At 42.3% G+C, this 288,358-nt stretch overlaps 9 protein-coding genes, 1 long non-coding RNA gene and 4 pseudogenes across 17 annotated transcripts in view; 5 read left to right on the top strand and 9 right to left on the bottom strand.

The window, feature by feature from the left end:
- Positions 1–426, bottom strand: part of MRM1 (mitochondrial rRNA methyltransferase 1) — a 4,655-nt gene extending 4,229 nt beyond the window's left edge. Inside the window, exon 1 of the mRNA XM_045836812.1 lies at positions 1–426. This exon is cut by the window's left edge and continues 356 nt beyond it. Coding sequence (XP_045692768.1) covers positions 1–225 — 225 coding nt within the window. The 5' untranslated portion in view covers positions 226–426.
- Positions 427–1,245: 819 nt separating this feature from the next.
- On the bottom strand, positions 1,246–8,985 carry DHRS11 (dehydrogenase/reductase 11). The gene is made up of 7 exons (XM_045836803.1): positions 8,652–8,985; positions 5,682–5,891; positions 3,849–3,943; positions 3,057–3,186; positions 2,299–2,391; positions 2,028–2,093; positions 1,246–1,902 (listed from the first exon to the last, which is right to left on the bottom strand). Exons 1-7 carry the CDS (start codon positions 8,781–8,783, stop codon positions 1,861–1,863), a joined length of 768 nt encoding a protein of 255 aa, XP_045692759.1. The 5' UTR covers positions 8,784–8,985; the 3' UTR covers positions 1,246–1,860.
- Positions 8,986–10,972: 1,987 nt separating this feature from the next.
- On the bottom strand, positions 10,973–47,774 carry GGNBP2 (gametogenetin binding protein 2). 5 transcript variants are annotated; one of them, XM_045837173.1, is made up of 14 exons: positions 47,590–47,774; positions 46,887–47,085; positions 40,029–40,109; positions 38,345–38,598; positions 34,914–35,012; positions 28,651–28,764; positions 21,356–21,565; positions 20,159–20,333; positions 18,632–18,826; positions 16,470–16,617; positions 14,073–14,198; positions 13,842–13,990; positions 13,108–13,356; positions 10,973–11,618 (listed from the first exon to the last, which is right to left on the bottom strand). In XM_045837173.1, exons 2-14 carry the CDS (start codon positions 46,977–46,979, stop codon positions 11,415–11,417), a joined length of 2,097 nt encoding a protein of 698 aa, XP_045693129.1. In that variant the 5' UTR covers positions 46,980–47,085; positions 47,590–47,774; the 3' UTR covers positions 10,973–11,414. The 5 variants fall into 5 exon arrangements, with proteins under 5 accessions (XP_045693129.1, XP_045693133.1, XP_045693132.1 ...); XM_045837177.1 differs by having other exon boundaries at positions 18,647–18,826; XM_045837176.1 differs by having other exon boundaries at positions 21,362–21,565.
- Positions 26,556–27,254, bottom strand: LOC123817474 (annotated as a pseudogene).
- A 6,330-nt stretch (positions 47,775–54,104) lies between the features above and the next one.
- Positions 54,105–58,358, bottom strand: PIGW (phosphatidylinositol glycan anchor biosynthesis class W). Of its 3 annotated transcripts, none has more exons than XM_045837523.1 (2): positions 58,231–58,358; positions 54,105–55,995 (listed from the first exon to the last, which is right to left on the bottom strand). In XM_045837523.1, exon 2 carries the CDS (start codon positions 55,983–55,985, stop codon positions 54,477–54,479), a length of 1,509 nt encoding a protein of 502 aa, XP_045693479.1. In that variant the 5' UTR covers positions 55,986–55,995; positions 58,231–58,358; the 3' UTR covers positions 54,105–54,476. The 3 variants fall into 3 exon arrangements, with proteins under 3 accessions (XP_045693479.1, XP_045693477.1, XP_045693478.1); XM_045837521.1 differs by lacking the exon at positions 58,231–58,358 and adding an exon at positions 57,369–57,514; XM_045837522.1 differs by lacking the exon at positions 58,231–58,358 and adding an exon at positions 56,843–57,327.
- MYO19 (myosin XIX) lies at positions 57,531–89,781 on the top strand. The gene is made up of 25 exons (XM_045837520.1): positions 57,531–57,680; positions 60,254–60,405; positions 63,190–63,316; positions 63,659–63,807; positions 65,594–65,707; positions 71,344–71,476; positions 71,907–71,976; positions 72,543–72,645; positions 74,687–74,783; positions 74,904–74,980; positions 76,440–76,530; positions 76,973–77,144; positions 78,556–78,629; positions 79,314–79,435; positions 79,612–79,725; positions 79,990–80,166; positions 80,501–80,653; positions 81,675–81,782; positions 82,688–82,758; positions 84,370–84,473; positions 85,989–86,155; positions 86,282–86,411; positions 87,234–87,319; positions 87,779–88,081; positions 88,982–89,781. Exons 2-25 carry the CDS (start codon positions 60,394–60,396, stop codon positions 89,108–89,110), a joined length of 2,883 nt encoding a protein of 960 aa, XP_045693476.1. The 5' UTR covers positions 57,531–57,680; positions 60,254–60,393; the 3' UTR covers positions 89,111–89,781.
- ZNHIT3 (zinc finger HIT-type containing 3) lies at positions 89,592–95,284 on the bottom strand. The gene is made up of 5 exons (XM_045837525.1): positions 95,117–95,284; positions 94,959–94,990; positions 92,725–92,811; positions 91,646–91,729; positions 89,592–90,180 (listed from the first exon to the last, which is right to left on the bottom strand). The coding sequence occupies exons 1-5, from the start codon at positions 95,200–95,202 to the stop codon at positions 89,999–90,001; spliced, it is 471 nt and encodes a 156-aa protein (XP_045693481.1). The 5' UTR covers positions 95,203–95,284; the 3' UTR covers positions 89,592–89,998.
- Positions 95,285–113,022: 17,738 nt separating this feature from the next.
- Positions 113,023–122,424, top strand: CA4 (carbonic anhydrase 4). Its single transcript, XM_045837524.1, has 8 exons — positions 113,023–113,150; positions 117,595–117,645; positions 118,865–119,020; positions 119,700–119,845; positions 119,962–120,045; positions 120,312–120,375; positions 120,541–120,707; positions 121,635–122,424. Exons 1-8 carry the CDS (start codon positions 113,093–113,095, stop codon positions 121,827–121,829), a joined length of 921 nt encoding a protein of 306 aa, XP_045693480.1. The 5' UTR covers positions 113,023–113,092; the 3' UTR covers positions 121,830–122,424.
- A 4,162-nt stretch (positions 122,425–126,586) lies between these two features.
- On the top strand, positions 126,587–128,184 carry LOC123817755. Its single transcript, XR_006785484.1, has 2 exons — positions 126,587–126,980; positions 127,614–128,184. It is a non-coding gene; the product is annotated as an uncharacterized LOC123817755 (long non-coding RNA).
- Positions 128,185–141,398: 13,214 nt separating this feature from the next.
- USP32 (ubiquitin specific peptidase 32) lies at positions 141,399–279,702 on the bottom strand. 2 transcript variants are annotated; one of them, XM_045836165.1, is made up of 34 exons: positions 279,461–279,702; positions 240,583–240,710; positions 232,231–232,336; positions 226,914–227,032; positions 220,861–221,020; positions 208,300–208,431; positions 206,899–207,006; positions 202,297–202,412; positions 201,871–201,933; positions 194,931–195,014; positions 187,187–187,248; positions 185,930–186,032; positions 177,831–178,026; positions 175,621–175,796; positions 174,931–175,071; positions 173,850–174,009; positions 170,805–170,959; positions 169,363–169,444; positions 168,472–168,546; positions 166,538–166,676; positions 166,163–166,268; positions 164,827–165,000; positions 164,006–164,180; positions 163,400–163,551; positions 162,424–162,535; positions 160,601–160,812; positions 156,599–156,783; positions 153,002–153,088; positions 152,007–152,127; positions 147,343–147,534; positions 146,008–146,296; positions 144,539–144,963; positions 144,083–144,175; positions 141,399–143,619 (listed from the first exon to the last, which is right to left on the bottom strand). In XM_045836165.1, the coding sequence occupies exons 1-34, from the start codon at positions 279,516–279,518 to the stop codon at positions 143,446–143,448; spliced, it is 4,860 nt and encodes a 1,619-aa protein (XP_045692121.1). In that variant the 5' UTR covers positions 279,519–279,702; the 3' UTR covers positions 141,399–143,445. The 2 variants fall into 2 exon arrangements, with proteins under 2 accessions (XP_045692121.1, XP_045692122.1); XM_045836166.1 differs by having other exon boundaries at positions 173,892–174,009.
- Positions 192,649–192,770, bottom strand: LOC123817823 (annotated as a pseudogene).
- Positions 195,794–196,612, bottom strand: LOC123816926 (annotated as a pseudogene).
- Positions 207,086–207,789, top strand: LOC123816789 (40S ribosomal protein S28-like). The gene is given in 2 exon segments (XM_045835983.1): positions 207,086–207,130; positions 207,583–207,789. Coding segments are annotated over 2 exon segments (252 nt in total).
- LOC123816788 lies at positions 254,148–258,026 on the top strand (annotated as a pseudogene).
- Positions 279,703–288,358: the final 8,656 nt, after the last annotated feature.

Below are 288,358 nucleotides of genomic sequence, written 5' to 3'. Positions count from 1 at the left end.
CAGAGCCAGAAGACACGGGGACAGGCCAAACAGAAGTTCCAGACCGCTGGAGGACCGCGGGGTAGGCGCCAGGTCATCCAGCAGCAGGCGCCGTAGTTCCTCTCCACCCGGCCTCTCCCCACGCCAAGTCGTTTGGGAGAAATGACGTGCGAGGTGACCGGAGCAACGCCAGGTCGTGCCCCCAAGCGCCGACAGCAGCGCCATGGTCGATAACCGCTGCAGCATTCTCAGGAGCTGTCACTCCAGACCAGGCCTGCGGCCAGGCCCGATCACAGGTTAAGGGGCCTCCATGGTTGCACCTACCCCGCCTCCTCAGACAGAGAAACGAACAGCCCAGTCTCCTAGCTCAAAAATTGTCCAAAACCAAGTAGCCCAACCGAGACAGCCCCCTCCCGTCTCCCCACGTGGGGTACTCCGCTTCCGGGTTCGTGCGACCCCGCCCCCTGCCCAGTGATGCACTGCGCACGCTCGGCTGCCAGGCCGTCTCTACAGCACCACCTGCAGGGCGGGTTAAGCAGCGACCTCCACCACACTGCGGCCGGAGGAAGGCAATGATCAGCGCCTAGCTGACCATGCTACAGGATCCATTCTGCGCCCTTAGAGGTCCCGGGAGGCTGAAGCGTGGCATTTACCCAGGCACCAGCAAAGAACATTTGAAGGGGAGGTGTTCCACCAGGTCAGTCGTGGTGCTTTCCTCCCCACTGGAAGCTGGTGGTTTTCCTCAGAAGCTTCTCCTGCATCCAGGCCCTCCTCTGCACTTCCACTGCCTTCTCAAATCCTCAACACCAGTTATCAGGACCCAGCAATAACTTCCTATCCTGTGGCGGCTGGTTCTCTAAGTGACAGCTCTGTGCCTGTCCGGCACCTGCTGACAAGCCAATGGATGTCCTTGGCCCACAGGTAATGGCCAAACTCCCTTGTCAGCACCCAAACCCCCAGGGATCCAAGCTTCCCAGCCCCACCTCTCTCCCACACCAAGTTCTGTTCCCACAGAAGAGTTTCCACAACACTGCATGCTCTTTCAGGCCTCTGGGCCTTGCATATCTCCTCTCCTTTCCTGGCTGGCAAACTCCTACCCATTTTCAAGACTCAACCCAAAACCATACCTGCTACCTAAGGTAATCCATACTCCAGGAGTGAGGCTCTAAATTCACCCACTTTCCACTTACTTGGAAGAAAGTGAGACACAACCACCCCTGATCACAGAGAAAGGGGAAGAACAGAAAGACACCCATGAAGCCAAGGTCGGTTGTTGCAGTTTTTCCTTTTTAATTATCACACTGAAATCTACTTGGGAGGCAGGTCCTGGTACTGTGCGGCAGCAGAGTAAGTGATGACACCCCCACCCCCAGGGGCCAAGAAGCCACAACCAGGCTGGAGAACTGGGACAGGGAAGGGAAGGAATGGTGGGGGCAGTGGAGTAGGGAGAGGAGGAAGTGGGAGCCCTCGATAACCACTCAGATAAAAGGTGAGGGGTTCTCTCTGCTGCCTCATCCCTGAGTGACAGCGGGTGGAGTGCAAGAAGAGAGGGGGAAGCCACCCTTTGGCCAAAGTCCCTTCCCCAGGTCAAAGAGAAAAGACCATGGACAGCAAACAAAGGCCAAGGAGGCCAGGAAGGGGACCAAGAATGAGTTAACAGGTAAAACAGTTAGGGACACCACCTCCTCTCCCCAGCCCACTTTTCACATTTGTGGTAGAAACAATCTGACAAGATAAAAAAGACCTCAAACAAAATTTCAAATCCCTGGTTGGGGTGGAGAGAGGAAGTTGAATCCAGGAATCCAGGAATGAACACCTATAATCCAGAGGCTGGAACCAAGGGCGAGAGTTGGGAGGGAAGGAGGAGATCCCCACAGGAAACTAGGTCACCTGCTCTGTGGGCCTCATCTGGATGTCTCCGATCTGCAGAAGGCACAAAGGCTTGAGGCAGCCAGGACACGCTGCCCGGCCCTTTAAGGCTTCCCTGCTCGCCTCCTCTGGGGATGGCTGGGCTTCTCCATGGGGTGGACAGCCAAGGCCAGACTTACCTGGACATGTGGGGGCGTGCTGAGGACATAGAGGACAGCCTCGGCCACATCTTCGGGTTTGAGACACTGAGAGCACCGGGGGAAGGGGAGTTGAGATGAGGACAGAATGGGTGCAAGCTCCCTCCCACCACTGAGGTCCTCTCCAGCACCCACATCCCACCCCAACCCCCCAGGAAGGGCGACAGGCCAGAGAGAAGGATGGGGTCTGAAGGCCAGGGTTCCCGTCCTTCTGCCTTCACTCAGAGTGGCTGCGCCCGGAGGCAGGCCCCACCTTCATGTGTTCATAGGTGGCAGCTGCCTTCTCAGGGTCCTTGTCATGGAGTCTGAAGGCGAACTGTGTCTCCACCACTCCTGGAGAGATGCACTGGGCCGACAGAGAGGGCTCAGGAGCTGAGCTTTGCCCCGCCCCCACCCTAATCAGAGGTCAGGCCTTGGGGAGGTTGGAGGGAAAGGATGGAAGCCACTGGGACCCAGCTTCACAGGGATGGCTGTCCCATGTCCAGCAGCTGCCTCCTCTCTCCAAAGCTGCCACTGGTGATGATCATAATGATATTTACCATCTACAGAGCCCTTGCTATGAGCCAGGCAAATGTTTTACAAAATGTTGTCTCTTAAAAAACCTCATAACCTGATAGATTATCATCATATCTTTTACAAATGAGAAGACTGAGGCTTGGACTGGTTGAGTAAGTTGCCCAAGGTCATTTGGCCTTTAATGGAAGAGTCCAGAGCTCTGGTTTCTAGCCACAGTACACCTGGTTTCCCACAATCCCTTGCTTTCCTTCAGTCTCATCCTACAGAGTTCCATTCAGGCCAGTCCCCTCCCACCTCGAAGTCAGTGAAAGGGGGAAACTCAAGCACTGAGTGGGGCCATGCAAGCAGCAGCAGAGCCCAGGAGCTCTGTGCCCAGCGTGCTCGCAGGGATTCTAAGCAGCACACCCTGAAATATGCCCCCTGTCCAGTATGTGTGGTGGGGTGGAGAGGGCCTGTGCCTATCCCATTCCCACCAGGGCCAGGCCACACCCTCACCGTGGCTCGGATGTGGGTCTGGGCCTCCCGAAGCTCTTGCCTCAGTCCCTCTGTCAGCGCAGTGACGGCATACTTGGTAGCACTATAGAAGTGGGTCACAGACTGGGGTACCACTCGGTGGCCAGACATGCTGGGTAGAGGGAGAGAAGGAGAAAGAAGAGAGTGACGCTCCCGAGAGACCAGCAGTGTCCCCTGATGTCCAGTCAACCTCACCACCTGGATGCTGCAGGGAGGTCTTCTAAAGGGGGCCTCTGGGGGCCATCCTTGCAGCCCACGAATCTAGCTTCTATTATTCAAGCGCCTCCTGAAACCCTACTCTTCTAGAAGTCTTCCCCACACTGACCCCAGAATCCACTCTCTTGGTCATGCAACTGTCAAAAATCTCTCCATTTCATCTGCGCATTCACTGATACGGTTCTATTGGAAGATCTCTGGGGGCGGAGGCCAGGTCTCCCCGCTCAGAGTGGGGCTCCTCGATGATGCTGTGTCGCCTTTGTACCACGAGATGGGATTCATTCCAGGGCCTGAGGAATGGACAACCTCAGTACCGGGAGAGCCCCGAGGCTTCAGCTGCGAAGACAAGGGGCTGAGCGACCCATTCCAGCCGAGTGGGGGCTGGTACTTGACGTACACTACTCCTCCCCTCACTATAACCATGCTAGTGTTAACTGAGTATTAAGTCCCCATTTTATCAAAGAAACAGGTCCAAGGAGGTCAAATGAGCTGCAGCAGATCGCCCAGCTTGGAGGGCGGGCGGTGGTCTGCACTCTAGCCCTCGGCCACCTGTCTCACCTGTTGATGTTAATGATGTGCCCATCATCCACCTTCCGCTCCTGCATGGACTGGTAGGCTTCCCGTGTGCAGATGCTGAGGGCCAGCACGTTCACCTGCAGGCCAGGGAGGGCAATGGAGTGTCTCCAGCTTGGGCCCACCTGAGCAGGTGATGAAGCCAGAGAACCCCTGGGGAATTCCAAAACTGGGTCTAGGTCCTACCAGAAACCAACAGTGGGCCCAGGGTACCTTGCCTTAGGTATCTCTCCCCTAAAGCCACCAGCCCCAGCTGACAGCAGAGGTAGCTTCTCTCCCTGGGTGACCCCCAAGTTCCTGCAAGTGGGAATGGAAGTCCCAGGAACCCTCTGTGCCTTGGCCAGCTCCTCTCGACACAGTAGAACCTCTGCCTTAGAGAACCACCTCCTTTTCTTCCCCTAATACCCTACTCTTCTCTGGGACCGTGCCCCTGGTCTGGCTTTCTCTTAAATAGCCTAAAACAGCTTTTAAAATCTCTCTCCTCAAGCAGATGGTAGCCCCTACCCACCTCACCCAGCTGTTCTCCTCTCCTTTCCTGCCCCCTCCCTTGAGACTACCAGTGAAGAAGGCCTGACCCTCCTCCCTTAAACCTCCGTTCCATCTATAGGACTAGGCACAGAGACTCTTAAGAGGGTGGGGTAACTTGGCACAGGAAGGCAGGGGACCTCCCAAGGGCACAGGCATCCTGCCTTCCTTGGCCCCTCCCCGCCCACTCCAGCAGAGGTGACTGCAAGTACCCACCCTTCAAGGGACAGAGACCTGAAGAAGTGGCTCTGCTCAAAAGCTCCTGCCCAGCTCCACCCCTTAGCTTTCCCCAGGGGAAACAGCAGAGATAAAGCCTTCAGCAGGTCCTCGGGTCTCGCCTCTCCAGAAGAGAGGGGCCCAGCTGGGAGATCAGATGCTTCTCTTTATCAGGTGTCAGAGCCAGGCATCAGGACAGAACACTCTTGGAGTGAGCCTGCCTCTGCATTCACGAGGACATCGGAGGCTTTCAGCCCTGTTTCTGGCCCTTTTAGTAATGTGGGTTGGTGGGGCAGAGAACTCAGCTGCTAAGGACAGAAGAAGTTGGAGAAACAGATCCCTTGGGGTCAGGGGAGTCAATCTCCTATTCCTGGGGGTTTGGGGGAGCGGAGAAGATGCCTCAGGGATGATCCTAATAGAATTCCCAGCTGAAAGGGGCCTTAGGGATTTAATACAAGTCCCTCGCTTTGTAGATGGGCAAGCTGAGATCCTGCTGCAAGTGAGGATCACAACTCCAATCTCCCAGAAAGCTGTGTGCAGGCAGGAAGACTGCTCTCTTTCCGCTTTCATTGTTTCAATGTTCACTGTTCATTTTCGGGCCCAAGCACCCATTAGGTACTGAAGCTACCGTGAGCAGATATGAAAAGAATTGTGGGGGAAAAGACACATCCCATTTACACACTGCTGTCAACTTCTCGGAATACTCTCATACCCCAACTTGCCCCCTAATTAAGAGTATAGAAGTTGAAAACCCATGTCCTGCAGGCTGTGTTTGGGCCACATGTCGTTTTAAAGCATTTTAAATTCATTTCCAACATGCATTGGAACATGTAAAGCCTAGGCTTTAAGAACTACTATGCCCAGGGGCTCAAAGGAAAGAAGAATGGAAAAGATATGGCCATTCACCCACTCACTATCCCTGCGGTAGGGAAAGAAGCAAGGATTCAGTCACGGTGCCCCAGGTAGAGACCCAAAGCTCCCTCTTGCCAGATGTCCCATCCAGAGCAGTGCTCTGGTCCATGAACCCCTGGCTCCCTGCTGTCCTCCCAGCCCCCATGCCAGGTCCTCAGCCCTTACGTTGAACATGTCCTTCCAACCGCTGGTGCTGCCTGAGAGCAGGGTGTCGGGCCGGGCCAAGCCAGCATTGTTGATGCAGATGTCCACGCCCTTGTGCTGAGAGCGGACAGCCGAGAACATGGAGAGGATGTCCTCTTCATTTGACAGGTCGCATCTGTAGGGGATCAAAGTCCCGGGGTAGCCTGCACTCTTACATTCAGCAGCCAGCTCCTATGAAACCCAACAGGGATCTAACTGGGGTGGGCTGCTCACTCCCACACCCCCCAGCCAGAGACAACCTCCCTCTGCTGTCACCAGTGATGCAACTCCCTCCTTTGGGGGGTCACCTTTTGATCGCATTGATGTTGGGACTGCCCCATCCCCACAGCTTGTTTTCTTTGGTCAAAGTCCAGGGGATGAGAGCACCCCCCAAGTGAGGGAGGGGAAAGCTGAGATCATCAATGGAGGAACTTCACTGATAAACCAATAAATTGGAGTCTTCAATTCTAAGGAGAAAGAAGGGCTGGAACTCTGAGGGGGCCAAAGAAGGGAGCCGAGGATCCTGGGAGTGGAGTGAGATTTCTTTTCTGCCTCTCCCTCCATAGGAAAACCTCCTCTGCTCATAGGTAAGATGCACCTCGCACCCCACCCCATTCTTCTGGCGCCACTGAGAGCCACTGCACTGGTGATGCCAGGGCTTCAGTCTCTGCTCTCCCATCACCTCATCCAGAAGGGCTTATATCTGAACCATCACCTACCCCCCACAAATTGCATCCAGTGGCTCAGAGTTCTCTCTCTCTCACACACACGCACACACACACTTCAATTGAGCCCAGTTGCCAATTTCCCTTTGCCCTACCTACAGGAAATGTCAGGAAGTCAGAACAGATTCTTTCTGTCCCATGGGGCATCACCTCCACCCCAGAGTTTCTCTGGAGACTGTGAGGCAGGTGGCAGGTGACACTGGCACCCCTGTGCACTGCCAGGCCCCTTGACACACTGAGAAGCCCTGAGAGAGAGAAAGACGTGAGAAAGCAGAGCCGCTGAGAGATGGCTGTGAGGAGAGCTGACATTCAGAAGCAGGAAGAAACAAGCTATGTGGCCTTGGAGGCCAGTGACTGAGCACCTGAGTCTCCTGAAGGTGATTATGTGCAAGTATGAGAGGGAGGGGGGTGTAGGGCATGGGATGTGGGGTGCCCTAGAGGGAAGCCAGCTTGGCCAGCTGCTCTGGCCTGCAGTGTCCCTCCCCTCGAACCAAGCTGGGAATAAATGGCTGGATCAGGTGAGCTAGGAAATTCTTTTCTGCTTCAACTTTCCAAGTTTAAAATGTATAGTCAGTCCTCTGGGACTCAGAAGCGCCCCCTTCACCCAGTTTTACCTACTCACGACCACCTCAGGAAACAGGGCTTCTCTCTATAGGAGGCCAGAACTCAGAGCTGTTTTAATATCAACCAGTCCATCAATAAAAGCAGACTGTGGGCAAGGAAACCTGGAATTCTCCCCACATGGCTGACAACTTATCCCTTCCTCCTACAGATTCAAAGTCCCTACAGGAAAGCCAAAACAGAGGGCCTGAGAGTATATTTCTCCCTGTCACTGCCTTCTCATTGTCTCACCCATCCTCCTCATCGGTCCTCAAAAATGACCTCACATCATGTCAGTGCCCTCACAACGAAGGCATTCTCCCCTCATTAAAGGAGTCATCATGTGGCTAAGTGATGAGCTTGGGGATTCTCCTTGGAGCTCAGGGACCCCCTTTCCTGGTTAGTTCGGGGCGGGGGAGTAGGAAGAGAAGGTGAGAGTATCTTTAGAATTAGGGAATCCAGCCATCTTATCCCTGACCCAGTCCTCTAGGCTCCAAGGCTCCTGAGCTCCAGGAGGAAGGGAGGGGCAGAGTGGGGTAGTGGTATGACCAGGTGACCTTGAGACTATCTAGGAGGCAAAAAAGTACACCTGCAGTCAGCAGCAGGGGAGGGGATGGCCCTCCTTCTTGTACACCTTCTCCCTCTGCCCCTACACAAGACCTCTTTACCCCTTCCCTGCCTGGGGCATTGAGCAACCGTGGAGATAATGCTGGGCAGCCAGGCACTAGCCCAAACCCTGAGAGTGATCTTGCTGGGCAAATCCAATGAACTGAGTGAAATTTCTCCTCTTCTTCATCCATGCTCCAACATGGCCAGTTTCATTTCATTTGTCTCTGAGCTCCTGTTGTTCGCAACTCTGCTCCCAACCCCACCTTCTTTAACAGAAAAACCAGGATTCCCAGTCGCTCTGTCCCCTCAAGGGCTCACATGATCAGTGCCTTACTTCACCTACCCAGTCCCACCCAGGACAGTGCAGCTGGAGAAAGGTCTACCTGTGAATATCCCATTGTCAGTCCTTTGTGCCCATTGGGCAGAGTTAAATCTCAGGTTTGGGGGAGGAAGGTAGCCATTTCCCCCCCAGAAAAGCTCTACTCCTACCTCAACCCCAACCTCAAACCAGGGTGAAAAATGACCACCAAAACCTCTGGCTCGTGCTCATCTGGCTGGCCTGCCACTTCGCTTGGCTTTGTTGGCTGTCTGGAGTCCAGAGGAAGCAATCCAGTAGCTAACAGCTACTGAGACCAGAAAGCGTTCTTTCCGTCTCCCTGGCTGCCTAGCTAGCCCCTGATCTCTGGTTCCCCTTTCCTCAGCCTACCTGAGCAGGCAGGTGGGAGACAGAAAGAAGCCAGAGCCAGAGACTTGGTACAATGAGGTAGGGGCTGTCAGGAGAAAAGGCTCCTTAAAACATGAGACTTGAAAAAGCGAAGCTAGAGGCCTCCCCTACTATGCATTCACACCTCCGATCTCTAATCCCGTTGTAAATGGCCCTGGGGTGGCTGTCTAGCAAGGGCAGCGGCACTGCCTGACTCAGTCCACTCCCCGTTCCTCACTCCTCCGTCTGGGCCCTACCCCGACGGAAACGACGGCTCCCGCCTACCAGAGCGGCCAGCTCTCGGCCAGGCCTTACCTCTATGTTGTCCACGGTGCGGGCACAACCCACCACCTTCAGTCCCTGCTGGACCAGGGCCCGAGCCACGGCCGCACCGATGCCCGCTGAGGCCCCTGTCACGAGCGCCAGCCGATCACGCCACCGCTCCATGCCGGCTCTGGCCACGGTCCCGAGACGCCCGCCCGCCTCGCTCCTCGAGCTGGGCACTAGGATAGCGGAGCTCCGACCCAGGTCGCAGGGGCTTGGCCGCTCTCTCACCGCCCTGGCAGCCTCCGCCGCCCGGCCCCCTTCGGAGCCGCGCCTGGGCCCGCCTCCAACCTGGCCGGCCTGCGGCCGAGACTCCACCCTCCTATCCTCGGTGAGCCGCGACATCCTGCCGGAGGGCGGTGGCAGGCAGGCAGTCCCGCCCACTGCGCCGGCTACGCGCACATGCCCCGCCCCTTCCGGCTCCGCCTCGCCCCCCGGGGCGGAGGAACTGTTCTTTCAGTGCTGTCAGGCGGCGCCGGAGGGTCCTGGGGACTTGGGGTCCTCCTTCCTTAGTAAACTCTTCCCTTTGGGGCAGGAACTCGGTGTTTAGGAGGGGTTTGTTTCAGGGCCGAGGGTGGACGTACCTTCGCCTTTTGCTCAGTAGCCCTTTCCTGTTCCTGACCCAAGGCTAGGAAGGGAAATTAAGGGCACTTAAGGTGACTCCAACGCCCTCCTAAACCAACTGATGGCTGACGGGAAGGATTCAGCCCAAAGACTGGTGTGACCTTGGGACCGAAGGTAGAGGTCTGCCCTACTAGGCATCCACAACCTCCTGCCCTTACCAGGAAGTGATGGTTAAAAATTGAGACACCTATAAGTACACGTGTAGTGGGGGGGGGGGGGGATTCTATTCCAGTGTACCGCCTCCAACTGCACTAGAGCCTCACTCTCTTTGCAGCAAATATTTCACGATGTATATACCAAAGATGAAAGCAATCGCTAACATTTATTGAGCACTTACAGCACACTTTTAAGCACTTTAAATATATTAATATGCAGAACAGTCCGGTGAGATAGTACCCATTAATACCTTCATTTTATAGATAACTAAGAAAGGGTTTGTATAGCATGGTTTGGACCACAAGCAGTTCAGGCTCAGGCCAGGGGATGTGCTCCTAAAATGCCTTCACTCCATTCTCCCTTTTGCCTCTTCATGGGTTGTTGGTTTTGCTCCCTTTTCTCTAACCACTTAGGATGTATTTAATCAAAGCACTGAAACCTTCACTTCTACATTCTTAGTGTAGCCATCCTTCCAAAGAAAAAATCTCTCTGTATAACTACTGGAATCCTTCCAATGCAAGCAATAAACAGTAAATGTGGCTTATTCATTCAACAAGCACTCAAGTTTGGTCCTAAAGGCAAAGATTTAAAAAACAAACAAACCAGCCCTTGCTTTCAGGGATCTCAAGAGAAAACTTGACCGGAACAGGTGGTGGAGAGGGGCTTGAGCTCCAATAAGGTCCTTGGTCAATTTTTATGGATTCCAAGATGAAAGCAACAAAGGTAGAGAGGAATCCCTATACAACACTTAAGATTTAAAAAGACAACTCAAGAAGTGGATCAAAGAAATGCCACCAACTACATAAATTAAATCTCACTAAGCTTCTGATGTTACCCACTTGAAGTCTGGTTAGGCATCAGAGAAAGCCCATAAAATTCACATCTCCACTTCTACTGAGATACTGACACTTCCACTACCTGTCTGTTGCCCACCAAGTATTATCAACATGCAGACACAAAGCTCTAAGCATATGTGTTTATCAAACTATTGACTCAACCATTTAAATGTCAACCAAATGCTACCCCTAGGGGATTCTCTCCTTCAGTCCTCATAGCTTGAGAACGCAGTACACTGGAATGCCACAGTGACTTTATTGTTGGAAAGCAGGTAAGAACATGCCCTTCCCCAGACCCCAATGTGGTTAGCACTCAGTGCAGCCTCCCAGTTCTACCCACTAATTACTTATCAGGCAACCCTTGAGATTCTGCCAAGTTTTGTTTTTACTCTTCTAAGTTCAATACGAACCTCTCAATTTAAGGAGCCTTCAATAATAACAATTAAATGAGAAAGATGCTAGCCAGTATTTAATGGTATTGCAGCAAATTTATTCTATCAAACCAAAAGACTGGAAACTTCTTTTCTTGGCTGTCAGGTCTGATCAAGGTAAGATTTTTGTCTTCGACAATCTGTATCTGCATCCTCATTTGCTCTTTCTTCATCCTCTCGAACATCAACACTGGCCAAGTACCAAGTCCACAAGTGCCAAATATTAAAATACTGCCATACATGAAGTAGAAACATGTACACCAAATTTTACTGTGCATATTAATAAATATTCTTTATTTAAATTTTGCACATTGCGCTTTTAACATTACATCCAAACATTTCGCAAGTGGATGTCTACTTCGTAAAACCATATATTCAGCTCATTGTCATTTCTGTACAGAAGTATAAGTACAACATTACTTTTTGCCACTAAGTTGCTTTAGTAAGTCTCACAGGAAGAGAAACATTTAATGAAAAGAGATGGCTTAAATCATATGGCAGGCCTGCGTAGCCACGCAACTAAAGACACAAGCCTGAAGAAAGAACAAACTAATGAGGTTACCTCCACCATCTCCCAAAACAAGAAAGAATCACATTGATTTAAGATAAAAATTTGCCATAAGTCACTAAATTAAGAGGTTTTTTGAAATAGAAGGCGCAGTAGTCATCTTGAGTGTTTCATTGAAAGACAGAGCTATTTTATTTACTTAATTTGCTCCAGCTGTTGTCAACCAGCCACTACAAATGGGCCTCTTGTGATCATTTAAGCGGCAGTATTTATTAAACTTCTCCTTCAGATGCTGTCGGTATTGTTCTCTATTGCTGTAGAAAGACTGGTTATTAGCCATAAATGACTGTATTTCATCTTGTGAGATAAAGATTTCCTCATCTGAAGTACATTCAGACTCATCCTGCAAATTAAAGCAAAAGTTAAGACTATGACTTAAATTAAGAATGGAAAATGCTACACTAATGGAGGACAGCTAAATAATAAGGCGGTCTAGCTTTTTAGTTTCAATTCAGTAAAATAAAGTCTTTAATTGAGATGTTTACAGAATAAGCATAATATCCTATATTAGAAAGTACTAAATGAGAATAAAATCCAGCTCAACTCGGTTTGAAACTCTGGATCTATCATTTGTCCCAGAAACTTATGAGCCTAGCTGATGCTAACATACTTTCTTTCTGCCTTAAAAGATGAAGAACTAGAGATGGTTACAAATAGTTACCAAATTTTAAATAACTAGATTTATCTCCAGCCGATCCTCGGTGAAACTTTTGTTTCTACAAATTAAGTAAAATATAACTTTTTTAACTTACAAGTTACACAACATCATTTAACTTTATAACAATATAAAAAAAGACTAGTATTCTAAAGAATGTGGTTCCAGTAGAATCCTCATTACTATAGAAAAGACACCGTCCTTCTTCCTTCCCCCTTCTCCAAACCTCACACCAATAATGCACTGGACCACTTAGAATCAGGTATATATACTTCATCTCCAGTATCAACAACTGGAATCAACTATGAAAGGTTTTCCAAGTTCAGTTACACTTTTATCCTACATGACACCTAAAGGAAGTAACCTAGAAAGTGGGCTCTACTTCAGATTCTATATTTTTGCCTTTTCTGGAAGGGTGGTTACTATAAACTGCCAATCAGAAAGGCAGTTTGTGCTGGCCTGGTGGCTCAGTTGGTTGGAGCATTGTCCTGATACACCAAGGTTGTGGGTTCAATCTCCAGTTGGGGCATAAATAAGAAGCAAACAATGAATGTATAAATAAGTAGAACAACAAATTAATGTTTCTCTCTCTCTCTCTCTCTCTCTCAAATCAATCATTTTTTAAAAAAGATTTTATTTATTTACTCTTAGAGAGAGGGGAAGGGAGGGAGAAAGAGAAGAAAAGAAACAGCAATGTGCAAGAGACACACTGATCACTTGCCTCTCACACGCCCCCATCCAGGGACCTGGCCCACAACCCAGGTATGTGCCCTGACTGGGAATCAAACCGACGACCTTTGGGTTTGCAGGCCGGCACTCAATCCACTGAGCCACACCAGCCAGGGCTAAAATCTATAAATAAATCTTCAAAAAAATAGGTGGTTTACTTACAATAACCCTCCTCTTCAAGGAGGCAGATTCCTAGACATAATGCTAATTCTACCCCCATCTCCCAACTAGTTTCTTCTACCTTTGAGACAAAAGAGGACAAAATATACTCTAGAGTAGCTGCAAAAACAGAATGCAGTCACCAAAAAAGTAATAAAACAATGCCCTTGATTTCTTAAGAGCCGCCTTCTCCTACTCTCAACTTAAAACCCTCAAAAATACTGTCCCATTCCACATCTAACCCATGAGCAATTAGTTATCCACAATTAAGACATCATGGCTTACTTACAAGAAGTTCAACTAAGCTCTTGGCACCTTTTCCAGAATCAGGACCAAATGATATTTCTGTAGGTTCTGCAAACTGTGGTACATTTTTCCTATGCTCAAACCAAGGCAGTGGCTGACCACTCTTTTCAGAGCTACAGCAGCTTTCAGGATGTGCATCTTTGGTCTTATCACGGTGAAACACTGTGTGCACAGTATTTCCTGAGGTCTCTCGAGTACCTGGATCTGTAATACAGCTTCCCAGCTTCTGGATCTAAAACCATAGCAAAGGATTTTCCAGGTAAAAAGGCAGGAATTAAAAAATGCCAACAGTATATTAAAAATTTTAAAAGAATGCTAAATAAAAAGAGCAGCTGAAATGTATTAGACACTACATACCACATACTATGCTAACCCATCAACATAATCTCATTTCATCTTCACAGAACCTAATCAGTAGGGACCTTTATCTTCATTTTACAGATGGGAAAACTAAGACCAAGCTAACTGCTAATACATTTCAAAGAATTATGAAAAGAATGAACTGATTTATGATTCTCATGGATTGTGGACAAATGTCCACATCAGACACACAGACAAATCACAAGATAAGCAACCAGTGGAAACTGCATAAGGTGCTGATTCTTCAAAACAATAAATAAATCCTAGCAGCTACACTGCACACTTGCCATTGTAAGGAAAATAGGTCGTTCTTCCCTCTACAGCAAAGGCTTAAGAACTGCGAGTTATGACACTTACATGTTCATCACATTTCAACATCTTGCTTTTCTTTTTCTTCTTTTTATTTTTTCCTTTGGTGGTGTTCTCTTCAGAATTTGCCCAACATTCAACACAACTATCACCATCATCTTCTTTGTCTTCGCAGTGATGAACACACGAGTCGTCACCTGCAGGAATCGATCATCTCTTATTTATGTGCTTCAATCAGCTATGTAGCAGGAATGATTGGGAAGCTTAATCTGAACCTACCGTGTTCATCATGATTACAAATGCCTTCAGTGCAGGCAACGTCTGAACCCTCCCGAGAACCTGTTTCACTGCCTTCCATGCTAGATGAATATCCACAGTCACTACCATTACAGTGTGGAGATAAGCCTAAGAATAAATTAGGTAACAGTTACAATCAATATACCAATAAATATGTCAAGACAAGAATGAACCAACTAAGGACCATGGAAAAAGTTTTAAGTTGATGGTTTATTAAAAGTAGAAAGTAAATTAAATAATGCAAATATGATTAGGGATTTACAGTTTCTTTGTTTTTGTCAAATACTAACAAATCAAACATCATTAAAAAAAGGAAATATTAAGTGTCTGACTAAAGGATATCCTAGGTGCTACAAAGTAATTCCTAAATTCTAGGTTACAGCATCTTTAAAGCTCTCACATTTAAAAGAAAAAAATCTTAAGAGTTAATTTTAAAAAGAAACAGCATGGACTTCTGGCCAAGATGGAGGCATAGGTAGACACACTGTGCCTCCTCGCACAACCAAGATAGGGACAAAAACAATTAAGAAACAGAGTAACAACCAAAACTGACAGAAAACTGAACTGTATGGAAGTCGGACAACCAAGGAGTTAAACTAGACCCGTTCTTCTAGACCGGTAGGAGGGGTGAAGTCAGGCAGATGGGCACAGGTTGCGGCGCAGAGAGCATTGGGACCAGGCCCTTAAGGCATCTGGGGCCTGGAAGACCGCAGTGGGTGGACCCTGGGCGCAAAAGCAGCAGCTGACAGACCCTGGCCGAGGACAACCTACAGACCCAGCGAGGTGACGACTGTGAAGCAAGGCACTGCGCTGGGAAATAGAGCCTTAGGGCACTGACTAAAAACACCTGTGGGGGTTGAGGCACAGGGAGAGACTCCCAGCCTCACAGGAGAGGTTGTTGGAAAGTCCCACAGGGTGCACAAGCCCACCCACACAGGAATTGGCACCAGAGGGGCCCAGTTTGCTCAGGGGAAGCAGCGGAAGGGACTGAAGTCCAACTGAGAGCAAACCAAGCGCCATTGCTCTCTCTCTGACCCCGCCCCCACATACAGCATCACAACCCAGAGACTGGGGTGCCCCGCCCTGGTGAACACCTAAAGCTCCGCCCCTCGTACGTAACAGGAGAGACCAGACCAAACGGGGAAAAAAAAGATGGCTCAAACAGAAGAACAAATGAAAACCCCACAAACAGTACTTTTAAGCGACCGAGAGACAGCCAACTTATCAGATGCACAGTTCAAAGCACCGGTGATCAGGATGCTCACAGACTTGGCTGACTTTGGTTGCAAATTAGATGAAAAAATGAAGGCTACAATAATTGAAATGAAGAAAAATGCACAGGGAACCAATAGTGATGGAAAGAAAGCTGGGTCTCACATCAATGGAGTGGACCAGAAGGAAGAAAACAACATACAATCAGAAAAGAATGAAAAAACAAGAATTCACATCTTTAAACGTTCCAACATCCGAATTATAGGGGTACCAGAAGGAGAAGAGGAAGAGCAACAGATTGAAAACTTATTTGAACAAATAACAAAGGAGCACTTCCCTAATCTGGCAAAGGAAATAGACTTCCAGAAAGTCCAGGAAGCTCAGAGAGTCCCAAAGAAGTGGGACCCAAGAAGGAACACACCAAGGCACATCATAATTACATTAGCCATGGTAAAAATGAAGGAGAGAATCTTAAAAGCATCAAGAGAAAAGGAGACAGTAACCTACAAAGGAGTTCCCATCAGACTGTCAGCTGATTTCTCCAAAGAGACCTTGCAGGCAAGAAGGTGCTGGAAAGAAGTATTCCAAGTCACGAAAGGCAAGGACCTACATCCCAGATTACTCTATCCAGCAAAGCTCTCATTTAGAATGGAAGGGCAGATAAGGTGCTTCTCACATAAGGTCAAGTTAAAGGAGTTCATCATCACCAAGCCCTTATTTTATGAAATATTAAAGGGACTTATCTAAGAAAAAGAAGATAAAAAAACATGTATAGTGAAATGATAGCAAACTCACAATTCTTAACAACCACACCTAAAACAAAAACAAAAACAAACTAAGCAAACAACTAGAACAGGAATACAACCACAGAAATGGAGATCACATGGAGGGCTAGCAACAGGGAGTGGGAGGAGGAGAGAGGGAGAAAAGGTACAGAGAATAAGTAGCATAGATGGTAGGTAGAAAATAGACAGGGGGAGGGCAAGAATAGTATGGGAAGTGGAGAAGCTAAAGAACTTATGACACATGGACATGAACTAAAGGGGGGGATGTGTGTGGGAGAGGGTGTGCAGAGTGGAGGGGAGTGAAGGGGGGGTAATGGGACAACTGCAATAGCATAATCAATAAAATATATTAAAAAAAGAAAAAGAAACAGCATTTACTTACCTTTCTTTATTTTAGGGGACCCCAAAAGACTGCCACTGCTAGGACAGGTACATGATGTATTCTCATTGGTAACAATTACTTCTACACAATTATTACCATCTTCAGTGCTGCCACAGGCTTTGCAGCTGCTTTCTATGAAGTCTGTTTCCTTTAAGCATCAACATTAAGAAACAGTTTTAAAAAGCTTTATCTCCATAATGGCTTCACTTTAATTTCTTTAATATTAACCAATTATATATGAGTTATGAGATTAACAATAAAAAAACTATCATGAAAAATTAATAATTCACTTCAGGACTATGAACCAACTAAAAGTAAGTTAAGAGTTAATGGTATCAGGGAAGTCTAGGATAGCAGTTCTCCAAGTGTGGCCTGCTGACCCCAGGGTTCCTTAAATCAAAACTATTTTTAATCATAATACTAAGATGTGATTTGCCTTTTTCACTGTATTGACACTTACACTAATGGTACAAAAGCAACAGTGGGAAAGGTTCCATGTGCTTTAGCATAAATCAAGGTAGTGGCAATCAAAGTGTACTAATAATCACTGTATTCTTCACTTGTCAAGCACTCTCAGGAGATAGATGGATGATAGATATTTCACTAATATGAATGTCTTTGAAGTAGTAAAAGTATTAATTTTATTAAAAATCAACCCATGAGTAGATGCCTTTTTAATAGCCTATGTGACAAATGGGAAGTATGCTTAAAGCACTTTTGCTGAATACCAAAGAACAATCATTGTCTTAAGGAAAAGTACTTGTGCAATTGTGAGTTGCAAGCTGAACTACCTGCTATTTTCCCTGGAACACCAATTTCACTTGAAAGAAAGAATAAGAGACTGGATGTTTAAAAAACATTTTCTCAAAAATGAATGAAGCCAGCCTGTCACTTCAAAGAAAGCAATGGACAGTATTTGTTGTCAATGATAAAATTCAATCTCTCAGACTACAATCACAATTTTGAAAACTTGTATATGCAAGCGCAACGAGTTTGAAGCTTCCCAATAATTAAAAAACCTCTCTGATGAGGTCAGTAGTGGTTTTCACCTGATGATCTGATATTATATAATGAAATGTCAATATCTAGGAAGATACTCAGTGAACCAGAATCTTCCCAATAACCCATGCATTATGTTACCAAATCATGCATGAATGAAAGATCTATTCAAGTGCAAGGCAGACCAATGGATTTTAAATAACAGAGTATGAAAAGGTCACTGATAAGGTGTCAGGGTCCACACTGCAAATAATCTTTAAGAAACTACCATTTGTTGAGTTGTAATGCCAAAGAAGAATACCGAGCAACTATCCAAAAAAGTTTATATCAGAATACTCATCCCTTATCCTACCATTTACGTTTGTGAGACTTTCTTTGTGCTTCAACCAAGCAAACAGTATCGGAAAACAGGCTGAATGCAGAGGCAGATATGAGAATCTACCTGATTCCTTTTAAGCTAAATATTAAAAGAGATTGACGAAAATACAAAATAATACCACCCTTCTCACCTTGTCTTCTGAAAATAGCTTTTTAGCCCTGGCTGGTGTGACTCAGTGGACTGAGTGCCTGCCTGTGAACCACAGGGTTGCCAGTTTGATTCCCAGTCAGGACACATGCCTGAGTTGCAGGCCAGGTCCCAGTAGGGGTCGTTCAAGAGGCAACCACACATTGATATTTCTCTACCTCCCTCCTTCCCTCCCCATCTCTCTAAAAATAAATAAATAAAGTCTTAAAAAAAAGGAAACAGCTTTTTAAAAAAGTTATTCATGTTAATATATAATAAGACTATTATTTTTAAAAGAATTAATACTTTTCAATTTCCCCATTTTAATTTCTAATACACTAAATGTTGACAAGTATTAATCTACATAAACAAAAGTTCATGGGCACCTTAATTTTTAAGAATGCACAGGGGTCCTGAGACCAAAAAGTTGAGAACTTTCCACATTTGGATTTTGATTTAACAGCATACTGAGGTTGGGGGAAAAGATAACTATCCAACACTGTCTTTATAAAACACGTGACAATAAAACTTTTGCCTTATACAGATTATAGTAGGAAAAAAGGCAGGAGCCCACATTCTGGAAAAGGCACAGTAAAAATGCCAAAATCTAGCAAACAGCAATATTATCTATTCATGAGTCAGTATTAAAGAATACTACCTTCTCTTGGCTTACTTCCTTCTCATCTGCTGTTTGTAGGGGAGTTGGAATGTCACATACACATTTATTTTTTCGTCTGTTCTTCCGTTTTTGGCGTTTCTTTTCTTGCTTGAGTTCTCGTACTCGTTCCTCCTCTGAAAATTCTTCACACAGTTGTTCCAATCGGCTAATACCTTGTACTTTTTCCACAGTCATCTATTACAGAAACAAAGTTGAGAGTGAATTAGTCAAAACTTCCTTTACTTTCCATAAAAATTCTCATCTTTAATTTTAAATTAAACCACAAACACAGAAACTGGTATTTCATGCTGCAGTTCTGTCTAATAGTCTCCACAAAGAATCTCAAATTTTCCTAACTTGAGTGATTAACAGTCTTAAAATCTACTCAGGAAGTGAATATATAACTAATCCGTATGGAAAAGCAGACTTATATACACTCCTCCAGCACATTCTAATTTGAAAATTTCAGAATTTTAGCACAGCAAAGTAAACATTCATTTCTTCACACAATGAAATTATTTAACCTGATTAGATGATATAGTTTCTGAAGACAGAAACATACAAAGAGAAAAGGGATAGGAAATCTGTTCAGCAAGAACTAGTACAAATCTCAGACTCCCCAGAACAGTGCTTTAAATTCACATCAGGCTTCGGCAGGGGGGGAGGGGGGTTGCTGGGGGGGAAGGCTTGTAGCTTTCAGACCATTCTCAAAAGGGACTGGTGAACAAGGTAAAGGATTACAACCATATCCTAGAATATAATGAAATATTCACTAGCCAAGAATTTATGCTGTACAGGGTGTAACTGAAAAAACGGTTACGAAGTCACAAACACTAAACCCAACACCAATATTATTATGGAAAGCCTTCAGTGTCCTTGTAAGTTCTTTTTTAAAAAATTGTATTTATTGATTTGAGGGGGGAAAGGAGGAAAGGGGGAAAGGAGGAAAGGAGGAAGAGAAAGAGAGACAGAAACATCAATTTGTTGTTCCATTTGGTTATGCATTCACTGGTTGATTCTTGTATGAGCCCTGACAGGGGACTGAACCCACAACCTTGGCATATTGGGATGATGCTCTAACCAACTGAGCTACCTGTCCAGGGCCAGAGTAGTTCTTACATCATGGCATTTTGACAGCATTTACTTCACATTATTGGACATTAGCAAGCAAACTGGGGCTCATTACCAGTTTCTAATTTTGTTGCTTATTTTTGGACTGCTCTTAACTTTTCATTAGTTATGTTTCATCACAGCATCTTGTTAAATAATCACCAACTTCAGTTTTCTGAAAGTCTAAAAAGCCAAGGCTTATAGAGTAACACGACAAAAAAAAAATCCACAAACTACTTCTAAGTTCCAGTTCCCCACAAAAACCCCTCCCCAACCTCCCCAAACTCCCCAAAAGCCATGACACTGTATCAGTGGATTGCAGCCCTGAGGCGAGGTGAGACCGGTAGTTTATATAAAGATTCAGTCCAATAATTTGACTCAGCAATCTCGGACACCAAAGGAGCCCATTGTTCTTACCTCAAAACTCTTACGTAAAGCATCAACACCAAGATAAAAAAGCATCTGCCATGTCTGCTCCTCTGCTCTCAGTTTTTGCCAGATCCGATGTAGTCTTTCATAAAGATGAATGCCCAAGCAGGTCAGAACTTCTTCTTGGGCTATATCTATTGTCTTAGCATGCCTTTCTCTTCGCCTATAAAGGAGAATAAATCACACAAAATTCCTAATAACTTCAAATGGAACAGTAAAAAATGGATAACACAATCTTCATACATACCTATTAACAACCTGATAACAAGACAGTTATACATTCAAACTCAATTAATGTATAGATAAATACACAAGCACACATGTTTATAACCAATGAGAAATACACATGCAGGCAGAACTCAGTTCTAATATTGTTAAAAATAACGTAATTCAGGAACTGGCCCTAAACAGATGTATTTTTGAGTACAGAAATCACACACAAATGTCCAGCTTGCAGCTGGCACGACAGTTCCTTTAACCTTCCAATTATGGCAAATGTCTCCTTGGTTTTGTTTCTTCTTTTTGAGGGTAAGTGGAGAAAGGCAATGCCGAACTGATTTAATCATGGGCAAAGCCTTCTAGGCCAGTCTTTAGAAGTGTCCACAGCACTTCAGGAGTAAAATAAGTCTTGGTATTCTAAATGCCTAGCAGAAAGTACACACTCAAATGAGAGTTGGTACACAAAACACAAAGGGAAATGGGTTCCATTTATTTTATAAACAACCTTTTCTAGTATTTTCACAACAAAGCCAGAGATAAAATTTTAGGTTCCTAATTTAATTATATACACAGTTCATGAATTACATTAATAAAGTATATTTTAACCCACTTCCTATGCGGAAACCATCATTATGAACAAAATTTAAATATGGAAATGAATGGATGGAGGAGGAAAAAAATTCCTTCTAATCATTTTCAAATGAAAATGATAATCTGTAACAATGAAAGTCAAAAAAGCCTTCCTACTTCAAGCAACAAGGAGCAGAGGACTGAACCAAATGCCACAGAACACTTTCTCCCTGTTTTTAGTCAATTAAGAAACGCAAATTTTAAAGAAAGCAAAAATTTTACAGGCACATTTTTATTTATACATATATCATATGAACTGAGGCAGGTGATGGAAATAAACTTTTAGTAATAAAATGAAGCAAAGCGCTAGATAGCCCATTCTAGCAAATTACATACTCATACCCTCCTGCGAACTCTGGCTCAGCACGACCCAAAAGATGTGCAATGAAGTCTGTTTCACAGCAAACATGTATGTGTCGTTCATGTGGACAGCACCGTAAGCCTTCATAAAGTGCAGCACAGTAGCCCTTTTCTTTGCTGCAATCAAGTTCACCAATAAGGATGTTGTATGCTCGGAGGACTTTATTTTTGCAATCAGTGCAAAACCTGTTGAAAAGAAAAACCACAAAATTAAAAACTGGATGTGTAAGTATTTCATGACAGATATAATGGTGCACTAGACAATGAGACTGCCTTCTCATGTACAGCATTTAACAAAAAGCCTCTATACACAATGGAAAATATATACAAGGTAAATACAAATTTAGGGATTACAGGACTATAGATAGATCTCCATTTGCAAATTTTAAACTTGAGAAGCACAGGGGTCAAAAGAACAAGGCAGTTATGTACTTGTTAGTTCACAGAACGCATGACCAGAAAATATTAGTTGCCAAAGACAAGTATACCTCCACTTCAAAAGCTATTTGCACAGGTCAGAAATGAAACAACAGAGGCTCCAAGCCAATGACTTGTACGACCCTTTTCTTTTCACCCTCTGAAAACGGTATCTTCAACCAGTAAACCTTGATTCAGGTTTTTACTACATTTTATTTTAGTTCATCACTAGCTAAGCATTTGGGGTCTGGAAGCAACAATACAGTTATAGACAACATTTACATAGCACTGTGCTTTAAACTTAAGTGTATATAATGTAGCAAAAGTATAGAAGAGCATGTGAATGTAGAGGATGACAAAATTTTAAGAAATCAAACATTACTCAACAAGTAAGATAAAAAGAGCCCTGGCTGGTGTGGCTCAGTGTACTGAGTGACAGCCTGTGAACCAAGAGGTCACTGGTTTGATTTCCAGTCCAGGCACAGACCTGGGTTGTAAGGTCTGGTTGCAGTGTGCAAGAGGGAACCAACGATGTTTCTCTCTCACACTGATGTTTCTGTCCCTTTCTTTCTCCCTCCCTTTTCCAATCAATCAAAATATATTTTAAAAGTCTAAAAAAAAATGGAAGCCTGGTTCCTTTATCTTTAAATTTCTAAAACAAGAAGAGCTTGGTCTAGTGAAAAAGCCTAGCTCATAATATTAATAACTGCTTTTCTTCAGCTGTGGTAGAACCAGGAATTTTTTTTTAAATCCTCACCCAAGAATATGTTCATTGATTTTAGAAAAAGAGAAAGGGATAGAGTAAAAGATGTGAGAGAAACACTGATCAGCTGCCATCCATATGTGCCCAGAATAGTAATCAAATCTGCAACCTAGATATGTGCCCTGACCAGGGATCGAACCCACAATCTTTTGGTGCACAGGGCGATGCTCCAACCAACTGACTCACCTGGCCAGGGCTAGAACCAGGAAATTTTTATCTCTTTGATTTAAATTCATTACTAGGTGAGCTCATCTGTTCTCGTGGCTTCAGATAACATGTCTGATTCTCAACTCTACAGCTCTGTTCAAGTCCCTGCCTGCCCTTGCCTAGGGGCCAGACCCATACTGAAAAATGAGAAACATCACAGATATCCAATAGCCAACATGTTAAACTCACTGTCCAAAACCAAAGGTAACACTGTTCCCTCCCTATGTCCCCTTCCATTCCTGTTAAGAACATCATCATTCACACAATTGCCCAGGATGAAAATCTCAGTTAATTCCAGTTTCTCCTTAGGTCCCCCATTGAGGGGTAGAGCCAATTGGTATCAATTCTTTTCTTACCTCTGTGTAGGTCACTTCTTTCAACTCTCTCTTGTATTTTAAGTCACCTACACAATTTTTAAAAATATTTTATTTATTTATTTTTGGAGAGGGAAGGGAGGGAGAAAGAGAGAGAGAGAGAAACATCAATGTGCAGTTGCTAGGGGTCGTGGCCTGCAACCCAGGCATGTGCCCTGACTAAGAATCAAACCTGCGATGCGTTGGTTCGCAGCCTGTGCTCAATCCACTGAGCTACGCCAGCTGGGCACCTACACAACTTTTTAAAAAGCTTCTTAACTGGTTTCTTTTTTTCCCCCTTATTTATTTACTTACTTACTTACTTATTTATTATTTTAGTTGTTGTTGCAGTACAATTTTCTATCTTTTACTCCCATCCCAACCCACCCACCCTTAACTGGTTTCTGCTTCCACTTTTCGAGCCCTAATGCATCTCTCATACCAAAATGATTTTTAAATAAAAATCTGATTATCTCCCTCTCAGCTTAAAAACCTCCTGTTAGTGCGGGCTGTGAACCAAAGTGTCGCAGGTTCAATTCCCAGTCAGGCCACATACCTGGGTTGCAGGCCACGGCCCCCAGCCATCACACATTGATGTTTCTCTCTCTCTTTCTCCCTCCCTTTCCTCTCTAAAAAATAAATAAATAAAATCTTAAAAAAAAAAAAACCCTCCTGTCTACAAATAAAATTCAAACTTTTTAAGACATTCAGTGACTTCTTCTTTTACCCAACCTACTATTTCTAGCCACACTTCCCAAGGTTCACCTCTCCCTTCATGGTCCTACCCGCTCTACCCTGCCTGGTACACACACCATATATATAATGGATTACTCTGCATAAAATTCATGTGTCTCTACCCCAAAGTCTTTTTTCTTCTGCTTCCTTCCCACACGTCTCCACATCCTTTATCATTTGCTTAAGTCACGCCCATCCTTAAAAAAGTCTTCTGTAATTCCTATAACTAAAATTCAACCTTTCCCTGTGTTCCACTTACTGGCTTACACTTCTTACTATATTATTTACCCTTATGCTGCCACACATTAGTTTGATACATCATCTTTCCAGCCCAACAGTAGATAACTGTGTTTCTTGAAATGAATGTGTACTAAATTAGAGGCTCTAAGCCCACTTGGTAAACAGAGGTAATAATGTTGACAAAGAAAATTTTAAAGCTCAAATGGGTTAAAGACCTAAACATGAAGACCCGAAACTCTAAAACTCCTAGAAGAAAGGAAAACACAGGGCAGAAAAACTTCATGACCCTGGAAGAGGTGATAATTTCTGAGATATAACATCAAAAGCACAGGGAACTGCCCTTGCTTGTGTGGCTCAGTGGTTGAGTGCTGTCCTGCGAACCAAAGGGTTGCCAGTTCAATTCCTGGTCTAGAGGGTGTGTGAGAAGCAACCACACATTGATGTTTCTCTCCCTTTCTATGTCCCACCCTTCCCTTCTCTCTAGAAATAAAATCTTAAAAAGCACAGGGAACAAAAGAATAAACAAATGTAACAACATCAATCTTAAAAACTTCTGTGTAGCAAAGGAAACAATCAACACAATGAAAAGCAACCTATGGAATATTTGTGAACAGATAAGAGGTTAATATACAAAACATATAAAGAACTACAACTCACTAACAAAAACATCCAATTAAAAGGTAGGCAAAGGACATAAACAGATACTTCTCCAAAGATATACAAATGGCTAACAAGCACATGAAAAGATGCTCAATATCAAAAGTCATCAGGGGAATATGCAAATCAAAACCATACAATATCAACTCATACACTAGTACGGCCACTATAAAAAAAAACACAGAAAATAACAAGTGTTGGCAAGGATGTAGAAAAATTAAAACCTTTGTGGGATTATAAAACAGTACTGCAAATATGGGATTTCCTCAAAAAATTTAAAATAGAACTACCATTATGATCCAGCAATCCACTGCTGGGTACCTAAAGAACTGAAAACAGGCTCTCAAAGAGATATTTGCACTCATGTTCACTGTTGGATTTTTCACAACAGTTAAGGAAATGTACATTGATATGTGAACATAGTATATGCATACAATGGAATATTATTCAGCTGTAAAAATTAAGGAAATTCTGTCATGTTACAAAATGGATGAACCTTGAGGACATTATGCTAATGAAAATAAGCCGATCACAAAAAAGACCAATACAGTACTGCATGATTTCACCTATATTAAATTACCTAATCAAATTCATAGTAACAGAAAATAGAATGGTGGTTGCCAGGGGATGGGGCCAAGGGTAAAAAGGGGAGTGGTTCATTGGGTATAGTTTCAGTCATGTAAGATGAAAAGAATTCTAGCATTCTGTTGCATAACAATGTGCACATAGTTAACAACACTGTAATATATACCTGAAAATTGTTAAGAGGAATAATTTATATTATATGGTTTTCTTTTACCACAATTTTTTTAAAAAGTCCTTCCCTTAGAGAAATGGACAAGGACATAGAATTAACAAATCCTACCATCCTTTCAGGTTATAAATAGTTAAGTTTACATTTTCTGGTAAATAAATGGTTAAATATCATACAGTACCGATGATAAAACTTGAAATATTTCCCCCATATTGTACTGCTTTAAATCCTCAGAGTAGTTTAATATGTTTGATTATACATAATCATAAATAACATAAGCATAAGCAAACAGTGATTTAAAAATACACCCTGGCTGGCGTAGCTCAGTGGATTGAGTGTGGGCTGTGAACCAGGCATTGCAGGTTTGATTCCCAATCAGGGCACATGCCTGGGTTGCAGACCATGACCCCCAGCAACCGTACATTGATGTTTCTCTCTCTCTCTCTCTTTCTCCCTCCCTTCCCTCTCTAAAAAAATAAGTAAATAAAATCTTTAAAAAAACATAAAAATAAAAATACAACAGCCATACAAATGAAAGTGATTTTTTTCCAAAAATAACCTTGCACATAAACTTTAAAAACATTTTTTTTAAGATTTCATTTATTTATTTTTTAGAAAGGGGAAAGGAGAGAGAAAGAGAGGGAGAGAAACATCAGTGTGTGGCTGCCTCTTGCATGTGTCCCCTACTGGGGACCTGGCCCCGTAACGCAGGCATGTGCCATAGACCAGGAATCAAACAGGCGACCTTTTGATTCACAGGCAGCACTCAACCACTGAGCCACACCAGCCAGGGATAAAAACATATTCGAACGCAGAGATTTCACAGTCTCCTAAGACCTCAGTTTTAATACAGTAATATACTACCTTACTACTTAACTGGCTAAATAGTGTCACCAAATTTTATTATTAAGTGCTCAAAGAAGTCCACTAACAAAAGTAATGACAAAAAAGTACTTTAGACATTTAAAAATCACTTTCGCCCTGTTTTCTTGTGGAGATATTAAAAAAAAAAGAGAGAGACTTCTAACACTGGGCTCCAGCTGCCCTTTCTCACAGGTTGTCATCCTCATCCGAGAGAACAGTGGTCTGAGCAACCTTCAGACCATGCTCGTATTGTCTTGCCAAGGCTGGGTCTGTGACAACCTCTGGTGGGGCAAGAGCAGGCACAGCCACAAACTCCAAGTAAGGTCTCTAATTAGTTTTCTAGCTAGGCTGAGGAAGGGCCTTTCAAGCTGTAGATACTTCTGGCAGAAATGTCACAGTACTGAAGATTTCTCTTCTGGTGGAAGACAACTGATTATGCCTTAACTTTCCTGTCCTTAATTTCCACTTTGTTACCACCTATCACAATGGGAATGTTTCCACACACTCCTACCAGATCTCTATGCCAGTTAGGCACACTCTTGTAAGTAACTCTAGAAGTTACATCAAACATTGTAATGGCACACCATTCTTGGGTGTAATGGCTGTCTCTCAATCCCCTGAACCTCTCCTGGCCAGCTGTATCCCACACACTGAACTTATAATAGCTCCTTTGTTGGTGTGGAACATGAGGGGATGGACCTCAGCACACAAGATGGCTAAATACTTCTTAAATTCACCAGTCAGATGACGTTTCATGAAGGTTCTCTTCCCAGTCCCACCATCACCAACCAATATAAGTTTGAACTGAACCTGGGGTTCTCCTTGGGCAGCCATGATGATGTTACTTCCAGAAGCATCCCTTGAGCCCATCTGATTCCAGTACAATTTCTCTTACTCCCTTCTCTTAATCACACTGCTTCCTACCCTTAAGATATTTACAAAATGGACCCCACCTTCTTATAAATAAAAAATATTGCCCCCAATACATAAAATATCCACAATTATTATAGGAAACTCCAAAATATTAGCTCTAGTAACTAGTAATTTACCACCAAAAAAAGAAAAGCTGTCTTTTGATAGACCAGTTCATACTGAATACAAAGATCAATTCCTATTAAAAGAAGAAGGAATCTATAAGTAGATTCTAAATAATCAGTACATTCTATACTGTCTTGGGTATAATAAACCACGTTTGTAATTGAAAAAAAAGAAAAACACAGCCCTGGCTGGTGTGGCTCAGTGGACTGAGTGCCGGCCTGTGAACTGAAAGGTCACCAGTTCAATTCCTGGTCAGGGCAAATGCCTGGGTTACAGGCCAGGTCCCCAGCTGAGGGCGTGCAAGAGGCACCTGATATATGTTTGTCTCTCACATCAACGTGTCTTTTCCTTTCCCTCCCCTCTCTCTAAATAAATAAATAAGATCTTCATATATATATTAGAAAAACACCTAATAAACTTAGTATGCAGGGTACAGGGTTAGGTCATTCAGCTCATTGCCATATACACACCAATCTTGATAATGCCAGTTTTTATCATTAATTTTTGTTTTCTAGAAGCATCTCCTAAGTAACTATATATTTATCCCAAAGTCAAAGAACACACAACCAAAAATCCAACCCGTAACAAATTCAATTAAAACAGTACAACTCCCCACAAGAACAGCATCTCCTGATGGCTCCCTTACCAGTTTCCTACTGCACTATCCCATCCCTATAAATTTCCAAATGTAAGTGACACTTAGGAAATTCCTTTGTAAAGTAGTACTCTAAAAAATAAAAATCTGAAGTTACTTTTTAGTACATGAAGCATATAGGTCCCAACTCTATTTTAGGTTTTGACAAATATATATATATATATATATATATAGAAGACATACTATTACTATATGGAAGAAAAAAATAAAAATATTACTAAGTGAAAGCTGCTAACTTTAATTTTGAAAATAACACCATGAAATGCTTCTATCATAATAACAAAGAGTACTAGAGTTTCCAAAATTAAGTACATTTTAGTCAATTTAGCCATTCTGTGTTTCTTGAAAGGCTAACGTGGAAACCAACAGATAAAAATTTAAAAAAAAAAGAGAAAGAGAGAGATGCTGGCTCAACACAAAGGCTGACACTGAGAGTCATCCCACACAGGAACTACCTACTTAACACTACACTGGGTCCAGTGCCAGGTACTGATGGAAAGCCTGTCACTGAAGGAAGTCAGGACGGGTTACTCCGGATAACCTAAGCTAAGCACCTTTCGACTACACCATGATGACCTTTACACTTACCTGTGTTTTCGCAGATATGTTTCTAGTGTTTCTAAAAGACAACTAGAGTCAATTAAAACAACTTCATCCCTGCATTCTTGGGACATTAGTTCCCATACATCCATCCAACAACCTCTGCAGAAAGAAAGAAATATTAGTAAGAAGGAGAAATACATAAGGGTAAAAGCACTTTAAAAAGCGGAGTAAAGGATTGCTTGATTTTACCTGGCTGGTCCCTGGAAAGGTCCATAATGCAAAATGATCCTACACTTGCTGTCCTTCCTGTGGTCTTCACTACTTCTCTTATCTGTACTTAACTTCTCTGAACTGACACTGCTACTGCTCCCTTCACTGTAGTATAGTACAGTACAAAGCTTAGTGACATCGAGATCTGAAGGAATAATTTCTATAGTCTATATTAAAATCATGAACTCTTTATTACATTAAAATATTAGTATGTTAGCAAATTGTATATATATATATATATAATTACATGCACTTTAAGCATATTAAAATGCTACTTAAACATGCTCATATATTTATATAAAAACCTGCTCAACTATTAAGTTTACCTCATACAATTGAACAGCATTTATATTTATCAAGATAGCAACCGGTTAATATACTAAGCATTTTATGAGCAAATGTACTTGGAATGTTTTAAGGCCAAAAGGGCTGAAAAAATTGTATTTTCACCCATAAATGTGACCCGATATTCAGAAAATTGAAAATTATAACAACTTTTGATCTACTCGATGTGATCTTATAGCTAGTCCATGGCCACAAAATTCATATCTGCCTTTACGTTCACAAGTTAACTGGGAAAGTCACAGATGAATCTTATGGTAAATAAATTTTCATATATACTAAAATAAAAATAGGATACTAAGATGAATACTTTATACAGCCTAAATTAGTAATAAGTACTATACAAATTTTTTAAAACTTACTAAAAACCTCCCAGGCCCTCCCTTGCCCACAGGTTTCAATGTGGCGCTGGTCACGTGTTTTGTTTTATTGAAGTGTTCACTCCCAGAGAAATCTGTGTCTATATTCCATTCAGTGATTCTTCTTAATTTTGCACAATTCTGAACTACTGGCTCCTGCCTGTTCTTCTGCAGGTCTCACTACAGTACCAGAAATTCACTATCCTTGGATGCATGAAATGGAAAAAGCCTCTGAATCTTTACTTAATCTACTCTATATAGTTAAGTATTTCTCAACCCCCTACCCACCATGTAACATTAGTCTCTCACACACACACACACACACACACACACACGCACACTTATTTCAGTTCCCTATTCCCTCTAATAAGGGTTCAAGGACCAGCGCTCTTTATTTTTTTTAAACAAAACCTCAACTCCTGCTCTGCCTTCCATGTTATATCCTTCTCTCAGCTCCCATATTTCCTCTTTTTCTAATTATGTTTGAGTGATCTTTATCTCCCAAAAGTCTCAAACTCAAGTTCTCATAACTGAGACAAAGGTTTATGAAATCAGAGCTGGGGAATGATTATTCCACATCGAGATACAAAAGAATTACCCTAAAAAAGCTTTTTAAAAATATATATATTTTATTGATTATGCTATTAGAGTTGTCCCATTACCCCCCTTCACTCCCCTCCACCCTGCACACCCCCTCCCACCCACATGCCCCCCCCTTCAGTTCATGTCCATGTGTCATAAGTTCTTTAGCTTCTACATTTCCCATACTATTCTTGCCCTCCCCGTCTATTTTCTACCTACCATCTATGCTACCTGTTCTCTGTACCTTCCCCCCCACTCTTCCTCCCACTCCCCTGTTGCTATCCCTCCATGTGATCTCCATTTCTGTGGTTCTGTTCCTGTTCTACTTGTTTGCTTAGTTTGTTTTTGTTTTAGGTGTGGTTGTTAAGAATTGTGAGTTTGCTGTCATTTTACTGTGCATGTTTTCTACCTTCTTTTTCTTAGGTAAGTCCCTTTAGCATTTCATAAAATAAGGGCTTGGTGATGACGAACTCCTTTAGCTTGACCTTATGTGAGAAGCACCTTATCTGCCCTTCCATTCTAAATGAAAGTTTAGCTGGATAGAGCAATCTTGGATGTAGGTCCTTGCCTTTCATGACTTAGAATATTTCTTTCCAGCCCCTTCTTGCCTGCAAGGTCTCTTTGGAGAAATCAGCTGACAGTCTGATGGGAACTCCTTTGTAGGTGAATGTCTCCTTATCTCTTGCTGCTTCTAGGATTCTCTCCTTCATTTTTACCTTGGCTTATGTAATTATGACGTGCCTTGGTGTGTTCCTTCTTGGGTCCCACTTCTTTGGGACTCTCTGAGCTTCCTGGACTTTCTGGAAGTCTATTTCCTTTGCCAGATTGGGGAAGTTCTCCTTTGTTATTTGTTCAAATAAGTTTTCCACTTGTTGCTCTTTCTCTTCTCCTTCTGGTACCCCTATAATTCAGATGTTGGAACGTTTAAAGATGTCCTGGAGGTTCCTAAGCCTCTCCTCATTTTCTTGAATTCTTGTTTCTTTATTCTTTTCTGATTGTATGTTGTTTCCTTCCTTCTGGTCCACTCCATTGATGTGAGACCCAGCTTTCTTTCCATCACTATTGGTTCCCTGTGCATTTTTCTTCATTTCAATTATTGTAGCCTTCATTTTTTCATATAATTTGCGACCAAAGTCAACCAAGTCTATGAGCATCCTGATCACCAGTGCTTTGAACTGTGCACCTGATAGGTTGGCTATCTCTCGGTCGCTTAAAAGTATTGGTTCTGAGGCTTTGGTTTGTTCTTCCATTTGAGCCATTTTTCTTAGGGGGTCTGGTGGCACCTGTTACGTAGTGAGGGGCGGAGCTTTAGGTGTTCACCAGGGCGGGGCACCCCAGTCGCTGGGTTGTGATGCTGTATGTGAGGGCGGAATCTGAGAGGGAACAATGGCGTTTGCTCTGCTGTCAGCTTTTGGTCCCCTCTGCCACTTCCCACAAGCAAATCGGGCCCTTCTGGTGCTGGTTTCCAGGTGGGTGGGCTTGTGTGCATTCTAGGACCGTGTGGGTCTCTTCAACAAACTCTCCTGTGAGATTGGGAGTATCTTCCAGCACCTCAACTCCCACAGGTGTTTTCAATCAGTGCTTTTAGGGTTTATTTCCCGGTGCTGGGGCCCTGGCTTTCGAGGTCTGTCTCGCTGCCCATTTTCACCTGGTTTATCTGTGCACAAATGTGTGACTGTGGACAACCAGCTGCCTTGCGCACCTCACTGGATCTGCTCATTGCCTCCTCTCGCCCATGCCTGGGGCCTACCACTGGGGTCTGCTATCCGCCACCTGTGCCCTGTGCACCCAGGTCTGCCAGCCAATGCTTTTTCCTGCTGCGACACCTCTCCACCGGCCAACTCTGCCCCTCTCACCGGTCCGGATGAATGGTTGTCAGGACTTCTGTACAGTTCAATTTTCTGTCTATTCTGGTTGTTTTTTTGTTTCTAAATTTTTGTTGTCCTTAATTTTGGTTGTGCGAGGAGGCAGTGTGTCCACCTATGCCTCCATCTTGGCTGGAAGTCCCTAAAAAAGCTTTTGAAAAATATATTCTACACCTCAAATCAAGATCTTATCCATAATCTCTCTACACCAAATGTTTTTATATTACTCCTTCCATTCAAGATGAACTTTTTGAAAAAGAAATCTCTCCACTTCCTTGTTCTACGTCCATACTTTCCACTCACAGCTTAATCCATTACAACCTTACACTGCATTCACCTATCCACTGCGATCTGGATTCAGCTTCCACTCAACCCACAGAGCTGCTCATCAAGATCACCAACTGTGTCAGCTTTGCTACAGCTAAGAGGCACTTTTAGGTCATTGCTGACCCAAGCAGTAGTCAATACAGCTGACCAGACCCTCCTAAAAATACTGTTTTCCCTTGGTTTCCTCCTCTCTGGCCACTCTTTTTCAAGTTTCTTTACTGAGTTCTACTATTATACCATTACATTGAATCCCTTGGCATTCTTCTGTTTAAGTCTACTCTTCCTCTTGGTGGTCCTATGTATCATTCTCTAAGGTAATCTCGAACCATCGGCTACTGGCCTAGACCTTTCTTTCAATCTCAAACTTACTCCCAGACAAAAAAAAAACAAACAAAAAAAAACTTGGGTTTACTTGCATGGACATAAGAATACTCTCAGGAATTGTTGCAATTGGCTGAAACCTAATCAACTGGACTATACTTTCCCTGGATAAAGTCTAAACAGAAAAAGGGGGAACAGTGGAAACATATAAAAGGGAGAATCACAGTAGCATACAATGGCAGTGACTATCCAAAGTGGAAGAGAGGGAGCCTTGGCTAGCCAACTATACTCCCTGGTCTGTTCTCCATATAGCATGTGGGAATAACCAAAGCTACCTCAGGAGACATTGCTTAAAATCAACTAACTCCATCCATACTATTTCATAACTCAGCAAACAACCTTCTAAAACATTTACATTCCATGTGGTAGTGCTGTAGCTGCAGGGAGATGTGAAGTCTGTGGAGGTTTATTTAGTTTTAAGCTGAGACATCAGAAAACACAACTGTATGTTGATTCAATGAAAGTAGAAAACTAATGATGAAAATTCATTGAGAATGAGGGGAGACAGAATCCAAAGGGAAGAATTGGTGTTTGAACGAGGGTGGCAACAAGTACAGATATGTAAGATGCTAGAGTACCTGTTACTTTTTAGTTCCTCGATGAAGAATATGCACAACAACAACAAAAAAACAGAAGGCAGGCTTTTTATTGTACCATACTATTCTGTCGGTTTAGCCAACAGGTCAGTAAAGGTTACTGTCTTATGAGAAAATCCAACTAGATTTTGCATTCACAAACTCAGGAATTCTCTAAAGATACTTAATATTAAATCAAGTAATATGTGAAATAATCATTATCCTTAGATAACCATTTTACATTATGTAGAGCTTTTACTGGATTCAGAGTACTCTCACATTTAGAAACCATGTAATATGTGGTTTTTGTTTGGATCCTAATTCTAACAAATCAATGTAAAAAGACACTTTATGAGACAGTTGAAAAAATCTGACTACAAACTGGATATTAGATTATTATAGTTAACTCTGTTAGATGTTGTAATGGCAGACGTTGTAATGAAAGAAAATGTCCATATATTTAGAGATACAAGTGGGAACATGCAGGAATACAACATGATGCCCAAGACTTGCTTGAAAATGCTGCAGCAAAAAAAGGGTGGATAAGCAAAGCCAATGTGCCAAATCTCAGTAACTGCTACTGAATCTTGGCGAAGGCATTTGGGGAAGGGGGATCCTTGTATCTACTTTTCTCTGTGTTTGACAGTTTTCATAATAAAAATTTTTAAAAATATTTGTTTCTGATTACAGAAAAAAAATAAACCTTATTAATAGATAACTAACATACAACCACCTGGTCGTCAAGGTCTTTTTATCAGGGAGATAAACATCTATACATACAACAATGCTGTCAACATTTTCAAGGAGATACTGAAAACTAATTTTTGAAACTAATTCATAAGTATAATTTTCCAGTATCCCTTTCTCTCCAAAACAAGAGTTATTTCTCAGAAACTCCCTTCAAATTCCATGGCTTCTCCTTACCACCCACAACCCCAAGCAACTCTGTAGGGGCAACTGTGATATTGTGCTGGGAGATGAGGGCAGAAGCAACCTTGGGCATTGTAGCACCTAACCAAGAAGAAAACTTCGAATTAGTTACATAAATAAACATTACTATAACTGATTAAGCCTTTTCTTAATCTTTTAGAAAGATCTACAAATAAGACAAGAAATATAAGCTACATATTAATATAATTAGTATATATATTAATATATCACTTAATATGTTAATGTATTTAACATATTAGTATCATTTAATGTGTTAGATATTTAAATATCATTTGACGATTAAGTGTGAATATTTAATTGTCTATGTAATTATTATATTAATATATTTATTAATATTGTTAATATATAAATACTAAGTAAATTAAAAATGATATTACTATGAAAAACTTATATTGGCTACATAAATTTCCACAAACATCTCTACCTCTTTCCTCTGAAATACATTTCATATAAGAAACCTTTTTGAAAAACTCAAACCTATACTGAGAATCTGTATAGTATCAGAAAGGCCTACATAAGTAGGAGATACTTATTTTGACCTTTGTTATAATGTAACCAATTAAAGAAATAAGACTAGCAGTGTTTTCGTTCTTTTTACTAAACATAATCAACATTTGTAATTTTAACAAAGTATCTTGGTAGTCAATTCTACTTACCCCAAAGGTTTTGGTTTGTGCGTATCTAAGGAGTGCAACTGACATCTCTTGTTCTTTTTACTTTTTGGAATAGCATCTATCATGTCATTTAATTTGGACCTAATTAAAAATAAACCATTAAAGATTTTATTAATATATATTTTCTTCAACATTTTTGAAATATTTACTGGCTTTTAGTGAGAGTATATTTGAAGTATTAGAGACACAGCACTTACTTTGAAAATTTCTCAGCAAATTCTAACCCAAAAGAGACTGTATATTAGTCTTCCTATTCTATTCTCAGTCTGTCAAAATGTTAAGAGACCTGCTCTATCAATACACTCCTTCCCCCAGACTGCATCTGTCTCATTCATCCCTGCATCTGCACTTAATCTAGCACTGTGCCTAGCACTCTGTAACTGACTGCTACCTGGCTCTTAGCCACCTTCCCTTGTCCAAACATTATCGGAACCTACTATATCCTTGATGAGGAGTCATCAACAGAAATTTTATGCAAATACAGAAATATGTACAGCTAATATCCACACCCCACACCCTAACTTTTATGTATATCCAGAAACAAATCACTTCTCATCACCTCCACCATGACGACCTTTGCCCTATTCTCTGTAGTTTAGTAAAGTGCAACAGCTGGCTTCCCAAATGGTCTCCTTGCTACCACCCTTTGCTTTTACATTCCAAAGTTTCACTTAGCAGCTGGAGTGATCTTTTCAAAATAAAAATCCCATTATGTTTTTTCTGTGTTAAAAACCCTCTAAAGTTTCTTTTCTCAGGCAGAATAAAAATCCAAAGTCTCTACCATCACATCTAAATAGGAAAGCCCAGGATTTGGTCTTCAGACCTCTTCTCTTTTTCTGTGCACATGCTCTTTGATGATCATATCTCACCTCATGTGTTTAAACGTTATATGTATGTGTGTGTACAATATTTCCATATATATATTTACATACAATATATGTGGTTTAAATACTGTATTTATAGTTTAAATATTATATATGAGGGGGAACCAAAAAAACAAAATTTATTTATAAAAACTGTGTATTTATTCCTATATGTTTAAACTTTAGTCACCTTCAAAGTACTCCCCATTTGATGCAATACACCTATTGAGACACTTTTTTCCACTGCTCAAAAACAGTTATTGAACTCATCAATTTTGTTGCCTTTTAGTGCATCTGCCGTTTTTTGTTTCACCTCTTTCACATTGGAAAAATTTTGCCCTTTGAGAATTTTTTCATCCGGGGAAACCAAAAAAAAAGGTCACTTGGGGCAAGATCAGGTGAATAGGGAGGGTGGGGGTCATGCTGTTTTTGGTCAAAAACTGTTGAACACTCAGCACAGTGTGGGCAGGTGTGCTCATAAATCACCTATCATGAAATGGGCAAATGTTTTTAAAGAGTGTTCAAAAAAAGGTCACTGAAGCCCAAAGCAGCCTCTCACAATGAAGCCAGCTGGCACACTGACATAAATGAGTTCCTCCAACACTCACCTAGAGGCAGAAGCCTATATTACCAAAGGACCATTCTCCAGAAGATAATTACAGGTTTTTGGGGGGTCCCCTCATATATGTGTGTCTGTGTATGCAGTATGTATATATACAGGGACCACATACACAAAACATATGGAATATTATATACACACACAAATACATATACATATATACCCATGAGGTGAGAGAAAAAAATATCGATAGGTGTATTGCATCAAATGGAAAGTACTTTGAAGGTGACCGAAGTTTAAACATGTAAGAATACACAATTTTTATAAATGATTTGTTTTTTGGTTCCCTCCTCGTATATAGTATTTAAACTATAATATAGTATTTAAACTGCATATATAGTATATGAATACATGTGGAATATTATATACACACACACATTTAAACCCATGAGGTGAGATATGATCATCAAAGAGTGTGTGCACAGAAAAAGAGAAGAGGTCTGAAGACCAAATCGTGGGGCTTTCCTATTTAGAGGTGAAGGTAGGGTCTGGCACAAATAACAGCCCTTGTTTATTATAAAATCTTTTATTACAAAATCAAAAGCATGTAACTCTGTAACATAACAGTATCACACGCGAGTACCCCATTTGACATTTTAGGTGAAATGTTCGAATTGCTGTCCATCTCATGCGGACACTCACATACCCTGCCAGCCACACTCAAGCAAGCCTTACTTCTGCCGGACCCCGTATATTGTAGTGCGTATGTGTGTGCGCATGTGCGTGTGTGTATTCATGCTGACAAACAAAAATTTACATCTCTAGGCCAGAGCTGTAACTCTACTTGGATGTCCAATTAGTATCGCAAACTCAACACGCCCAGTAGTGAACTCTGCAAAATTCTGCCTCCCACTCTTATCCATGTTAGTAGAAGAAAACCATTTGTCCTACTCTTTAGACCTCAAATCTGAAGAATCATCCTTGATGTCTTCTTCCATGTCCAAACTATCCAAAAGTCCTGTTGGCTCATTCCTGAAATTATATCCAGGATTTTTTTCTTTTTTTCTTTTTTTTTTAAGATTTTATTTACTTACTTTTAGAGAGAAGGAAAGGAAGGGAGAAAGGGAAACACTGATGTGGGAGAGATTCATTGATGGGTTGCCTCTCATACCCCCAACTGGGGACCTGGCCTACAAACCAGGAATGTGCCCTGAGAAACCAGCGACCCTGGGCTTCACAGGACAGCTGGCACTCAATCCACTGAGCCACACCAGCCAGGGCAATCCAACTATTTCTCATTACTTCCGTGGCCACCATACTGTTACATCTCACATGGATTACTGAACAGCCTGTTTTTCTGAACTTCTTCCACCTTTCCATTTATTCTCAACAGAGGTCAAAATAAGTCAAACTTCAAGTCAGACATGTCACTCTGGTCAAAACCTTCCCAAATCTTCCCATGTCACTCAGAGTTTAAAAAAAGAAAACCCTCAGGATGGCACTCTATAATTGGGCTTTTTATTATTCCTCTGACCTTATTTTTTATTACTCTCCCCTTCAACCATCTGACTCCAGCCACAGTGGCTTCCTTGCTGTTCTTCAAATGTACCAGGAAAACCCCAACATCTGAAGCTTTACACTGCTGCTCCTTCTCTGCCTTCCCTCAGCTATCCCCACAGTTCACTCTGTTAAAGTCCATACTCAATGTTATTTTATCAGAGGCCTTCCCTAACCATCCTTCATATTAATTCTGCCTACTCATTCTCTATCTTCCTTATTGATTTTCTCTGTAATATCATACCTGACAAATTACATATGTGCTTATATCCTGCCTCTCCCCATAGGAAAACAGAAATTTTTAGTCATGGGCACATATAAAAGTACTGAACATGAAATCAAGCTTTGTCCCAACCAAATTTAGAATAAAATCTCCTGCTATCACTGAGTTTAAAAATTTAACAAACCATTTTTTCCTAATTGATTATACTTACCCATGTACATAAAATAAAGTATAAAGCTTCTTGGCATCAGTCATACAGCTTCGAGTTACAGACAGGACTCCCTTGGGCCCTATTGTCAAGGGTTCAAGGGCAGGATTTCCAGATTCTACAAGCTGGGAAAAGAGGCGCTCCACACTACGACGACAACCAACACATGGGACGAGCTGAGAAAGTGCACTCAAGACTTCACGTGATGTCACCACCATGGCAATACTTAGATCTTGTTGCTTAAGCATACTATGTCGCTGAGAGAAAGAGAGAGAAAAATGAAGAGGAGTCCTCAAGCAATACATAAAATTATTTTTCCACTACTACTTCTGGTTCCTATCCTTGTGCATTTAGTACAACCTCGAAAAGCCTTGCCATCTCTATCTGCAACTGAGTCAGAAAGGCAACGTAGATGGCTTTGTCCACACTGCACTGCGTTTGCTGCAGAAATCCCACTCTACAATCTAGGGTATAAAAGGCTGTTTAGGATATGCCTCAGCACAGCAAAAAGAAGCCCTGCATCTGGAAATTTAGTGCTTATTCAGTGCATATGAAACTTAGTACTCCTGCTTCAAATTTAAAAAATAAAAATTAATAAAGACACAATACAGATTTGCCATGTCTTCTGAACTTTTAACAACACACTATGTTTAACTACAGGAGTCAAGTTGGGATGGTGATCAGGTAGAGCAGCAAATTCTCAACCTGGAGATATGGACAGGTGTGCTATGGATTAGCAGGCAGTAACAATGCCTATCTTACCTATGTAGGAGAAGCCTGCAATGAATAACTAATATGCTGGTGCATGTGTATGCTATCTGTTGGTTATGACAAGGCAGAAAAATGACTGAGAACCACAGCTGTAGAGATATGGGCAAAACACTAGTAAATAACTTCTACCTGGATAGAGTTACAGTTACACTACAAGTAATGCCCCCAGCTTTACTAAAAACAGGTAACACCCAAAATAGATTTTTCTCACATTTATTAACCATCCGTTGACAGTTTTCTCCAAAAGTAAAAACAAAATTCTGAAATAAAAATTTATCCTCCATTATCTTAATTATATATAGTATATTATAAAGTACCATACACAAAAATGAGAAAGGTCACAATGCAAGATTAGTTTTTTTTTACTTGAATAAAACAATTACTACAGAAGAAAACCAACAAATTCTTAATGAAAAGTTGTATACCTTATCTTTAAAAAATAGTAAAGAACCCTGGCTGGTGTGGCTCAGTGGATTAAGGGCCAGTCTGTGAACCAAAGGGTGGCTGGTTGGATTCCCAGTCAGGGCACATGCCTGGGTTGCGGGCCAGGTCCCCAGTAGGGGGAGCAAGAGGAAACCATACATTGACGTTTCTCTCCCTCTCTCTCCCCCTTCCCCTCTCTAAAAATAAATAAATAAAATCTTAAAACAAAATAGGAAAGATGACTTGGTGAAATTAAAAGTCTTATAGACATGTAAAATGACAACACGTCACAACCAAATCTCTTTCACATAACAGGTACATAAATATATTCACAGGTGCAACAATAAAATAAAGCAACTTCAGTGTAATCTTAAGACCTAGAGAGCCCTAGGCAAAACAAAATTAATACTTATGGCTAAAATTTTAAATGACCCTTTAAACTACACACACACAAACACACACAATTTAAAATACCGAGTTTTAAAACTATTACCTGAATGAACTGCTTCAGTTGTGTACTATTATTTTGATGCCCATCAAGATTTAACACATTGTCAGGAAATTCCATCACCATCTTAATATGCAAAAGAATAAAAATCAATTATTTTATCTTATTTGAACACATGCTACAGACTATGTTACAAATACTTAGGACAGAAATAGACCCCCAAATCCAGATTCTCCCACTTGCCAAAAAAAGTTAAAAAAAAAAAAAATCCAAGCCACACGAGTTTTCTAAAGCCAGAAGCAGTATAGGCATTAGGGGCAAGAACACTGAAGGTAGGCAGACATGAGTTCAAGCCCCAGCTCTGTCACTTATAATCTGTCAGTTGATTCTCAGCTTCTTCATTTATAAAATGAGATTACATAATAATTTTTAGTATCTCTCACATAGTAGGTTGTAAGGATTAAATGATATTTAAAAGTATTTGTTGTAGTGGCCAATAGTAGCATTTACTAAACAAAATAACCTGATACTTTACGTTAAATACCCTAACATTTTAAATTGTTCCTCCTAACTATGGAATACAGTCTATGTTAAAGTTGCAAATGACCCTATATATGATACACATCACATATAAATGAGAAGTACTCAGATCAGTACTTTGGCACATAGTAGATGTCTGTTCTAATTATAAACTAAAAAGATACACTGAGATATTTATTCAATTACCAAAATTCACTACCAGAGGACGAGAAATATAAAAAAGCTTAAGGATGTTTCAGGATGTCAGATAATGGGGAACTAGTAATTAACACATTTCACAGCACTGATATTAAGAAGTACCATAGTTATGCACCACTAGAAAAGACCTATTATAACTAGGATATCACCAAATGAAAGCCGCAACCCAACTTCAGAGATGTTAAAAATAAGAAAAAAGTTTCCCTTTAAAACAATGAAATAAAGTAACACATTTGTATCTTAACACACTGTTAAAGGTATCAAACACACTGTGCTAGAACAAACTTCTACTTCCTGATAACAAGGTCCACAAACTCCTACAGACCCAAAGAGTACTTTCAGGTTTAAAGAGACCCATTTGAGGCAAAAACAAAACAGTAAAAAACCCACTTGAATGTGATCTTAAAAAGATTCCTTCCTTCAGCAACCAACACCACAAAGATCTGATTCTTTAATGGAGCTGACCACTCTTTTCCCTCCACATTAGAAAAGAGCCTTAAAAATTGCTTGTTCTAACAATAAACTGAGGACTGAACAACTGAGACAAGTGTAAGCAATACACATAATATCTTTTCTTGATTTGATAAGGTGGAAATACTGGATATGTGAAGTAGAGACACAAAGCTGATGCTAAGGATAGAAAATGATGCAGATAATTCAGAGGACTTGGCTGTAATTTCAAAGAACTAGAACGCTGGATCTATGATCCAAATGTTTGTGTGTGTATACTTTCTTACAGAAAAAGGCAAGTAAGTAATATATCAAATGTGACTATCTCTAGGCAGTGAGAAGGTAGATGATTTTTTTTATGTGTTTACATCTTTCTGAAACTTAATACAATGCACATATACTACAATACTCACTATCCAGGGGGGAAAGTTAAGTGTTCCTTGCTCCCAATTCTATATACATTACACCATATTGAAACATATGCTTTCATCTCAATAGATTTTACTGTTCTGGAAGTCTCTTCTTCCATACATACAAGCTATACGTTCAAATCTCAATTTAAAATCAACTGTCCAACCTTCAAGTTTATCAACTTCTCTGTAGTTTTCCCTCTCATAGGCTTCTTATAAATATTTTCAAAGAGTGATGATAATAATAAAGATACTTAATGTAGCTTCATATATACAAGGCACATATATACAAGGCTTCATATATACAAGGCATTGTTCTAAGTATTTTCATGTCTAAACTTTACCAGCAGTACAAAGTAAAACTGGCCACTAGTCCATCTTAATAACGTAGGTCTAAATGAACTGGTGAGGATGACTGAAATAAATGGGCATCTATGATGTATCTAATGATCCATACTGCCCATGGTGATTACCGTATTTAACTCAAATTAAAACACACACACACACACACACACACACACACACAGTAATTCTGGTAAAACCTGATTTAGGGGTAATCCTAAATTCTGACTCTGTAGAAGTGAACAACTATGTTTCACTTTTTTAATAATTAAAGCCGAAGTCAAAAAACACACCTATCACATCGAGACCTGCTAGTTGACCTTTAAAATATGTATTTATATTTTCGCTCTTTGGTTTTGGCAGTGGCCAAAGAGAGATGTCAAAGGGGATGTGGACATCATCGTTCAGCAAGCACCAAACATGCTGTGCCACCACTGTGGCTTGAAGGCCTACCACCTTCAGAAGTCCACCTGCAGCAAGTGGAGATACCCCGTCAAGCAGAAGAGGAAGTATAACGGGAGCGCCAAGGCTAACCAATGGAACACCACTGGGTCTGGTCATATGAGGAACCTAAAAATTGTATACCACAGATTCAGGCATGGATTACATGAAGGAATACCACCTAAACCCAAGAGCCCAAGAGGGCAGCTGGTTGCAGCGTCTCATTCATCTTAAGGATTTCAGTGATTAGTCATTCAATAAAATACAAAATATATTTAAATGTGTACACAACACACATAACATAGTAAATAATACCTGCTTTAGGAATCCTTTTTAAATAATCAACAAGGGTTAAAATTTTAAAAAAGAAAACCCTCATTTCAGATTTCATTTTCACCTAACTAGTACTGATAGATGTCAAAATCAGGTCTGTTTCTGTGTCTTTCCTCAGTTTTCACTGGCATGGATAATACTAAATTTTCTCTTGTACTTACTCTGCATTCACAATAGATACTCTGCCCTTGCTTTTCAAACATTTAGGACAATAGATTTTTTTTACCTTGCAGTTTGCTGGCCAATCACTATATGCTCAACACCGAGAGATGACAATAAGAAAAAGAAAGTAAAGGGAAACAAAGAGAATAGGTATTCTACTTTTTTCTCCATTCTTTAAAACCACTTCCTTGACTTAACCTTCATGTACAAAAAACAGTCATGTACGGTATTTCAGGGATGGTTTCCCAGAGGATCCCTTAGTGTCAGGCTTCATGATGAGGCTGCCTATCCTCACCTAGCCAAAAATACCTGGAACAAGTCACTGTCCTGCAATTATTGCTTTATAAACTTTAATTGAATGCATTACTCACTTTCACTCTTAAGTATCTGTCCTGGTTTCTCCTGACCACAGATAATCTGGTTTTTTTAGAGCACTCTCATAAGCTGTAAACAACAATATCGTTTGTATTTATTAAAAATCATTGTTACTTTAGTTTTCACTTCTTTGTCCTCACAGCTATTTGTAACATCACCTTTAGTAAATTTTACAATCAAGAGCTGAAAGAAAACACTAAACTTTTAACAAATGCTAAACACCTAATCCCCAAGTGGACATGCTACTATTATCATCTTTTTAAAGTCTCAGTTAAAAATGCTCACAAGAGTTTCTAGCTCATTCAGGTTGGTCTGAATTAGAAGGATAATCTGCATTCCACGAGTATTGCAGCAATTTGACACTATGTGTTCAGAATGTTTAAAAAGGTTCTTATCCTTTGATTCAATAATTGTACTTACAAAAGCCCGAGAAAAATAATACAAATGTTTATGCATTATTTATATTCTTATATTATTTACAGAAAAAACTAGAGCTATCCCTATGTCCAACAAGGAATGATTAAATTATGGCATCTGACAACAAAATATTACATGGCCATTAAAGCTGTTTAACAAGAGAAAAATGTTCTCAATGTTACATTTAGTGAAAAAAAAAAAGCAAGATACAAAGTGTTGAGAATAGATCTCAACCGTGGATCTCTGTGTGTATCTATGACTGGAATTACATCAAATGCTGCTACTATATCCTTAGTTATCTCTGATTAAAAATAATTTGTTTTCTTTGTCGTGTGGTTATTTTTCAAGATAATCATACAAATAATATTTTTTTCACTGTATTATTTTTTTAAAGAACCTAAAATTGTCATTAAAGATATCTCCGAACTAGAATCTGTTTTCACCTACCTGCTACTTTATAATTCTATTAACACAGAAAAGCATTTGGCCACACAGCATGCCACTTTCCTAAATATTCCTCCAGTTTACTTATTTAGGGTTTTTTCAAATACACCTACATAAGCATTGTACTCAAGTACTCAAACCCACCAAACTACCACAAGTCTTTTAAATGTGGACACAACATATCATATAAAGGAGGAGGCTACTTCCACACATACAAGCTTCTTAATTGTGTTTTACAAATACAATTTAAAATAACCAGTCTTAACGGGAAAAAAAAAGAATCAAAAAGAAAAACAAAAACAAAAACAAAAAACACCCACAAACATAAAATAGCCAGTTTAAGGCTAGAGGTTTCAGCTTCTCTTACTAAAACAATAAACATTTGTAACTGACTAAATATCACTAGACTTAACACCTAGGAGCTAACAAGATTCTAACACTCCTGGAAATACAGATAACAATGTTTTCTCCATGCCTTACCTATGGACCCTAGGAACAAAGTCCAAACCAAATGTTAACTTTAGGGATACATTGCTGACAAACTACCAATGGACCAGGGCAGAGCAAAACCTCTGTTTTTCCTTCGCTCTTCTCCAACAAGTGCTTGCTTTGCATTCTTCCTTTAAGTAGTATTTGGTAGAATGGTTCTGAAAGAAACTTGTTTCCCTAAATATAATACATTGTTGACAAGAATTTTCACTAACCAGCATTCAATGATGTGCAGAAGTTCCAAGACAAAACAATAAATAGTCCTACTCATTCCCTATGCATTCAAACCCTTCCAAAGCAAAGAAAAACTGATTTTCCTAAATGAAATGCTATTTTAAGATATTTAAATTAAGTAAGCCTAAATATTATTTGCCTTGGTCAGAAACCCACAGTGCAATAAAAGCAAAACTCAAAGCAAAAGCAAAACACCAAGTTCAGTTCAATCCCAACTTCTCTGGAGAGATAAGTACAATAATACATCACAGTGCAAGACCACATCTTTTTCTATAGAAAATTTTGGAAACTAGTATCATTGTACACAGAGTAGAGTATAAAAACACCCCGGAAGTTGGCTATTTTAATGTACTATGTAACAGATATATCCATGCTGCATTAAAGGTGGCTGTGTGGTCATGAGGAGAGAAGTTAGTGTCTATTAAAATTTTATAAGTACTCAAATTTATGTGAATTTCCTCTATGCTTTGATATTATACATTCAATAGTAAACTTATGTCCAAACCCAAAGGATTAAAAAAAAAAAAAACTTCAAAGGCATTCTGCAACAATAAACATAAAAGGTTGATATATGCTCCAAAAAAGTGTGTTGGAGGGGGTTCAGAGAAGAAGGAAAATGTGGACAGATGAACTCATATAAGGTGTTTTCAAATTGAGAAATGCAGCATTTAATTCGATCAGAGTGCTAATTTTTTTAACTGCTTAAAACACAAGTCCAATATACTTTTAATACAAAAAATGCAAATATCATAACCAAGGCATACGAGTATCTTCTAATGCTTCAACACAAATTCTCTTTACCTTATTTATAAGAGGCCAAATCATTCTACCTTTTTCCAAGGGTAAAAAAATTATCTTAAGTTATTACAGATGCTTTCACTTAAAAAGTTCTAACAAATTAAGTCATTCAATAGATCTTCCAATCCTTTTAAAAGTACTGCAGCTCAATCAAGTCTTAATTGAGACTGGTAGACAGAAAGGCACAGACTGGCATCTCTACAATGACTTGCATTTTATGTAAAATTTGGAAAAAAGTAGATATTTGCAAAAAAAAAAAATCAGGAACAAAACAGATCAGCTACCTTAAGAAAACCAAAAAGGAGAAAATGAAGAGACTTAGTTACACCTTTTCAAAATAGGCAAATAGACTTCAGCACCATCAAAACAGATTTCAAAAGATATTATGAATAGGTTCATTTCATTTCTTAGGAAATAGTGGCAACAACTGCACTCATTTCCTGTTCAGATTCGATTCAAATTTCTGCCATTTCCTTTTAAAGGAAATACTACAGCAGTACAGAGCAGAGGGTCGTAATGCTGTACCACCATCAAATCTAATAAGGAAAACTACCAAGAATTGGGTTTTGACATTCAAGATGAACAATCAGTTTTTTACAATGCTCTTAACATTCAATAATTTTGCTTCCTTAAAAACAAATGTCTACCAGTGAACTAAAGAACAACTAATGCCAAGAAAGCCCATTCTGAAGAGTCATGGCCTAGCAGTAAAATCATTCCTATGAGTTTTAATGTACTAGACAATTCGAGACTATTTACAACGAAATCAAATCATTTTAGTGGAATTTTAACTGTGCAAGAGCATGTCACTGTGCCCTCAATAATGTAGTGGGAGCTGTAGTGAGAGCTGTAGTATTAAGATGGACAATATACTGATAGCAGTGTAGCTGCGACACTTCCAGATAATTAAGGCTCCCCGAGGGTAGGTGGTTTCTGTAAGGCATAGGCCCTAAACACCCAAGATCCTTCAACCCTCTCCGAAGCGCGTGCTTTGGCAAAAGCAGCGTCCCCTAAAGGGAAAAGGGAAAGGAAAAACGGTTCAAAAAGGAAGGATAGCTTAGGGAGAGGGGCTCAAAGTCCGCACGGAGCACCAGGGGCCCTGCAGAGGTTACCGAGCGACCCACTGCAAAGGCGAGTTTGTGGGGCCTGCCGGAGAAAAGGCCTCGCCTAGGAGTTGCAACACACTCTTTCTCCAGTGCGCAGCGCTCGGCCTGGGGGAGGGGGAGGAGGGAAACAGCTGCCAGGGGAGCGGCGAGCCCGGCCCGCTCACCGTGAGGGTGTCGTCTATGAAGAGAGGAATCTGCCTCCTCTCGAAGGGGAACTCCTCTTCCCCGTCCCTGCACACTGCCACCAGTCGCGCCATCGTCCCCGACGCTGCCGTTGCCACCGTCACCACCTCCTCCCAGCTGCTGCTGCCGCTGCTGCCGACGCTGCTGCTCCTGCTGCTGCCGCCTCCTCCCAACTCCTGCCTGCAACAGCCAAACGCCGCGAGCTTCAGCACCCGCTGCCGCGCAGCACATTCGCCACGGGGGGGAGGGAGAGAAGCAGGAGGGGACCCAAGAGTCGAGCTGCGTTTCCCATCACCCGATTCCACACACGCTCAGCCAATCAGCGCCGAGCGGTGACGGGACCCGCCCCCTCGCGCCGCTTTCCCTCCCCACCCCCCTCCGCGGCCGGTGTCCACTCAGGGTCCAGAGGAGAGGCGGAAGGGACTCGGTGGCCCCGGGGCTTCCCCAGCCCGTCACTGGAGTCTCAGCTCCAGGACCTCACCCCAGGCCACAGCTCCACAACCCACTGCCCGCTTCCCGCCGCCGGGGACCCCACAGCTGACCCCTTTCTCCCCCTTTCTTAGAGCGCCCCGCCCAGTCAGTCCCCTGGGCTGCAGTTGCTCAGCGCGACCCCGCCCCTGGGAGGGGTCGACCCCGCCTCGGCTCTGCGGAGGCCAAGTGGGGAGGCTCAGACCCTTTCCTCACCGTTCTCAAGGAGACCTCTCGGCTCTAACCTCCGTTTTCGTGGTCGCCTCCCTGACCCCCACCTTTGCTCCCCGTTACCGGCTGACGAGGCCCGCGTCAGGACCGGCCTGGGCGGGAGAGCGGCGCCGAATGCCGTTTCCTCTCCGGGATCAGCCGCTCGCGCCACGGGGAGTGGGGGAGGGAGGGCGGTGGACTTGGGGAGGGTGGGGCAGGGAGGGGCGGAGAACGTCGGGCGGGGCTCCGCCTCCTCTCGCGAGACTGTAGAACGCCCCTGCCAGGTCGCTTTCAAAACCGTAGCGGCGGGGGTGGGGTTCCCCGGGTTCCCCTCACGTCCCCTGGAACCAGGTGATCGGCACCCTACCCGGAGTCTAGCTACTCGAATAAATTAAAAACAGGACTGCTGAGAATGACTGAGTAGACCTAAACCTCAGGCCCCTAACGCGCGGGCCTGGAAATCGCTCTCCCGAGGGCCGAGAGGCGAAGGGAAACCAAGCCGAGCTGAGTCAGGGCCCAACAGAGGGTTGAGGCCCAGTGAGGACCTGGGTAAGTGGGAAGGAGCTGAGGCTTTGGAAGTCAGTGACAGCCAAAGGCTGGAATAAGGGAAAGGGAGACGGGCATCTACGGGGTAAGAAACAAACTCTGGACTTGGTTTCCTGGTACTGGACGTCGCTTTCCCAGACACTCTAACCAGGAGCCAGCCGCACCACTGCTTCCCAGACTGAGACTGCGTTGAGATACCGCCAAGGAGGCAATTCTCAAGTGCTGACAGTTTTGTTGTTGGTGTTGTTGTTACACTTAGAGGCAAGACTTTGTGTAGAGCGGCTTGTGTATAGGCCCTAACCAGCAAAACTTCTTGGGCCGGGTTAATGTTAACTTAGGGACTCAGATAGGACACTAGTTCCCTTGGGCAAAGTACTGATACTGGCCAAAGGCCCTTCCCTCTCACCCTCTCCTAAGAAGCGGAGCTGGTCTAAAGATGATTCACTTATACATGCGTGCCACCATGTACTCAGTTCCTACCTTGAAGGCTTTGAAAGCCTGTTGTAAAGCCAGAATAATTGTCAGGAAGTATTTTGCCTAGGGAAAGTATGCCGATTTTAAGGATAAATCCATTTACTGCTCTTAAACTACCTAATCCTGATAACAAATCTGTGTTTCCTGGGAGATTAGGCTAGAGCTGAGATAATGACCTTTGAAAAATACTTTGGTTGCCCAGGCCAGGTCGCTAAGTTGGTGGGAGCGTCGTCCCTATGCGCCAGGGTTGCAGGTTCAACCTCTGATCAGGGCACATGTAGGAAACAACCAATGGTAGGTCAATGTTTCTTCTCTCCCTCTCTCTATCTCCTTCTCTGGCCCTCTCCCCATACCTCTCTAAAAAAATTTTTAATTAAAAATATTTTGGTCATTACATATAGTCTTAGAGATTCAGTGATAGTGCATCCTTAGCCATGTTGACTAAAGATGGTGTGGTTACTGTTAGGATGGAAGAACCATTGTTAAGTCCCAAAGTGTGATTATCCAGTAAGTATTTGTGTCTTGTGGCCATGTTGGTAGAGCAAAACAGTGTGGTTGTTAGCTTAAATCCAGTGAGCATCTAGGACGTGCATGCAGCTTCTGACAAGTTAGACTACATGGCCAACATTTGGACATTTTGAGAGGATCTTGTGTTTATGTGAAAACATTCTGAAGGAAAAAAAGAATACTGTGGTTTTTAAGATCTAAAGGTGCTCCTATGAAGACTTGATTAATGTGACTACTTTATACCTTTTAAAGATTTTTATTTATTGATTTGAGAGAGAGAAACATCAATTTGTTCTTCCACTTGTTTGTGCACCCATTGGTTGATTCTTGTATGTGCCCTGACCTGTAATGAAAGCCGTAACCTTGCCATATTGGGACGACGCTCTAACCAACTTGAGACCCAGCCAAGGCTACCTTTTAAACTTTCTTTGGATTATGGTTAATAAAGGACATTGAAAGTAGCAAGCTCAATATATAGGTGCTAATTTTAATAGCTTTTGTGACTGAGTACATACCAGTACTAGCAAAGAACAGAATATTTAAATGGGGATTTAAATCTAACTTATAAAAGGCTTTAAAATTCAAATATAAAACATAAGGAAACTACAACCATCTCTTTCCATCTGAGTTTACTATACCTGATTTGATATTTTTTTTATGTCTACTGACATAAAAATACTTATTGAGCACAATGCTTACTATCTTTGGACAATGTTTCACATACTATAGGTATTCAGTAAATATTTTTATAAAACTAAAAAGGTGGATAATTTGTCAGACTACTTAGAGGTTAAGGAGAGAGCCTGGGTGCTACCAATATGAATATTGAGGGAAAATGTTTAGAAAATTATTTCATTGCAAAACAATTCCAAGAAGTTTTATTTATCTTAGTTTTACAATAGGCACTCTTTTTCATTTTTTAATATTTTAAGATTTTATTTATTTTTAGAGACGGGAAGAGAGGAAGAGAAACGTCAATTAGTTGTACCTTGCTCACCCCCAACCTGGGCCCTGGCCTACAACCCAGAGATGTACCCTGACTGGGGATTGAGCAGTGACCCTTTGGTTCACAGGACAATGCTCAGCCCACTGAGCCACACCAGTCAGGGCTCATTTTTATTGATATTTTCAGTTTGTCTATCTTCAGCTATAAGCAGTAGCGCTGCAGCAGATACTTCATGACTAAATACATGCCTTTAGAGAGTTTACCTCTAACTGACAAAATAAGTCATTACTATATAAAAAAGCCAGTTGCTTATTTTTAAATTTCAATGTTGGCATTGTGAAGGTCAAGGTGGAAGGATTTGAAATGTCAGGAAGGAGAAAGCAATCACAGTGGAGGACACTGTAATAGTTACCTAATAAAGAACACTTGAAGTGATAGAGATGTGATAAATAATCCGCAAAATGCCATTTTTCTTCTTATGCAGGTCCCCAATGTGTGAGAGCCAACTACAAAAATCAGGTATAAATGACATATGACTATTTTCCAAGCTACCTAGGTTTAAAAGAAATGAAGAGTATTGATTTATTCCTTATTATTTATCTTCATAGACTATACATAAACTCCTAGGGAGCAAAGTATGTTTTTGTATGATTTATACAACATTGATGTACAATAAAAATAAAACTGGTTGTCATCTTCTAAACAAACTTATTCATGTATATGAGGTGGATATTGCCTGTTTGTAATTGTGTAAAATGAAAGTCACTTTCAGAAGCTCATAGGATAAGGTCTTGGACCAGATTAAACGTATTCTTTTTTCTTCTCTTTCCCTCTCCCTTTTCTGTCCTCAAATATTGATACTTGAAAAGAAAGTTGAGAGCTCTGGCTGGCATAGCTCAGTAGATTGAGCGTGGGCTGTGAACCAAAATGTCGCAGGTTCGATTCCCAGTCAGGGTACATGCCTGGTTGCAGGCCATGACCCCCAGCAACTGCACATTGATGTTTCTCTCTCTCTCTATCTCCCTCCCTTCCCTTTCTAAAAATAAATAAATAAAATCTTTTTTTAAAAAAACCCTAAATGTGTGAATGCCCTTCTCAACAGAATATAATACATTAAAAAAAAAAGTTGAGTTAATCATAATCGTCACTATATTAACCATGTTGCTTTACATGGTAAAATTAACAACAGAGGCCCTGGCTGGTGTAGCTCAGTGGATTGAGTACTGGCCTGCAAACCAAAGGGTCACTGATTCGATTCCCAGTCAGGTCACATGCCTGGGTTGCAGGCCAGGTCCCCAGTTGGGGGCGCACCAGAAGCAACCACACAGTGTTGTTTCTCTCCCTCTCTTTCTCCTTCCCTTCTCCTTTCTCTGAAAATAAATAAATAAAATTTAAAAAAGTATATTAACAGAATGCTATTTAAATTACCATGGTTGTCCAAATCTGTAAATTGAGTTTTCTTTTTCATGAGTTAACAGTGGGAAATTGTTGTGTATCAAAAATAGACACATTTTCCCACTTACATTTTTTCTTAAAGATTTTATTTATTCTTAGAGGGGAAGGAAGGAGAAAATAGGAGAGAAATAGCAATATGACAGAGATACACCAGTTGCCTCTTATATACCCCCAAATGGAGACCCGGCCCACAGCTCTGGCATGTGCTCTGACTGGAAATCACACCAATAACCCTTCAGTTCACAGGCAGGCATTCAGTCCACTGAGCCACACTAGCCAGGGCCCCACTTACATTTTTTTAAAGGGAAAATAATGTCCACAAGTTAAAATGTAAGCCCCTTGAAGGTGGGACCTTTGTCTTACTTTCTGTTGTTTCCCTGGACCGACCTGGACCTGGCACACTGGAGCTCAATAAATCCTTGTTGGATGGTCTCTGTCTCTCTTCTGAAGGCAGAATCAAGTCAAGAAGGTTCAAGTCAAGAAGGATCTTTTTTTACTAATTCTGGTTATGAACGCTATTTCATTAGTTTTCTCTTACATGAGTATCATAATTGGAGGTGGAAAACACATAATTCACTTTGTTCTTTTAAGTTATGGTTCAGTACGTGTAACTGTGAGACATACACTTCCCAAGATACTGATGACCTAGAAAAGGATGAAGGAGCGGTTACTGACAAGCAGCAGTAGACAACATATTCATTAAGACACCCAATTACCTAATTTAAACTACCTTTATTTAAATTACCTACTTTAAATTACCTTTATTTAAAGGAGGGCTGAGAACATGGAGGGCCTCGCAGCCCTCCTTGGAAGGCCCTAAACAGACAATGGTGGCGGATGAGCACTGTGACACAGCGGGCAGGCCAGTCAGTCACCTGTCCTGGCCATGCTTCGTTCACATACTTCTATTAAATCCCGAAAGTCTTCTCATTGAAAATGAAATCTAATTTTTGTTCTTAGAACTATATAACCATTCAGTATACTGATTTGAGGGGAAAATTCCTTTCATGAATAGATTCCCTCCAAATATAATACGTTGTAGTTAGCAGATACAAAATGGCACATAAATACTAAACTAGCCGTCATCAATGTAACAAGTAAATTAGTAGAATAGTCATCTAACAAATCAGGGACTAAAATTAATTTTGAACTAATTTAGAGGCAACTAAAACTAAGAGCAAATCTACAATTTAATGTTAGAGGAGGTTCTTCCTATGAACAATCCAGACTGTTTACCAAATATAAAATTAATTCGAACATCTCCTTGTCGCTGCAATAATCAGATTTTTACTTGAAAACAGAATGGACTACAGAAAGGCAGATTTTAATCTTTTTCTTGTTTTTCTTTTTAATTTTTTCAATTAGTTTACATTTAGTATTGTTTTGTATTAGTTTCAGGTGTACAGCATAGTTTGGCTTTTTTTCCACCCACTTTTTTTTTAAACAATATACAAGGAACATTAGAATTGGAAAGGGAAATTTTTGTTTCGCTCTGGCCAGGCAGCTCCGGTTGTTCAAGCGTCACTCCGATACCCCAAGGTTGCCAGTTTGACCCCCGGTCATGGCAGCAGGAATCAGTGAATGCATTAGTAAGTGGAACAACACATCAATGTTTCTCTCTCTCCCTACAATCAATATTTTAATTTATGTTTTAAATCTTAGATTTCAAACAGCAGCTTCAAAGTTCTTAAGTCTTTAAAAGACTCAAGCTCTGTAGGACATTAAAACTTCTTATAGCTATGGTTTTTAAAAGAATTTTTTGTTATTGATTTTGCATAGAGGGAGGGGAGAGAAACATCAATTGGTTGTTTCACTTATTTATGCATTCGTCTGTTGATTCTTGTATGTGCCCTGACCAGGGATTGAACCCACAACCTTGGTGTATCAGGACAATGCTTCAACCAACTGAGCTACCAGGCCAGGGCCTATATAGCTATAGTTTTGTTGTTAGACTAGGTATTTGATGATTTTCTCACTGGTTCTTTTTCCCCTTAACATGGTAGATAAGGCATGCCTGATTTGGCCCCTGCCTGCCTCCCTAGCTCATTACTCCTTTTCTGAGCTCATGCCTTCTTTAATTTCCACCATGTGTGAGGTGCTCTCCGAACTCAGGACCTTTGCTGAGGGATTCATACTCCTAGTTGCTGTTATTTACCCCTTCTCTTACCAGCACTTGGCCCCCCACACCTTGGACACACAAACAACAATTCATCCTACCCATCAGCTGTGGCTCAAAATAAATACCATCTCTGGGGAAAATATTCTTGACTTTGCTAGTTCAGTTCTTGACTTGCCATTTGACAACCTGTATTTCATGACAACACAATTTATAAAAGTTGTTTAATGTGCTTCTCCCACAAGATTGCAAGCTCCAAGATACCAGGAGCTTTCGTATTTAGTAGGCTAAAAAACAAAAGCAAAAACATGAATTAGTCCCAAGTTAACCATGTTAACTATATCACATAATTCTGTCTATTCTTTGAAGCATTTTACTGTTTTCTGACTTTAATAGTATATGTGTATTTGATTTTAAACACTTGCTTTCTCATACTTAGGCTTTTTTAAAAGATTAAAATTGAGCAGTAAAGAATTGTTGACATTTCCACAACTCACAGTTTTAATGTAAACGTTATAAAATACATACAATAAAAAATATAGAATGGTATAAGGTGATGTAAGAGAGTAAAAAACCTTTCTCCACCCTCCAATCTTCCAGTGTCACAACTACAATTCCTTTAAAATACTGAAATTTAACATTCTAACAAGACACAACACTTTGTTTCTTTTCTATTAGCTTGTTTTACATAGTGCAGAGATACATGAAGATATTAAGCCTATTATTATAGAGGATTGAAACTCAGTTTAATAAAATCTAGTTAACACTGGATTGCCCAAAACCCCCTTTCTTCACATTTAATTTTCTCCCTCATTAATAGCTCAAACACACACATCCACTGCCTTTTGATCACCAAAATTTTATAGTCTTATCTTGCAAGTGTAGAGTGTATATAATTAAACAGTTGGTAAACATATAGAGGCAGAGCACAAACAAGCCCCACAAGGTACTGCTGTGCAATGTATCTACCAACAGGTTGATTAGGCCAGTTGTTATATTTGACAGCAAGAAAAAAATCAACTGGTTTCTGTTTATAGCTGTGATTAAACAAAGACTGGGTTTCTTTCTTTCAGCTTCAGAGACCAGAGCTTCTAAATGCTTTTTATTTGTAGCTGGAGACTGGATAAGTTTCCAAGAACATGGTACTACAGCCCCTTGAATTAGAAATTTGGCAAAACTCAAAATTATGTCACCCAGTAATAAACTACTAAGAAGGATTAGGCTAGAAGCAACTATCCAAATACAAAAGGCTAAATTGGCCATTCTTCGAGATACTTTTTCTACATTTACCTGAACTATGTAAAGAGATACAAAGAGGCTAACAGCTGTCAGTAGAATACAACATGCTACTTTTATCCAGTCTTTGATGTGTGATCTTTTTTTAAGCACATATGACCCTGTTTGTACACCAGCCATGTGTATTGCCACGTACCCCAAGGTAGACATTATTCCTTCTCGGTTGGCATTGAAGAAACCAGCCCTTGTGCCTCTGCCATCAGTGCCATACAAAATTACCCTTTTCAGTGGGGTTAAGTCGAGGGCTAACTGGTATAATACAGCAATACTGACAGCTACAACCCAAGATTTATTTGGGGGAAAGAAAGTCAAAAGCAGTGATGTTATCAATTTCACAACTATTAAGGTAAAGAAAAAGTTCCAGTGAACTCCATACTCAGTTAAATGTTCCTGGTAGCCTATGGATTTTATGATGATTAATCGTCCCATTCCTAGAAAGACCAATGGCCAAACAGAGTACAATGACTTTGTAAAAGAATAAAATTTGGACCCTTCCATACATTTTTTCCTAATCTCTGGACAAACCATTGCAGTCCCAAAAACAAAGCCTCCTACACCAAAATCCATTGCTCCTGTGCCATAGAGCTCAGCTTTGGCAAATCTTCTGGGAAAAAGTGGGAAGTCCACAGCCAAAATGGCAACAGCAGTAAATGCGCTGTTGATTACACGGAAACAGGAGATGGCTGGAATGTATTCTGATTCTAGACTAATTTTTGAGAACTTTTCAAGGATTTTCTGGACAGGCATTCTGGCATAGCAAGTTCTCCGGTGGTATATTTGGTAGAATAGCCCTGCCCCAAAGATAATTACAGTGAGGTGCTCGAGGTAGATAAATGAAGACAAAATGGTCAGAGTGGTCACCAGGGGAACTATGAGGAAAACGAAGTCAATGAAGAACCGAGCTCTCCAGGTGTGTGAAGAACGCGAGAGCTGTGAGAGAATGACCAGGAGCCCTCTGCACAGGATACAGAGCACAGGCAAGCACAAGCCCTGGGTGACTTCTAGCACGCTGGTTCCATTGTGGTTACTGACAAAAGCTTCCTTCATCTGCTTCTGAGACATTTTTTTCTTCCTGTGGAAATGAGAGCAAAGAAATACATTTGTGGAAAGCAGTGTTCTTGTGGAATTGGCATATATATATGTACCTGACTTAATTTTACTCTTACTCTTAGATTTTAGAGTAGCACCTAGGACTTGTGGGAAGAAGCCTCACACTAACACATTAGGATAAAAATGTCACACTAATAGCATGAAATTATTGGTTGAAAAGTTTTAGCTATTTTCAGGACATATAAGGCAGATACACAAAGAAAGTGCATTTGGGATATAAACTCTGAGAATGGAATCACAGCCTCAAAGAAATTCCTATTACAACACAGTGTGTCATTAAGATTGTGTAATGAAAATTGAATACTCATAAACTAATGACCTTTAAGTGAAACCTGAAAGATGGGAAGAGGGACAGGGGCAGAGAAGGTATCCAACACATTGGAGTTGGGGCCTTGGTTTCAGTTCAGAGACTCTGAAATTACTGCCTCTAGTGCAACAATTTGAGTCCCGCTGTGACCTCCTGAGCCCCAGGCTGCTGCTTACATTTACAGAGAGCCAAATTTCATGTTAGGTATAGCTAGGAAGAATGGATGCGAATGGGGGGTGGGGTAAGGGGGAGGGGAGTGTATAGCGCATACTAGTGTTAGTTGTTAATTTCAAAGGGTATAAAACGCCTCTCTGCCACCTATCAACGTCTGGAAAATGGCACACACGAAAAACACATCTGTTGACCAAACAAGAAGTACGTTGAACAAATGAATGCATGGATGACCTGTCTGGGCCAAGGAACAATATACTTCACGGTAACAAATCGATCGTCTGGCCTTTTAATAAGAACCCTTTTCCACCACCGCCTCGGCACCTTATACCTTCCATGCACTGGCTGGTCTCTGCGCCCCTCGGCAGAGGGCGGTCTACACTGGTCGGGCAGCCAGGCTGTCGGGCCACCGGGCGGACGGAGACCCGCGGGGCAACGCGGCAGCAAGCAGCTTCCGCCTCTCAAGACGCGCTTCCGGCCAACGCGGGGTGGCCTGCGCTTCCGGGCCGGCGGATTCCGCGCGCGTCCGACCCAGGGTGTAGCTGGTTTCCCACGCCCCACCGGCTCCCCACGCCATCTCTAGCATGGGGCTGCTCAGCCCAGGTCCAACCGGGTCGTGGCCGTGGGCCGGCCCATCAGAGGAGCAAGGAATGGAAAAGGCACGTCACGCGCAGTACCACTGCTCAGACCTCACGGCGAGGCCTATCAGAGGGATGGGGTCAGAGAGCCGGGCGCGAGATTCCACCTTGGCGGCCCCTACCGAAAGACTCCACAGCCCAGTAAATGGCCGAGGAAACACTGCTTTTCGCGCCTCTCCCACCAGAATACCAGGGGCCTCCCCTGCATTCCCATCTTACCCCAGGCGCTCAAAATTTTGTGCCGGTGGAACCCCCAACTGGGGATCCCCGCATCCCAGGCCGACCACGTGCGCCGCGCGCCGGGTACGCTGGTACCGCCCTCGGGGAGGAGCCGGCCAGCCCCCGCCACTTAGTTTAGAGCGGCTGCGGCCGGGTGCGAGCCCGCAGTCTCGGCTTTCTCTCCCGGGTTCGCTCCTGCCCCTCCTCTTCCTTGCGCTCCAAGGGCTCTTCCCGCCGCCCCACCCGACCCGCCCGCCTTTCCAGTCGGGCCCAACGGGGACCTCACGCTCGGCGGCTCAGGCTGTGGGATCGGTGAGTGCTACCCCCAGCCCCGGTCCGAAGCCCTTCAGTGACCCCAAAGGGGCAGCAGAGGCCGGTTTGCCTCCGGAGCGCTGGAGGGGGGGAAAGTGGGCGTATTCCCTGCTCTCTCTCTCGTTCGCTCGCTCTTTTTGGATCCTCTCATAGCCCCGGACGAGGTAGCCTGGCTCCTGGCCTTTACCAGGACCTTTCATGAACAAGATGAACAAGGACCTTTCACGGTCACCCTCCACATTTCCACCTTGCCTGCAGCTGGCGACCCGCAGTGGGGGAAAAGTCCCGGTTGGCAGGCTGGGTCCCTGCCCCTGGTCCTCTCCTGGCCCTACAAAGGGACCAGTGAAGGGGTGCCTGGCTCCGGGAGGCGTCGGGGAAGCCGCGCCCTTGGCTGGGGTCATGTCCAGCTTGCCGGGAAGGACATACTCTCCCCGTGCCAGGTGTTTCAAGGAGTGGCATCCCAGTCCTGGCCCCGGCGGGCACTTCACCTACACCCCGAGTCCCCGGTCCCCTCCCCCCCCCACCTCTGGACCGTGTCGGCTAGGCTTACCTGGACCCTTCCCTGGCTCTTCTCGTCTTCCCTCCCACTGTCCTCCGAGGCTGGGGAGGAGGAGAAGCTGGTGATCAGGTTGGCGCTTGTCTTGCCTTGACTTGGTGTTTCATCTATTCATTACCGGCTCCCTCCTGCCCACAGTGGTCACACCCTTTCCAGAACTCCTTGGCTTGTAACCGGGAAGCTGATTGGGAGCAAGGGCTGGGAGGACTGGGGGAAACCCGCTCTAACCTGACTTGACTCTGGCTGGGAGCTGACGTTTCATGTTATAACCAACATTTGCAAGTAGCTCTCACAGGTACTATCAGCCCATTTGGTCGTGAGCTCTGCCCTGTGAGGTCTGGATATTATTGTTCTTTTTTTGCACACTGCAGAAGTTTGGGGTGAGGCCACACATCTTCTAGTTCTGTGTGATGTGGAGGATGAAGACCCTGGGAGACAGAGAAGCCTGGTGCTCCATCCTCTCCATTAGACAGAAACATCCTATTGTAGGATAGCCAGTAGTTGACGGAGTGGGGGGCTGAGGACAGCTAGATGCTCCAGGAGGAGAAAGCACAGCTCAGTCGTTCACAGGTAAGTCACATCACCTTCCTGGCCCAGTTTGATTCCTCATCTTGCAAATGGGGGTACTAAAATCTGCCTCACAAGGAGTTGCTGTGAAGGTTAAAAATGAGAAAATAAAGCTTAAGGAGCTCTAGTGATCTGCATCCAAGGGGGGCATGGGCTTTGGGTTCTAACCTCACAACCTCTTGTGCTTCATCTGTGGTGCTCTCTAAGATGAGCTTCCAGTTGAGGGAGTTTTGTTCCTGAGTTTTCCGGAGCCCTTTGCGTAGGAGGCCCTTGGCGGAGATACAGTCGGTGTTCAGGGTGAATGTGTCCACCGCAGTACTGATTCCCTTCTCTGCCCAAATTGTTCATTTTCCGGGTTCCATGAAAGCTCCTATTCCTAAGTTGTTTCAAAGACTAGATGGATTTAGAGCCTCGAGAAAGTCTCCACCACCTTGGCTGGTGTGGCTCGAGTGGAGTGCGTGTCGGCCTGTGAACCAAAAGGTCACCAGTTTGATTCCCAGTAAGGGCACATGCCTGGGTTGCGGGCCAGGTCCCCAGCTGGGGGCATGCGAGATATCTCTCTCACATCGATGTTTCTCTCCCTCTCTTTCTCCCTTCTTTCCCCTCTAAAAATAAATTTTAAAAACTCTTTTAAAGAAATGTTTTAAGAAAAGGAAGTCTCTACCAAGGTTAATCCATTGCAGACATCCCTCAACCTCAACTCGCCTTGCTGGGGCAGCCTGTAGCCTGGGAAATTCTGAGCCTGAGGGTCACTTACAGGTTTTCAGAGATTGGCCTACACCCAGCCTCACAACACCCTCTCTCAGATGGATTCCCCTCCTCTGAAAGTCTCATCTTCAAGTTGACACTGGAGTGTTCCACCTGATCAGCGCCCCCAAGTATTGTCCATTGTGAATATTCAGATTTGTACTTTGTGCGGTGCTTTCGATCCATGACCTGACTTTCACAGCGACTCCTTGTGAGGCAGATTTTAGTACCCCCATTTGCAAGGTGAGTAATCGAACTGGGCCAGGAAGGTGATGTGGCTTACCTGTGAATGACTGAGCTGCGCTTTCTCTTCCTGGAGCATCTAGTTGTCTTCAGCCCCCCACCCCAGCAACTACTGGCTATCCTACAATAGGATGTTTCTGTCTAGTGGAGAGGATGGAGTACCAGGCTTCTCTGTCTCCCAGAGTCTTCATCTTCCACATCACACTGACCCAGAAGACGTGCGGCCCCACCCCAAACCCCTGTAGTAAAACTAGCCCTGGAGAAGCCCAGGGAGCCTCCAAAAGCCCTTGTAAAAGTTTCCGCTGTTCCCCTGGTTGGCAGGAAACAGAAAAGACCCTCCCTGTCTGCCCACTCTCGCTCTGGTTCTCATTTTGGTCCCTCTGCTTAGTGACAGCAGGAGTGAGTCACCTGGAGAAGCCCTCACCTGTGTGTGGCCCTTGTCTTCTCTCTCATGCCATAGGCTCTGGAGCAACTCATCTGAGATTCCTCCAGAACTGAGCCCTTTGCTGGACCCATGTCCCAGTCTGTGTCCTCATGACTAGGTGGATAGCGCTCCTCGTGCCTGCGACCCAGAACCCTGGCTGACCACGCTGAAGCAGGATGCTCCAGCAGGTAAAACCTCACCCTTCAATAACCCAGGCCCTAAAGCACCTAAAGCACTTTCCTGTCTTCCCCTTTTCTGAATGAGGTTTCAGTGCCCTGACCAGCAGGTAGAAAGAGACCCTTTAAAAGGTCTTTCTTCTTTTCTCTTTTCAAATAGTTATTCCGGTGCCTTTTACCTGGTGTTAAGAGCTTCTTCCTGATACCTAATTTGAATTTCTCCTGTTGTAGTTTTTAGCTCTTTTCCCTGGGGTGGTTAAGGGAATTCTGAGGGTGCTTTGATGACCTTGCAAGCCTGACTCAGTAAGGAAGTCCAGAGAGCCTCACTGCAAGCGTCAATTGCTGAGGCGCAGTGGAAGCCTGGGGCTTCCCAGAGGAGGTGAAGCTGAGAGATGTCCTGAAAAATGTCTGCTTGGAGCCGAGCCTTAAAGAATGAGTAGGAATTAGCCAAGAGGGGAAGGAAAATAGCAGCCCGGACAAGAAGGTCAGTCTGCAAAAATGTGGGAGAAGATGACCAATGTGGAAATACAGAAGGATTCTGATGAACACATCACAGGGCACATGAGGGATAGCTGTTGGGATGCAAACCGGCCGGATCCCACCTCACCCTTCACTGTGGAGTCTTGATGCACACCCAGAGCATCCTTCACGTGCAGCTCTCAGTCTGGAGGGAATGCCTGTAGATAATTGCTGAATTTTTATTTACTAAGTGGTGCCAGGCACTGGACTGAGGAGGATGTTTTAGATGATATCTGCTCTCAAGAAGTTCATGGTCTAAGGGAGTCCTAGGCAGGGAAGTGCCTGAGACTCAGCACAATGACTGAGTGTGAGGCCAGCCAGCCTTAAGGGGGCCATGGTGGACACTGCCCCTTGGCCTTCTCCCAGCCTTTCAGCTCATGAAACAGGCTTGAAGGCTGGAGAGAAGCAGGCAGGACAGCTGTCTTCCCTGAACTCTTTATGGTCTGTAAAGTTTATTATAATCATAGTAGCAGCTACTCGACATTGAGCCCTAGCTGTGTAGTAGGCACTATGGTAAGGAGTTTACACGTACAACTTTGTTTAGTCCCCGAGAAAGATACAGTATGCACAGTGCTATCGTGTCCTTATTCTGGGTATAAGGCTAGAGATATTAAGCAACTTACTCAAGGTCATATTCATTATAAGCAATGTGGAACATATAGATAAGCAAAGAGAACATTAGAATTACCCATAATTGTACTATCAACCAACATTTTAGAGAATATCCTAGATTTTTTTCACCTAAGTATATTTTTTAAAAGCATTTAAAGGTATCATATTTTTTTGCGACCTTTATTACATTGTAAGGATGTACTATAAACCATCTACTATTTGGAAATTCAGGTTGCTTTCCATTTTTACAGTTGTAAATGGCTCATATATATACAGAACATTTTTATGGCCTTTTATATAGGATCACTTTCTACAAACAGAATTGCAGGCTTAAGGGACATGTGTAGTTTTAAGGCCCTTGATATATTATTGCCCAATTAGAAGACGTGCTTTTAAAAGAGTAATACTAGCTAGTTGGGGGCGGGGCATATACCTGGTGCCTTTTTAAAATACTTTATGTGCTTATTAGTATCTACAATAAGATACTAATTATAGTGGGTGCTACCACCATTCCCATTTTACAGACGAGAATGGAGGTGCAAAGAGATAAAGAAATTTATGTGAGATTTTGCAACTAGTAAATGGTAGAACCAGCATTCAAACCCAGAGATCAGAGCTGTTCAGGAATGGGCTGGGTTTGGGAGTGAGTCTTACCCACTAAAGCAGGGGGATTTACATGGATGCAGCCGTGCCCAGACCTCAGCACTTGTTCTGGAGGCCAGCACTCTGCCATGTGCATCAGGGTGGGCCCAAGTCCCAAGCAGAGGCAATGTCTCTGGAAAGAAACTTGTTACTGGGTCTCTCTGATGACACCTGCCACCTGGGCTTCAGGAGTTTGAACTTGTCGGGTTCACTAGTCTCATTGGCAACCCACACGTCTTATCACAGACCCCTTCCTCTGAAAGCAGATTTCAGCCAGGTTACTGCGTCCACCTATTCCCCACCCCACCTTCCCTACGGCCCCAGGGAGACAAGAGGAGAAATGGGGAGAAGAAACACATGGGGAGTGTTGGCATCACACATGGGCAAGGAGAAGGAGAAAGGGCCTGTTCCTCTTCGTGCCCATTCTCGACCTCATCTGACTTCTGGGCCTCTTAAGTAGACCCAGGGCAGAGGGAACTAATTATGTAATTAGCCAGACTAAATTTAATCCCCAAGAGGCAGGTAGTGAAGCTATGAGGCTACCTCACAGCTAATTTTTCATGTTAAGTTGGATGGTTTTTTTCCAAAAAAGGCCCAAAACACGGTTCTCTTCCTTTGTAATACTCCTATGCTGGCCCCCGACCACGGCCCCCACCCCTGCTGGACCCAGTAAGACTAGTAGCCTAGAAGCTGGAGCTCATGGCATTGGAGAGGGAATAGCTTTTATTGATTTACTGACTATATCCTTTGTGCCAAGGACTGCATGCTTTGTATAGCACTTTTTTTCCCAATAACCCTGTGAACTGGTTTTCTTTTTCTTTTATTTACAAATAAACTGTGGCTCAGAGAGGTTAAGTAAGTTACCCAGGCTCACAAGCCTAAGGAATGGCAGAACTGAAACTTGAACCCAACCAGACTGTGATACTGGAGGCCAGTTCTCTTGCCATTGGACAGGCCTTCACCCCTACAGAGCCTCCAGCTGGTCCGGGTCCCAGCTCTCCTGGCCCTGTTACTCCCTCCCAGGTGAATGGCCACAGATCAGGCCCTGATGCCCATGGCAGAGAAGACCTGCATGAGTTCCTGGGCCAGGAGGCCCCACTGCACCTGCTGGATGACCTCACCAAGGTGAATCCTGTGACGCTGGAGACAGGTATGGGCCTCCCTTTCCTCCCAAGTTCTGTCTCCAGGAGGGAGGAGGTTTGGTGTGGGCATTCGCACAGCTTCCCCTGGCCAGATCGAGGCAGGCAGGACTCCTGACCGGGAGCCAGATAAGCTGCTTCAGACCTGCCTGGCAGCTGCACCTGGGCTCCCCAGCGCAGACTTTGCTCCAGATTTGGCACTCATCTTAATTAGATCTTGTACCTATTCATCAGGGAGCTGCTGGGATCGAATGGCTCTTGGCTAATTGCAGAGGGAGCCTTGTTAGGCGGATGTCTGTGTGTGCTCGTGTCTGCATTTGAGCCAGGGTTTGCTAAAAGCACCTCTGCCTCAGTCCTGAGGTGTTTGCAGGCCCGGTACGTGGCAGACACCTTCTACACCAATGCTGGCTGCACCCTGGTGGCTCTGAACCCGTTCAAGCCCATCCCTCAGCTCTACTCACCAGAGCTGATGCAAGAGTACCACGCTGCTCCTCAGCCGCAGGTAAGACTCAGCCACTTGCAGGCCCTCAGGGTTCCCCTCACTCCCCTTAGGCCTCCTTTCAGCTCCCCTGCCCTCATCCATCTATTCACCAGCCTTGAGGTCGTTTCAGGTCTGCTGGTGCCTCGGCACTGCCCACCGGGAGCTCAGGGAAGTTTGGGCAAGTGACAGTGCTGCAAACTGGATGATAAACAAACATTTGTGTACTGAGTCTGAATCATAAAACAGACATAGGGCAAAGTATTCTTTTCTTGTGTATGAATTTATTAATAGGAAAAGACTTACAAAGGTACATTTGTGTATTTAACACACCACTATGTAGGAAAAGGAAAACATTACATGCAATAAGGATTGCCCTAGAAAATTCAGCACCAGTTCATCTTTACCAAGAGGAATAAATCCATATGGGGTTAGGGGTGGGGCAGCGCAGGCAGGGAACAGATGAGTCTGTGCTAAACCGCACCATGTGTTCAGGGAGAGGCGAGAGCAGACTTGCTGGCAGGCAGGGGCTGTGGGGGAGAGGCGGCGGATGAGGTGGGAAGAGAGACGGTCCGAGCCTGGTGGTGAGGGGTCTGAGGCCCCACAGCAGGCAGGGAGCAGGCACAAAGCCACTTCATCAGGGTGGAGGTGGGGCTGAGCGGAGCCCACCGTGGGGATAATTTCCCTGGAAGTTGGGGGAGTTGTGTTGAAGAAGGTGAGACAGAAGGCGGGGAGAACAGTTGGAGACTTTGTAAACAGTCCAGGTGAGAAATGACTGGGGCAAGAACGGGAGAGAGGGACAGCTCTGTCACCGTCTAGAGCTGTGCCTTCTCCCTTCAGGAAGCTCTGGGTAGGCGATCATCGTGGGTCGGGCAGCGCTGGGCAGGCTAGGCATTGCGCAGGCGTGCTGGCCTCCAGAACCTCATGCGTGGTTAAGTGTCCACGTGGAATCCTTGTGCAGTCTGTCCTGAGAGCCCATATATCACACTCTCTCCCTCCTCAAAGGAAAAGGCCATGTCACAGTCCCCTCCGTTTCCCCAGTGCCCACCTCAACACTTAGCACATTGAAGACAGTTAATACTCAGTGGTGAGGAGGAGAACAGTGGTTTGGGGTGCAATCAGGTGGCTGCATTTACTTGCTGAGTGGCCTTGGGAAGGTTATTTAACCCCCTGAACATCAGATTTCTCATCTATGAAACAGGGCTAGCTATCCAACTAATGGGGACTTCTTCGGTGATAACTTGAAAGAAATTCTTTGCAAACTGCAAAGTACAGTAACAGATACTAAAAAGCACAACAAGACTATTAAAATAAAATGGGGACCCTGACTGGTGTGGCTCAGTGGTTTGGGCAACCCAAAGGTCACTGGTTCTATTCCCAGTCAGGGCACATACCTGAGTTGTAGGCCAGGTCCCCAGTGGAGGGGGTGTGAGAAACATTCAACCGATGTTTCTCTTGCACATTGCTGTTTCTCTCCCTCCCTTTTTCCCTCTCTCCCAGCCTCTAAGTTAAATTTAAAAAAAAAAAAAGATAAAATAGGAGGAAAAAGTAAAAGTACTCTTTAAAAAAAAAGGCAAACGGGAGGATGAAATGTTCAAGGCTAGCAGTGCCTCCAGACTGAGAGAAGGTGAGTGGGCAAAGCCACCCGGGAGCCCACAGTTGGGCCTGACGCTGGTACAGCTGGGAAATTGTTGCAGGGGAAGCCTCTAGGCCCGGCTGTTGGCAGGCGCCTCGTCTCAGCCATCACTGGATCAGCCGTCCCTTGAATCAGGCCTTCTCTCACATGACCTTTCACCCCTTGACGTTTCAGAAACTGAAGCCCCACATCTTCGCTGTGGGTGAGCAGACCTACAGGAATGTCAAGAGCCTGACCGAGCCAGTCAACCAGTCTATCATTGTCAGTGGAGAGAGTGGTGCCGGAAAGGTAGGAGAACCTTTTGCCCCACCTGTCAGCTTCACGACGGTCTGGGTGGGCAGAGAGGTGAGCATCGTTCCCTGTGGGGTGTTTGCTGCCACGGCACTCCCAGACAGGCTGGCGTAAGCAGGGAGCCAGTGCGTAGTGGCGGGCAAGCCGGAACAGAAATTAGGGGGCAGGACTCCAGGCCAGGCTCTTCCACCAGCTCTGATGTAACTCCGGGTGTGACTCTTCCCCACACACCTTCATTTTCTCATCGCGGGTCTCCCAGCTCTGACACCGATGGAGACAAAAGTCAGCTGTTGGGGACTCCAGTAGGGTTCAGGGAGCATCAGAAAGGGATGTAGCTTCTGCACACCTCAGCTCTTTCACCTCTGGAGTGGCGAGGAGGGGAAGACCAACGTGTAATTCGTGGGACTTCCGTGAGAGTTCAGGGAACCAGTGCACACAGACACTAGAGGGAGCTGGGGATCCTCGTGGGAAGGGGGTTGTGGAGTAGCCCACCTGCATCCGCTGTGTTGCCCAAGGTGGCAGGCGCAGTGCCTTGGGCCAGAAGCTCCTGGTGTGGTCGTGTGGCTCCCTGGGTGGCAGAACTGTGACAAGTGAGAACGGAGGTTGCACAAGGACGGGCGAGGAGTTACACAGCTGGTCGGAGAGGCTACTGGCCCAGGCCTCGCTACCTCCTTGCCGAGTCTCACCCAGCCACCCTGCCCTTTCCACAAAACTCACCCTCACAAGGGGTTCTGTGGACCATGAACCCCTCCGTCTACCCTCGCATATGAGAAAATTGCTGAGCTCAGAGCACCTGCGAGATTCCAGGCCCTGGGCTAGCCACTGGGGGCCGGGGGGAGGGCTGTTAGTCCACCAGGGAAGATAGACAAGGACACAGGCGAAGACAGTAGGCTGCAGAGATGAGGACTTGCACTTGGGTGTGGAGGGGATCTTCAGAGCTGTACCGAGGTGGCCAGTTGGGGGGCAGATGTGCAGCTCCTGCGCAAAGCCCAAGGCTGACCTGGCTCCAGGCTCACGCAGCCATAGCGCAGTGACCCGTTACTGAGCAGCCTCTGTGGTCAGGGCCTGGGCCTGGGCCTGGTGTGCTCTTTAAATTTACTTTTAACAAGTAGCATAATCGCACATTCAAACCTAAGCAACACTACAGGGCTGGCAAAGAAAAACTACAAAGCAACCCTGCCTCGTATCTCTCAGCCCTCTCTGGCCGCTTTCACACGCTCTTATCATATTTCCAAACGGTGTGCTTATATTGTTAGTCACCGGTGTTTCTTCAGTTTTGGACCTAATCTTTTCATTTCCTACTTTGATGAGGGTTTAGTCCTATTTCCCTACCTCAAACACATATGTAATTTTATCATGGTTTCTAATTAACTTAATGTGCAATATTTATATATTTATATTATAATCATGTATATTATTGTTCACAGCAGAATCACGTAATCTATTTCCTTTCTTGTGTAGTTTTTACTTTCCTTCACTTAATTACCCCATTTTTTCACTGATTTAGTTTTTATATGTCTGTTATTAAATTATCACCAAACTTCTCACCAGAGCTTTTCCAGCCTGGTCAACCAGCAAGTACATCAGGTTCTTTTTTTTTTTCCTTCGAGATGCCCGTCCTAGAGCTCTCAGGTCCGCTCCCCTCTGCGCTGGTGGCTGCCGAGGGCTCCCGCCTCCCTCTGGGGTCCCAGCAGCCTCTGTGCTGTGGTGAACCCCCTGCTGCTGGAATCCATGGCTTCCCTCCTTCCTGACCGCCTTGTTTTCAGGGAGAACATTCTTCAGTGGCTTCCTGAAAAAAGTGGTTAAGTGGACAACAAGTTTCTGAGTTGCCCATCTGAAAATGTTTATTCTGCCTCAAACTGGGTATGTTGGCTGGGTTTTATAAATTTAGGTTAGGAATCATTTTCTTTTCAAACTTAGAAGGGTTTTTCTTTCCTTATATATTCTTTGGAGTATTACTTGGGAGAATCCCAATCATAAATGGTGATGTGTTTTGTTCTTTCCAAAAGCTTTTAGGATCTTCTCTTTTATCCATGGGTATTAAAACTCACGCTGGTGTTATCGCGGCGTGTTTTTGTTTTGTTTTGTTTTGTTTTTTTACTTTCTATGCTGGATACTTTATAGGGGTCTTTTTAACTTAGGAACTCATGTTTTTTGTTTGGGGAAATGTTTTTGTAGTATATCTAATAATTTAGTCCCCTCTATTAGTAAGTTTCATTAATTGTCTAATATTCTTATTTTTCTCACCTATTCTTCATTCTCTTAACATTTTGTTCTATCTTCTGAAATATATTTCCTACTTTACCTTTCTAGTTTTTTTTTCTTTTTCAAAATACCTCTGAAGTCTTTTGAATGCTGAATTTTTGTTAAACATTTTAGCTCTGAGGACGCTCTCTTGTTCTCTGGATGTTATTTCCCCCAGTATCCCGGTCTCGCTTCATAGGGTTAGCATCTTCTCTGTCACTGAGGATATGTCATGATTTTACTCGTCTTCTTGCAGTGACTCTGTTTCCTTCTTGTTCCTTTTTCTCCTTTTCTTGTTATATTTGTCATTCATATAAAAGAACTTTGTCAAATAGTTAATGATCCTCGAATTTCTGTTCATACTTCAGAAGAAAGCATGAAGCACCTGATTAGACGCTCTCTGTTCACCAACAGGAGGCCTCACTATAGACAGCTTTCTAAACTCTTGGGAACACAGATATTTATAATTTTTCTCATGGGCCTGTCTCTGTCTCCAGAAAAGATTTTTCTCAGCTCTTCATCAGAGAGAGATGGAAACTATAAAGAGTTCAAAGGAGATGATAAAAATGTGAAACATGATGAACAGTTTCTTTATGCTTATCAGCAGATATGCAAAAGAATACACCAGTGAACTTGACAGTAGGTCAGTAGAAATAATCCAAATTGAAAAACCAAAAGGCACGTCCCAGAACTGTGATACGGTACCAGGCAGTTTACCATACTTGTAATCAGTGTCTCAGGAGGAGAGGACAGACATGAGCCAGAACTCCTTATAAAACTAACAACAGGTGGCAAGCACAGGTCCTAGAAGTTCAGGAAACACTAAGTAGGATGAAAGAAAGAAATCACACCTGGACATATTATGGTCAGATTGCCGCAAACCAAACATAAGGAGAAAATTTAAAGGAAGCCAGGAAAGTAAATGTTACATAAAGAGGAACAAAGAATGACAACAGGCATCTTGTCAGAAGCTGCAAGTCCAAAGACAATAGAATGGCATCTTTGAAACTGATGAAAGAAAATACCCGTCAATGTAGAATTCTATTACTTGCAAAAATATCTTTCAAAACTGAAAGTGAAGTAAAGTTGAGGAAGTTCATTGCCAGCGGATCTGTACTACATGAAATATTAAAGGAAGTTCTTTAGGCCAAAGGAATATGAATCCAGGTGAAAATTTGGATTGATGCAATAAAGAGCATTGGAGATGTGACATCTTACTATTTTCTCTTTAAAAGATACGTTACTATAAGGCAAAAATAGTAACAGTTTATTGTGGAGATACAATAGAATCATACAATTACTAAATTCAGTGGTAAGCAATAAAAGAAGAAAAAAGTAACAAAGATCACATAGAACAAATTGAAAAGAAATACCAAGATGGTGGATTGAAACCCATCCATAGTGTTTATTAAATTAAATGTAATGGACTGAACACTCCAGTTAAAAGACAGCGAATGTCAGATTGGATGTTTTTGAAGCAAGACTCAAATTATATGATTTCTTCAAGAAATCCAATATAATTATAAAGAGATAGATTCGAAGTAAAAATATGAAAAGATATACCATTCCAACGGTAGTCAAAGGAAAACTACAATAGTCATATTGATATAAAACAAAGTAGATTTTAAAACAAGGAATGTTACTAAGGATGAGACATTTCATGACGATAAATTGGTGAGAGAAAATAACATGCAGCATTTCTGAACCACAAAACAAATCTCAGTTTGAAAAGATTAAAGTCATACAAACCATGTTCTCTGTCCTGAGTAGAACTGAACTGGAAATAAACAGACACCTGAAAAATCTCAAAGCATTTGGAAATCAAAAGCATCCTTCTAAATGTCCTATGGGACATTTGATGAAATCACAGGGATATTAGAAAATACTTTAAACTGAATGAAAATGAAAGTACAACATGTGAAAATCTATCCTTTTTTTTACAATAGCAGTGCCTAGAGGGAAACTTGAAGTGTTAAATGCTTATTTTAGAAAAGGCTAAGCTCCAGTCAAGGATCTGAGCTTCCACCTTAAGAAACCAGGCGGGGAAAGAATAAGGTGAACCCAAAGTACACAAAGAAGAAATTAAAGCGAAAAGTTGATAAAATAGTAAACAGAAAAATAATAGGGAAAATAAGTAAAATCAAAGGCTAGTTTTTGAAAAGATTAATAAAACATAACCCTCTAGGCAAACTTAAAGACAGAAGAAGAAATTGCCAATGTCAGAAATAAAAGAATTGACATCATAGATATCAATCTATAAATAAAGATCTTACAGATTGATAAGAGATGATGATAAACAACTTTATTCCAAATAAATTCTACAATTTACATGAAATAGAAGAGTATTTTGAAATACACAAACTAGGGGAGCTCACACACACAGAAAGACATAACCTGAATTATCTATATGAAATAAATAGAAGTCATATTTTAAAACCTTTCCACTGTGACTTCACTTGTAAATTCTACAAAGTATTTAAGGAAGTAACGTTACTGATTCTGCACAGTTCTTTCCGAAAATAGGAAAGGGGGAACATCTCCCACCTCATAAACTTAAGAGAATTCACCAGAAAAGCCACTGTAGCTGAAATGTTGCAGTGAGGTAGAAAGAGTTTAGCGAGGTGACAGGTACAGGCACAATATACAAAAACCAGTAGGCCCTGCCAGCGGGCTGGTCAGTTGGGTTGCGGGTTCCATCCTGGTCGGGGCATGCACGGGAGGCAACCTCCCCCGCCTCTCTGCACCACCCCCCCATCCTTTCTCATCAATGAACATATCCTAGAATGAAGTTTTTTTTTTAAAGTTACTGTATTTCTATGTTCCACCAACAAATAATTAGAAATTAAAATGAAAGTATATCTCATTTCAGCTGATTGAAAACAAAACAGTAAGAATTTTATCATTAGATTGCCTGGGTATAAATCGGAGCCTCATCATTTACTAGATACGTGATCTTCAATAAAACCTAAAATAGGGATATGGCTCGTTTCATCATTTTGAAGACAGGTGTAATGGCATCTGCATCTGTAGGATCGGGGTGGGGGGATGCATGGGAAGTCTCCTTAGCTCAGAGTAATCAGTCATCAGTGAGTCCTCGGAGACACAGCAGCATGCCGAGGTCAGGGTTGGTGGTCGCATCTCTGCCCCAGGCCTCCTCTTCCCTTAAGTGCATCCTCTGGAGCGAGGAGGAGCAGAAGTGAGCACCTCCCTGCCTCACGTTTCCCTGAGGGGGAAGTGCCTTGCCCAAGATCACAGTTGAATTCAGCATTCACCCATCAGGTTAGTGCCCGCATGGTGGTGAAGACTGCCAGTGGGCACCGCCTCCTCTGGCAGGCTCAGAAGTGGGAGGGAACTTGGGCCCGGCTCCCACGGGGCTGTTTCTGCCGCAGACGTGGACGTCCCGTTGCCTGATGAAGTTCTACGCTGTGGTGGCTGCCTCACCTACATCCCAGGAGAGCCACAAGACTGCAGAGAGGATCGAGCAGCGGATCTTGAACTCCAACCCTGTCATGGAAGCTTTCGGTGAGCTCAGTGTTATCTGCACAGTGCCTCTGGCCCATTTCCTCTGCGGTTTGCCACCTCCCAGGGACAGGAGCAGGGAGGCCCTCTCTGGGGGCTGGAGGATGAGTGTATCAGTCACTGCCTTCGCCTCCCGGCCTCCTGCCGGGTCCCTTAGCCTCTTTCCAGCGGAGGAGGCGCGCCATCCTTCCGCCACCACCCCTCTAGCCTCGGCAGAGTGACCGTGGTGCTGGAGTTCTTCTGAGTTCCTAGTCACACTTGCTGAAGCCCCAGCGCCCTTTCCTTCGTCCTGTGTCCCTGTGGCACGGAAACCAAAAGGGGGCCTTTAGACGACTGGAGGGCAGAAACAGGCCCCCAGCAGCCTGGCGCCACCTGGGCCCCTGAGGACTCTGAACTCGGGGGAGCCCCGTGTAACCGGAGGTGTGATCTGCAGGGAACGCCTGCACGCTGAGGAATAACAACAGCAGTCGCTTCGGGAAGTTCATCCAGCTCCAACTGAACAGGTAATCGCGCTGCCACCTGGCCGATGGGATTGGGACAGGGAGTTCGCAAGGGGCTGGAGTAGTCTGTAGCCCCGACCGCCCAGTGGGCAGAACCCTGCTCCTCCTGGCAGGCATGTGTGTGGGATTCATTAGAGTCAGTGAACCCTAAGGGTGACCTTTGATCTAGAGAACTATAGCTGCTCTGGTGCTAGGGACCCTGAGGCAGTGTGCTTGTCACGCCCGTATGTCCCTTCTGGCTTCTGCCCTTGCTTGGGAACTTCTAGTTAAAGGGCCACCTGTGTGGGCCCCACCCCTGAACCTGAAGCTGGGGCGTCTGCTCCTGCCTTGGGATGGGGCATGACGACTGACGGAGGCCTCGGCCCTGTCCATCTCGGCGCTGGTTGCAGGAGGAGGCCCCTCCCAGACCACGGAAGGACCTGCTGAGTAGTCCCTCATGCTCCTGGCCCCGTTAGCTAGGTGGAAGGGCTTGGCGTTGGGCGGGGGGGGTTGCAAGGTTGCAGTCTGGCACACAGTAAATGCCTATGGAATGAACGGGCAGCTAATGGACACTGACCATGCTTGCCCAGGGCCCAGCAGATGACCGGAGCTGCAGTCCAGACCTACCTCCTGGAGAAAACTCGAGTGGCCTGCCAGGCCTCCAGCGAGAGGAACTTCCACATCTTCTACCAGGTCTGTGCCAGGCAGGTCCCACAGCTGCCCAGACACAGGGTGGAAATGGGCCTGTGACTCTCGCCCCTCCCTGCCCCATGCCTGCCTCTTCGCCTGCTCTCAGCGACGCCCACTTGCTGAGGTCCAGCCGCAGCTAGGTCCAGGGTTTCCTGAAAGGTGGGTAAGGCGTCGGCGATGGGAGACAGACGACAACACGCCTCAGAGGACAGTGATGCTCTGTTCTGTTTATTGCAAGTACAAGCAGGTGTTTATACTTTCATTTTTAGCGGAGATTGACATTTGCGATTAGGTAAAGCAGAAAAAAATTAATACAAAGGTAACCAGGAAAAATACAAAAATTCCCACAGATTCAGTTATATTAAACAAAGATTATTTTAACCAGGAGAGCCATAAATCAGACAATTAGAAATAGCTGTACGTATAGAATTTGAATGTCTTATTGTTTATTAAAGTTCCCAGAATTTGTCATGGGGCAAAAGGATACGCTAAATTGAATAGAGGTTATAGGAAATTTATTATAAGGCCTTTGTGATATCTAACTTACCTATTTACCTTTTCTGTCTAAAATATTTCTCTATGTACCATGGACTTTAACTCCCTGGTAACTGTTTCTATGTGCTTAATTTATAATAGTTAACCAGCTTTTCTTATTTCTTTGTCTGTCTAATTCTACTTGATATATATTCCTATTCAAGGTGAAGGCGGGGCTGTTACTCCAACAACTTTTAGACATTCAGGGGCTATTTCATTAGAGGGGATTTTATTCTCTGGTCAAGAAATTATTTTATACAACTTCATTGGAATTATGCAAATCAATAAACCTGAGATACAGATATCTGACAATCCCACCACCTTTTAATCTCCAAAACAAACATATGAGGAGAGATAAACAGGAAATTCAGCTACAATAAACTCTTTTTATTTCTTAATTAATGAACACCAGGGAGGTCTGCTTCGAGCTAGCCTTTCCATGAAATTTAGACTATTATAAGGCACTTGGACTTCATCCTTATTGACCATTCTAATGTCACCCTCATTATATGCTCCTGTAGAAGGCAATGGGGCATCTGGAACCCTCTGGAGACCATTAGCTCCTTTTGGGGGATACCATAATTTGCCAATAATTTAATATGCTACCCAGGAGTATCCCTGGGCTGTGGGTAAGGGTCTATATAGTTTTTTCTTGTTTTCTTGAAAGACTCTTTGTATCTATGGGTAAGGAACAGGCATGGGAAAGTCCGCCAATAATTCAACCTATTGTAACTGATTTATGAATTCTTTTGTGGGAACAATCGGGGATAATTTCTTACTCAGATTTATAAACACTTTATTTAAAACAATCTGGGCATGATTCAATAGTCTAGGGAGAACTAGTTGTCCCTTCAGAATTTCCCTCAAAATCAATCATTGACTCTTTTCGAGCCTCTTTCTTTTCATGGCCTGTACTTATGGGAATCAGGGTACAAAATAAGACCATGATTAATATTAGCAGGGAAATTATTAAAAGCAATCCCCAGAAAAATTACCGCCCCCCTTTGTATGCCACGCTCTCTTCCAGGAAGATGGATTCCTTGAATGCCCTCTTTCCATGTTCAGACCTTGTCAAAAAACATGGTTGGAAGAGGGCATGGCACCCACTCACTCCAGCAAACTTTCTGCAGCACTGCCTCACACCGGGCCTTGGCTCCCGGGGCGGTGTCAGCACGGGCACGTGTGTTCCCTCCTCTGTCAGACCAGAAGGTGCTGCGGACTCTCCAGAGCTGTGCCCCTTTCATGAGACGGGTGGTCCCCCAAAGCATGGATAGTGTGCTGTCCCGCGCAGACCGCAGGCCTCCCCGGCAGGGCGTCGCACACCGGGTTGGAGACGTGCACGACTGTTTGCTGCTGCTTTTGCTCCTCGGCTGCCCTGGGTGCTCTAGGGCGACCTCTCAGTCTTGTGATGTCACTGTCGTGTCTCGCTCCTTTCATCTCAGCCCCGGGGCTCTGCAGGCCTGGGCCTCCCGCACACCCCCAGCTCAGCCACCTGTCCCCGCTCCCGCAGATCTGCAAAGGAGCCAGTGCACACGAGAGGCTCCAGTGGCACCTACCCGAGGGAGCTGCCTTCTGCTGGCTGCCCAACCCGGAGAGGACCTTGGAAGGTAGGGGGAGTCTTCCCCAGCACCCAGCCACCCCCTGCTCATGGCCTGCCTCCCTCACCCCTCACCGCCCCTGCTGACCTCTGACCCTGACCCTGGACTATGACTTGGATTTCTTTTCAGAGGATTGTTTCGAGGTGACCAGAGAGGCCATGCTTCATCTAGGCATCAACACCCCCACCCAGAACAACATCTTTAAGGTCAGAAGAAAAGCCACTGCACTTGTATGTAACAGGGGTAACAGGCAGCCCCTTCTCTGAACTTAGGAGTCTCCCCCTGGGGATCAGAGACTTTGGGCCCCGCTGGGCAGCCTCCCAGAAGCCGACCGCTCGTCCATGCCACTGAGCCTGGACACGGTGCCAGGAGGGAAGGGCGAGGAGCACACAGGCCTGGGGTAGAAAGCGGCATGGGGGTGGGCAGACCTCAGGGCGCAAGGAGCCCGGCTCAGCTGTTACCGCAATGACCGGAATGGGGAAGCGTTGCTGCTACACGTTTGTCTAGTGTGTAGGAATTTTAAAATCATGTTTACACCTATTACTTAGCTCACTTGGTTTTTCAACAGTCCTGTGTATATGGACATTATTCCTATTTCAGGCTTGAGAAAACTAGAGGGTAACGTGACCTGCCCAAGGCAGACACCGCTGATACAGGTAGAGCTTGTGCTGGGCATAGCAGTTCCAGCTTCCCACTTCCTTCCCCCTCCTGGGCCATGCTGGCCCCGGTGAGCCGGGCTCCTCTCACCCCCACTGGTGGCCTCCCTTCTCCCATCTGTCTCTGCTGACAGGGCCAACTACCTCACCGCCCCCTCACCTCCTCGCCCCCCAGAGCAGTGGGAGGCGGTGGACCGGAGAGGCTGGCAGCAGAGACAGGGAAGCCACTCCAGGGAGATGGCAGTGCAGTGAGAAGTGACCTTCACCTCCAGATGGGGTCTGCTCGGTCAGGAAGGGGGTCATGGCCAGTGTGGGCACCACTGGGCTAGCACTTGGCCAGAGGGACAGCAGGAGTGCGCAACACTAGGAATCCAGACAGGAGTGCTGGCTGGGGGGGTGGCTCAACCCTTTGCCCCAGCCACATGGCCCATTGGGTACCACATCCTTCTCCCTACAGCCCCTGGGGGCTCATCCCCGGGGATCACTGAGCATAGAGGCAGGAGGTCCCCACTGTACAGAGAGCAAAGTCACAGATCCTCCCACAGGCCAGCTGGGCAGGAGCCCAGCTGCTGAGAAGGGGCCGAAGGGAGTCTCAGACCAAGCCCCGCCGCACAGAAGCAAGCCTGCTCCGGACGTAACGGAGCGGCGTCCCACAGTCTGCTCCTGGGGAGGCAGGGGACAGAGGGACTGACGGTGGGTGCCAGGGGAGCCCCACTGGCTGTCCTGGAGGCTTCTGAAGTCAGACTGCCAGAGCTCTCACTTAACCCCTCCCCTTCTCTCCTCTGTCATGGGCATCGTTGCAGCACTTGCCTCACTGACTCTGATAGATTAGCCAAGACGACGCCTGTAACGTGCATAGAGTCCTGCCTAGCAGAGCCGTGTAGTAAGTGGCAGTACTCGAGAGCTGCTGTTACTCTGTTAGGATCATATTCAGCAGAAGAGAGGCCCTTCCCAGGCGAGCTCCAGCCCTTGACGAGGTGCCCCCCTCGTGTCTCCTCCTGCCCCTCAGGTCCTAGCTGGACTCCTGCACCTCGGCAACGTCCGGTTTGCCGACTCCGAGGATGAAGCCCAGCCCTGCCAGCTGATGGACGGTGCCCAGTGTGAGAGCAGGGGTGGAGGGGGGCTGGGCCTCAGGCTTTGGTCCCACACCCAGGGAGCAGGGCAGGTCCTGCCCAGAAAAGAGTCAGTATTGGTGAGGTTGGGTAGGAGGTCAGAGGGTGGTGCCCTTGGTTAACCCGTCAGCTGTAGGGCCCTGCCCTGGATGAGGTACTCCTCACCCCATCTCTGAAGCAGGCAGCACTGTCTCCGTTTTCCAGATGAGCAAATGAGAGTCAGAGGGTTTGTACAGTCATCTGTCCCACATGTGGCAGCATGGACTGGGGCACAGAGGTTCTGGGTTCAAATCCTGCCTCTGCCTTCAGCAGGTCTCTTCGCCCCCCCAGAGAGGTTTCCTCCATGCACTTGGGGGGGTCATGGTTCCACTGCAGTGACTTCGCTGCCTTATGAAGAGGGCTGTTTGGACGGAAGGTTTGTCCCTCCCAGGCTCTGTCAGGACATCAGCCTCACTGCTGCAGCTCCCGGAAGGCCCACTGCTGGAGGCGCTGCGGGTCAGGACCATCAGGGCGGGGCGGCCGCAGCAGGTGTTCCTCAAGCCCTGCCCCCGGGCCGAGTGCGACACCCGCAGAGACTGTCTGGCCAAACTGGTCTACGCAAGGTGAGCGCTCCAGGCCCTGGCCTCCTCCCAGATTCTCCCCCTCTGGATCTGAACCAGAGGCTGCCGTGCTGTAGGCCCAGGCCCGGGGGAGGGCTGCCAGACAAAGCAGTCGGGTTTCTCTCCCTGCTCCCCAGATCCTTGGGGATAGCAGTGAGTAGCTCCTGGGACTTCCCCTGAGCAAGGTCATTAGCCTCAATTTCAGAGTGCTCTGTGCAGGGAAGTTGCCACAGCCTGGCCTAGATTCAGCTCATTATTACGTACAGCAACCTGCCTTGACCTTGCCAATAGGTGAGGAAAGCCTGCCTCGCTCTCCACTGGCAGGCAGGCCCCAGAGGTTCCAGGTGCAGACCGTGGCTGAGTAGGCTCCCTTTCTCCACGGGCCCTTGTGTTTCAGCTCTTTGTAGTCACCCGGGGAACCTGATAGATGTGGCAGAGCCAGAAGCTCAGGCCAGAGGCTTGGGCCACACAGTGAGCAGTGAGTGGGAGCCCAGAACAGGGTAGGGTGAGGGTCCTAGCCATTCCCAGGGGGTTATATGGGCGTATCCACCACATTCTGGCCTTGTGGTTAAGGGTGGTTTCTCACTCTGCGTTTTGAGAGCCTTTGGGGTGCCATGTATGGGTGTCAAGGGGCCCAGAACCCTTTGAAATTAGGGGACAGAACATGTGTATATGCATGAGCATGTGCTGTGGGAACTTGGGTGTTTGGGGAGAGGGTCCGCCTGCTTTTACGAACTTCCCAAAGAACCAAGAGCCTGAGAAGCACTGCTGAGGGAGTAAGACCCTCTGAGCTGAAAATGGCCAGGGCAGCGGGGCCCAGCCTGAACCCGGTTCACAGAAGACTCCATTCCACTGCCTCCAGGCTAATTTCGTGTCACATTTTGAGGCCAAAGACTTTTAAAACCTTTGCATCAAGTGACTGCAAAATGAGCAGATAAAGGACGACCCGCTTGTGGGGGACTGAGTGGGCGGACCCGACGGGGCCCTGAGCTCTGGGTACCACAGGTTGAGTTCTGCAGGGGAGTCCAGTTAACTCGCTTCTTTACGAACCCCACCCAGGCCTGCTCGTCAGCCCCTTCTAGTCAAGACACCAGCTGGGTGTCAGGATGACACTGAGGTAGCCCACTCCCTGCCTAGCCGCTGAGTCTAGTTGGCCCCCTGCTCAGTCTTGCTGGACAGCTCTGTCTGTGCCTGGGAATGTGCACGGCCGTAGCCGGCACTTGTTGTCAGTCAAGATGGGCCGGGTGGGAAACCCAGAGAGGGTTAGCCCTCAGTCTGTCGGGGGGCTCAGAACACAGGCGCTCCAGGGTGTGGCACCCCGGCTGGAGGAGCAACTCTGCCTCCCCTCAGGCCCTGCCTGACCCTCTCTCACCAGGATCCACCCTTTCCCCCCTCACCCCCCTCCCTGTAACAGGCTGTTTGACTGGCTGGTATCGGTGATCAACAGCAGCATCTGGGCAGACCCCGGCTCCTGGACCACTTTCATAGGTAGCAGCGTCCCCGCTTCCCACCCACGGGAGGCAGGCATTCAATAAAAAGAACAGGGTGCCCCGGGCCCACTGTGCTAACTCTGGGCAGCTCCTTTCCCATCCCTGCATCCCCGCCTCCTCATCCGTCCACCAGCGTTTGGGCAAGGACACCTCAGCTTTCCCCAAGGCCCGCATCTGACTGGTCCCTAGCTCCCCAGCAGGCTCAGAGGGCGGGCGCCTTGTCTCCCCAGAGACCCAGCTGCACTCTCAGGAGAGGCTTGGGGATGAGGGAAGGATGGCAGCAGTGGAGCAAGGGTGGGGCAGTCAGGCAGGGGAGGAAGTAAAGCTCAGAGGCTCCTTTGAGGTCCATAGAATGATGGAATTCCAGACACAAGCTGGGCTGGGGAGGCCCGGGCCCCCACACTGGATTGGGTGCAGAAAACCTTCCCTGGGGCCTGGTTCCCTCATGGAGGGCCCTATTGCCGGTATCCTGGGCTGCCCCTCACCCCTCCCACGGCCTCCCTGCTCTGAGTTCTGAGAGGGTGTGTGGTGGAGATGGGAACTCTGGCGTGGGGCAGGGTGCTCTGCCCACTCCGCCTCACCCCTGGGCTGCCAGGGATGTGGCTTCCGCCTGAGCCACCCTGGGCTCCTATAGTCCCCCCACCCTGCAGTAGCCCCACGGGTTCTCCCCTCATCCTCCCAGGCCTGCTGGATGTGTACGGGTTCGAGTCATTTCCCGAGAACAGCCTAGAACAGTTGTGCATCAACTACGCCAACGAGAAGCTGCAACAGCACTTTGTGGCTCACTACCTAAGGGCTCAGCAGGTGAGGGTGTGATGGGGCGGGGCCGTCCCAGTCTTCCTGGCCCCCAGGCCCCAACCTTCAGTTCCCTCTTTGATGCCATTCTGGAATATGCGGTGTTGCTGGGGCCAGCCACAGGGTGGCACTTCTGGGCCTCGGACCATAGCTGCCTCCTTCTGCTTCCCTGTCCCGCCCCCTAGGAGGAATATGCAGCTGAGGGCCTGGCGTGGTCATTTGTCAACTACCAGGACAACCAGACCTGTTTGGATCTCATCGAGGGGAGCCCCATCAGCATCTGCTCCCTCATAAATGAGGTGGGGAGTGTCAGCTAGTGTGCTGAGCACCAGAGTTGGGCTTTGGGCCTTTCTGGGGCCTTGAAGACTATGCTGTGCCCTCTCTGTGCCTCTGTCTCCCCATCTGCCAAACGGGTTTGCGAATCCCTATACTCCTTCACTCTCAGGGACACTGTGATGCCTGTGCGACAACTCTGCTACCATCAGGGTGGCGGGGTGGGGACTGTCGGGGTGTGGTGAGCCCCTCTCACTTTCGTGGCCAACCGCCTGCCCTGCCCCACGCAGGAATGCCGCCTTAACCGGCCAAGCAGTGCGGCCCAGCTCCAGACACGCATCGAGGGTGCCCTGGCAGGCAGCCCCTGCCTGGGCCGAGACAGGCTCAGCCGCGAGCCCAGCTTCATCGTGCTGCACTACGCGGGGCCCGTGCAGTACCACACCGCAGGCCTGGTGGAGAAGAACAAGGTGAGGCGGTGCCGCAGCCCGTGGGGCCTGCGGAGTCATTGCTGCCCACACATGGCCGCCTCCTGTTGTGCATCCTCCCTCCTGAACACATCCCCAGAATCCAGGGTCACCTCCTGGGACTTCTGCCTGAGGTCTCTGCTAATCAGGCATGACCTGCCCAGAAGTGGCCCCAGTCCCACTGGGTCTGCTGGTTCACAGGCGATCAGCTTGCATCTCAGACTCGGGGCCTGCCCTCCCCTGGAAGCTCTTTTTCTGGGGCTGGGTGAGCAGGCTGGCAGGCCCTTGGACGGTACTCCACCTGCCCTCACCCGCTGCCCTTGTCCTTTCCCAATAGGACCCTGTCCCCGCTGAGCTGACCACGCTCCTGCAGCAATCCCAGGACCCCCTGCTCAAGAGGTTGTTTCCTATTGACCCCGAAGAGAAGTTCCAGGAGGAGCCTTCTGGCCAGAGCAGGGCCCCTGTGTTGACCGTGGTGTCCAAGTTCAAGGTGGGTTTGGTGGTGCTGATGTGATATGCTTGGTTCACTCCTCAATCTCAGATGTTTGCTGAGCACTTCCCAGGATTGGTGCTGTGTACTGGGGAGCTTGGATGTGTCAGGTAAAGGAGTTCTGCGTCCGTGCAGTTGACAGTCCCGTGTGGGAGACACAGACAGGGAACAGGCAAATAGACTGTCTATGTAACTGACATGATGGGAAGCCTGAGGGCCTTTGGGTGACACAGTGGGGTCTCTCACCCACGGCTCATGGGAGATGGTGGAAGAGCAGTAACTACATGAACCTCCGTGGCCTGGCCCGTTCCCGTTCTCCAGCTTCCTGCTCCGAGTTGGTCCTTGGCCAGAGCAGATGTGTCACCTCTCGTAACTTACGCTTCCTACTATCTCTGGCACGTTCTGCTCCTCATGGCCCCTCTCTTTAGTTTATTCCTCCTCATCTTTCACACCTCTGCATTATCGTCACCTCCTTGAGAAGCCACCCAGGGAGCCCAGGTTCGATTAGCACTCTCCTGTGCAACCTCAGACACACCACAGAGGGTGCCCGTCCAGTGTCCGTGTGGCTCGTTATACCCTGAGCTCAGGCAGCAGCACGAACTTCAGTGTCCTGCACACAGGAAGGAGTCTGGCTTAATCACAACTGTTGCCTGAATGAATGGCAGGGGGTTCTGAGATTGTTCTCTTCTAGGAAGATTGCTGTTGGGGGTGGGGAGTGGTGGCTGAGACCTGATGCAGATAGGCCAACCAGGTGGAGGGTCACAGGTCAAGAAAGGTCCCTGGAGGCAGAGGTGAGGAGCAGTGGGAGGGGAAGGGAGGAGTGTGCTTTGGTCACAGCCAGTGAGAGCGTCCACTAGTCATCCCAGGGCACGTGAGGATCCTGGTCTCTGTGGTCTCAAGGCTTGGGAGGGCTGCTGGAGGTGTTTGATGCAGTCTCTCACCTGGGCCCAGCTGATGCCCTGGGGCTGCTCCAGGCTCTGCCTGACCCCCCACCCCCACCCCGCTGTCCTCCCCTCTGCAGGCCTCCCTGGAGCAGCTTCTGCAGGTCCTGCACAGCACTACACCCCACTACATTCGCTGCATCAAGCCCAACAGCCAGGGCCGGGTGCAGACCTTCCTCCGGGAGGAGGTAATTCACACGGGGCCAGAGGACTTTGCAGAGAGCCCCACGTGGACAAGGCCCTGGGGGGCTGAAGGACAGGACATTTGCTCCAAATGGAGTGGCCAGAGGGGATCTCTCGGGCTGGGCCTGACGTTGGGGAGGGCTCGTCTCCCCAGTTCCGCAGGGTGGTCATATATGGTGCGAGGTTGGTGCGCTGCACGGTGATCTGGCCCAGGAAGCAAGTAGGAGCTCTAGTGCCTCTCGCTGTCTTCTCACCAACCACATGCCCTGATGAGAGGCTGGAGCCGTGCAAAGGAATGGGCGGTTTTTGTGATTAACTGAAAGTCAGTCTCACCTCACAGTCCAGATTTTTTTTTTAATTTGCACAAAAGCAATGGCAAGCAATTGCCCTCTGTTCAGGGAACCAGTGCCAAGGGGTGTGGACGAGGTGTGAGTGCTGGAGAGAGTCCCACAGTCATCTGGGAGACGTGATCTCAGAGCTTAAACACCAGGACCCTCTGCCCTGTGGTAAAGACTTAGTTCAGGTCCCAGAAGACTCGGCACACAATAACCTCCCATGCCCATCGCTATGCCCCCCTTGGTTGCCCACAAAGAATGAAATAAAAACAGAAACTGCGTTGGGCTGCGTGGGAGGCAGAGAGCCTCTGCACTGCTGGGGGTGTTGAGGCCGAGCCAGAACCAGCACCTGCCTCAGCTGCATCCAAAGCCGTGCATCACATAGGGAGCCTGGGGCCACCGGGACCCTTTCTAGCAGGGACATATTTAATTTCTCACTGCCCCAGAGACTGTGCCTCTACCAGCGGAGCCCCAGGAGACCCTGCAGGTCCACGCTGGCAGGGCTGCAGAAGGAGGCTTGTGTCTGGCCTGCCGGCCCCACTCTCCAGGTGCCACCTTGTCTCCTGCCCTTGCAGGTGCTGAGCCAGCTGGAAGCCTGTGGCCTCGTGGAGACCATCCACATCAGTGCCGCCGGCTTCCCCATCCGGTGAGTAGGGCCATCACTGCAGAGGGCAGGGCCAGCATCAGGGCGGATCTCGGGCTCAGGCCCCACAAGAGCCTACCCAGCCCTGGGCAGGACACAGAGATGGAGGGAGAGTCAGGTCTGCAGGTGTCAACCTGGAACTCAGGGGGCTGTACCCGTCATTTATCCATCCCCTTTCTGTGCCTGATTTTGCACTAGCAGGGTTTTGGGTAAGTGTATCAGTGAATAAGGAGGGGGAGTCTGCCCTCGGGACATACATCCCTGTGGAAACACGAACAAGAGGTATCAAGTTACTTAGTGCTAGGGAAGAAACCAAAAATGCTATTTGGTAGACTAATGGGGAAGGGATCCTTGAGCTGGTCAAGGAGGGGCCCTCTGAGCAGCTTGGGCTTATTGAAGGAAAAGGCCAGCCTGGGAAGACTTGGAGGGTAGGTGGAGAACATTCCAGACTGAGTGAACAGCAACCACAGAGCTCCCAGGTCAGGAACTGAGAGATGCTGAAGTAGTTGGAGCACAGAGAACTGGGAGGAGGCGCAGGAGCCAGACCTGCAGGGCCCTGCAGGCCAGGGGAGGGCTCCGCAGCCTGTGCTGAGCGCAGCAGAAGCTGCTGGGTGTGGCGAGGAAGGTGTGCTCTGCTCTCCTTCACACCCCAAGGCTGCCACGGGAAGGTGGGAGGCAGGGTCAGGAGGGAAGGGAAGAGATGAGCGAAAGGCTGTTGCAGGGGTACAGGCAAGATGGTGTCCCCGATGAGGGTGGCAACAGTGAAAAATGGTGAGAAGTGGGTAAACTCGGGAGTATGGCTTGTGATAGAACGAGGGCTGTGGACTGATTGGCCGAGGGGTATTGGGCAGGGGAGTAGTCAACTTCCAGGCTTCCACCGGAGGCAGATGGATATCGGGGCACAGTTCCCCAGGGTTGGGTAGTTTGAGGAAGGCCCAGATAGGAGAGTGGGAGGGTCAGGCTCGAAGAACTGGAGGAAATCCCAGGTAGAGAGAAGGGGTCAGGGTCATCCCCCGAGGAACGCTCACATTCTGGGAAACCAACAATAACTCGGAAGGAGGAAGCAAGATCATGCCACTGACCACAGGGTTTGGTGGCATAGTGTTTGCTGATGGCTGTGACAAGAGCTACATGGGTGCAGTGTGAGGGACAGAAGCCAAACTCAGAGGAGTAAGTACAGATATCAGATGTTACCAGCTGTTTAGAGAAGTGTTGCCGTGAGGAGGGGCAGCGAAATCAGGAGGAGGTGGAGGCAGCCAGGGGTCAGAGAGGACAGGTGAGAGACGCGGCCGAGCATGAGTGCGAGGTGGCCGTGATCCAGCCGTCCGGGGGAGGCCCGTTCCCCCCTTTGGAAGGAGGCAGGCAGCTAACCCTCTACGGACAGGGTGCAGGGAGAGCAGACGCAGCTCACAATGGTCTCTGTGGGCTTCCTGATGAGTGACCCTCGTAACTCCCCAGAACTACAGCCTCGTCCGTCCAGTGGGGCAATCAGGGCAGCACCGTGCTGGGCCGTTGGGCAGATCAAGTACAGTCACCCCAGCTGTACCCCGAGTGCCGTGCCTGGCTCACAGACGAGGTCACTTCATTCTCTCCTTCCGCCTATTTGGCTTCCAGGGTTTCCCACCGGAACTTTGTGGAACGATACAAACTACTGAGAAGGCTCCGTCCTCGCACAGCCCCTGGCCTCCAGGGCCCATCTCCTAACGAGCGGCCCTCAGGTGAGTGCAGCCCGTTTGTTAGTCATTTGTTCCACTGAGCTCCCACCCTGGGTCATCTCAGGACTAGGGCTGAGGGATCAGAGGTCAGTAAAACTCAGCCCTGCTGTCTTCGTGGTTCTTGGTTCAGTGGGCAACAGACCAAAAAAAAAAAAAAAGACAAGTTAACAGTGGGAAAAGTGGAGTGGCAGAGAGAGGATGCTGTTGGGTGGTGATAGGAAGATGTAAATCAGAGGAGACTTCCTGGAGGAAATGGTGTCTAAGGACAGATGGGATTAACCAAGTGAAGGGCATTCCACATGATAGAAGTAATCTGAACAGAGGCCTGCAAGCAGGGGATGGCATTGTGAAGCACTCCAGGTCATTCAGTGCTGTCGACTCATAAGAGAGCAGAGAATGGTGGGAGGTGAAGCTGGGTGGCAGGTGGGGCCCAGTCACAGAAGCTGGGCTTTAGCCTCTGGGTAGATGGGAGGCACTTCCAGAGAAGGTAGGGATGTCAGCCTCCTGCTTCCTGGAGACCGCTGTGGGTGCCACGTGGCAGGCCATGGATGTCAAGTTGGCTGGAGGAGAGAGAAGCTAGATATGTGGGCACAGTCAGGAAATGCTGGTCAGACTGGGCAAGCACTGGATTAGATGTAGAGGGAGAGGAAGAGAGAAAATTAAAATAATGAAGTACTCCTGGCCTGTGGGGAAAGCACCTGGGGAAGGGGCTGAGCCCTGCCAGGGAACTCAGCAAACTTGGATCTCAAGGGCAAGTTCGGGCCTGTGACCCTGGTGGGCACGTGGCCCCTCCCACCCACAGAGCCTTACCCTGGGGCCCACCAAGGCCAGCTGGGACAATTCTGCTTTGTTTTTCTGTCTTGGGCACAATTTGTCACTTTCCTTTCACCTTTCCCCCCACCTCTTTCTCATCCTCTCTCCACGGCCTGCTCTACTGCTCTGTCTCTTGCCCAAGTCCCCTGGCCCCCGGGTGATTCTGCTGCTGTTTCTCGTCTGCGGAGTCTTCTTTGGCAGCCCCTGTCTCCCGAGAGGCACTGGGCAACTAAAGGTGGTCAGAGCCCTCAGGTAAATCCTTGTCTGCAGGAGCAGCCCTGTGACACAGGGGGACCTGTGCGCCTCCACAGGCCCAGGATCTGAGGTTTCAGGGGAGAGGGGGTGGCCCAGCAGCCCTGTTTGGCCTCAGCATGTTTGGGGCTAGAGACAAATGCTGGCTAGACAGCCTGGGATTCCAGGTTGGAGTCCTTTGCCACCCTGCCCCAGGGGACCCACAGGAGCGGGGGCTGCAGGCCAGTCCAGGGCACAGCCTCAGCGAGATTCCAAGTCTGCTTAGAACACCAGGGGCCTGCAGGGCAATAGAGGGGCTGCCCCTGGTCTCCCCCAGAAAAACGGAGGTAGAAGAGTAGAGGCAAGAACAGACAAGAAGCCTGTGAAGTGGTGGCGAGACCAGCACCAGTTTCTCAGGGCCACAGGAGTGTGTAGATGACGCGGCGTTGATGGAGCCTGTCTTCCATCCCTCAGAATGGTCTCCACACGCCGAGGAGGCCCCGCTGCCCCATCTGCTCCAGGACATCCTCCACACTCTGCCTGCTCTGGCTCGGGCAGCAGCCGCACCCGGCGACCCAGCTGAGGCCACGCCAGCCCCAGTGCACTGTGGCAGGACCAAGGTGTTCATGACTGACACCACGGTAAGCCGTTCCAGATGAGGAGCAGAGATCACACGGACCAGCTGTGTGCTGTCCGCAGGACGGGCTGGGCCCTCCTCAGGGCAGGGGGCAGGGACTGAGGACCTCAGTGGATGCCTCTTCTCCCAGCTGGAGCTCCTGGAGCGCGGGCGTGCCCAGGTGCTGGAGCAGTGTGCCCGCTGCATCCAGGGTGGCTGGAGGCGACACCGGCACCGCAAGCAGGCGAGGCAGAGGCGGGCTGCTGTGCTCATCCAGGCAGGTAGGTCCCGGGCCCTGGGCACACAGCCTCGCTCCGGGCAGCTGTTCTCAGCAAGTGCACACAGGCCCCGCGTGACACTATTTCCTTTGAGACGCCGCTGCCCGAGTCCCCACGCACCAAAGCTGACAGCCTCAAGACGTTCGTGGCCCATCCCCATGGTGCGCTATGATTCCAATCCCTATCCACCTCATCTGGGGCATCTTTCTAGTTCAGTGGAAACCAGGTCACACCACCAATAAGGGTGCTTTATAGGTAGCAGAGGCTAAGAGTCTTGTCTTTAATTCCCTTTTCCCAGACCTAGATAGCTGTTTAACTATCTTTCCCTTTATGACAACTCAAAGCATTACCTGCTGGGCTCCAGGGCTTTCAGTGAGTTTAAGAAGGTAAAAACCTGACAAGATCTGATTCACCAAAGAAGAAATGTACAAACCATGTTACTACCTTTACCAGCATGTGGTGTATGGTGGTGCCATTCATGGACTCATAAAGCGAGCAAGTAGACACAAGGACCTCAGAACTGAACACAAGTAATTCTAAAAGACGCAGGCAGCTCAGACCTTCTAATTCCCGGGGCATTGTCCCGGGCTGAGCCTGACGGGGGGGGGGGGGGGGGTGACCCTGCTCTCAGCTGTCCCTTCAAGGGACACACAGCTCCAAAGCCTGTGGGCATCTGGTCAGTTTCTAACCTGACCAGTGGTGCACGGGTAGCTGCTGACTGAAAAAAAAAACACCTGTTTCAGACCTTTCGAGCAGCTGCACAGCCAGGCCACCCATAGCCGGAATGACCATTTTACTCTTTCCTGTTTCTGGGCCACCCCTTAGCCGCGCGTTCCTGGTTAACTCGGAGACACATCCAGAGGCTGCACGCGGCTGCCACGGTCATCAAGCGCGCGTGGCAGCGGTGGAGAGTGAGTATCGGGCTCCAGGAGTCGGTTTGGTGGCGGGTACTTTGGTATCAGGCGGAGCCGGGTTGGAGTGCCTGGCCCCACCACTGCAACACGGGTGGCCCCGTGCTCTTCACGCGTGAAGCAGGCACGACACCACCGACCCTACAGGGTGGCTGTGACGGCCACAAGTGGCATAAGCAACGGGGAACATGCTAAAAACCATGGGAGTGTATACTTTAAACAGGTGAATTCTGTATCAGTTAGACCTCCATCAGGCTGTCTCTTAAAGCAGCACTAAAGTGCAAGGCCTGAGCCCAGGTGCCTTGGGTATGAAGCTCTGCCTGCCGCAGAGCCAGGCTGGTGGGGGCCCTTCAGTGTGCCTCGACCAGACGAGTTAATAAACACAGTTCTGGTTTCTATTTTCCATTTAGAGCTACTAAATCAAATGCTATAAACTGGTGTTCTTTTTTTTTTTTTAAGATCAAAATGGCCTTCCTTGCTTCTAAAGAGCTGGACGGTGTAGAAGAAAAACACTTGCTCCAAGCTCCCCGTTCCCCAGGCTCCTTCCCGCTGCCCCAGACCCAGACCTGGCTGCTGGGGGCCATCATCCGCCTCTGGCCCCTGGGACTGGTGCTGGCCAACGCGACCGTGGGTGTCCGCGGCTTTCAGAGGAAACTGGTGGTCTGGGCCTGCCTCCAGCTCCCCGCCAGCAGCCCTGGCAGCTCCCCCGTCCGGACAGCACACGAACAGGATGGTGTCACGTCCATCCGAGCACTGCCTCAGGTAAGTGGTGACGGGAGGATGCGACCGATGGCAGCTCACCAGCTGTGGCCGTCCTGCCCAGGACAGCTCAGGCCTCTCCCATCTCACTGTAGAAGGCAAGAGGCAAGACCAGGAATCCTCTGCGGGGGAGCAGGCGGGAGGCCACGAGGACAGCTGTCCTAACCCTGCAGGGCTGGGCGGAGGAGTCAGAGCCTAAGCTTCCCAGCTGGCTGCACTTACACCTCGGGCTTTTCCAGAGCCTTTCCATCACTTTAAAAAATACTGCCTCTAAGTGTTCTAGCATCTCCTTTTCATGGGTCCCACTTGGAGGCAAAAAACTTGGGTCGTGAGGACAGCTTACTCCCTCCAATGGCACTGGATTTGGCACCATGGTTTCCTGAAGTGAGGTTACTGGGTGTATCTCATTTCCCAGCCAGGGAAGCAACAAGCAGGTGAGTCAGTGGTCCAAGTGCTCTGTGGTTTTCTATTATGGACAGTCAGGGGAAAAGCCAGCCAGTGTATAAAAGTGGCTAACAGGCAAGGGTTAAGTGGCACTGACAAGGCAGAGAAAGGGAAGCATGAAGTGCCATCCCAGAGGACTCACTGTGCGCCAGAACCTGGCTAAACCCCCCCTGGACGGCATTTGACAGTCTTAGGGCTGTGCCAGTTGATTGTCTTGGGAGGGGAGAGCTCTCTTCTACTATTCCCTCATCTGTCTCTCACTGAAGGGATGTGAGCTTTTATATTTTAACACTGCTTTAGACTTTGCAACTCTTACAGCAAAAGGAGAAAAAAACGCTGCGACTCCCATGCCAGAGCTTGCCCGTCCACACTCCCTGCATTTCTAGCACATGCTCCGTGAGCTACCTTCTGGGCCCTGGCTCCCCTGGGAGCCGCGGTAACCTGCATCTCTCTCCCTAGGGCTCGATCAAGTTTCACTGCAGAAAGTCTCCACTGCGCTACGCTGACATCTGCCCTGAACCTTCGTCCTACGGTGTTACTGGCTTTAATCAGATTCTGCTGGAAAGACACAGGCCGGGCCACGAGTGATCTCGGCTCACTTTCTCTCTTCACCTGGCTGGGCACTCTGCATGCCTTTGTTTCTGCAACACCTTTTCCTGCCAGCTGCCTTGCCAAAGACATTTAATCAACAGAAAGCTGCCAAACGACTCCCACAGTGACTCCAAGGCCTGTGAGAGTGACACCTCGGCCCGCCCGCGAGCCAGGGCCACAGCGGCCCGCCCACCAGGCAGGCCTGGGGCTCCAGCAGCTGTCTCAGGCACTGACAGGTGTGAGGGTTAGCAGTCACCAAATCCAGGTTAAAAACCATCAGGGCCACAGAGAAGCTCACACCTGCACCACCTTCAGGGTCCAGCTCCAATCCGACGAGCATGCAAGCCGCCTGTCACTACAGTGGTGCGCACCCCGTGCTGATTTCCCACAAACAGAACAGGCAGCTTGGTATTAACTCTAAAATTTTGGCTGGGGAAATTCTGCATTTAGTTTCTTAAAGAGGAACAAAACCTTACTATTTAATGTGCTGTTGACTTATTTAATTTAGATCACAAACCAGGGATGATGAACAGTGCAATGTGCCACAGAACCACATCTTGATTTTACTTAGTAACACTAAGTTTTCACTCAAATGAGTGTGAAACTTGATAAATTATCATTTACAACATCCACCTTAACTGTACCAAAAATAAACAACTTGAAAACAACCACCTGAGTGTCTGCCCCTGGACTGCCCCCATCCACCTGACACCCCAGCCCACAGCACTAGATGCGACGACTTGCAGGACCTACCCCAGGTCAGCCGGCCTGCGTGCTGGAAACCACCGCCCCTGCTCCGGGCCCGGGGAACTGGTCTCCTGCGAGAGGGAGCAAGCAGGCTCCAAGAGTCCATCACAAGCCTGAGCAAGCAGCACGACAGTCCATTTAAGAGTCCTCATTCTGGGATGGTTCCACGATCCTTAAACAGCAGTCGGCAAACTCCACAAACAAGGGCTCCTGCATGCAGGCTCTCATGAGCTTGGCCTTGTCCTCCCCCTGATCAAGGCTGACCATCAACTGTCTGAGGTGTGGGTTGAGCAATAAGCTTCTTACTTCTGCAGACTCCCCTTAAAAACGAAGGAAAGCCAATCTGAGTTGAAATGGCAACAGGTGGAAATAGCTGAAAGCTAAATGCTTTAAATGTAATAAATACTGCATGCCCTTAACCTTTAAATCCACAAATGAACCCCACGTTAAACGTTGTCACAGATTACTGTTCTTGGTATCTTTGTAAATACTTTAACTTTATGCCACTTTGGCTAAGAAAAAATACTTGACTACCACAAATGCAAAGCACAGCATTAACTTGTTGGCAAGGGTCATTACACCAAATGCTCTGAATGACACTTAAGCAGGCGCTCCAGTGGGAAACAGGATCGGCAGCAGGGAACTGGCTCTAGCATGGGCTGCAGCTTTACAGATTACAGAGCAGCTCACACCTTGCGGCAGCTGGCTCCAACCTCAGCCTAATTACTGCCGTGGGGTCCGTGCAAAGCACCACCGGTTAGGCCAGCTCTGTGAAATGGGAATGAAAATAACACCCACCTGTAGGAACTACCCTGGTCCTTTAATTATATAGGCAACAGAATTGCTATGGGGACTGGATGAGCAGTCCCAAAAAATACTAGGCATTATTAACACCTGCGTCCCTCTAAAAAAATCAAGCCCTGGGACTATCCAGCCTGCATGAATGGCTGGACTGCAAATGGAGCACTAGCAACACAGGAATAAAGCAGGTCTCTCCCCATACACTGGTGGGAGGCAAATCACCATGGAATCCGGTGAGTGGGATATTACAAGGCACCACAGGAAGATCAAAAAGTGTCTAATTCTGACAATCAAAAGGTCAAGTTTAAGCGAGGACGGAACACTTGAACAAAGCATGGAAGGAGGGACAGAATTCCGTCAACCCACAAAGCCAGTGTGACTCCAGGCCAAGGGAAGGGTCTTGAAGACAGGCTGGGAGGTATGGAAGCCCTGTGTTGTTTAATTTTTGTTTTAGTTTATTGATTGTAGAGAGAGGAGCGAGAGGGGAAAGAGAGAGACATTGATTTGTTGTTCCCCTTATTCACGCGTTCACTGGTTGCTTCTGTAGGTGCCCTAACTGGGGACTGAAACCCACAACTTTGGCAAATTGGGATGATGCACTAACCAACTGAGCTACCTGGCCAGGGCCAGTCTGGTATTGCATATAGAATTGTGTGGCTGGATGAAGAGCTCTGCACACGACACTAAAGTATTTAATTATTAAGAATCACATTCTATCCCTGGCTGGTGTGGCTCAGTGGATTGAGTGCCAACCTGCAAACCAAAAGGTGGCCAGTTCAATTCCCAGTCAGGGCACACGCCTGGGTTGCAGGCAAGCCTCTGAGCTGGGGGCCTATGAAAGGCAACCAACTGATTTCTCTCCCTCTCTTTCTCCCTCCCTAACCCTCCCTCCAAAAATAAATAATTAAATAATCACATTCTATACAACAGAGTAAATGTATCTCAATGACTGACAAAGAATAAATAAGCACAGCATGGACTTACCTAACTTCTTTAAATTCTGCAGAGAAACCCTGTCCTCTTCCTCATCGCTATTGAGAAAATCAGCTATAGAGTCGTCATCATCATCTAAGGAACACAGAACACAATCAATACTTACGACTATAAAGAAAGCCCAGGTGCCAGATCTTAACAACTTCCCCAAGAGACTAAAAAAAAGTATATGCACACACGTGACAGTAACGTGTATGCAAGCACGTGCAGACAAAACAAACCAAACCCCTTCTCTGGAACTGGTGACTATACCAACACTCCTCTTTTAGGAAAAGGAAGGCAAATGAAAAAACTGGTGACTTTAACAAATGCATCCTAGTGTTCACGCACATAGTCCACGTGTTTCCCTATGTTCATGACACATGGAGGCTGATTTTCATTCTTATCACCCCACCTCGCCTCACCCTGCCTCCAGCCCTATGATGGGCCAATAAACTAGGTGTGCTCCATAAAAACCTGCTAACATGAATCCCCTCAGGAGCAGAAATTGCTGGGATTGCCTGAACCCAACAAGGAAGTTTCTCCAAAGGCAGAAATGAGCCACCCCCTTGTGAATGTTTATTATGTCTTTGGTGGCGCTAGAAGAGGCTGCTTTCAGAGCCTGGCATGGTGCATGACACCCAGAAGGTATTAAAGACTGGCTGGCTGGCTGGGATGACAGCCCACCACCACTGTAAGCTGTGAGAAGCCCCCCACAGCAGCAGGGTGGCCTAGGCCAAAGGCAGCCTCCCACCTAGGCCCAGGTGAACTGACAGTCCCAGCCAGGCCCATGAAGGAAGACTGACGCCTTTACTACAGAAGGCTCCCACCAGCAGGGCCCACCCCTCACCCCCAAACCGCACCTCTGGTCTTTCTCCCCTCTGCCTCTTGCCCCCATCTGTATTGTCCTGAACAATGCCTTCAAGCTGCTCTGTATCATCTGTGCCCGGACTCCTGGCGCTCTGGGCTAAGAAAGTTGCTTCTCCATAAAGAAGACACGGTTCTTGACTCTCTATCCCAGCCCAGGTCTCCTCTTTCAACTTACTCTCTCTGAACTCTCATTCCAGGTTTGTTTGAAGTCAATAACTCACCTTTGTTTTCCACAGGCTTTGCAGTTTTTTCAGTAACAGCTGATCTTAGTTTTTTCTCAATAGGACAAGTTTCAGGACTGCACTGCTCTGAAAAAGACGCAAATCTCAGGAGCACATCACCTCCATTTTAGTGACAAGGCTGCACCTTCCACCAAGCCAGCATCTAGGTGGGGAGCATGTGCACGGAGTAAGGGATGTGGGTGAGGTGGAGATGCATACAGAGGAAGTAAGAGATCAAATAAGGGGCAGTACAATGAAAACAAGCAACCCTGGCAGAAGACCTCAATGACCCCTAGGACCTGTCCAAATCAGCTCTTCCCTCCCCTAATCTCACAGGGCTTTCATTACAATTAAGTAGCACACTGACTTCAATCAGCATCAAACTACTGAGGTCCCTTTTTATTACAAAATCTTTTACTACAAATCATAAGCATGTAATTCTGTAACATAACAATATCACACTCAAGCACACCACATAACGTTTAGGTGAAATGTTCAAATTAAAACTATAAATTATCCCACATGTATTATTACCCTACCAACCACCCTCAAGCAGGCATTACTTCTGCCAGACGCTGCATTTCCTCAGGAGTTTCAGATACCGAATCTGCATCTGCACATGCTATCGGGCATACACAGATGGGAGTCACCAGGTCCACCCCCAGAGGGATTTAGTCTTAAGGTCAATAAAGAGATGGGCAAGAGGCAAAAGGTCTGCTGATCTAAATCACCTGAGAGAGCCGGGAGACAAGACCAAGAGGAGTCTGGGAAGGATGGTCGTTGCCAGGTTAAAGAGCATTTCTGGCACAGGGAAGGTCTATGGCTAGACCTGACCCTTAAAGTAAGGTCAGGCAGGAGAGAGGGCGACAAACAAATGCCACAGACTGGTGGCTAGGGCACAGGTGGAGAAAGCAGGAGCAAGAGAATGCCACACACAGGCCATTTGCCTTCCTTCCCAAGGCAGGTATCTCTCAGCAAGGGTACTGCTGTGTGTGCTGTAAGGTCGTCTCACACACTGCACGATGTTTATTAGAATCAATACCAAGTACCAGAAATAACACCAATCCCTCCTCAGCTACTGTAACAAAGACATTATGATGAGTTATCTCCCTAGGGAGAGCAATACCCAGGTTAAGAACCACTGACCTGCCCTCACTGATGTGGCTCAGTGGATTGAGCGCTGACCTGCCAACCAAAAGGTTACTGGTTGGATTCCCAGCTGGGCACATACCTGGATTGCAGGCCAGGTCTCCAGCTGGGGATGTGCAAGAGACAAATGACCCATGTTTCTAGCACACATTGATGTTTCTCTTTCTCTCCCTTTCTCCCTCCCTTCCCCTGACTCTCTAAAAATAAATAAATAAATAAACCTTTTTTAAAAAAGAATCAACAAGAGAGTGAATTGCTCAAATTTATATTTCAGAAAATTCAGCCCAGTAGCAACACAGTTAGTTAAGAGCTCCTGATTAGGTTCTTAGTGGGGCCTCACAGGGATGCAGGGCCAGAGGGAGGCGTTCCCGCCCAGCTCTCCAACCCTATTTCCAGCAAAGTCGTACTTCTTTTCTATGTATCTTTAGCTGAAAGGTTTCTTTTGAAATGCTCCAGAGATATTAGAAGAAAGAGAGGGTGGGGGTACGGCTTGAAACATACTGCTTGTAAACCAGAGCCTGGAGCAGATGAAAGGAGAGGCAAACAACTAAGAGGAACTTAAACAGAAGAGTCAACCAATAGGGAGATCGTGGGAAAGAGTCCCTGAGGGCTGAGAAGAGGCACAGCACTGGAGAAGAGTTAAAATGTAGACTTGACAACATAAACAGCCGAGGACATCGCTCCTTATTATAAATAAATCTACTTCATTGTTTCTAACAATGAATTATTTAAAAGAAAGAAATTTTCTTGTTAACTTTAGCCAGCGCAGCTTCTGCCAAATAATAAGCGGCGCTGCGTCGGAATACTAAGATGAAATAGCTAGGGTAGACTTCTCCGATCAGAGCCCAAATAAAGAATGACATGTAGAAGAAAAGGCAGAGCAGAATAAAGGGTTTGACTGTTCAGAATCCGGAAACGCATTCACAGGCAGAAGTTCCCCAGGGGATCCGACAGGATCACTCGCGACAAGGCCCGAGAGAGCGCGTCCTGAGGGGTGTCCACGTCCCCAAGACAGCGGAGGGGGGTGGGAGCTGCCCCGGCCGATGAGGGAGGCGGGGCTAAGGCGGGGACGCGGGGGGCCTTACCTTTATGCTTACGGGAACAGGTCAAGGAGCAGCTGTTAACAACAAAACCCAACGGGCACATCAGCCGAGGGCCCGGCGGACCCTCCCTCAGGCCTAGCCCAGCTCCCTGCCCGGCCCAACACTTGCGCTCCCCCTCCCCCACGAACTCCGGCGCTTACTAGGGCACGCGGCAGGTGGGGCAGCGATATTTGGGTTTCTCCAAACAGATCACACAGACGACGGTGCTACCCTTGAGCGACGCCATGATAACTCCGAGAACTATCTCCCATTCCAGGCGCGCGCAGCTCTCCCCACCAGTCCCACGTGCACGCCTTTCCTTCCGTCTCCTTAACAAAAACCAATCAGCGCACAGCACTTACAGCAGGTCAAAAGCAATGGATTGCTCCTGCTCACTGTTCCAGGCCTGATAAGTAGATAGTCGATACACTCGATGTGCATTCAGTAACTGCATCAGAGTTTCCTTGGTTGGTCTACCACACACGTCATTTGGTTACCTCTAGTAAACGAGAAGTCCAGCCACTGGACTTCTTTATAAAGGTTAAATTCTAAAGCCAGCACAAAAGTCAGAAATTACTTTTTCAAACAACCTATAACCTGGAGAAACACCTGCACTTTTAAGAGGCAGCAGGAGCTGAGACTGCCGGATGACCCACGAGCCTCAACTTCCACCCCAGGGTCCGTCCAAGACACTCAGTCAGGGAACGGAGGGGGCCTGGTTTGCCTGCACCTTTTTAAGCTTTTTTTTTTCTGTCTCTCCCTCCCCTTCTTTTTTATTTCTTCTTTATTTCACTTTAGTTTCAGAGCCCTGAGCTGAATGTGTACACAACTTCTTGTCGCTGCAGCTGGGAGCAGGGAAGCATCATGGAGGACCAAGCCCCACCCAATTCCTTGAACTTGTAGTCCATCGGTACACCGCGAGGGGGCAAAGAAAGGGCGGCTTTCGCGGCAGGAATCCAGCATCCTTGAAGAGCTCGTGTCACTCCGGGTTCTGGACAAGGCAGATCGGTGCCGTAGGCTAGGTCCTGTGACACACCACTCCCGGCCTTGCTTCGTGCAGAAACCTGCCCTCCTGCCCTGCTTTCCAGCCCAGGCCATCCTCGCTGAGGAAAGACAAACGAGGCTCGTCCCCTGACAAATAGTTAGGGAGCTTTTACTGTGTGCCCGGCACTGAGCAGGCGCGGGGGCCACGGGAAAAGCCGATCCGGTGCCTTTCCTGGGGGTGGAGGTGGGGAGACTGAGCAGGGCTGAGACCTGCAGAGTGACCTGCAGAGTGACCTCTGCACAAGGGAGTGGGGCCCAGAATAAGTGTTGCCGAGCCAGACCCAGCTTAAGAGGTACTGGATCCCGGAGTCTTGAAGGCGTGGATTGGTCAGAGGTAAATTCCGACAAGTAAGTGCGTTGTGACCTGTCTTGAGAGGCCAGAGTAAGGAGATAGGGCGTTACATACAGACCGAGCCTCACTAACCCAGCCCTGCTCCTTATCCCGGCTCCATAGGAGATCCCAACCTGTAAGGACTCTTGCGCCACGTGCTCTCGTACTCTCAGGGCCGCAAATCGCCACGGTCTCTAAATGAGGCGGAATTCTGGCCGAAAGGAGGGGAGCCGCCCACCCGCCCCGGAGGCGCTGTCCAGCCCGTGGTGCTGAAGCGTCCTGAGCCCCACTGCCAGAGAACAGGGCGCGGTCCTCGCCTGCAGCTGCCATTCCCAACCCGGGGATCATCCAGACTAGCCTAATAATCTCCAGAGATGCTTGTCTGGCTCAGCAGGTATAAACTGGAGTTGCCTCGGAGATCCAAGCTTCCCTAAGGAGGCCCAGGGAATGCCAATGTTTGCCCAGGGGCCACAAGGCTCTGGAGAGTGGACAGTACTCAATTCCTGTACTCCATTCTGGAAGCAGTAGACAGCCACACGCTATGGGCATCTCCAATGCCCTCTCCAGACTTGTCCTATGAGTTGTGTGGGGAAACTTGTGGGGAGGGTCCATTCACTTTCCAGGAACTCAATTCTTCCCACCTGCATCCAACCCACCAGGCCCAGCTACCTGAAAGAGAGTTGAGACAATCCCTGGAATTCCTCCCATACACATTCCTCCCAATAAGGGTGCCTCTTTCTCCACTCTGGGTGACCCCCAATTTCCATGAATGCCCACAACTGCACCCCTCACCCAATGTCCAGGCAGGCAGGGGAGATAAGGTGTCCCCAGTGAAGGCCTCTGCTACTTGGAGTCTAGAATATTGTCCTTGAAGGAGTAAATGGCACAGTTGACCAGTGAGTTAGTTGATCATAATCGTGATGGCAGTGATGTTGAGCAGCATGAAGAAGCTGGGTATAGCTCCTGATGCAGAAACTAGTCTAGAAAGGGGGCTGGTAGGACACCGGAAGGAGCAGCTGGGTGGCTGCACCAGTGCCCAGGACCAAGCCCATACTGGACCTGCCATGTCCTGGCTCCCCCAGAACCTCATTGGCGACAATCCTGGAAGCCCAGGGCCCAGGCATACCTCCTTAGTATCAGTCAAACTCAGTTCAGATTGGGACAGAGATGAGGTACTAGGGGAGGCAAAAAGGGTGCATAGTGAAGGGTGTTGCTTGACTCTTGAGGCCCGCCCCCACTCCTTATCCAGGGCACCTGCCAGTACTCCCTGATTGAGTGTCTGGAGATGGGCAGTGCTGCTCAGCCTGTTAAAGGGACACACCTGTGTGGGATGGGCATGTGCAGTCATGGCCAGATGAAAAGGTCTAGCCCCAACCCACCCCAACAGATGAGCCCCATACTGTGGCCCCCATGGCCATAGATTTATAACTAGTCACGCTGGGCATCACAGTGACCCCAAGAGGCAAAGTGGAGATTAGCAAACTCATTAGGCAGATGGGAAATCAGAGGGTCAGAGAAGGCATAGGAAAGTCACTAAGGCCCAGAGAAAGTCCAAAGACCAACTTCTGGTGTTTGGCTCACTCCAGCATTCTCCTTCCCGTTCCCTGTTTTCCACTTCACTCGTCAAGGAGCTGGTGCTAACTGAAGTCCCTTCTGTCAGACCCAAAGAGCTGATTACCATGGTAATTAACAAACAGTCCTTCCAGGGTCCTCAACAACATAATCCTCCTGAAAGGATGCAGAGGGTCATTATGATGTTAGGGAGAACATGCCACCCTTTGGCTGGCCTGCAGCCATTGCAAGCACATGAAAAACGCCCAGGAAGAAAGGACTGCCCATCAGGCCCTGGGGGAGGGGGAGGGCCTGTAGGAAGTGCTGGGGGCTCCCAAACCTGCTGGGCCTTCAGGCAGCGAGCCAGAAGTGCTGCTTCAGCTTCTCATCACAGAGTTGAGCCACAGCTGTGCCAAGCTGTTCTTCGGGAAGAATGTAAATCTGGACACATCCAGCAGGGCTGGCAGAATGAGGGAAAACTGAGGGGCCACTGCAGGGGCCCCTGGGAGCAGGCCAAGGTAGAAGCCCCCTCACCAAACTAAAAAATTGGAAGCCTGCATGTCTACATATGAGCCAGAAGAAACCCACCAGTCGGGTGCCTGGGGATGAGGTAGGGGAACATGAATGAGCCTTAACAGCCTCCCCTCCATACACATACCCAGGTGGTCCCATCCCCTCCTCTGTGCCCAGAGCAGGCAGGAAGGCCCGATGATGAATGGGGACAGCCAGGGGCACCAAGGGCCATCCAATGGCAGAGACATGAAACACACAAATAGACCATCAGGTGTTACTGATCTCAGGGGATGGTAGGTTACACACAGCGAGGGCCCCTTGCCCACTGCTGGCGGAGCAGTCACTGGGGCGTGTCCGCTATGAGAATCTCCATGATCTGGCCTGTGCCTGCCCTCTCAGTTGCCTCCTGGAACTCTACCTTGAGCCAGAATCATTTGTGACTTTCTCCAATAGCCCACACCCTCTCCTTTTCTCTGAGCCTTTCTGGGCATGTGCTGTTCATCTTCTGGAATGCTCTTCAATCACTGCCCACCCACTCTACCCTCAGTCCCATCCTCCACATCCCTTTCTTAGTTCATCCTTTCTCCTTCTTCTAACCTCAGCTTCATCATCAGCTGCCACAGCAGGACCTCTCAGGACACCGAGGCTCACTCAGCTAGTGCCCTGGCTGTGCTCAGGCATCAGTCCCAGCCATGCCCACAGTGGCCCATTAGACTCTGAGACAGCAGAGATGGCTTCTGTTTCACCCCGACACAGCTTCTGACACACAGAAGAGATTTAATGGCAATAGCTGGTGCCCAAAGGAATGAAAGGGACATCTGGATGTGGCCAGGTCAGAGGTGTCGGGACTGGGACATTTCAGACCAGAGGGCACGTGGGAGTCTGGCTGGGAAGGACGTGCCTGACAGGTGGAACCTGAGGGGACTGAAATGGGCAGGAAGTGGAATCCACAGGGACCGCCTATGGACTGCCACGGCCAGAGATGAGCTGGACAGGTGGGGTGTGATGGACCTTGGATATGAGCTCAGGAGATGAGGTGTTGCCCTGGCTATGAACCAAAAGGTCGCTGGTCCAATTCCCAGTCAGGGCACATGCCTGGGTTGCAGGACAGGTCCCCAGTAGGGAGTGCAAGAGGCAAACAAATGTTGCTCTCCCACTCTTTCTCCCTCCCCTCTCCTCTCTGAAAATGAATAAATAAATAAAGAGATGAGGGGTCGCATACAGATGGAGTCATGTTTAATGGGAGCCCTAGGCGTGTCCTGTCCCAGGGTGGGGGGACCTGCCCAGGGTTCCTGCAACCCCTGCGATGGCCCTCCCAGGGGCCATGAATTGCTGCCCACCTCAGGTGCTCCCCTCTGACTTGGACCACTCAGCCCCGCCGAACCTCCCTCCCCTGCTGCACTCTAAGAGGGACGGCCCACCACCCACCACAGAGGTGCTGGGGAGGGCAGCTGAGGGGAGGCCCTGACTGGGAGGTGGCTGTGTTCCCAGGAGGCACGTAGTCTGAATCCTACAAAGGGCCATTCGCACACCCAGGTTCCTAGAAACAGTCCATAATTTCCCTCACTGTCACCAGGTCAGCACGGGGGAACCATTCTGCCTCCCTCCCCTGAAACAGGCCTCCTCACCTCCATCTCCCCTCAGAGGCGCCCTTCCCTCTCCTCATCACCTGGGGCGGGAGGTGGAGGCTGCAGCCTGGGCCTGCGGTGTCCCCGGATCTGTCAGAAGGAGCCCGGGACCCAGCGACTGCACCGGAATTCCAAGCAAACCGGAAAGAGGCTCCAGGGGCCAGACCCGGACTCCGCCTTCGGCCCCACCCCCACCCCACCCCTCCTCGCAGCGGGCGCACCGGCCTCCCCAGACTAGCTCGGCTCCAGCTCCCTCCCTCCTTCCCCCTCATCCAAGAAACTCTGCGGATTCCCTGAACATGGGTCCCAAGCCCTAAATAGCCTCTGGAGGGTTGAAGCCCGCCAAGAGCTGCTGCCCGGACTGCCCCTTCGCCTTGCTTTCCTCGTTAAATCCTGTGGTGGCAGGGTGGGGCTGTCACCGCCCCTCCTAGGCTCGCCTGCGCCTCAGGTGCTGTCCATCTCGTGGTGCTGAAGCTCCCCTCGACCTCCGCCCGGAGGAATAGTCCTCCCCCGACCCCACCCCCATTGCACCCGGCCTGCAGCCTCCGCTCAGGAGCCCATCCGAACTCCAGGGCACGTTCACACTGGCCCAACAAGCCGCACCGATCATTGTCTGCTTCAACATTTCAGGCCGTCGCTGGTTTGAGCTGGAAGCGTGCAGGAGGTCTGAGCTTGCCTGAGGAAGCACAGAGAACGTCTGTGACCTGCTGGGGCCCAAGGACCGAGGGAGAGGAGGGCAAAACCTGAATCTCATGCTCCATCCTGGCGTTGGCAGGAGCTCGTACATTACGGACGTAGTCCCTGCCCACTGCACACCTGTCCTATAGACTGTGTGGGGCGAGTCGGAAGATTTCCCTCAGTTTCCAGGGACTCGACCCCCTCGTGGCATCCAAGCTGTGCAACACTGCTACCTGTGAACCAGGAGAGAAAAATCCCTAGAATTCCTTTCATGCAGAAAAGATGTCCTCCTTCAACATGGGGCGACCCCCAACTCATATGGATGTCCCAGTCCTGGTCCTGTGCTTCCCAAAGTCTTGGCAAGGAGTAAGGTGCCAGGTGTGTCCGATGCAGAAGAGCACAACTCCAAGTCCACGGTTTTGTCCCTGATGGTGCAGCTGAAGAGGTTGCCCAATGAATTGAGTGTGATCATCATGTGGTGACGCTGGGAAGCATGAAGAAGCCAGACACAGCTCCTCACAGCAGAGACTAATTCAGAAAAGAGGGCCATTGAACGGCCTGAAGGCCACACGTGTGTGCCTCCCCAAGCCCTCTCGCTGCACCTCAGCTCCTGCTCTGCCCCTGCACATTCTTCCAGGGCTGCCACCCAGGGCCTCCTCCTGCCTTCTTACCTTAACCCCGAGGCACAGTGTGGGGCCCAGAGGAAGACCAGATAGTAGAGGCAGAAGTGTGCAGAGTAGGGCTGGCAGGTGCCCCCCAGCATGTTCCAGGTGAGCTGAGCTTGCAGTGAGTGCTGAGTTGCCAGCACCCAGCACTGCCAGACGAGACCCCCAGCCCAGGCTGGCCCAGGTGGCAACAGTGCTTGGGCTGAACCAGGTGCACAACCCCAGGGCCTCAGCAGCCCCTGTGCCAAAGAGCTGGCTGTCAGGCAGCACTGCAAGGAGAGGCCTTGGGAGGCTGGGGAGGGAGCAGTGCACTGCCCTAGGTTTCGAGCAAGGGAGAGTCTCCTGTGAGAAAGCAGAACCTGAGCCAGCCCAGTGCTCTCCAAGGGGCTGCAGGTTCTCAGGTTGTTTTCAGGATCTCCAATGCCTGGGCTGGGCTGGGCCAGCTCTGGGAGGGTGGACAGCCAGCCAGAAGACTGCACTTCGCATGCTCACCCCATATCGGCTACAAGATGAAAAAGCAAGGCCCTTCATTCAAAAATTGTTAAGCATTTCAAGACAGCAACACCAGAACATTAAGCCAAGTGCAGCCCCTCTGAGATACACAAGTTCTACACCATGAAGCCCACGGAATCCCATACAGGCCTCATTCAACCCTGACTATCACACATTCAGGCTTAACCCCGGGATTACTTACTATGGCAAAGCCACTGCCCCCACTTCCTGGTTTGCCAAAATAAGGGAGAAAGCAGGGAAGAATTGACCTTGCCACCCACAGGACCTGCAGAGGGGGGAATGGATTTGCCAAATCTCAGCTTCTTTCTGCAGCTCTGACACTTTCATCCTTCCCAGGGCCTGGGGGAGCCAGGGACACACCTGAAAGAAATAGGTGGGGTCATTAGAGGTCGCATGTGGTAGTAGCATCGGGAAGTCTGGGGAAGCAGGCTAACGTTCCTGGTATCAGGCATGCAGTGGACCTAAAGAGCTGTTTTTCAATTCTCTGAGTGTTATTTTGTTGTCATTAAATGGTGCCCTCCCCACAACTGAAACACTAGGGATGGAAAGATAGGGGGAAGGACTTCCAAACTGTAAAAGGTGCTGAATTGTTGGGAAAGCAGGGACAGCAGAGGGCGCCATTGTGCAAATACAACTGTGGGAGGAGGGCCCACAGGCACTTGCTTTTCTCACAACCTCTCTGAGCAGGTCTGTAAGCCAGGAGAAGGGGAATAGAGAGACTGAGGCAGACAGTTAAAGGGCCAAGCAGTTTACAGACATCAAGTAAATAGCAAAATCTTGTCTTCCCTAACTAAGGACACTTAAGAGTAAACAGTTTACACTTCTCCCCAACCAGAAGGTAAATAGCTTGAATCACCCTACTCAGGGAGATAGGAAACAGAAATTCAATCAGTTTCATTTGTGCCAACCAAACCCAAGGACAGATAAAGTCATGGGGATCATCTCATTTTGGTTCATCAGCATAAAGTTGATGAATATTCTGTTGAGATCCTCCCCTAAGACCTTCCCTAAAATTCCCACCTTTGAGAAGAGTTAAGCCCAGGGAGGGCTCTGTCTGGAGCACAGCCACGCCTTTCTTCCCTCTCAGGTGCACATCATTACTTTTCTCTCTTGAACCTTAAGGGTCTCCAGGAGACTTGCAACCAGGGAAGCAACAGGCAGCAACAGCTCGTCGCAGGATTGCCCCGACTCTGTCTCCAAGGTCCCCTTTGCTCTGCCTTTTCAGTGAGCTGTCAGCAGCCCCACCGTGGCTCACTTCTTTCCCACAACGTTTCTAGGGAGCCAAGGCAGGGCACTGCCCAGGTTCTCTCCTGTTGCTTCTTCTGTCCTAGCAGCCGGCCTTGGCTCACTTCTTTCACTGTGACTTCTACTTCTCAGTGAGTCCATGCAGCCCTGCATGACCCACTTCTTTCCTATAATGCTTCTAAAAAGCCAAAGCAGTGCACCACCTAAACTCTCTTCTGGTGCTTCTTGTACCCTAAGCCCTTCCTTTGTTTCACTGTCTCCAGCCTTAGTAAACATACTCTCGAATTCACCTGCGCTTGGGTTGTGAAATCTTCTCCTGCATGAATTCAAGAACCCACACACCAATGGCCGTCCTGAGGCAGACCCACTCCTGGATGAGTCCCTTTCTCGTAACATCTCTACCCTGCAAATCCACACGGAAACACCATCCTCATCCACCCCCACCCTCACCTCCTCCCCGCCCCCACACATTCCCTGTTTTACAGGCACATCAGAGGTCAAAGAGAACTCCAAGCTTAGATTCTCCAACTGGCCTCTAAGGGCCCCTTGGAGTGGGGTGCCTCACAAATCTTTTGCCTTAATCCTTATCCCACCTCCACAGTATTTTCATGAACTGGTGGTAGTTTTGCTCAGTGAGGAGCTGGGGAACGAAACTGGAACCCTGGTTTCCCTCCCCAGCTTGTGGTCCTGCCCCTCCAGTGGGAAAATGTTCCCTGCAGTGTTATGTACCTTGATAAGTAAGCTGATGACACAACGAGAGAGAGAGAGAGAGAGAGAAGAAGAAGGAGGAGGAGGAGGAGGAGGAGAAGGAGGAGGAGGAGAAGAAAAGGAAGAAGAAGAAAAGAGAAAAAGAAAAGGAAGAAAAGGAAAGAAAGAAAGAGGGAGGGAGGGAGAAAGGGAGGAAGGCAAAATGGAGTCACTTTTGTTCAGCCATATCATTAAGCCAAAACTTAATAACTAACCTCATTCGGTGTCAGCCTCTCCCAGGAGTAGAATTTTAAACCAGTCTGGAATTTCCTGATCAGACCCCCTACCTGAAATAATCCACTCTTAATTTCTTTATCCCACACCTTTCTGTCTACAAAAACCTTCCATTCTGAATCAACAAAACAAACAAAGGAGCAAAATACAACCAGAGACACAGAAATAAAGAACGAACTGACAGTGACCAGAGCAGGGTGGGTGCGGGGGATTAAGGAGGAAAGAAGGGCAAGGGTCAAGGAACACGTACCAAGGACCCGTGGACAAGAACAACGGAGCAGGGGGTGGGGTGGGGAGAATTGAATGTGGTAGGAGGGGTGAGTAGGGTAGGGGAGAGTAATGGGGGGACAATGGAGACAACTGTAATTGAACAATACAAAAATAAATAAATAAATAAAACAATGTTAAAAAATAAAAACCTATTTTGTACCACTCATTGAAGTGCCTTTCTACTTTCTACTGGCTAGATGGGATACTGCCTGCTAAGGAGAAAATCACAGGCCCAAAATGCCATCACTCATGCTAAAAGCCCATGGTAACCATACCTAGATTTATTTATTTATATGAACAATTCTTTATTATTTTATTTGACTTAAAATTTTGACCCTGGCTGGTGTGGCTCAGTGGATTGAGCACCAGCCTGTAAACCAAAAGGTCACTGGTTCGATTACCAGTCAGGGCACATGCCTGAGTTGTGGGCCAGGTCCCTGGTTGGGGGTGTAGAGGCAACCGACTGATACTTCTCTCATACATTGATGTTTCCTGCCCTCTCTTTCTCCCTTCCCCTCTCTATGAAAAATAAATAAATAAAATATTCTTTAAAATAAAATAAATAAACTTTTTTTTTATATTCCATAGCTTGTGTGGCTCAGTGGATTGAGCACCAGCCTGTGAGGTTGTGGGTTCCACTCCCTGTCAGGGCACATGCCTGGGTTGTGGGCTGGGTCCCCCTTTGAGGGCAAACAAGAGGCAACCAACTGATGTTTCTCTCACACATCGATGTTTCTCTCCCCTTCTCCTCTCTCTGAAAATAAATAAATAAAATATTTAAACATTTTTTTGTTTCTAAACAATTGTAAGAAAGGCATAGCCCTGGCTGGTGTAGCTCAGTGGATTGAGCGCGGGCTGCAAACCAAAGTGTCACAGGTTTGATTCCCAGTCAGGGCACATGCCTGGGTTGCAGGCCATGACCCCCAGCAACCTCACATTGATGTTTCTCTCTCTCTCTCTCTCTCTCCCTCACTTCCCTCTCTAAAAATAAATAAATAAAATCTTAAAAAAAAGGCATATGTATAACTAATGTGATCATAAAGCTTAGATTTAAGTCAAGTGAAAATAATACTTCACTGTAATTAAATATAAAATATTACAGGATAGATTCACTTTTCTTTTTTTTTTTTGAGATTTTATTTATTTATTTGTAGACAGCGAGGAAGGGAGGGAAAAAGAGAGGGAGAGAAACATCAATGTGTGGTTGCCTCACACACGCCCCCCACTGGGGACCTGGCCTGCAACCCAGGCATGTGCCCTGCCTGACTGGGAAGGGAACCGGCGACCCCTTGGTTTGCAGGCCAGTGCTCAAAACTCTGGGCCACACCAGCCAGGGCCAATCTGTACTTCTTAATTCCTCATTTTTTCACCCATTCCCCTGGCTCCCTCCCATCTGGCAACCATCAAAAGTTCTCTGTTCTGCTTGTTTGCTTATTTTGAATTTTAGAATCAATTGTTAATAGATAGTATTTATTGCCATTTTACTATTTATATTTTTATCTTCCTTCTGCGTTTCAGTTGTTTTTACCTTTCATGAAATAATAAAGCATAATATGCCAAAAATGACAATTATTTCCTTCCATCTTTAATATTAAAATGGCTACACAAAAATTCACCCATTTTGAAAAGTTTTTTTAAAGGCATGCTGAAGCTCTGGCTGGCGTAGCTCAGTGGATTGAGCGTGGGCTGCGAACCCAAGTGTTGCAGGTTCGATTCCCAGTCAGGGTACATGCCTGGGTTGCAGGCCATGACCCCCAGCAACCGCACATTGATGTTTCTCTCTCTCTCTCTCTCTCTCCCTCCCTTCCCTCTCTAAAAATAAATAAATGAAATCTTTAAAAAAGAAAAGGCACGCTGATATGACAGCTGTCACAATACAATCTAACAAAATTGTTCTGAATGAAGTTAAAACAACTAATCACCACCAGAGCCATTTCACAGAACTCGTTGGCCAGCCCAATATGTACAGTGGGGTAAAGACAGCTCTTTAATGAATGGTATTGGCAAAACTGGACAGACACATGGAAAAAAAATGAAATTGATCACTTGCTTACGCCATATACAATCTCAAAATCTATTAAAGACTTAAATGTTAAGACCTGAAACTGTAAAACTGCTAGAAGAAAACATAGACAGGACACTCTTTGACATTTCTCTTAGTATTACCTTTTGGATATATCTCCTTGACCAAGGGGAACAAAAGAACAAATAAACAAATGGGACCACATCAATCTAAAAACTTTTTGTACTGCAAAGGAAACGAAACGAAAAGACAGCCTACTGAATGGCACAAGATAGTCACAAATGATACAGCTGATAAGGGGTTAACATCCAACTATATATAGAACTCATACAATTTAACACTAAAACAAACAAACAAGCAAACCCTCAAACAACCCAATTTAAAAAATGAGCAGAGGACCTTAATAGGCATTTCTCCCAAAAGGACATACAGATGGCTAATGGACATGTGAAAAGATGTTGAACGTCACTAGCCATCAGGCAAATGAAAATTAAAACCACAAGGAGATATCATGTCACACTGTCTGAATGGCTGGAATCAATAAATCAAGTAACAAGTGCTGGAGAGGATGTTGAGGAAAAGGGAACCCTTCTAATCTGTTAGTGGGTGTGTAAATCAGTGCAGGCACTGTGGAAAACAACACAGGGATTCCTCAGAAATTTAAAAATAGAACTACCATATAATCCAGAAATTATTCTTTTGGGTATTTTTCCAGAGAAAACAACATTAATTCGGAAAGATATTATATACCCCTATATTCACTGCGGCATTACTAGCAATACCCAAGACAGGGAAGCAACCTGGATGGCCATCAATAGATGAATGGATAAAGACGAGGTTGTACATATGAGCATATATGGTGGAATATTATTCAACAATAAAAAAAGAATGAATAAAAAAGAATGAAAAAGAATTGCCATTTGTGACAACACGGATGGAGCTAGAGGGTATGATGCCAAGTGAAATAAGTCAGACAGAGAAAAACAAATACTGTACGATCTCACTTATATGTAGAATCTAAAAATAGGAATAACAAAACAAAAACAGACCCATATATAGAGAACAAGCTGGTGGTTGCCAAAGGGGAGGAGATGGGGGATGGGAATTTTTTTTTAAAGCCCAGTCCATGAATTGCGTAATAAAGCCAATCTGATCTTCAAGTTAACTCTGTTCAATTTTGGTCTTGATATTTTTTTTATTTTTGCCTTTTAACCCTGTGTACCCTGTGAAGCCACAAGACAACAATTGTGAAGACTGTGAGGTTAACACTCATGTTTACAGTAAAATGGCAAAGTTAAAAAACAGGACACACGCTCACTGGCGTAGCTCAGTGGGCTGGGCGTAGCTCAGCAGGTTGAATGTAGCCCAGCAGACCAAAAGGTCGCTGGTTGGGTTCCCCTAGCAGATAGATGTTCCTTTTGCACATCAATATTCCTCTCCCTTCCTCCTTCCCTTCCTCTCTCTCTCAAAATAGATAAAATCTTTTTTAAAAAATACAGGTGCTAAGTTGTTCACTATGTCAATAGTGTTTTGCATGTAAAGAGTAAAAAGAAAGATGGAAAAATTAAACAAATGGATTAAGGTGGGGTGGTTATTTTCTTTAAATTATTTTTCTTCTTTTTAAGGTTTTATTTATTTATTTTTAGAGGGAAAGGAGGGAGAGGGAGAGAAACATCACTGTGTGGTTGCCTCTCATGAGCCCCCTACTGGGGACCTGGCCTGCAGCCCAGGCATGTGCCCTGACTGGGAATTGAAGTGGTGACCCCTTGGTTCACAGGCCAGCACTCAATACACTGAGTCACACTAGCCAGGGCCAAATTTTTTTCTTAAAAATAAGTCAAATTATACAATGGTTCCCTGTAAAAGATAAGGTTATTGGTGACATTTTCCCCCTGGCTTCTTTCCAAATATTCTACACTGAGTAGGTATTATCTGAATAAACAAAGAAAAAATAAATTACAACACCCCCACCCACCCAAAGGTGTTGTTGCCACAGCATTCACGGAGTAGGGACTGTCCCCTTTTCCCCCAAGGCTGCTTTGTGTGGCTTGTTTGTAACCCTCACCCAAGCATATGTTTATTGATTTTAGAGAGAGAGGGAGGAAGAGAGAGAGAAACATCGATGTGAGAGAAGCATCCATCGGTTGTCTCCCCTACACACCCCGACCAGGGATTGAACCCACAACCTAGGTACGTGCCCTGACCGGGAATGGTACCCATACATTCTGATGCACAGGATGATGCTCCAACTAAGTGACCCACCCGGCCTGTGTGGCTCTTCCCTTTCTCTGCACGGCCCCCACCCCATTGCCCTCTTTAGATGTCCTCCCGCTACAAAGCCAGAATGTAAATGAATACGCTTGGAAAACACAAGGAAGCTTGGTCCTGATCTCAGCCTCCTGCTGGCAGGAGCCTGGGCTCCTATGGCTTAGACACTGAGACGCAGGGAGGAGACGGGAGGGGAGAGCCGTGGGGGAGTTTTCCTGAACTCTGCGGGGCAGGAACAGAACATATGTCATTTCCAGGCCTGGATTATCCCGTGCTTCTCACTGGTGGTGTTATTATTTCAAAATGTTCAGGCCCATAAGTTCCTGCCAACTCCTCTAATAAGGAAGCGCCTATCCCGTCCCCATGACAACCCCCAGCGCGCGCTCTCTCTCTCTCTCTCTCTCTCTGTCCCCCTCTTTCTGCTCACCCAGGATTCTCTCTACCCACCAGAGAAAGAGGGTAGATGTGAAGCTGAGGGAAGGACTGCAGCCTCCACAGATGCTGGCAGGAAAGGCGCTTTCTGGTCTGTGCTGGAACATGGCAGAGATCCAGGATGGGAAGTGGCGGGGCTGAGGCTGATGGTTAAACCTTGTTCTGCATGTGGGTGTAATCTCAACATCCAGGGATGCAAAAACTGGAGTCTCCACAGACCTGCTCATCTTCTAGTAAGAGGAGACTCTGCAGAAAGCAAGGGGAGGTGGAGGCTGGGAGTCTCAGTGGGAGGAAGGTGTGTGTGTTTTAGGGAATGAGATGGCGTGGAAGGAGAGCATGGTTTGGGGGTGGGAGATAAGGGTTCAAATCCCAGATCTGCTCTCTCCTTGCTGGGCAACTTAGTTGAGCCACTGCCCTCTCTGAGCCTCAGCTTCCTCTTCTGTAACTCACAGAAATAGGTGAGGATCCCTGCCCTTTTCTTTCTTTCTTTTTTTCTCCCTGTCCGTTTCTACAGCCAGGTGACTGAGGATGTTTCCTGGCCTATAAAATCAGGATCCTGATACCTACACTTCATCGAAGGAAAGGTGAGTCCAGCCTTCTAATCCCAACAGACAAATGCCACCCATATGGGACCACACTCCTCTCCTGCTTCATCTCAGCACTCTCACCTCTCACGGAGGCGCCCACCCACCCACCCCACCGCTGTGCCTTTTCTCATTCCGTTTCCTCTGCCTGGATTCCCCTTTCTTGTTGGGAGTAATCACTTGTCATCTCACCTCCTCCAGGAAACTTTCTTTGATTCCTTGCCAACTGGCTGAGTTAGGTGCCACTCCCCTGGGCTCCAGTATCATGGGCATACGCCGTCGTCGTCTTTGCCCTCAACAGCCAGCAGTTACAGCCAAAGTTTACTGAGCACTTCCTAAGTGCCTGGCCCTCTACCACACCCTCTACCCAGCATGATCAAGTTGAATCCCAAACAGAGCCACGGGAGGCAGGTGCTGTGTTTACCCCCATTTTCCTGATCAGGACACTGAGCCTGAGGGAGGTGAAGGCAAGGGTTGAGGGTGGCGTGTGAACCCAGGGCAGTGTTATTCCAAAGCCCAGTGGAAGATTTGCCGCATGGTCTGTCTGCCCACCTGCCCCGCTGAACACAGGCTTAGTTTTCTGTTTAGAGGTCAGTCTAGGCCTTCCTCGCACCTCACCGATGAACACCTGGAGTGCAGTGCTGAGATGTGAGGCTCCACCCCACGCTGCCAAATCGGAGTCCCAGGAGGGGCAGAATCCGATCGCACATTTTCAGGTCCGTGCAGTCGGGGCTTCCCTCTTGCCCCTCAGCCTTCCTCCACCCTCCCTCGCTCTTGCGAGTGTAGGAGGAGCCAGGACGCCAGGGCCCCTCCCTGGGTGTAGCACATCAATATCTGCCTGGGGTCATGTTTAGTCCAAGTGAAAGGACCTCCACTTAGAGGTCATGGTCATGTGCCCAGCATGGAGCAGCCCTCCTCGGACTTTAGCTCACGGAATTCTCACAGGACCCCGTGAGGAAGACAGGGGTATAACTTCCACTTTACAGATGCGGGAAACTGAGGCTCTGCTGACATCACAGAACAAGGGGGTGGAACCAGAAGTGATCTCAGGGTTGCCTGACCTCGATACCCTCCGGTTTGCCCACTGCCTCCTTCCTGTTGCGGGCAGAGCCTTGCGGGCGCAGATCCCTAGAGGATGAGAACTGTGATTCATCTCTGCACCTGCAGTGGGTCAGTTCGACACCCACGGCACCGTGAGGCCAACTGTGGAAGTCTGGGCTTGCGGCAAGCCCAGAAGCTGTTTATGGGCAGAGATCTGAAGGGCAGATTGTCATCCCCACCTTGCAGATAAGGAAGTTGCAAAAAGTAGGAAAGTTGCCCAAGGTTATCTCTGAGTCAGAGGAAGAGGAGAGGCTTGAATGCAGGGTCTTGGGGAACCTGTGCCAAGGAAGACGGAGGAGGCTGCGGCAGGGCTGGGCTGGCAGCTGGGTGGGCTCTGTCAGGGCCATCTCTGCTCTAATGAGGGCCTTGTCCTCTCCACTGGAGAGAAACAGGAACAGGTGAGTGGTGTAAGGCAGTCCAGGAGGAGGTCCAGGCTGGGAGATAAGGCTGAGGGTGTTCAGACCAGGAGTGGGGGCCTCCTGACCCTGGGTAACCTTGGAGTCCAAGATGGCAGATGGGGCGGGAGCCACTCCCACCTCCTCGGTGTCTGTCATTAGAAGGCATGGTGAGGAGGCGCCCATCTTTAACCTCCTCCCCGGCCCCAGCCTGAGAGGGACCCCTGCACCGGGGCCTGGCTCTCCTTCCCCATCTCGCTGGCCCCCAAACATACCAGGGGTGCACTGACCTGAGAAGAGCAGGATTACCTAGGGGGCAGTCCCCCGCCCCCGCCACATTCCTCCCCCCAAGGGGGGGGGGCGCCCAATGCAATGGACTTTGAAGTGGATCTCAAAGTCAGTGGTCAGTAGCCCCGAACCCCTGGGGTGCAGAATCCCTCCCCTGTCATCGTCCCAGGCTGGTGGCTGAAGTCTGAGCTGTGTGGACAATAGGGCCCCAAGCCTGACAAGGGCGCTCCTGCCTTTGTAAGATCAAAGCTGCAGCCTGGGCTGTGTGATCCCCGGCCAGGAGGTGGGGGCGGAGGGGGGAGTCAGCCAGGACTCTAACGAAGGAGGAAGCCCCTGTACCCAGGCGGCTCTTAGGGAGGCAACCCCTTTTCAGAGGTCCCTAGCCTAGGTTCAAAGGCCGGTGAGGGCTGAGAGGTTGGCAACGGATGGGGAAGCGACTAGACCAGAACGCTGGGGCTTCCTGTTGATGGAGGGGGCCCAGGACCACTGCCGGCTCCCCACCCCTCTTCCTCACCCAAGTCTGAGCTTCCCAAAGTCCCACAGAAGCCCCCACCCCATGTGGGACGTAAGGTACGTAGAGCCGAGAAGGAGTCGAGGCACTGAGGCAGGGGGGCCACAGCTCAGCACCCCTCCTGAGACACCAGGCAGCTCCTGCTCCAAGGTCCGTCACTGCCTGCCCCGCCCCCACCCCGCCCCCTCCGCCAAGCCCCGGCCCGCCGCGTTGCCCCAGATGCCAGGGCCCCCTTCAAGGGAACTTCTTTCCCACTAAACTCGGCTGAAGATCCTGGCTCATGAGAAAACTAGGGGTCCATTCAGACACCGTCTCTTTTCTTCCCATCTCTTCTTAGGGGTGGAGGGGGGCTCAACAGGACCCCACCTCTCCCCTCTGCCCCCACAAGTTTCTCCCTCATGGGCCCCTTTGCAATTCGTTTCTCAGCCCTGGCGCTTCAACCCGCCCTGCTCCGGCCGCCACACAAACACTCACAATAATTTAGGGGCGTCTGCACTCTATGTTGGAAGAAGGGTCTTTGGTCTGCTTCGAAATTAAGTTTGCAGCAGCCTGCGAGAAAAACAGAAAAAAGGAATGAGACAGAGGATCTGCAGCCACCACCTGAATACGAGAAGCAAACCCTCTTTCTGGGGACACCGCGCGCAACGCCGATGCGCGTCCCTCCAGCACTCCGAGGCGGTCTCCGCCGCCCGCCCTCAACCCTAGGCCATCCCAGGGGCCGAGGCGAGCGGGCCGCTCAGTGGTCTGCGCCCAAATGACCCAAAGTCAGGAATCCAGGCGCCCACCGTAGTGGTGTGGCTCAAGCACCTTGCGATGTCGCTAGCCTGTCCCCAAACCAGAGAGCGCGTGGAATCGGGCGGGGCAGAGGGGGAGAGGACGCGGAGTCGGTGAGGGGGGCTCTGGCGTAGAGCGGGGAGGAGGGGGAAGCGGTGTATTTCTGGACCAGGGAAGGGGAGGCTCCGCCAGGGGGAGGAGCCGCTACCCGCGTCCCGCGGCCGGGCCCCCCCCCCGCCCCCCGTCGCGGCTCCGCTATAAAACCCTGGCCGGCATGATCGCAGCACCCCCGGCGGCCTCCTCGGTGTGCGACCCCTGGTTTGGTCTTTGCTTCTGCGCAGGATGCGGCTGCTGCTGGCGCTCCTGGCCCTCGTCGGGTACCGGTCCTCCGCCCGCGCAGGTGAACGCCTGGGCTTCGGCCCCCTGCCCCTCGGGTGGCCGGCTCTGCGCCCCCAGCCCGGCGCCCCCGGCCCAGGGTGCGCCCGCCCGGCACCAGTGCGCGCCGGCTGCGCGCCTGTCCGGGGTTGCGTGTGCGCCCGGGGCGCAGAGGCTGCGGGCGGACTGGGCGAGAGCGATCTCGTGTGCGCACACGAACGGCCACGTGCGGTGCGGGGAAAGCGTGTGCACGCGTGTGCGCGGCGGCCCTAAGGAGACGAGCCTGAGGGTCCATGAGAAGGATGCTTCTCTGACTCTCCCCGACGCACGCCTCCGTTTCTCGTCCTTTCGGCGTCTCAAGCGGCTTTGGTCCTCCCCATTTTGTCCCCCGGTCGCTGTCCGCCTGGCCGGGGCTGGGTGCAGGGTGGTTGCGCTCCTCCGCCCAGAGCAAGGGCAACACATTGGGGGGGGGGGCCTGGCATCCCCGCTCCCACTCTGGGTTCCTTATCACTGGGGGCTGCACCTCCCTTCACCTTCCCGCCAAACCCCCAGCGCTGTGTTGGGAGCCTGGCTGGGGGCACCTGGAGACCCGAGGTCCCGGGTTGAGCCAGTCTTTCCGGCCAGAGTGATTTTCCTTTAAAGATTAATGGTGAGGCGCAGCTCTTAATTATTCTCCTAGGTGGGAGGTAGCAGGAGAGACGTGTTAATGTTTGATAAGGAACTGAAGGTGCTTCCAGCGGCCGGGCACAGGGATCCGGGGCGCACCTTTCCCGAGACCGCAGGAAACTCCCATCTGCCAGCCCCGAGCCCAGCTGCCCTCCCACGGTCCTTCGGGTCCGTCTGACCCAACCGTCTCCAAAGCCACATGCTCCCCGACTGGAGTCATGGAGTGAGCGGCGAGGGGGCCTCGGCAGCAGAGGAGAGAGTGGGTGGCGCCTGCAGGACGGACTGAGCTGGCCGGCGGGGTGCGGGGAGGGCTGGGTGAGGGGTCTGGCCGCACCTCGCGGGAGAGGAGGAGAGAGAAAAGGCAATGAAGGGTTCAGAAGGGTCTCCCCAAGTGTGCCACGTTGGTTTGTGAGTTATTTTGAGCTGAAGGCAATCAAGACTTTTACCTCTCCCTTAAAGAATTTAAACTGGGGACCTTGCCAATCGTAAGAGTTATTGGCATGATTAACTTTTTATGACCTATCTCCCCTCTGAAGCCCCAGGCGCCTCACCTCACCCTTCGCTCAGAATGCCGTATGTCCGTCCTTTTTCCTTCCTGTCCCCGACCCCGCTGCTTGTGGGGTTCCCGCCCACACTCATTAAATGTGGTCGTTTGCTCTTGTGCATCTGCCTCATGTCTGTTTGATTCTTAAGACAGCCAAAAGATCTTAGAAGGGTAGAGGGACGTTTCTCCCTCCCCCACAGTAGGACGTGAAAATGTGTATTTTTCGAGTTGGACGTTTGAAACCTGCGTCAGCGGCTGGGCTGAGTAGAAAGAGAAAAGCCTTGCAATTCGTCCGGCTGGTGTGTCGCTGTGCGGCCTTGGGCACGTCCCGCTCCGGTCTCTCATGGACAGAACAGGGGTCGTAGTGAGCTTCAGGTGCTTCGGGTGCTGTTTTCAGGATCCGCATCAGACAGTGATGTCAGCGCTTCAGTGCGATGTCTCTGTGACACGCGGCAGGCGCTTCATGCGAGGTGGCCCTGACGGCTCTACCGCTGGCCTGGGGCCAGCCAGCCAGGGAAACTGAGGCTGGGGAATGGCCAGGCTGCCCGCTGAGGTCCCTGGAGCATCGGATGCCGTGGAGCGGGGTGGGGAGAGGATACAGGGCTCCTTCTGGCCAGGACTCCCCGAGACTTTGCCCAGGACATATTTGGCTTTTGCTGAGCTGGTTTTCAGGATTTTTTCCTGCCCCTAGAGTGGGAGGGTGGGGTGAGCAAGGTCCATCAGAAAGAAATTCTTCAGTCATGTCTAAAGAGCGGGGGAGGAGAGAAAGCCAGGGTGGGGAGCAGTGGCTGGGGGTCAGCAGTGGCTGTCGGGTCTCACTCCGTTTCTGGCTGGGGCAGGTGGACCCACTGGAGCCGGGAGCCTGGGGCCGGGGCGCTGCTCTCTTTCCCAGGCCCTCAAGGGGGGCGGGGGGCAAGACAGAGGGCTGGCGATCACCTGCGAGGGCAGCCCTCTCTCACGAACAATGACAGGAACCTGAGCTGGTGTGTGACCTGCCACCTCTTGCCTGAGAGCCTGCGCTCTATCCTCAGCCCACAGAGACCTGCCCCCTGGCCTTGGCCTCATCAACACTGTGTTTTCCTGCCTCCTGAAGAGGGTAGTTACAAGAGCATTCGCCCAAGCAGGTCAAAAGTCTCTATGATTATGGCAGTGGATCAGAGGTTACCATTACAAATGCAGGAGCCATCGCTGGCAGGAAAGAGTAAATTCCTGAGAAAAGCTCAGCCTGAACCACATAATCCCTGGGGGAGGCTCGGAGGGTTCCACCCGTCGCAGCTGGCTCCCTCAGACTCGGGTTTAAGTAAGGCTTCCCCTGGAGTGGCCTCCCCTTGCGTCTCCAATCCAGGCTGACCTTGGGGGCCCCTTCTTCCTTCCGGACCTCTGAGAGGGATAGACGCAGGAGGGTTGTAACAAGGAGGCTTTCACGGGAGCAGGGGGCCTCTCGTCCACCATCTCCTCGGACACCACCAGCTCCTTCTGCCTGAGGGAGAAGGTGGGGCTCAGAAAAGGCAGCGACTGTGCAAGGGCAGAGCTAGGATGGGAACCCGGTGAATTAGCACCAGCTCCAGAGCCCCTTCCACCTGCGGAGGAAGTGGCCACTGTCCCTTGCAGAGTGGACCCACCCGTAGGGCGGTTCCCAGATGCAGAGTCCTGGGGCAGCAGAGCCCTGCCCAGCGGGTGGGCTGTCATGGAGAAGACATGCGGGGACTGTCCATCTCTGAAGGAGGCTGTGCCGGCAGGGTGGGTGAAGCATCTGATCCCGAGCTGGGAAACTCAAACACCCAAAGTGGCTCTGAGGGTGTCCACATGTTCTCCTTAAGGGTGTGGGTGCTCGCCTCTGGCCTCAAATCCTCCCACCCCCTGCTGAGGTCCTGACCTTCTCACGGCTCCCTCCCCACCCTGTCCGCATTCCAGGAACCCCAGTGGAGGTGGCATGGGATGCGTGCAGCCCAGGCACGAAGGTGGAGGGAAGGCGTGTGAGCTCAGAAGTCTGAGCTCAGGCTGAGGGGGAAGCTGTGCTTTTCTTAGGAATTTCCTCATCCCTGAATTCTTTCCAACGTGGCTTTGGCCATCTGTGCACTGCCAGGAGAGCAGAGGGAGCAAGGCAACAGGAAGGAAGGGCTCCTCAGGGACTTGAAGTTCCAGGCTACCTGGAACACTCCTCCCATCTCATTTGGTCCCCGTGCCCACAGCCCTCAAATGAGGTGGGTGGTGTTGGTACCATTTTACAGATGGTAAAACTGAGATTTGGATAGACTAAGTGACTTGACCAGAATTCCAGCTCTGGATCAAATGCATTGTCCACTCTGCTTCTCCAGCCTTTAAAAAAGAAAATCAATAGACTTTAATTAGGGCCGGTTTAGGTTTACAGGAAAGCTGAGTGCAAAGCTGAGCAGAAGGCAGCGGCTCCCATGTCCCCCTCTGCCCTGCCCCGTCTCCCCCATTGTCACCGTCTTGCATCAGTGTGGTAGGTTTGGGGTGCGGCCTCTACTTCCAAGATGCTGGTTCTACTTCGAGGCAGAGCCAGGATTAGAACCTGAGTCTGTCTGGTCCCAAACACCAGGACTGTGGGGTGGTGGGACTGGGGAGAGGGCTTGGCGGCCTTCCTTGCTGTGGGGCTGGGAAAGTTTAGCCAAGAATGGGTCTTAATAACGTGAGAGGGAGGGGCCAACCCACTCTCCATCACCCCCCTGACCAGCTCCAGGAAGGCAGCCAAGCTGAACCTGGCTCTGCAGTCCCCAGAGGGGAGGCCAGGCCCGAACCCTCCTCCTCCCCTCTCACCACGGCCTCCCTTCCAGGTGTGGGTTGAAGGAGGGAGCAGGAGGATGATGAGCAACAAATTGGGAGTGTGGAGGCCAGAGCCTGGGGTGGTCTCAGAGGAGCCCCTCAAGGGCTGGCAGCTGCTTTGCCCTGCGTGAGGATCTGTGCACTGGCCAGGATGACCAATGGATGAGTCACAGGCCAGGGACCCACAGCCTGCCTGCTTGCATGGCCTCCCTCCCCACCCACATGTTCTCCTTAAGTGTCCTCTCCCAGACCCCAGCAACACCCCACCCCAACCCCAGGGGGGCTCTGACTTCAGGGGGCTTCGCAACCTCCGACCTACCGTGTGCACACACCCATCCAGTATGTGTGTGAGCTCAGAGGCCGGAGCTCAGGCTGAATGCACGCTTCTCGTGAGCTGGTGGAGGCGTATGTGGGCACAAATGCACGGACACACGTCCGCACAGGCCTCACATCCTTCCTCTCTCTACTCCAGAGTCACACTGGTGCTACGAGACTCAGGCCAAGGCCTCCAGCAACTGCCTGGGTGAGTACAGCGCATCTGGAGACAGGCCTTTCTGCGTGGGGCGGGGGCGCGCAGGATGAAATGGAGACACAAGGAGGGTGGGAAGGATGAGGGATAAGGGTGTCCCACCATCACATCAGCTCTTCACACGCACGCACACACACACACACACACACACACACACACTGCTGGCGCTCAGGGCAGAGAATGTGGAGTGACCCGAGCCTTCCCTGGCACCACCATCACTGTCACCAAGAGGGCGAGTGAGTCCCCTATGAAATGTCATGAGCAGCACCAAATGGCGAGATACACTTTGCTCTTTCTCATTACAAAATGGACACTTGGACCCTGGCTGGTGTGGCTCAGTGTGTTGGAGCATCGTCCCATGGACCGAAAGGTCATTGGTTCTATTCCTGGTTGGGACACACGCCTAGGTTGTGGGTTCGATTCCTGGCTGGAGTGCACACGACAAGGGAACCTATTGACGTTTCTCTCTTGCATCGATGTTCTTCTCTCTCTTGCTTTCTCTCTTTTTCTCCCTTCTTCTCTCTCTAAAATCAGTGGGGGAAATGTACTTGGGTGAGGATTAAAAAAAAAAAAGGAGACTTGGTCCTGTTTGCTAGAGAACCCGGGAGGGATCCTTATCACTTTCTATTTAAAAGCTGACGAATTTCTCAATTTCCCCGAAGTTTGCTCTCTTCCTGCCTCTGCCAGCGCAGGTGACCCGCCCCCAAGCCCCGCCCCGAGGTTGGGGGAACCAGGCTTCCCTCCTCCTGGGGCACTTCCCCGCTGCAGCCTGGCATTGCTCAGTGTCCAGTCAGCGTGCCCTTTCACAAGCAGCCCTTCCAGGAAACTCCACTCCACCCCGGCTCTCCCACTCGCCTTCTCTGAACTTCATTACACGGGTTACAAAGCAAATTATATCACCGCATTTCTCCCCTCACAGCCCAGCATCCTGGGGCTGTCCCCTCTCTCAGAGCTCACAGCCAGCAACTAGCCACCCTGTTCCCGCTCTGCCATCACTGCCAGACATCACTGCTGTTTTTGCACACACACACGTGTGTGTGTGTGTGTGTGTGTGTGTGTGTGTGTGTGTGTGTGCAGGAAGACTCCTGCAACATGGCCTGCCAGCCATCCCAGGACCCTGCCGCCTGTGAGTGGGGGGCAGGTCTGACCTCCGTGGAGTGGAGGAGGCCGCACCCTTGCGCCAGGCCCCCCTGACTGGGCCGCTCCCCCTCAGGGCCTGACCAGTGGGGTGGAGACTGCAGGAAGACCCGCCAGTCCCCCATCAACATCGTCACCACCAAGGCACAGGTGGACAAAACCCTGGGCTGCTTCTCCTTCTCCGGCTATGACAAGAAGCAAAAGTGGGCCGTCCAAAACAACGGGCACTCAGGTGGGTCCCAGGTGGGTGGGATGGAGGACCTGGGCAGGCACGGGGTGGCGGGAGGGGGGGGGTGGCGGGGGGGGGGCGGGTGCAGAGTTCCCTGAGCACTGGGAGGGCACACAAGCCCAGGTGCACCTTTGCTGAGGGGAAGCTGGAAAGCCCGGTGCGGGGAGGGTAGGGGGAAGAGGAAGGGCTCAGAAAACAGAGAATACACCAGCAGGATTTTCAGTACTTTCTTCAGACCAGTCTGGATGTCCTAGGATGATGGAGCAATGATGTGCAAAGGTGTGGCGCATGAAACAGGTTGGGGCGTTCAGGGAGCCGCAGATGGCTCTGTGTAGGTGGAGAACAGAGAGGGAAGCTGGGAGGGGCCACGCCAGCCCAGGGGCAGATCACTGAGGGCTGAGGGGTGGGACGTTCCCCTGAAAACACCAGGGCACCAGAGAGGGGTTGGAGCAAGGGAGGGGCAGAGGGGATATGCAGAGGGAAGCAGGTGGGAGGCCAGCAAGGGGCCAGGGCAAGATCTGGGGCCGAAAGACCCACCAGGTCCCCTCCCTCCAGGTCTAGGCCCACAGCCCAGGAAGGGTGGGAGGTAGGAGAGGTCTTGCCTGGGTGGAGCTGGGAAGAGAGGCTGGAAGAGGCGAGGGGAGGTGGGTTCGAGGACGCTGCCCCCTCCTGCGCCCTTCAGTGATGGTGTTGCTGGGGAACGAGGCCACCGTCGCTGGAGGAGGCCTGGCGGCCCGGTACCGGGCCAAGCAGCTGCACCTGCACTGGTCCAGGGAGGTGGATGCGGGCTCGGAGCACAGCCTGGATGGGGAGCGCTTTGCCATGGAGGTGAGTGGTGGCCCCTCCTGGGCTAGTGCCTTGGCCCTGAATGTACCTGCCTTAGGCAAGAAGGGTGGTCCAGCTTGCCCCCAAGTTCTGTCTCCATCTCTCTCACCCCTCACCAGATGCACATAGTACACGAGAAAGAGAACTCGAAAGAGGCCCAGGACTCCAAAGACGAGATTGCAGTGCTGGCCTTCCTGGTGGAGGTAGGACCCCCCATCCCCAGAGTCTGAGGGGCTGTTTCTTAGGATCCAGAGACCCGGGATTCCAGGAAGACAAGGGGGCCTGGGGAGGCCCTGCCTTCTATTCCTCAGTGGCTTGTGCACCCCCGGGTGAGGTGCTCAGAGCCTCTCAGGGTCTCAGTCGCAGCAGCTGCCTGCCCTCCCCACCCCAGACCAGGGGAATGAACGGGTGGGTAGTCACCACCAGCTCCCCACAAGCCCCTCTCAAGCCCCCTTCCCCCCTGTTCCAGGCTGGACCCAGGAATGACGGCTTCCAGCCCCTGGTGGAGGTGCTGTCTGCTATTCCCAGACCCAGTGAGTCAGGATGACCAGGATGGGGGTTGTGGGGGGTGGGGGAGGGGAATGGGAGGGATGGAGACTCCTTCCTACAAAGGGGGCTCGGCTCTCAGCGTGAGGTGTGTGAGGGGGATCAGTGTCTCAGAGACCCCCCTGAAAGTATCTTTGATCACCCTCTACCAGTGATGAACACCACAATGAAAAAGAGCATCAGCCTGTTAGACCTGCTCCCTGAGAAGGAGAAACTGAGGCACTACTTCCGCTACCTGGGTTCGCTCACCACGCCAAGCTGTGACGAGAAGGTTGTCTGGACGGTGTTTGAGGAACCCATTCAGCTCCACCAGGACCAGGTACACAGGGCCCGGCCGAGACGGCAGCCTCCCAGCGCCCAGCTCCCCAGAAACTGTCCCTCTGGACCCCCAGAGGCCCCTGGGTTGGGGGCATCCCAGGGAGCTGAGGGCCTATTGGTTAAATCCACAGACACCCGTGTAGGAGACAGACAGGAAGGGCCCCAGCTGTCCTGTCTATGGGGTAAGGGCTGGAGGGGAGGCCATGGCAGGGGTGTCAGGAAAGGGCTTCCAGGCTGCACCCTGAAAAGTAGGTGGGAGTCGGCCGGCGGAGGGCAGGGGGCACGTGTCCTGAGGAGAGGTGTCTGTGTAGAGGGCCTGGGCTGGCCAGGGGCAGCGAGAGAGGGTCAGTGCAGCCCCCACAGGGGAACAGGTCATTCAGTGCTTGTGTGGTCCTGGAGTCCCCGTAACACACGAGACTCGGGGTGCAGCAGTGAGTCAAAAGGGCCCCCGTCCCTGTCCTCGTGGTGTTTTGTCCCAGGACAGTGATCCTCAGAGAGTGATTCCTGGGACCCGTGGCATCAAATCATCTGGGAATTTGCTGGACAAATTCTTGGGCTTCACCCCAGACCTACTGAATCCGAAACTCTGGGGGAGGCCTGGCAGACTGGGGCCCGACGAGCCCCCCGGGTGGCACGCATGCACGCTCACGTCTGAGATCCGCTGTTCTGTAGTGGTGATAACGTTAGTGGTAATCATAAGCCCCCCAAGCCGTCCGCTTGGCCAAGGGAAGCTAACGGGCATTGAGTGCCCACCAATGCCCAGCACTTTACATCTTTCATTCACCCACACCGACACCTGAGAGGTGGGGATTCTGAGCCCGGTCACTAATGAGGACTTAGAGAGGCAAGGTGACCGGCCTGGGGTCACACAGCAGGGAGCACAGCTCTGCTGCAGACCCCCAGCCTAGCGAGCCCTGTCCCTCTGCAGATCCTTGCGTTCTCTGAGAAGCTGTACTACGACGATCAGCAGAAGCTGAGCATGACGGACAATGTCAGGCCCCTCCAGCGCCGAGGCCAGCGCCCAGTGTTCAGGTCCCGGGCCCCAGGCCGGCTGCTGCCCTTGCCGCTGCCCGCTCTGCTGGCACCCACACTCAGCTGCCTGGTGGCTGGCTTCCTCCGCTGATGGCTCACAGTTGGACACTTGACCTCTGACCTCAGCCCTGAGACGGCTGGGCGTCCCTTCCTCAGGCTTCCCAGATTGGACTTTGGTGATGATGGAAAGATGGATATATTTTTGGAGAAACCTTTCTTGCATCTGCTTTTAGTTTCCACGACTACCCCTGCCTGTTTCCCCCAGCTCATCCCAGTTCCAGGGCAGGGGCCTTGGGGCTGCAGGTTCTTTGGAACAGGGACTGCGAGTCACCTGCCCCCACCTTTGTGAGCTCCCTGTCTACACCCCACTGGGAGAGACTCGGAAGGCACCTTGGAGCTCCAGCGCAGCAGCGACAGCAGAGAGGCCGGGCGGAGGCCAACAGAAGAGCGGCCACGGCAGAGTCCACTGAGACACTAGCCAGCACTTTCTCCTCTGTCCTAGGCTGGAGAGTGCAGGGGGGGCGGGTGCAGCCTGGACGATGTGGGTGGCGAGGAGTTCATTTGTTTGCTGAAATGTATCTTGAGTGTCTATGTTCTAGACACGGGCTGTGACAAAAATGCCTGCCCTCCTGAATTCACAGTCTAGTAGGGAGACATTATAAATAAAATAGACACATTATACGATGTTTCAGGCGTCAGTAGGTGCTCTGCAAAAAGCTCAGTCAGAAAGGGAAGGTGGGCAGGGAAGACCTCCATGGGGACGTGCCATCCGGGAGACTTGAAGGCGGCCAGGGAGGAGGCACCAGAGCCATCCGGCCTTCAGCCTGCAGCAGGAGGAGGAGAAAAGGGGGAGGGGGGAGGAAGAGGCAGTGTGTGGGGGTGAGGGCACCCTCGAAGTAGGATCTTGTGAGGATGCTGGTCTTGGGCACGAGAGACCAGGAGCCCCCACAGGGTCTTTGCTTTGTGGAGCAGAGGCTGCAGGGTGGGGGAGCAAGGGGTGCAGTTAGGAGGCTGCTGACGGGTCAGAGACAGGACATTCGGGGAAGAGGAGGAAGAGGTGACCCCGAGGCTCTCTGGCCCCAGCACTAGGGAGCTGTCTGTGCAGCCCCGCCAGCACCGCCCCCTGCCCCGGGCTGTGTCTCTGACGGCTTTTGCCTCTGAGGCCCAAAGGGAGTGCAATGAGGAGGGGCAGTGTGGGAAGCAGAGGGTTGGGAACCAAGGGAAAGGAAAAGAGGGGCTCCACGGGTGGGCCCCAAGCCAGGCCAGGTGCCCGGTGCCCAGTGCCAGGGACTGAGGGGCCCAGGCCCTGAGGCCTCCTCCTTCGGAGCAGGACTGTGTTTTGGAGGAGCGTGAGCCTTGAGACGCAGGGGAAGGCGACAAGAATGGGCCTTGCTGGGAGGAGAGGTGCCTCCCCGCCCCCACCGAGGCCCAGGACCAGGGTGCTTCAGGGACGCCCTCCCTCACAAGCTCCGTGGTCTGCAGTGGGTGGCACACCGGGACTCCGTTACCCCGGGTGAGAAGCCCCGGCTTGTTGCGGTCTTGGGGGGGAGCTGGTCAGAGGAGGTGACCCCTAAGCCTTCTCCCACCCTGGTTCCCTCAGAGACCCTGGCCACCCCCCAGCTAAGCCTGGGAAGAGGGAGAAAGGGCTGCTCCCCTCCATATGAGCTTCCCCTCCCTTTCCCCCTTCGTGACCAAGAATAAGCAGCCCCTCCTTTTACTGGTGACCACACAGCAGTGGGTGGCCGGTGAGGGAGATTGGTATTGCTGTCACCATGGCAACAGCAGGCAGCCTGTGTCAGCAGGGGGTATGTGGACACTGAACCTGTTCTCTTTGGTTCCCACGCAGCCTGCAAGGGATCTAAGATCCAAGTGCCCCCCCCGCCCCCCGCCCCGCCACCAGCTTGAGGCTCTCAGAAGTCCCAACAACCCCTCTCCTCCACTACACCCCACCTCCCATCCAGTCCCTGCCCTCAAGGCAACGTTCAGTGACTTTCGGGGCAGCAGAACCAGGAAGTCCCAGCTCTTTGCAGGAGTCTAGAGGAGCCTTGGCCTCTCCGACCCCGACCCCGGGCAGAAGGCACACGGCCCTTCTCCACCCCCGACCCTACAACGACAATAATGAACCTGGCCAGTGGGGGCCAGAATGAGCACAGCTTGTCCAGGGCCCAGGGCTCAAGCCTCCTCCCAGCATTCCACCCGCCCCCCTGCACCTGGAGGCTGGGGCAGGTGCTGTCAGCAGGCCACTCAAAGCAAGGTCATTCCTGGCCAGTCACCTCAGGGGTGTGCAGCCACCCCCCTGGAACTGGCCCCCACACCCAGGAGGCTGAGGCTGTTGGGCAATCCCTCTTGCTACACACACACACACACACACACACACACACACATGTTCCTGACAGCCTCCCCTTCCAAGTAAATTCACTCCCTCCGTGAGGCCCCCCTACTCCCCGCAGCCCACCTCGGGCTCCTGGCACAGCTCTCTGAGGTGGTAGTGGGCTACCTGTGGCCCCCTTATTCAGAAAGAGGGCCCACCCACCCGCAGTCACTTCTCTGCCCCTCCTTGGCTCCCGAGACCAGCTTTCTCCTTTGGCAGTTACCCGAGGGGCAAGGTGGGGTCTGCAGCGCCCTGTCCCACCCTGTCTCCACGGGCTGCTCTGTGTCCCCAACGGGCCGTCTCTCGGGCCCCCTGTTTAGATTTGGCATCTGGGTGGGAACCAGGGCCTAAAAATACTCCCCGCGTGTTTAGATGATTCTTGGAAAATAAACTTCCCCATCTTGGCTCTTGGTTTGCACACTTGCTGGCCCTGCTTCCTGTGGCCCTGATCTGACCGTGGGGGGACAGGGGAGGGATGTAAGGGGGAGTAGGAGGGTGCAGAGGGGCCCAGGGGCACGGGTGGCGGTGGTGGTGGCACACGCACACACACGCACCTGTGAAAGCGGCTGGGTCACAGAACTTCAGGGGTGCCTGTGCTGAGACCACACTGTGACTGGTGCCCGTGCGTGGCGTGACCCGAGGCTCTGTGCTTTATATGTAGGTGACGGGTGGGCAGAGGCAGGGAAGCAGGTGGCCTTGCGTCTGGCTGGGCCTGGCTGTCGCCGGTCTCGGCTGGCAACCCAGGGAGGAAGTCCAGGCCTCTCTCCACGGGCGGGGCGCTGCTCCCTCACCTTGCGCTGCACACTTCAGCCGGCTCTGTTTGTTTATCTGAGGAGGCACAAAGGCATTATCTCCTCTAGAGACCGAGGACTTGTCCCAGGGCCCCGGCGCCCGCCCAGGGAGGGGCTTCCTTTGCAGGAGAGCTACAGGACAGAGAAGTTATAAGCCAGTTCCTTCCTCAGAGTCCTAGCCCCAGCTGAGGCTGGACACGTAGGAGAAGGCTCTTCATATTCCAAGTGTTGGCTACTAAAAGGCCTGGGAGGACAGGAAGAGGGACAGGGGACAGGGAAGGGAGCTGTGTACATTTTGGAACAAGATTTAGTCTTTTAACAAACACTATTATTTCCTCTGTGTCAGGGACTGAGGATTCAGGGCAAAAAAAAAAATCTGTGCCCTTCCTCCAAGACTCCTGACCAAAAGGCAGATACAGGGCACCGGTACCAGGTCCACGAAATACACACTGTCAGAGAGGCACAGACACACCCGAGCGTGGGCCAGGGCCACGCAGGTCTGGGTCTGAGTGCTCTTCCACTGCTGACAAGCTAGCGAGGTGCCTTTGGTACTGCAGTTCACCCGAGCCTCAGTTTCCTCATCTGTAAAGTGGGGATGATGGCGGCAGCTACCTCATAGAATTGCTGCAAAGATGAAACAAGATGCCTGGCCAAGGGCATGTCTTCAATAATTTGTAGTTATCGTTGTGATTCTTTCTATTAGAGAGAGCATGGAAGGATGGGTAGGACCTACACATGGGAGAAACTGGCCTCCCCCAGGGACGGTAGGGAACAGTGGGTGGGGGCTGGGATTCCAGGCGGCTCGCTGGTCACTTCTGTGGTAAGTAGCAGGTGCAGGTTGGGGTGGCAGCCTTCCTGTGCTAAGAAGAACTGCAAGACCCCTCGTGGGGGGCCGCCCTCTCCTCCCAGACCCTTCCCCTGAGCACTCCACTCCCCAAGCACAGAACAGTCCTCCCAGCCTGACCTTGGCCCAGAGTTGCCTAAGGTCGCGCAGCACAGCAGGGGGAGCAGGGGGCCAGGCTGAGGCCCGGATGCCCTGCAGCTCTTGCGTCCCTGTCCTGTTGGGGTTGTTACAGCTGGGGACCAGTTTCCCTTTTCACTTTTCTCTGGCCCTTCCCCTTCCCCTTCCCAAGCAGCTGCAGAATTCCCCGTGTGCCCTCTGCTGCGTCCCTGTCTCCGTCCCTGGCTCCGTCCCTGGCTGCCTGCCAGGAGGCTTGTCCTGTCTGGATTTGCTGCAGCCTTCCCCTACCCAGCACGCACATGCTCCGCACCCACCTGGGGTTACCAGGTCAATTTGAATTTCAGACCAACAACAGTTTTTAGTGTTAAGGATACCCCCTAAGTTGCATGGTGCGTACTTACACTAAATCATTGTTTGTTGTTTACCTGAAATGGGAATTTCACTGGGTGTCCTGTATTTGTATTTGCTGGGTCTGGTGACCCTCCCCCTATCCCAACCACCTCAGGGAGAGAGACCAAGAGAAAAGCCGGGACAAGACAGGCCAAGACTGCCGCCATTACCTCCTCCTCTCGGCCGCCTCCCTCTCCCTCCAGCCGGCCACACCTTCCAGGAACTGAGAATGAACTGGGGTTTCCCCCCCTGGACAGGTGACTTTGTGGGGAAGGCAGCTGGAGCAGGCCCTCTGCTTGTGGGTCTCCTCCTGTTTTCCAACGTCTTGGGAGAGGCCACTGCCAAGGAAATCTCTTGTTCCTGCTCCCGAGGTCTCTGAATCCCGTGGCCTCACTGAGCGGGAGGTGCAGGGCTCCCTTCCTGCAGCCTGGCTCCTGCCCACCATCCCAGCCCCCTCTCATGGAAGGGACACTTCGGATGGCACCCCACTGCTGCCCCAGGTGGAGTGAGAAGGCTCCCGAAGCCAGGGTTTCATCTCCAGACGGAGGAGAGGCTGGGCGGCGCGGGACCGCCTCAGGGAGCAGGGCAGGAAGAGCGGGGCGCAGACGCCGGCAGGCCCCCGGGTCCTCTCTGTCCAGTTCCTTCCACCTGGCAGTCTCCCTGACCCGTTGCACTACATTTGGACGTCAGATTTGCATGCGTGTTCTGTTATGCCACACCTTCTATGAGGTACTGTGCGTCCATTAGTTCACTTACTCTGAGCTCGGGAACACCAGCTCCCAGGGGAACAGCCTCCTCGGGACAGCCGGGGCTGTCATGTTTTGGTTGCTGCTAATGGTGGGCACTGCGACGCAAAGGCTTGTCCTAGCTGTCCCGCCTTCAGCAGCTGGCCTCTCCTGGGAGAGGAAGCCTCTTCACTCAAGGTCATACTCCTTTCTGCGGAGCCCCAGCCAGCGACTGATCCACGTGGGACTCCAAAGGGCCTCTGCAGCTTCAGCGCCCCCTCTGCAGGGCCAGTCGAGGCCAGCCATGGCCATCCCACTGCTCCCCAGCTCAGGCCTGCTCCCTCTCCCACAGCTGTGGGTCCCGGGCATTCCCTAACACACAGCCTGCGCACCAAACACCGTCAGCTCCCTGGGGGAACCGCCTGCAGGAGTGAGGCATGTGGGCGCCCAGAGGGCAGACAGCCCGTAGTAGGCTCTCCATCAATGCTGGGTTGGGAGCACCCTGAGGCAGGCTGGTCCCAACTCTGCACAAAAAAACAATATGATATTTACTCAGGTAAAAAGCGTTTGACACACTTCCTGTCTTCATCTTCACAACATGCTTTCAGACGGGCATTTCCATTTTCTCCGTTTTCAGTGGGGAGCCGAACGACAGGGGACTCAAGGCTCGTGAGTAGAGGGATTTGGACCCAGACAACCTGGTGCTGACGCCCACCCGCTGATCATCACCACCCTCCGCCATTTTCCTGAAGACAGCTGAGGCTTAGAAAGTAAAGAACTTGCCCCTTGAGAGCCCGCGAGTGGCCTGGGAAGCCTGCAGTCCTGCTGCTTCTCTTGGACCGAGGGCTGCTGGCCCCGGAGGGTTTCGTGGAGGAGCTTGGCTGCAGAAACCGCCAAGCCACCCAGAGATCCTGGGGACACAATCTGTGCTCTAGACCTGTCCCTACCCACCTTGCGGCTCTTCACATGAGGTCCACACACCATTCAAAACCTGGCTTAACAGGGACTCAGAGCTCTGTGAAGCCTTCCTCAGTCTCTGCCCCCCTCCCCTCCTTCCCCACCAAGGCCCCCCGAGGGAGGACTGGAGGATCAGTCACATCCCAAGTCCTCACAGTGTGGAAGTGGCAGGACAGGACTGGCCGCCCCGAGGGGAGGTGGCAGCAAATGTTTGCAGGATGAATGAATAAAAGGAAAAAAATGATAACAAAGCCGGCACCATGCCAGGGCTGGAACTAAATATTTACTTTGTCTGTTGGGCGATCCTGAGGCACGAGCCTGGTTTTCCAAGTTCTATTTATGCCGATCTGTCTTCAGTGGCTGACACAGTCGATCTGGTTTTCTTGCAGCTGGAGCAGCTGTTTCCGCGTGTGGGGCCTGGGTGTACAAGGTACTTAATCCTCAGCTTCCGCTGTGCTCCAGCATCGCGTCCTCCTCAGAGCGCCTGCCTTCTCATCCTGGGGCCTGGCCTGGTGACGCTCTCCACGAGGCTGCAAGTCAAACTGGGTTCCCTCCAGTCCAGCCACGCGGCTGAGCTGAGCCGGGAGATGCGTGGTGCGTGGTAGGACAGACCTGCCTGGGTCTAGTGCCTGAGGGGCCTCTTAGGAGACACCTTTCTTAAGGACAAGGGTTAGGTGTGACGTGCTGGGGCCAAGCGCAGCTTCAGAGTCACAGGGGAAGGAGGACCTGGAGTTCAGTGTGGCCTCTCTCAGTCAGCCCCTGGGATTCACACTGGGGTCAGAGGGAAACGTATTTGGCATATGGAAATGGAAAAAGCAATTTTGTCACTTCTTTGGGAACATTCTAGTGGAGTCTGAGGGACCAGCAAGCAACTCCAACCCTGGTGCCCCGGCTGTGAGGGGAGGCCTGGGAGGCAGGGGTGGGGTTTTATGAGGGGTACCCAGAAAACTGGGTGGGCTTGCCCCGCAGGCACCTTTTGAGATTCTGGAAGCTGAAAGGGCTCATTGAAAACACATCTGAGATACCCTCTGGAGGCTGCTATCAATGTGTAGAGGGACAGTGGGCCTGTGCAGGGGTGAGAGTAGGATCCCATGAAACCTGCGTCATCACGAGGAGTGGCCAGGGCGGCACAGCCGGCAGGCAGCTGATTCACGAGAGGCTGCTATGTGGAATTTGGTGCTGTTTTAAGTTCAGGGATGGGGGCCAGGCTGGCCTGCGCTCCCAGATGAGGAAAGGCTTTCCTCGCAAACTAGCCGTGCACACAGGGTTGCAGACGGGAAGTGTCATCGGGTCTCTGCCGGGGGTGTGCTGCTCACGATGCTGCGTCCGAAGGGGCATTGCCTGGGCAGCGGAGCGGGCCCTGGGTTCCCGCACTGGTTTTCAAATCGGTTAAGAAGTTCAGATTTTCCTCCAAATGTATATCGGTTATTTCCCTAGAATCCAAATTAGGAATTTTCTTTCTATCTGTTTTTCTTTTCCTTTCTCTCTCTCTCTCTTTCTTTCTTATTTTGGATATGGTCAGTTTTTGGATCGAGGCCTCACATTTCCACTATCATCATAAAGGAGAGATGAGCAGACCAAAGTTGGGTTTGTGAAGCTGGGGGAACAACAACAGGCTGCGTCTTGGGGCCTCAGCACCGCCTGGGCTGAAGGGAAGGCAGCCGGGGAGTTGGCCTGCTGCGTGACAGGCCTGTCAGGATGGCCGGATGGACATGTGGTATTTGATTTACAGCCCGGGCTTATGGGTGCAAACACCTGGGTCTAAACAGTCAGACTCAATTGTTGTCCCTCCCTTCCCAGGGAAGGGCAGGAAGGAAAAGGCCTCAGCTTCAGGCAGGAGGCATTGTCCTGGGAGGGGGTGTTAATGACACAGGTAACCCGATAACCCGTTCTGGCGGGGGTGGGGGGGGTGGGGGGGTGCATAGTCCGGAGCAACGGAATCTCCCGGCTGCTGTGCCCGGTAGCTGCCTCCAGAGAACATTTTATTAAGTCCTTGTCTTTCCCACCCTTCCTCTGGGACTGTCACCTCCTTGTTAAATCCCCGATAAGGTACCGTCAGACACTTCAAAGTCCAGTTTGCAGCAAGGCCTTGACCTGACCCAGAGTCTCTCCTTCTGCCCTCTGTAGTTCCACCTCCCCTCCTACTCTTCCCCTCTTCCTTCTGTCCAGCTCCTAAGGTCCCTGGGCCACCAGAGGTGAAGAGAACAAACCTAGGATGCCAGTCACTGTGAAGTCACTGCCTGGCTCTTTGCTCTCGAGTTCCTCATCTTCCAGGGAGAGGACAAGGAGGCTGCTTTCAGGACACCCACTTCCTCTCCTTATGTAACACGACTGCCTTTGCGTTGTGTCATCAGTTACAAAGAGGTTTCACGTTCATGCTCTCACTCAGTGCTTACAGCACTATAAAGCAGTCAAGCGCCCCATGACCCTCACCTCTGGCCAAAGACAGGTCACGGAGGCTCACGGTGACAGAATGTCTTGTCAGGAGTTGCTGGGTTGTGGACTACAGACTCCAGTTCAGGGGCAAGTGCGGTGGTGGAGAAACAGCCAGGTTAACCTTGGTCTGAATCCAACCTGTATCTGTTTGATACTTTGGGCAAGAGACTTAATCTTACTGCGTCTCAGTTTCCTCAGAGAGCTGGGGTGCGCAGTACATAATGAATGGAAAGTGTGTAGTCTGGGGTCTGGCAAATACGTGCCCATTCAATGCCTAAGTGCTCTCTTCAACTTTTTTTTTCAGTTCCAAGTGCAGGACTAACCTTTACGTCACTTAGTCGGTACTGTGGGTGAAAAAGGGGGTGCTGTGGGTGCTGTGATAAATCTAACACAACGGACCTCATAGAGTGATCCGATCATAAATCACTAACTAGCCAGGACGTGGTGAGTAGTCATACCCCAGGCCTATAACTTTTTTTAGTAAAACGTTTACCTTAGCCTTAAACAAGCCCTGTCCATTGTTTTTGTGCATCTAGTGACAGACTTCTGAAATACTGCTTTTTCTTTCTTTCTTTTTTAAGATTTATTTATTTATTTTTAGAGAGGGAAGGGAGGAAGAGAAAGAGAGAGAGAGAAACATCAATGTGCGGTTGCTGGGGGCTGTGGCCTGCAACCCAGGCATGTGCCCTGACTGGGAATCGAACCTGCGATGCTTTGGTTCGCAGCCCACGCTCAATCCACTGAGCTATGCCAGCCAGGTGAAATACTTCTTTTTCATATATTCTTTTGAACTGGTGTTTCAGGATTCTTAGGATATATTCCCAGAAGTGAGATTCCTGGGTCGAAAGGCAGTGCCATTTTTAATTTTTTGAGGCAACGCCATTCCACAGTGGCCGCACCAGTCAGCATTCCCACAGCAGTTCACCAAAGCTGCCTTTTTTGAAATCCTTGCCAGCACTTGTTTGTTGATTTATTAATGATGGCCATTCTGGCAGGTGTGAAGTGATATCTCATTTGCACCTCTCTGCCGATTAGTGATGTTGAACTAATATGTCTATGGGCCATCCGTATGTCCTCTTTGGAGAAGTGTCTATTCAGGTCCTTTGTCCTAATTGGATTGTCTTCCTGGGGTTGAGTCCTATAAGTTCTTTATATATTTTGGAAATTAAACCCTTATCAGATTTATCATTGGCCAATGTGTTTTCCCATACAGTGGGTTCCCTTTTCATTTTGAGGATGGTTTCTTTAGCTGTGCAGAAGCTTTTTAATTTGATGTAGTCCCATTTATTTTTTCCTTCATTTCCCTTGCCCTAGGAGATATATTGCTACACAAGATATCTGAAATTTTTACTGCCTCTGAAATTTTATGTTTTCCTCTCGAGTTTTTATGGTATCACAATTTACATTTAAGTCTTTTATCCATTTTGAAATTATTCTTGTGTATAGTCATAGCAGAATTATCTACAATAGCCAAGATCTGGAAACAGCCTTAGTATTCATCAGTAGATGAGTGGATAAAAAGCTATGGTACATCGTACAATGGAATACTATACAGGGGTTAAAAAGAAGGAACTCTTACCTTCTGCAACAGTATGATGGATCTGGAGAATATTATGCTAAGTGAAATAAGCCAGTCAGTGAAAGATAAATACCATATAATCTCACTTATATGTGGAATTGAATTAACAAAATCAATGAGCAAAATAGAATCAGAGGCACAGAATCGTGGAACAGACTGACAGCTGTAAGAGAGGAGGGGGGAGGTGGCAACTGGTTGAAAGAAGGTGAAGAGATTAGGCAAAGAATGTAGACACAAGACCCGTGGACATGGACAACAGCGAGGGGACTGCCTGAGGGAGTGTGGGGGGCTGGATGGAGAGGGGTAAAGGGGGTCAAAATTGAGACAACTATAACAGCATAAATAATAAAACATAATTTAAAAAATAAACTAAACTGGGGACTTCCGGCAAGATGGAGGAATAGGTGGATGCACCATACCTCCTCGCACAACCAAGATTAGAACAACAATAATTTACAGATGGAATAACGCCCAGACCGATAGAGGATTTATCTGAATGGAAGTTGGACAGCCAAGAAGTTGAAGTAGACCCGTACATCCAGACTGGTAGGAGACGACGAGCCGGGCAGGCGCAGGTTGGCGGCGCGTGGAGGTCGGGGAAAATTTGGCGCGAAATCGGCGCAACAGCCATCCGGGGCGCAAGAACGCAGCGGTGATCCCTGAGTGCGCAAGCTGCGGCTGGCAGACCCTGTGGGGCAGCGATTGTGGACAAGGGCAGAGCTCGCAGCCCAGGATCCCAGAGAAGGGTCTGAGCCCAGGAGAATGGAACACCACCATTGTTCCCTCCCGGCCCCACCTCCCGCCCCCGCCCCCACATATAACGTCACAATCTAGCGACTGGGGTGCCCAGCCCCGGTGAACACCTAAGGCTCCGCCCCCCACTGTAACAAGAGCGACCAGACCGGGAAAAAAAAAAGAAGAGACAGGGAAAGACATGTATCCAACAGAGCAGATCAGTCCCCCAGGACTCATCCTTTTGAGCGACCAAGAAATAGCCAATCTATCAGATACACAGTTCAAAACACTGGTGATCAGAAAGCTCACGGAATTGGTTGATTTTGGGCGCAATTTAAATGAAAGGATGCAGGTTACCATAAAAGAGATGCAGGAAGATACGCGGAGGAGAGCCAATAGTGAAAGGAAGGAATCTGAGTCTCAAAACAATACAGTGGACCAGAAGGAAGATAGAATCAACCAAGCAGGAAAGCATGATGAAATAGGAATTCAAAAAATCGAGGAAAAGCTTAAGAGCATCCAGGACACCTTTAAACATTCCAACATCCGAATTATAGGGGTACCAGAAGGGGAAGGGGAAAAGCAACAAATTGAGCACGTATTTGAACAAATAATAAAGGAGAACTTCCCCAATCTGGCAAAGGGAACAGTCTTCCAAGAAATCCAAGAAGCTCAGAGAGCCCCAAAGAAGCTGGACTCAAGAAGAAACACACCAAGGCACGTCATAATTACATTAGCCAAGGTAAAAACGAAGGAGAGAATCCTAGAAGCAGCAAGAGATAAGGGGACAGTAACCTACAAAGGAGTTCCCATTAGACTGTCAGCTGATTTCTCCAAAGAGACCTTACAAGCAAGAAGGGGCTGGAAAGAAATATTCCAAGTCATGAAAGACAAGGACCTACATCCCAGATTGCTCTACCCAGCAAAGCTCTCATTTAGAATGGAAGGGCAGATAAAGTGCTTTTCAGATAAGGTCAAGTTAAAGGAGTTCATCATCACCAAGCCCTTATTTTATGAAATGTTAAAGGGACTTATCTAAGAAAAGAAGATAAAGAAAAAGACATGTATAGTAAAAGGACAGCAAACTCACAATTATTAACAACCACACCTAAAGCAAAACCAAAAGAAACTAAGTAAACAACTAGAACAGGAACAGAACCACAGAAATGGAGGGCACATGGAGGGCTAGCAGCAGAGGGGTGGGAGGAGGAGAGAGGGGGAAAAGGTATAGAGAATAAGTAGCATAGAATGTAGGTTGAAAATAGATAGGGGGAGGGCAAGAATAGTACGGGAAATGTAGAAGCTAAAGAACTCACAAGTATGACACATGGACATGAACTAAAGGGGGGAAACGTGGGTGGGAGAGGGGGTACAGGGTGGAGGGGCGAGAAGGGGGAAATGGGACAACTGTAATAGTATAATCAATAAAATATATTAAAAAAATAAAAAATAAATAAAATAAACTAAACATTATTTTTCAGACCCTGGGAAGCATAACCATGCTGGTGAGCACAGAATCTTAACTATCCTATAATCCAGTCCCCACCTCACTTTCTCCCACTTTCATTCCTTCTTTAAATCCAAATGTATAAAAGAAATGGCAAACAGTCCTTCTCTAAAGCATTTTTCTCAGTCAGTTGAGGTCTTCCCTCCAGGCAAATCCTCTGTTGGGCCAAATAAACTCTAATGAACTCATAAAAATCTTCTACAGGTTTGAATGTTCTTACGTCAATAGTACTTAGCAAACATTTGATGTATGAGGGATAAACTCTGCCTCTCCCTTTCCCATCTCTCCCCGAGTGAGAGGATGTTTACAGCTCCAAGTCCCAGGGAGCTCTGCAAACAAGGAGTGGCAGCAGTAACTCTCCAGCTGACACAATGAAAGGCCACAGGCCCCGGGCCCTGGGGCTGGGTCCCTAAAGAAGCCCAGTCCTAGGTGCCCCAGGTACTACCTGTGGCCTCTGCAGGGATGAAGGCTGACTGGCCTTTGCCCTAGTTGGCTGGCTTTCCCTCCCCACACAGATGTACTGAGAGTAGCAAAATGGTTCAGCAAGATTCACTCTGCTGCCACCTCGATTTCCAGCACACTGAATAAGAATCTCTCCCGTTGCTGGGTACAACTGTCTGGGAGCTCCTCGGGCTTCATGGCAGCACTGCGTGACCAACCTTCTGAATGCTTAGGGGTCAAAGGTACTGTAGTGGACCTTTGACCCAGAGCCCTCAAGGTTGATGAAGTAGCACCCCATTGCCTACTCTTACTTCACCCTGAGCAACTCCAACCTTTCTGAAGTATGGGTCCTTCAGATTAAATGTAGTTGGAAGAAAGGATCCAGTTCCAACGTTGTTTCAAAATACAAGCTGGCCTAATGCAACCCCTTCATTATTCACAATGCAGAGGAGAGGAGTGACCTGCTCAAGGTCATGTTACAGAAAAGACCCAGGGTGGGGGTGGTGGTGAACAATATACTATTACCGAATGGACCCACCCTTGTGCTCTGGGAGTCCCCCACCCCATGCTAGGTTTGCCTTGTCCGCCACCAGAGAAAGATGTCTCTCAATGCCAGAGACTGGTGAAAAAGAAAGGGATTATTTATTTAAAGGGTTATACAAACTTAAGAGTAATAACTTAATGTCTTCATTGAGATCCCAAGGTCCTTTAGAATACCCACAAACGCACAGTCCTTCCTTCCCCCTCTGCCCAGTCTGGTGTACCGTATCTCAGAAAAAGAAACAGAAGTCCACAGTTCTCCTCTGCCCAAGCCATGTGGTCCCAAAAAGACACCACATGGCCACTGCGCCTAGGTTTGAATCCCAGCACCAGTCTTCCTCTGCTGCACCATTTCTGACTCCTCCCACAATCAATTATACCTGTCAGCATTCCCAAATTTTTCCAGCTTTACTGGGCTGCCATAGTAAGTCCGGGCAAGTGTGGCCCTGTGGTGTGAAGCCAATCTTCTCCAAGCTTTTACACAGGCTCTGTAACCAGGGGGAATTGCCTCCCAGTTACATCATGGGTTGAAGTCACTCCCATCACTCTGGCTCAAAGCATGGCTACAGCTGTTTAACATATCTACAAAAAGTTAAAGGTTATAGATATGTTAAATGACCATTCTAGAGGTTGTCTGCAAAATTATTGCTATTCAAAACAACTCTCAATGGCCCTGCTCCCTGCGTCCCATCCCCTAGCTCAGACTTGTGGGGATGAGGACATCATATATATATATTTTTCTAATATTTCCTGGACACCGAGTTCTGGACCCCATTACAAATCCCTATTTGCCGCCCGCGCCCCCCCTTGGCTGCACCCTGTTACAGTCACACAATGTGCAAGGAGTAAAGCAAACATTGTAGACTATACTTCTAGTCCACTTTCTGTGGTGTCATTCACGACTGCTCTGAAATTGGGGCTCTGCAGCCTCTGACAACCATAGGCATTTCCTGATTCTTACTGGGAGGAGACTCCTTGCTCAGCCCCAATTTGGAAGTCCCCATCTTCCTTCTGGATCTATTGTCCCAGTGAGCACTGGGATTTCGCCATGAACAACAGAGACTCTTGCTGGGAATTGAAGCGGAGCGCCCCGCTCCCCACCCTCCCCTGTAGCTCCCAAGGCCTTGGATACCTCCACCAGCCCACTCTCCTCTGTGGGCCCTCCTCGCCCCTGATCTCCAGGCCCCACTCGACTATGACTGGACTCTCTCTCCAGCACGCTTTCTCCTTTTCCAAGGCCCTTCTAGTTTTTCTCCTACCTCCTGCTTCATTCCTTTTTTCTTTTTCCTCCACTTGATCTTCTTGGAGCATGTTAAGCCTGATATCCACCTGTATTCTTTTTGGGCTTGTGGTAAGTTCCAAAGTTCATTAACAAGAAAAACTTAAGCAAAAGTGGATTGTGTGTGTGAAAAAGTGAAAAATTACAGCTAACAGATTTGTTTATAATAAAGTGGTCTTAGATTCGTGTGTACTTAAGTAAATCATACTTTAAATCATACGAAAAGGTTTCACCACCATACCAACATACTGGACAAGGTGAAGCCCTTATAACCAGTCTGACCTTCAAAAGCGTTGGCAATGTGTTCTGCCTGCTTGTTGTCTCCTACTATGTTCCTCGTGCACCTTCAGCTCAGACAGGCCTGTACAGCCTCTGCAATGCACCCCCTCTGCTTTCTTGTCTGTGTAGACGGCTAGGCTGTTTTTGCCTGCTTCTAATAACAAAATCCTAATCTTACTTCATGGTGCAGCTCAATTCCTTTCCCACTTGGTTTCCTCTAAGTATTTTGTCAACTACTAGCTAATGTCCTCAGTCAGCACTTTATCAGAAATAATTACATCTAGGGAACTTTGGTTAATTACTGTAACTCCTCTTTCTGTGTGTGCATATGCTTATCATCTTCTCCCAACTAGACTGGAAGTAACGATTCATTCTCTGGAGGAGTGGTTTCCATAAATACAAGCTAGCTGCCAAAGATCTTCCCTGAGGAACTTATTAAAATACAGATTCTTGGACTGCATTGGAAGATGAATGTGTAAATCTGGGTGCAGATAACCCTAGAACACAGGTACAATATAGTAATGGGTGGGACCCTGAAATCAGCACATTTAACTAACACATTTTATGATACCCATAAATTGCCAGGTGGGGAACTGCTGCTCCTGGAGAATCTAACACAAATCTCTGTACCTCCTATGTGCTCTCACATTAGCTGTATCTTCTGGGCTGATAATGAACTTGATCATAACAGTATAGTTACATTTTATCTGTGTTGTTTCCTTAAGTGAGGAATGAATGCTATTAATACCTAATAGATGTCAAGCTTAATGGGCTCAAAGTCCATGAATTTTCTACTTACCAAAGGGCCTAAGTTGGTGATTTGTATCTGGCTTGCAGATAGGTCTTATTTGGACGGTACAATGTTTGACCTCTACGACAACAACAGAGCCTTTAGATGAATGTGGGCCCTAGAACTCACCATAGTCCCCTCTAGTCCTCATTTGTATTGTCTGGACCTGCTTTTCTTACACTCTGTTCCCAACCCAGTCCCTATAGGTCTCTGAGTTTGCAGCTCTTGCATTCTTTTTTTTAAGCATATTTTATTGATTATGCTATTGCAGTCATCCCAATTTCCCCCCTTTGACTCCTCCGCCTGGTTCCCCCACCCCACTTAATTCATGTCCATGGGTTATGCATGTAAGTTCTTTGGCTTCTCCATTGCCTATAGTGTTCTTAACATCCGCATCTATTCTGTACCTACCCAATTATGCTTCTAAATCCCTAAACCTTTTCCCCTATTCTCCCCCTTTCTTCTCCCAGCTGATAACCCTCCAAATGATCTCCATATCTATGATTCTAGAAGTTCCTGTTCTAGTTGTTTGCTTAGTTCATTTTTGTTCTTTAGATTCAGTTGTTGATAGCTGTGAGTTTGGTGCCATTTTAATGCTCATAGTTTTGATCTCTTTCCTAAATCCCTTTAATATTTCATATAATAAGGGTTCGGTGATGATGAACTTCTTTAACTTTACTTTGTCTGGGAAGTACTTTATCTGCCCTTCCAGTCTAAATGACAGCTTTGCTGGATAGAATGATCTTGGTTGTAGGTCCTTACTTTTCATCACTTTGAATAATTTCTTTTCAGTCCCTTCTTGCCTGCAAAGTTTCTTTTCAGAAGCCAGCTGATAGTCTTATAAGAACTCCTTTGTAGGGAAATCTGCCTTCTCTTGCAGCTTTTAAGATTCTCTTTTTATCTTTTAACCTTTGACATTTTCATTATGATGTGTCTTGGTGTGGACCTCTCTGGATCCAACTTGTTTGGGACTCTCTTTCTGTACTTCCTGGACTTGCATTTCCTTTGCCTTTAGGGAAGTTTTCTTTTACTATGTTTTTTTCAAATAAGTTTTCAAGTTCTTGCTCTTCTTCTTCTGGCACCCCTGATTTGGATGTTGGTCCTTTTGGAGATGTCCCAGGATTTTCTTAGGCTTTTCCCCATTTTTTTTTTCTTGTTTCATTTTGTTCTTGTTGAATGTTTATTTTGTCCTTATGTTCCAAATCGTTGATTTGAATCCCAGCTTCCTTCCCTACATTGTTGGTTTCCTGTAGATTTTCACTTATTTCTCTTAAAAGAGCCTTCACTTCTTCCCTTATGCTTTTGCTATTCAGTGAGATCTTTGAGCATTCTGACCACCAGTGTTTTGAACTCTGCGAGTGATAGGTTGGATATCCCCACATCACTTCGTTCTTTTACTGGGGTTCTGTTCTGTTCTTCTATTTGGGCTGTATTTCTTTGTCTCCTGATTGGCAGCCTCCCCACTGTCTGTACTAGGAAGAGCTGCCTTGATTCCATTTTAGCTCACCTGTTAAGTTGTATGAGGTAGAGTCTTGGGTATTCACCAGGGTGGGGCAACCGTAGCTCCGTGTGTGGGGGAGGGGTCAATGAGGTAACAATGCCAATGCTGGCTGACTTCTAGGGGCTTGCCTGGCCCTTGCCCCGTGTCGTCACTTCACCCACTTCTTGTGTGTGACTGGCACTTTTTTCAGTTGCTGTCCTAGTTGTGGTTCCCAGAGGGGTGGATTTGCACACATTCATGCTCTCCTGAGAAACCAACAATGTCTTCTACTGCCCCAACGCCCACTGGGTTTATGGCCGGAAGTTAGAAGCTTCTTTTTCCCAGCACTGGAGCCCTGAGCCATGTGGTCTGGTGTGGGGTTGGGCTCACTTGCTCACAAGGTGTCTCCCTGATTTTTATACACCACATATGAATGTGGGGCTGCCCATTCACCTGCACCATCGCCTTGCTACCTCTCCACCCCTGGCTCGCTGCCGCCACACCGAGTCCTCTCCACCCCAACTCCTGTCTGTTCCTCCTACCCATCTGGATGCATACAGTTTCTTAGAATCCTTGGTTGTCAGATTTCCATACAGCTTTGGGTGTTTTTCATTTTTAAGTTAGTCGTGTTCCTTCTCATGGTTGTGCAATGAGCGAGGTATGTCTATCGACTACACCTGCATCTTGACCAGAAGCCACAGCTTTTGCATTCTTATTTACTATCTTGCTTCCCACTGCTCAGGAAGTTTGGTAAACTTACAGACAACCTCTTTGTCTTGTTCTGTCTTGTATGGGTCTCTGATCACGGAGCTTGTGCATTTTTGACTTTGTGATTTCAATACTAAGGAACGTGCTACACATTCTGGCTCAGCCGAGTAAAATTCTATGTTCCATCTTTAACATAGGTAGGGAAATGTGGCAATTCACCTACTTGCTCCAGTTGAATGGGATCTGTCATTAAGGAACCCACAGTGAGCAATGCCACCAAGTGGAGATTCCATGGAGAATTGCTACCCTTAGCCAGAGAGGCTGTGAGACTGAAGACCTCTCTCAATCTACAGGACCATTCAGGAACAGGAAACAAATGCTTACCCATCTCCCTCCATACGCTGATTCTTTTTAAGACTGACTTTTAAAAAAGCCAGAGACACAGGCTGGCACTTTAGAAGCTGTGCTTTCTGATGACGTTTTGGATCCTTTTTCTGTTGTTTGTCTTAAACTACCATTGCTGCTGCTTCAACATGTTTTCTTCCATGTATTTTTTAATGTGTGATCCTGTTTTTGAAAAATGTGAGCAGAGAGCTATTAAATTCTTTTAGCATCAGTACAGCAAGGGAGTTAAAAAAAACATATTTGAAAAACAGGATTGAGCCCTGGCTGGTGGCTCAGTGGATTGAGCACCGGCCTGAAAAGCAAAGGTTTGCTGGTTCAATTCACAGCCAGGGCACATGCCTGGGTTGCGGGCCAGGTGAGGGCACATGAGAGGCAACCACACATTGATGTTTCTCTCCCTGTCTCTTCTCTCCCTTCCCCTCAGTCTAAAAATAAAATCTTAAAAAAAAAAGAAAAATAGGAACTGAATCTCACAGAGACAAGATTTCACATTCATTGATCACTTACCAAAAAACTGTACCATGCATTTGTATTTCATTTATTTACTATAAGCCTGAGAGGTAGGTATTCTAATTTTAAAGATTAAAAAAAAAGATTTTATTTTTAGAGAGAAGGGAAGGAAGGGAGGGAGGGAGGGAGAGCAACACTGATGTGCAAGAGATACATCGATTGGTTGCCTCTTGCATGCCCAGCTGGGGATCTGGCCCACAAACCAGGCATGTGCCCTGACTGGGAATCAAATCAGTGACCTTTAGGATTGCAGGATGACACTCAACCCACTGAGCCACACCAGCCAGGGCAGTATTCTAATTTTACAGGTAGACATAGGGGCTAAGGGTGAAGGACCTCCAGCTCTAAATCTTTGGCCCTCTTCAATGCTGCCCACGGCCTCTTTGGAGACCTCCCAGAGAAACAACCCTGGCTTCTCAGAATCATTTTGAGACATTACACAAATGAGGTGTTTTACTTTTTTTCAGGTTATCTCAGTTCATCACCTGCTCTCTGCCCTTTCCCCCCACCCGCTTCAACACCTTCCAAGTAATTTTCTAACAGGGATATGAGTGAAGTTTAAACCAATTTACCTGGTCAGTGTAGGTATCTTGTTCTACCTCAAATACAGTTTTTATTATTTCAGAGATGGAACATCTACTCTCTAAGGGAGGGAGGTATTACTCAAGTAGGGGAATTAAAACAGGGTCACAGAGAGAAAGGCTCACAGAGAGAAATGTCAAAAAGAATTTGACATTTTTAGTGTTAACTTGTGTACAGAAAAAAGAACACACAGATGCATCCACAGTTATTTAATTTGTTTGGATAATAGTTACAGATAAACGGGTACACTCCATATACAATTACCGATACTTTTTTATACAGTTCATATTTTAGTACATCAACACTATTTTATTTACACTCTATTTATGTACATTAACATCTTTCTAAAGTCAGTGCATTGTCAACAAGTTTTATACATTAATTTACAAGGTGAATGTAGTTAATAGTTAATTTAATAAATTTTCTGCTAGTCATGAATTAAAAAAATTAATTACAACCAATATAACAAACACAGATCAAAACATTAGTAGATTGTGCTACCTGTTTAAATAAAACATCTGTAAGGAAATTATTTAAAATCTTCCATTTTTTTCATGGGACTCATCCGGGTAGGAAGGGATAGGATAGATTTTACATACTGAAAATCATGAAACTATAAAGTCTGCATTTTGTCTGACTTCATCACATTATACCATTCAGGCCACTCCTTCCTACTTGCAGTTATAGTCTTCTGAGTAGGGTTTCAACTTAGAAAGCTGTGTAACCTTTCCAAGTGCTATGAGAAGAACTGGGTAGTAACTGGCCTCAGATATCAGAACACAAATGCTGAATTACATGGGTATCTACTGTCTATGAGGAAGGGAGGGAAACGGAATCTGACAATTAATGAGAACCAACTTCTAGGGTCCAAGTGAATACAAAAAGACTGGAAAAAAAAAGTGAGATATTTACTTTGAATATATATTTTAAACAACACAAGAAAAAAATGCTGACTGAAATAAATAACATTTATATTTTTGTTCCAGTTTTGAATTATCAGAGGAAAAAATAAAGTGAGCAAAGAAACATAACTTTTGATGATCGCTACTGTGAAATTAAAGACAAAAAAAAGGACATGCAAAGAAAACAGGAGCTTACTTCTAAAACCACCAATTTCATTAAAAATATACACTATCAATGTTTGAGATGCGTTTTGTTTTTAAACTTAATATGATGGGGAAAAATACCCCATTCAAGTTAATTTATAGCCCTTATAGCCATCAAATATGAACAAGTTTTGAAAAGTTCATTTGTATGTACTCTCTCCTTTTTTAAAGTGCAAAACAAAGAAACAAAGTAAAATACCACTAATTGTGAAACACCATTTAGCTTTAATGCCATTTTCCCTCTCAGAAGCTCTTTGTGCAACATGTGCAAGTGAAGATGGTGCAAATGTTGGCAACTACCCTATCACACTCAGCAGTGGGTGTGGAATATGTTTTTGAGGACACTTAAAGTATCCTCCAAAGTAAGATGCCTCTATCTGGAGGGCCATTTTAGTTCCATTTCCCAGGATGTTTTTTTTCTTAGAGTGTCTCCAACCAAGGCCCTGGGTAGAAGGCACACAGCCCTAAGAGGTTCTCCCTTTCAGACTGACTGACTACCAAATATGGCTCTGCCACCATGACTGGTTGTGTCTCAAACACAAACATAACAAAAACAAAAAGAAAGACATTAAAAGTGGGAAAACGCTTTAAAAAATAAATTGAAAAATCTGTGTCCATGCCATAAGAATCCTTTGCACACCTTCATGATCTTGCTTTCTCCATCTTGTCAATATAATGGAATAAAACTTCAGGAAAAAGGAGGTAGCATATCATGTCGTCCCCAGACAACACTATAATTTTTGTTTTATTTTGACTCCAAGGAAATTCTTAGTATTTTGTTATAATCATTGGTAAACTCTATACTCACTACGTATTTCTTCATATCTCAACAAGCACAATTTAGTTCTTATTTGGTCCCAGATGGCTGGTGCCAAACCCTTTTGGTTACAGGCTAACGGTCGACTCTGCCTGAAAGTTCTCTACCAGAGAACTTGTGGGAGACACTTCCAAACCAAATTATTACTACTGTTATGTTAACTGCTATTATTTTAATTAGGATTTTTATTTTGTGCTTCAGGGTCACAGGATAAAATAACTACATTTAGCTTGCCTTTCAGTGACACTTTTGCCAAATGTTAGCCACAGGGAGTCATCTCCCTCACCACCAGCCTGTCTAGCAGCCAGAGTGGTAGCTTTACTGTAACACACAGTACTTTTTATAATCAGACTCAAAGTCTTCATCCATGCTGCTTGTGTCTGCCATCTTTTTGCCATCAATCTTTGGCAGAAATTGTGCATAGTCTATCCCCTGCTGCTCATAGAAAAGAATGTAGGCAGAGTCGGTGTCAATTTCATCAGGGTGAAGTTCCTGCAGGGACAAGAAAAGCCTTCAATAAAAAAGTCATCACTTGGCTGGCTCCTAATCCTTGCCAGGAAAGGGAGGACCAACCCTCTTTAATGACTAAACCTGTTCGCTTCAATTAGCTTAATATTTTGGCTTTCTCATAACTGCCCCTAAAATAAACCCCATTATTTTCAGTATCTGTTTCAGGGAAAATATTCTGACTACAGGCAAGTTAAAAAGAATGACCAGAAACCCCCATCAAACCCTACTAATAGCTCAAAAGATGAGAACTTGCCCCCCTCACCACTCATGTTTTCATTCTCTCCTCTGCACATCACTTTTGTCCCTTTAATACTAACGGTATTTAGATAACTGCTTCTAACAGAAAATTCTATTCCTATTTAGGAGAAAGTCCATTATTTCAACAAATATCCCCCAGAACTGTTGATATTTCTGTCTCTTTTATTCAAAGAGTGGGGATATTTACCTTACAGCTGCTGTCATTGTAACAGTACCACTTGCTGTTTGGGTTTTTGGCATAAGTGACATAATGGCCCCCGCCCAGAATTCCTGAATGGCACTGTAAGAGAGAAGAAAGTGGAGGTATGTTAAATTCAAAATTTAAAAGCTCCAATACTAAAAATTTTAAAGTTGTAATTATTCTTTTAGAAAGCAAACATTCCTTAGGAAACCACAACTGTGAATAACTTGAAGCTACGACTCCAGTTGTAATGCTTACATGACTATTCCCCACATTACTCTGCGAGCTTCTTGGATTTTATCCAAAAGGCCAAGATACCTGCTGCTCACTTTGTCTATCGCCAAGCTCAATGCCTAGCAAATAAGCAAGCCCTGAAAAAATGATGAATGAATAATGAAGATGAACAAAAAAATCCACTGAAAAATGCAGATCATTCTGAAAACCATACAACAAACCACTCACCGAAATTGCATACAGATTATAAATAGGGTTAACACGGGTATCTTCTCTTTGGTCATCAGTGCTGTCTTCTTCACTGTGGTTTTCAAGTTGCCCATTGCTGTAGCCATTGCCATATGCCTCATGTTCATAAAGAAATCCATTGGCCAAAGCTACTTCATGGTCCTGAGGGGTGACCAGCTCAGGTTGGCTGCCCCCCAGCACCTGCCCTCGGCTCAAGGCATCGGCCAGCTCACAAACTTGCCCAGCCCCATTGTCTTTGCTGGCTTCCAAGTTCTCCTTACTACTTGACAGTTTATTTTTGCTGCCGATCTGGGGCAGCCGGAGCCTCCCTTTGCTCCTCCCTAAAGTCCGTGGGCTGCTGTTAGGACTGCTGTTTTTGCTGCAGGGACAGCTGGTTCCACTTTTTCTTGATGAAGAAGGTGAACCTGTCAAAGGGAGAAGGGAAGATTCATAAAATACAAATGCCACAAGTTAAACCTGTCACCAAATGTTACCTCTGAAACCACCTTCACAAGTGGACATGTAAAAGTGAAAATCAGAAGTCCTGACTAGCTACTGTTTAGTTCTAATTATGTAACCAATAAATTACATTATGTCTTCCTCAGTGCCAAGCCCTAAAAATGGAGCAATGTCCTGAAAATGTAAATTACAATACAGGAACTTAGAAAATAGTGGAAAGGTGATTTAGGTTAGATTCAGTTTAAAATAATATTATTTAGACTAAGGACCTAAGGAGTTTTACAAATGCATATTCTTCTACTTTGTAAAATCAGATAAAAAAGTACAATCACCAATTAGTACGCACTTACTATTGCTAGGCATGGTATTGTAAATGCTATTATCTCCACCTCTCACAACTATCCTATAAGGTCTTAAACTTTTTGGTCACAGCCTTGCCTACTTCCTTCCATACCCTTAAAAATTGCTGATCCTCTAGAACTTCTGTTTTATGGGTTATATCTATCAATATTCACCACATATAATATACAAGGACATATTTCACTGATGGTATCATCCTATCAAGCTAGCTGATCTCTCTGCACACTTATGAGAGAATGACAGTGAGAAGTATTTTTATAAAAATAGTTTTGGGTCTCAGGGACTCCACAGGGTTCCTGGACCACACTTGGAGAACCTCTGCCATAAGAGAACTAGGATGACAGCTACCATTCATGTTCACTGTATGTCAGGCATTATGTAAAGTGCTTCACTCCTAACATATGAAATCCTCACACTGTGAATTTAATATGATCTCCATTTTACAAATGAAAAAATAGATTTAGGGAGGCTGTGTATCTTGCTAAAAGTCATACAGTTCACATTTAGATAGGTCTGACTCTAGATAACTTTGTTCTATCTTGTTAAGCTGTTGCCCTAGAGTGGAAGAGAGAGGGAAAACATGCAGCCTACAGGGAAGGTCCCCTCAGGGTGATGGCTGGGCTTCATGAAGTCCCCCTAGGTTTTTTCACCTTTAGGGCTACTGATGATGTTTGCGCTGAGTGAGGATGGGCTCTTGCTTAAGAGCCCATCCTCTTCCCCTGCTGAGTTCTGCAAATCCACTTTCTTCACCTCTCCTGCCGGAACCCTGGTCTCAGAGAGGTCATCCCCCTGGGGTGTGAGTGGTTTCCGCTGGCAGAGAACTGGGTCTCTTGGTACCAAAAAAGCACTAGGGTCAAAACTTTCACGAGGAAATTTAACAATTTTCTGTGATTTTATCCATCGGCCATTTACAAATTGAAATCGTTTAAGGTGAATAATCTGGAGAAGAAAAGGTAGAAAACAGTTGGGTTAAAGGGTTCTGAGATACGAAAAAAGAATTTATTTTATTATGTAACACAGTTATAAGTAGGGCCACTGTCCTTTAACTCTATGGCTAACATGGTAATCTCCCTAATTCCATAGCCTGTGTATATCTAACTCTTTTTAAATTTCTTCAACATCCTTGGAGCCTATATTTGCATATCCTCTTCTGTTTTCTGGGTTCATGACCCCCACTGACCTCTATCTCTCTCCAAAGTCATATATAATTCATTCATAAACACTCTCTAAGGAGACTCTAGTGAATGCTCCAGCCTTCTTCCCTTCTGAGTTTCAATCCTTAGAGCTAGCTAATCAATGTTATTAACTACTTGTGCATTCTTTCATGGGAAGTTGTTCTGGATTAAGGAAAAAAAAATCCTACATTCACAATCTTACAGAATAGTAGAAAGAAGACATGAATTAAAAAACGTATACAATATCTGGTTAAAAGATACCACTGCCTTACAGTTCCAGTTGTTATGATACTTCCACCCTTAAGGAAATAGCTTTCTTAAATGAATAAGAAGATTTACAAAGTCTGTTGACAAACAACAGGAGAGTCTCCTAATCCATGAAGGGAGAAGGCAGAAGTAAACCAAATTCAAAAGAACACACAAGCCCTGTTGCATTTGTGTGCTTGTGCACACACACTTAACTCAGCAGTGTGCTGTGGCCACGTGACCAAGCACAATGCAACTGGAGGCTCCAGGCTGAGCTGCTTTTCTATAGACCACTAAGGATGAGCCTAAAGCTTCCTCTCCCCCTTGAGCCAGAAGTGCTCACCAAGACTATAATGACTTTTCTCTCCTTTTTCAGCTGTCTGCTCTTTAGTAGCATGAAGTAGCAAATATCTGTAGAACAATTCATCTCTGTGTGCACAGCAAAAGTGTTTTAAGCACTACTGCAGGGAGGATTTTATTCTCAAAAATAACAAAATCTATTTGTTATGATTTCTTTCCTTTCTGCCAGCCTCTTGCTCTCTCAGAGGCAGGACTGTGACATACCAAGATGGGGGGAAGTCTCCAGAGATCCAGCTTCTTGGTTGCCAAGCAGTGGGTCTTACACTTGGAACAGTAGTACATCTCATTTTCCCCTAGCTCCTCCTCACTGGTGAAAGCACGGAGACAGCTGTCCAGGTTGATGGGCTCAGCTTGTGCTCGCCGACTCTGTTCCACACTCTCATGCTCATCTACAACCTAAGTGGAGGGAATAGGAAGAATGGGGGGAAAGAGGGGGTGGAGGGAAGGAGGGAGTTTAAAATGGTCACCTGGCTATGCATCATCCTCTAGGTGATTCACCCTTGTTTTATTCTACATGAAGAAAAAGAAAATACAACCCAGACTAAAAGTCTCTGAGCGAATACAGCATCTGCACATTTATTCACAAGCATCACATCAATAATATCCTAGATTAAATTTCTATTTATATGATCATAGCTCTTCTTGAAAAATTTCTGAATGGTTCAAAATGATGAAAACAAAAATAAATTAGAAATTACTTATTTATTTTACAATCTTGAAATCCTAAACAGCTTACATATGAGCTGGCCTTCAAGTCAGGGGTATTCAGATTAGGTCTTTTATTCTTTAACTAGAAAGAATGTTATTAGTATTCTGCGGGCTTTACAGAGGCTAGAGAAATAATATCACTGGAACACAGATGCCAAAACTGAATTAAGTAAGAAAGGTACAGAAAAGCTCTCCATGAGAAAACAATACACCAGAATATTAAACATCACAGGATACAACTCATTTGCATATTGACACCATGTAACACAGAGTCATCAGAATACAATGTGTATCATTATCTATCTCCCTACCTCATGGGGCCTCTGTACCTGAGACTGCAATAAAAGAACTTTAGGCTCAAAAGAGCTGGATTTTGTTGAGAAGGCCCCCAATACCTGCTAAACTTCTGTGGTCCTGTTAACCAACACGTTAGGCTTTGGAGCAAGAAGATGGTAAGTATAAGAAAGGAGAGACAGCAATAGGGGGTAGGTGGGTAAGGCTGTGTGTTGGAGGTGGCATGGGATCAGGAAGAGGGAGAGAAGTAGGGGCCTAGAATGCAACAGAAAAGACTTTTTCCTTCTCTAATACTTGGGTGTCACTTAATAAGCAATCAAGAACCATGGTGGGGGGGGGGCATAGTGTGAGGACTATGAATGCTACTGTGGGACTTTACACAGGAATCTTTTCATCTCAGGGTGGAGTCTGGAATACAAGTCCAACAATAAATGCTCTCCTTCTGGCAAAGGTCACACACATGTCCATCACTCCCTTAACTACTCCTCCCTTCAAAAGGTGAACTGGTTCTCTTTGCCTGAGGCAATTTCCCTTATGTTTCCCTTCCTGAACTGACAATGGGAACAGTGGGCTCCCTAAATTACAAATTAGCCTTCTTAGGACAAGCAGTTCAAAATAGGTCATCAGGGGTGTCTTTTTTCTTACATGAGAGAATGACTGAATCACAGGCTGCCAGATGCTTCTTTAAACTATTGAGGTTGAGGTAGATCATGCAGTTAAGTTAAGGGTTTTAGCATTGTACTAGCATCCGTTTTGAAAGAGCTCATTTAAAAGGGAGAACTTGAGGAAATTCCTTTGTTTCAGAAAGGGATATATGGCTTGACTTTGGGTCACTGATTTCTGATCTTTTCTGATATTAACTCTCATCATCTTTAGATTTGGTCATCCAAGGGAAAAACTAACATTCTCAAAACAAACAAACATGCTGTATCATAGCAGTTGGAATCAGAGCAGGAAAAGAGATGTATCAAATTCAGTAGTGTCTCTTTTCTCATAACCAGTTAAACATTACCTCTATTAGCTCTACCAAGGATGCTTTATGGCCAGCCACACATTACAGTAAGTTAGTACAAAAGGTTGATTTTTATTGACTATATTTTCTACAGAACATGCAGGCTATAGAGCTAGAAGGAGACAGGAAGACTGATTTAAAAAAAATACACACACCACATTTGTAGACTGGCAATTATTTTTATTTATCAACAAAATTTCCCTAAATGACAAAGATTCCCTTTACCTCTTGGGATCCACTGCCAGGTTTTCTACTATTATTAGAATATTCTAAATTACTTATTGGTACCCTCTTCCTCTTTTTCTAAGTTTCTTGAAAAGTCATCCTTAACCCAAAACATAAGGAATGAAGTAACAGTTGTCATATATTATAAGACTATCAGAAAAAGAGGGAGCTCTAAGAAGTGACCTAGTTTAATTTTCTATTGAGGAATGTGAGGTCCAAACAGGGGTGGGGTGGGGGTGTGGGGGACAGCACTTGCCTCTCTATTTTTGTTTTTTTGCTCAACAAATAAAACATTCACATAGAAATTTTGGAAAGCAGCAAAAAAAAAAACATATACAAAGGCAGGGAAACTTTTATATTCTTAACGTAAAGGCAAACACTGTCAAAATATTGGCAGATTTTCTTCTGTCCTTTTCCTAAACAGTATTTTTTTTATACTGAAGAGATTTTTCAGTACATGCAACTTTCTGCCTTCCTTTTGGAAAAAACAACCATGATACCTAAGTATCTTCCCATATATGTCAGCAAAAACTCCTGGAAATCATCATTTTCAATGACTGCATAATATTTTATCCAATTACTATATCAGCTTTATTTACTCTAATGTGGGACAAATATAATTTGTTTCTAATTTTTTACTATTCTAAAAAATGCTACAATAAAGATTTGTGTCAGCAAATACAGAGTATTTCCCTAGGATAAATTAAGGTATAAAGCATATAGGCAATACTCTTTAAACCACCTCTTTTGTCTACGTGATGCTCCAAGCACACACAGAAACCACATGTAGGAAGAGATATTACATAGGAAGAGATCAGTCACATGGCTCCACCTCCCAGCAAGGCAAAATATCTCAACTGTAACTTGGTTTCCATGGTGTCCTAACAGCACTGAAAGTGGAAATGGGGTGACATTTAACAGGTCACGTAAGCCTTTCTTCCTGTTAGAGGGATGTCCTCCAGAACTTTTCAGATTGACACTGGGCTTGTTATAAAAGGGAAAGAGATTTATAGAGCCAAATAATTTTTTATCTTTGACAGGAGTGTCTTGTAATAATGTCCTGTCAGATTTTGTGCTGACAAAGATTTAGGAATCTTTCTATCAATTGCCAAAATTTTCCCTCTTCAAATGAAGCATGGTTGAAGTTACTGAATTACCTTGCTTCAGTGAGCATGATCTAGACTAACTGCTCTTCGACTTCCTTTAGCCCATTGACCTTTTATTTGGCAAGTACCCACAAATTATACTTGTCCTTGGTAGTGAGAGTTGCCAGGAGCTTTGGGGTGTATGGAAACATATTGAGGGAGATCCAAAAAGGGAACTATTAAACAAGCTCTGGGATTGGTAGTTTTCCTACTCCTCAATAGCACAAAAAGGCAGAAAAGTCAATTATCAATATTACCTTATCTAAAGGGAACACTCTAAGAAAAGTACAGGAAATTTCTATCAAGAGCTACATAAATGCAAAAGCCACTACCATTCTTCATGTGACTAAAAACATTCCTTAAAAAAAAAAAGATTTTATTTATTTATTTTTAGAGGGGAAGGGAGGGAGAGAGAAACATCAATGTGTGGTTGCCTCTTGTGCATTCCCTACTGGGGACCTGGCCTACAACCCAGGTATGTGCCCTGACTGGGAATCAAACCAGTGACCCCTTACTTCACAGGCCAGCCGGAACTCAATCCACCGAGCCACACCAGCCAGGGCAAAAATTCCTTTGGTTCTATAGCTTTTTGTCCCTTCATCAGATTCATCTTATCTCTACCCACAAGCTACTTAGTCAGTATATTTTTCAAATAGTATTTGGCAAACATTTTTATGAATGGACTTTAGTCTTCTCTTTTAAAGTAATATTTTCAAAATTTAAAAAGTGCTCTAGCCCTGGCTGGTGTAGCTTAGTGGATTGAGCATGGGCTGAGAACCAAAGTGTCGCAGGTTCGATTCCCAGTCAGGGTACATGCTTGGGTTGCAGGCCATGACCCCCAGCAATCACACACTGATGTTTCTCTCTCTCTATCTCCTTCCCTTCCCTCTCTAAGAATAAATAAATAAAATCTTAAAAAAAAAAAAAAAGTGCTCTGGCCAGAGCATGGCAGTAGAGGAATAACAAGTGTGAATAGCCATTGAGATGTACTCTAAGTTAAGTTGTCCAGTCCTGAAACATTCAATCCTTTCTCTAATTTTTCTAATCACTATACCCATCACAACAGGTAGCAGCTATAGCAGAGATGCATTTGAGCTAAATGACTGTGGTTACCAAGTGCTACAGTTTCAATAATAATAATAATAATAATAATAATAATAATAAATAAACAGGCAGTGAGATATTTACTGATTGGTATGTCATGGCCAGAGAATATGACTTTTGAATTACACCTAGAATTTTGTTACAAGATTTACTTATTAGTGGTATTTTTGACCTCAAAAGCCCCAATACAATGATTTCTAGCAGTGGAAAAACAAAAACATCCATGTAATCAAGTCAATATATAAAATGCCACAGAGAATGCCAATGAATGTTTTTCTGGTTGTACTTAAATTATCTAAAACAGAAATGGCAAGATATAGTTAAATTGGGAAATTTTTACATATAAAAACCACCATCTTATGGTGGCCCTGGGCACTTACCCTTTCCTGTGACGTTTGATAGCGGAGGTGAAGGGCCGTGGGGTCCCAATCTACAGCAATATAGGCATTTCCAATGAAAGCTCTGTCTTCCCCACAGTCAATTTTACAGCCTCTGCAAAATCTAAAGGGGGAAAAAATATACTGAGGAAAAAATAATTATGAAGTAAAAAAATTTTTCTTTATCAGAATTATTCTCCCTTTCTACTTCCCTACATTCCTTCTTGGGCTTCACAACTTGTTATGGGCTTTTTACTTCAGGCTGATACATTTACACATATGAATTAATAATTCTTAGTATTTCAGGGAATCCTGCTTATCAATTCTTAAGTCTCTGTGGCAAAGAAATAATATGAGAATTGGATATTTGAGGTAACACACTCCTAAAGAATTCTAAATTCAGTTATTTCATGTTCTGTGGACAATTTATCTGCAACACCACCCATTTCCTTTTGTAAAATGGCACATTAAATAAATGTATATAAAAATGTATGGGGTGGTGGAGCGACCATGACAAAGCTGTGGCTCCAATGCCTACGTTAAACTCAATTTGTTGAGTCTATCCCAGTCTTCTGGAGGCTAACTTCAGTACTCAGGCATTTTCCAACCTGGAATTACTGTATACTGACCAATCTTCATGACTCTTCTGAAAACCCAAACAGACTTCCAGCAAGGTCTAGTAAGTAGACTACATTCTACTGGGCTCAGAATTGCTAAATTAATTTATAATTAAGGAGCAGAAGGCAGAGAAAAATAAATGTTGATCATAAACTATGAACTTGACAAGACTGTAGAGTTTATAAAATCAGCTATGTCTGAAGAGTAAAACATAAGCTACAGACTCACAGTGAAGAGATGAATGAACAATTCCTAAGTTTATTTCAAGTTTCTCATTATTCATTATTATGTCTGAAACCTGGAAATCTTATGAAAAAGGTATAATATCTGGAGCTGCAATTTCACTGATGAAAATTTTCTTTTGCAGAAGGTCACTTTACCTATACCATGGGCACCAAGCACAGGAGTTCCCATCTTTCTGCACAACTCGTAGAGTGAATGGATACTGATAGCCCATACTGTCATCACTGAAACAGAACATAAACCAAAGAGAGTAAGAAACATTTCTGATTTGAGGTCTCAACTCTTTTTCATTTTCCTGTGAAGTAACCCTGGGAAGGGGCATTTGTCACAGCAGTATGCTCACATTTTCAGCTCTATGCTACTTTCCCTAACGCATTAGCTGTGCCCTGTCCCAACTGCACTTAAGGTTCCCATGATGTATCCTTGCTTACAGAAGTACAGATGTACTAGACTGCCAGATATCTCTGCAGGTTCATGTGGCCCACACAAATTTTACAGGATAATCTAATCAATTACCAATTATCCTTCAGCCCTAATCCTATCAAAAGATTTAATTCACATTAAACTAATTAGACCTTTCCATGACAAGAACTTTGACACACCACAGAAAACTGAAAGATCATAATGGTCTTTAGAAAAGTTGGCTATTTATTTAGAAGCTTATTTTATTTTTAAAAGATTTTATTTATTTGTTTTTAGAAAGAGGGGAAGGGAAGGAGAAAGAGAGGGAAAGAAACATCAGTGTGTGAGAGAAACATCAGTTGGTTGCCTCTCACACACTCCCAACTGGGGACCTGACCAGCAAACCCAGGTATGTGCCCTGACTGGGGATCGAACAGGTGACCTTTTGGTTTGCAAGCTGGCACTCAAGCTACTGAGCCATACCAGCCAGGGCTAGAAGCCTTTTTAAAGAATTTTTTTATTTCTTGATTTTGGAGAGAGGGGAAGGGAGAGAAAGGGAGTGGGGAGGAAAGAAAGAGGGAGAGGGAGAATCATTGATTTGCTGTTCCCCTTATTTATGCATTCATTGGTTGATTCTTGTATATGCCCTGACAGGGGATCGAACCCACAACTTGGGTGTGCTGGATCAATGCTCTAACCAAGTGAGCTACCTGGCCAGGGCTTAGCAGCTTTGTTTGTTTGTTTAATCTACAAACCAAGTTTTCCAAATCAATCTATTAATTCTTATTCTTATCATGAGAGCTGGCATCTTAATACTTTAACAAAAGGTTAAAATTAGCTTTAAAATTAGCCAAATATCTAAGATAGTTACATGTACAAAGGATACACAAATTAAAACCATTTAAAAGGCAATAGATACTATAATCTGTTTTTAAACATAGCTTTTATATTCAGAAATTATTGTAAAATTAAAACCTTAGAAAACAAATGTATTCTTTCACTGTTACTCAAGTGGTGTCTCTGGTTACCAGGGTACTTGGAGTTTTTGTACTTTTCTCTGACTGACTGTTATGTGTGCTGTGGTGCCCTGATGAGGGTCCAGGACACAAAGCCTCAGACTTTCCAGGGTACACCATGTCTTCTGTACCAAGGATTCCAGTCAGCTCTGTCCCATGACTGTGTCAAGTGCCAGATGAAAGGCCACTCTGGCAGAAACAGATGGCAAATACTTAAGGTATGGGTCAGCATCTCTCAAACTTAACTCTCCTAACATTGCTAAACTTTCAATTTTGCAGTTCACAGGCTGTTTGTGCAGAAAGTATTGGGTGAAAAACTGACTTACTGCTAGTGCAGTCAAGTCAAAAGCAAGGACTTTCAGAATGAGGAGCTCCACTCTTAGAATTTGTTTCTTGGTGTAGGTATCATCTGTAATGTGCACAAAGTCTAAAGCTTCTGGGGGTATGTATATTTCTTCAAACTTTGAGGCCAACAGCATAGCAGCAGTGCCTCCAAGCTGGTTTTCCTCTCAGCAAAGACATGGATGAAAGGAACCTATTGATGTAGTTCACAGCCAAGTGCAGAGTCTTATTCTGTACTTGATATTCTTCTCCTACTTCAACTAACCAGTCCAGAAGGATAGCCCTCATATTGTTGGTGATGTCTGGCTGTTTCTCCATTTAACCCACTACATTTAATCTCTATTCCCCTAAGGCATGTGTGAATACCCTCAATCTCCCTTGCTGCCTCTTCCTCCTCTTTTCAACTTCTAAATGTTGGAATGCATCAGGAATTAGATCTTGGGCACTTTCTCTATCTAATTTTTACTGTTTAAATGGTATCATCTGGTCCCAGGACTTTAAACACCAATTATTTATTGATGACACCTGTATTTGTATTTCCAGCAAAGACACTTAAGTCTATTTCCCACTTGATAATATAACATTCATTTTAAATTTAATTTGATTCCTGTTATCGCTTGCCAAACCCTGCTCCTTCTCCAGTCTTCCTCATTTCATTAAACGTTACCACCATTCACAAACAACTGCTCTGGCTGAAAACCTAATTTGGACTCCTCTTTTCCTCATATTCCATATCCAATTCATTGACAAGCCCTGGAAAAAGTCCTCAGAGTTTACTAAACACAACAGTTACCAACTAAATTGCTTATCTATTATTTGAAGTTTTCCTTTAAGATTTATTTACCTTAAGCCTCATTTAACCATCAAAAGACCCCATACCACAACAAATAACCTATTAGCTAAAAGAACTTCTTTACTCAGTTCACACACAAGCAGAACTCTAATTTGCACCATGACAGCAAGAAAATTATCTGCAATTCAACTGAAATGTAAATATAGTATCACAATACCAATATTTGTTAGAAGTAAATACTTTCAGCAATCCAACAGAACAGTGGCAAGAGGAATGGAAAGAAAACAGAAGATGTTTCTTCCCTTTCTCTTTTAAAATTATTTTTTAAACGATTTTATTTATTTATTTTTAGAGAGGGGAAGGGAGGGAGAAAGAGAGGGAAAGAAACATCAACGTGTGGTTGCCACTTGAGTGGTCCCTACTGGGGACCTGGCCCGCAACCCAGGCAAGTGCCCTGACTGGGAGTCAAACCTGCAATCCTTTGGTTCACAGTTTGGTGCTCAATCCACTGAACCACACCAGCCAGGGTCTTTTTTAAAATTAATATTTAGTAAGAGAAAGGAAGGGAAGGAGGGAGAAAGAGACTGAAGGAGAAACACTGATTTGTTGTTTCACTTATTTATGCATTCATTGGTTGATCCTTGTATGTGCGCTGACTGGGGGTTGAACCTGCCACCTTGGCATAGCAGGATGATGCTCTAACCAACTGAGAAAATTGGCCAGGGTGAGATGTTTATTTTCTGTGACTAGATTTATAAAATTATTCTACATTAACATGACATGGCATGGAAATAATCCAACTGAATTATCTGTTATGGCATGAGACTTTTTCAGTGTTTATATATAGATAGATATGCACACTATGGCTCCCATTATGAATTTCAGAGGGTTGAGATAACACAAATGTCCTGGTGATTTCATACTCTCTACTTTAACAGTAACAGAAGTCAAGGATATTATCTGAAGTATTTAAAGCATTAGCAGGAAGGATTACTGAATGAAAGAATTATTAGACACTAGAAAGCCTAGGTCATGAAAGGAAGCTGTATAGTCTCTCCTGCTCAAAAGATCAAACCAAATGGTTGAATTACATGTTCCCTGGATGGTTCTTAAAAGAGTGATTAAACTTACATAAAATGGGTTCCATAAATCACAGGTCTAGGCTGAACCTCTGAACTCACCAATCCTGAGCATGGTTACTAGCTTCTTGAGGTGGAAGTGGGCTGGCTAATCGAGATACTTGAATCCAAACTGCATCATACAAGTCTTTCTTCCGGGTATGTACCGTACATGGAACAATCAGTGGCATCCCAAAGAGGCTGGGGCGATTCTTCTGAGATGATAGGAAATATAGTTCTGTCCTCATCTGTATGCACAAACAAGAAAAGAGAGAACTGAGAAGATAGGCCTCTGATTCCTCCATTTTGCTCTTCTATGACTGCCAATAACAGCTATCACTACCATTTTCAAATTAGTCACCATCACTCTTTATTAATATGAAGAGAACTGTTACAGTGGAATCACTGGAAGATTGAAGTATTGCCAATTTCAGAGTAGCTATTAAACTAGGATTTTCAGTATTTAATATTTTCACACTACTTTGCTCTGATAAAACATTTCATGCACATACTGAATCATACGTAAAAACTAGTAGTTTTGTAGCTCAAGGCTTTAAAGCAATTAAAACTCTTTCTCTAGAAAGCATGCCAATAAACCACAGTTCCCTTAAAATACAATTTTTTAAAAATAAGCTGTTGACAACTGTTGTTACAGCAGCGATTCCTAAATTTTGGGAGACTTATAAAACAAGTTGTTTTTATTTTTTAAATACATGACAAATTAAAAGCAAGATGAAATGTAAAAATTTTTGCTTTGAGTATGTTAAGAAGATTTTTATGAAATTCCTTAATGAATAGATACTATGCAAAATTAGCTTGGAAATGGTTGCTTAATAAAACAAAAATTTAGTCTAATAGCTTGTTGGGAGCTCAGGATTATTTAAAAAAGCTGCCAAGCACTTGGGCACTTAATTTCTTAAGTTGGTCTTTATGTAATAGAGAAGCTGAATCAACAACTTTTTTTTTAGATAAAAAATTTTTAAAGATTTTATTTATTTATTTTTAGAGAGGGAACGGAGGGAGAAAGAGAGAGAGAAACATCAATGTGCGGTTGCTGGGGGCCGTGGCCTGCAACCCAGGCATGTGCCCTGACTGGGAATCGAACCTGTGATGCTTTGGTTTGCAGCCCACGCTCAATCCACTGAGCTATGCCAGCCAGGGCCTGAATCAACAACTTTTAAACTCACTAAGGGTTAGCTAGTTTCTAAGTGAAGACTCTTCTATTTCAGATTCTCATGCAATTTATTTTGCTGTTATTCAATTAAACTTAGCTAAATACAAGATTTTAAGACCTCATTTCATGTGCATTATTAAAGACCCACAGAAACATAGACAGTGTTCAGAACTATTTTTAAAATTCTAAAAACTTAGATTAGTTGTTCTCTTCTCAAACTTCTACTCTTATTCCATGCCAACTCTCAGATGACTTCACTAAATAAGTTTTATTTTATTTGTTTATTATTAAAATCTGTCACTAAATTTAAATAACAATCTCATTCCTCTACTCTTCTCAGTGTATCTGTTCTTCTTTCCTCCCTCTCCCCCTTGATTACACCTTCCCCACCTCTTTTTTGAAATTGACTTGTCCTTTAGTTGTTGTGTCAATGCACTGTTTTTGTATTTCTCCCTTTATTCTCTGAATATTCTTGCCTATGTTGCCTGGCCTTATTCCTCTTCTTTTTTTACCTTGTAGAAGGGAATAGAAGAAAAACTTTCAAGGTAGTTAAACCATGAGATCGAATGTCTAAAAGAAGAAGGTGACATATTGTAATAACTACCTACCATGTCAGATGAGTAACAGACTTATTAGGGTGATCACTTTGTAACTTATATAAATGTCTAATCACTATGTTATATGAGGGGGTACCTCTCAAAATGGAATTATCTTCTGGAGGCCAGACCCCTTGTAGTACAGGCTTCCTCCACTAGGTAATGCTCTAGGAACCCATCTGTATAAGTCCCATCTGTATCAGTGTACCAGCTAGCACTGTTGTGAGAGGCTATGTTTGGCTTCAGTGAACTTTTTTTGCAGACCTTTCAATGTGTTTGCCTATTTCATGATGGGTGATTTAGGAGCGCACCTGTCCACAGTGCGCTGAGTGTTCAGCAGTTTTTGACCAAAAACTGCATGATTTCGGTGCCCCACCCTCCCTATTCACCCGATCTCACTCGAGTGACTTTTTTTTGTTTCCCTGAGTGAAGAAAGTCCTCAAAGGGAAATATTTTGCCAATGTGGAAGAGGTGAAAAAAAAAAAAAGGCAGAAACACTAAAAGGCATCAAAATCAACAAGTTCAAAAACTGTTTTGAGCAGTGGAAAAAATGTCTCAATAGGTGTACTGCATCAAATGGAGAGTACTTTGAAGGTGACTGAAGTTTAAATGTATGAGAATACATAATTTTTTATAAATAATAAATTCTGGGGTTTTTTGGGTCCTCCCGCATATACCTGAAACTAATGTAATAATGTAGTCAACTACAATTAAAAAATTATTGAAAGAAAGAAAGAAAGAGAGAGAGAGAAAGAAATGGCTCTGGCTGCTGTGGCTCAGTGGACTGAGTGCCGGCCTGCGAACTAAAGGGTTGCAGGTTCAATTCCCAGTCAGGGCACATTACGGGGTTGCAGGCCAGGTCCCCAGTAGGGGATGTGTGACAGGCAACCACACATTGATATTTCTCTCTCTCTTTCTCCCTCCCCTCTCTCTAAAAATAAATACATAAAATCTAAAAAAAAAAAAGTAAAAAAAAAAACACACAAAAAACGACAGAAATGAAGAAATGATAAACTCAATTAGTGTTTTGTAAGAAGGAATTAAAGGGCATAGTAATATACTGAATACAGGGTTTTAGAAGAAAATGGGGGAGGGATTTAAGAACACTTACAGACTTTAGCTTGGAAGAATGGTGTTGTCTTTCATCGAAATAATGGGAAAAAGGAGCTGACTTGGGACAGAGAGATAGTAAAATCAATTTTAGGTATTCCCAAAAGCAGTTGGCTAGATCATAAAGGAAACTAGAAATAGGGGATTGGTTAAAAGATGAAAATTTAAAGCTGACAATATGGCTTTGTGGTCTAATAATTACAAAAACCTGTACATAATGTTGTAGGAATTACCATGTACTTTATATAACATATACATGATAATTGAAGAGAGTTGGTTTTTAAAAAAGGATTTTTAAGAGTACATCAGGGTTTTTTATTTTATTTTTTTGAGAGAGAGAGGAAGGGAAGGAGAAAGAGGGAGAGAAACATTGATTGGTTGCCTCTTGTGCAACCAAGACTGGGAATCAATAAGCAACTTTTCACTTGGTGGGATGATGCCCAACCAAATGGGCCACAACAGTCAGGGCCAGAGTTCTTAATATATGATCTGAAAATGCTTGGTAAAAAAAGACAAGGGAAATGCATGAATCACCCAATTATTTTAGCTGATGGGACCAGTAGGAGTTCTGTTTGTTTAAAGATCATTCCAACTCACAAATGTACCCTGTAATTCTCTAGACTGTCCACTCATACAATTCTGTCTAAAATATGGTCCACAGAACATCATCCACAGTGAGTTTCTATGGTCAGAAACTCACTTTAGTCAAAGGTTACTTACTAATTCAAAGAGGGTGAGGCAGTACATTTCAAGAATTAGCACAAAGCAAATAGCTATGTAATCACTAGTCAAATCATCAAACAGAATGCAGCTAGTGCTCCAAAAGCCTCCCTCTTGCTTCCTCACTATCATACATTTTTGGTGTCCCCCACCTCCCCCCAAACAGATAAACAAAACCTTCTGCAAATGCATCCACACTTATATGGCAGAGAGATATACATAACTACATGAATATATAAGAGACACAAACTTTCATTTAAAGAATATAGTGTTCTGATGTGCTGCTATCCTGTTGCTGATTAATATATGGGAAATGCCATTTCATACATAGGCGGTGATTATTTACAATAGCATACATGACATCCTGAAAGTGTAGACAATGAAGAAGTTGCAAAGACAGAAATGGCTGTGTTTCACAAGTGACACTGGCAAGAACAGCAGTAAGTTGCCCAATATTAAACTAACCATTTTTCGGTGGACTGCAATGATGTAACCTGTACAGGGATTGTCAGGAAGAGATGGCATATGACCATTCACCATTCCATTTGTGAAGCTTTTCTCAGTTCCACATGGCACAACAGTGTTTGGCATTCCATTGGGGATGAATATTGGTCGGGGCAGGTCCCCATTGGTGGTTAGGGTTAACATTCCATTTGTAGATGGGGAAGAGGATAAATCTACAAATTCAAAGTATAGCATCATAAGTTTGTGGTACTTCCATCTTTGATCTTTTCTCAAATATTGTGAGGACCCAGACCACTGATAGTATAATCTAACAAAGGAAAAGGAGAAATATTTCAAATAATAACTGTAGATTAATTAGAAGATTTTAATTTCAGATTTTACTTTTATAACTCACACTTAAGACTAAATGACAAAGCAAGAATAACTGTTGCAAAGTGTAAGCAGAATTTATTTTTTTAATATACCCACAAGAAAACATAGCACAATTGAGTGTCTATTACATCCTATGGAGAACTTCAATCTCAGGTCACAGTGTTAAGTAGAATTTTTGCAGAAAATGATACCACGATACCATGATACCATGGTATCAGATAACATGATGTGGCAAGCAACCAGTTGCACCACTTGTTTTTTTTTTCATCTTCTCTAAAAATTCATTTCTCCATTCCTCTAAATATGCTCTGTTCAATATAGTAGCCTCTAGCCAGATGTTGCTTTTCCTTTTTTTCATTATTTTACTTTTTTAAAGCAGTTTTAGATTCACAGCAAAATAAGAAGGTACAGAAATTTCCCACATACCCTTTGTCCCCACACACGCATAGCCTCCCCTATTAATAACAACCCCCTTAACAACCCCCACCAGGTGGTACATTTGTTACAACTGATCAAAGATGTTGCTTTTTAAATTCAAATGAAATACATTTCATTTCCTCAGTCTCAGCCACTTTTTAAGTGTTCAACATTCCATGTGACCAGTGAGTACTGTACTAGATGGTAAAGATTGTAAGAAATTTCCATCACTATAGAGAGTTCTACTGGTGAATGAAGATCTAAACAATAAACCAGTATTAAATATCATCCACCAACCCATCAGTCCTATCTATTAAGTGCCAGTGAGAGGAACTTCATTCTCTCAAAAGCCCTTTAAAACTGAGGAATGAACCTAATTATCACCAGTACAAAAATGAATAAACAAACCATATCAATGGTCAAAAGGCTCATTAGATGACCATATTAAATCATATGTAATATCAGATAAACAAATTCCTTTTTGGTTATATTTGTTGTCATGTCTTTATATATATTTTAAAGATTTTATTTATTTATTTTTAGAGAGGGGAAGTCAGGGAGAAAGAGAGGGAGAGAAACATCAACGTGTGGTTGCCTCTCAAGTGCCCCCTACTGGGGACCTGGCTCGCAACCCAGGCATGTGCCCCAATCAGGAATCAAACCAGCAACCCTTTGGTTTGAAGGCCAGTGCTCAATCCACTGAGCCACAGCAACCAGGGAGTCATGGCTTCTGACAGTATAGTCTCCTCATACCACCTGCTGCCATGTATTAGATAGAAGAGTAAAAAGAGATCTGAATTCCAGTGAGATTAACTCATTATTATCTATTTAACTTAGTTACTTAGGTTCTCTGAATTTTAGGTTCCTCACTTATAAAATGAAGAATCTGAGCCAAATCATCACAAAGGTTTCCTTCAGCCTCCAAAATTCTTTTGCTTTGATATCTTTAGCCCAAATAAATATAAAGAGGATAATAACCCTTAGACCAGTATTTAAAGCTGAAATAATGAAAACAAACTCTAGTTCTACCATACCTGTTTGTATTGGACTAGAAGCTGAAATTGGAGATCCAGGGATGGGAATTTCAAATGCACACAAAAATCCACTTACTGAGAGTCGTACTTTTTGGTTGTCCTGAGGGAAATTCTATAGAAAAAGAGGCAAGATAAGAAGGGGGAGGCAGTTCAGATAAAATGGAAAATGTGATATATTTCAAGTGGGTATCTTAGGTGCTCTTACCATTAAACAAACAAGATGAGTGAATAATATTTCTTAAATACTAAAAGATGAAAGGTAGATAAACTAACCTCACTGAAACTGTTACCTCTTTCCACAGAAAAGTATGTTGTGTTTAACTGTTTTCTTGAGTTTTGTCCTTCATATCAGACATATAAACCCAAAACCCTCAGAGAGATCCCATCTTTGTATTACATATGGACAAAATGTCAACAAGGTAGGAGTTTGTTCAGCAACCCCAAAGGTTAAGTATAAATAATACCAATGGGTAGGCTCTCAGTTTAGGGATTGCAATATATTTATTAAATTGCTTGTTTCTCTAGTTGGTACATAGTGATTTGTGTCAATTTCTCTTTACTTTGTAAATTCTGAGTGTGCTGAAAGGGCAGGTATATATATATATATTCATCAATAAATACTGAAAAACAGCATTCATAAATACATAAAACACTTTAACCCAAGAACTCTAGTGACAGTGGTAATACAGAAGAGCTACCAATTGTAGCAGCAGAAGTCCCTGGGGGAAATACTCCACACAGGTAGCCTTGGGTTTACATAATCCCCCTTTTAAAAAAATACCACCATCATTATTACTCCTTTATCCTGGCAGACAACCCTTTTAAGTTCCTGGGATGGAAAACTTGACAATTTTTTTTGTTCAGTTGTTGTTTCATTTTATTATCTCCCTGGGTCATTTAACATCATAATTAATTGAGAAAACTGCTCTTTGAAGGATGGAATCAAGGGTTTCCTAGAAAGAATAGTTAATATTACCTTTATGTTAGAGCCATGTACTTCTGCAAGAAGAATTTGCTCTGATTTAAGTCCACAGAGATCACTCAGCTGTTTTTTCAAACCTGTGTACTTTTCATCCATATTCAGTCTTAGTCCATAACGTACAGGGGTAGTACCGTCCAACTTAATAACTAGTAAAGAGAAAAGATCTTCTATCAGTAAAATGCTGACTTCACTAAAAGTTTTACACTGTATATATGCATCTATGACTTGGAAATAGGAAACATTCCAATTTAGAATTTTTATTTTATATTCATATGGTACTTAGGGGTCATATTGAGTGAACTCATTTTTTTTTTTTTTACATTCATCTGAAATAGAAGTGTGAATGGCTTTCCAGGATTTTAAAGAGTTTCTGGCATGTTTGAAACTAACAGAGGAATCAATAGGCACAAGAATGGACCCATATTCCAAGTCTTTCAAACCTCAAATCATGTCTGAAATTAGACTGCTAGATTATGACAGGCTGACTATTAATTTTTATGAGAACGCCTTATAAACAAATGACCATACTTACAAATTTAGACTGCTTGAAAATGTAAAAAACAATGGAGTTAAATAATTTTTCAGAATGTTGTGACCTACCTGTTATTTCTAAGTGCATATAACTGTCCATTGGTAGTGGCAAAGACAAAAAATTGAATGGGTCAAATCGGACACTTATATGACCACATGTCTTGCATTTGACTTGGGACCTTAACTGCCCATGAAACAAATCTACAACAATTGATCTATTCCTTCTCAGATGGTTGTCCCAGGCCTATCAGGAAAAAGATTAGAGAAAAAAAGATTTTTTTCAAAATTTAAAAGAATAGTATTTCTACACAAATTCAAAGAAACTTGTTAAATAAATGAGGTTTAAATGTCAAGAACATAATCTTTAACTTCCATTTAAAATATAAAAGCTTTCTGCCTACATACTTATAATTCAGATATATAATTGAAAATGTATTGCCTACTAGGATAGTAGAGAAAAGCAGTTATTCAATAGAATGTGGTTCTTTCTGCTCAACCTATAAAATATAAAATTCAGATGAAAAATCTTATTTTTTCTTTGTTCATACCATGGTAATGATGATTATTAGAGTTCTTTGTCCATTAATAAGCAAATAAAATGTGTCTGTCGGCCACTATACATATTATGCTAGTAATTATGGGACTCTTGAAGTTCTACTGAATGATTCCTATATCTTTTCCCAAAGGTGTACAATGTGAAAAGGTTACATTTTTCTATTTTCATTAAGGGTGCTTTATCTTGGCATTACTACACAAAAATTTAGCAGAAAAATACAAATTCCTTCACTTTCATACTAAAATTCTGATCACAGAATTTAAGTTGTGCAACACACACTCGTGGCCAAAACATTTTATTTATTGCTTACATTAGAAAATCAAAACCAACAAACCTCTGCAGCTACTTCCCAGTCTGGTCGGCCATCACTGTCCTTCAGTTCCACATACGGCTTCTCATGGACTCGGTTGAGGTCTTCATGAAGACCATCCAAGAGAAAAGCCAGGAGTTCTTGAGAGTCTTGTTGCTGGAACCCATTAAACCTGGGAGCGTATTTTGCTATGGTCCACTAGAAATGTAAGAGGAATCAAACTCATTATTTGCTACTTCATAAAATTTAGAATGAGCATGCCCCATAATTCAACCAGAGGCATTATAAGAAGGTAAAAAGTATGGTATTTAGTCTGTCCCTATTTCAGCAAATATATTTTGGATAATCATAAAAGCTTTCTAATCTTAATCTCAAACAACAACAACAACAAAAGTACTTGGCCAATATTGCAACCTAGTTCAGCATCATAAAAGCAAACAGTTCTTTTGGTATTCAGGTATTACTTAAGACAGGCAGGGCAGAAACATTAAAACAGCATTTGCTTATATTAAAAGAATTCTTATTATCATGTTTGCTTTTACAGTTAACCTTTCTTATCTGGCTGTATCCTAATTTTTATTATTAGAGGCAGAACAGCTTCATGTTTAATGGTTAAGGACTTACTAACTAGCTTGCAACCTTGGGCAAACTATTTAACTGCTCTGAGCCTTAGTTCCTCAGCCATAAAATGGAAACAGTAGACTCTGGCTGGGTAGCTCCGCTGGTTACAGCGTTATCTTGATAAACTAAGCTTGAGAGTTCCATTTCCATTGGCACATACAAGAAGCAACCCATGAATGCATAAATAGGTGAAACAAAACATCAATTTCTCTCTTTCTCTCTCCTTCTTCCTTTCTCTAAAATCAATTAACTTAAAAAAAAGGGGATAATAACATCACTTTATGTTATAGCGCCACATAGAGAAGATTAAGTGGAACAACAAATCAGTCTATATCCTTTCCTCTAAGATCAATACATTTTAACAAATGAGGATAATAACAATATCACCTTATATTATAGGGCCATAGAAAAGATTAAATTAATTAATATACATAAAGTAATGAGAACAGTGCCTGGTAAGTGGTAGTCAAACTTTTAACTATTACAATTATTACTTTTTTAACATAATTTTACCTTGTTTTTAAATAAAAATAAAAATAACCCTCACTTCACTGAAACTCACTACAAGTGATAGTAATATAAAATGTTACCTATTAATTACATTCTTGCTTCCTGCAACTTTTTAAATTTCTACAGACAATTTAACTAAAACACTAAACATAAAAAACATATAGAGAAAAATAATTACTTAAACAACTACTTAGGACTTAAATATTTTTGTATTATTTTAACTGCTTACCCGAAGCTTTAATGGGGCAATATTCTTCTGGGTTCCACTCCAAAGTTCCTGTACTAAATCCCCATAGCATTTAGCCATATGCCCCTTCATACCAATGGGGTTTGTCCTAGAGGTTTGAGAGGAAGATTTATTGCCAATGATTCTCATAAATAATTATGTGGGCACAAAAATACCTAGCATCTATTTTCTCACATCAGAATATCTTTTTTAAATAAGAGAAGTATCCTGTGACCCTTATTTAATACTAAACAGAGCAAATAAGGTAAGACTTTTCCCTCCCATGGTAAAGAAAGAAGAAATTTAGGTGATAATGAGTTCTTATCAAAGTTATAGAAAGTTAAGAGTTATAGAAAGTTAATGATCAAGAAAGATTACCTGTTGAGTTCATACAGATGTCTCCCTGAGATAAAATACTGTGTCAGTGGCTGTGTGTTACTAACACACTGGATGCTGGAGTTCATGAAGCATGTGTTTCCTAGATTACTCAGACCTGTGGCTCCCTTTTCTGTGGGAACTGGAACAAACAATATGATAACTGAAGTCTAGCTGTAGTAAGATAATCATAGACTAAACAGTTATGTATATTCAATGCAACATTTTTATAACTTAAAAAAAAAAAAGACCTCCATTCCTTTTTTATGGCTGAATAATATTCTGTGTTATGTATATACCACATTTTATTTATCCAGTCATTTGTTGACGGCATTAGTTGTTTCCACATTGTACAATATCTGTTTGATTTTCAATTCTATTGGGTACATTCCTAGGAGTAAAATTGCTGGGGGATATGGTAATTCTCTATATTGCTTTTTGTAGAACCACCCAACTGTTTTCCATAGTGGACGTACCATTTTACATTCCCAGCAGCAACGTATAATGGTTCCAAATTTTCCATATCCTCACTAACACTTATTTTTGTTTTATTGATTATAAATAACCATTTCAGTAGGTATGAACTGGTATCTTGTGGTTTTGGTTGAATTTCCCTAATGACTATTGATGTTGAGCATCTCTTTATGTTCTTATTTCTCATTTGTACATTGTCTTTGGAGAAATGTCTGTGAAAATCTGATGGTCCTTTTTAAACTGAGTTGTCTTTTTGTTGTTGAATTACATAGTTATTTACATGTTGGAGATAATAAGCCCTTATCAGATATATGATTTATAAATAATTTCTCCCAATGTGGAAGTTGTCTTTTCACTTTCTTATTAATGCCTTTGATGCACAAGTTTTTAATTTTGATCAAGTTCAATTTATCTATTTTTTTTGTTGTTACTCCTGATACCGATGTCATATCTAAAAATCCACTGCCAAATCCTAGGTCATGAAGATTTACCTGTATGTTTTTTTCTTAAGAATTTTTTGATTTTTAGGCTGTTGATCAATTTTGAGTTACTTTTTATATATAATGTTAGGTAGTGATCCAAATTAATTCTTTTACATGTGGGGATCCAGTTGTCCTAGAACCTACATGATTCCTCCACCATGATCACACAACATCAATGCCTTGCCATTAACACTAACCAAAAGTCAACCACTGCCTGGACTTGACCATGACCTGGACTGGGTCACCACCACAGAGTTTATCACTATCCTAGGCTGGAGCACTGCCCTAGGCTTGACCACTGATGCATATTTGGAAAGCACCTTGGATTTTGATTTCTTTACTGATGAAGAATCAAACATCACCAGCTTTATGGAAGAAGCCACTGAGGTCATGGCAAATGTCCTCAGTGTCACTGGTGATTATTCAGAAGAACCCCTAACTAGGGCACCAGGTGAGTTCAGCACCACCATGGACACTAACGTGTTAATCTCAGCACTTGCTTAAAAGGATGCAAATGTTCTACTAGCAGTGTCCACCACCATGCTACCCATTGCTTTCCAAGGAGATTCTTAGCTTCAGAACAAGTCTACCACTACACAATACAGGACTGCATAACACAGAAAACCAGTCAAACACAGCATGACCTTCTCAGCCCAGGAGAAACAGCAAGGCATTACTGATCGTGGGCTGAGTGGAGAAAATTTGACACAGTATGGGGAAGGGCCATTTCTTTACCATTTCTTATTTAGTATGAGCTCAATAAATGTTTATTAGTATTGGAAAAAAACATAAATAAATAATTATTTAACTGCAAGGTTAGAAAGAAATTTGATGCTTCAGTAAAAAGAAAAATAAAGAGTGGCCTAGTCACTTTTGGAGCAGAAAGACAAAAGTTAACACTTTAATAGTTGAGAAAGGGAAAAAACCCCCAATAACTTAAGGATAATCTTTTAAGAAATAATACACTGGCAACTAACTTACCTTTGTGTCTGTCTATTTTACTACTGTTTGCTATAAAGGACATTTCCTCAGGCCAACTCATATCTTTGTTTCGAACTAGAAAGACAGAGAAAAAAAATATGTTAATTTCGAATTCACTGAAATCATACCCATTCAACTGCTTTGGTTAAGAAAAAAAGAGCTATTTCTAAATCAGAAAATATAAAGGAAAACAATCAAGTTATTTTTAGTAAGTGACTGAAACCATTCTGACTCTTTATATTGGGAACTTTATAGTCATTTGGTTAGATTTAATTAGTTAGTAAGTTATTCCCTCAGTTATATACCCAAACTAAAATTATACTCAACCACCCAAAGAAGTAATTAAAGTTCTTAAAGTTAATACATTAGAAATACTACAATTCTTTCTTAAATTATGACAACTATGTCATAATCTATTCATTTTAATACAAAGGCAGTTAGTAATGTTTCCATGAATCTTGATGGGAAAAGACACACTAAGTTTTCAATGACATTTGTATAAATCTATGTGTGCATATACAAGTAGCTTTGTTGGTCAGTGACCAGTGCTGATGACTAATAAAAGCCTGTGTCACTAACTATGCAAAAAAATTAGTCTCCTTATTCAAACTCAAAGAACTAGCTTGAAAATTTTAAGAAACTCTGTAAACTTTTAACTGAGTTCACTTGTTTCTACCCACCATTTTCACCTCTTGACAATGAATGTAGACATATTTTTCTTATAATCTAAATAGTAGGTAGGATTATATAAGGGTTTAATGGGTTTTATTTACCATAAAAAATATAATGATCAAATAAAGGTTGGAAAAATTACAAAATGATTATGAAGTAACTAAATCTTTCAACTCTCTCCTTAAAAATCTAATATAGATGCATGCTTCTTTCTTATACCTTCAATTACCAGGTGTTGCTCATCTTGAATTTTCAAATATTCCAATCTATGATCTTCATCATCTAGAAGAGTAAGGTAATTCTGTGTATGGAGGAGGAAATGCTTCTATTAATTTGATTGATAAACTTGATACAAATATGGAAATAATAATGAGTAACAATTAAAAATAGCCCTGTAGTTACATACCAACGTGACAGACATTAGGCATACTATAGTTGTTCAGAAACTTGTAATTTAGGTGGTAAAATGAGGGGAAAACTGTATACTTTGTAAACATGTACTTTATATCTCTAAAACAAAGTTATATAGGATTTGGAGGAGATCAGAAGAAGGCTCATTACACATCAAACCAAAACTCATTGAAATTTAGATTTTCTGAAGAGTTTACACAAATTTTCTTTACTACCCAGCATGAAATTCAGAAAATGTGCTTGTGATCAAGATGAAACTTGATCACTTACTGGGAATTGAAAATGTAAAACCAAATGTCATATAGTAGAATTATACATTTTTGTTTATGCTTACCCCATTTAAAGTACTCACACAATTAATTCATTTACTTTTTATAACTTTCCTAAGGGAGACATTATTATTTTCCCCTTTTACTCATGAGAAAACTAAGACAGAGTTAAGTGACTTTTCCTTGGTTACATAACTAACAAGTGGCAGAGCCAGGACTTAATCCCTGGTAGTGTGGCTCCAGGAGATGTTCCTAATGGTGACTAAAGGAGGACGTAAAAAAGAAGGAACTAGAGGATAGAGAATTGGTTAAAACTACTTATGGTCCCATTTCAATTATAATCTGAAAAAATAATGCATAATAAACAATTAACAGCACTGCCTCTGAGGAGGATGAAAGACAGGGGTCAGAGAATGGGAAGGAAGAATGCTAACTACAAACTTTTGTATTGTTTGAAATTTTTAGCATGTGTATAGTACTTCAAAGGATTAAAAATAAGCTCTATTTAGTTGAAAAAGGATATTTTCTAATACTTTATTACAATAATCTTTATAAGACGATACTGTTGCCCTAGCCAGGTGGCTCAGCTGATTGGAGCGTCATCCTATACACCAAAAGATTGCAAGTTTCATTCCTGGTCAGGGTACACATTTAGGTTTGGGGTTTGATCTCCAGTCAAGGAGAGTATCGATGTTTCTCTCTCCCATGGATGTTTTTCTCTCCCTCTCTCTTTTCCTAAAATCAATAAATATATCCTTGGGTGACAATTAAAAAAAAAAAAAGGTGGTACTGTCCATGATGATAAAGTGACAAATATCTATATGTATGCATATAGTAATTTAAAAGATGAAGTTTTCACTGAGATCTTTGGTATGGTTTTCAGCATAATTACTATAGACAACAATCTCATACTCATGAAGTATGGATTTAACACTTGGTCTCTGAGTGAACATGCCTTCATGACTCTGAGATGCCTCTTACCTCACTGTTGTATAGCCACAGGCGCATATCTTCCTCTTTGATGCGCAGCCTCTGAGATAGATATTCATGAATTTCCTTGATGGTTTGCATTCGACTAAAACAGCCTGTGTAGGCTAAGACTCGCTTTAATGGTGCATTTGGAGAAGGTACATTTCCTATGGTCACAGTAATCACAATGAGGAAAAGACAGATGTTTAAAAAAAGCACCCCTTAGCTATGGGGATTACACTACTTTAGGGAACAATGATGAAAAATGAGAATTAGAGGTTTAATAATTTTATAAATTAAGCAGCTTTAAACTAAAACTTTGAAACGAAGACAGGAGTCCCAACTATCTTAGAGTGAGTCCAAAGCCTTAAAGGAAGCAACAAAATCACAAAGACTCAAATAATTGGCAGTACTCAGATCCCAGAAGAGCGAGAAATATAAACAAACAATAGGCATTAGCATTTTGGCTGCCCTCAGCTAGGTCACACTCAAAATCAAAACTCAGCACATGAATGGAGAAGATAAAATGGGACTGGATTTGAATTTCACAGATACAAAACTGGATTTGCCTGATCCATTTTCTTAAAATAAACTGTCTTTAAATTACTAATCCCATCACTCTCAGGCCATTAATTGGCTCAATTTTCCTTAAATTTCTAACTAGGCATAGACTCTACGTGGCCAAGCACAGCTTTAAAGTGAAGCCAATAAACTTCCTGGGACCAAAAACATTGCCCTGTTGAAAGGTAGAAGAGGGTAAAACTCATATGGCCTGCCTGCCCAATAAGATGGCAGCAGACATGACTTTGAATTCCTGAAAGGCTCAAGGTGGAAACAAAAAGGTGGCAATAAGGGGAAAGAGTGAAGAATGATAAAAGAAAATGTCAAGTCTAATCACATACTTCAAAAGAGACAAGGTAAAATGGTAAGAGATTATGGAAATCAAAGACAGGTTGCTAAAACAACCTGCTAAACCCTGTTTAAACTATTCAGGCAAAAATCTAGACAAAGCTATAGCTTAAAATGGTCATCTCTTATCTGTGGGAGGTTATGGTTTATTGAGAAACGTAAAACAAAAATAAACTTAACAAACAGATATAATCCATCTAGGGTTCAATTATATGTTCCAGGTAGTCTACCACCCATTCAATAGTGGCTCAATTTTATTCTTCTTATTAAATGCACTTTGAGTCTTCACCTACTAAATAAACTGGAGAAAAGTATCCACTTTTTTAGAGCTTCCAAAAAGAATTCACTCATGTAAAATAGGCTGAAAAATCATCTAAGAAACAATGGTTTCTGTGGCTTTGTCTATCAAAAAGGCTATCTTTAAGTCATTGTAACTATGGCAAGGTTTGTATACTTATAGTTACAAAAGAAATAAAAGAGCCTAGTAAACAGCTGTAATAAATTGGGTAATGAGAAGGATAAAAACTATACTATGGCAGAACAAAATCCAATCATGGTCAATTTTAAACATATAGCAAAGCAAATCTTTTTCTATCAGCAAGCAAAGGATAATCCCTTTTAAAAGAAAGCACAAGAGCAAATTTCTATAATTATTAATCAGAGGATTAGTTATAAGATTACAGCAAGAAAGCATATTTTTATAAACTTCAAAATGATTAATGATTGATTTCACAACTAATTAGTAAGGAATAAAATTTCAAATTAAGAACAAATTTGGAGCATAATAACTATTCAGTTCTAGGATTCAGAAGCATTTGCAAATGTAGTGGCCAAGTCAATTTCTATTGTCCTAAGCCACATAAGAAATTTATTTGAATTCTAGACAGCTCATTAAGCAGGCAGCCACTTATTACACATAGTTTTGTGCTTTTGAATAGCATCAACAAATCTAGTGGAATTTACAGAGCAGCAAAAATCTAGGATCAGCACAAGAGTTGCAAAGAATACTTAACTAAAAGCACAACAACACATCTTGCCTCTCATGTTATATTTCAAAGAGAATTGAAAAAGATATGTGCTCTGGGTGCCATGGAAGCAGGGCAAATACTTTTATTCAATGGGAAATTAAATGACGAAAGTTTCTTAGAGGTTCTATTTTACGCTTTCTGGATTTTGATGTTTTTCCCAAAGTTTGGTTAGGCAGAGGTCACTGCTTTGCTATAAATCTTGCCAAATAATATGTGTAAGAATCTCTATGTTACCTGAATATAAACTTTTAAGTAAGACATTAAACTAACCCTATTTGATTTCAAAGGAGGGGTGGTATGTTAGGGTTGGTTTGGGTTCATAGGTAGTTCTTGCATACTAAATTATATTAATCATAAAACACTGTGGAATTTTTAACACAAAGTCGAGACTCTGTAAATGGATGAATTCATTACTTCTGCTGAAGAACCATTTCAAATATTTGCAAAGCAAAAACACAGAGCAAGTCCTACCCATCAATAAAACTTAATTTCATAGAGAAATCAAGGGGGACTTTTTACATGTAATATATTAAAATGGGAACTTTGTGATTTTGATAGTCTTAATGTTTTTTAAAGCAAATGCATCACTTTCACTTTCAAAAATATCCCTTTGGTTTGTATTATCTGTGTCCCATAAGAGACAGGCTCCTCAAACTGAGTATAAAAATTTATCATGTTTTGTAAAAAAAAAATTAAGAAGAAGAAAAGAACCAACCCAAGAAACACACACACACAAAAATACATGATATTGCCAAAGAAATCACTTCTAAAAATTTGAAAAATTTTTTTTCAAACAGTGGAGTTGAAAAGAGAAGTCATTGGCTGGTTGATTCTAACTTAGGTCAAGCAAATAATCTGCAATGACTTGTTCTCACAGAAACAAAGTATGTAATATCTATTTCTGTTTATTATCATTGTATTTTTACAAACCAGGAAAGGAAACAACTCTTTCCAGTTTCCTGATGAGATTTTCCCTCTTTCCTATCTAGTCTTGCGCATGACCGTAGATCTAAGCCTCACAGTGATTACAGTACAGTGGCACCACACTTTGAGCAACTTGGTTTTTATTTTAACTTTTTTAAAGGAAATGCATGACATTCTTGCTGCATTCTTAAGTTACCTCTTGGTAAATGCTGAGGAAACATTCTCAGGCTCATCATACCCATATTCACCCAGATGTTAGATTGCTGTGTCCGAGTGGCCGGCTGCTGTCTCAGGAACAGAAGGTATCGAGGAAATAATTCCAGCTCTGGGATTTCTGTCTTGCTATTCTTGATCACCTGTTGTTTTAATAAATATAAAGTGATTTATTTTTGAACTAAAATGTTTAATAGGTTTACTACTTATATTTCAGTTAGATTACAGAAATTCACAGATTTAAATGACATAGGTTTAAATACACTCCAGTTTCTGCTTCTAAATCCATCTGCTAAGATTAGAACCCCTAGTGGGTATTGTTTCCCCTCTCATTTAGAAGCAGTAATATCAAAATTAAATTAAAAAAACTAAAGTATTATCTAATTTTACTACCCTCACTCACACTGTATTTTTTTTTCACTTTTATATATTTCATGATGGTCTTTTAAAAGACAAATTCTTAAGACTGGAAGTTACAAGTCAAAAAGTATGAAGCCAGGCCATTAACTACATAGGTCATATTGCTTACAAAAGTGTAGCAATTTACAACATTCCCAAAAATGTATGAATGATTTTGATAAGATTTTTTAAGGCACACTGATATGACAGCTGTCACAATATAATATAACAAAGAATTTTTGAATGAAGGTAAAGACAACTAAGCACTACTAGAGCCATCTTCTGGAAAAGAACAAACCTTTTGGCTAACCCAATAATTAGTTTGTGTGTGCCATGAGATAAAAAAGGCTAAAAACCGCTGGCCTAGCCTTATGACTCCCTCATTTTACTTAGTCAAGTGACTATTCCTTCCACTCTACAAATGCCACCTACTCCCACAGGCACATCATTGCATGGTTGGTACCTAATATACCAGTCAATAAATGTACAAATAAATGAACAAATGAGAAGGAACCTAAAATTTGTTCAACTGATTTGAACTGGTATTGAGTACACTGCCACCACAGGTAAGAACTAATTTGTGGATAGTGAGGTTCATATATACAAGTAATAGAAGACCTCATCTATGACTGCTCCTTCTATAAGGTACTATTGGCTATACTTACAGGTCTAGGAAGGGCCAGATTTGCTCCATACCAATGATAAAGTGCTCGCCACACAGGTTCAGGGACCATTTCATAATCTCTTCCATGGATCAGCTGTGGGGTTCGTTTTAATCGTCCGCCTTCTAGTGTTAATGATGTAGCCTTAGAATAAAATGTAAATGCTGATTTTTAATATTACAGCCTCTTGTGTTTTAACAAAATGTAAATATAGAAGGACAAACACACATCACTACTCAGTTTCAAGTTACTGGGAAAAAAAACACACACATTTTCTAAGAGAAATTTTTATTTTTAACTTACCAAATAAACCATTTAAGAAAGGAATTAAAAGTAAATCATTTGGAAAAATCATCAAAGCACTTGGAATTAATAAGTCTGGTTTTCAGATTTCTTTCAGACAATAAAAAATATTATTTTGGAAAAAAATTCCACTTACATATGAAATTACATTTTCATAGTAGCTGTTCCTATAAGAATAAGAACATTTCCAAGGACCACTACACTGCTTCTAGACAAGTACTAAATCATAAAATATTCCCTTGGAAATCTACTATGCAAAGAGATTTCCAACCACAATAGGTTAATTAAATGAACCACTAATGATTTCTTATGTGCTAAATAAAACCTCTACAATAAAATTTATTCGCAATCCGAAAGAGAATTATTTTAAGTAGATGTCAAATTACTTACCTTTACTGGTTCTTGAGTTACTAGTGGCTGGTTATCAATAGCCCCTGGTTTCTGAGGATTGAGATGCAACAAAATATTCCCATTGGCTCCTAGCAAACATTGGTTGTTATTGTCAGAAGTGTTATGTTGTCGAGCAAAGCACATATCTGCCCCTGGTGTGGCAGAATACAAAAAGCCTGTAAGGAAATAGAGGGTGGAATCCCTGTATTTTTAATTATTATACATAAATAGGCTCGAGGATATGAACTCAGTGTCCATGTATTAGATTAATGCTATTATCCCACTGGCATGTCAGTACAGTAGATTCTGATAAATCTGTAGAACATAGAAAATACAGATGAGTTCCATTCTGGACAATGCCTAGCATAACACTAGGTGGAATAAAAAATTTAAAAACTGTTACCAAATGAACATTTGGTCAGCCTCCTAGAATATCTGATAATCCACAACAAGAATTATAAGTCCTCTGGTAGGAAAAAAAGATGTATATAGCCAAGTAGCTAGGCTCTCCCACAGTCTCCCATAATTCTCCTCTTCTACCTGTAAACACATCCCAGATATTCCTGGGAGATAATGGTGATGAGTCTAAACCAAAGGAAAGAAGCTAAAATAAGAACTTCAACAGAAGAATGCTGGAGGGAAGAAACCGTTCTCTAATAAATCTATTTGAAAGGAAGGTGTCAGTATTATTGGGTTGGCCAAAAAGCCCATAAAAGATTTTTCCATAAAATAAAAGACACATCTTTCATTTGCACCAATAACGTTATTGATTTTGGACATTTTGAGTATGACAGCTATCTTTCTGCTATTGGTTTCTAGTGGGTAGAAGCCAGAGGTGCTGCTAAACATCTTCCAATGCCTAAGATAGCCCCACAGCAAAGAACTATCTGGCCAAATGTCAACAGTACCAAGAAACTCCGCAAAAACACTTTTGAGACGTTTGATCAGTCATAGCACCCTCTCCATACACTGCACAAATCTTTTACTGTGTTTCTGTTGCATTTTTACCTTTCTTGAAATAATAAAACATACTAAAATGTTGCATATTTTCTTCCATCTTCAATATTAAAATGGCTACAGAAAAATCACCAATTTTGATAAGTTTTTTAATGCATGCTGATATGACAGCTGTCACAATACAATCTAACAAAACTGTTTCAAATGAAGTTAAAGAAAACTAATAAACACTACTAGAGCCATTGTCTGGAAAAAACTAAATGAACTTTTTGGCCAACCTAATACAATCGACATATCCACATAGAAAAAATTATTAATGACAGTTGTGAACTTCAGTGATATTTTAAGAAATTTCAACTCTCCAATACATGTTAATCTCAGGTAAATGTTCTAGCCATCAGTTACTTTGAATCTTCTAACTGGTACTGCTCAGCCTGTAAATAACAGATTATATAGTAAGCATATCAAAAAGACCTTATAGAGATTGAAGGATTAATTCTGGTGTTAAATCTGGTGTTAAGTCAATCAGAGAGAGCACTCCTCGGACTGCTAAGTGATCTTTGTAATGTCAGATGGGGAGAGAAGCAGTACATGCTACAGTTTCCTAGAGAAAATGCTAGCTCTATCCAGTGTGCCTACTCCCTCCACAGAAAAGGAAAAGAGATCTCAACGATGAAATAACAACAGAGTAAGAATAACGGTCTTAATCCTCTATCATCAGAATAATAGGGGATCAACTTAATTTAGTTAGGCAACAAAAACACCAAAGCATCTCTCTCATCTTTCCCAACTTAATGAAGAACCATTAAGTTTTATGTATCAAGGACTGAAGGGAATTATGAGAAGCATTGTGAATTCTTTCTCAGTATTTTAACAAAACAATTTCCAAATTCTGGCCTGTAATGTCTGTAAAATTTAATATGAGGGTGCATTTAATAGAACATAGAAAATACATAGAATAGAACATAGAAATGAAGGCATGCTTATAGTTGAGAGAGTCCTGAAGATAGAAATTTAGATTTTTAATTCCCAAATCTAAATTTATTGACAAAATAATTTAGTAGCAATATGGAGAAATGTAGCTTAATCAATGAAAACTGAAAATATTTAAGAATTTTATAATCATTTCATTCAAAACTTATTTCTGTGAATGAAAACCTCATTCCCAATATCCTACCAAGCACACTTTGACAAAGTATACTCCTTTAAGGACTGACTGTGACTAAACCTCGTGGGTAACAAATCATACTTACCACTACCAGCAGTTTCTGATGCTTCAGATGCAGTAGAAATGTTGTCTGAAAATTTCTCTTCTGTGGTGTTCACATAACTGAGGCTGCCTCCTCCAATTCTATCTTCACTCTGCTCTATAGAATGTACTGCTGTTCCAAATGAGTATTTTCCTCCATTCAGAACAGATGATGGCTCAATCACAACAGGGCTGGCATCCTAAAAATCATGAAGTCAGAGATAAAGAAGTAAAATTTAATAATGCAGCTTTCAAAAATGAATCTCAAAATTATTTATTATTTCTAATCCTCCTGTGGTTGGCTATAGTCATTTAAAAACATTTTAATGTACCACTAAATTTCTTCAAAGGGGAAGAGTATGTATAAATAAAATTGGTTAAGGTAGATTGGGAACAGACTGCGAAAGACTTTGTGCTGTATAAAGTAATTCAGACTTTGTTATTTTTACATGCCAGTCAGTGGGCTCCAATTCCTGGCAACCCTATGAATGAGTGATGCTCACAATCACTGAACATCAGCCCTACTTAGCCCCTGCGGACTCATGCCTACGGCTTCTTTGATGGAGTCACTCCATCTCATACTTGGTCTTCCTGTTTTCCTGCTGCCAGACTTTTTTTCATTTAATATTGGATATCACAGAGGGCTTTTTGTGATATTAAAAAATTAAATAATATTTATTCTTTTTATTATAAAATATTACATTGTCATTGAAGAAAATATAGAAAAATATGAAGACTATATCACAAGTACTCAGATCCCACCATTAAGCATTAACTGAAATTGACAATTTGATGTTTCCTTTATTTTTTGTAACTGAAAATATGTATGTATACATAAAAAGTAAGTAGCATGGAGAATATGGTTAGAATTAAGGGCAGGGCTCTGACTACCAGCTATGTGACCTTATATAGTAAGTAAACTTTCAAGCTCATTTCTTCATGGTTAAAACTAAGATAATAGTAGCATCTACCTCAGAGTTATTGTGGAGATCATATAAGTGGCACATGTAAAGTGCCTAACATTTAGAAAATGTAAACAATCACTTTGGTTATTAAATATCACATTTTAAACAAAGTATATTGTTTCTTTTTTTTCATTTAACATTATACTGATAAAATTTTTCTATGAAAGAATTTCAAACAGAGGAATAGCATAATCCAATGTTTGTTTTAAAAATAACTCTAGTGTATAGAAAGGGCTGGAGGCAGAAACTGAAAGTTGATACACAAGTTAGAAGATTCCTATAAGAAGGTGAAGGGATTGGCCAAAGAACATTCATGCATAAACTACAGACAGAAATAGTGTGGTGATGGCCAGAAGGAAGAGGGGGTGGGGGCTGGGTGGAGACAGGCAAAGTGGGGTGAAGGGGAGACATCTGTAACAGTGTTAACAATAAAAATAAAATTTAAAAATAAATAAATAATAAAGAAGACTCCTAAAATAATTCACGCAAGAGATGATGAGGTGCTAGGCCATAAAGCTGGATTCAAGGATGAGGAGATGGAGAGAAGAGCATGGATTTAGGAGACAGTGGAGGAGAAAAAAAATTGACAACTAACTGTGTGTGAAAGAGGGACAAAAATAATGAATTCCAAGGTAGAACATGAGGCATTGGTTTGTATGATGGGATGGGAATTGATACCTTTATACAGTGAGGTATATCAAGGTATGATATTCCAAGGTATGAATGGAATTGTTTCAGAAATGAGCTTATTTTGGGATATTCTGGTTTGAGATACCTGGACATTTGAGTCTAGTGCTCCGGACAGACGAAGAGGCTGAATATAAAAATCTGAGGTTCAACAGACTTTCTGAGGCACAAGAAAATGCTATCTGTAGACTAAGGAGAGAACAATACAGGCAATGGAAGAATCTGAGAAGGACACTGAATCTGACTAATCAGAGAAAGACCAGGAGATTGTAGGGTACCCAAAGCAGAGACCACTACCACAGAACTAGTTTATACAAGTTTAATGATGCAAGAACAGATTAAGACTTGAGGAGAAGCAGGAGGGAAGGGACTATGTATCTGCAAAAAAAAAAAAATGTGTATCTACGAGTGTTTTTTAAAAGATCAGAATATTTGTAACTGTGAGGGTAAAGACAAAGACTAAAGGTCTAATTGAACAAGAGCACATAGACATTTGCTGAGATCGATAATAACACAGGTAAAAGAACTCAAGTTTATTCAACAAACACTGACATAAATTTTAGCAGACAAAACTGATGAATGGATGTGGGTCTTGAAGGCACTATTTATAAATAATGTACCTGAAACCCAAGAAAAACATCAGGTTTAAAATACAAACTTCAGATCACATCATAGCAATAGCATAGAGGATGCTTTAGTTTCTTTTAATGCATTTATAGCACTCCTAATTTTAGCCAAAATAGGGAAACATTGTATCAACATTTTATTAGATATTTTTTCTCTGGGAATGGAAGGCAGGTGAATACCATCCATTTGTAGAGCCTTCACAAGCCAACTCTGAAGAAACTCCAGTGCTGTTAATCAAAAGAGTATCAAGAAGAGAGGTTTTCTTCTATACGCCAAGTAACTTTTTTGGATTAAAAAATTTTAAATAGCTAGATAGCCTTATTGTTAAAACTTCAAACAATTCAGAAGCATAGTGATTCATATTTTTCATTACAGAGCCAAATGTTAGTATCTCCTGTCAATTATTAACTTTCTCCAAGTATGGGAAAGGTACCAGATTATTATTTTGGGCATTAAATCACCCTAGTTCACAGTGAAAAAGCTATTCTCTATTCAATTTTTTTAATCCTCTGATTACTTCAAAGAAATGTTCTCATTTCGGTACTAATGTGCTAATCTAATACTTGATAATTTCTCCTTTTAACAGAAAATGAGACTCAATATCAGAGTCTTCAACAGGGAAAGCTATTTAGTTGAAATTTAATAATATATATATTAAAGATTTTATTTATTTATTTTTAGAGAAAGGAGGGGAGAAATAGAGGGAGAGAAACATCAGTGTGCAGTTACCGCTTGCGCACCCCGAGCTGGGGACCTGGTCCCCATGTGCCCTGACTGGGGATTGAACCAGAGACCTTTGGTTCGCAGGCCAGTTTCCAATCCACTAAGGCAAACCATCCAAGGCTAACAACGTATTTAATTTTCACTGAATTTATTTTTATTTTGACCTTCTATTTCTGGAATATGACTGATTTTCTATTTAAACCAGTAATAAAAAGTTTTCCTTTAAAATACATGTATTTACATAAAAATGGTAAAATTATTTATATAAACATAGTAAGCAAATAATACTATGGGTGTTATAGGGGAAAAAATGGTGACCATAATACACAAGAGACTAAAACCTGAGAAAATACATTAAATATGGATTTTGGGCCATCATTATTTTAAATTGTCCAAAGAAGTAAAAATTGTATGGACAATGGAACAACAGGAACCAAATTGACCTATGGCAAGAGAGGTAGAAATGTAAATTAGGCCTGGGTAGTTTACATTATTAAGCATATGCTTGGACCTGTCTGTGGATTTCACAGCAACTTCTTAGAAATAATATTGATCCTCACAGCTTTTCTGATAGTGAGTCCATACCAACAAAAATACTTATTTAAATTAATTCAGCCTTTTTCTTCAGTTATGCTTTCTGATTTATTTGATCTGGAGTAGAACACACACTTTTTTTTTTAAAGCACTCTATGTAATTCTATTATGCAGCCAGAATTGATAACCACTGATCTAGTGAGGGTTATAGTATCATACATGTATTTGTGTTAATGTACTTCAAATACTGAGAGTAAAGGAAGTGATTTCTTATTAAATCTATTACTTGCTCTGGAACTTGCTTTTTAGAAAAAGATTCTAATTTTAACGAGCTTTTGAAACATTTGCTTTCTTTCTATGAAGGTGGAGTAAGACGGCACAGCCATTTTGGAAGAATAACTATCTGAAAAATTAAAGTCTTCTCCCAAATCACTTTGTTATCCTCCAGAAAAATCACTTTATTCTCACTGTAAGTGTTCTTAAACTTAAATAATGTCTACCTATCATATGGTTGACAACTCCTTTTTAAATTTATATTTATTTCCATATTCCATTCACATTAAATTTATTTATGCACTATAAAATACTTTCTAAAGTTTTTGTAGTAATATATTTTGAACAAGATTAGGTTCCCTTAATTCTACTTGAACAAACAATTTTCTTCAAGTTTTCCTCTGAGTTTAGTAATTAACAGAATTTCAAGGAGAAATATTTGGAATTGTATTTTAAATGCTTTACTTGGTTTGGAAATCTTATGGGAACCATATGTTTCTAAAGAAAATTCATATGAAGCCATTCATAGTTTAGTCCATAGGCTGAATCTACAGATATGATTGGCAAGAAAACAGGATAAAAAGGTTATTATGCATTAAATTTGTTAGGTCGTGTTTTACCATAATATAGAAATAGAATGACTGTAATAGTTGCAATCTTTCACCCAGACTGCAGACTGTACCACATGCTTTTAACACAGCACAGTGAATGATGCACCCTTTAGACTTGGAGAATATGGGCTTTTCTTCACTTCCCTACCAAACTCTTCTCATTGTCTTTAGCTTTCTTTGCTATTCTAGGAATCTACTGCTCTCAGTATTTGCCTGAAACTGTAAACATTACTCAGGTTCTTTCCTCTTTCCCCTTCTCTGCCCTATTTTTCTTGTCATTGCTTCCACTCTTGGCTTTCAGTGAAATGGTCAACATTTACAGTCAACTAATCTAATTACTTTACTTCTATATGTTGAACAAATCAATAATGGTCATACATTGTAGTCACTGGCTCTTTTTGACTGTTATTTCTAGTTGCTCTAGGAAATTTTTTTCCCTCTAGACATCAGAATCTTTTTGTTTCTACTGACTTCTTGGTCTGGAACTATTAGAAACTATAGTAGAAGCCTGTGTTTGTAGGAAGGCAAGTCTCTGATAGATAAAATTTCACCCATGGTGAGAAATTTCCTCACTCTATCTGAGTTAATGATTCCTAAAAGGCTTATGTGGAACTTAAATATAAGATAATGCTCTTTTGAGAATTTTGTAAGTCATTCTGAGTTACATAAATGGTTTATTATATTCCAAAATTCAGAATTCACTTTCTTCTCTATCAGTTATGATACTACTACTTCTTTTAATGCTTTATACATATGATAGGGTAGGGCAAAAGAAGGGTTACAGCTGTGCATATGCAAAAGTTTATTCTTGTATTATTACTTATTAGTTATTGTATTATTTTCCATACAAACAACTATAAACCTACTTTTGTCCCACCCTGTATACTACAAGTATAACCTTAAACAACTAATAGGCCAATTTTATATTTTATTAGTCTACAAGGCTACCTTTGGAAAAATGGAAGGCAGTATGGAGTAATAGAAAAAGTACTAACATAGGAATGAAGAGACCTATGCTCAAGAGATCTAGCTCAGATAATAAAGTAATTGCCATAAACAACTTTGGGCAATTAAAAAAAAACTAAAAGGACTTCAGAGGCTTCACTTGTAAATTTAAAGAGAGCTGCTTAAAGTACTTTCTAGTTCTAAAGTAACATGGTAACAAAAAAGTAAAATCTGCCCATGAGTACTAATTACTGCTTTCTAGTATTTCTCAAACAGGAGGAAAGCCACATATAACATAATAATGATAAACTGAAGATTTCATCCTTTCTCCCCATTTACATTTTTACAAAAGGAGATTTCACTGAGTACAAAAACATTTGACTCACTAAAGAGGGAACAGATCAGCAAGATCCCATGAGCAGATCAAGTATTCAAGCTCAAGTGAATCATAGCAAATCTGAGGAGAACCACTTCTCACAAAGGTGGCTTATTTTTCCTGCTTTTTAGGCATGCCACTATCTGAAAGAACAGTCAGCTCAGCCCTCACAGGCAATTAATGATTCACTTAGACAAATACATGCCATTTTGTGAAGAGAAAAACATCAAAGTTAAGTAATGTTTTAGGTAGGGAAACTAAGTCCAGAGTAAGATCAAATCATCTAACACATTAAGAACACTGATTTTTTTTTTTTAAAGCAAGGCACTGGTTAGAGATGCCAAGCATGCTGGAAAGATAAATTTAAATCACTAATTAATTACTGCTGCTGCTACAACTACTGTTACTACCGTTACTTCCTCTAACTTTATACAGGGTGTTGTGCACAAGCTAGGCATGGAGCTAATTTAACCTCAATAATCATACTGCAATAGGTATTATTATTAATCCCATTGTTCATATGGGGAAACTGAGGTAGAGAAAAGATTGGTAACTTGCTTAAGGTCATATAGCAAAGAGAAAGACTAGGACTCCAACATAAGAATGCAATCTCACTACTATTATCCTATCCTGGTTTCTCATAGTATTGGCTAATACTTATTGAGTACTTACTATGCACTAGACTCTGTTCTGTAACACATAACATGTATCAACTCCTTTAATTCCCACGACACCCTATGAAGGAGGTTATTGTTATTACTCTGAATTTATGGATAGGGAAAATAAGGCCCAGAATGTCACTTTTTAAAAAGTTATTTGCATTTAAAAGGAAGTTACTCTCTATTTAGTAAATAATACTTTATAATTAATACATATCTTCAGAAAGGATTGCTATTAATTACGTTTACATTTTCCTCTTATTAAATATGTTGCCATAGGTCTCTGCTACCTTTCCCGCCACATGAACTGATGCCAAACAATACAGAATGCCAGAGTAGGAAAAGGAATATGACAGGTGAGTGCAGATTTCCCCCTCCACATCTCTCCCTTACCACCCTCCACTAATTCTTTTAATGCAAAGGATGGCTAGGGCAGGCAAGAACAAACTGAGTTCATGTTCTCAGCAGCACACTTCTTTTTTGTAAGAGATGTGCTGCTAAGAGCAAGACCTCTGTCATGTTCCTACAGGAAGCAAAAAAGTAATACTTCCAACACAAAGGTAGGTTCTTCTGTGAGTCTGCAGTTAGTAAGGCATTAATAACCATTCATTGTAAGGCCAACCTAAGAATATAAAGACCAAAAGTATTCCAAAATAGACTGCGACACATTACCCAATGTTCTCATTTTCTACCTACAATCACCATCATTATCTGTCTACAAGGTCTTTGAAATGACTTGCCTACTTTTGCTCCTTCAGTAACACTTGAAGTCTACTTTTTCCAATTACATATTTTACATGTGAAAAATTATTAAATTCTGCAAAAGGGAAAAAGAGCCAGGCAGAAAAATGAGGTAAATAATGTAAACAATCTATAAATATTCTGATAAATAAATGGCAGAAAAGGACATATAGGAAAAATATGAATAAAATTATTAGAATTTTGGTTAGTAATCATTTGGCAACTGACAATGAGCCTACATATATAGGCCAAAAATGGAAAATTTGATTCCCAGAATTACTTTTTTCAGTTCCTAATTCTGCAAAAAAATCCCTTCTATGTTTTCAGTAAGATTAGAATATTCAACTAATGATAATTTTTTCTTTAACTCTATTAGGAACAATGGCAGTTATTGTTTAGAAAATGGGTTCTATATTAGTTCTAAAATTAACTTTCCTGAACAGAAAATCAACACTTCTCACCCAAGGGTCTTCAACTTTTTGAGGAAAAAGGTGAAATAACAAAGGATAATGTGAAGAGTGTGGTTGACATGCCACTGGATTTCAAGTCAGTCCTTAAATTTGATTCTAGAACTTCCACTCTGAGCAAGAAATTCAGGTTACCTTCATCCTCAGCCTCATGGTCCTCACAGGTAAAGTGGATACAATACTCATTGGATTGTGAGGATTAAATGAGATATGTAAGTTTATATTAAAGTTTTAATATAATTATATATTAAATGAGATATATACATGGATCTGCATGCCCAATATTACCTTCCTCACAGAGCTGCTGCTGGGAGGAAATATATGTGGAAGTATAAGCACAAGCCTGGTACATAGCAACAATCATATGGGTAATCATTCCTTTCCCTTTCAAATCTTTCTCTATGTTGGAGCATTTTATTACTAGCCAGTAGTCATACACAATCTGTAGAAGTGAAAATCCTATGAAAAATGTAGATAAACAGAAATCTTACTCACATATTTGACATAGTCTTTCCACTGCTGCCACCACTGCATGGAGATGATAAACCAATTGTGTCCTGGTTGCAGACCATACCTGCTCTCCCGTTCTAACCATCCTCTGTACATACAAAAGAAACTCAATACATCAAATAGTGTGTGAAACAGGTGACCACACCCCCACAAGTTATCATTAGCAATTTTTATAAGGGAAAAACATGAAACAAATAGAGATGCTTGGGAGATTGCTGTAATTTCAATTAGTGGGACACTGAGAAGCCAACTTCAGGGAGTCATAACACAACTATCAAGCCTTACACTGATATTTTAAAAAGTTTTATTGAGGAATATTTTATATAACATACAATTTACCTGGATTAAATACACAACTCAATAATTCTCATAAATTTATAGACATGTGTAACCATCACCACAATCCAATTATAGAATATTTCAATTACTCCAAAAAGATATCCTGTGACTATTTCAATCTGTGTTACCACCTTTAGACCCAGAAAACTACTAGCCTATTTCCTTTTTTTAAAAAAAGATTTCATTTATATTTATTTTTAGAGAGAGGGGAAGGGAGGGAGAAAGAGAAGGAGAGAAACATTGATACATAAGAGAAACATCTCTTGGTTGCCTTCTGCATGCCCTCCAACCAGGGACTGGCCCAAAACCCAGGCATGTGCCCTGACCAGGACTCAAACCTGCGATTTTTTGCTTTGCGGGGCGACACCCAACCCACTGAACCACACCAGTCCGGGTCACTAGTCTATTTTCTATCTCTTACAAATTGCCCTTTTATAAACATTTCATATAAGTGGAATGATATAGTAACATAAGGTCTTTTACACCTGGCCTCTTCTATTTAGCATATTGTCAATAGTAATGATCTAAATAAAGAAATGATGGGCATTTTTGTTTCTTTTTGCTTAGGTCTACTTTCTAATCTTTCTACAAAAAATGTGCTATTTTGCAGTAAGAAAAATTACTACCCTTTTATCTTATAAAACATCTTCTTTATTTCAAAAAATTAAATTTAGTACTCAATGCAATTTTAATGTGAAACAGGATTTGATTTCTAAATTAATCCAATCTTAACATTAAGAAGTTACTTAAAAATATTTCAACATGTAACTGTTTTGGAGAAACAGGGTGTTACTGTAATTACATTAAAATAGTACATGTTGTTACTTAGTAATAATATATATTTCAGGTGTTAGCAATTTCAACTACAGAGTAAAAATACACAGACTGAAACTATAAACTCACCTAATAATTTGTCCTTCCTCTTCTGGAGTAGCTGGTCTTAACCCCAGAACTATGTGACATACCTAAAGAAAAAAGTGGTAAATTAAACTTCATGGACTGGTGCTAATGACTAGATTGAATTTTTCATATTCTCTGCAGAGCTTTCAACGAATGAATTATTGATGAGTCACTTCAAGAAATTTGAACTTTACATTTTAGCTATTTTTTTTTTTTAAACACACCATTTCAATGAAGGCCAACTTCCAAGTCTCTAAGTGAGATGGAGTTGAGAAGAGGAAAGGGAAAGAAGAGGAAGGAAGGGAGGGAGGGAGGGAGGGAAGGGGGAGAGAAAAACCACTTTTCCGAATATTTCGTTAATATTAAGTATTTTACTATGTCTCATGTAGTGAATATTATTTTCTTTCCTGAAATCTGAAGAGCATATCATGGCACTTGTGGAAGGTGAAGGGGAGAGGAAGGGGAGATGAAGATGATATAGGAGATGGAAGTAAGGGGAGGATTCTTAATTTTTTTTTTATTATTTATTTATTTTTAGAGGGGAAGGGAGGGAGAAAGAAAGGGAGAGAAACACCAGTGTGTGGTTGCCTCTCGCACACCCCTCACTGGGAACCTGGCCCACAACCCAGGGATATGACGTGACTGGGAATCAAACCAGCGACCTTTTGGTTCTCGGGCTGACACAAAATCCACTGAGCCACACCAGCCATGACAGGCAATAATTTTAATTTGAACAGCTCTAAGAAAAAAATATTCTCCCTAATGCTTTTTAAAGTCCATTTCCTCCTCTATGTATTTGCCTTCTCTATAAATCATCACAGAAGATGTGATTTTTTGGAAAATTTTATCATAAAAATTTTCTAAAAAACTGAACATTAGAAGAACTTTATATTGAATGTATCATACCCATTAACTAGATTCTAACATTAACATTTTATTATGTTTGCATCTATCTACCCCTCAATTCATCTGTCAATCCACCTGTCAATTCATCTTAATTTTTGGATGCATTTCAAAGTAAATTATGGACATCAGTATAGCTCTCTGTAAATACATCAGCATGTCTGCTTAATATTAACTAGACTTAAAATATTGGTTTACAGTTTTGTTTACCTTTTAGGTAACACATAACAATAAAATATACAAATCAGGTTTTTTGACATTCATTCATGTTTACAGAAGTTCATTCTATTTTATTGCTGAGTAGTATTCAACTGTTAGAATATATCACTGTTTGATTTATCCATTCTCATACTGATGGCTACTGGGCTTTTGATACCTTTTATTTTTTTATTTTTTTTAAGATTTTATTTATTTATTTTTAGAGAGGGAAGGGAGGGAGATGGAGAGAGAGAGAGAGAGAGAGAGAGAGAAACATCAATGTGCGGTTGCTGGGGGTTCTGACCTGCAACCCAGGGATGTACCCTGGCTGGGAATCGAACCTGGGACACTTTGGTTCCCAGTCCGCGCTCAATCCACTGAGCTACGCCAGCCAGGGCTCAAGTACCTTTTATTTTTTTATTTTTGCAAACTTAAAAAGTGAAAATAAACATGCTGAAAAAGTGAACAAATCTTAAGGTTACAGGTAAATGACTTTTGTAGTCTTTCTTTTTTTTTTTAATCCTCATCCAAGCCTATGTTTATTGATTTTGGAGAGAAATATCGGTGTGTGAAAGAAACATCTATTGGTTGCCTCCAGTATGTGCCCTGACCAATCAGGGATCAAACCTGCAAATTAGGTGTGTGTCCTGACTGGAGATTGTATTTGCAACATTTTTTGGTGTATGGGACATCACTCCTACCAACTGAGTCACCCACCCAGGGTGACTTTTTATAGGCTTTTAAATTATCTTCATTTTTCAATTACAGTTGACCTTCATTATTATATTAGTTTCAGGCTTACAGCATAATGGTTAGACAATCATATATTTAAAAAGTGACTCCCCTCAATATTTCAAGTACCCACCTGGTACCATACATAGCTATTACAGTATTATTGAGCATATTACCTATGGTGTACTTTACATCCCCGTAACTATTTTGTAACTACTAATTTGTACTTCTTAACCCCTTCACTTTTTTCACTCAGTGCCCCACTCCCTCCTTCTAGCAAGTATCAGTCTGTTCTCTGTATCTGTAAATGTTTCTGTTTGCTCACTTTTTAAAAAAATTTCTGCATATAAGAGAAATCATATTGTATTTGTCTTACTCTGAAATATTTCATTAACATAATACCTTCTAGGTCCACCCATGCTGTCATAAATTCATTCTTTTTTATGGGTAATATTCATGTGTGTGTGTATGTTACACACCACATCTTCTTTATCTACTTATCTACTGATGGACACTTGGGTTGCTTCCATATCTTGGCTATTGGAAATATTAGCAAAAAATATATGGATGCACATATCTCTTCGAATTACTGTTTTGGATTTCTTTAAATAAATACATCAGAAGTAGAAATTCTGGGTAATAAGGCAGTTTAATTTTTTGACAAACTTCCATACTGTTTTCTATAGTGGCTACACCAATCTGCAATCCCACTAAACCTGCCTGAGGGTTCTGTTTTATCCATATTGTTGTAAACATTTGTTGTCTGCTGATTAATAGATGATGGTCATTCTAACAGTATGGAGTGATATCTCATCGTGGTTTTAATTTACATTTCTCCTTTTAGTGACATTAGGCATCTTTTCATATGTCTATTGGCCATCTGAATATCCTCTTTGGAGAAGTGTCTATACAGGTCCTCTGCCCATTTTTTAATGGATTGGCTTTTGTTCTCAGTGCTGTGAGTTCTTTATAAATTTTGGATGTTTACCCTTTATCAGATCTATCATTGGTGAATATGTTCTCCCATTTAGTAGGTGTCTTTCCTTTTGGTTGATGGTTTCCTTTATTGTACAAAAACTTTCTTAAAGAGTTTGATGTAGTCTCATTTATTACTGTTTCTTTCGTTTCCCTTGCCCAAGGAGACATATCAGAAAAAATACTAAATTTTTGTGGAATCTTTTACTTAAAGTATGTTTTATTATACTATTACAGTTGTTCCAATTTTTCTCCCTTTGCCCCTCTCCACCTGGTAAGCCCCTTCCCTCCAGCAATCTCCTCCCTTACATCATGTCCATGGGTCATGCATATGTTCTTAGGCTCCTCCAGTTCCTATACTGTTCTTAACTTCCCTTGTCTATTTTGTATCTACCAATTATGCTTAATTTCTGTAATTTCCCCCCCTACTCCTCCTTCCCCTTTCCCATTGATAACCCTCCAAATAATCTCCATATCTATGATTCTGCTCCCTTTGTTTGCTGTTTGTTTTTTAGATTAACTTTTTGATAGTTGTGAGTTTGTTGCCATTTTAATGCTCATAGTTTTGAACTTCTTTTTCTTAATTCTCTTTAGCATTTCATATAAGGGCTTGGTGATGAATTCCTTTAGCTTTACTTTATCTGGGAAGCACTTTATCTGCCCTTCAATCCTAAATGACAGATTTGCTGGATAGAGTAATCTAGGTAATAGGTTCTTGCATTTCATCACTTTGAATACTTCTTGCCAGTCCCTTCTTGCCTGCAAAGTTTCTCTTAAGAAATCAGCTGATAATCTTATAGGAACTCCTTTGTAGGTAACTTTTCTCTTGCTGTTTTTAAGATTCTCCCCTTATCTTTAATTTTGGGTAATATAATTAGGATGTGCCTTGGTGTGTGCTTCCCAGGTCCAACTTCTTTGGGACTCTCTAAGTTTCCTGGGCTTCCTAGAAGTCTATTTCCTTTGCCAGATTAGGGAAGTCCTCCATTGTTTTTTCAAGTACATTTTCAATATCTTGCTCTTCCTCTTCTCCTTCTGGCACCCCTATGATTCGGATGATAGAAAGTTTAAAGTTGTCCCAGAGGTTCCTAAGCCTCTCCTCATCTTTTTGAATTCTTGTTTCTTCATTCTGTTCTGGTTAAATGTTTATTTATTCCTTCTGGTCCAAACCGTTGATTTGAGTCTTGGCTTCCTTCCCATCACTGTGCATTTGGTTCCCTGTGCATTTTCCTTTATTTCACTTTTCATAGCCTTCACTTTTCCCTCTATTTTGCAACCATGCTCAACCATTTCTGTGAGCATCCTGACTACCAGCGTTTTGAACTCTGCATCTGATAGCTTGGCTATCTCTTCATCTCTTAGTTGTATTTTTTCTGGAACTTTGATCTGTTCTTTCATTTGGGCCTTTTTTTTTGTCTTGGCACGCCTGTTACATAGTAAGGGGCGGAGCCTTAGGTATTTGCCAGGTCAGGGCAACCCACGTTGCTGTGTTGTGGTGCTGTATGTGGGGGAGGGGTCTGAGAGGGAACAGTGCAGCTTGCTCAGCTCTCGGCAGCTTTCAGTAATTTCTGGTACCCACAAGCAAATTGGGCCCTTCTGGTGCTGATTCCTGTGTGGGTGGGTTTGTGTACCTTGTAGGGCCCTGTGGGTCTCTCCAATGAACTCCTCTGTGAGGCTGGGAGTTTCTCCTGCTGCTACAACCCCCACGGGTTTTTTCAGTTAGAGGTTTTGAAGCTTTATTTCCCCTCACTAGAACCCTGGATTGCTGGGTCTGTCTCACTCCCCAATTGTTCCTCCTGGTTTATTCACTTGCAAATGTAGGACGACCTGCTCTGTCAGCCACTTCCTGCCCCTATCCTGAATTTATCGCCATGAATTGGTTTTATCTGCTTTAAAAATTTTCCAGCCAGTGCTTTCCATTCAACATTACTGAAAATTCACCCATGTTACTGTGTATAGGATTAAGTATATTTATTTTCATTGCTGTAAACTTTATAGTGTAAAGTATAATACTGCATGCATGTCCCACAATCTATTTATTATGTACTGATTTACTGATAGGTATTTGGTTGTTTTTGTCTTGGACTATAATAAATAGTAATTATAAAAACTTACTGGTATGTTTTGGTGGTCAGATATGTAAGTTTCTATAGGGATATATATATATATATATATATATATATATATATATATATATATATATATATATATATCTCATAATGATAGACTTGTTTGGCTCACAGGACATGCATATGTTCAACTTTCATAAACAGTGCCAAAAAATCTCCAAAGTGTTTGTAACAATTTATATCTCCATTGGCAACAGTGAGAGTTCTAGTTGTTTGTTATACTTACCAATACTTCATATCACTTAAAAAATAATGATTCTGGTGGATGTTAAACAGTATTCCAAGTCAGGGTTTAATATGTATTTTCATGATAACTAAAGAGGTTACCCCTTTTCATAATATTTATTAGCTATTTGGATATTCTCTTTTGTGAAGCACCTGTTCAATTTTATTTTTTGTCCATTTTTCTATTGAGGCTCCACCTTCTTCTCATATCACTTATTGAAAAGACCACTCCTCATCTGCAATAAAATGTCTTCTTTGTTATAAATCAAGTGATCACATATATGGAAGTCTATTTAAGAACTCTCAATACTGTTCCATTGGCCTATTTGTCTACCTTTATGTAGATATCATATTGTCTCAATATTGTTGTTTTAAACTGGTAAAAACAGATACTACACTTGATCTTAGCCAAAAGGTCAAGAAGCAATCAATATTGTTGTTTTATAGTAAGTCCTAATATCTGATAACTGAAGTCCTCTAACATTGTTCTTCAATATCATCTCAGTTATTTTTGACTGTTTCCACTTCTGCATGTATTTGGAACCAGCCTGTCAAGTTCCACAAAATCAATGACAACAATAAACTTTTTAAGATTGCAATTATGAGTGCACCAAATCTATTAATCAATTTAAGGGAAATTGACACCTTTAAAATATTGAGACTTCCAATTCATAAATATGCATCTGTATTGGTTTATTACTGCTAAAATAAATTACCACAGATTGTGCAGCTTAAAACAACACAAATTTATTATCTTGTAGTTCTGTAGGTCAAGTCAGGCACAGGTCTCACTAGGCTAAAAATCAAGATGTCAGCAGGGCTGTATTCCTTTTTGGAGGTCAAAGGAAGAATGCGTTTCCTTGTCTTTTCCACCCTCTAGAGTTCACCACATTCCTTTGCCCTTGGCCCCTTTCTCTATATTTAAATCCAGCAACTTTGCATCTCTCTAATCCTTGTGAACTGATACATCTGCCAAGTTCCTTCTGCCATATAATTTAATATATTCACAAGTTTCAAGGATGAGGGCATGGATATTGGGGGATGAGGGGAGCAATATTTTACCTACTGTACTATTTAACATGAAACTTTCTGACAAATGTGCAAGACAAAAGACCCTAATTGTGTTATGATGCTTCCTCTGCAAAAAACTGAGTACTGAGCTTATAAAAAAGGATCACTGAAAATAGGTATTATCACAGAAATGATTTTCTAATTCAGTGAATAATTTCATATGCCAAAACACTCAGAGTGGGATTTTGGCAAATAAAAGCACCATCCTAATTTTTAATCACTAAATTTAACAGCTAACTCTACCAATTTTAAGACACAAATAGAAAATGTAACAATTTAGCATAATAGTTTGCTGAGTCATATTAAGTGAACATAGTTTTAAATGCATATCTAAATAAGATAAAGTATATTAATGACATTTTTTACTTATAATATTTTCACCTTATGATATTTTCAACTTATGATGGATTTATTTAAGTCAAGGAGCTTCTGTAATGATGAGACAAAGAATTGATAGTTGAGTATATTATATTAAATGAGATAAAAATAGTTGATCAATTTTCTTATTACCAAGTAAATAATTTGTTTATGGTAGTGATTCATATTATTTTGTATATATTTATAAAGCCATCAACTTAAATTCTTACTGAAAATTACAAATGATAGAATAACTGATTTAAATGGATATTACAGAATTAACAGATTCTATGTTTTAAATATACAATAATTAGTTATTAACTGTCAAAAGGAAACCTATTCCATTTATTTCAACACAGCTCTTTTATAAGTAAGTTATTCTTTATTATAATGGAAGATCATGATAGATATAAAGACACCAAACCTCTAACCTTCACAGGAGTCCTTTTACAAAGAAAGAAAAACAAAACAAAACACCAAACAAAAAAGGAAGGAAAAACAAAACAAGGAGAATCTAAAATACCACTATTATATCAACTTAAATATTTATGAAGCATGAAAAGAGAGACCATAAATTATTTTTTCAAATTGGAGGGAGAGAACTATTTTAACTAGGAAAATATTTAAAATCTAACATGCCCTATGACTTACTGTTCACTCCTGGCACCTTTTTTTCCCTCCTTCTCCCTCAATCTTTCTGGGACCTTCTAAAGAATTTTAAAAAAATAAGAGAGCCTCAAAGCTAAGATAATCTCCTGACTGCATATTTGAAAAAATCAGAACTGCCTACTTCTGATCCATCTCTGTGTTCATACCGTCTCACGTGTTAGGAAGGGCCTTAAAAAAGATAACAGTGAAGAAAAAGTAAATTATGATGGATTTTGTGATGTAAATTATCCTGAGTCCACAAGCTCCTCTATCATGAGTTATAAGCAAACACAGTCACCTATTTTCTGCTTTTCTATCCCCCACATCATGACTTTGAGAAGCTCCAATAGACACTTATGCTCTGTCTTACCATCTCTCAGGCAGTGTACAGCATAACGGAGTTCTATTTTTCATATGCGGCTTTGCAGCCCAGTTTCACTATTACATAATGGAAAAGATATGGAATTACTGCCACCATTATCCTCTGCACTTGCCATTTACCTTAAACGTACCTGGAAAAGGAGATTCAAAAATTCATTGGCAAGAACGTTTTTCACACTCCAGATCTGATAGTCTTCTAGAGTAAGATGGCCCATCTGAAAGAGACACAATATTCAAAAAGATCTCATGCTAAGAATGTCCTCATTTGTGCAGCATTTTAATAAATCTGGTTTACTAAAACTTATATTGGTCGTTTGTCTGAAAACAAAAACAATAACTTAAAGCAGATTCTATGCATTATTAGATCTGCAGGCCAGCAAGGATATATTTAAAAGGAACAAAAATCTGTTGAAGTAATCAATGGTAATGATGACAATTTATCATCAATCTTCTTCCTTCAACAAGACCTGGAAAAAAATTCACAATGTCTTTCTTCTGCTTCGAGGGTTACCTGTGGAAAACCAAAAAAGTCCTGAGTAGGGAAAATGGAGTATTCACTATTTTTTTTTAAATATGATGAGTTTATTTTTATTACACTCTGATGCAAAACCCACGATTCCACTACGGCACAGAAATCAATATATTAAAAGGTCATGAAAAAGTGTGTGGGACATGCAGGACATGATGTACGAATTGGAGGATCAGGTTATTTACCATATAAACTGACATTACACTGTCACTGAGGAACACATTTAAAATAATACTGTGGAACTATACTGCAATGTGGCATTACAAACATGACAACATCCAGACATGCTTCCAAGCATCTCCCTTAGGACTTGTGATCTCTAGACTTCAGTGTGGAGAGAATTACAATTCTTTGGAAGAATGAAATTTTCATGCTTTTGAAATTTCAGACAAGAATTTTAACATCAAAACATAGTAGGTTAATTTCACCTCCGGAGGAAAATCGGATGCTTTATTCAAAACCACATTAAGCTTCTAGTCCAAACTCCAACCCAACCTTGTGACCTCCTACAATGAAGTTCTTCCCATCAATTGAAGCTGACAGGGTCAGTTTGATTCTTGGTTGAAGAGTCTGAGCACAATCCAGTTCAATCACGCTGGCATTATTTACTTTAAGCAGGTAAATTCTACAATTCAACTTGTATTTAGTAGCAATGCTAAAATGGATGTTGTCACTGCCAGCTGTCCTAGCACGGTTTATTGATGTTTCAATCTTCTCATTAACCTTATGGTGGATATACCCTCCAAATCCAGTGCCATCATTATCATGAGTGTGCAGATGGAAGTCTGCAGCCTTGTAACCCAGGGAGAAATTATTCTGTGACAGCTTGGATTTGGGCTATGTCAAAACTCATCTGATAGCCAGAGCAAGCCAACATTCAAAGGCTAACACAGCCCAGCTATATGTGGCTGGGCCAGAAAAATCTGTATCAATACTACTGCCAAGACAGAAAAATCCCATTTATCAGAGGCCTTCAATTTCTCATTCTTTCCAGTGTTCAATACAAATAACAGTGTCAAGACTCAGCTTCAACCACTCAAGCTACTTACTCTCTAAAGAGAGGTCTGTCCCAAGAGTATACTGTCTGTGTTCCGACTTTATATATGGTCTCTAGGTTGCCTGATGCTTCCCTGTATCAGTATAAGCATTACCAGAAGCAGAAAATTCCACTCCACTATATGAGTTGGTTCTTAGATCTATTTTGACCATCCCAAATCCATATCCATTGTTGACGACACCCTTGGCAGCCTTTCCTAGGTCACAGTAAGTTGGTGTGTCACACATACCCAGAGAGCAGTTGTCCGCTCTACCAAGGAAATGCTTAAGTTCTTCTTCAACCAACGCTGACCATGCCTGTGTGCACCCCCTTCACCGCATATGCGCAGTGGTGTCACACCAGGGTCGCGCCCCACAGAGCTGGAGCAGAGAGGAACAGCTGGGGTGAAACAGTACCACAAACTGTCTCTGTGTGTGTATAAAGCCCAGTACGCAGGTGGCCAGGGTGGAAGCTGACTGACAGGAGGCCTATTCACTAATTTTTAAAGCAAAAAGCAGACTCTTCAGATAATGCCCTTTCATCCTAACAATATTCTGAGGCCTTAGAAACATCTAGCAATATTATCAAATTTCTAAGAAATTTAATATCTATATTATATTTCTCCAAAGTACAATTTAACATTATGCTTTTATAAGTTGAGTAAATCAACATTTTTGTGTTGCCAAAGAGCACCAAAAATTACACATACCATATAAAAGACAATATATACTTTTTTAAAATATATTTTATTAATTATGCTATTACAGTTGTCCCATTTCCCCCCTTCACTCCCCTCCACCCTGCACACCCTCTCCCACCCATATCCCCCCTTTAGTTCATGTCCATGTGTCATACTAATAAATTCTTTAGCTTCTACATTTCCCATACTATTCTTAACCTCCCCTTGTCTATTTTCTACCTACAATCTATGCTACTTATTCTCTGTATTTTTCCCCCGTCTCCTCCTCCCACTCCCCTGCTGATAACCCTCCATGTGATCTCCATTTGTGTGGTTCTGTTCCTGTTCTACTTGTTTGTTTAGTTTGTTTTTGTTTTAGGTGTGATTATTAATGATTGTGAGTTTGCTGTCATTTTACTGTTCATATTTTTTATCTTCTTTTTCTTAAATAAGTCCCTTTAACATTTCATAAAATAAGGGCTTGGTGATGAACTCCTTTAACTTGGCCTTATCTGAGAAGCACCTTATCTGCCCTTCCATTCTAAATGAAAGCTTTGCTGGATAGAGCAATCTTGGATGGAGGTCCTTGCCTTTCATGACTTGGAATACTTGTTTCCAGCTCCTTCTTGCCTGTAAGGTCTCTTTTGAGAAATCAGCTGACAGTCTGATGGAAACTCTTTTGTAGGTTACTGTCCCCTTATCTCTTGCTGCTTCTAGGATTCTCTCCTTCATTTTTACCTTGGCTAATGTAATTATGATGTGCCTTGGTGTGTTTCTTCTTGGGTCCAACTTCTTTGGGACTCTCTGAGCTTCCTGGATTTCCTGGAAGTCTATTTCCTTTGCCAGAATGGGGGAATTCTCCTTTATTATTTGTTCAAATACGTGTTCAATCTGTTGCTTTTCCTCTTCCCCTTCTGGTACACCTATAATTCGGATGTTGGAACATTTAAAGATGTCCTGGAGGTTCCTAAGCTTCTCGTTTTTTTGAATTCTTGTTTCTCTATCCTTTCCTGTTTGGTTGTTTTTTCTTCCTTCTGGTCCACTCTATTGTTTTGAGTCCTAGTTTCCTTCCCATCACTATTGGTTCTCTGTGCATCTTCCTTCATCTCTTTTATAGTAACCTGCATTTTTTCATGTAATTTGCGCCCAAAATCAACCAATTCTGTGAGCTTCCTGATCACCAGTGTTTTGAACCGTGCATCTGATAGATTGGCTATCTCTTGGTCACTCAAAAGGATGAGTCCTGGGGCAATGATCTGTTCTTCTGTTTGAGACATGTCTCTCTCTCTTTTTTTTCTTTTTGGTCTGGTTGCTCCTGTTACGGTGAGGGGCGGAGCCTTAGGTGTTTACCAGGGCTGGGCACCCCAGTCGCTAGATTGTGATGTTGTATGTTGGGGCAGGGGCAGGAGGGAACAATGGCAGTAGCTCCGTTCTCCTGGGACCTCAGTCCCTTCTCTGGGATCCTGGGTTGCGCGCTCTACACTGGTCCACAATTGCCGCCTCACTGGGTCTGCCAGCTGCCACTTGCGTACTCAAGGTCCACCCACTGCGATCTTGCATGTCCTAGATGCCTTACGCACTCCTGGTTGCCTTATGCGCCCAGTTCTCCCTGTTCTCCCCGAGCTGTGACCTGCACCCGGCTGCTCCTCTACACCCCTCCTACTGGTCTGGATGAACGGGTCTACTTCAACTTCCTGGCTGTCCGACTTCCATTCAGATAAATTCTCTATCAGTTCTGGGTGTTATACTGCCTCTAAATTGTTGTTGTTCTAATCTTGGTTGTGCGTGGAGGTACGGAGCATCCACCTATGCCTCTATCTTGCCGGAAGTCCTCCGAAACCCAGTTTTCTTTACATCACTGTTGGTTCCGTGTACATTTTTCTTCATTTCACTTATTGTAGCTTTCATTCTTTCATCTAATTTGCAACCAAAATCAACCAATTCTGTGAGCATCCTGATCACCAGTGCTTTGAACTGTGCATTTGATAGGTTGGCAATCTCTCGTTTGCTTAAAAGTACTGGCCAAGAGGCTTTTAATTCTGTTTGAGCCATCTTCCCCTCCCCCCTTTGGTCTGGTCGCACCTGTTGCGTATGGGGGCGGAGCCTTAGGTGTTCACCAGGGCGGGGCACCTCAGTTGCTGGGTTGTGATGTTGTATGTGGGGGCGGGGTCTGAGGGGGAACAATGGCGCCTGCTCCGCTCTATCTAGGACACTTCAGTCCCCTCAGCCACTTCCCATAAGCAGACTGGGCCCTTCTGGTGCTGGCTCCTGGGCGGGTGGGCTTGTGTACTTTCTAGGACTCTGTGGGTCTCCCCAAGGAGCTCTCCTGTGAGGCTGGGAGATTCTCCTAGCCTCAACCCCCACAGGTGTTTCCAATCAGTGCTTTTAGGCATTGTTTCCCGGTGCTGGGTCCCTGGGTTGCGTGGTCTGTGTCGCTGCCCGTTTTTGCCTAGTTTATCTGTGTGAGAATGTGTGACTGCGGACAGCCAGCTGCCTTGGACAGCCAGCTGCCTTGGACAGCCAGCTGCCTTGCACCCCTCACTGGGTCTGCTCATTGCCTCCCGCACCCAGGGTCTGCCACCGGGTCCGCCAACTGCTGCCTCTGCACACAGGTGTGCCTGTGTTTGCCAGCCACCGCTTTTTCCTGCCAGGACCCCTCAACCACTCACTGTAGGCCTCTGACTCCGCTCCTCCTTACTGGTCTGGACGAATGGTCGTCAGACTTTTGTTCAGTTCATTTCTGTCTGTTCTGGTTGTTTTTTTGTTTCTAGATTTTTGTTGTCCTTACTTTTTGTTGTGTGAGGAGGCACAGTGCATCTACCTACACCCCCATCTTGGCCAGAAGTCAATATATACTTTTTCTTATAAGGCAAAAATATAAACTATTTCTTCATGTATTCAACAATTACCTAATACTCCTAGATAAATGTTTTTAGCTTTTATTATTTAATGATAGTGATATAGTCCCTTTTCACTATATAACCATATATAAGGGAAGATTTTAAATCACTGTGATTACAATTACTGACTTTCAGGAAACAAATTCTATTAAGTATGCTGACACCAATCTAAAGGTATAAAATAGCCCTGGCTGGTATGGCTCAGTGGATTGAGCACTGGCTGACAAACCAAAGGGTTGCCAGTTCAATTTCCAGTCAGGGCACATGCCTGGGTTGCAGGCCAGGTCCTCAGTAGGGCACATAGAAGAGGCAACCACACACTGATGTTTCTCTCCCTCTCTTTCTCCTCCCTCCCCTCCCTAAAAATAACTAACTAACTAACTAAATAAATAAATAAATAAATAAAATATTTAAGAAAAAGGTATAAAATAATGGGTAATAAAGGCACAATAATCTAGCACAAGTGAATATGGTTAATAGCTTTGGTCAAAAGGTCCAAGTTCTATTATAAACTGCTAACCATTTCATTGTCATGGTTACATGAAGTGGGAGCAGCTAAATTATCTTTTTAATATTCATCGGAGACTCAGAAGTAGCAACTCCTGCTTACATAAAAATAGACAGCAATAATACCTACATATTTACGAAACACTCAGAAAAATGATGTTAGAAATTATATCTCTATAGGAATTTTCTAACAGAAACAGTCCCAGGTTTCTGTTCCTATACATTCCAAAGAGAAGTAAATACCATAGTTTTTGGAAAAGAGAGGTAAATGAAGGCAGAAGGATGCTTGAAATGCCAAACAAAGTTCAAGGCCTATAAAATTCATTCCTATTGTTTCCATTGAGCATAAGTTAATAAAACTATGATGATTCCTTCTGGCACTGTGATTGAAGAAAGAACAACCACTGATGCTACTTATTTTTTTTAAACCTCTATGAGTGGAAAGGTTCAAATTAACTCAAATATGCCTCAAGTTTGTAGACTATTTTCAATTTCACAGGGACACTTAAACATCATATTAATGCAAGCTATAGGAATAAACATAATATTCTTACTAATAAATGTCAAATTAAAAAAATTCAAGAATTTACTCTTGTACATGCTTCTTCTGGCTAGTATTAAAGAATTCAGGAGAGGACCTTATCAATACCATTTTTAAAAAACTCTTTTAGGAATATATGCATCACCTAGATTAATATAAAAATCATTTCTGTTATCCTAGATATCCTTATGGTCCTTTCCAAGTAATACACCCATGCCTGAGAGTCATTATTCTAATGCCTATCGTCATTTGTTAGTTTTGACTCTGTTTCTGAACTTTATATAAATGGAATCTTACAGTATGTATTCTTTTTCATGTGACTTCTTCTGCTCCATATAAGGTTAGCCTTACCCTAACTTTTTAAAATGGGAGAAATGAGGATTATAAACTATGGAAGACAAGGGCTGTGTCTACTTAATTTTTATAAAATGCCTAGCTTATAATAAATGTTTTTATACATAAAACACTTAATAGACTTGTTTTAGCCCTCGCTGGTGTGGCTCAGTGGATTGAGTGCCGGCCTGTGAACCAAAGTGTCACCGGTTTGATTCCCAGTCAGGGCACATGCCTGGATTGCAGGCCAGGTCCCCAGTGGGGGACACTCAAGAGGCAACCGCACATTGATATTTCTATCCTTCTCTTTCTCCCTCCTTCCCCCCCTCTCTAAAAATAAATAAATAAAATATTAAAAATAATAGAGTTGTTTTAAAGATGGAACACACTATCTTTAGAGACAACCTGGAGGTACTGCAACCACAGATTCAAATAAGCAGTTGGTGGGAATGATACAAAACAGATTGAAATATTATATGCTATATATCCCAATTTAGAGTACATGATATTTTTAGAAAAGGATAAATTAGTCTTAGCTAGACTCACCTTTGTGGTATCATGTGCACTCAACATATCTTCTACAATGTCAGATAGATTCGTATGTAATTCCTTTAAAAACAGAAATTCAAAGGAGTAGTTAGAAAAGAGTTCCTATCATTTTTATTACTCAGTGGCCAAAGTATACTATATTTTGATCAAGAATTTTTTTATCATAAAAGATTCTTACATTTGCTTTAAAAAAATTAAGACAATTATCCTGAAGCTTCAGTCTTACTTTATACAATAAGGTCAGTTTATTAAATTTTCTAAGACAAATTCTCTACCCAATTTTGCATCTTTAGCTATGAATATTTTGAGGAGTATAATATAGCAACTACCACTCCTTTTCACTCCCTCACTTATAAAAAATTCTCCACTCCATCTTCCTATTAGAAGTTTACATGCAACAAGATATTTAAAATCAGAACTTACTGGGATATCATCTGTGCGGTTATCTTTCCAGACCTCTAAAAGTGCAACCACCATGTCTCTAAGTTCAACCCTGGAGAGAACTCCATCACGGTCAACATCAAACACCTTGAAGCAAACTTAAAAAAAAAAGAAAGAAAGAAAGAAAGAAACTCTTATGGAGGGAAATTACTTTTATATTCTGAAGTATAATACATTTTATTAGAAGCTACCCTAGTAAAAATTACTCAATTTCTCAAACAAGTATATTCTGGATGTAAGTTCTCATCCGGAGCACACATACAAATATGTCACTTAAGTCCTCTGAAGATGGAGGGTAACTGCACAGACTTCATAAATTGTTACTGTTTCTCTCAAACTTGAAAACAAAACAGAACAAAACAAAACAAAAAGGGGGGCCAATAAATATTAAAATATCTCACAGGTTTTTGAGGAGGTAATACAAGCCTTTATTTAAATTAATTTCTAATATTTAAAACTGTTCACTGAAGAACTGATTCTTCTAGTGCTGAAAATATTCCATGTACATTAAGAATCAATAACAAGGGGGTATTAAGATAGTCTGCTTTCATTTAGCCTCTCCAAGGAAGCTAATGTGTACTCAATGTTTTACCAAAGAATAATTTTAACTCTTCAATAAAATTTATATAAAACATGCTAAGAATTAGAAATATAAGCATTTTGCTAATTAACTCCAAAAGAATCTCTAGTTGGTTCACTTCCATTAGTATGTCAGCAGTAAAGAATTTTTTTAAAAATATTAAGTCAACAATTAAGATCAAGTGAAAAGCAAAAAATTTAGCCTCCTTATTTAATATTATAACTAAATGAGAACAAATAATCCATCATATATCCAGGTTGAATTAATGGTATCATCATGGGAAAAAAATCTAATTTTTTTAACCTCACCCAAGGAAAAGTTTTCCCCTCCCAAATGATTTTAGAGAGTGAAGAAGGAAGAGAAAGAGAGAGAGAAAATTGGTTGCCTGCCATATTGCCCCAACTTGGATCAAACCTGCAACCTAGGAAGGTGCCCTAATCAGGAATCGAGCCTGCCACCTTTTGGTGCACAGGATGATGCTCCAATAAACTGATCCACCTGGCCAGGGGAAGAAATCTGAATATTTAAGTTTAAACAATATTTAATTCCATACATCCCCCTAATAATTATGCTGTTCAAGTGAGTATATCATAGAAACAATATTACTAAAGGTCAAAACAGTTAAATAGCACATTCAAAACAGGCAACACTTACGAGCTGTGTTTTAGAAAGGCCCAGAGATGATAACCTTAGTAAATATATGAGAATTAGGTACCAATTAAATGTAAACTGCTGCATTTTCTCTAATTATTAAGATTTAATAATGTAATATACTTATAAATTATGCTGTTACATTTTAGCTATATTTAAAGGACAATTTTAGTATTTAACAAAATTGTGTTCTGATGATAAATTTCATATTGCTATAAAATATTAATATATACAACTCAGAAAATAATTTGTACTTCAAATTATGCAAGGCACTGAATTCTCTATACAGACTACCAGATAATATTTTTAAAATATATTTTATTGATTATACTATTACAGTTGTCTCAATTTATTCCCCTTTGTATCCTTCCACCCGGTACCCCCATTCTCTCTGGCAATCCCCTCCGTCATTGAACTAAGATTCAATGTCCATGGGTCATGCATATAAGTACTTTGGCTATTCCATTACCTATACTGTTCTTAACATCCTTCTGTGTATTTTGTACCTACCAATTTGTACTTCTTAATCCCTACGCCTTTCACCCCATTTTCCCTCTTTCCCCTCCCAAATGATAAACTTCCAAATGCTTGCCATATCTATAATTCTGTTCCTGTTCTACTTATTTGCTTAGTTTGTTTTTTAAATTCAGTTGTTAATAGTTATGAATTTGTTGCCATTTTAATATTCATAGTTTGGATTTTCTTTTTCTTAAGTAAGTCCCTTTAGCATTTCATATAATAATGGCTAGGTGATGATGAACTCCTTTAGTTTTACCTTGTCTGGGAAGCACTTTCTCTATAATTGTGAATGATAGCTTTGCTGGATAGAGTAATCTAGGTAGTAGGTCCTTGTTTTTCATCACTTTGAATAAATACTTCTTGCCAGTCCCTTCTAACATGCAAAGTTTCTTTCAAGAACTCAGCTGATATCTTATAGGAGCTCCTTTGCAGGTAACTATCAGCTTTTCTCTTGCTATTTTTAAGATTCTCTCTTTACCTTTAACCTTTGGCATTTTAGTTATGATGTGTCTTTATCTTTAACCTTTGGCATTTTAATTATGATGTGTGGTCCTCTTTGGGTCCACCTTGTTTGGGACTCTCTGTACTTCCTGGATTTGTATGTTTATTTCCTTCACCAAATTAGTGGAGTTCATGTCCATGGGTCATGTGTGTAAGTTCTTTGGCTACTCCATTTCCTATACTGTACTTTATATCCCCATGGCTATTCTGTAACTACCTATTTGTTCTTCTTAATCCCTTCACTTCATCCATTCCCCCACAACTCTTCCCACCTGGCCACCATCAAAATGCTCTCTGTACCCATGATTCTGTCTTTGTTCTTCTTGTTTGCTTAGTTTGTTTTTCAGATTCAATTGTTGGTAGATATGTATTTATTGCCATTTTATTATTCATAGTTTTGATCTTTTTCTTAAATAAGTTCCTTTAACATTTCATATATAAAAGTTGTTGATAATGAACTCCTTTAGTTCCCCCCACCCCCGCCCCGGGAAGCTCTATATCTGCCCTTTGATTCTAAATGATAGCTTTGCTGGGTAGAACAATCTTAGCTGTAGATCCCTGCTTTTCATGGCTTTGAGTATTTCTTGCCAATCACTTCTAGCCTACAAAGTTTCTTTTGAGAAATCAGCTGATAGTCTGTAGGTAACTAAGTGCTTTTCTCTTGCTGCTTTTAAGGTTCTCTTGCTACTATCACTCATTGTCTTGGTTGTGTGGCCTAATATAGTAGATGTCCTGTGGGCTTCAGGGCACAGCCTCCCCTATCACCCAAGGTGGGTACTCAAGGTGTGTCCTTCATGTGGGCTGAGTACACCTTCTTGTAGTTGAGCCTTGGTTACTGTTGGCAGATCAATGAGAGGGATTTACCTAGACCAATCAGTGGCAAGGACTGGCTGTCACGACTGGCCACCAACTTCTACCCTCTATGGAGGATAAGCTGCGTATGGGCAGGGTGGTGGTGCTCTGACGTAATCTGTAGCTCCACTGGATGCACAGGTTCTGGGGTTTCCCAGGTGGTGTACGCCAAGGCCTGCTCCCTCCTCTGTTCTGCCAGGGCCACCCTGCCTACTCAGTAAAGCACTCTGAAATAGCTGCTACTTGTTCTTGGCTTAGAGATTCCAGGAGAAACTAAGTTGTGAATCTAGGCTGACTGCTGCTAGTACTGCAGTCACTGAGCAAGAGGTACAGTGGCTGGGGGCTGAGGTCAGCAGTTGCTTGTTTGAGAGGATTTAGGAAGTTGTGAAGAATAAGTCAAGAATAGTCATTAACATGGAAAAGTCACTGTTAACAGTTTGGGTGGGCCAGTAAATTGGGTGGGACAGGACCTCAGGGGATCTCCAGGGCAGGGCAACCAGTGTTAGCCAGGTTGATAGAGTCTCAGATGTGGCACCAACCTACCAGCTCTGTGGCTCTATGGTGGGGGAGGGTTCAGAGAGGGGACAATGGCCTCTGCCTGCCTTTTTGTCTGGGAAAAAGCTGTCCCTCAGCTGTTGCCCTGATGATAGACACTTCAGTTTTTCCCTGTATGCTATTGGTGCCTTTCAATTTGCTACCTCAGTGCTGGAGCTCAGACGGAGTGAGTTTGAGTAAGTCCATGTGTGGGTTCTTTAAGAGGAACTGCTCAGGACACGAGAAGTTTCTTCCACCAATACAATCCCCACTGGTTTTTGCACTCAGGAGTTATAGGGACTTATCTTCCTGGCACTGGAACCCTTAGTTTGAGGGCCTGGCATGGGGCTGGGACTCCTCGCTCCCAAGATATCCCTCCCAAATTTTTACCCACTATGCATGGGTATAGGATCATCCTGTTCTGCATCTGTACCCCTCCTACCTGTTTGTATGAATGTGGTTTCTTTAATTCCATAGTTGTTGAACTTCCATTCAACTAGTTCTGACTGTTCTGAGTGATGATTGTTCTATAGTTTAGTTGTAATTTTGATGTGATTCAAACATCACATCAAACAAAGTGATTCAAACAAGGTGAGCTGTGTTTACCTATGCTGCCATTTTGACCAGAAGTCCCCCAAAAATATTTTTTAAGAACTTAACGTTTTCAAATACATTTTCTGATATAGTTTATCATGAACTGTAAATTCATTGGAAAATTAATCCCATTATTAATAATAAACATACCAAACTACGTCCACAGTAAAAAAGAATAGATGACTAAATCCTTAGACTAGCTTCAGTAAAACCTCAATATGAAACTGCTATATGCCAACCTAACAAAGTGATGAAAATTCAAGCCTTAATCCACAGATGATTTTACATGGACGAATGCTAATTTTTTCAGTGTATACTTTGCAAATTTTTTGACAATGTTTAAAAACACTTACATTTTTGTCTTTCAGCCAGGGGTCCCCTGCAACAGGCTGACAAACCACAGGATATCTCCTTAAAGTCTATGTGATTGTCACGATTTTCATCAAAAGCATTAAACAAACCTGTAAAATAGAAAAAGACACCATAAATCACAGTGACCCAACTTCCTAATGTTATAATGACATGTTTATAAAAGGAGGCATGACTCCCATAAACTGTCCAAATTATATTTTAAATTCTAAAAAGGTAAAAGCTGCACTGCTGAAGTAGGTAAAAGCCCAGAGCCTTATCTGTTCCGGCTTCCCCTAACAAGTACTTCTGAAGTACCCTACGAATCTGAAGAATACAGATTATATATTCTAAAAATCTAATCCTGTGCCCTTAGTTTAAAGAGTGAGAAAACTAAAACTCAGAAGGCAGCTGCCAAAAGTAAGAAAAGTTTAAAAAAGGTCAAAACAGGACAGAGAACTCGAGTATTCAGATTCCAAATATGTTTCTTTTTGTGATAGAGATCACCCATAATTATTCTTTGTATTCGTAAATTTTTTTTAAAAAGTCAGCCATGAACAGTTTAGAGCTAGCAGAGACCTCAACGAAGGCTTAGTCCAGTAGTTTCTTATTTTGGGGGGAGAAGAGATACAGTAATGGGAAGTTCTTAAGTAAAAGAAAGAAAGTACACTGCAGCTGCTGCCATCAAGGACACAAGTCGTGTGCAATCTATCAAGCTAGTCAGGGTCACCAAGGTGCTGGGCTGAACCGGTTCCTAGGGACAGTGCATGCAGATATGTGTGGAATGCATGGACAACAGGAGCCGCTCCATCATCTGCAAAGTGAAAGGCCTTGCACGTGAGAGCAATATGTTCACCCTGTTGGATTCAAAGCAAGAGGCTAGGAGGGTGCGCTGAATTTGTGTCTGGGTCCTGGATGTCTGGGTGGACCACATGACCCCTCGGGATGGTATCTGACTATTAATAAAGCATTTATATTAAACATTTAAAAAAGAAAAAAGTAGAGGCACTCAACTTGAGTAAGAGGTGGGGTTATGTGTAAAAACCTGGAGCTCTGCCCGTTCATTCAATGGCCACCACCCTATTCTCTGCACCAGCTGCTAAGGGGCCTCATTGGAGTGTAACTTCATAACCACTGACTTGGTCAAACATATTTTACATATGAGGATATTCAGGTGGAGAGACCTAAATTAATTTATGCAAGGTCACATAGGTAGAATGGGATTCTCAAAACTACAATCTTAAATCCCATTTTATTTTTTTTCCACTAAACTCTGCTATTTGTAAGAAACTTGCAAACCTGTATATTATATGCCCTTTTAGAATTAAGATATGTTGGTTAAAAATAAGAGATGGGCCTAGGTCTGTTTACCAAAGAACATCTGTAGAAAATAGAATGAAATTTACCTTCACTTAGAGATGGACGAATAGGTGGGGAAACCAATGGGCCAAATGTCTCTAAATCAAATCGTCCAGTCCGGGATTGAGCCTTCAGCAACCAATAACGTTTCTCCAGATCAATGATGTCTGATTCCTCCACTAAGAGTCAAATCAAACAAAATTGTTAAATTTTTCAGCCTTCTCTTCCAACGATATATTTTAATTTCCCAATTCAATTGCTAAAAATAAACAAAATTCTGAAACTACAAATACAATGTATCTAAAATGGCACAAAAGCCATGGCTGGTGTGGTTCAGTTAGTTAGGCATCATCCCACAAATTAAAAGGTTCCCAGTTTGATTTCGGACAGGGCACATGTCTAGATTGTGGGATCATCCCTAGTCGAACACCTATGGAAGGTAGCCAATTGATGTTTCTTTCCTTCTCTTTATCCCTCTCTTCCCCTCTCTCTAAAAAAGTAAAATAAAATAAAATGGCATGAAAAGTAAATTCAAATATCAAAAAGCCTTAAAATAAAAAATATTTTCTCATTAAGTAGCCTGCTTAAATACAACATGTAATATAAGTAACTTAGACATTTATTTTTGGATTCCCACACCACTTTTATCTGTAATATTTTATTTTATTTGTTACTTTTTAAATTTGATTTTTAGAGAGAGGGAGAAGGAGAAAGAGAAGGAGAGAAACATCAATGTGAGAGAAGAGCATGAATCAGGTTCCTCTCACATGCTCCCAACTTGAGACCTGACCCACAACCCAGTTATATGCTGGCTGGGAATTGAACTGGCAACCTTTTGGTCCACAGGCTAGTACTCAATCCACTGAGCCAGGCCTATCTGTGCTTATGTTTTATAATTTTTAATCTCTATCTCAGGTTTGAAGGTTCTACATACATTTTCTTTCCTGGCTACACTGTAAACATTCTAAGAACAGAACCCACATCCAGCCCTGATCAGTGTGGCTCAGTTGGTTTGGTGCCATCCCACAAAGCAAGAGGTTGTTGGTTTGATTCCTGGTCAGGGCACATGCCTAGGTTGTGGACTTGGTCCCTGGTCGAGCATGCATAAGAGGCAACCCATCATCATTTCTCTCTCACATTGATGTTTCTCTCCCTCTCTTTTTCCCCCTCCCTTCTCTCTCTAAAATATAAATAAATCCATGTCTGATTCATCTTGTCAATATGGTTACTACTTACAAATTTAATACTTATTGAGTAAATGAAAAAAAATATCATAAAAGATATAAGTAACAAAGTCAATAAAAGACAGAGGAGTTAAAGTAGGATTTATGATGTGATAGGTACTAGGGGCATCATGAAAACATGAACATTTTTCTTTCCCCATCAACAGAATATGTGTGTGTGTGTGTGTGTGTGTGTGTGTGTGTGAAACATTTAGCATCTATTGGCTAAGTTCAGTGTTTTGTGTTTTTTTTTAAGATTTTATTTATTTATTTTTAGAGAGGGAAGGGAGGGAGAAAGAGAGAGAGAGAGAGAAACATCAATGTGCAGTTGCTGGGGGCCGTGGCCTGCAACCCAGGCATGTGCCCTGACTGGGAATCGAACCTGCGATGTTTTGGCTTGCAGCCCGTGCTCAATCCACTGAGCTATACCAGCCAGGGCTAGGATGTATATTTTTAATAAAACATAGATAAGCTCTAAGCTCTAACCATGGTTACATTCTACATGTGCTTGTTTTCTCCCTTCAAGGTACTAAAGTAAGATTTAGAAAGCAAGTAAGATGAGTCCTCCCACTGCCCTTGCTTCTGTCTGCAGTCACTTCCCAGACTTTGGCAAAGTACAAAGAACCTAAGTGGTGAGATTTCACTGAATTAAGAAGTTTTAGTTCAGGGAGGTTGAGATAGCTGAAATTTTCAGGCAAAATGCTAGAGAAAAAGAGTTATGTAAAGGAAGAGCTCCAGAAATTTACACAGGAGTCTTGTTGAGTTGGCAGAATACTAAGTTCTGTATGTAAATGAATTTTATTGAGGCTAGGCTAGGGTATGCTTAAGTTCTGACCAGTCAGAATGGTTGAAAGCTGGAAGCATTCTTGGACTCAAGAGGGTCACAATTAACAGTAGGGAAAAAATTAACTCTAGAGTAAAGGTTATTCCAGATTTGCCCCAACTAACTTTTTAAAAAATGCTTGAACTATCAAGCTGATCCAAGTTAAATAACTGCTTATCAAAATAAAACAGCCTCCATTGTCTTCCTGGAAGGAAAACACAATCCAACTGGTCATATAACATGCACAATCTCTAGTATCCAAAAAAAAATGATGAAACAAATAGTCAAAAGTGATCCAAAACCAGGATAAAAACCAGTCAACAGAAAAAGTCATAGAAATAACAGAGATGACAGAATTAGTAGACAAGACTTTAAAAACATCTCTTAGAAGCATCTCAAGAATTTAAGGTAAACCATGACGATACTGAACAAAGGAATGAAAATTATAAAAAACACCAAATGAAATACTAGAGGTGATGAATACAATAACTGACATTTAAAAATTTAGTGAAGAATTTAACAGGTTAAAAACTAGAGGAAAAACTAGTGAATTTGAACACTGAGCAACAGAAACTATCCAAATGGAAGTATAAGGGGAAAAAAAAGGCCAAAAATTATTAGAATCTTAGTGACCTGAAGACAACATCAAACAATATAACATATAAGCTATTAAGGTCCCAGAAAGAGGAGGGCAAAAAAAATTTTGAAAAAATAACAGCTGCTAATTTTCTAAATTTGATGAAAACTATAATCCAACAGATCCAGAGGTTCAATGAGCCCTGTGCCAGAAAATTAAAAAAAAAAATAAACTATGGGAAGTCACCATCAAATTACTAATAAAGAGAAAAATCCTAAAAGCAGCAGAAGGGATAAAAAATACACTACAAACAGAAGAACTTAGACAAGCAATGATTTCTCTTCAGAAGCCAGAAGATAATGGTGAAAACTTTGGAAAGGAAAACTGTTTATCTCAAATTCTATATCCCATGAAAAAATTCTTCAAAAATAAGGGCAAAATAAAAAATGTTGTGGAAAAACCAGAGCTGAGACAATTCATCTTAATAGAACAATACTAAAATATTTACTATCTGCCATTTTAAGAAAAAGCTTACTAATCTGTTTTAGACTTCAGAGGGCATAGCTACAAGACTTCAAGATTGTGAAATTCCAAAAAATGACAGCACCTCAGGACCACCAGAGCCATGTAATTGCAAGTCTTTATGATTCTGAGACTTCAGACTTGTGAGATTCCAAATCAACATTATATTTGTGAGTGAAAGACATGAACAGAAAACATGTGCTGACTGAGGACAACATACTGCGCCAGAAAGCATTGATCCTATAAAAAGACTTCAGCAAGGAATCCCCTTAAACGAATGACACCAAGTAACAGGTGGTTACACAGATTCAGAAATAACTTTGGCATTTTATCATCTCACATCGTCACAAGAAGAAGGGTGAATACACCACAAATAGGATATTTTGAGAGAAACCACATTCACATATCTTTTATTAGAATATATTGTTACAATTGTTCTATTTTATTAGCTGTTAATCTCTTACTGTGCCTAATTTATAAGTGAAATTTCATTGTAGGTATGTAATGTATAGGAAAAAGCAGTGTGTGTGCGCACATGCATGCATGTGTATATATATACATACACACGCACACAGAGTGCAAGAGAGAGAGAAAAAGAGAGAGAGAGACAGACACATGGGCACAATTCAGTTTCAGGGATCCACTGGAGGTCTTAGATGCATACCCTACAGATAAAGGGAACTACTCTATATGTTCTTATTTCTATACTTACAAGTACTGAGTATACAGGGTGGGACAAAAGTAGGTTTGCAGTTGTGAGTAGGCAAAACATGGAGTTTACTCTTATACTATTTATTAATTATTGTGACATTTTCTATGCAAATAACTGTGCTCAGTAAGTACTGTATTTCTGATTAAATGTTATTAAATAATAATTAAATTAGAATACAGAAAAATTACACCAGTTATATTCCAAATTTTTTACCTTTGAAGACTATGTTTATTTATCTCCTTAAACACACACACACACACACACACACACACACACACAATTTTAGCCCTGGCTGGTGTGGCTCAGTGGACTGAACACCAGCCTGCTAACTGAAAGGTCATCGGTTCGATTCCCAGTCAGGGCACATGCCTAGGTTGCAGGCCAGGTCCCCAGTTGGGGGGCGTGTGAGAGGCAGCCAATCAATGTTTCTCTCACACATTGATGTTTCTGACCCTCTCTTTCACCCTCCCTTCTCCTCTCTCTGAAAAATAAGTAAATATAATCTTAAAAAAAAAAACACAATTTCAAATGGGACAAGTGTAATAGCATAATCAATAAAATATACTGTAAAAATACACTTTGCTGAAGTAGACATGTGAAAAGACAAGTAGAACATATTTAGAAGAAAAAAATGATCAGACTGGTCATGGTTACCAATTAAAACCATGCTTTAGAACTCCCTTTCAAGTTTGTGTGATCTGTTCATTTTTGGGTTATAGACTGTAATCCATAATCAAATTATTTGCCAAAAACAAGCTATGGTAAATTATATATGTATTATATTATTACTCAAACATTTTAAATGAATTGACAGCTGAATTTCTGAGAAGAGGGAAAGCAACTAACCTTATTCTCACTTAAAGAAGAGGTAATAATTGCAGCAGTTGCTCTACCTGCGATTCATAAATCGATACCAAAACCTTATAATTTATAAGCTAATAGGAATGAATTTATTATGCATCTGTAGGTATAATTTTATTCTCGTTTACAATAGCATACCATATTCCCAACATTCTAAATAGTTCTTGGCCTATACTTTGAGCCATCCTAATCAAGTCCCACCTTACCAGAGGCTCCAGCTGCAGAAATAGCTCTTCAATACCAGAATTGGATTGTAATTTTTTTTAAAAGCCAGGCAAAATATCCAAGCATTTTCAAACAGTTGCACAGTTCTTCAACATTTTTGAGGATGCAGCCATCTCAAAAGCAATGACCTTCTGAGAGGTACTTAAAATGGCTGTAAGCCTTAAGTCATTTACAACCAGATAAGAGGATAAGGAAGGAGAGACATGCAGATTTACTAGAGGCTTAAGGTCTAAGAATCACTAAAGTATTTTTTTCTCTTCAAAAAAGTTTTTAACATTGCAAACTAAAATGTGGCAAGGGAATATAATAATTTACATATTTTTAGTTGAGAAAATAAATCCTAAAATAGAGACAATAAAATCTGAATTAGGTATGAAAAGAAAAATAATCAAAATGTGTTCTATGGGCCTAAAATTAGCCAAAATACTACATTAATTATTGTGATATTTTCTATGCAAACAACTGTGCATTACCTCAGAATCCCAATTCTATTACTGAAAGAAATCACTGAGGTAGCAGTCTTTATTCACTCTTATGTTATATTTAATGAAAACTCCAACAACTCTTTCTTAGTACATAGCTAAATGAAAACATAGTTCTTAAAAATCATATTCTACTATCTATTTCACTGCAGGTAAATGGGCAATTATTCAATAATCTTTCCTTGATCACATAAAATTAATCACTGAAGAGAAATAAAAAAATAATCATTTGTAAGTATCCCAAGGGGAAAACAAGTTAATTGGAAAAGTGAATCTGCAAGATTCTCTGCTGTCTGAAGAAGGTGGCTCACCACCACAACTACCACATGACTAACTCCTTTTATCTGCAATTACAAGCTACTCATAAAAGATTAAAGAATAAAATGAGTGTCAATAAACTGTCTTCAAGTCCTAAAATGATAATAAGCATGCACTCTGGGTTCAACTATCCTAACGTTGGCACCTATTTGTCATTTGATCTTGAGAAAGTTTAACTTCTCAAAATGTAGTCCATCTTCATTAGGATTACCCTGGAAATCCAGGAAAGTACAGAGAGCTCTGATGACAGAACCAGTAACTTGCATTTTCAGTACCCTCTACAAATAATTCTAATGCTCAATAAAGGCTGGTAACTACCAATATATTATAGTGGCCTTAATATAGATTATTAAAATTATAAATAACAGAAAATTAAAAGCATATTATTTCCTTAGCCTTTTACCACACACTACTGACTTATTTCTATGGCTACCAGGGAACTCAACAGGTGCATTATGGGAGGAGATAAAATAATTAGATAATTCTCTTTTATTTAAAGCACGGTGTCAAACTCATTTTCATTGGGGGCCACATCAACCTCATGCTTGCCTTCAATGGGTTGAAATAATTTTAGGACTGTATAAATGTAGCTACTCCTTAACTGGTAACGAGTTGAAATTATATTCAGCCCTTTGAAGGCCACCACGAGGCTGATGTGGCCCCCAGTGAAAATAAGTTTGACACCCCTGAGGGAAGCTAACCCTTTATATGCCTTAACTTATGCTAATCAGTTTTCTGTATCTCACATCATTTATTTCATCAAAAGTTTTAGAAGGAAGATATTAGAACAATTAACTTTGTGACCTTCAGAAGTTCCTTAAATTTATAAAGATCATAATTCATTTTCGCCTTAAAATATGGTATGTCTTTATATAAACCTTCACATATTATGTGGTTGTTAAAACTTATTCAAACATGAAAATTTACCTTAGTCCTTCTCTTTGGTATAGGTTTAGCCCTACAATCCTATAACATTTATCTCCTACTCGCTGCTGCAGAAATCAAATATTTAAATCAGTATTTAGAATGTAGAATTTTAGAGGCTGAAAAATTTTCAACACAGCTCAGTCCAGTAACATGCATTTAGTCTATTGCAGTAAGAAAAACTCAAAGACAAACAGAACACTTACTCAAGGGACTTGTAACTTCTGAAGAGAAACAAAGCCATTTCCAATAGACTTTAAGGTAAAGAAAAAAGTTATCTTAATTGCTTTAATTAAAATATAAAGTGTGTAAGAGTGCAAATAAAAAAGTAATTCATTTGATTCATTTGAATTGAAGACAAACGGAGAAGGCAAGACAAATGGAGAAGGCATGACAAAAGAGGCAGCCCCTGAGTTGGGTTTTGATGACAAATTAGTATTTCAACTGTCAACAGCTGAAAGACAGAATGCATTCTTAAGTGGAGGAATATTAGAAGTGATGATATGTAGGGTAGTTATAAAAGTTCATGGTAGCTATAGTCATGAAACATTGACCAAGCTCTGCAGTTGAAGCAGAGAACATATGTGAAGAGAACTGGGTATGGAAACTTCTGGACAGGTAACTAAGAGATGTTAGAGCCAACAAAGCTATGGAGTTCAAACTTCGTTTAACAGAAAATGAAGAATTTTCAAAGGTTTCTAAGAAAAGGAATAAAGTGATTTTTTTTAAGAAACATGAACTAAGAAAGAAAAAGTGTTCTTAATTCTTTTCTATCATTAACATGATTAACATGTACTCAGGAAATAAGGAAAACTATTAACAATAACATCAGCAAAAAAGACTCAAGAAATATGACTAAGATTGATAGGATATAATATGAAGTTTAACAAGGAAAAGTCAACGGTAATCTCCAACTGAATAATTAAAATTGCAAATACTGTTACCCAAGATAAAAGAACATGCTGTTTGTTTTTGTCACCTTTAAATGGGTCGAAGTAAGAAAAGATGGATTTGGTTTTATATATGAAATTAAGATGTTATAATATATATCCAGGAGGCATTAATTTAAATGAGTATACACTTTAAGATATACTTCGAGACCAAAAACACTTCATCTAGGTATCACCTGCAAAGATATGAAGGATAGGTAAAGCAATGGAAATGGCTGTAATGAAGCAAAGCATACACACCATCCAAGAATAAAATAGAGTTAAAAAAGAACTAATTCATATTTCAAACATAGACAGGAAAAGGAGAGCAATAAAGAAAAATCAAATAATAAAAAACTAGGATACTACATAGAATGTTTCAAAAGTGAAAGAACAGAATTTCAAGAAACTGAATGGTCAATAACACTAAAATGCTGCAGAGACATTAGCAGTACAATGACCCTAAGAAGAAACCACACAGTTTAGAAATTAGGTGATCACTGATGATGAAATGTTAACACTTGTTTTAATTCAAGATAAATATTTTAATAAGGCAAAGGCACTGTAACTTTTAGACATTATTAAAACTCCAAAAATCTTCTCAACTGGAAAAAAAAAAACACCTAAGTAGAAAAGGTAATTTTCAAATAAAAATGGAGCCAGATCATGGGATAGTACCTTGAAACTTACTCTGATTAAATAAATCTGTAATTTTTAATGTAGTGCTTTCAAAAACAGCCAAAGTAGCATATGCATTTGGAAAGTATGTCAGAACTAAGTTACTAACTTTAAAGAACTAACAAAGACTCACTTCCTTGACCAAATTTTAGTCCTGCTCCTCTGAGCCCTTTTTGACTAGGCCTAGAACTTAGCCCCCATCCTGTCTTTGGCCTGCCTAGCCCACTCAGCAAAGAAGGCTGCCAAGTCACCCTCCTAATCTTGATAGAGCTGATCAAGTTCCTCATACCCCACTTTTAATGAATAACTCTTTGGCCTGCCCTTCATGTCCTCCTCTTAGTAATTTTCCCTCCACTGATCCCCTCACCTAGCTCCTTGGCATAACTCCCCAACTGTCTTTGTTAAATCTGGAGATAAGACTGATCTCTCTCCCCTATTATAATCCACTACTGCAAAGTCTTCTGGGTTTCTTTTTTTTTCCCCACTTGCTAAATAGGAAATTATTGTTCTCTACATTTTTTTTTTAAAAATCTCCCATGATAGTAAGACATATTTGTTTCCCACAAATAAGAAATGAAAGGAGTGGGAGTGGAAGAGAAGGTTCATGAAGCTCATCTCAGCTAGGGCAAACTGTTGGAGCCAGAGCTCTATGTAGCATGTGGGAAGATCATGTAAAACGGGCAGCTATTCCTGGGTGAAATACAAGCGTTTATCTAACCTGTTCCTGGAGACTTCTGTCATCATGAGAAAAAACAAGTGCACCCTGGACGTTTTTGATCTAGGCTTCCCTGGATTAACAGGATTGGAGGTAGGGGGATGGAGAAGGAGAAATTAAGAGCCTTAAGAATACTAAACATTCTGGTCTGCTGATTTCTGGGATATGTTGAAGTCCTTTAAGTGGTGGATCAGACACTCTACTTCATTTCACTCTGTAGGTCTCTAATTCCAGCTCCTTGGTTAATCTTAAAATACGATTTTGGGTTGGCTCAACATAGGATCCTCCAAGGTCTACATATCAACCAGTTGGTTTCTAATGGTGTAAGTCCTGCCTCCCCTACGATCCCAGGCTTCCAGAACCACAGTCAGGCCTGTATCATGCAGAAGTTTGGCTGCTCTATACTTGTTTTGTTTTCTGCTTTATCCCAAACACCTGGGAGACTATCTGGCATGTAGGCATCTTCAATAAATATTTGTTGTTGCAATGAGAGAGGCCAATTCCATCTGGTTGAAAGGAGGTATAACCCAGACCTGGGGATCCTATGATCCTTGACTAATACTTCCTGTATATAGCTGTATGTGTCTCCCTCTCCTTTTTTTAAAAATATATTTTATTGATTATACTATTACAGTTGTCCCATTTTCCCCCTTTACCCTCCTCCATCCTGGCCCCCACCACCACCATTCCCTACTTCAGTTCATGTCCATGTGTCATACTTACAAGTTCTTTAGCTTTTCCATTTCCCATACTATTTTTACCTCCCCCCGTCTATTTGCTACCTACCATCTATGCTACTTATTCTCTGTACCTTTTCCCCCTCTCTCCTCCTCCGATTGCCCTGTTGCTTACCCCCCATGTGATCTCCATTTCTGTGGTTCTGTTCCTGTTCTAGTTGTTTGCTTAGTTTGTTTTCATTTTTGTTTTAGGTGTGGGTGTTAATAATTGTGAGTTTGCTGTCATTTTACTATACATGTTTTTTATCTTCTTTTTCTTACCTCCCTCTCCTTAATGTGCCTCAAAGTATGTTTGTTTTTAGATTTTATTTATTTACTTATTTATTTGAGGAAAAGGGAAGGAGAAAGAAAGGGAGAGAAACATTGATGTGCGAGAGAAATATTGGTTGGCTGCCTCTCACACGTGGCCCATAACCCAAGCATGTGCCTCAACCTGGAATCAAACTGTCAGCCTTGTTCTCTGCAGAACAATGTTCAACCCACTAAGCCATGCTGGTCAGGGCTGTGCTGCAGAATCTTCAGGGAAAGAGTCACACTCTTAGCCAATATTAACAAAAAAATAGTTGATCATATAATCAAAAATGAAAGCAAAAATTCAGCAGAATATCCATTAGACTGACAACTTAAATACTAATGTAAGTTAGAGTTTACAGTAGTATAAAAAGAGTCCCTAATTTTTTATGCACAATAAGTTTTTAAAATAGCTTTCCATTAAAAAATAAAGACAAGGGCACTGAAAATGATTTATGTCAGAATTTATCAGTCAGAACTTCTGGTAACAATGAAATGAAATGGATGGAAAAGTAGTTTGTGTATAATTAGTAGTCAAGTTATAAGTTACATAAGGCAATAGATACAAACAGCACTTCACATCCAAGGTCCTCTATTCAGTTAACAAATCTTATTTAAGGCTTGGCACAGAGAAAGATAGTCCTGTATAGTCCTGTATGATTTAAGAGAGATGACATGTATAATACAAGAATGCAATTGGTAAGTTCGTTAAAGAAGAGTACAAAAAAGGTGTTAAGAGTTCAGAGGAAGGAGAGATGATTTCACATAAGAAGACAAAGACGGTTTTTTGAAAACATAGGGACACTTGATTTAAGTCTTCAAAGATGCCTAGGATTGAGAGAGAGGAGGAAAGGAAAAGGAATTCCAGTATGAAGAAGTAACATAAGCAAAAGCCCAGTGCAGGTAACTTTTCTTTAACCACAGGGAAAAAGAAAAGAAGTTAACACTTAGGCCTGTGTGGTGGTGGATTGAAAAATGTCCCTCAAAAATTCATGAGCCGGGTAGTTCAGTTGGTTAGAGCATCATCCCAATATGCCAAGGCTGCAGGTTCAATCTCTCCAGTTAGGGTACATATAAGAAGCAACCAATGAATGCATAAATAAGTGGAACAAAAAACTGATGTCTCTCTCTCTCTCAAACCAATAAATAAATTTAAAAAATTAAATAACATTTTAAAAATTCATGATCACCTGGCATCTCAGAATATAACCTTATCTGGAAATAGTAGAATCTATGTAGATATAACGAATTAAGGATCTTGAGGTAAAATCATTCTGGACTGAGGCTGAGCCTCAAGTCCAATGACTGGTGACTTTATAAGAAGAAGAAAGGACACAGAGAGACACACACAGAAAAGGCCATGTGAAGATGGAGGCAGAGATTGGAGTTAGGCTGCCATAAGCCAAGCAAAACCTGTGGTCACCAGAAGCTGGGAGAGGCAGGAAAGGATTCTCCCCTAGGTCCTTCAGGAGGAACATGGCTATTAACATCTTGATTTCAGGTTCCAGAACTGTGAGAGAGTAAATTTCATTTGTTTCATTTTATGAATTGTGGTCGTTACAGTAGCCCTAGGAAACTAATACAGCTTGGCTAAGGAAAATTAGTAGATGGCTATTGTGAAGTAATAAGAAACTGGTCTCTGCCCTTAGCTCCTACTAATATTTGGTCTTTAGAAATTTTCTGAATGACAGGAGATTCTGACACGAAGCTCTTAAATCCCTTGGAATTTCTTGGGTACTAGGAGTCTTTTGTTCTAGTATATGAGGTGACTCTTGGTAGGCTCCTGGATGGGGGCTGATTACCAGAAAGACCAAGCCATAATTAGAAACGTAACTCTCAGCTGCACTCCCTAATCTCTGGAGAAGGGAAAAGAGGTAGAAACTGAATTAATGATTCATCATAGCTACGTGATGAAGCCCCTATAAAAATCCCTAAAGTATGGTGTTCACAGAGCTTCAAGATTGGAATTGGCACATCTTAGCTCCACAGGGATAGAAGCTCTCTTCCAGATCTTGCTCACAGTTTAATCAAAACCTAAGGTATCTCTTCATCCGGCTGTTCATCTGTATCCTTTAATGTACCCTACATTACATAATAAATCAGTAAATAGTTCAGTGAACTATTCTAGCAAATTATCAAATCAAAGGAGGGAATCACAGGAACCTCTAATTTATAGCTGGTTGGTCATAAGCGCAGTGACAACCTAGACTTCAGATTGGTATCTGAAGTGGGGGACAGAGGGACTATCTTCTGGGACTGAGTCCTAAATCTGTGGAGTCTATGCTAACCCTGAAAAGACAGTGTCAGAATTGAAATGAATTGTCAGACACCCAGCTGGTGTCTGCAGAGCACTGGAGAATTTCTTGGTGTGGAGGAAAAAACCTATATATTTGGAATACAAAGTATTCAGTGAGTAGGAAAAAAGAGAGTTTTCCTTTTTAGCTAAGTACTTAATGCTCCAGCATTTCATTTTTACATTTCAGAAGGAAAAAAACTACTGACAATAAATTTCTTCTTTACAAGCATATTCTCATATTACCAGGCAACTATATGAAAAAGTGAACAGAAAACAATGAAATGTCATTACTTACAATGTGTGACTCCAGCCAAAGTTTGGTAGAAAGTGGGAGTATCACTATCATCAGTGAGCGTCACATATACACCTCCAGACAACAGCCAGCGAGAGAAAGTAAAAGCATCTTTGTTTAGAAAAAGCCAATTTCTAAACTTTTCATAGTTTACCTTTTCACCCTAAAATTAAAACAAGAAAACACAGTTTAGTCAAAACTTAAGGCATTTTACTTGGAACATGCACAACTTGAACTCTGCAGTTAGTTGACATTTACCTACAAAGGAAGAATTATCTTAACACTATAGGCTGTAATCTTGGAAATCAACTATTTTAAAAAATAACTGCACTTCAGAACTTTCATTTGTATGAAATCTACATGCTAATTGCAACTTACTTTGTCAATTCATTAAAGCAGTGCACTGCTACTAATAAGCCATGTTTTATTTGCTAAGGTATGTCCTGAAACCAGTAAATTGCATTTCTTTTAATATTAAACAAATCTAATTTATCATTTGCCTTATCCCTCTTTCTTTGGCACTTCAATCTGCCAGAATTAGCATATTTTAATTAAATATATATGAAATTAAGTGCTCTTTTAAATTTCATTGGCAAAATAAAAACAACTCTATGAGCTCTCAACCAGAAGGCATCAATGAAAACTTGTATTCACAAGTCAGCTAGAATACAAAAAGAAACAAGTAGATTTCTACTTCATTGCTTTTCTTTGCTAAATCTTTCTTTGCCATGCTAAATCTCTGGAGAAAAATAGTGCCCAGGCTAAGAAAGAATATCACATACATAACTATGCAAGTCAATCTCTGGAAGACAAGAGGACCTAGGTTGAGTGAGGGCCAGATGCTGTTATGAGAAAAAGGGAGATGCAACTCACACAGAAATACAATGAAGAATGACATTCAACAGCCTAACACCTCTAATTGTAGTAGAGATATTAAGGGATACAAATAATTTATAATCTAAAAGAAGTACGGTAGAAATAATTCCTACATTGTTTAGTAACATCCTACTAGTACAGCAATATAATTAGCTTAGTAGTTTCCAAACATGTAACAGTGTAATCCAAACACTCAGGACAACAAGTCTGGTTTTTCTGAATGGAAGAATAAGGCATTAGACTTGCTTATCAATGTGAGGACATTGATAAAATGTTTAGGAAATAAGGATCATAACCATATTCTTTCTTTACCATATGTTTAGTCTAGAAAGAGTGTTAGCAGTATAAATTCCACACACTGATGCTCATTTTCACACACGTTAACATCTCTGACATTGGGATAAGTCTTAAAATCAGTAATATCCTTAAATTATAACTAGCAGTTCAGATGTTGTTATAAGATATGCCTTATGTACCCTAAGAAAGAAAAAAGCTGCCAATTATAAAAGTTACTTCTACCAGCTTCATATATAGGTAATATTTATTGAGTATTTATAATATCCTGATTACCATTCTTAACATTTTCATATTAATTTAATCTTTAAAGCAACTCTCTATAGGGAAATACTATTATCATCCCCATTTTACACATGAGAAAACTAAGGCACCAAAAAGTTACGTAGCCTTGGCATGTGTGGCTCAGTTGGCTGAAATATCATCCTGCAAACCAAAAGGTCACAGGTTTGATTCCCAGCCAGGGCACATGCCTAGGTTGCAGTTCAGTCCCCTGTCCAGGTAGGTGTTTCTCTTGCACTGATGTCTCTCCCTCTCTCTGCTTCCCCTCACCCCCTCTCTCTGGAATCAGTGGATGTATCCTCAGTTGAGGATTAAAAAAAAAAAGTCACGTAATTTGTCCAAGATCATATACAGTGGCACAGATAGGATTCAGACAAGTTTGTGTATAAGCTATATACCACACTGCCCATTTAAGTTAGTAAAACATAAAGTAACCTCTGAAATTCACCTCCTCATCTGGATCACTCCATATAACTACTAGCACCAAAATCCCATCTGTCAAACCTGACTTTTTATGTTTTTGAGTCATGGATCTCACCTAAAAAATGAAGCAAAAGGAAAGTCTCCTTTTATAAATTGTCTTAATAGTAGCCTAAAAAATTTCCAATACTACAAAACATAATTAAAAATAAATAGAATCTGGCCCTGGCTGGCGTAGCTCAGTGGATTGAGCGTGGGCTGGAAACCAAAGTGTCCCAGGTTCGATTTCCAGCCAGGGTACATTCCTGGGTTGCAGGCCATGACCCCCAGCAACCACACATGAATGTTTCTCTCTCTGTCTCTCTCTATCTCCCTCCCTTCCCTCTCTAAAAATAAAATAAATAAAATATTTTTATAAATAAATAAATAAATAAATAGAATCTGAAACTGATACATCTTAAAAACAATATAAAACATGAATTTCCACTTTAAAAATCAACTACAAAAAATTTATTCAGTAAGAAAAAAACCCAACACAACTTCTATGTAGATTTCCTTAATAACATCATCTGTCAAGGATAATAAAGCCAACACAGAAAAAGCAGAGACCCATTCCATGTCACTTAAATTCAGGTGCTAGCTCCATATCTTTTAGCTAAAACACATCTATTTATAGTTTTGAGGGGCTTTTTAGGAGTGTGGGAAAAAAACAACAACCCACCACACAGCATTGTCATAGAAGGTCCAAATAGGCCTATTCTAAGTAAACTGATATTGAAACATGGTATTTTGAAAGCTAGGGTCTCAGATACAATCATCAGAAACATTACTCAAATTACGGCAGGTAAATACATCAAACAGCTGAATGAGATAAAATTAACCCATTTACAGTATTGGGTTTTTATCACCCATAAGTATCTAATGATTTACATAGCCTTACATATGAATATTCCAAAACCTTGACCTCCCATTTCTTTGATCGTCCCCCTTCCAAAGCTCCTGTCCTTCATACAACACTACCTCAGCTATTTTCTACCATAATTTTATGATCCTTATAATAACCACTGCCCTTATTATAAATGCAATTTTAAGCCTCTCACCATGATAATTTCCTCTTGAGTACACTCCTTCTAGCATCCTGACTCCAGTGATTTTTGAACTCCACAGGACCTACACCAATGACCTACACTCCACAATGCCAAATCTAATAATCATTTCTCAGTGATCAAAGGTCAACTCACTTGACCTTTCAATTTACTTGACATAAACATTCCTTCCTCTTAAAACATTTTTATCACTTGGCTTCCAGGACACTCTTCACTTTTGGCTCTCTGCACAGGCAATTTCTTAGCTCCTGTTTTGGATTCCTCTTCATCTTGTCAATCTCTAAACAATGGAATACAGTATTCAGTCTTCTAATCTTGTTTTCTATCTACAAGCCAACAAATCCTTTCCCCTGAACTCCAACTTATCATGTCAAAAAGCATAGCTGACAACTCCACTTGAATGTCTAATGATTCTCAAATTTAATTATGTTGTAAACCTCTCAATACTGAAGCCCCAACCCCCGCTTCAGTAGTCTTAGCCATCTCAGTTAATGGCAACTCATTCACTAAATCAGGTCAAACACCTTAGTCATTTTCTTCTCTTTCTGTCACAGATCCTGTCAACCCCACCTTCAAAATAAATGCAGAATCTAAAAACAACTCACCACCTCCCTGCCACACCACGATCTTAATGGCCATCACCTTTTATGTTACCATAAATCAGACGGAGTGCCAGGGGAGTCTCTGCTCATTGGCCACAATGGCAGCATCAGAGGTTCCTACACTGAGCATGCTGAAAGCTAGAAAGATGAACAGATAAGGCTAGAGCATGTCAAAAGCTAGAAAGAAATTCGGATTAGGGAAAAAGCCCTCCCTCCCTATCCCAAAAGAACTTCTAGCTTGAGCAGGAAGACAGAGATGATCTTTGAGAAGGGAGTCCACCATTCTCCCAGGTTGTACAGGACCTGAATAAACCTCTTTCCTTTTGCACCAGCACCTGCCTCATGAGTTTGGCTTTTGTCGTGACAGGCAGCCAAACCTTCATTTTTTTGTTTGGTAATATTACCTGGGTCATTCAGATACCTCAGTTGGACTCTGTCAAGCATACTCAACACACAAAAGCCAAAATGATCACGTTTTTTAAAAAATAATAAACAAAAACACAACTCATACACTCCTCTGCTCAAAACCCTCTAACACTTTCCATTATCTCTAAGGGTGAAAGTCAAAGAACTCACACTGTCTCACAGGGTCATATATAATACCCACATTCCATGCCACCCCACCCCGCAACCTCTGTAACTTCATTTCCTATTACTCCCTAGCTCACTCTATTCCAGCTAAGGTGGCCTCTCCGTTGTTCCTTAGACATGTCAAGCACACTCCGACCTCAAGGTCTTTGCTATATTCTCTTCATGAAAAGTGCTTGCCCCAGGTATCTGGTTTTATCTCTCACTTCCTTTAAATTTTTTGTTCAAATGTTACATTACCTGACAAGTCTTTCCTAACTACTCTATACAAAATACTGACACTCAGCCAGCTCCTCCCTATTACCACCTATCTCCCTTACTCTATTTTATTTTCCCCTAATTTTTTCCTCTAGGTACCTGCTTTTGTACCTAAATTTTATTTTTTTAAAATTTTATTTATTTGTTTGTTTGTTTGTTTGTTTATTTTTAGAGAGAGTGGAAGGGAGAGAAACATCGATCCAGTTCCCTCTCGCACATCTCCAACCAGGAACCTGGCCCGAAACCCAGGCATGGGCCCTGATTAGGAATCGAACCAGCCACGTTTTGGTTTGTGGTATGACACCCATCCTACTGAGCCACACCAGTCAGGACTGTGCCTAAATTTTACTGAAGTGGGTGGCTAACCACATTTAATTCCCATCTATAAAATGGGAATGTCTTCCTAAACCTTTTAAAATGAAAAAAAAAATACACATTTTCCCCTATAATAAGCAAAGAATATTAACACAGTTCACATCTCTGAAAAAAAATCCAATTATCTAGCCTGAAAAGATTAGATTACCTTTTTTCTGACCAGGACATGTCAGAAAAAGAAAACATACCTAGAGGGGAAAAAAACCCATACCTAGCCTAGTCTGTCTTGAAATATTGAAATACTATCACAGCAACTTCCAGTCAATATGTCAGAACCAAAAATGCAAGCAGCCAATCCTTTGCACCAAATACATAGAAATGGAAATACTGAGTAAAATGTAATACCATAACCACTACCAAAAACTGCATGGCTAAGCTCAAAAGCAAGAAAGGGAGTGGTAAAAACTAAAGCCAGGGAGTCCAAAGAGATATTAGAGCTAGGCATATGCATATGGTTACAGTACTAACAATCAATGCCTACACAGTTAGGAAGGTAAATACACTAAACTGAATAAAAACTCCCTGAACAAAACCATGAGCAGTGAAGAACTGTCATATCTGAAATGAAAGTAGGTCAAATAGCCACCAATAAGAAATTACACAGCACTGAGTGCCTCAGGAAAGGTTCAGGAACTTCTAAAGGGTTTTACTCTACCATCTCTAGGGATTTTTTCCATATGAGCAGACCTCTAAAAAGAAAAAAAAAATTTTCTCTGTAAAAAATACACATTTTCTATTGTTTACCTTTTATATAAAATAGGAAATTTATGAAGAGAAAAAATGATAAATTTTTAAATGTAAATTTTTTACAATGCAAATCAATTAATAAAATAAACAATAAAATAGGCCTTGATGGGGCATACCAGAATGGCTCAGGGCAAATGAGTGATATACCTATACGTCCATGATGAAAAGCAACAGCACTATAATGTGAGCAATGCTCACGTTTTTATAGGATCACCTGTGCAAGCATGTGTGTGTTGGTGTGAGAGTGTGGGAGTATGTCTCCTTATACTGTAAATCCAGAGGGCTGTCTTTACAGTAGAACTGGGAACTTTCAGATTCACAAATATAGCAGTAGTATGTGTCATGTACCTTTGAGCATAAAACTCCGTTGAAGCACCAACTGTTAAATTCAAAATTTCAAGAATACATGCACATAAACACATCTATTCATCATAGCTAAACTCATTATACAACTTAGAGTTAATATGTTGTCATTAGGTAGAGATAAAATGCAAATCTTTAAATATACCTCTGAGAAACATTTCCTGAGTGTATCTGGGACTTTACCATCCACCACATGGAGCATTCTTTCCATTTCTTCCCGTGTAACATAACTTCCAGATTCGCTTGCAAAAAGACTAAAAATGTCTAGGAGAAAGGAAAAATAATCTTATCATAAATTAAATATAACTTGGTGGAAGTAGGAAAGAAAAAGGCAACAATTATTGAGTGATTATTATTACCAAGCACTTTATAAACACATAATTTATTCCTTGAGAAAGCCCAGCAATGTAAATTAAAGCAGCAATGTGGTATCTTTTCAATCATACCAAATTTGCAGGAATGTTTAGGTGTGAAGTACAAAGAGTCAATAATAATGTGGGAGAAACAGAAACTCTTATATATACACTGTTAATGAGAGTATGGATTACTACAACCACTTTATAGAACAATTTGCCAAAATCTAGTAAAGGTGAAGATGTATGCTAGAAATTCAGGGTCTTAGGCAACTCCACTCCTACCTCTGAGAAACTCTCACACATGTGCATGTCCATGAACACCAATGTTCACTGGAGTATTGTTTGTAATAGCAAAATTTAGGGGAAAAAAGATAAATGTCTATCAACAAATAGGTAAAGTGAGACACAAATAAACACATACAATAAAACACTATATAACAGTGAGAATAAAGGAATTAAGTGCTTCAAGATGGATAAATACCAAAAATATTCAGAGAAAAAGCAAACTGCAAAATAATCTTTATTATTTTGTACCATTAAAGTTTAAAATCTGCAAAACAGTTGAAGCTATGTTTAAGGATATGTAAAAATGTCATAAATGTATAAAACCTGTATGAGAAATGAGACATCACCAAAGTCATAAGAATGATAATCTCTGTAAAGGGAATGATGGGGATGAGACCATGGAGTGATATAAAGAGAGAACCCCATGTTGGCGATATTTTATTTCTTTAAAAACAAGATCTAAGACAAATATGATAGTGTTAAGAAATAATAAAGCTGGTTGAGGGTACACGTATGTATGCTTGAAATACTGCTATTATGGTTTGAACTATATTCCCAAATGAGGTATACTGAAATCCTAACCCCTGGGTACCTATGGAATGTGGCCTTATTTGGAAAGAGAGATGACAGAAGGATATCCATCCCTCTGTAGGCCAGGTGGGTACCACTGTCTGCCCTCACATCCCATGGCCAATTCCTTTAGGGAGACTATATATTCCTGGAAGGCTCTGACCATGTGTTATGGGTTGAATTGTGGCACCCCAAAACCAAATACGGTGAAGTCCTAACTCCAGTACCTAGAATGGGGTCTTTGTAGATATATAGTCAAACCTCAGTTCTCCTATGTCTTAGTTCTCAAACAATTCGGTTCTCAACCAAGTCAATGTAAAAAATATCTTGGTTGTCTAACAAGCTTCAGGTCTCAATTCTCTACCTGACAACACTTTCATTTTCATACCTGTATGACCAGTCACCTGTCTCTCAGGCGACAAAGGAGATTCGATTTGCAAACAAATCGCTTTTCGAACAGTTTTCCAGAGAAATTAAGTTCAAGAACTGAGGTTCCACTGTAATCAATTTATGATGACATCATTAGGATGGACCCTAATATAATATGATTGATCATAAGATGACAAGACAGATAGTTGGAAGAAAGCCATGTGATAAGACAGGCAGATTAGAGTAATGCAGCTGTAACTGCTGGCCAAGAACTGATGGCCACCCACCGAAGTTGGAAAGAAAAAAGGATTTTTCCCTATTAGTTTCAGAGGGTGCAAAACCTTGCTAACATCTTAATTTTGAACTTCTAGCCTCCAGAACTGTGAGATAATACCTTTCTGTTGTTTCAAGCCACTTAGTTCATGACATTTTTGTTATTTCACCTCCAGGAAACTAATGAAATTTTATCATAAAAATGAAAAAAAATTTAAATAATGTGTTTGTCTTTGCGACTTAAAAAAATTGTTATTTTTAACTACTGGCTGCCTGGAGAGAGGGTATATGTTTATTGGTAGAGGGATGCTATTGAAAAAACTAGGATCACAGTTATATTCCTGTATATAAAATTGGGTTTATGGATATATTCATTATCTTGGTTGTGATAATATTAGTGTGTAAAGATATATGTCTCAAAACATACCAAAACGTATGCTTTATACATGTGCATTTTACTGTATGTCAATTATACCTCGATGAAACTGTAAAAAGGGAAATGCATATCCTAGGAAAAACGGATAGACAATAATCAATTAAGGTTATCTTCCCTTTCATGTTCAGAGAATAATTTGCCTACTTAGTAGGATTTAAAGGTCATGGATGAGGTTCTATCCCCTTCTAGGCGTAGAAAATTCACCTAATAAAATTAAATTCTGAAATTAAAGTAAAACCATTAAAAATAATTAAACTTTTAAACAAGAATCTGTATAAAACATTATCAAGTAAATGAATATTTGTTTTTATTTGCGAAATAAAGAATAGCCTGCTAAAAATATACCAGAATTTTAAAAATAACAATTTTATTAAGAGATAATGAATATTCCTTAAAATTCATCCCTTAAAAGTATACCATTCATGCCCTGGCTGGTGTGGCTCAGTGGGATAAACACTGGCTTGCAAACAGAAAGTTTGCTGATCTGATTCCCAGTCAGGGCACATGCCTGGATGGGTTGGGGGCCAGGTCCCCAGTTGGAGGCATGTGAGAGAAAGCCGATCGATGCTTCTCTCAGGTATCAACATCTCTCTCCCTCTTTCTCCTACCCTTTCCCTCTCTCTAAAAAATAAATAAAATCTTTAAATATAAATAAAAGTAAACATTAAATAAATAAATAAAAGTGTACAATTCAGGAGCTGGCCAAGTAGTTCAGTTGGTTAGAGTGTTGTCCCAATATATCAAGGTTGTGGGTTCGATCCCCAGTCAATGCACATACAGGAAGCAACCAAAGAACTGATAAATAAGTGAAACAAATACATCTTTCTCACTCCCCCTCCCTTCTTGCCCTCCCTCTTTCTCTTTCTCCCCTGCATCCCTTCTTCCAAGATTAATTTTTTAAAAATTTATTTTTTAAAGTGTAAATTCCAGTGTAATCTTCACCACTATCTAATTCCAGAACATTTTTATCACAAAAAGAAACCCCATACTCAGTAGTAGTCACCCTTCATTTTCCTCTTCCCCAGCTTCCAGCAACCATTAGTTTACTTTCTATCTTTAAGGATTTGTTTAATCTAGACATATAAATAGAATCATATAATATATGACCTAATTTGACTTGAATGTATCACTTAGCATAATGTTTTCAGGTTCATCCATGTTGTAGCATGTATTGAGTTGGCCAAAAAGTTAATGGATTATCTTGCCCCATAATCACTTGTTTCACATTATTGTAAAATGTGCACTTTACATCACCTGTCAAAATTTGTATTAAAAATGGAACATTTTTGTTACGTTTAAATTGAGAATCACATGCAGAAATACAGTCAAGTTTTTTCACTTATGTGGAACCCAAATATTAAGGTGATTAACATAATCAAGTTGGTGCATGATTTTCAATGCTTGATTTGAATTTTTTTTATTAAGATTTTATTTATTTTTAGAGAGACAGGAGGGAGAGAAAGAGAGGGAGAGAAACACCAATGTGTGGTTGTCTCTCACGCATGCCCCCACTGGAGACCTGACCCACAACCCAGGCATGTGCCCTGACTGGGTGGGAATCAAACTGGTGATCCTCTTGTTTGCAGGCCAACACTCAACCCATTGAGCCAGGGCTGATTTGGGTATTTTGAGTATGTCAGCTCTCTCTCTCTTGGTAGAACGTTGATTGTTCTCAATTAATGTCTTGATTGGATCGCTATCAATTTCAACTGGTCTACCCAAACTGTGGAACATTGTCCAGTAAGAAATCTCTAGCATGAAACCTCACAAACCACTTTTGACATGTTTTCATTTTTTTAAAGATTTTATTTATTTAATTTTAGACAGAGAAGGGAAGAAGAAAGAGAGGGAGAAAAGTATCAGTGTGTGGTTGCCTCTCACATACCCCCTACTGGGGACCTGGCCTGTGACCCAGGCATGTGCCCTGAATGGGAATTGAACTGGCGACCCTTTGGTTTGCAGGGCGGCATTCAATCCACTGAGCTGCACCAGCCAGGGCACACTTTTGACATGTTTCATCAGTCACAGCACCTTCTCCATAGACTACACAAATTGTTTTTGCGTTTCACTTGCATTTTTACCTTTCTTACATAAAGCATACTATGCCAAAAATGTTACTTATTTTCTTCTACCTTCAATATTAAAACAGCTATACAAAAATTTATCAATTTTGATGTTTTTGTTTAATGTATGCGGATGACAGCTGTCACAATCAAATCTAACAAAATCGTTTCAAATGAAGTTAAAGACAGCTGAGCACTTGCTACTGGAGCCATTATACAGTGAAAAACCGCAAAAACTTCTTGGCCAATCCAATATCAGTTCTTTATTCTTTTTTATTGTTGAATAATATTCTATTATATGGATATAGTACATTTTTGTTAAATACAGTAGTTGATGGACACTGGGGTTCTCTTCATTTCTGTCCATTATGAACAGAGCTGCTATGAATATTCATGTACATTTAATGAATACAGTTGACCCTTGAACCACATGGGTTTGAACCACATGGGTCCACTTATACAGATTTTTATTTTTCAATAAATACCTGTACAGTTTTTCAGTCCACTGGTGGGAGTCCATGTATACAGAGGGCTGACTGTATACAGTGATCCATGCCACTTCATATAGTGGACTTGAGCATCTATGGATTTTATTATCCACAGGGAGTTCTGAAAACGAATCCCTTCCAGATAACAACGGACAGCGAAGTTTTGAGTGGGTCAAAAAGTTATACATAATTTTCAATGGCACAGAGGTTGGTCCCCCTAATCCCCTCATTGTTCCAGGGTCAACTATGTGTTTTCAGTTTTCTTTGGTGTGTAACTAGGAGTGGAATTGCCAACTTGTAAGATAACTTCAGGTTTAACAAAAGTTTGAGGAACTCCCAGTTTTCTCAAGTGGCCGCACTATTTTACACTTCCAACGGCAATGTATAAGGATTGCAAATTTCCCACATCCTCTTGGGTTAAAGTGGGGTCTTACTGTCATTTTCATTTACAATTCCCTAATAACTGATTATGTTGAGCATTTTTTCAAGTGTTTATTGGCCACTCGTTTATCTTCTTTGGAGAAATGTTAATTCAAATCCTTTACTTGTCACCAGAAATCTGAGGTAAAATAATTCTGCACACACATCTATATGATCATTTCAAGATAACAAAAGTACTTACATTTTGCTTTCTCTTCATCTCTGCCTCTTGTAAGAAGGACGAGTCCAACTATTAAATTATTGAAGTGCAGTCCTTTTGATGTACCACCAAAAGAACAGTAAATCACCTATGAGAAAATGATAAAACCAACCTCAGTTGTTTCAGTTGTTGAGGAATTTGAGGCTGATAACAACTTCAAAAAACCTTGTCTCCATCAAACAAGGCCCTGGTAAACCAGTGAAATGATCTTCAGTTTCTCCTCCTTTTTCCTCTTTTACACTTTGTTATTGCACTGAACCAAGAATATGCTGCCTCTATTCTTTTTTATAAGATTTTATTTATTTATTTTTAGAGAGAGAAAAGGAAAGGAGAAACAGAGGGAGAGAAATATTAATGTGTGGTTGTCACTCATGTGTCCCCCCCACTGGGGACCTGGCACACAACCCAGGCATGTGCCCTGACTGGGAATTGAACTGGTAAAACTTTGGTTCGCAGCCCATGGGGCTACACCAGCCAGGGCTGCATCTATTCTAATATACATATATCACTAGCTAACACACTGAATATTTATTCTCTCTCTTTGGAGTCCTTATCAAGGCCTAGGAAAATAAGCATCTTTTCCTTCAACAGCTCCAATAGTGTGATAAAGATTCTGTGGAATTACAGAACCTCCTTCAATTTCTGTAAAACTTATACACATCATTTTGATCTGAAAGACTGACATTCTCCAACTGAATGTGTAACCATGCAGAAACTTCATTTCTTTAATATGACCTTTTCTTCTTTCCTTCCTTTTGATTTAAACTGGCCTCATCCAGCACCCTGACTCACCTACCTCCTTCTCCCTTGCATGTCCACTCCCTTAATCATTAAGCCCTCAGGACAATAAGGTTCTGGTCAGCATCAAATCATCTCAGGAACAAAGCCTCAGTCCCTTGACCACAAAGACAGAGTTTCAGTCAAACTAGAGATAACATCTAGGCCTCAGATGTGTTCAGCTCCAGAATGACCCCACAAAACACATCCTTGTGAAACCAGACAAAGTGATGCCATGTCTGACATCAGGAACAGATGCACTGATCAACTACCCCCTGCCTTGGTACCAGCCAATCAGTAGAGCCACAACCCTAACTTCCTTAGTCACCATGATTAATTATTTTTTCCCCTATATAACCAACCCATACCCAAGAAACCATTGGGGACCCAGGTCTTTGAGCATTAGCTCATCTGGGACTTCAGGCATGGGCCACTTCCTCAACTAATAAATCATTATGTTCTTTGCTGCAAACTTCTGTTCACATCTTCTTAGGCTTTGATGGGCACATGCAAACAGACCCCTTTATTCTGGTAACAAATGTTCAGAAGTACAATGGCAAATGTATCAAATGTTTTTACACCTTAAATTTACAGTTATATGTCAAATATTTTCAATTAAAATGGTAAAAAATAAAAAAAATAAGGAAAGACTAAGAGATCCCAAAAGGCATGTTTTAAACTCTTAGAAATGGGCATTACGGTAATCAGAAATAAAGAAAAGCTATGCATAAAAAGAGAAAGCAACAGCAATCACATAATTCATTCATCTGACAATTCTTTGTTGATGCCTATTGTGCTACTGTGATATAATAAGAAATTTATATTTCATCTTCCTCCAGGTTCCTGACCCAAGAGCTTCTAAAACCCTTGGAATTTCTGGATAACAGTGAAAGGAGTATCTTTTGTTATCCATAATAAGCCCCTTTCAACAACATCTGAGTGTATGCTAATGAGGTGACTCCTGCACCCTTTACAAACCTACAGAATGAGAGCACCCAGTCAAAAAAACTAACAATATAATTAAGGGTTGGAACTTTCAGCCCCACTCCCCAATCTCTAGGAAGGGAGGAGGGGCTGGAGATTAAGCCACTCCCCAATGGCCAATGATTTAATAAATCATGCCTATGCAATGAAGCTTCTATACACACACACACACACACACACACACACACACACACCAATCAATCAATCAAAAAACCTCAGGGTTGGTGAACCCATCAAGGTGCTCAAAAGGTGGAGTACTAAAAGGATATGAAAATTCCATGCACCATTCCCCTCCAACCTCCAATCTCCACGCCAATAACTTGACCAATACAACCCTTTACATTTGGTTGTTCCTCAGTTGCATTATTTATTTATTTATATATTTTTAAATTATTGTATTGTTGTTCAATTATAGTTATCTGTATTTTCTCTCCACTCCCTCCAAATCCACCTCCCTCCCTTGCTTCCATCCTCCCCCTTGGTTTTATCCATGTGTCCTTTATAGTAGGTTCCTGAAAACCCTTCTCCCCTCTGTCCCCTCCTCGCTCTCCTCTGGCTATTGTTAGATTGTTCTTATTTTCAATGACTCTGGGTATATTTCATTTGCTTTTTTCTTTTGTTGATTATGTTCCAGTTAAAGGTGAGATCATATGGTATTTGTCCTTCACCACCTGGCTTATTTCACTTAGCATAATGCTCTCCAGTTCCATCCATGCTGTCTCAAAGTGTAGAAGCTCCTTCTTTCTCTCTGCTGTACAGAATTCCATTGTGTAAATGTACCATAGTTTTTTGATTCACTCATTTGCTGATGGGCACTTAGGCTGCTTCCAGCACTTGGCTATTGTAAGTTGTGCTGCTATGAACATTGGCGTGCATAGGTTCTTTTGGGTTGGTGTTTCAGGGCTCTTAGGGTATAATCACAGCAGCAAAATTGCTGGATCAAAAGGCAGTTCCATTTTTAGTTTTCTGAGGAAACTCCATACTGTTTTCCACAGTGGCTGCACCAGTCTGCATTCCCACCAACAGTGCACTAGGATTCCCTTTTCTCCACAGCTGTCTCCAACACCTGTTTGTTGATTTGTTTATGTTGGCCATTCTGACAGGTATGAGGTGGTATCTCATTGTGGTTTTAATTTGCATCTCTCTGATGGCTAGTGATGCTGAGCATCTTTTCATGTGTCTCTGGGCCCTCTGTATGTCCTTCTTGAAGAAGTGTCTGTTCAAGTCTTTTGCCCATTTTTTAATTGGGTTTTTTGTGTTCCTGGAGTGGAGTCATGTAAGTTCTTTATACATTTTGAAGATCAAGCCCTTGTCCAAAGAGTCATTGGCAAATATGTTTTCCCATACAGTTGGCTCTCTTTTCATTTTAATGCTATTTTCTTTAGCCATGAAGAAGCTTTTTAATTTGATGAAGTCCCATTTGTTTGTTCTTTCCTTTATGTCCTTTGCTTTAGGAGACATATCCACGAAGATGTTGCTGCATGGAATGTCTGAGATTTTCCTGCCAATGTTTTCCTCTAGGACTTTTATGGTGTTATGACTTATATTTGAGTCTTTTATCCACCTTGAATTTATTTTTGTGTATGATGTAGGTTTGTGATCATATAGCTGTCCAGTTCTCCCAACACCCTGAGTTGTATCCTTTATAATAAACAAAGTGGTAGCAGTACCATATTTTTCAGACCATAACCGAGGTTTTAGAGGAAAATAGGAAAAAAATTTTTGAAGCAAAAAATGTAGTAAAATATCTAATAACATAAATAACATATTTCATCAATGTTAAGTGTAGACAGAATTCAACAGCAGCATTAACAACCATTATTCCTCCCAAATTGTGGGGGCGGGGGAGGGGCAGTTAGGTCTTATAGGAAAAATATAGTAACTAAAGTGCCTACCTGAGTTCAGTGAGCCATTGCAGCAAATTATGGAACCTGATGAGGAAGTCATGGGAACCCCAAAATTTACAGCCAATTGGTTCGAAGCACGGGAGGTCTGGAACCTGCAACGGGCTTTTGAAGTAGGGGGCGGGGGGCAGACCTTTGGGGTCTGTTCTAACTCAGGGTAATTAGTATCAGAATTGAATTGAATTGTAGGACATCTAGATGGTATCCAGAGAACTTAAGAATTGGTTGATGTTAAGAAAAAATAAAATCCATGTATTTGATGTCAGAAATATTATGCTGTTAAAAAAAAACTGACCTAGTATCTACCATGCAGAATTTTTGTCAATAAAATGCATGATTAAAGAATAATTCATGAAATAAATTTAAATGAGTAATATAAAAATGAAAAATACATTCATTAAATGATATTTATAAATATATTTAATAACACTCTGGCACCCGATGCTGAAAACTGCATATTCCTTGTGCCACTGATAGCAAAACCTAGCAAAAACTAGCCTAGAGAGACAGCTCCAGATCAGAATATAAAAAACAAAAAAAGACAAATCACTTTGTGGTATAAATATTATTAGTTGGCCCCTGCATATATTGGAGGAAGATAACAGAAAAAACCCCTCTATCCCTGGGGGAGAAGCAGAATCACTGAGAAAGTTTCTCCCTCAAAAATCCAGGGGCACAATATCTATGTAAAACTAAGACAGACTTCCGGCCAAGATGGAGGAATAGATGGACGCACCATACCTCCACGCACAACCAAGATTAGAACAACAACAATTTAGAGGCAGAATAACATCCAGAACTGACAGAAAATTGATCTGAATGGAAGTCAGACAGCCAAGAAGTTGAAATAGACCCATTCATCCAGACCGGTAGGAAGGGCGGAGACGAGCAGCCAGGCGCGGGTTGCAGCGTGGAGAGCAGAGAAAGTTGGGCACGTAAGGAATCCAGGGGCGCGTAAGGCATTTGGAGTGCGCAAGATCACAGTGGGTGGACCCTGAGGTGCACAGAGAGACACCCAGCCTCACAGGAGAGGTCCTTGGAGGTCCCACGCGTGCACAGGCACACCCACACGGGAACTGGCACCAGAGGAGCCGAGTTTGCTTGGGGGAAGAAGCAGAAGGGACTGAGGTCCCATGGAGAACGGAGCAACCGCCACTGTTCCGTCTTGACCCTGCTCCCAGATACAATGTCACAATCCAGCGACTGGGATGCCCAGCCCTGGTGAACACCTAAGGCTCCGCCCCTCACCGTAAAAGGTGCAACCAGACCAAAAAGAGAGAGAGAGAGAGATGGATCAAACAGAAGAACAAATCAAAGCCCCAGAACTCATCCTTTTAAGTGACCAAGAGATAGCCAACCTATCATATGCACAGTTCAAAACACTGGTGATCAGCAAGATCAGAATTGGTTGATTTTGGTCACAAATTAGATGAACAAATGCAGGCTACGATAAGAGAAATGAAGGAAAATGCACAGGGAACCAATAGTGATGGGAAGGAAACTGGGACTCAAAACAATAGAGTGGACCAGAAGGAAGAAAGAAACAACCAAACAGGGAAGAATGGAAAAATAAGAATTCAAAAAAAAGAGGAGAAGCTTAGGAAACTCCAGGACATCTTTAAACATTCCAGTATCCGAATTATAGGGGTACCAGAAGGAGAAGAGGAAGAGCAACAGATTGAAAACTTATTTGAACAAATAATGAAGGGGAATTTCCCCATTCTAGCAAAGGAAATAGATATCCAGGAAGTCCAGGAAGCTCAGAGAGTCCCAAAGAAGGTGGATTCAAGGAAGCACACACCAAGGCACATCATAATTACATTAGCCAAGGTAAAAATGAAGGAGAGAATCCTAGAAGCAGCAAGAGATAAGGGGACAGTAACCTACAAAGGAGTTCCCATCAGACTGTCAGCTGATTTCTCAAAAGAGACCTTACAGGCAAGAAGGGGCTGGAAAGAAGTATTCCAAGTCATGAAAGGCAAGGACCTACATCCAAGATTGCTCTATCCAGCAAAGCTTTCATTTAGAATGGAAGGGCAGAGAAAGTGCTTCTCAGATAAGGTCAAGTTAAAGGAGTTCATCATCACCAAGTCCTTATTGTATGAAATGTTAAAGGGACTTATCTAAAAAAAGAAGATTAAAAAAAAAAAACATGTATAGTAAAATGATAGCAAACTCACAATTATTAACAACCACACCTAAAACAAAACCAAAAGAAACAAAGCAAACAACTAGAACAGGAACAAAACCACAGAAATGGAGATCACATGGAGGGTTATCAACAGGAAAGTGGAAGGAGGAGAGAGGGGGGAAAAGGTACAGAGAATAAGTAGCACAGATTGTAGGTAGAAAATAGACAGGGGGAGGGTAAGAACAGTATGAGAAATGTAGAAGCTAAAGAACTTGTAAGTATGACACATGGACATGAACTAAAGGGGGGAATGTGGGTGGGAGAGGGTGTACAAGGTGGAGGGGAGTGAAGGGGGGAAATGGGACAACTGTAATAGCATAATCAATAAAATATATTAAAAAAAAAAACTAAGACAAACAGAACAGAAAATGTCCCCCACCCTAGCACACCTCACACCATACACAAAAATCAACATAATATGGATGAGACCTAAATGTAAGAGCCAAAACTCTTAGAGTAAAGTAAATCTTTGTGGCCTTGAGTTATGCAATGGTTTCTTAATACAACACCAAAAAACACAAGTGATAAAAAGCATCTCAGCATCAAGCCACCATAGCTCCCAACTGCGTCCATGAGCATTTGTACTCAATCTTGATTTGTTTTGTGTATCCATTAACAAGACCTGCCCTAAGATCTTCATTTTATGCCATTTTGGCTAACAAAGGTTTCACAGGAACACTATTTTCAGATAGTAGAGGAAGTCTATATTTAAATTTGAAAGCATTTTATATTAATATGGACCCAAGTTTAAATTCCTTCCTTTAATTGGCAACTTATACTATCTCATTAAATTGCTAGTTATATCCTAAAATTAAAAATTCTAAATTCCAAATTTTTATATTATACTAGCATTTAGGACAAAAAGAAAATAGAAATATAGACACCCTGGACTCCAAGATGGATTTAGTTATACCAGTGAAGGAGAACAAACTCATGGATGTCAAAATGGAGGATATTGATGCAGGCTGGATATTGATGCAGGATTTCACCCCAAAGGCATTGCTGGAGTGTTTCAAAGAGGTTACTACCAGTATTACAACAACTATGTGAAGAAAGGGAGCGTCGCTGGGACATCTATGGTGCTGGCAGCTTACTGGCTTTTCAACTACTGCCTTATTTATAAAGAACTTGAGCAGTGACCCAGCCACCACCGAAGAGGGGGCCCAGTGTGGACTCCACATTCCTGACCAGCACCTCTGAATTCTAACATTACTAATAAAAGATGTCTGGTTAAAAAAAAATAATAAAATAGAAAGATGAATTCATTCTGAAACAGAGAACCCAGTAAGGTATAATAGGAAAAAAGCTAACCCTGTCATAAATTTGAAATGACAGAACAAGAAAGTAAATAATTTTACAAAAAAATACATGTAAGAGAATTAATGCAACATACATCCCCACCAAAAAAGATTAACACACACACACAACAAATGAAATCTCTATATCATGTAAACCACAATGTTCAAAAGCACATAACACAAGTTAGAAACAGAAACTGTCACTAATTAGGAATGATTAATTGAGGTTCTGTATAATATACCAAACCTAAAATTGCTATCATAATTTTCATTGCTTTATTATTTTATTTTCATTTCACATTTAGAATGACATGATGCATATCTAAAAATATACCTATACTCTGGCTGGTGTAGCTCAGTGGACTGAGCATGGGCCTGTGAACCAAAGGGTCTCACAGTTCAATTCCCAGTCAGGGCACATGCCTGGGTTGTGGCCCAGGTCCCCAGCAAGGGGCACACAAGAGGCAACCACACATTGATGTTTCTTTCCCTTTCATTCTCCTTCCATACCTCTCCTTCCCTTCCCCTCTCTCTAAAAATAAATAAACCTTTAAAAATAAACAAACAAACAAATAAAATATACCTATAAAATTGTAAGTTTATTATTTTTAGAAAGGAAATATTTACATCAACTTAGCACATTTTATATCTACCTAAAAACTTTAGTAGAATTTAAAAAGGCCTTTACAAGTTCCAATAAACTAGTGTTTCATTCACATTTAGTTTTATAGAATTTAGTTAGGTTTTATTATCTGGAAAGATTTTAACACAAAATTTATAAAACGTAATCTCAACAGAAAAATATGTCAGAGTTATAAAGTATATAAGAATAGGAGGCCAGTCACACAAATGGTTTCATGTTTATAATCTGTGGCTACTAAAGCTCAGAAGTACAAAAGAAGCAGAACAGCAAGTTTTGCAATATTCCATTTGGCCTCTAAGAACACAGCCATATTGACATTTAAAACATGACCTACCTACTTACTTAGCAAGAAAAATAATGGGGAATGGGATCAGATAAAATTTGTTAAAACCGGATGGCTGGGGTGGGGGGGAGACATGGAGACAACTATACTTGAACAATAAAAAAACAAAGACATTTCTTAAAACCAGGAAGCCCCTCAAGATTTCAGGCTGGTGGGTATCTATCTCAAAGGAGAACCTAGAACACAAAGATTACCTCAGCAACCTTTGGAGGCACTCCATCCCCAAGGACTTCCCTGATGAAGCAGTGCTGGCCCATGTAATATGAGAGTCCACAGGTCCGCTTAAAGGCATCTTTTAGTCGTTTCAGCTCTACATCTGTAACTGCAATTCAGAAATAGAAGATGGATAAGAAACCAAAAGAGAATACAAGGCTCTCAAAATCTTTTCATTTTTTTCAACCCAGTTCCTAATAAAACTTGGCAAATATTACTTCTCTTCCTAGATGAGTAAAACAAACCCAAAGATACTTAGTCATAATTCTATATTTTCTATTCTAACCTGGAAAATATGAAAATTCTTTTTAAATTAATTTTTAAATTGTATATTATTGATTATGCTATTAGACCTGTCCCAATTTTTACCCTTTGCCCCCCTCCACCCAACTTCCCTATTCCCTCAGACAATCCCCACGCTGTTGTTCATGTCCATGGGTCACACATATGCTGGTATGTTCTTTGGCTCCTGTATTTCCTATGCTGTACTTTACATTCCTGTGACTGTTCTGTAACTACCAATTTGTACTTCTTAATCCCTTCACTTTTTCGCCCATCTCCCTGACCCCCTTCCCATCCGGTAACCAACCACCTGCAACTATAATGTTCTAAACTCTTCACAGATTTACATATTTTATACTCTATTTTTTTATTGTTGATACTATAAACAATAAAAAATAAAAGGTAATACCTTTTTATTTTTAATAAAGATTTTATTTACTTATTTTTAGAGAGTGGGAGGGAGGGAGAAAGAGAGGGAGAAAAACATGATGTGTGAGAGAAACCTGGATCGGCTGCCTCTCACACACCCCCAGCTGGGGACCTAGCCTGCAAACCAGGCATGTGCCCCAACTGGGAATCAACCAGCAACCCTTTGGTTTGCAGGCCACTGCTCAATCCACCAAGCCACACCAGCCAGGCCCAGATGTGCATTTTTAAAGGGCTTTTCCAATTTTATTGTTATTCTGCTTTGTCTAGTCTTTCCACAGTATTATTCCTACTATTTCTTGACAGTATTTCAGGTAACCAATGATTTAAATTTCTGTAAGACAGCTCCCTAAGAATCTAATCATCATTTATAACATTGTTCCTATAGAGAAATCTACAGAGTACATTAAAAATAGGCTTACTATTTCTTAGATTAAAAAAATATGTTCCAATGGATCAGTTAATCAAGTATGTTTCTCTAACTCCACTAAATCTCTCAACAGTACAAACCTAATCTCTGACAATGAATAAGTCTACCAAAATGACATTTTCACAAATTTCTTTAAGCATTCACAATATTTTGTTTTGACTCTAAACTAATACAGAAGTATACCTTTTGAAGGTAATGCCAAAAATAACCATTCCTCCAAAGTTTCTAAAATATCTATTAGAAAGGAAAAATGATAAAATTTAAAGTTAACTAAACATAAAATTAGAATACAGAAGAAATCCCATGACAAAAACAAAAACAAAACTCTCTACAAATATAACACAGACAGGAAAATTGAAAAGAGCAGACTACATTACAGATCACATGAGTAGAATGCAAAGGTAAGTACTAAATATATTAACAGACAAGATCTTTCTGCATGAGATCTGGATATCTATAAAGGAGAATATAAAAAGGATAATCTGGCCACTGGAAATAAATAAAAATGTATAGGAAGCAATCAGAAAGAAAAGTTGGTCAGAACCTCACAACTTAGAAACAGTATTAGGGGACTTCCGGCAAGATGGAGGAATAGGTGGACGCACTGTACCTCCTCGCACAACCAAGAACAGAACAACAATAATTTACAGTCATAATATCACTCAGAACTGGCAGAGGATTTATCTGAATGGAAGTCGGACAGCCAAGAAGTTGAAGTAGACCTGCACATCCAGACCGGTAGGGGACAACGAGCCGGGCAGGTGCGAGGCTGGCGCAGGTCGGTGGCGCGTGGAGGTCGGGGAAAATTTGGCGCAAAATCGGCACAACAGCCATCCGGGGCGCAAGAACGCAGCAGTGATCCCTGAGTGCGCAAGCTGCGGCTGGGGGATCCAGTGAGGCAGCAATTGTGGACCAGGGCGGAGCTTTCGGCCCAGGATCCCGAAGAGGTGTCTGAGCCCAGGAGAACGGACTACCGCCATTCTTCCCGCCCGTCCCCGCTCCCGCTCCTGCCCCCGCCCCCACCCCCACCCCCACATATAACGTCACAATCTAGCGACTGGGGTGCCCAGCTCCAGTGAACACCTAAGGCTCCGCCCCCCACTGTAACAAGAGCAACCAGACCGGAAAAAAAAAGGGGGGAGACAGGGAAAGACATAAGACATGTTTCCAGCAGAACAGATCAGTCCCCCAAGACTCATCCTTTTGAGTGACCAAGAAATAGCCAATCTATCAGATGCACAGTTCAAAACACTGGTGATCAGAAAGCTCACAGAATTGGTTGATTTTGGGCGCAAATTTAAATGAAAGGATGCAGGTTACCATAAAAGAGATGCAGGAAGATACGCGGAGGAGAGCCAATAGTGAAAGGAAGGAATCTGAGTCTCAAAACAATACAGTGGACCAGAAGGAAGATAGAATCAACCAAGCAGGAAAGCATGATGAAATAAGAATTCAAAAAATCAAGGAAAAGCTTAAGAGCATCCAGGATACCTTTAAACATTCCAACATCCGAATTATAGGGGTACCAGAAGGGGAAGGGGGAAAGCAACAAATTGAGCACGTGTTTGAACAAATAATAAAGGAGAACTTCCCCAATCTGGCAAAGGGAACAGTCTTCCAAGAAATCCAAGAAGCTCAGAGAGCCCCAAAGAAGTTGGACCCAAGAAGAAACACACCAAGGCACATCATAATTACATTAGCCAAGGTAAAAAATGAAGGAGAGAATCCTAGAAGCAGCAAGAGATAAGGGGACATTCACCTACAAAGGAGGTCCCATCAGACTGTCAGCTGATTTCTCAAAAGAGACCTTACAGGCAAGAAGGGGCTGGAAAGAAGTATTCTAAGTCATGAAAGGCAAGGACCTACATCCAAGATTGCTCTATCCAGCAAAGCTCTCATGTAGAATGGAAGGGCAGATAAAGTGCTTTTCAGATAAGGTCAAGTTAAAGGAGTTCATCATCACCAAGCCCTTATTTTATGAAATGCTAAAGGGACTTATCTAAAAAAAGAAGATAAAGAAAAGACATGTATAGTAAAAGGACAGCAAACTCACAATTATTAACAACCACACCTAAAGCAAAACCAAAAGAAACTAAGTAAACAACTAGAACAGGAACAGATCCACAGAAACTGGAGGGCACATGGAGGGCTAGCAGCAGGGGGGGGGGTGGGAGGAGGAGAGGGGGGAAAAGGTATAGAGAATAAGTAGCATAGCATGTAGGTTGAAAATAGGGGGAGGGCAAGAATAGTACGGGAAATGTAGAAGCTAAAGAACTCACAAGTATGACACATGGACATGAACTAAAGGGGGGAAACGTGGGTGGGAGAGGGGTACAGGGTGGAGGGGAGAGGGGAGAGAAGGGGGAAATGGGACAACTGTAATAGCATAATCAATAAAATATATTAAAAAAAAGAAACAGTATTAGAAAAATGTAGATAATGCAAAATTCAAAGGAACAGAATACCAGTAAAGATAGGCAACGTTTAATAAAATACTGTTACTCTGTAGATGAAAAACAGCAAATACCACTCTGAAAACAGCGGTGCCAAGCAAGACTTTTTATATTTGAGAAAGTAAAAGTAACTTTTACTGAAGGAGTTTATTATAGATGGAATTTGGAGAAGCTAGACAAGACCAGGATATTGATGATGAGGATGCTTCCCGAAGCTTGATTCTACCTCACAGGGCATCATCAAATACTAAAAAAAATATAGCTAATACTAAGGTTACAAGGCCAGGAAGAATGTCACTTGCCAAGATTTGACAATCCTTGGTTTAAACCAAAAAGATATAAAATGGCCTAACATGCAATAGATGAAACTTTTAAATGTAAACCTTAGAATCAGCAGTAAAGATACACACAAAGGCTCCAAGCTCTTCCAAACTACTTAACCATTCCCTAACCACATTATGCTCATTGCCATCATCCTTGCAGTGTCTTCTGCCTATTATCCCCAGTTATTCCAGCAATCTTCAAGGTTTGGCTTTGTCTCTCCTTTATTTTTTTAAAAGCCTATTCTAAATATTTCCATGTCTTACTACCTAAAATTAGGTGTTCTACTACAAAGTGATCTTCCTTATAATCACTCAACCTGAAGCTTCCGGTGCTTTACAATAACATAACTAAGGATAAAAATAATACAACTAATACTATTTTTGTTAATTTAATTGTATATCCTCTGCTCTTTGAGAACAAAGAAATGGTCTTATTTATCTGTATCTCGACAGCTATCAAAGAACCTTAAATATTACTGATGTTCAATACATTTTTGGATAAAAATTAAGTTTTTTTAAATGATCAAATATATATCCTATTCTCTCATTCACAGCTTCCCACTTACTTCTCAACCACAACATCTAGAACAATATCTGACTCTTAGAAAGGGCTCAGTAAAAATGTTTTTTTCATTATCCTGCACCTGATGTTTGTTTTCACTAAATGTAAATCCTCCTCGCATCCTTACTTACCCAATGATCCAATTTGGAATCAGGTTCATTTAGTAACCTACTAAATGAAACCCAGGTGGGAAATATGTTATGGTAATTCTAAAAGTGCTCGGATAAGTATAATTTAGACATTTACCTGACCAAAGGCAGAAAATCAAATAAAGATTTTCTCAAAATCTTTTGATAACTGCCATCTTTTTCTTTGTCACTAAAAACAGATACCTTGTACTCAAATATTAAGTATTTGTACATTTACCCAGCATGTTGTTGCTTCAAATGACTAAAAGAAACAAATTTTAAAAAATAATCACATGACATCAAATGAGGCAAATAAGATACAAACTGTATACAACAGTCTTGTTCCAAAGCTTCTCAAAATTATTATTTTTTAAATTTTACCAAACACTTTATGCCAAGCACTATTCTAGGTGTTTTAGAAATATTATTTCATTTAATCCTTATAACAGTTCTACAGAGTAGACACTGCTATTATTCCCATTTCACACAGGAGGAAGTTGAAAAACAAAAGTTATGTCACTAGCCCAAGGTCACACAGTTGATGAGTGGGAGAGGCAGAATTTGCATCCAAGGAGTCAGGTTACAGGGTCCCCACTTCTAATCTCTATGTTACACTTTAAAAAAAATTGAATGCTGAGGTTAGTGTACTTTATCACTGCTGATAGCATGATACATAGGTAAAATCCTTTTGTAAAGTAATATGGGAATATTAAGAAGAGCAGCCCTGGCTGGCATAGCTCAGTGGACTGAGCGCGGGCTGCAAACCAAAGTGTCGCAGGTTCGATTCCCAGTCAGGGTACATGCCTGGGTTGCAGGCCATGACCCCCAGCAACCGCACATTGATGTTTCTCTCTCTCTCTCTCTCTCTCTCTCTCTTTCTCCCTCCATTCCCTCTCTAAAAATAAATAAATAAAATCTTAAAAAAAAAATAAGAGCCAGAAATATTCATATCCTTTCATCATGTTGGTATTCCTGGTAATTTCATTGAAAAACTAATCTGAGTATTTTTAAAGATGGTAATAAAGACTACATAGGAACATACAAATATACCCGTGATATAATAAAAGTATACAAATATTTACATAAATAGTAATGTACAAAAAAAGGTTATTCTATTGGATAGTACTTGGGGTAATTTTTAACTATTACACAAGTAATAAGTAAATGCACTCTTTTATTTTTATTACAGTTGTCCTATTTCCCTCCCTTTATTCTCCTCTACCATGCACAACCCTCCCACCCACACTCCCCACTCCATTAGTTCATGTCCATGGATCACACATGTAAGCTCTTTGGCTTCCACATTTCCCATACTATTTCCTACACCTCCCCGTCTATTTTCTACCTAACATTTATACTACTTATTCTCTGTACCTTTCCCCCATTCCCCTCCCCGCCTTTCCTGCTGATAACCATCCACGTGATCTCCATTTCTATGATTCTGTTCCTGTTCTAGTTGTTTGCTTAGTTCGTTTTTGTTTTGTTTTTAGGTTGGGTTGTTCATAGTCGTGAGTTTGTTGTCATTTTACTGTTCAAATTTTTTATCTTCTTTTTCTTAGATAAGTCCCCTTAACATTTTGTATAAGGGCTTGCTGATGATGAATCCCTTTAACTTGACTTTCTCTGGGAGGCACTTTATCTGCCCTTCCATTCTAAATGATAGTTTTGCCTGATAGAGGAATCTTGGATGTAGCCTTTCATGACTGTGAATACTTCTTTCCAGTCCCTTCTTGCCTACAAGATCTCTTTTGAGAAATCAGCTGACAGTCTGATGGGAACTCCTTTGTAGGTTACTGTCCCCTTATCTCTTGCTGCTTCTAGGATTCTCTCCTTCATTTTTACCTTGGCTAATGTAATTATGATGTGCCTTGGTGTGTGCTTCCTTGAATCCAACTTCTTTGGGACTTTCTGAGTCTCCTAGACTTCCTGGAAGTCTATTTCCTTTGCCAGATTGGGGAAGTTCTCCATTACTTTTTCAAAGAAGTTTTCAATTTGTTGCTCTTCCTCTTCTCCTTCTGGCACCCCTATGATTTGGATGATGGAAAGTTTAAAGTTGTCCCAGAGGTTCCTAAGCCTCTCCTCATTTTCTTTAATCCTTGTTTCTTCATTCTGTTCTGGTTAAATGTTTATGTATTCCTTCTGGTCCAAACCATTGATTTGAGTCCTGGTTTCCTTCCTGTCACTGTTGGTTACTTCTACATTTTCCTTTATTTCATTTTTCATAGCCTTCACTTTTTCCTCAATTTTGCTACCATACTCAACCAATTCTGTGAGCATCCCGATTGCCAGTGTTTTGAACTCTGCATTTGATAGGATGGCTATCTCTTCATTGCTTAGATGTATTTTTTCTGGAGCTTTAATCTGTTCTTTCCTTTGGGCCTTTTTTTTTTTTTTGTCTTGGCATGCCTGTTACATAGTAAAGGGCAGAGCCTTAGGTATTCGCCAGGGCGGGGCAACCCATGTTGCCATGTTGTGGTGCAGTATGTGGGGGAGGGGTCTGAGAGGAACAATCTAAATGCATTCTTCTTTTAAATTCAAACAGTACAGACAGATAAGGGTAAATACATCAATCACCACTACCAAACCCTAGTCCTGATCCACTTCCCTCCTTCAACCTTCCCTAAGAGATAATCAGTATTTGCTTTGTCTCTTTCCAGGTCTTCTTTTATGCTTTTATAAAAACTATTAATAGAAACTTAGAGTGGTGTCATACCATATTATACATAAAAATGAACCTTATTACATATAAACCTAGTTCATTTCTTTATGTGTTGCATCATATTCCATTCTATACAATACTATAGATCATCTAGCTATTCACTTATTGTTGGACATTTAGGTCATTTTTCCTTTCTTCCTTCATAAAACAGTTGCCATGAGAAATCATGTGTATGCCCCTTGGAAGAAAAAATTAATTAATTATGGTCTGTCCAGAAGGTAACCAGCCATGTAATATGAAAAATAGAGACATTTATTGAAGATACAAGAAACACTGTACATAGGACAATGACGCCTCAGTCCCTTTCAAAGCAGACATCTTGAGACCTCATACAGTTCTTCCAATCACCATCAGCTGCCCCCTCATATTTTCCTGAATCTCAATGACAGCCTGAAATCTCTTCCCTTTCAAAGGTAATTTTAGTTTTGGGAAAGCCAGAAGTCACAAGGTGACAAACTTGGGCTGTCATGGGGGCTGAATCTCCTGGGTGATTTGATGTTTCACCAAAAATCTTTGCACGAGACATGATGAATAAGCAGGCTTTGTTGTCATGATGAAACTGCCAATCACCAGTTACCCGTAGATGTGGCCTTCTGAGTCATCCAAATAGTTGCTACAGATGAATGTTCAAGCTGAATGCAAAATGTGATGCAGAGTCGTGGCTCTATTCACTCAGTCATTTTGAATGGACAACCACACAGTACAGATGCTCACTAAGGACGTCTACCACCCCCACTGACTAGTACAGTGAAGTTGTCATTGCTCACACATGCGCGCTCCAGTCCACTGTCCTTGGTTGCTAGATTACATCAATGTTGCTCAAACCATTCTCATTATATTAACAGTGGCTTGACTTTTTCCAAACAGACCTCATATATGCTTAGATCTCGTAAGCACTACGTCATTCACATTTTTTGGTTGAATAAATATTGCCAAACTTCCTTCCAAGTGGCTCTGTCAATTTACATTCTCATAATTGTGCTTTTCTTAACCTTTTTTCACTACTGTTTTTATAGTCTCTGTAATTCAAACAAAAATTTCTAAAAGAATCTAGCCCATATAGCCCATGTAAGGAAGATGTTTAAATAACAGAGAATAAACCTCCACTTCTCTCATTATTAAGAAGCTATAAATCTAGCTCTCTGCTATTATATCCTAGTTTCTATATGTAATTCAAAGTAGAAAACAATGTGGCGATGCACATACTATTTGGCCTTAGTGCTCAAAGATTTAATGTTGATAGTATTGCTATGTGTGGGAGTGTGCCTGGAAACTAAAAGCGGATGTAGTCATCTCTTCTACTATGTCCATGCAAAGTTGTTTTTGGCTTTTCCACAACACACACAGTTAGTGCAGGCTGCAGAAATAGACTGTGGCTCCATATCTTGACTCACAGACTGCCAGTGTCTGTAATCAAAATGAACCACCCCAACTTTGCAGAGCATCAGGTTGGACCATCTGCCACTGCTTCTGTTCCCCCCAGCATCCCTGAGCTTTGCTACACTGCATAAAAATTTAGTCTATGAGAAAATTCTGCTTCCTCCTTCCCATTAGTTTTTTATTAACAAGCATAAAAAATAATATGAATGGAATCTGTGTGCTGGAAAACAAATCTACTTTGTTAATGAGTAAACCAGTAACAACTTATCAACTTAGAGCACAAATGGAGAAAACATGCAAGTTCTACAAGTTTTCTTCTACTAAGAATAACAGCTCAATTTCTGAAACATGCCAAATATAGGTAACAACTTCAAATAACTTCTAGGAAGACTGTGTCTTGAAAACAGCCCGGAAGAAAAGAACATAAATCAAAAAAGACACTACTTAGTTTATGGTCATAGGAAATCTGTTGTGTACTTAAACATTGCAGGAGAGTCTTAAATATGTCATGGAAAGAATGGCTTTAAGTATTCATTAGCTGTTTTTTAAATTCTCAATAATATAACAAAATGACTATTTAACATATGTTGATGACAAATTTTCTACTTCACTCACTTGCTTCCAGCAGCTTCTCAAATCAAACACACAAATTAATAATTCTCCTGGTTCATAAACTTCGCGGCTATCACCAATATGGCACTCATCAGTTCAACTACATTAAAATATATGCTTCCAAGTACCATCCTGGGGGTAGAGAATAACAGCCAAAACATCTAGAAGCCCAAATTCTTTTGCAAATCTAACTAAAATGTAACAACTGGTTATCATCACTGCCTTTAACCTTTAACAGAGTAAGATTAAATATTGTAGCTAACATAGTATTTTGCTTTTTAAAAAGCAATTTCACAAATACTATCTCACAAGATTCTTACAATAGTCTTTTAAGAATAACATACATCTCTATGTTGGTTCTTCCCTTTTTGGGAGAGGAGGAAGGGACAGGAAGCAAGGAAATAAAGGAGTTAAGGAGATGGGAAAGGAAGGAGGGAGGCACAGAGGCTGGTGGGCAGGGGGGAAGGAAGGGAGGCTGGTTCACATACAAGTACTTAAGCTTTCACATTCCCTAAAAGAACCAGTGAAGTTTCTCCTTCACCACCATTGCCCAAAACCTGCTAAGCCAATCACATTTAAAAGTCATAAATTTAAAACCAATTATTACCTCCATTCTATTTCACTAAAATAGGAGTCTTTTACGACATGATATATCCTAAACCTCACGTTTCCAGAAACTATATTATTCACTAATATGTCTGCAAAGGAAAAAAAAAAAAAAAAGCTCAATCCTCCAATGAGATTCGTCTTCCATATGAAAGTCTTAATTTTATATTTTGGGTCTCAATTTGTAAAGAAAACCACAAAAAACAACATAGATTTACATCTTTATCAAGTGATTACAGAATTAACTCAGATCCCCTACATTCTACTACTAGTACTAGCTAAATCCATAGTTCAAGTCAAAAGTTATTTTCCTGTCTTTTAATTAAGAAAGCATGAAATTTTTCCTACATTTGTATGAGAATTCACCTATTCTTATGTGTCACTAAGTGATAAAAGGCACTACAAAAAAATCACCTTAGAAGAAAACAAATTGATACCTGGAAACAAAAAAAGTATTAGTCAAAAGAAAACATATTAATGAAATTTGAAATAGTTCTGCTTTTCATAGAGTGGAAATAATTGGAATGTTTGAACATCCTTATTGCAAACTGTGAAAAAGAACACATATAATGTCTCTATTCTCAATGCTGCTGTCATTTGGGCAGAAACACTTTGAAAACAAACTGATGTATTGGCAACCACTACACCTAATCAGTGACAAGAAAAATGTCATTATTACTACTACTAATGGTAACAGCATATAACATCTGACAAACCTCCATATGTTACTCCCTCTAATACCAAAAGCAATTCTGAAAATTTTGTATCAATGCATAAGAGTCAAGTGTGGACAATTTTGAATCCTTTAAAGAAATTCACACATTTATAAACTGAGTTTTGGGTTTTTTGCTTTTTTTAAAGATTTTATTTATTTTTAGAGAGAGAAGAAGAGAAACATCAATGTGCAGTTGCTGGGGGTCTTGGCCTGCAACCCAGGCATGTACCCTGACTGGAATTGAACCTGCGACACTTTGGTTCACAGCCTGCACTCAATCCACTGAGCTATGCCAGCCAAGGCTGGTTTTTTTAAATATAAGAGTTTATTTAAACCAACTGACCACATAGGCCGGGAGCAAGATCTCAAATGCTCCCCAAACTGAATTCTTGCTTTGTATTTTCTCAAAAGTGTTTACCAATACTTTATGATTAGAAAGTGTACACTGACCTGGTAATAATAAATGTTTTCATCTGAAATTTTTTAGTTAAAATTGTATCTAAGAGCTTCAAATTTGTGTGGGAAGGACTCATGTAACATAAAATGCTTAATTTTCATGAGTATTTTAGATATTGTTCCTTACTAGCTCCCTGATCTCAATTTTTCTAACACCAATGATTCTTTTCATCCTAAACTCTTCAATCACAACTTTCAGAGAGGTACCAAACTGTAAAACTATTGGCATAAATGGCAACATACTAAAAGTTCACCCATAAGCATAGGGAGAAAAAGTCATTACTCTTCTACTAAACATTCAAGTAGAGGAACAAACAGCATTACTAGCTTATGGTCTCAAGAAAAAAAATTATTTCAACATGTGAAAGTTATTTTTGTTTAAATGAAGAAAATGTTCATTGTTTCCCAGTTTTCCTTATCAATCAAGCTCTAATTATTCAGTTACTCTAGTTTCTCTATGAGTTTATGTCCTTAAAAAACAACAGCGTTTTAAAGTTAAATTTAACTTTCAAGACAATTAATCTGTAACTAAAGAATTACCTTCCCGTATTCATCCACTCAATATTTCTCCAAGGAATTCTTGTCCTACTTATACACAAAAATTTTATTACTTTTCCATTATTCTATACTGTGACTTCATGGTAATGGTTATACAGTCATCAGGAAACAAAGTAATTATCAAAAGGAATCATTCAGATAAGACATTTTTACAAATAAAATTTTATATGTAATTTTATTAAAATACCAAAAATAGTGCTGCAGAATAAATAAATAAGAGAAAAACTAGAACAAAGCTACTAAAAAGAATTTGGCCTTGAATCTAAATTTATGCAAAGGGTAGTCTCTAAAATGACATGAAAAATTAATTTATATTTTTAATAGTAATAGTTCTGGTACTCTGACATTTAAAACTGAAATGAATATTTTATTGCACTTTTAGGAAAAATAATTGAGTTAGATTTGTTAAGAGTCTGCTTTTTAGTCTTAATTGCTATAATTCAAAAAATACTCTAAGTCTACTGTTGAAAATTGTGGTGCTGCCTTTTCTCCAGAAACAGAAACATACTACATTATTAAAATGAAAAAAGAAACCCACATACCTCAAAGAACCATATAAGCTAACAGGCAATTAACAAACAAACAAGCAAATAAAAAGAAAATGCAAGTGTTGACACTAAATAAAAATTCCACCTAAACAAATTCACCATTTCATAACACACAATTCCATCCTTGCTGCTACAAGAGAAATGCAGTATTTAGAGATGATAATAATAAAAACACTCATGCTGTACTACAGTACTAAATAGTGTACCACTTGCTGCTTATTTATTTGAATGTAATTTTTAAACTACAGTTAATATGAAGACTATAATGCTTTTTATTCAAGGATGTAAATTTTTTACTTTATAGAAATCAAGTGGGAGGAGAGTCCTTTTGCTTATAGTTAATAAAAAATCCTGAAATAGGGATTTAAAGAAGCATCTCTACTAGAGAAAAATCTTTTCACCAAAGGCCCTGGTTCAAAATAAAACAAGGCTACTAGTTTTATTACAAGATTTTAAAAAATAAAGTTAAAGGGAAAGTATATTTTAAACTGAGGTCCTAGTTAAAAAAGCAAACTGTCAAAACCAAGAATTGAATCTAAGAGTTGGTTTTTCTTATTGTATACAATAAATACTTCATAGTTGTTAGTAATTCCTGATAACCATACATGGTTTTATAAATAACCTCAAGATGGCAACATTCTTAAGTTTTATTACATAAAAGCAAAAGTGTACAAACACTTCCCAAACAACCAAAGCAGAACAAGATAATTTAGAACAAGGAAGTCTGGGTTTCATATATACAATGCAAGTTTCTCTGAGAAATATGTAAGTTTCTGATGTAAGTCTACAGAAGAAGAATTAGAACAGATGGTATGAGGCAAAACAGGAGTTATTATGCATATTCAACTTTTTAAAAGATTTTTTAAAAAATGAGAATAGAGCCCTGGCTGGTGTGGCTCAGTGGACTGAGCACTGGCCTGCAAACCAAAAGGTCACTGGTTCCATTCCCAGTCAGGGCATTTGCCTGACTTGTGGGTTCAGCCCCTGGTTACATCCGGATGAAAGGCAACAAAATCAATGCTTCTCTCATACATCAAGGTATCTCTCCCTCTCTTTCTCCCTCCCTTCTCCTCTTGATAGATGATTAGATAGATAGATAGATAGATAGATAGATAGATAGATAGATAGATAGATAGATAAAACAAAAAACAATGACATTCCAACGATTCCCAACCCCATTCTATACAGCCTGCCTACCAAGCTTTCCCAACCATGGCAAAACACTAGAAGTTTATTGTCTGGAAGATAGGAAACAATTCTCTGAATACCAGAAAATATCCTTGCACACCAGACATAAATGAGGTTAGCTAGGCCATTCTAAAAGCAGAGGTATTCAATAAACATATGCATGGCACTAGAGAGACATCTTACCTCTTCCTCCTCTGAGCTTCTAGAGTCTAGCAGTCAAACCTTTACCCTCCAGACAGAAGACCTGAGGACACTTCTCTGGGTAAAGATACTGACTTGGGGATGAGGATGAGGAGGTTTCCAAAATGAAAATGCTCAGCAAAAAGCCCCACTAACACAGGAATTCTAATCAGCATTATGGGTAGAGAAACAAGATTATCAGGTACCTGTGAAAGGTCCCTAATAATGAAAGAAGCAAAAAACAGGAAAAAATGTGTTGAGGAAAGTCTATAGAGGGAGGAAGAAAACTTTTAGAAATCTATTACTAAGGTATTCAAAGAGAGAAGATACAACAATTGCAAAAACAAAACAAAACAAAAAAAAAAACAAGATGCCATTAAACAAAATTCATACAAAAGAAGACAAAAAAGGGCCCTTAAGAGACATACAAATGGACAACACCCATTAGTAAAGGTATTTAACATCATTAGTCATCAAAGAAATATATATATTAAAACCATATCGAGATACTACTTCCCATCAATTTGAATGTCTCAAATTAAAAACTCAATACCAAGCTTTGGTAAGGACATAGAGCAATGGAATAAAAAGGTTATATAACCTTAACCACTCTGAAAAACTATTTGGTGCTTTCTAATAAAGTTAAACATATACCTATTCTATGACCCAACCACTCCACTCTACTCCTAGTTATGTATGAAACCGTATGTCCAGAAACACTTGTATAAAAATGTTTACAATAGAGCCCTGGCTGGCATAGCTCAGTGGATTAAGCTCGGGCTTCGAACCAAAGGGTCGCAGGTTCAATTCCCAGTCAGGGCACATGCCTGGGTTGCGGGCCAGGTCCCCAGTGGGGGCCACGCGAGAGGCAACCACACACTGATGTTTCTCTCTCTCTCCCTCCCTTTCCATCTCTAAAAATAAATACAATCTTTTAAAAAATGTTTGTAATAGTTCTCTTCATGACAGCCAAAACCAGGAAACTCAAATGTCCACATAAAGAATAGATAAATAATCATGTTATAGTTATATAGTAGAATACTACCCAGCAACATCATGGATGAATATCACAACATACTGAGCAAAAAAGCCTGACACAAAAGGAAATATACTTTATGAATCCACTTATATTAAGTCTAAAAACAAACAAAACTCATAGAGGAATAAAGAACCTTTCCAGGGTGATAGAAATATTCTGTATCTTGAATTTGGTGATAACATAAGTGTGAAAGCATCTGTCAAAATTCCATCAACATGTAAGATCTATATCTTCATAGTAGGTTATAGATCTTGAAAGGTATGTTACACAGGTATATATATATTTTTTATGTCATTGAAGTGCACCCTTAGGACTTGTATATTTTGTCCTGGACAGGTGGATCAATTGGTTGGACTGTTGTTCCATACACCAAAAGGCTGAAGGTTCAATTCTTGGTCAGGGCACATACTTAGGTTGTGTGTTCAATTCCTGATTGGGGCACATACGGGAGGCAACTAATCAATTGATGTTTCTCTCTCTCTCTCTATTTATCTCTCTCTCTCTCTCCACACACACTCCCTCCCCCACCTTCTTCTCTATCTAAACTCAATTTAAAAAACGAAACAAAACCATATCCTTGAGTGAGGATTAAGATTTGCGTGTTTTACTACATGTAAATTTTTATCACACATAAATTTATCACATGAAAACTTTTAATAAGAAAAAAAACTAAGAGCTCTTACAATATTTTAAATAAGAGCAGAAAGAGAAAGATAAACTTAAAGATTTGAAGGTAAGGTTAAAAAAATCTCCCCCAAACCAGTAAAAAGATGAAAATGGAAAAATAGAAAATTAGACAATGAGTCCAGGAGGTCCTATATTCAAATAAAAGAGTTTCAGAAGAAAAAAAATCTGAGAGGAAATCATCTATGAGATGATTAACTAAAGTTAATGTCCAGAACTGAAGAACATCAGCTTTCAGATTAAAAGAGCCCGTTTTCACTAGCAAATAGGTGAAAAGAGAGCCATACTAAAGAATACCACGTGAAATTTCAGAACACTGTGAATCAAGATCATGTAAGTTTCCAAAAACAAACACAACACAGTCCAAGAATCAGAATGGCACTGGATATCTCAACAGCAACATGGGAAGCCAAGCTAAAAATGAAGCAATAATTTTTCAACATTTTGAAGAAAAATTATTTCTGACTTATAATTCTAACTCAAACTTTCAGTCAAGTATGAGGACAGATTTAAGATATTTTCAGACTTAACAAATCTCAAATAATTTGTCTCATGTAAACTCTTTCTTGAAAAATTCCTGGAGGGCCCTGGCAGGTGGGGCTCAGTGGATTAAACCTTATTGGCCTATGAGCCGGTCACTGGTTCGAAGCCCAGTCAGGGCACATGCCTGGGTTTGGGCCAGGTCCCCAGTTGGGGACATGCAAAAGGCAACAAGTGGAAGTTTCTCTCACACATCAATGTTTTTCTCCCTCTTTCTCCATTCTTCCCATCGCTCTAAAAAAAATAAATAAAATCTTTTTTTAAAAAATAAATTTTAAAAATTTCTAGAGGAAATCAACCATCAAAACAAGAGAAAATCCATCCTGACCAGTGTGGCTCAGCTAGCTGGAACTTCACCCCATATATCAAAAGGCTGCAGGTTCAATTCCTGATCAGGGAATATGCCTAGACTGCATTCAGTTCCCAGTTGCGACATGTCCAAGAGGCAACCGGTCAATGTTTCTCACATTGATGTTTCTCTCCCTCTCTTTCTCCCTCTCTTTCCCTCTCTCTAAAAATAAATATATTTAAAAAAAAATATATATATATACACACACACACATATATATTTAAAAAAGAGAGAAAATCTAGAAAGCAGATTTGAGATAGAGGTTACAAAAGATCTAGTATAGGAAAATCCCCAAGATAAGGGTGAAGAGAATTCCCAGGTTCATAATTATGGACCAGGGTCAAAGAGTAAAGAGTAAGCAGTCCAGTTTGAAAACGGTCTAAAGGCTACATGAAAATGTTAGAAGAAATCAGCATCTGATAATCTCTAGAGAAGACCTGGGCAAGTGACAGTGTAGGGTTGAATCAGTGTTAAATATTTCAAATACTAAACAAATACAAATAAAACCATAATTATTAGCTCTAGGTTAAACAAAAAGTTGTCCAGAAAAGTAATCATATCTTATTATATAATTTCAGCTATGAATCATAGGTACATGTCATAAGAGAAACACTGAATATTTATCTAAGCATAATTAGCATATAACCACAACTGTAGTGGTAGAATGAAGTAACAGAGAAAGGGGAAAGGGAAGTGGTTAAGGGGAAAGAGGGGGAAGAAAGCTAAATTCTCATGCTCAGAAGTGAGAAGTTCCCCCCTCCCCTTTCTGTTTTCTCTGTACTGGGAGCACCATTCCTGCCATAGTCCCTCACCCCCTGAAAATGTATACGCCACCACACCACCAAGTTTGTCTCCACCCCCACCTCAGTCAAGAGTAACTCTCAGCTGCTGAGCCACTCACTGCCTGCAGTGGTGCTGAAACGAACAGACACTGACAGATGAGAGCCTCTGCAGCTTGGCAGCCCCATGCCCTCACTTCTATCTAGTTCCAGCTTGTAAACCAGCGCCAGTTTCAAGGGACATCAAACACAGCAGCCAAGTTCATTGGGGCTGGGGCTACCACAGTAGGGGTAGAAGGCTCTGAGGCTGGAACTGGGACTGTGTTTGGGAGCCTCATCATTGGTTATGCCAGGAACCCTTCTCTAAAGCAACAGCTCTTTTCCTACGCCATTCTGGGCTTTGCCCTCTCGGAGGCCAAAGGGTTCTTTTGCTTGATGGTGGCTTTTCCCAACCTCTTCACCATGTGAAGGAGCTGTCACCACTTCTCACATTTCTTTCTCCCATGTCTTGTCTGCCCTGTATGTTCCTTTTCCTATACCTCCCCAGGCAGCCTGGGGAAAGTGGTTGGCTCAGGGTTTGACAGAGGAAAGACAAATAAATACTGTACTAATAATTAAAAAAAAAAAAAGTGAGAAGTCAACAGATAATGCCTGTAACTGAAAAAGCTAACCCAAATGCCAAAATCAACTAATAAGAGTATAAACTGGTCTCCTTCTGGGAAATAGAAAATGCCAGGGACAATTAGGTAACTGCTTCTTATTCAACAAATCTTATACAAACTAGTTAATACTTTAAACTACATGCATGTATAACACTGATAAAAACAGACATCTCAGAAAAAACAAAATTGTATGTCTGTAATGATTAAAACATAAAACATTTATTTGAAAATAGAGTAAAAGCAAATAATGGTCTATTAGATGATGGGATCATTAGTGGAATTTTCTTCCTTGTCCATTCTCTCAATCATGTTGTCAATAACTTTTGTAATTTTAAACGAATTTTATAAAAGTGCCATTGGTTTTTAGTTGACATTCCTGTTTACCTTTGCTTACAACGCTCCTCTTTCTCTATGGCTATCACCCTAATTCTTGTATTGGCACCTAAACACCTAATCCTCTTTTAAAATATCATCTTCTCCTGCCCATCCAGTTGGTTGGAGCATCATCCCATAAACCAAAAGGTCACCAGCTAAATTGCCAGTCAGGGTATCGACCTAGGTTGTAGGTTTGGTCCCTGCTTGGGTCACGTGCAGGAGGCAACTGATTGATATTTCTGTCTCTCTTTCCCTTCCCCTCTGTCTCTCTCAAACCGATAAATATATATATAGTATTTTTAAATTTATAATATCTGCTCTTTGTTTTCATCCCCAGACTACTCTCTTCCTTTATGACCCTACTTTATCTTATACTGATTGTTGGGGACCACTCTGTGTGGGTTCCGAGACTACAGCCCCACAAAAACAAGCCCTGAAAGGGGCTAGTAAATCTCCCTGGAAAACCAAGTAAAGACACAGATGGCAGACATGACCTGACTAACACTGAGGGTTCCCTGGGAATCAGGCCTGGTAAAATACATTGTATCCTTCAAAGCTTGCTCTGCTTTGTTTTATACAGCCCTGGTGATATAAACGGATTTTTAAATTCAAGGCATAAGGAGCAAACTCCTTATCTCATGCAACAGGTCTTAAAGACCCTCTGGCATCAGCATGACTAAGACACCGACCTATGACAAATCTCTGTGTTCCTTCAATTGTTATCTATAGATAATACCTGTTTTTGTATGACTATAGCCTTTTTGACATTGTTCGATGAGCTACACATGTATACACCTACACATACCATTCCCAATAAAAACCATTTGGGAGAAAGGCTCAGGGCATTCTCCACTAGAGAGAATTGCCACCCCTTTTCCTGCTGGAACAGCAAGGTTGTGTCCTGGACACTTATTTCTGCTGGACGGAGTTCCTCCCACAACAGATGATAAGATCCTTGAGGTTAGTATCATGTCCTATTTGTGTTGGTATACCCAGCACTCAGCTTAGGGCCTAGAATAGTATATAGGTACTTAATAATTAATTAATTAGGTATATATTCTAATAACTAAGAAATCTAAATGTTTTTGTCAAATAAATACAAAAGAGACTTTGAAAAAGGAAATGTAATTTCTTATTAAATTTCATTTTTCTGCTCAACACTTTAAAAATAATCTACCTTTAACTTCTCTGTATAACTCAGATTAGCGAAGTATTGTTCAAATTTTTACTAGAAACTCACCTAGATTACCTTAAGGATAAACTCAAAACATAATTCTATAAAACATTCTCAATAAGCTAATGAAAGAAACAGCTATCAGTTCTCTAAATACTGATGTTGAAGGGAATGTTTTGTATTTTTTAAAAAACTTTTTTTCAATTATATTGTTCAACGAGGCCTAGAGCTCTTTATTTGATCATATTCTGTCACCACAAACACTTCTGATGGTGATGCCTACAAAGAGACTCAATTATTCTGCTGCCCAAAAACACTTTAAAAAGCTATTACATAATAAGGGAATAAATTAAAAGAACTGATGAAAGTCTCACAAAACACAAATTTACTTTCCAGAAACAACTGTCTACAAAATAAACACAAAACATTCACATATTAACCTGAAAAAGATTGATCTTAAAAAAAGTCACATTTTACAATGGGACTTTAATCCCACTGGAATACCAAGAAATGGAGCTCCTTATTGCATCAAAACGTGAAAGAAACACTGGTGATTCATAAAGAGGACTAAAAGATGCTGCTGCCACTGCTTCTTTTTTTTTCCTATAACAAGAAAAATTGGGGGGGGTAGATTTTATCTATTTTTAGAGAGAGGGGAAGGTTGAGAGAAAGAGGGTAAAAAACACCAATGTGAAAAACTGATTGGTTGCCTCTCCTACATGCCCTCACAGTGAGGGCACTGAGCCCACAATCCAGGCATGTGCCCTGACCAAGAATCAAAATGGCAACCTTTCACTCTGCAGGATGATGCCCAACCAACTGAGCCACACTGTTCAGGGTGAGAAAGATAGTTTTAAAAATACAATTAAACCCTGGCCAGAGGCTCAGTTGGTTGGAGTGTCATTCCATAACCCAAAGGTAGCTGGCTCAATTCCAGGTCAGGGCACATGCCTAAGATGCAGTTTGATCCCCAGTTGGGGAGCTGCAAGAGGCAACCTATTGATATTTCTCTCTTACATTGATGTCTCTCTCTCTCTCAAATGAGAATAAAATAAACCTTAAATAAGACCTTAAAAATTACGAACATTACAAAAATTAAAAATTTTTAAAAAACACAGACATACTAGAAGACAAAAATAACCTTCTGCCCTGGCTGACATAGCTCAGTGGATTGAGCGCGGGCTGTGAACCAAAGTGTCGCAGGTTCGATTCCCAGCCAGGGCACATGCCTGGGTTGCAGGCCATGACCCCCAGCAACCGCACATTGATGTTTCTCTCTCTCTCTTTCTCCTTCCCTTCCCTCTCTAAAAATAAATAAATAAAATCTTAAAAAAAAAACAAAAAACCTTCTACTTCAGCCCCGGCTGGTGTGGCTCAGTGGATTGAGCACCGGACTGTGAAGCAAAGGGTCGCTGGTTTGACTCCCAGTCAGGGCACATGCCTGGGTTGCAGGCCCAGTCCACAGTAGGGGGCATGAGACGAGAAGCAAGCACACTTTGATGTTTCTTTCTCTCTCTTTCTACCTCTCTTCCCCTCTCTAAAAATAAATACATAAAATCTCTAAAAAAATTATTTAAAAAAATAACCTTCAACTTCAAACCAGAGATAATCTATTCTTTTGCAATATAATATATTCATCAAATTTGCTTTCCTGTACACACACATAAATCCTCACCAAAATGTGTATTTCACAAACAATCAGAGAAACTAAAGTTAATTCTTTTAAAATATAAAGACAGTCCTTGCTTTGTATGGTTATAATATGTATGAATTTCAGTTACTATGGTTAATTAAATAACACAAGACTGCCCAAAACAGTTCACCTTTCAGTCACCACATTATATTAATTATAAATAATTGCATAAAGTACAAACTTCGCTGCTAGCTCTTCAGTCCACAAATTCCTATGGAAATAAAAGATGCACATCATGATCAGTGATTAATCTTCATCACTTCTTTCAAAGTCTGTAACTAGTCACTAAGCATCTGTTACTCAATTCATACATTGAGAAAAAGGTATTGTAGTTATGTGATAAATCCACATAACATTTCGTGAAAATGGATAATCAAAAAAGGTAACTAGCCACCCAGTCAGTCACCCTGGCTGGGTGGCTCAGTTGGTTGGGGCGTCATCCTGTACACCAAAAGTTTGTGGGCTCAATTCCCAGTCAGGGCACATAAAAACACAACATGCCCTGGCTGGTGTGGCTCAATGGATTGAGTGCCGGCCTGCAAATCAAAAGGTTGCTGGTTTGATTCCCAGTCAGGGCATATGCCTGGGTTGTGGGCCAGGTCCCCAGCAAGAGGGAACCGGTTGATCCATTTATCTCTTGCATATCGATGTTCCTCTCTCTCTTTCTCCCTCCCCCCTCTCTAAAAGTAAATAAATAAAATCCTTTTTAAAAAATGCAGCAAAGACATGAAAAAGTGACAATACTGAATTTGTATTGAACATAAGGGAAGATTTTAGAATACCTGATCACAAAAATGTGGCACTGCTACCTCTCACAAGACTCTAGATATGTATTCAGAGGAACTTAGTGAAAGGTAAATAAGGAAAGTGCTTGTGATGATATGGATAAAGATGTCCCAAAGGAAGCAATACTCACCCCCTCAAAAAAAAATTTTTAAGGAACTCTAAGATATACTTTCATAACACTGAAAGCACAAGAGAAAATGTTGGAAGCCATTCCAAACTTAGAAAGAAATACAACAATTCACCAAAGCATCGAAAAGATGTCTATTCCATATTTTAAGTTATACACGAAGGCAAGTTTGAAACTACTTTTGATCGTTTTTTTACAAAGAAATAAAACACTAATTCTGATGTATTTTTCCTTTTTTAAAGATTTTATTTATTTATTTTTAAAGAGGGAAATGGAAGGAGAAAGAGAGGGAGAGAAACATCAATGTGTGGTTGCCTCCTGCGAGCCCCACACTGGGGACCTGGCCCCCAGCCCAGACGTGCGCTAGACTGGGAATCGAACTAGCGATGCTTCAGTTCGCAGGCGAGCACTCAATCCACTCAGCCACACTGGCCAGGGCTAATTCTGATATTTTATATTACAGCATACAAATACTATTATTGAGCATTTAAAGGTACATTTGTAATGCATCATAAATCATACAGCACAATGTCAGAATTTGTTTTCTACAACCTATGAAATGTATGAATAACATACTAAATTACCTCTCTGGTTAATACTGTTTTCTCTTTTCCTATTTCAAATGTAGTAGAATTAAGTATATTCTATAAATTAGGCCATAGTTATGATTACCTTTTATTCCATCAACTTGCATGAAAATAATCTGATAGAAAGCTGCAGAAATAAGTTTCACATGCTAATCAGAGTAGAGACCTGAATTCTAAGCACAAAATAACAGGAGCAAAGTAAAAATAGTATTTTAACCTATCATTTTTAATTTTTCTAAAAAAGCTTTAATTTCTAAACTAATTTGGAAGGACAAGATGATTCATATCTTCCAATACATGTAATCAAAAATCAGTCACCCTGGCTGGGTGGCTAAGTTGGTTGGGGTGTCATCCTGTTCACCAAAAGTTTGTGGGTTCAATTCCCAGTCAGGGCACATAGGTTTCGAGTTCGATCCCTGGTAGGGATGCATACAAGAGGCAACCAATTGCTGTTTCTTTCTCATATCAATGTTTCTTTCCCTCTAAAAAAAAATCAATAAATAGCCCTGGCTGGTGTGGCTTCAGTGGAATGAGTGCTGGCCTGTGAACCAAAGGATTGCCAGTTCGATTCCCAGTCAGGACACATGCCTGGGTTGCAGGCCAGGTCTCCAGTGGGGGGAAAGGGTGCGTGAAAGGCAACCACACATTGATGTTTCTCTCCCTCTCTTTCTCTTTCCATTCTCTTCTATCTAAAAATAAATATTTTTAAAAATTCTTTAAAAATCAGTATGTCCTCAAGTGACGATTTAAAAAATTAAAAAAAACAACAACAACAGTAAATCAGAATATGAATTTCATTTTCACCATTGTAACTTTTTGCCAATTATGCTCTGATTCTTTTGTCTGATGAAAAGTAATAGCTTCTAAATGCTGAAGAAATTTAATTCCTTCCTTAGAGTACTCTACCATAACTATACTAAGCTATGTCAATAATAATAACAATGCTTGATACAACAACAAAGCATGAATAATCTATTAAACCCACTCAGTAAAAATGTTCAAAATTTGGAAAAAATTTTAGACTTACACAGCCTATCAGCCTTCAGTCTAGAATAAAAGTTTTCTCCTTATATGAAGTTATAAAAAGCCACTATCAAGAGAAAAAACTTCCAGAAATAAGAATGATTTAAAAGACTTTATTTTTTATTTTTAGAGAGAGGGGAAGGTAGAAAGGTAGAGAAACATTGTGCCAGAGAAACACTGACTATTTATTTGTCTCTTGTGTCTTGCATACCCCCAACCAAGGACCTGATCCGCAACCCAGGCACATACCCTGACTGGAAATTGAACCAGCAACCTCTCAATTTGCAAGCTGACACACAACCCATGGAGCCACACCAGTCAGGACTGGAAGTAAGAATGATTTAGATGAATGGCTGACTACCTCTAATAAATGTACGCAAAGAACAGTGCTATAATAAAATTTTGATATGTAAAGGACTACATCTAAGGGATTACATAGCTAAAAAGAAACCTCTCACAGCAAGTATTTATCATCCCCTGAAGCTCATTTATTAATCTATATATGTCCATTAAGATGTGATAACTTTTGAGAACCTGGTTCTAGGCAGAAAGTGAAACACAGGAAGACCTTTCTTAACAGCAGTACCTAAAAAAAACAAAAGATTTTAAAATATAAATGTTATTTGTATTATTAAGTATCATCTTACTGATCAAATGGTCTCTACTCAGTAGTACACACACATAAATCTTAGGCCTCCACAGCTATTGGGCTAACAGGTTGAATTTTAGAATTCATGAAGACACAAGGCACTTCTTAGGGAAAAGACTACCTACTATCATTTCTCTACATGTGTGCAATAATAGAGGCTGACCTTTTTTGAAGTTCCTCAATGAATATTCTGATTTCCCCACTAGCTAATATTTGATCATGAAATTGGCTCTCCTGTGCTTTCATTACAGGCAGCACTGCTTTTACAGGCATTGTTTGCTTTTAATTTACCCAGAAGCTACGTGGATTATTTAAAAATTATTTCCAAAGGATTCTCTTTATTTGGGAGAAGTCCTTTGGGCACAGGGAATAAGGCTCTTTCTACTCTGGTGTTCTACAGCTGTGGGGTCAATCTTTCAGAGTTTTGTGGTTATAGCCTCTGAACAATTTATAACATTATTTAAATTCAAAACTATAGTTAACCTCATAAAAATTTAAACCTTTTCAACATAAAAAGACACTATCAAGAGCATGAAAAGCCCTGTCTAGGTAGCTCAGTTGGTTAGAGCATCATCCTGATATGTCAAGGTTGTGGGTTCAATCTTAGGGCAGGACATACACAAGAATCAAACAAGGAATGTGTGAGTAGAAAAACAATGGGTAGAAGGTTCTCTCTCTCCCTGCCCTCCCTCTGTCTCTAAAACTCTAAATATAAAAAAATTAAAAAGATCATGAAAAATGCTCTACAGAAGGGGAGAAAATATTGCAAGTCACATGTCTGATAAGGGATTAATATGCAAAATATATAAAAACTTCTACAACCCAAAAACAAAAAACAAACAACCCAGTTTAATAATAAGCAAAGAAGATATATAAATGACAGAGCACAGGAAAAGAAGCTCAACATCATTAGCCACTGGAGAAGTACAAACCAAAACTACAACACCATACCACTTCACATCCACTAGGATGGTGAAATTGAGAAAGACAGGAGAGTGTTGGCAAGGATGTGACGAAATTGTGATCCTCATACAGCTGGAGGGAATATAAAATAGTGCAGTCACTTTCAAAAAACAGTTTGGCAGTTCCTCTAACTTTTGTTAAACATCAAATTATTGTATTACTATATTAAAATATTAAATTATTATTATATCAAGCAATTCCACTTCTAGGTATATACACAAAAGAACTGAAAGCAGGGCCTCAAACAGATCTTTGTACACCAATGTTCATAGAAGCATTACTAACAACAGCAAAAAGGTAGAAATAACCCAAATGTTCATCAACAACAGATAAAGGATAAACAAAATGCATACACACATATTATTCAGTCATAAAAAGGAATAAAATTCTGCTACATGCTACAACATGAACTTTGAAAACATACGGTAAGAGAAAATAAGACATAAAAAGATAACTACTGCATGATTCCACTCATATAAGGTGCCTAAAATAAGGTTATCAAAGACTGAGGGGAAAGGGCAATGGGGAGTTATTAATTAATTAATAGAAAGTTTCTTTTTGGTATGATATACAAATTCTGGAAATAAATATTGGTGATGGTTACCCAACATTATGAATGTACTTAAAGCCATTAAATTAAACATCTTGAAATGGTTCAAACAGCCCTGGCTGGTTTGGCGCAGTGGACTGAGTGGCGGCCTGCAAATCAAAGGCTCGCAGGTTCAATTCCAAATCTAGGGCACATGCCTGGATTGTGGGCCACATCCCCAGTAGGGGACACTGGAGAGGCAGCCACACATTGATGTTTCTCTCCCTCTCTTTCTGCCTCCCTTCCCCTCTCTAAAAACAAATAAATAAAATCCTTTAAAAATGGTCAAAACAGTAAATCTCATATTATGTATAGTTTACCACAATTACAATAAATTGGTAAAGCCAGGGGGGAAAAAAAAGCTATAAACATACCTGTTTGTGAAGATCAGACAAAATTCACTTGAAATATTTCAGAAGTCCCTTACAATGATCCTAAGACATATAGTTGAAAATACAATACTGATCATAAGGCTATATTATATTCCTATTATAATCAGAAATCATACTTTAGTGTAATTTTTGCTTTTCTCATATATATATCAGAAAAAGTATATATATTTACTTGTTAATATTAGAAAAGTACATATGTATAGCTTTTAGAAAGGGTTTTACAAAAATGCAAATGTTAAATTAGCTCTAGTATAAGTTAAAGAAAACTTTTTAAAAATTATTAGGAGATAATTGTTAAGGACTTAATAAATGTGAAAACTTTGAAAAGCTGAAAATCTACTTTTTGTTCTCTTGCATAGGGAAATGCATAAGCATCTATTTTCCCAGGTATAGGGACTCTGGATAATAAGATAAATGGAAAAGTTTACTTTTTCAGCTTAGCTTATCCTTGCCAGAATCACAAGAGTCACTGGTGAGAAGTCGATCTCTTGGGTGCATTTGCAAGTCCTCCAAATGACGAAAACACATAGGTGAGCAAAAGTCTCCTAACTTCCAGTGCAACCTACAATTATCTATCTTCTGATGAATTCTTCTAACATACTCATACATAAAACTGCCATACAGTGCAGGTCTCTTAGACCTATAATTGTAACCTTCAGTCAGACTCAATAAATTTACAAATTGGGAGTTTAAGATATAAGCCATATGTTATTTAAACACTAAGAAGACATAGAAATTAAAGTTAAAAGGTAGATCTTAAAACAAAGTAAGAAGACATGAAAATTAAAGTTAAAAAGGAGATCTTGAAAAGCAACACATCACAATCATATAAAGACAGTAATGACTATAACCATCTGGCTCTCTTGATCATCAAGCAGATGCTAAACCCTATCTGTGCTTCAAAGAGTACAAATGGTTTTTAAATAAAGGATTCCTCAAGAAACTTGCAATCTACTGCGGACACTGAATACACACAAAACATATTATATGTATGTAAAAATATTAAAATACCAAGGGTACAAATTAAGAGTTACAGGAAATTCGAAGGAAGTTTAAGTGCTAAATAATCCAGGAATGGTCCAGAGAAGAAGGGAGAATTTAGGCAAACTCTAGAAGTCTAGAAAGATGAGTAGAATCAAATGAGAATAAACCCTTCTCATAATCTAGCTTCATCTTTCCAGTCCTGTACACTTAGTACAATATAAATAAGAATTGATGAAGGCAGAGAAAAAGTCACTCTAGATAAATCACAGAAATATGAAATGAGGATGGCAAACTAATTAGCCCACATAAATGCTTGTGGAGAAAAGGTTTAAAATTTTAAGCAGGGGTACATGTCAAAATATGTAAAGTTTTAAATTATGTAAATTTTATTAAAAATACATTCTTAAAATTGCATGGAATTTTGACATGACTTTCCCACGTTTTCTTTGCATACCAGAAAGTGCTATTTATGAGAAATGTGAGTGCCTCAGATCCAACCCAACTAAGGCTCATCCAAAAAGTGGGTATTCAAATTTTACCAAAGATGGTAATTACAACACAAATTAGAAACCTACTGGTCTCTACACAGAAGGTTATTATTTGCTTTTTCTTTTGTATCTTCTACTGAGTGCTTCATGGATTCAGATAATTTTATTTTAGAGCCAGAAGGCATTCTTTTTAACTGAAATTTTAAATGTTTATATTCATGGAACATTTGAATGTTTGCATAAATGTCATAAAACAACCATAATTTATCCTATAAAAACACAATTTACCAGATTATTACATTAGTTTTATTCCATCAGCTTTCTCCTTTATTCCAGGGGCACTAAGTCTACATTTTATAAGTCCTGCCAGGTATATACCTTCTAGGCCCCATAGTTCTTATCTGAAGGATTTTAGAACTCACAAAGTAGAGGAGACAGCCAATTAAACTTGCAGTTATAATGCAGTGTGATAACTACTATAATAAAACTGTGTTGCTGCAGAAAGGGGAAGAGAAAGTAAGAGTGATATCAGAGAAGGCCTCTGGGAAGACTTGCTGTCTGGGTTTAGTTTTGATGGATGAGGATCTAATGAAGCAGATAGTTCAGGAAGAAAGATGCATGTCACTTCATCAATGAGCATGTACTTCATGAGAACATCTAGAAACAAAAAGGATACACTGGCCCTAATTTTAAGACAATAGCAGTCTTTTCAGGAAATTGCTTCATACAGAAAAGATTTACAATTTGGTTTTAAAAATTAGTTTACATCTCAGGTTTTTTTAAAAATGAGTTCACCATGCATACACACAAAAAAATAAATATTGTATGATTCTATTTACATGAGATTCAAAAAACAAGCAAAATTGTGGTGACAGAGGTCAGAACAGTGGGTACCTCTAAAGGGCAGTTATCAACTGGGAGAGGGCAAGAGATAGCCTACTGGGGTGCTAGAAATGTCTTTTATTTTGGTTTTGCATGGTGGTTATTTGAGCATATACCTAAAATTTTATCAAGCCAACATTAAATTTGTGCACTTAACTCTAAGTAAGTAATAAAGGAAGGCATTCTGAGATCTAGGAAGCAGCATCTTCAAAGGCACACTGTTTTCAGACAGGGGCCAAATCACAGAAACAACCAGGTCTGTGCCACACCAAAAAGACTAACTCCAAACCATAGGGTATGGATACCTTCCACTAAGGAAAAGAGAAAGACCAAACAAGAGAAGGATAAACTCCATAAAAGAAGCCACAGGCATGAGCCCACAAGAATTGAGCAAGGCTGTTGAAAACAGTACATTGTGGACATCGTTCATTCCCTTTCGCCAGGAGTTAGAGCTGACTCGATGGCACATCAATACACACCTTTATCCCCAGTTAGTGTGGCTAAGTGGATTGATCATTGGCCTGTGATCCGAAGGGTCGCCAGTTCAATTCCCAGTGGGGGCACATGCCTCAGTTGCAGGCTGGGTCCCTGGTTGGGGGTGTGTGAGAGGCACCGATCAATTTGTCTCTCACCTATTGATGGTGTTCTCCCTCCCTTCCCTTCTCTCTAAAAGTAAAAAAATAAAATCTTAAAACACACACACACACACACACACACACACACACACACACACAAACCTTTAACCAAAGGACACCTGAGTAAAATAACCAGATGTATATTTCAGAAAGATTATCCAGTTGGAAATATGAAGAATGGACTGAAGGAGTAAGAGACTAATAACCCAGAAGCCAGATGAAGGCACTTTCTAAGGCAATGACATTAAAGATGGAGGAGAAACAGGCAGAAGATAATAAGAAGGTATCACTAAAGGGACACTTGACCGATTAATAGTGAACAGAGGTAAAAAAGGAAGAATCTCAACTGATAGCCAGATTAGACCCATGGCTGAATCACAAAGATGTGCAATATTTAAGCTGATCTGGGAGGGGGGGCAAGTATTTAATTTTGGACTCTACTGAAATTAGCATATTTTTATATTATTTCACTCAAAATGGAACAAAATTTTTCTACGAAATATTATTTACTGTCAAGTGCTCATTCAGCTGATGTCCTACTTCTTTCATTATTTAAATATATTTGCTTGGCAATCTTCTGTCAAATTCAATCAATCTCTATGGTACCAGTGCTATGACAATATAAAATGCTCCCACCATTAGATAATTGCTCCATTAGATAATTGCTCCTTGCTATACCCCTAAACCTGCAAAGAATAAGCAATTTTTGTCCTTCCATAATCAGCTGCAAAGAGGTATTCTCAAGCATCCTCTGACAAAGAATAACTTCTGATCTATAAAACTCCACAAAGTGAAATATTTCATTTACAGATGCTTGCATAAACTAAATCTCTACACCAAATTTATTAATGAAACAACTCTTACAAACCCACCACAGCTGCTCACTAATAGATTCCAAAACCAACTTTAAAGCGGAGCCCAAAATAACATAATGACATGTTTAATACAATTAACCCCTTTTTAAAAGCAAGAGGTACATTTAAATATAGAGATATAAAAAACAGATCACTGCAATGAATCTACCCTGAGGCTTAATTTAAGACCCACATGACCAGCAATCAAATATAAGGATTATTAAAAAAGTAACTTCAGAATAATTACTTGGTAAAAATGTAAAAGCTTCTTAGGAACTAAAGAGTACAAAGAAGAGTGGAGATATACAAATTATTTTAAAGAAAGCACCAGATTAAGAGTGAAGGTCTCAAAATTTTACCTCCCATGCACCTTTTGTAAGGAAACTACCAGAGAATGAGCGCCACCAAAATGGAAGAGTCAATCAACAAAGAGGAAGGAAACAGGGATACAGAAAACAGGAGATCCAACGTTAAGATCTCCAGAATAGTGGCAAAAGAAGATCCCAGGTGGCAGCTATGCTTTGAGCACAAGAGTTATAGGTACAAGTTGGAGGCGGCCAGAGGCTCCAGGAAAAGATTTTTCAATATGTGAATTGAGTGAATATCTGATGTATATGTACACATGGAGTAGATTTAACAATTGGTGGTGATTTTCAAGGTTGAATTACAGTAAACAGAAATGTAAGCAAATAAAATAAAAGCAATTATTAACAGAAATATTTAGGAGCAAATTACATATACAAGAAAGAAAACGTAATCTTGATATATGGAGGGGGCCCAAAAACCCCAGAATTTATTTTAAAAATTGTGTATTTATTCTTACAGGTTTAAATTTCAGTCACCTTCAAAGTACTCTCCACTTGATGCAATACACCTATCAAGATGTTTTTTCCATGTTTTTCACTGATCAAAACAGTTTTTGAACTCATTGATTTTGATGCCTTTTAGTGCAAAGTTTCTCTTTGAGGACTTTTTTCATCAGGGAAACAAAAAAAGTTGCTCAGTGTGAGATCGGGTGAATGGGCCAGTAGGGAGGCATGACATTTTTGGTCAAAAACTGCTGAACACTCAGTGCAGCGTAGATAGGTGCATTTGTAAATTGCCCATCATGAAATTGGCAAACATGTTGAAAAAGACCTCAAAAAAAATTCACTAAAGCTAAACGCAGCCTCTCACACCACCACCTGATACACTGACTGATACAAATGGGTTCCTAGAATACTACCTAGGAGGGGAAGCCTGTACTACAAGGGGCTCACTCTCCAGAAGATAATTCTGGGTTGGGGGGGGCTCCCTCCTATTAAATGGCTTAACTGTGAAAACATTTATAAAGGTCTAATTATATAAACACTAAACAATGATCTAAACAAAATTATAATATACCAAGATGCAGAAATGGGGGGAAAACAAGAGGGCAAGTGTTTAAGGGACTGGTAGCAAATAATAATGAGCTAAACCCTCAGCTTTTATAGTAAAAAGCCAATAAATATTCCTTAAATGGGGAAAAAAAGTAGAATATTACAAGCATTATTATTTCAAGTAAAGACCAAATTAATAAATTTAACATGCTAAAAGTATTGGTCAATGGGTAGAGAAATACTGGTGAGAGAGAGAGGATAACAGTATTATTTTCATAACAAGCCCCATGTAACCATTTGATTCTAAATTATATCCATAATTGACTGTGATAAAAATTAAAACTAAAAGACTGAGAAAGGAGGGGGAGGCATTAGCCATGGAGTATAAAAGATTATTAGGCAAAAAAACCACTCTAAAAATATTCATAAAATTTAGTTTAAAATCACCTGGATTGTTTAAAACCAGTAAGACAGCACTCTGAATGTTGCTGTGAATTTTATTCTCAGCTTCCAAAGTAACTCTGTTTAACACTTTAAGCATGTAAGTTTCCAACTCTAACCTCATATATGGCAGTAGAATGATACCTGTCATCATGGATAAAAAGTGCATGAAGATCACTGTATAAAAATAAATCATTTCAGCCTTGACCAGTAAATCATTTGAGCCCTGACCAGGGTGCCTCAGTTTGTCGGGCACCATCTACAAAGTGAAATGTCTGTCACCTGTTCAATTTGAGGTCAGGGCACATGCCTGGGTTGCAGGTTTGATTCCCAGTCCAGGCAGAGAGGAGAGGCAACCAAACAATGTTTCTCTCAGACATCAATGTTTCTCTCCCTCTCTTTTTCCCTCTCTTCCCCTAAGAATAAAATTTTAATCATGTAATAAACAAACATAAATAAATAATTTCATATGTAAAATTATTAAATGTTATATATTACCAAAAGGCATTCTCAAGTGTTCATAAGCACAATACTTACTGTCACACTAGTCTCTCAATAATTACTCAGGAATTTATATTATTAGGTATCAACTTTAAGTCGAACTAAACAAAATTACATTTAAGGCTCTTACATTTGTAACTATCATTCAAAACCTTTAAAAGACATTTTGAGGTGGATACATTGCTTAGTACACTTAATTTCTGTCAGCAGTCCATTCTTTACCCCCAAACCTACAAACATTATGCAAATTCTCCAAATCTTCTCTCCATCACTTAACTTTTTACATATTCACCCAGCCAACCAATATTTACAATGCACTCAAAATACTCCAGGCACTGCACCTATCCTGGCAATGGGGATTCAGCACCATGTCTATCAATAAACATCATAATGACATATTACAGTAAAGGCTATAAACTATACAGAATAGCACAATAGTGACAGAAGACGTCATATAAGGTGAAAAAAAAAAAAAAGCCTTACTAAGGCCATCAGAGCTGGGACTTCAGGTATAAAGAATAGGGCAGAAAACTTGTGAATATTTGTAAATAAGCTCTCCATGCTGAGAAAAGAAAAACAGGCTGAGGGAAAAGGAATGACAGGATCTGATCTAGATTTTAAGATTGCACTGGCTGCTGTGTGAAAATAGGAAATCACTGCACGGTATCTTAGCAAGAGATGATGGCAGCTGGGACTAGAGCAGTGACAGTGAAGATGAGCAGAAGTTAATAGTCTGAAATGAATACCAAACAGGACTGAGTAATACTCAAACTGGAGATAAAAGAGTAGATCAGATGGTGAAAGAGAGGAAGGGTATCTCCAGATTTTTGGCTCTAGCAATTGGGTTGGAATACTGGTGCCATTTACTGTCATGGGACAGAATAGGGGAGACCTACCTTGATAAAAGGGTCCTTTTGTTTTGTTTTGTTTTTAATTTTATTTTAATAGTTGTTCAAGTACAGTTTTCTGTCCTTTACTGATAAAAGGGTCCTTTTATAATGGAATCTCTCTTGACTCTTTCACAAGCCATTAGGAAAAGACAAGAAACCATAGCAATCTTTATAAAGCCTTTTCCTTATGTTGAGATATAAAGGTAAAGACCTAATTAATAAATTTAAAGTACTAAAAAATAGTACTGGTCAATGGGTAGAGGAATATTGGTGAGGGAGAGAGGATAATAGTAGTACTATTATTTTCATAACAAGTTCTATATAACCATTTGATTCTAAATTATGTCTACATATCACTGTGATAAAAATTAAAACCAAAAGATTGAGAAGAAAGGGGGGTAAGTAAGATGCTAAAATAATCTAACTTCTTTATAGAAATCCCAGAGAAGCTGGAAAACTTCCTCTGTAAAACCTCATTTTAGCATAGTTTTGCTTTTAATGCAGTCCAATATCAAGGGCTCCAAGAACCATTTACAGGATGGTTTCGTAATATCTATTTTCCTGAACCTTATTCGCAAGGTAGTGATAAACTTAGGGTTTCCCTAAAATAGAGAACTTCATGTTAATTAATATTAAATTCCTAATAAACAAGGATGTAAAGGGGAGGCCTTCATCTTTATATAGATAGGTTTTCTAATAGATGCTTCAGTAAATATGAAAGAGCTAGTTTTATCAGGTATTTATGTCAGTAATTAACTATCCACCTCTGACCTCCAAGAGTACTTATGAAAGGAATAAGTGAACTTACTGGCATGCAGAATGAGGTAGAGGGTCTGAATTTAAACACAAATATGAAGAGCAAAAGGTAAAGCAGAAACATAAACAAGCCCTGAAAAAAGAAGACATACTTCCAGGATACAGTATGAAAAGAACTGTCAGTTCCATCTTAATCTTAGTCTCAGTACCCCTATCAAACCACCAACTCTTAATTTATAAATAAAATCCCACCATCCCTGCATCTGTTTAACATTAAAGCTTCTAATCCAAACTCTTACCATTAATCTCTAGTGCTCCAAAACTAGATTTTCTATTAGTCACAGAAGGAATAATAATCACTACCCTAATTTTTTCCTGTGCCCTGTCATATAATCAAGTGCAAAAAACTTTCCCTTTCTCCTGAGAAAACATGGAGTTACTACTGGTTGGTCACAACATTCCTATCTCCAGGTTATTTACATATCTTTCTGGAAGGTAACCCTGAATGTTTTCACTGTTAAGTCTTACTATCCAAGCACAAAGACAAAAAAGAAAAAATAAGAACAGCAGCTTACAGTTTGGTAAATTGGGAGGCTATTCCCCATAAATCCAGGGTTCATTGGGATATTTATCTCCTCTTCATCACTGACACTCATTATAGAATGTCAAACTGGATATTATGAAGAACAGCATCTCTGTTAACTACTTAAGTGACTGCATGGAAGCAGACTAATTTAAAACTGACCCATTTTTCCCCTTTACATATAGTAACAGCTGGCTAGGTACACCTGCAAAGAGCTTAACCAAAACTTACAATTCCATACCAATGTTAGAAAGTTCACTGGTAAAATGTAATAAATTCAGATGAAGGCTAACAAGTGCTTTAAAAAGAAAATACTGCATCCCAGAAGGTACCAATTGTGAATACAATTTTCATTCATACAATGATATACTAAACCAGCTAACATCACATCATAGGTGGTAGAATATTAGTTAAATTTTAGTATTAATAGTATGTAACTTGGTTGGGGAGTGAATGTTTTAGAGCATATTAAGGTTGGTAGGTAAGCAAAATGAAAAGTACCGGAATCTTCAACTATTTACATGCTTAATTATTCCACTAGCAAATACAACAACCTTTAAGTGACTAGGAAAGCAAATTCTTTAACACAATTATTGAGCACATACTAGGAAGTGAGTACAGTGTTAGGACACTTTTAGGCCACCAACTATGCCCACACACACTCTGCCTTCCACTAGCATTTCCTTCCACAATACTGTCCCACTTAATACACTAAATGTTAATCATTTATAAATAGTATACATATGTTCTACTTTTTAAAGATATGTACATTATCAAACATAAACAAAATGGAACTTTAAACAAAAGTCCTAAAATTTTATTACTACTATCCCCACCACTATGGAGTCTTGCATACACCTTGAGGTATATACACTTCAGAGTAAGAGGGTCTTAGTAACCTTTGTTCCTGTGGTGCCTGTCATAGGCAGTACCCAGTAAAAATGAGGAATTAATGAGCAATGAGACATTCAAAAACATGAATCCACTACATGACTTTCTGACCTGTTATATAATCCAGCTACTTAATCTAATATAAGTGCCAAATTCTACTTAAAGAAAAGGCTTAGAGGAAATTTTATCCACTGTATCTTATTACCACAATTTAAAAGCCACCCTGGCTGGTATGGCTTAGTGGATCGAGCACCAGCCTGTGAACGGAAACATCGCTGGTTCGATTCCCAGTCAGGGCACAGGCTTGGGTTGCGGGCCAGGTCCCCAGCAGGGAGCATGTGAGGGGCAACCAATACACTGATTGCACATTGAGGTTTCTCTCCCCTTCTCTCCCTCCCTTCCCATCTTTCTAAAAATAAATAAATAAAATCTTTTTTAAAAAAGCTAAGAATAACATTAATTAAGCAATTCTTGGGGCTGGGAGCCTTATAATTCTGTTTCCAGAATGATGAAAAGAGAGAGGAGTAGGAAAAAAGAATTAAAGAATTGGAGATTTTTATGGTTTCTTGGAGTTTTGAAATGCCATGAATCTGCAATTAATTCATCTTTCATTTTTTAATCCTATATTCCAAGCATTTAGAATAATTTTTAGGAATACATAAGTCACACATTTAGATAGATGTAAAATTAGAAATGAAGAGATACAGAATATAGCTGCTAAAATTCTCAGTACTCATTAATTGCAGCAGGCATATTTTACAAAATTCATGCAATCTAAAATGAGTCAAGCCTTCAGGGGAAGGCTTATTTGTGTTCTACCCAAAATACTCAAGAAAAACAGATACAAGCCAAAAATAAAAGCCACCATTAATACATCTCCCTTTAAAAAATTATTAAGGTATACTTTCAGAAAACTATTAATATTTATATAACTGATAAAGTCTAGACAAAATAGTAGGCAAAACCAATCTTCCTAGTTTGTAGAGCTTCTGAAATGTAAATAAGAACTCACTAGACTGCCCTTTCACTCAGGTTCACTAAGTGTTATCTGTCATTAACATAACACTCCATTTCCAAGGCCCCATTCTGCAAGATAAACTGCTTGCAACTCCAGTTTGCATGAGGTAATATATACTTGATTATCACTTTAATACTAATTATGGTTAGGCATTAGTTTAGTGCTCAATAATTTTAAATAAAGCCAAGGGGATAGGTATTTCAGTAGTTTATCAAGCATGCTTTTTCCTTATACAATGATTCATATAACACACTTTTGTGTTTGTCCAATCTACCTTCCTCATCTCCCTCCATTCACCGTATACAATATAAACAAACAGGTAAGACTAACGGATAGAGGTTTCAATACTTATTTACTCAAGTGCCCCACAAAAGTTCTCAAGCCATTTTTTAGCTTTATTAAAAGCTTTATAAATTCTTTCCATAACCTTACTAAAAGAAACTCTATATTAAAGTTTGACATTTACTAGAGTAAATAGTATCATGTTCAAAAGAATTAACTACTTAAAAAAATAGCTTCTGGTTTACATTTAGAAAGGTTATTTTATCAACTTGCTTCTCTCTCTTGCTTTTATTTTCCTCTGCAGCAAAACTGATAAAATATAAATTCATTCAAATAGTTAAATACGGTTTGAATAAATGTTACTACTTCTTCAAATATGTTTTAAAATTCAACAGGCATATACTTCACAACAAATTGAACAAAGACCTTTAGTCAAATCAGTTTGAAATGTATCAACTATTAATTTCATTTATATACAAAGGTAGGTCCTGGCTGGTGTGGCTCTGCTGGTTGAAGTGTCATCTGTAAAATGAGAAAGGTTACAGGTTCGATTGTGGATCAGGGAACATGCCTGGGTTGCTGGTTCAGTCCCCAACAGGGGCACATACAAGAGGCAACTAATCGATGTTCCTCTCTCACATTGATGTTTCTCTCCCTCTCTCCCTTTCCCTCTCTTTAAAATCTATGAGCATGTCCTCAGGTGAGGGTAAAATAAGTAATTAAAATATACACAAAGACAATCTTAGTCTGACATGAGAGTAAGCAGGTTAGAGTTGGATAAAAGTTTCAGAATTCCCAAATGCCAGCTACAACAACCTCAAACTTAAGAAACTAAACACTTCTGAACCCTGAAGCTGTAACTCAGTTACACTGATGTCCTCTTTCATGTCATATAAGCCATTGCCTAACTGAGGCCAGACCTGTCAGGCTCAACAGCATCCCGGAAATGACTAGCCTACTGAAGCTGGAACCACATCAAGAATTCGGAATATTTCTCATATTGAGGCAAGGAAAAAAATTCAAGCGAGACTGTCCATACAACAATCACTATACTGTTCCACATTAAAAGACATAAAAAGCACACTTTTGTTATTTTGGTCAGTCCACCATACCGCTCTAAATTCTGTAATTATTTTCAAGTGATGACCCACTGAACTTATCCCTTTTCTTCCTACATATTAACAAGACTTCACTACTATATTCTTGTTTTGAATGCCTTTAAATCTCATTTCTAATTTACATCCTTGGCTATTAAAACCATCACAAGTATGGCCGGTTGGGTTGGAAACCAGTTTGTCACTTCTTACCAAGAAAATCCATGAAATGTTGCAAAGAAATAGAAGCACACATAGATACATACACACACACTCAAATCCCAGTCAAGAAAAATTAAGTCACATTCCAGCCATAAACTGTGCAATAGACGCTCCAGCGATCGTGTGCTGTAGTGATCACAGACAGCACTATCAGAGTAAGTGGTAGGGGGTTGGGTGCGAACAACACACTGTGCATCAGAGCCAATAGCAGCAGGCTGGGGCTGGCAACAAGGCCAGTCTCTACAGGGAGCTATAACACAATATCAGAATGCTGGATTTCCGAATGCCATTTTATGGGGAGAGGGTGAGCACTGTGGATCAAGTGCGATAAAAGGCTCTGGCCAACATCGGAGGAGATGAAACCTAAGACAAGGTCTTGTGGCAACACCAGCTGTCTAGCCTCATCTCACCTCAAACACAACTTAATTTCAGGTCGTTCTTGGCAAAGTCAGCCGCTCAAAGGGTGTGGGTGGTGACAGCCCCCAAGAGACTGGCAAAGGCCCTCGGAAAAAGCAGAGTCCACAACTGGAAGGGGCTTCTGCCAGCAAACAGGGCTGTGCAGCCTCCTCCTCTCTCCTCAGCCGAGGCTGTTAGGTGCGAGGTTAAATGTTGTTGGAAATTTTTATGAAGGAGTGATATAAAAAAATGGCAGTAAGAGATGAAGGGGTTGGAAGGGCTGGTGCCACCCAAAAAAAGCGAGAGAGGATTTCCCCGGACCCATCCAGGATAACGACACCACAGAGCACGGGCACTGCCCAGCCAGATAGCTCTCTCCGGGAAAGCTTCGCCCCCTTCCACACAGTCCCAATTCCCCACACTGCTCCCACCCGACCCTTCTCTCTCACAATATTCCCCATCGCTGGCCTCCTTCCCTTCCGCCTCAGGCGCCCCACGCCCTCAACCTGCCCCTCGCCCCCCGCCCCCCGCCTTTCCTGGTCACCCACCCTCTGGGCAGCCCGTCGCTGGCCTTCCCGGCAGCTCGCCCAGACCCCTCCCCCCTCACCTCTCCTCAGTGCCTCCTCGTAGCTGAGGAATCCGATCCGTGACTCCTTGGCGCCCATGCTCCCCTCATCCCCTCGGTCGGGGGTCGGAGCCTGATCTCGCCCCCACCCCCTCTCCTGCCTTCTCTTCGGCGTCCCTGGGTGACGGCGTCGGCGTCTCCCGGGCCCCTCCTCCCCCCACACTAACAAGTGCGGCTTCGGCCCCGGCGGCTCCTCCCGGCCGCCGCCACCGCCTCCATGCCGAGTCACGTGACCCACTCCCACCCCGCCCCTTCCCCTCCCTCCTGCTCCGCCCTTCTCTTCTCTCCTCCCCTCCCTTCCCTTCCCTCCTCACGCCCACTTCCCTCCCTCCTACCCCCCTCCCACCCGTTCAACCGAGGCCAGGGATTGTTCCGGGTAATGGCCGCCAAGGGCCACTCACTCCTTCCCGCCCTATCTAACCGCTTGCAGGGGCGTAGGGGAGGGGCCGGACCCCGCGCGTAATGCGTCATCCCCGCCTTCTCGCCAATCCGAAGCTGTGAGGGCCGAGACCTCCCCCTTCCTGGGGGAGGTGACTTCCGGGGCGCTCGAGGCCGTCCTTCCCGCCCACACGTTGTGGCGCTCGACGGGCGGGGCCGAAGCAAGTGACAGTTTGTCTGTCTTAGTCCAAGATCCATCTTGGAAAAGGTGTGGAATCTTAGGAAGCTAGGGTCTGAGGGGTGGGATTCCTGGGAGAAAAGAATGGGCAGGCGAGCAACTCCTTACGTTAGAGAAATTTTTGACTGGGCTGTAAAAGGAAAGGAGACTCTCAAGGATTTCCTGTGACGAAAGAGTTCTTAATCCTACTGGGGAGATCCCTGAAGAAAGTGAACCTTGTGACAAAGTTTACACTGACTTCCTTCGTCGCGCTATCCCAACCCCCACCTCAGTTGACTAGATTTTTTTTCATACCCACAGGCCCAAGTGCCCTTCGCTCCCTCTGGCTCTGAGCCTGCCTCTAGATCAGATTCTTTAGAAACTGCTCTAGGCTTGTTTCTCTCTAAGAGTTGCTCCCCACTAGAAATGAGGATTACCAGAAATAACAAGAAATAAAAACTTTATTGTTTAATTGTAAAATATTCAGGGTGGGGCAAAATAGATTTACAGTGCTGAGTATGCAACTTATTCTTATATTGTTGTATTGATTTCCATACAAAAAACTATAAACCTCTTCTACTTCTGCCCCATACGAACACAATTTCCATTTTCGCCATTCTTATGAGTGGAATCATAGTTTATTTCTTCTTTTGTGGCTAGCTTATTTCATTTAAAATAACATCCTCAAGGTTCCTCCATGTTGTACCATGTGTCAGAATTTGCCAGGTTTACCATATATGCAGAAATTCCACTTGAGTATATACCCAGAAGAATGGAAAGCAGGGCCCTCGCATGTGTGGCTCAGTTGGTTAGGCTTCATCCTGTAAGCCAGATGGTTAGGATTTGTCAAAGGGTCATGGTTCTGAGTGAGTGCATGAGGCAGCTCATCGATGATGTTTCTCTCCCCCCCCTTCTCTTTTTCCCTCCCTTCCACTCTCTAGAATCAACAAAAGAAAAAAAAAAAAGAATTGAAAGCAGGGATACATATTTATATACCCACGTTTATAGACCATTATTTACGATGGCCAAAAGTAGAAGCAACCCAAGTGTCAGCACACAAATAAATTGTGGTATTATATACAAGGCCTGTCTATATAAGTCCAGCCATTGTTAATAAACAGCAGTGGTTTGCAGGTTCACAGGACATCGATGTAACCTGGCAGCCAAGGAGAGTGGACTGGAGCACACAGTGAGGACTTCACTGTACTAGTCAGTGGGGGTGGTAGACGCCGTTGAGTGTGCTTCTGTACTGTGTGGCCATCACATTCAAAATGACTGGGCAAGTAGAGCAACGGATCTGCACCAAATTTTGCATTAAGCTTAAATGTGACTTCACAAAAACTATTTAGATGATTCAGAAGGCTGAAGATATGGGCAACTGGTGATTGGCAGCTTCATCACAACAACGTGCATCATGTCCTGTGCAGTTTTTGGCAAAACATCAAATCATCCAGGTGATTTAGCGCCCCCCAACACACACACACACACACACACACACACACACACGCTCGCGCGCGCACACACAGCCCAGATTTGGCACCCTGCAACTTCAAGCTTTTCCCAAAACTAAAATCACCTTTGAAAGGGAAGAGATTTCAGACTGTCAATGAGATTCAGGAAAATATAAGGGGGCAGCTGATGGTGACTGGGAGAACCATGTGAGGTCCCAAGGTACCTACTTCGGAAGGGACTGAGGCATCATTGTCCTATGTACAATATTTTTTGTATCTTCAGTAAATGCCTCTTTTTCATATTACATAGCTGGTTACCTTCTGGACAAACCTCATACATGGAATAATGGAATACTATTCAGTTCCTTCCTTTTGAACTCTATTCAGTTTGCTTTCCGTTTATCTTAACCCTGAAAGTCACAGTATAAAACTTCTGAATAAGGAAACAACTTCAAAAAGTAAACATTTGGATTAGATTAGACTCAAGGTGCCAGATAGGTAATTTAAGGCCAGCAAAAGGTTTTTAGTTCCTAAAGCCAAAAGATTGTAATATGCCCTGCTAGAGAAAGAAGGTAATACTCTGTTTCTCTACTTACCTTTCCTGGTAGACCAGATTAGCAGCATGGCATTAGTCATAGTGCTGCCCTTTCCAGATCACTGTGAGGGAGTTCATTTTAAGACTTCAGATTAATTTCATTACTAAAGCCCTGAATAAGGGGGTTGGGAATGTACTTCAAAGCCTTTAATTTCCACATCATTAGTTTGGTGTAGACAGAAGTCTCCAGACAAAACAACTCAGTCATCTTCATCCTCCAGTTAGATTATAGTAATTAATGGGAAGTGAACCTTAAGGGCTCAGCTGTGGGAGAAAAGACCCTCAAGAGTTCAAGTGCCACATACCTAGACATAATTACTGTCCTAAATAATCTGTACCGAAAGGTGGCATTTCTGTACAAAAGATAGAGCCGGGTACAAAAGATAAATCTTCCCACTTGATTTATAGTGGAAGTGGAAGCAAATTATCTCTTTACAGTGCTTGTCCCATTTGAAAGGTGGGACTAGAGTCAATCTATCTCATGAATTAGTAAGTTATTACAAAATACTAAGTAAAAATAGAATATAAACTTTGAAATGGAAATTTAAAGCAGTGTTAACACACAGGAACTTTTAAAATTTCTTCCTCAATTTCAGGCCTGGTTTCCCCTAGGGCTATAAAAATTTTCACTCTATCACAGAGTTTACCATGGATTACACACTTTTCAAAATTGTGGGTGGAGATAAAAAACTAAGAAATACTAGTTCTTGTTTGAGTTAAAGTAAGCCTATTATTGAAGGCAGTGAAGCAGTTAGTTTTATGTCTGATGGGAATTTTAAATGGTAAGCTGGGATTAAAACCTGCCTTTTGGTTTCTATTTCACAGTATTAGGCAAGTCAAATGTTAAACACCCCTCTATAACTTAAAATTGGTACAGTACTTAAATTTGATAATCTAGAAAATCTTAAATCTAATTTGTCATTACATCTTCTCTAACCATTTAGTTTGTTTGGTTTCATTATATTTCACTTAACCCACTTAAGAGTTGGCCAGTCATCTGACTGTAAGCATTAGATTGTACTTGAGGAATCATTGCTTTAACTGTAATTACATGCCTGTGAAAGAGTTGCCCATAAAAACATTTAAAGCATGAGAGATTGATATGTAATTTATACTTCCAGTCAGGCAACCTAAATGACAGTTCCTCAATTTGTACTCCCAGAGAAATGACATAGAAATAGGACAGAATCCTTTTAGTACTTGCCAAAGAAACTTAGGTCATAGATAGATGGTGGAACAGCACCTGATTTATGTATAACTTGATTGCCACAAAATGAGTATCAATAAGAGAATTTATTTTCCAGTATTATGGACTTGTTACCTTAACCTGACATAATATAAGAACGCGGTCACTGGTATTATATTTTTATTTACTCTAATGCTCTTCAAGCTATTTTTAATTTTTTATTATTATTTATTTTTAGGAAGAGGGAAAGGGAAGGAGAAAGAGAGGGAGAAAAACATCAATGTAAGAGAAAAATATCAATTGGTTGCCTCTCACATGCATTCTAAACAGGGACTGAACCTGCAACCCAGGCATGTGCCCTGACTGGGAATCAAGCCTGAGACTTTTCACTTTGCGGGATGACTCCCAACCAATTGAGCCACACCAGTCAGGGCTTCAAGCTATAGTTAATGAAAATAACACACATTCATTGTTAAAAAAAAAGTTTTCCATCAGTACAAAGGTGTATTATATAAAGTAAAAGATGAAGCTTTCTGCTTTACCCAGTCTCATTCCCCAGAGTTATATATCCTTTCAGTTTTTTGTGACTACATCCACTGTATTTTCCAGGTATATAAAATGTGCATCTATATTCCTTTTATTTTTATACACATTTTTCATAGTGCACATACTGATATGCAATTTTTTCACTCAACAGTGTATCTCTGACTGCTTTTCATTCTTTTTAACAGATACATAATATGCCAATCTTGTGTATTTAATGTATCATTAACCAATCACTTATTGCTCTACATTAGATTGTTTCAAGTGTTTCAATATTACGAACAACATTGCAATGAACATTCTTGTACGTATATCCTTTATATAAGTGAGTGTATCTGTGGACGGATTTCCAGAAATAAAATTAGACAGTATCTTTTAAGTGTTAATAGAGATTGCCAACTTGCTAGTCTGAAAAGTTTAGTCAATTTTGGATTCCTTGTAATCAAAAAGCCAGTTTCTCCTCACCCTTGCTAACATTAATATCAATTTAAACTAATTTTTGTCATTACCCTTTAGCTATTACAAATCCTACCAATAAAGAACAGAATCCCTGCTTTTCCAGACATAAAATTCATTTTAATCCTGGATAAAATATTTGAAAAATGGCTAAAAAGATGACATTCTCTAATCTTGAATTAAAGATGTTTCTCCTGTTTACCATCCTTGAAAAGGTGCCTAATATTGGCAAAATTTTGATAGCCATCCCCCTAAAAGCTTTCACTTAGATACTTAAATTAAAACTAATGATGGGAAAGAAATAAAACATTCAAAGTGAGAAACTTTAACTTAGATCTTCATTAGACATTCTTTCTTTCCTCATCACAATCCATGCTTGGCAAACAAAATTTACACTACGCACTGAACCTGTGAGTAAATATTTTTACAATATTCTGATATTGCTGTCTCCCACCCCAAGTGCAATAAAGTTGTATTTATGTTCCTTTCATATTAATAGTTTACAGAGGTCAGGGAATGGGTCTTATGGACTGTAGCACCAATGCCTTCTTTTTCTTGTTAGCAGCTTCTTTTTAGTCCTCCTCTAATCTCCTTTTTCCTTCCCCTGTAGCAACTGTATTGTGCTCTTAAGCCAGTCTTTTCCAGAAAAACAGACACTACAAATTTGAGAATAAGCACCTTAATTGAATTATAGTCAGCAATTAAAACATAAAGTAATACAAAATCTGGCTCTGAACAGATAGGCTAGAGCTTATCTCAGTTCTAGTTTCTCAGTCGCTAGTTTTGCTATTTCTAGTTTCTCAATAGCTTTGTCAAATCATCTAATGTCCACTTATCATTCTAATATGCCTTATTAGATATTTGAGAAATGTTAACCCTAGCTGTGTACCTTTGGTTTTCTTATCTGGTAGGTAAGATATTTAAACTCAGTCAGGTTTTTTCCAGTTCTTAAATTCTATTATGATCTCTTAAAATGTACATTCTCTTGCCAGCTCAAATCTGTTTTATTTTTAGCTTAGGCTGAGTTTTTTTCTCACCTGGCTGTTAATACATTTCTATTCTGTTTCCCACCTTTTACTGAACAACCAGTCCGCTGCTTGTCCAATTGTCCTCCCTTGACTCTGGACTTTGTTTTGATCTTTAACCATTATTTTAATGGGGGAGGCTATATATGTGTAGGGACAAGGGTTATGTGGGAAAAACTCTGTACCTTCTGCTCAATTCTGCTGTGAACCTAAAGCTGCTCTAAGAAATACAGTGTGATAATCCAAAAATCTGAGACAGAGATATGCCTGTCTACATATAGGTATTTAATTGTGGTTCAATTAAAAATGATCAGGATATACGGTGAAAATGAGAATGGGGTTAATCATTAGAGTCTTAAAAGGAGTTTGGAGGAGAGGCTAAATATATAGTACATGATTGAGATTCTAGATTTGGGTGAAACTTTTCACTTAGTGGTACTAATCCAATGTCTTTTAAAATCCCAACATTTCTTTTCTAAGAGATCTGAAAGCTATAAAATAGCATTTGATCATAAGTTATTTTGGTTTATGTTCAATTACTGATCCTCGTGGGTAGGGGGTGGGGTGGAAACAAATCGGGGTTTCTTTGAAAGAGGAAGGAAATTCATAAAAAAGAGGAAGTTGAGAAATCTCTCATACCCACTTAAAATCTTTGCACTGCCCCAACATTTGATATACTGGAAATAGTTTATTTTAACATTTATTAAATACTATCTGTGTGCAAGGGACTATGCTAAACCCTGGGAAATACAATGATGAAACTTTCTGAAAAGCCTCTGGGAAGTACTATAATTAAGAATAAATATAGTATGTTATGGGAACCATGGGTAGCGAGAAGTATTAGTCCAAAGTGAACGAATGGAGGAAGGAGGAAAGCCTTGGGGAATGGGAGCCTTGAAAGATGAGTAAGAAATCATTCATTCACTTCTTCAACAAATTCAAAGTGCCTACTATCCTAAGTACTGAAGATACAGAATTAAAGAGAAATTCCTTTTCTTATGAAACTTACTTATTAGTGGGAAAAAAAGAGTTAACTAAGTAAAATAATGGTAAGTCAGTTATTAACAAATTCTAATGTAGAAAAATTTCAGAGAAGGAAGGCAGGAAGTGCTGAGATGAAGACTGCAATTTAAAATAAGATGGTCATAGAGGAGCAATAGGTAATATTTAAGACAAAATCTGAAGGAGATGATAGAGCAAACCTTGTGAATATCCAAGGAAAAATTGTCCTAGCCACTGAGGCAACAAAGTTCACTCCTCTATGCACAAGCTCTTTTCAATAAACTCTATCTGCTTGATCTTGTAATCATTTCTATGTCAGTGCTCATTTCTATGACATTGAGACTCAAGGACCTTGCATTCAAGGTCTGGTAACAGTGTGACTGCAACAATGAGAGAAGTGGACAGAGGCAAATCCTCCCTAAAGACTTTGGCCCTTAGTCTTTGGAAAACGGTATGCTACTGCAGGTTTGTTAATGGGCAAGAGACCTGTCATACATTTTAAGAGGACCTCTTTGACTGCCGTGTTGAAAAGGGACTGGAGTGAGAGAAGAAACAAAAAGATAAGCACAGTAAGACCATTTAGGTGGCTATTGTAGCTATCCAGGCAGTAAGGGTAAATAAAGGGATGAGAGGTTGGATCCAAGATAATATTTTGAAAGAAGAGCCAAAAAGGATTTATTGATTGGATTGGGGTGTCTGAGAAAATATTCAAGGTCAACTCCAAAGTTGGTGGCTGAAGTAACTAGAAATGTAGAATTGCTATTTGCTGAGCCTTGGTTGGCTGGCTCAGTTGGTTAGAGCCGTCCTGATACACCAAGGTTGCAGGTTCGAGCTCAGGTCAGGGTACATACAAGCAATCAATGAAGGCCTAAATGAGTGGAACAACAAATTGGTCTTTCTCTTTCTCTCTCTCCCCCCCTTCCTTTCTCTCTCTAAAATAAATATATTAAAAAAAAAGAACTGGTATTCACTGACATGAGGAAGACAATAGGAAGAATTTTTAAAACATGCAATACCTAACTATTTAGTCAGGGTCACTGACCTTTTTTCCCTTAGATTATCAAATTAAAAAGTGACAACAACCAATGCAACAATAGCCATCTGGTGTAAATGAACAAAATTATACTTTTTTTTGTCAAATAGGCGCTATATATATATATATATATATATATATATATATATATATATATATATTTGGTGTGCTGCAGAATTTTAGTAATTAATTTTTGTGTGCCATGAGATGAATAAAGCTGAAAATTACTGTCCTGGGATATCATCCACCCCCCAAGGTGACTGGGGCTTCCAGCACTAAAAGTTCAGAGATGGGTTGGGTAGAGGCAGGTATAAGGGGGATAAATGGTAATAGAAAAAAAATTAATTAACAAAATAAAAGTTCAGAGACAGGGAACTAGCAAGAAGACTGAGAAGGTGAGGTCAGTAAGGTAGGAAAGCAAAGAAAAGGAGGGGGCATGCCAAAAAAAAAGAAAAGTGTGAAAAAAGGCACAGAGATATAAAGTAGAACTCAGAAGATAAAGTCTGACCCTGGCTGATGTGGCTCAGTGGGTTGCGCATCAATTCACAAAGCAAAAGGTTGCTGGTTGGATTTCCAACCGGGCACAGGGCACAGGTCTGGTTTGCAGGTTTGGTCCCTGGGTCCCTTGGTCAGGGACATGAACTGAGGCAGTGTGGGGAGGGGGCAACCAATAGATATTTCTCTCTCACATCAATGTTTCTCTCCCTCTCCGTCTCCCTTCCTTCCCGTCTCTCTAAAATCAGTAACAGAAAAAAAATTAATAAAGGTAAGATCTGCCTTATCAGAAATGCCTTTTGTACCAACAAAATCAAAGCTAGCTACTAAAACAACTGAAAAATCAAAATCCATTAACTGTATTTCTAATACAGTAAGAATTATAAGCATTTGCCCTGACTGGTGTGGCTCAGTGGATTGAGCCCTGGCCTGCAAACCAAAAGGTCTCGGATTCAATGCCCAGTCAGGGCACAGGCCTGGGTTGCAGGCCGATGTTTCT

Source organism: Phyllostomus hastatus, unplaced genomic scaffold (genome assembly GCF_019186645.2).
Source record: "Phyllostomus hastatus isolate PE091 unplaced genomic scaffold, TTU_PhHast_1.1 phas_contig_210, whole genome shotgun sequence".
Lineage (NCBI taxonomy): Eukaryota > Metazoa > Chordata > Mammalia > Chiroptera > Phyllostomidae > Phyllostomus > Phyllostomus hastatus.
Note: the sequence above shows the minus strand (reverse complement) of the source record. Positions and strands in the feature narration are given on the sequence as shown.

Coding starts and splice junctions, on each gene's coding strand:
- DHRS11 (XM_045836803.1), bottom strand. CDS start 8,783: ATGGAGCGGTGGCGTGATCGGCTGGCGCTCGTGACAGGGGCCTCAGCG. Junction 3,187..3,848: donor CACATCATTAACATCAACAG/GTGAGACAGGTG, acceptor CCCTCTACCCAG/CATGTCTGGCCACCGAGTGG. Junction 2,392..3,056: donor AGACCCACATCCGAGCCACG/GTGAGGGTGTGG, acceptor CTGTCGGCCCAG/TGCATCTCTCCAGGAGTGGT.
- CA4 (XM_045837524.1), top strand. CDS start 113,093: ATGCGGCTGCTGCTGGCGCTCCTGGCCCTCGTCGGGTACCGGTCCTCC. Junction 113,151..117,594: donor CCGGTCCTCCGCCCGCGCAG/GTGAACGCCTGG, acceptor TCTCTACTCCAG/AGTCACACTGGTGCTACGAG. Junction 119,846..119,961: donor GGGAGCGCTTTGCCATGGAG/GTGAGTGGTGGC, acceptor ACCCCTCACCAG/ATGCACATAGTACACGAGAA.
- PIGW (XM_045837523.1), bottom strand. CDS start 55,985: ATGTCTCAGAAGCAGATGAAGGAAGCTTTTGTCAGTAACCACAATGGA.
- USP32 (XM_045836165.1), bottom strand. CDS start 279,518: ATGGGCGCCAAGGAGTCACGGATCGGATTCCTCAGCTACGAGGAGGCA. Junction 153,089..156,598: donor AGTAACCATGCTCAGGATTG/GTGAGTTCAGAG, acceptor GTTCTGTTTCAG/TGATGACAGTATGGGCTATC. Junction 144,176..144,538: donor ATAATCTGTATGCAATTTCG/GTGAGTGGTTTG, acceptor TCTCTCTTACAG/TGCCATTCAGGAATTCTGGG.
- ZNHIT3 (XM_045837525.1), bottom strand. CDS start 95,202: ATGGCGTCGCTCAAGGGTAGCACCGTCGTCTGTGTGATCTGTTTGGAG. Junction 91,730..92,724: donor AAAGCCTGTGGAAAACAAAG/GTGAGTTATTGA, acceptor TGTGTTCCTTAG/ATGATGATGACGACTCTATA. Junction 90,181..91,645: donor GCAGAATTTAAAGAAGTTAG/GTAAGTCCATGC, acceptor TTCGTTTTTAAG/GGGAGTCTGCAGAAGTAAGA.
- GGNBP2 (XM_045837173.1), bottom strand. CDS start 46,979: ATGGCGCGACTGGTGGCAGTGTGCAGGGACGGGGAAGAGGAGTTCCCC. Junction 40,110..46,886: donor TCATAGACGACACCCTCACG/GTGAGCGGGCCG, acceptor TTGCATATTAAG/ATGGTGATGGAATTTCCTGA. Junction 38,599..40,028: donor AACTGAAGCAGTTCATTCAG/GTAATAGTTTTA, acceptor TCTTTCTCTCAG/CGACATAGTATGCTTAAGCA.
- MYO19 (XM_045837520.1), top strand. Junction 63,317..63,658: donor TCCTGTGACGCTGGAGACAG/GTATGGGCCTCC, acceptor CCTCTGCCTCAG/TCCTGAGGTGTTTGCAGGCC. Junction 77,145..78,555: donor GCCAAACTGGTCTACGCAAG/GTGAGCGCTCCA, acceptor TCCCTGTAACAG/GCTGTTTGACTGGCTGGTAT.